Source organism: Helicoverpa armigera, chromosome 17 (assembly GCF_030705265.1).
Source record: "Helicoverpa armigera isolate CAAS_96S chromosome 17, ASM3070526v1, whole genome shotgun sequence".
In the NCBI taxonomy this organism is placed as follows: domain Eukaryota; kingdom Metazoa; phylum Arthropoda; class Insecta; order Lepidoptera; family Noctuidae; genus Helicoverpa; species Helicoverpa armigera.
Window position 1 is genome coordinate 9,405,043 of NC_087136.1, and position 288,358 is coordinate 9,693,400.

Sequence of the window (288,358 nt, forward strand, 5' to 3'; positions counted from 1 at the left end):
ATACAAATTCAGCTGAGTACCAAGGAGCGACTGCCTATGTGACCTCCTCAACCCAGTTACCCGGGCAACTCAATACCGCTAGGTAAGACTGGTTGTCAGACTTACTGTTACCTACCTCGTTGCTTCTGACTATCAAAACTAACGACTGCCAAAGACTTTCAATGACAGCCAAGACCTGCAGTTTACAGTACCTCATGACATAAAAAGTCATAATAATAAATTATTATCGTAATTTTTATGCTTCCACTCGACTAATATAAGTCCTTCTGGCCTCTAATCCCGATACATCTTATATCTGACGTTTATAAGACGTGCCACATTGACCTACATACATATGTATATGGGATAAATACTCGCAGGGCACATAATGTTTGCCCGCGGATTTGTCTGTTAGCATACAATATTGTTATTTGCGATGTATCGGAATGTTTGCTGTTTTTGTTCGCAATTTGATTAAATGTTTTTTGTTTATGTATTGAATGATTTTTGTAGAACATTTCTTGGTATGATACGAGTTTTGTAGATTTTGTTTGTAATATTCAGAAAACTTATTACATTTCAAGAATTAAGTAGGTATTTATTATTAGTTTTAGAAATGCTAGCCGTTTTCCCGTGGATTCACTCGTGTCCTGCGGGATTTACTACCCGTATCGAAATAATATACACCCTATAATACTCGATAAGAGTATAACTTTCCAACAGTGAAATAATTTCTCAAATCGGTTCAGTAGTTTCAGGGCTTTCAGGATACAAACAAACAAACAAAAATAATATTAATTATTACATTAGTACAGATTAACTACACAATAGCTAGTCAGATATAATCTGACTATTTTATATTTGAAACCAAAATGCATAAGTGTTGTAACATGTATGTGTAATAATAATAATCGATTAAGTAATATTTAATTTATTACCACGTTACGAGAAAGGGTTGGCCATCAATCTATAACACAAACTGTTCTCGAAACTTCTGGCAATTTCCGGACATTACCAGGACCTCATGTTTGCCGTTAATCATTTACTTATCGGTTGTAACAATTATATAGGTATGTGTGTTTGCTTATGTGCGTAGGTATATGTGTGTCTTGTGAAGTTGTGAATTCAAATATGGTGCGCCTGGTAGGTAAATAGTTGGGGCAAGGAAGATGATGATAAAGTCTTGTGAGGTTTAAATGTTTTTGTTTTACTGACGACTGAAGTTGTTGTGTTGTGGTGACAGTGTTTATTGTTTAAATTAAAATTTCATCTCATAATACACAGTACCCATCAACGTCCAGGAACTCACCAAACCAAATATTTTATTTCACCAGTGGAAATTCAAGAAACTTACTTATTTTTATGGAAGTGGCGGTTTCCCCTTCAATTCCTAAATGTTAAAACTTACATAATACAAGAAAGGATTGTTCAACTTTATGTTTTATTTACATAGATCTTTAAAAGTAGTCATCTAAGCATAATATTATTTCTACAGGAAGAAAAACCTTACAGACAACGCAGGTTTGTTTCCACAGAATTCACTAATAATACTATAACACGGTAGAGAGCCGTATCGCAATTTAAAACTGGAATGTCCGTTTAATATAAGCAAAGTCACAGGCAGAACACTAGTATTATAATCGTCTGTCATTAATAACCAACCTATCGGATGTTCACACATGGTCCCATATTGTCTAAAGGCAATTTGGCGCAAGTCTGAATTACATATTGTGATTTGTGTCTAGATAATATTGTATAGCCTTGTAAGAGCAATAACCTTGGGCAATTTCTGGATTACTGTTGTTGTTATTATAATGGGAGTAAGATATGTAAAGTTGAACTTTGTTTGTACGAGTTAATATCCGAATTCATGTATGTATTTGCATCTATTTATATGAAATCAATACTATGATATTATAAAAGAAAGAAATGAAATCCTGTGAACTCGTAGAGGAAGATGTCCTGGATATAGCGAAGTGGAAGAAGAAGTTACAGGAAGCGGACCCCGTCACAAGACGGGATAAACGCTAAGAAGAAGAAGAAGAAGAATACCTACTATGATACTTATTATAAAGCAGAAGAGTTTATTTTTTGTTTGATTGAACGGGCTTCTCACAGCAACCACTGAATCGATTTGAAGAATCGTGCGTTCAGTAACCGCGATGATTGACGCTCAACCTTTCTCTGTGTGAGATGAGGCCTGTGCCCAGCAGTAGGACGATAAAAGGCCGATGATGATGAAGTTATGTACACTATCCCTGTATTACATGAGCTATATTTTATCCTTGTACAGAAACCAGTTCTCCAAGACACAGCAACTGCAAAATAAATCCGTCACACAAGTGAAATCCCGTGAAAGCATTACATAACCGAGTTTAATATAATACCGACTTGGAGATTGCCAATAGCTCGCATCGTCTATCTTCCTGGGCATTAACTACTAGTGTGACAGAGACAAATTGACTGCATTCCCTACAACGAGTGACGCTTGAGTTAGTGCATGCACTTAGATTGATAATCGAGATGGAAGCCAAATCTTGTGGAGTTGCGACTTTATTTCGTTGGGTTTTAAGTGAGTTTGATTTTTTTTACTTGTAAAAGCAAGGAAGGCTAATAAGAGTGGTTTTATCTTCTGGTGAAGACGTAGATTTATTAAGGGTTTCGTAAATACCGAATGACCTTATGAATCAAAGGTCTAAAATTGCCAAAGTCAAAGCCAAATCAGGACGCTGGTCTTGTATGCTTTTTGAAACTTCGATTAAAGACGATTTAAACCCATATGATTTTAGCATTAGCGCTTATTTTTAGAAATACACCACTGGTAATTTTCCAACAAATTCACAATAAAAAAATTGAACACGAAATGAACAAGACGACTTTAAAACAATCAAAACAAACTCAAAAACCAAATAAACTCCACTTGAACAAATGTAAATCATTAAGATAAGTACCGTCGAAACCAATGGCCTACCGACGCCAATCGTCCGTGAACGTGGATTTATGACAAGTGGCGCCCTCTGGACTCACGCAGATTGTAAATTGTTAATCCTTGACAAATTACACGTAAAATTGGCCTGGCCCTCGGTTCAGGGAAACAAGAGGGATAAGCGTTCGTGTCATACGGAGTTGGGGCCTTTTGACCGATTTAGTGATGACACTTATTTAGTTTTTGGTGACAGTGTTTTGTTTTTTTAAGGGTGTGTTAAAATTCGGCGAAATGTTGAAACCATTTTAAGTACATAATGTTGAAAAGTATATAATAAGCATTGCTCGTGAAATTGGCTAGGCCTGAGGTTCAGGGAAACGAGGGAAACAAACAACAGTGTTCGTTCGACGTTTTTATTTAGTTTTTGGTGATAGTCTTTTGTTTGTTTAGGTGTTGTCTTAATCTGTGTCATACACTAGTGACACAGAAAATTACCGTATCTGCATATCCATTTTTAATAACCTTTCATGTCTTAAATAACCAATACAAATGGAACTGAAATTGGCGCTGAGCTGGTTATCCACATTACCAAAATTACGTCTTTATTTCGGTAGATCATTTTCACTTGTTTTTGTAAAGGCTTTGTTTAAATCGACTCAATTTTGAAACAATATGATATTACATAGTGCATAGGATATTACGTAGAATAGAATGTTGACATTAAGTAATTAGATAATAGTGTAAATTCTATGTTAATTCTCATTGTGTGGTATTATCTTTGTTGTGTTGTAAAACACTAACATAAAATGGAATTCAAATTGGTGCTGAGCTTAGTTTCCACGCTATCAAAATTAGCTCTTTATTTGGTAAATTATTTCATTTATTCGCCAAGGTTTTTATATTTAGATGTTTTGTCTCGAAAGCGGGTGAGCTATACCTAATTGTGTGTGCAAGTTGTCTATCAATATTTATATATCAATATTTTATCGAAAAATGTCTTGTGATTTTTGTACAAAATCTTGACAGACAGAATTCAACTCCAAACAAAATGGATTTGCTCTCAAACCACTCAAATACAGTCAAAGACAAGCAGTGAATAGCTCGTCCTACAATTGTTCTATTGCAATCCGATTCAATGATCGTCTTGTAACATTCGGAGCTGTCGAGTTTCAAGATGGCGCCGAGACGATTTATCTCGGAAATTCACTCCTTATGCTGTCAGTTTGGTGTTTAATTGGAATTTAACGAGATATTGTTGGTGATAAGTTTATTATTGTTGAATTTGCATTTCTTGTGGACTGCCAAAAGGGAAAATTGTTTTTATAAAGGGTGTCTAAATCAGAAAACTTTTAATGAATTAAATTTTATTTGTATTATTTAAGGTTCCCTCCCCAAAGGGTAAAAGTGTATCTAACTGCCACACTCAGAGTCAGTTAATGGTTACTTAAGTGGCTCCTTAGTATAGATTTAAAAAAGCTCACTCTCAGAGACAATTAATGATCCGTTACCATCCCTTAATGACAATTAAAGTTAAGTAAAGCAAAACCTTTACTTAACTTTCTAATGATTGATTTTGACATTTATGTTTAAGGTTATAAAAGTAAATAAAATATTTTAAAGTCTCAGGAATAGAAGTGTTTTAACAATAAAGTAAAGATGAGTGATTTGCATGACTTTATTGATTGTGTAGACTATACCAGAAGGTTTAGAGTAGTGGGGCTAAATAAGAAGCCCAGGAGGAGTAACATTAGAAGTCTATAGGAATATAAAAGGGTATTTTTCTATCAATGTTCAAGCAGTCACTGGGACAAACTTGGAATTTTATGATCTAGTAGCCCGGTGGCCTGGCAGTACCCATGATAGTTTTATTTATAACAGCAGTGCAAGTAAACAAAGACTGAATACTGGTGTGTTAAAAGGGATAATTTTAGGGGACAGCGGGTATGCAGTTAGCAATGTGCTACTGACACCGTTTTTATCACCAAATTCAACTGCACAAGAAAACTACAACAGAAGCCAAATAAAATATAATGTGGAATACTGTGGAAAGATGCTTTGGCATTTGGAAAAGAAGGTTTCCTTGTCTCCAACTTGGCATGGGCATAGATGGATACAGTTGTGGCTGTTATATGTGCTTGTGCGACACTGCATAATATTTCTTTACAGGTTGATGATTTGGTTCCAAAGAACTGGGAATCTCCTCATATTGAGAATGATGATGTTGTCCTGAGTGAAAGGCGTGAAAGCACAACCAACAGCAATGGATTTTTGGTGCGACAACCTATAGTTGATAGATTTTTCTCATAATATAATTTTTAATAAATAAAAATCCATAAAATAAGAAGAATACTTTTTTAATTGTTGAACAAGAGGCCAATTATGTAGTACAAAGTTTATTTGACTTTCTCGTTGATCTAGTGGTCGCAAGCGCGGCTGCTGTGGGTTTTCTTAAACTTTCACAAAGCAGCCCGTAGTCTGGAAGTTGGTGATTGATTCCTGATTGAACTCCTGTATTATACTATCCCGTGCTGCTTGTTTCTGGGCGACTGACTTGCCATCTGTTATTTAAGATGCCACGATTGGTCTCTTTTTAACTAATTGTGCTAACAAAGCTTTTTCGTCCGCCGTGAAATTAGCCTCACGTTTGCGTGGGGCTCTTGTTCCCGAAGACTCCTAAAATGAAACAAGCACACGTTAAATTCTTCAAATACATATGTGCAGCTACTAATGTACATAGAAACGAATCTTACCATGATAATATGTTAAGATAAAGCTATTTATTTCAGAGCTTATCACACTTTTCCACACACTTTTCTTTCCTGACGGTTAACGTTTCAAGAATTTTAAACGTAACCTTGACACTGACAGTACAATATTGACAGTGATACCAGAAAAAAGTTTCCATGTACTTTATATCATTTACATGAAAATAGGTGTTTTTACGTAAAAACGATGCCGAAATTAACAAATTCTTATTTCTATTGTTGATATACAAGGTTTTAATGTATTTAAATAACAGTTTTTGCTACTTAATAATTTCACATTTTAAGGTGCGGCTACACCTTTCGTTTATCGATAAGCATTATCAAAGACAATTTGACGATACTCTGCCCTACGGATACTTAAAGCTGTCATTAACTAATGAAAACTTAAATTTCGTCTCTGGGATGTATCGTTCATTAACAGATTTAATGATAATTAGTTAAGGACTCGTTAGGACTAATTTAAGTATCCATTATGAGTGTGGCAGTTAATAAGTCTTCGCTGTCATTAGACTGTCTGTCACTAGACTGTATCTCATAAGCAGTACGAGTAGTCCATAGTTAGTAACACAGAAAGTTATTTTTTTTACAGATGATGAATTATTTTGCCCGTTTTTTTATTCTAATTTCCCAATCTATAATCTAATCACTAAAAGACCAAATCCTTGTAGAGACCGACAATTACCGGAACAGCACATTCAGTTGCGACTGGCAATATGTGGGTGCGTAACAAATGTATCCCCGTTGCGTGAACGTTACACAACGGGAGCAATTCTAATGAGATACAGGACTCCTACGTCGCTATTAGGTACGTAATTAGTTGGAAGAGTACTTAAAAATCTATCAGTACAAAAAAGTATACAATTTTATAATTTTGTATAATGATATTTTTAATATTTCGTACATCAACAATTCTTCAAACCATACAGACAGAATTGTGTTGCTGCGGAGATCAACCACGTCTTCTACTGTCAGAAAGATAGTTCGTCTTTCTCATTCAAACTACTGAACCGATTTCATGGCATTACATTAATCACTAAAGCCTGAGAAAATACAGCATTGCTTTCTTTTTACCCGTGTGTATGAAGTAGTTCTCTCGGGGTGTAGCTGAAACATCGGGTGGTAGCTAGAAGCGAATAAATAAACCCTTAATATAACAAATTGAGTGAAAACGTGAAATAAAAATCGACTCTGCAGTTTGGTCCGCACAACTCGACAAAAATGATTAATCAACAGTTTCCACTTGTAGGTTCATTTGTTCAGAAACTTGAAAGCCATCGACTTATTGGGTAATTTAATGATTCATAAATGAAAGCTTATAAGTCTTAAAAATCATCATCTGCCTAGCCTTTTCCAAATTATGTTGGAGTCGGCTTCCAGTGTAACCAGCTGCAGGATGCAGCTGACTAAGCAGTGCTTTATGAGGAGCGACTGCCTGTCTGACCTCCCCAACCCCGGGCAACCTATTATCACTGGTAAGACTGGTTGTCAGACTTTTTGAGCCTTCTGAAAATAATTAATATAAAATAAATTATTTTTATATTCTTGATTTTAATTTAAAAAATAATTTAATCTCTCACGTCACAAATGAACTTCTCCAATATCCAATTGTTACTATTTTCAATACGAGTGTGCACTGAAAAGTGAAATTGGATATGAAACGTGCTACGTATTACACGACGTCTAAATTGTCGAAGTTAGCAGGTTCGGTTGCATTGCAACACGCGCTTAATATTAACTTAATCGGTTGTCATTTGGATTTTGATTTTAGTTTCGAAAATGGTATAGTGTGAATACGTAAGCTGGTTTGAAGGTTGTAGGTTGCGTAATAAAATTGTTATGACAAAATAGGCATAGTTTTATAAGTGATACGTATTATTAAACACTGCCATGGTAAATGACAGCCACACGGATCAATCACGCTGTCGATCCCTAGATGAAGACCATCTCGTCACGACGGATGTTTCGGATGGCACGTTAAAACGTTCCCGACTGTCACTTGAACATCTTTGGCAGTTATTACGGGTAGTCACGCGACAGAAAGTCTGACTACTGGTATTACTGAAGGTTACCGGCATGATGCTCTGTGTAAAGAACTGGTACTCAGCTGCACCTAAATAGACTGATTGCTGACTCCTACATACTTGGGAGAAGGCTAGGTAGATGATGATATATGATTTTAGTCTACAGTAGGTCGGGGTTCAAACAATTTTATTTGACGACTAGATACTGAGAAAATAGTGCCTTAGTTCTTGTCTAGGAATAAGTAGAATAATATTGGAGAAAGTACTCAAATTGTGGAGATTGTCTGCAGAAAATGATAGTGTATTTTTGTTGTAGATGGTACTCTGCGACTTTGTTCCTCAGCCCATGTTTTCTTAGCCTAGTTGAAGGATATTGTATAAGTTTAAGCTCTATAGAGTCTATAGGAATGACATTATAGCTACATTTAATGTAGTTACACGTGGGTGGGTACTCAAGTAGGTTCCTTAAGAGCCAGCCTTGAGATTCAAGGTCGGTAATTTGACAACTGAAAATGGTTCGGTTATCGTTACAGTTAAATGGTACGACCCATTGTAACTAACTCTACTTTGAATATACATTTAACACGCTACTTCAAAAATTCTGGAAAGTAAATTAATATAAAAGAATAGTGGAATTACATACACCCACTTATATTCTGTCCATTTAATAAAACCCACCACCTACCACAACATAACACTTCACGAGCTTGCAACTCAACTTTTAAAAAAGACGTATTACCAAACACGACTTCTTCCTCAAATATATTCAAAGCGAGGATCGTTCAGCTTAAACTGACGAAAGCCAAACTTTAAACGCGAAGTTCTTGATCGCGGGGTTATTTGTCACTATAAAAGTCTGCACCTGGTTCGCGGTGACTGTCGTAACAAATGGTTGGTACGTTGTTCACGTTGTCCTTGTTAGGGCGACATAATGGGTTGTGTGCACTGGGGTGTAACGTAGTTCGAAAGTAAGTAGGTATTGGTTGGTTGGAGTATTTGAGCGCGATATTCGTTTTTTAATATAGCAACAGATTGATGTTTTTGAAGAATGTAGTGAAACTGGCAAAAGGATTCGTTAGGTTAGATTTGAAGCCGACCCCAGCATAGTTAGGAAAAGGCTAGGCAGATGATGAGCTATGGCGAAGAATGTACCTATATACATTACGACTTAAGTACCCTATTCATGGAGGTTTTGTGTAAAAAAAACATAAATTATGAATTCAGATAATGAACACTAATATTTTAACTACAAATACTAAAATATCACAGCAAACAAAATGTCTTTCGGGTACAACAACCGTTAAAAAATATTTAAAAAATACAATTTTAAATGGTTTGTCTAGACGAGATATCCCCTAAGGATAGCTTGATCGAATATCTGCAATTTTTTATTCTTTTCACATCATGGAGAACCAAATCACTAGCGGAGATGTCATAATGCAAAATCTTCTCAGAAAGTAGCGCACCAAAATGCGGATGTGCGGGGGACGAGGAACATAACTAGCTCCGCCCTTACATGCCTTCTTTAGGACAAGTCCATTATTTTCAAAATAAGATTACCAATCAATCGAGATAATTTTTTGACAGATTGGTTTTGATTAGACAAGGAACCCGAACGTCTGGTTAGTTCTAGCAACTCATCACACCTGCCATACGTTACCTCGACCTACAAGAAGACGTCTGACCTACCTTCCTTATGGCATCTCCGCTATCTTTCCTTACTCTTTGGTTCAGATATACTTATTGAAGGGTCCTTGCATTGTAGAATCGAAGTGCTATTATTGCTTCATTTCACGTCTGTGATTGATCTTGAAATCAGCAGACAATGTTAATGATGTCACAGTTCACTTAGGTTTAGAAAAACCATCGATCATGATATTAATATAATTATGTCTGCAACAAAATATTGCATTGAATAGTCACATTTTTTACGAATTTGAATTATGAATTTTGAATATTAAAATAAAATGTATCAATCAATTTAGCCATTTAGAAGTCTAGAAGTAAATTCTGCTATAAATATTTGCAAGGAGCTCATTGGCTATTTGATTAAACGTTTTTACATATGAATTTAGATTCAGATTCGATTTGAAAAATACGCATCAATTAAACGAAAGCCGGAATCAAATAGCGAGTAATTCTCAACACACAGATTTAAAACATTCATTAAATCACCTTAAAACATCAAAATCCTTTATTTAAAAAGCGTATAAATAAATACATCTACAAAATCTCCCCATAGACTAAACAAACAATAGAAAAGGCGTCCAATCTTATATTGTGTCGGCACTTCAAAGCGAGTTCACGCAAGATGGCGGCGAGACATCTATCCGTTCCTATCCCTGGGGAGGATTAGCCAAGCGTTCGGAATTGTGCTAAACTTCGTTCCCTCTTGACGTGGATTTCAATACAAGTACTTGTATTTGATAAAATGCATGTAACTTGTTTTGTATACCTACTAAAGGTCGATTACAATTTGCGATGTTTAAAAATATTAATTTGGACTTGGTAAATGTATCCATCGATTGACAGGTAAATGGTTTAATTATGACATGTGTGTCCGTATAATATGTTGACAGTTTTCCGTTTAAAATATCCAATTGCAATTATGTTTAGAACTATAGCTAGATCATAAATACCTCATATGTCTAAAACACATAGTATGTCATCACCATCATTGAACTATTTATAAAAGTAAAAACTAATTATATCTTCGGTTCTCATCATGTTTGGGTATTTTAATGAAAAACTTATCACCCAAAAATATATTAACCCAGCTCAACAATTCTACTCAAAATCCAAAATTGCTATTTCAAATTAACCCATTTCTATACTAACCCAAAACTGTAGTAGTCCCTAATGTACGGGCTCCTTCCGTCAACCGTTGTTAACAAATCAACAAGACAGCTTCTATCGGAGATGTCAATAAAACAATTTGCGCAGAAATCTGTGAGAACCCTTACCTGAAATACTTAGAACATTCCACCAACTAGAACCACCAAAAATATCTATGAGAAGAAGTCTGCTAATGCATGAGGATGCCCAAAAAATAGTGGTAGCTCACTCATATAGATACATATGTTTGATGACATTGTTTGTTACACCACTCATATAGATACATATGTTTGATGACATTGTTTGTTACACCACACAAATAAGAAGTATACATAAAGTACATGCTAAAACTTGACGTACATATTATATGTAGTACAGAGACCAGAACATCAAGCTATTCCAAAAAAAAAGTTTTTTTTTGCCAATCAACATTGAACCTTATACTTTAGAGATAAAGTTGAAAATCTATTTAAGAAAGACAGATTCCTGTTGTCATTTATTTATTTAGAACATATAATTTACATTTTTAAATATTAAATATAAAAATAAAAAACATTTAAAAATATAAAAAATAGGTTGCCACCGATATCGGGCACAGGGTCCAAGGTACCGGTAGTTAGGGTCCCAGAGACAGAAACCTCCTCACAATACGTGCCGTATCAAGGAGTACTGCCTTCTGAATCAGTCCCTTGATCCAGCCGCCCAACGAGAGCCTCCTGAGGTGTTCGAAATAAAGACAGATTTATTATTATAGAAGCTTGATGTTTGCGTGCATGCGTGGTTTTCTTGTACTTTACATGAGAAGGCTTGGCGTCTCCGGTTGTTAAAATACTCTAAGCTAAAATCATTTCCATCCATTTAAAACGTCCAAATAATTTGGAGGCCGGTGACGTAACAGACCTCAAAGTGGTGGCTGTTGCTATTTATTCCTGTGCCAGTATTTTGACAGCTGTCAAAATCGTTTCAAAGACAATTATGGCAGATGTCTATTCGTAAATAAAGTATCAATGTTGAAATTTTATCGTTAATTGACTGAAATATTTGTTGTGAAATCTGTGATTTGTTTCATTGTAGTTGCCATTAACATCATCAGTTTATAATATGCTAGTACGCGGCTTCATCCGTACATATCAGTTACTTTGGGTAACATTATGCTAACCATACACAAGTATGTAAATGTATAATATGCACAGATGGTAATGCATAGTTTATTGCCATTTCCCTCTATTTTACCTGCATCCCGAGGGATCTCTTCCCTATTCCTATAACCCAGAGAAAAAGAAGCCAACTCCTTTTCCGATGAGTTTTCGAAGTTAATAAAAAATCTACGTTTGTTTAGAATAGTCAGATATCTAAAATATTCCCCCAATATTCGCTATTCATAGTACAAACAAAGAGTGTCAACAATTTAACATAAGATAAGTCAGTTAAGCACCGTTTAATAGTTGTAGTGAGCGTTAAGCAAGGACCTATTCATCTTAGTTACGAGACAATCTCGCTGCTTTACAAGAGATTAGTCTTCATTTTGTGTTATTTTACATGTTTATGCTTATTTTGAGTCTTTAAATACAGATTCGTTAATCACAGGGAATAAAAATGTGGATGTGTTACATAATTTTTGAGGATATACTTAAGGCTTTTAAATTACTCGTACACTGCAGACAAATAGTCATCCGACAGATGACTCGATTCCATTCTAAGTGTTCAGTTGGTCTTATACTGGCTAAATACCTGTGCTTTGTAATTTGCGTACCTGCTACCATTGAACTTCATACTGATTTTTGAGTCCAAACCAAGTATCGGCCAACTAAGTCTATAGCATGCGGAAGTTCTTATGGAAAATCAGTAAAATATTTTGATATCTAACTATGGAGAAGCATTTCCGTGTACAAAGGAAATCTCAGCGTGATACTAGACTATACTTTCAAAGAAACTTACTACCAAGTTATGCATAGTGGTAAGCTTAAACTCCATTGTATATGCATTGCATCGCTTAGAGACTCTAACTTAGAGAATAAGTTATAATTGGACCATAGGGATGTTGAGAGGTTTTGTCTTAAGTTTAAACTAAGTTAGAGGTGACCGCTTCGTAGGAGGCTGTCTTAGAAATGGTTCGTCAGTCTAGACATCTGACATAATTATGAACACTATGTAATACATATTTTGACCAGTTATAACTAGATACTTCTTTACTAGCTGTAGCTCTGCTCTCTACGGCGCATACCCTGACAAAAGTAGACTACACGTTATTCTTATGTATAAGATTTATTGCTAGCGTGTTTCGTCAATATCCTTTGAACCGTTTGAGTGTGAGGAAGTAGCAAATATAGGTACACACACTCTCACAAACTTTCTCTTTTATAATTTAATTAATGATGTGATGAGATGTGTCGTGATGAAGAGAAATTTATAGATGTCTAATATCGTAATTAAATTACCAGCAAAATATTATTGTAACAGAATAAAATAAAAAGCTTAGAAAACGTAATAAGATTACCACCTGAACAGATCACGTTTTTATTTTAATGCGCGGTTTGTTGGACGTAAGAGAAAATCCGATTAAAGAGAACTTTTAGAAATATATTTTTATACGAATTATTTATTATTTACTTCGTAATAAGTTAAGTATAGAGCCTCAGTAAGTTTTTATGTATTTTTAGATTATGTTAATATTTATTACGTTATAACGTTGAAAGCTGGAATAATTCTGTAAGTTGTGTTTATATGAACTACGGAATTATGCTAAAGAGTTCTCTAGACTTTAGAGAGATGGCTCTAGAATCTAGAAGGAGCATGGTGGGTTTTAGACAGCAAGAGTCTGACACTCCATCCCACTGCACCCATTGCGAGGGGGGGTCATTTGATGATTTCCTGCTTACATAAAGATATAAATAGTATTAGGTAGATATTCTTACAAAAGCTGACAAAATTAATACCTTAGAAAGAAGCAATTTCTAAGACATCTTATCAAATAACAGTCAATGAATTTCAATTAAAAAAATAACTTCTTTGGTATCTCGTTACAGGAAAAAGGCGTAATGCAATTATGTAGATCACTTGAATACCAATTAACTTGGAACTTGATTAATTCAATTAATTAATTTCATCAGTCAATTTCGACAGTTTTGGTATTTTAAATTTTATCTCAAAAGTTTCTGTGTTATTTTTTCAGTCATTACGTGATGAAAATTCCTGGTGCTTAATTAATGATTGATTAATGCACTAATTTAAAATTAATAACGCGTCCATGATTAAATCTGAAAGTACATACTTGAAAAGTTGTTGACGGATATTCACAGTTCATTGATTGTTATTTTCTCACTCGACAGTGCAAGATCAGACATAAAATTACTAAGGTTGTATATATTATTCTACAGTAAATTAATAGACAAGTTATTCCAAATGTAAACCTGTGAAAATGTGTGGTACTTAAATTCTTATTCTTGGTGTAACTATGGAAGTATGCATATCACAAATATCAGGGATCAGCCGACTATAACGTTTAATGGGGTTCACAATTACCTTAAAACTGAGGGACTCGGATGGTAAACTAACACCTATCATCCTTTTACCGTGGTCGGGCCACGGTAAAAGGATGGAATTTAAGGATTCTGTATCAAATCAAACCAAATCATCTATAAAATATCATTCATTATATGAAATCATATACCATCGACCGATTCTTTTGCATCGGTCGATTCTGACAGGTGGGTATTACATTACCATAAAACAAATTCAGTGGAGTCACAGAAGCAACATGTAAAGTACAAGGAAACCAAGTTTCAACCTCTTCCTTACAGCCCACCTAATTCTCCCTTACAAATCCACCTCTGCGCTTAGAATAGGTATTTAAAGCCCTATTTGTCTACTACCCTGAACGCAGACAGTCTCAATGGCTTGCATGTAGTATTCATATTCATGAGGTACAGTCCTGGGTATCGGGGAACGCTTACGTGAGCGCAATCCTGGGCAGAATATAGATGATTTATGTTTTGTCCGTGATATTTTTAGTTCCTCAGTTCGGCTGTGGAGTGCAGTGAAGGAGTGTAGGTTTTGTGTGGGCAATTTGTAGGTAATATGTGATTGAACTGTGAAAGACAGGTGCTTCTTTCAGATATTATCATCCTTCGAGCCTTTTCCCAACTATGTTGAGGTCGGCTTCCAGTCAAGTAGGTAATAGTGTTTTAAGTACAAGACATACAAACACAGACTGACAGAAGGTAGTGTTTCTTTTAGATATAAATAAAAATATTAATCAATAATTGTTAATTCAAAATTATATAATAAGCTTGATTTTTATCAGTCGCGAGACTATACTCTATTACTCTAGAGACTATATTATATGGCATTCTGAATTGATCTATTCTATGATCATGGTCAATGAACCTGCAATATATATACTGCTTATGTAAATAATATACTAACAACATATACATATGTATATTCTCAGTAAGCACGCGTCATTGCTTGCCAATCGCTAAAGTATTCATTACCAGGGAAAGGGTCGTCTATTTTTAGTTAAGCCATCCAACATAGTGTCTCTATTGAGTTTATTCTTGATCAGCTCACTTTGTCAACGGGTTGCTGGTTGATTTCACTTACTTAATAGCACTCATCTGTTTGTTATGTTAATAAAGCAAAGATAGAACAAGAATATATTAAATATTTATTTATATTCTCTCATAGTTTTACGAGTATGTTGTCATGTTTCTTGGTCAGACAAGCATCTACAAATCTGCAATCACATACTTACCTAATTTTCTATTTTAGTGGTAGGTAGAAACCCAGGGTCGAGGATGTTGAATTGATCAAATGTTTTAATCATTCATGAACTAATTCTTAATTCAAATCCCAAACAAAAGTTCATCACATTCGCTTACAACAAAAAAAAATAAAACGTCAAAAACATTCCATTTTCGAATGCGCTAAATAAAACCTCAAACCAAATCGTTCCATTCTCAAAGCAAACCGCTTAAGCCAAATACGTTTTCGCAGATTTGAATATGGAAAATTGCCACAACTCCTCAAAATGTCCGGTTAAAACGGCTCCGCCAATAGCGGCCAGCTGATTTGACCTGATGTAGAAACCTTCATGAATTTTAGTTCTGCATTCAAAATCTGAATGAGACGTTCGATTTATGAAATTTGAATGAATATATTGTGTGATCTGTATAGTAAAATTGTGTTAACCAGTGCTTTAATTATCATATTATTGTTATTTGTCAGTTTTCAAAGCAACAGTATATGTTCCAAATACAATTTATAAATGCACCGTAAAATATAAAATATTTTTGAGGTATTAATGTTCATTACATTTCAGTGAGCATTCCATCATTGTATCTTTATTTTTAACGACGTCAAAAATTATCAAATGACCCCTCCCGCTGTGGGTTAACAGCGGTGAGGGAGTGTCAGACTCTTACTGACTAAAAACCGTCGTGTTCCGTCATAGGCCTTTTGTGTACCAGGGCCGGGGTATATTTTTCGAACAACCCGTAGCCACGGCAGGCTTTGGTCCTGCTGGGCCCCGCTGGAGTATTCCATCATTCTATCTTTGTTACATTCTTGCAAATTTTCTTTTTTGTTATAGAACAAGGCTACTATTCTTTTATACCACTATTTCTGTACCAAACGCCGAATAGAAAATACAGCAACACACAATACTGCAGCAAAATAAATACCGATTTCTTGAAACAGAAGAAGCAAACGTTTCACAAATCCAGCTCCAACTAAAGGCTAATCATTTCTCTCATGAATAAATAACAAAGCATTGTATATATTACTAGTCGTTCTCCCGCGGTTTCACCCGTGTCCCGAGAGAACTATATTGCCAGAATGGGAATAAACTATAGCATATGTTACTCGGGAAGAACGTAGCTTTCCAACGGTGAAAGAATTGTTCAAATCGGTTCGGTAGTTTCGTAGCCTTTGAGGTACAAACAAACAAAAACATATTTCCACTTTATTGTATCACTGGCTTCCGTCTAGTATGTAGATAAAAAGTACCTATCCTTTGTTCATTCTAGTACCATCAAGAATATGTGTACAAAATTTCATGGTGATCGGTTGTGTCGTTTTTGCGTGAAAGCGTGGCAAACAAACGGACTTTCGCATTTATAATATTAGTAGGATTAATTAGATATAGGTTTCGAAGTCCATAAATATTACTGTACAAATAAATTCTTGCTTGAAAAGAAACGTAACGCCATCCAATCTATGTATTGTCAATGTCTAATACTATCTTCATAATCTGTGAGATTGGACGAGAAAGCGACTTTGTACGTATTGGGGCCAATAAAAATTCATGATAGGAGATACAATTTTGTTATGTTTATTCATTATTTTATACTAAGGTTTTCTTTGGTTTCACTCGTACTCGAATAGAAAATCAAAATTATTACGAGATTTTAACAAATCTCCATAGAAAATTAATAGTATAAAAAACCAAAAAAGCACGCTATTCATGTTTTGTCATCAGAACTCAGAGTGAGTGCAGTTTGTCAAATTGAGATTCCAAGATTTTCTTATGAAGTACAAAGTTACAAGTGAAGTTCATATTAGCGTGTTAATAAAAATAGGTATTTTAAGTATGGTAGTTTTTGGGTTGATTTTTCAATTTTGCCAAACTTTTATGCTTTTGTTTTAGGTACTGTCATGGCGTCCCGTGCATCATCGAGCATCAACAACATAGAAAAAAAGAAAGCAACTTTTTTATATAATTTTATAAATAATGTGTATATTTTATGAGTTTTAAAATAAACAAATAGAATAGTTTTGATATAAAACTGGTTGGTGAGGTGGAATAGTTATAATAAACTGCATGCAATGTTTCTCCGATGTTATATTCATCTAGATTATTCTAGATAGACAACAAAAGTAAGGGTTAAGATACACTGTCTTGTAAAGAGCGGATAGTGATAAAAAAATAGAATTTTTAAGCGGTTACGAACAAATAAATAAATACAGATTAAATAAATTGTTTATTTCCGAACCATCATCAATCAAAATGGGGTCCAAATGTAGGCATAGGTAATGAAATTTTAAGCGACTATACTTTTAATATTTCGAAATATACATATTCAAATTAATAAACATCAATAAATTGTGCTTCGAATACAAGAAAAAATCAAAAATAATAAAATTAACGTTTATACCTTGACCATGGGATAGACTCACGCCATCTGTGTAAACGTTCCGTATCGGACCAAGATACGTAAATAGCATTTGTTTCGCTTGTGTCTAAAACCGCTACCGCTTAATCACCCAGTCGCCACCACAATCGTCGCCACATTGTCTAACATAAGCAGGGCGCGGATTTAACCGCCGTGCGGATAAACCCCTTCGGATATTCAAGGTACCGCGGATATATCCAGCTATATTCCGTTTTACGGCACCGTCAAGCCGTATAGAGTACACACGGAGTAAGGAATGATGACCGGAGATGCCATAGGTAGGTCAGGTGTCTTCTTCTAGGTCAAATTCGTGCCGTGGGCATGACCAAACGATCAGTTACCAGTGAACAAAGGAAGAATTCGAGATCTTTGAGACATCTGTCAACCATTTTTGGTATTACAAATAATGGTGAGGTCCAAAGTAGAAACAGTAACGTTCCTCGTCCTCCGCTCACCCACATTTTTTCGCGCTACTTTTTTAAGGACTATATAGGCATATTAAACTGTAGGTCCCGGCTGTCATTAAACATCCTTGGCAGTCATTACTGGTAGTCAGAAGCCAGTGTCTGACACCAGTCTAACTAAGGGGTATTGGGTTCCGGGGCTGCGGGTTGTTCGAAAGAGATACCGCGGCCCTGGTACATAAAAGGCCTATGACGGAACACGACGATTTTAGTCAGTAAGAGTCTGACACTCCCTCACCGCTGCTAATCCACAGCGGGAGGGGTCATTTGATGATTTTACGTCGATAAAAAAAAAAAAAAGGGGTATTGGGTTGCCCAGGTAACTTGGGTCAAGGAGGTCATATAGACCGTTGCTCTTTGTAAAACACTGGTAATCAGGCGGTTAGATTGGAAGCCGACCTTAACATAGTTGGGAAAAGGCTCGAAAGATGATGACTTTCTTAGGAGTATTTTGTTATGGCACCTCCGCTAGTTATTTTATTCTCCATGAGTATACCAATGTATACTGCATATTGGCAACACATATTGTTAAGCAAATATCCGAAGCGACAAGCCATCCCTAGTTTATGTGTTCTCATCTTTTCTGCCTTTTGCTTTGAATATATTATGGTGGTTTTAAGTTGATATGTTGGTGGCTCTGTTTTGGATTTTGAGTTAAATAATTCTGGTTCTTTTTTTAAAATAAATTGAATCCGATTTCAATAGTTGCGTGTTTTGCTGAACATAGAAGAACCCTGAAAATAGGTATATGTTTGGTTATCCCAATCTAAAACAAATGAATATGATACGATAACTTTTAAACATTACCCTAAAAATAAAATTTGAAGGCTCTAAAGATTATATTAATAGTTACACAGATTATGTATTTTTACATATTTTTTATGAATTTCAAACAGACATGATTTGCTTATCTTTAACTATTTTGTTTGTACATTAGCTATCCTCTATCAACAAATTGTTTGCATATTTCTGTACACATACAATTTATATTTGTCCTGAAAAGTACATATACAAATAAATAAATCCCAATAAAACAGCGAATGGTCTGGACAAATATGTACAGTATGCAAAGAAAGTTATCGTCCTCCGCGTGTTATTTGTAAAAACAATATCCACGATTGTCTATGTTTGTAAAAAGGTTTTACTCAGTCGTTGACTTCTTTATGGAAGATTGTACATATAAGTTAGTTTTTTCTTTTTAGCAATGAAATACTAGAGTTTTGCTATAGAAAATACTAAGTGTATTGACAATCTTGTAGAATTAACTGCAAGTCAAGAAGACTCGTAGATCTTATTGCACAGCATATCTTCTTAACAATTTTATGTAACAGTTACATAAAGCAAGCTGATTGAACCAACATGAAGAAAATGTACCTAATCAGCGCCGATAAGCGCTTGTAGATCGGCGTCGGCTACCATCTTCCTTTCTATAGACGGCCTTATCCAACACTAAATTCCTTGCAGAATTTTAAAATAATTTTGGTATTAGCCTTATCTCAAGCTCTTTTCTTTTATCGACATCCTATGTGGTGACAATGGGGTGCATTGGCATAGCTTTTACCACAGAGTAAGGAAAGATGGGTGGAGATGCCACAATGGAGGTAGGTCAGACTCATTCTTCTAGGTCAAATTAGTGCGGTGGGTATGACCAAAACGAGTGAACAGACGAGGCGTTAAGGTGCTTTGAGATATCTGTCAACGATTTTTGGTATTACAAAAAATGGTCGGGTCCAAAGAAGGCGCATAAGGGCGAAAATAGTAACGTTCCTCGTCCCCCGCTCACCCGCATTTTGTCTCGCTACTTTCTTAGGCGATTTTCCGTTATGGCACTTCTCTAGTCATTTAGTTCTCCATGGTTTTAAGCTATTATTTAGCAAATGGAGCATTGGGAGGTGTCAGCTTACTGCGGTGCTAATGCTGGCGCCGGTTTGCCATTGTTATGCTCTCATATCGATGGCTTTATGGGAAAGGTATCTATATTATGCTGCAAGAAAATTGAGACATGTCGCTAATTATGATGGTAATGGGTCATTCTAAACCGTTTTAAGTTTAAATTAGTCATTTTTAAGTTAATTTGAATATTAAAGTAACAAACATACTTGCTACATAAAAAGAAAAATTACATATATAGGCAATTTTCTACTATAGACAATACCTATATTTACAAAAAATAAACCCTCAAAAACCATTGATTTCGAAGCCTACTCAATTTAAAAATATGGTAACCGAACCAATTGTATTCAAAATAACCCTGGACAGTAATATCGTTTTCAGTAAATTGAATGGCAAAAAATAATAGAAATGCAAATATTTTGCACATTCGTGTAAAGTTTATGAAAGGTTCCCAAATAATCGGAGTATTTGTTTATTTCAGGCAGCTGAAGTTGACAATCTCGTTAGTATTGGTACCTATTTTTTTTAATATGATATACAAATGCTATTACACCACAAAATGAATAAATCTAAAGAAATATTTAATTTTGACTAATGGTCATTACAATGGAAAAATAACGTAAAGGTGGTCGGAGGTAACTCCGCCATAGACGGTCCCAAGCCCGGTTGCGAAAGGAGGAGGGTTGGCTGGTGAACGGCGTACACCCAATACCACCAGGGAATAAGACCGCTGTAAAATACGCCAACGCCGAGTAGTAGGCGGCGGTGAAGTATCCTACTCAACAACATGGCTACGGTGGCCCTGGGGACTAAATACCCTCAAAACAAACCGACGTAGAAGGTAATGGGAACCCACTACGATTATGCTCCCAAGAGAACTCCATGAAGGTCAACGACAGAAAAGTTAGTACGTCGGACGATCCGACTGACCCTCGGCGCTCGCCGATTCCCGGGTCGACGAGTGTGAAATATGCGACCGAAGACTCTTCGATAGTGTGTCATCAGGCTACCGAGGCAGTTGATGCTACTGAGGACAACAAGAAACCATCCATGCGCATCAAGCAAAGAATGGGAACATGGAACGTAAGAGGATTGCTGAAACCGGGAAAACTCGCGATTGTAGAGAAGGAGATGAATGAACACAATCTTATGTTGCTTGGATTATGCGAAACTCATATGAAGCAACAAGGACACCTCACAACTTCGAGTGGCAATCTAATGTTTTTCTCCGGTCACGAAACTGATAGCAAAAATGGCGTAGGCATACTGGTATCTCGTAGACTACGTAAATTCGTCACTGGCTACAACCCAATAAATGACAGAATTATGACCATGCGCATCAACTGTACCCCACTTCCCCTAAACATCATCCAAATCTACTCACCTACAGCACAGTCAACAAAGGAAGACATTGACAATTTTTATGGAACTCTACAAACAACAGTAGAGAACATATCCAAGCGCGAGATCCTAATAATTCAAGGAGACTGGAATGCGAAGGTAGGGAGCACTGAACAAGATGACCACATCCGCCACATACTTGGAAAACATGGACTTGGCACCAGAAATGAGAGGGGTGAAATGTTCATAGATTTCTGTGTAAGCAATAATTTAACTATAACCAACACGTGCTTCAAACACCACAAGCGAAGATTATATACATGGACTTCACCCGGTGGAAAATACCGTAATCAAATTGATTTTATTACGATTGCAAACAGATGGAAGTCGTCCATAACGAACACTAGAACATATCCAGGAGCGGATTGTGGCTCTGATCATCAACTGCTAGTGTCAGATCTACGAGTGCGTCTAAAGTTTCGTCGTAAGAAAGCAAAACCTTTAGCTAGGCTCTCAGAACCGGAATACGATGGTTTCCAGAACAATACGGAATCATATCTAGCAGAACTCACCCCTAAAATTGCACATATGAATCCAGAAGAGCAATGGCAGCAGTTTAGCGAGAAAATTGTTAATGCACTAGATTTTATAGCCAAAAAACCTATGGATAAAAAAGACTGGATGTCAGAGGAGGTTTGGTCTAACATAAAGCTACGTAAAGAACTCAAAAGTGGCGAAAGACCCGAAAATTTCGAAGTGAAGTACTCTCAAATGTCCAGGTTAATTCAAAGACAGTGCAGAAGGGATAAGAACCAGTATTTGGAGAACATCTGTACCGAAATCGAACATCATGCGGACAAGTATCAAACTGCTGATCTTTTCAGAAAGGTCAAACAAATAACACACAAAGTCAAACCTTCCTCGTGGGTGATAGATGACAAAAATGGGAATCCGATACATGAAGTTGCCAAAGTAGCTGAAAGATGGAAAGAATGCTGCGAGGAACTCTACCAAGACCAATCATCCAAATCCACTTCATCAAATAAAATCATAGGAGATGAAGAGCCCAGCATTCTCCGCTCAGAAGTTGAAGATGCGATCCGGAAACTTAAAAGAAATAAAGCACCAGGGCCGGATCGAATCACAGCGGAAGTCTTGAAAGGACTGGGCTCAAATGGAATAACATGCCTGCATAATATATGCAATAGAATATGGCATACAGGACTTTGGCCATCTGACTGGGCACACTCCGCAATTCTTCCTCTCCATAAAAAAGGATCGATGCGGAACTGTAGTAATTACAGAACTATTGCACTAATATCCCATGCCAGCAAAGTTCTCCTTAACATCCTCAATGCCAGACTAACTGCCACACTCATAATGGATACTTAAATTAGTCCTAACGAGTCCTTAACTAATTATCATTAAATCTGTTAATGAACGATACATCCCAGAGACGAAATTTAAGTTTTCATTAGTTAATGACAGCTTTAAGTATCCGTAGGGCAGAGTATTGTCAAATTGTCTTTGATAATACTTATCGATAAACGAAAGGTGTAGCCGCACCTTAAAATGTGAAATTATTAAGTAGCAAAAACTGTTATTTAAATACATTAAAACCTTGTATATCAACAATAGAAATAAGAATTTGTTAATTTCGGCATCGTTTTTACGTAAAAACACCTATTTTCATGTAAATGATATAAAGTACATGGAAACTTTTTTCTGGTATCACTGTCAATATTGTACTGTCAGTGTCAAGGTTACGTTTAAAATTCTTGAACCGTTAACCGTCAGGAAAGAAAAGTGTGATAAGCTCTGAAATAAACAGCTTTATCTTAACATATTATCATGGTAAGTTTCGTTTCTATGTACATTAGTAGCTGCACATATGTATTTGAAGAATTTAACGTGTGCTTGTTTCATTTTAGGAGTCTTCAGGAACAAGAGCCCCACGCAAACGTGTGGCTAATTTCACGGCGGACGAAAAAGCTTTGTTAGCACAATTAGTTAAAAAGAGACCAATCGTGGCATCTTAAATAACAGATGGCAAGTCAGTCGCCCAGAAACAAGCAGCATGGGATCGTATAATACAGGAGTTCAATCAGGAATCAATCACCAACTTCCAGACTACGGGCTGCTTTGTGAAAGTTTAAGAAAACCCATAGCAGCCGCGCTTGCGACCACTAGATCAACGAGGAAGTCAAATAAACTTTGTACTACATAATTGGCCTCTTGTTCAACGATTAAAAAAGTATTCTTCTTATTTTATGGATTTTTATTTATTAAAAATTATATTATGATAAAAATCTATCAACTACAGATTGTCGCACCAAAAATCCATTGCTGTTGGTTGTGCTTTCACGCCTTTCACTCAGGACAACATCATCATTCTCAATATGAGGAGATTCCCAGTTCTTTGGAACCAAATCATCAACCTGTAAAGAAATATTATGCAGTGTCGCACAAGCACATATAACAGCCACAACTGTATCCATCTTAATGCCCATGCCAAGTTGGAGACAAGGAAACCTTCTTTTCCAAATGCCAAAGCATCTTTCCACAGTATTCCACATTATATTTTATTTGGCTTCTGTTGTAGTTTTCTTGTGCAGTTGAATTTGGTGATAAAAACGGTGTCAGTAGCACATTGCTAACTGCATACCCGCTGTCCCCTAAAATTATCCCTTTTAACACACCGGTATTCAGTCTTTGTTTACTTGCACTGCTGTTATAAATAAAACTATCATGGGTACTGCCAGGCCACCGGGCTACTAGATCATAACATTCCAAGTTTGTCCCAGTGACTGCTTGAACATTGATAGAAAAATACCCTTTTATATTCCTATAGACTTCTAATGTTACTCCTCCTGGGCTTCTTATTTGGCCCCACTACTCTAAACCTTCTGGTATAGTCTACAAAATCAATAAAGTCAAGTAAATCACTCATCTTTACTTTATTGTTAAAACATTCCTATTCCTGAGACTTTTTAAAATATTTTATTTACTTTTATAACCTTAAACATAAATGTCAAAATCAATCATTAGAAAGTTAAGTAAAGGTTTTGCTTTACTTAACTTTAATTGTCATTAAGGGATGCTAACGGATCATTAATTGTCTCTGAGAGTGAGCTTTTTTAAATCTATACTAAGGAGCCACTTAAGTAACCATTAACTGACTCTGAGTGTGGCAGTAAGAGCTTTCCTGGATTGGCAAATACCCCAAGAACAAGCGGGTTTTGTAAAAGAAAGGGGAACGGGAGAACAAATATTAAACTTAAGGCTCATAATAGAAAAATGCTACGAATATAACACCCCAACATTCATGTGTTTTGTGGACTACCAAAAAGCTTTTGACTGCGTCAAGTGGGAGAAACTATGGAAAGTACTTAACGAAGCGGGGGTACCCTCCCACCTCGTAATGCTGATTCGCAACCTTTATGAGTAGAGTTATGGCACTGTAACAGTAGGAGACACAACATCAAGCCGTTTCACATTCCAGAAGGGCGTTCGTCAGGGATGCATAAGCTCTCCTATACTCTTTAATATTTACGGAGAACACATTATGCGTCAAACGCTAGAAGACTGGGAGGGTGGCATAAAGATAGGTGGAGTCAAGATATCTAATCTGAGATATGCAGACGATACCACCCTTTTCGCATCATCCGAAAACGAAATGGCGGAGCTGCTGCGTCGTTTAGAAACAGCCAGTCTGGAAATGGGACTTGCAATTAACAAATCTAAGACCAAGCTCATGATCGTTGATCGATTTGACACTATTCAACGCACTGATATCCTACAAGACTACGAGACCGTAAACCAGTTCCAATACCTTGGCTCGTTAATAACAAATAAGGGAAGTAGCGAACCTGAAATACGTAGGCGAATTGGCATGGCAAAGACAGCGATGACCCAGTTGAGCAAAGTCTGGAAGGACCGAAACATCAGATATCGGACCAAAATACATCTGGTCCGCACTCTTGTCTTTTCCATCGCATTATATGGTGCGGAAACGTGGACTTTTAAAGCTGCCGACAGGCTGAGAATCGACGCTTTTGAGATGTGGTGTTGGCGCCGTATGCTGCAGATACCATGGACAGCCTTCCGCACAAATGTATCCATTCTACAACAACTAAAGCTAGAAAAGACAAAACGCTTATCCACTACCTGCTTGCAGCGAATAGTACGGTATTTCGGCCACGTTGCTCGCAGAGACACTAACAACTTGGAACGCCTGATGGTAACAGGAAAAATTGAAGGCAAAAGACCTAGAGGTAGAAGTCCCAAACGGTGGTCAGACCAGATATCGGAGGAACTGGAGATATCTGTCAGCACTGCACTACACCAAGCAACGGAACGTAACCGATGGAGACAACTGGTTGACGAAATAAAAAGGAGTCACGATCCTCAGCATTGAGGGAACGATCGAGGAGGAGGTCGGAGGTAACATGATAGTCCTGTTTTTTTTATCATAGAGCAACTAATAGATAAGTATCACCTTAGTGTATCTACATTACCATTTAAGGGTTTAGGCAACATTTCATTGTTTTTATATATGTATATGGTGTAATTATAGGAAGAATTCACTCAAAATGAATAAGTAATTAACTATCCTCTACATATGCGTACGACCGTACATACATAGGTACTTGTATATATGTCGTAGCCATATCGTAGAATTGACCACTTCATGAAAAGCTTGAGCATTTCATGAAATGGTTGCGTTTCATGAAATATTCATGTTAATTTGACCAGATCGTTAAATCGTCATCATTTCTCGATTTTGTCATCCGCGTCTTGCCTTACGGTAAAATAGGGTATCCATAAAATATTTAATATAAATCCAAAATATTTTGGGTTGGGGGAAACTCGCGTAAACCCATTGGAGTTTAATTTAATGAAATCTGGTAGTTGGGAAATTTTTCACAGCTCAAAATTGTCAGGAGGCAAAAAAACTTAGGTTTTTTTTCAAAACTTCAATTGTAAATATTAAGAGTAAGAACTTGTTCATTGTCCTTTATGTCCGATATACATTATTATTTAAATAAAAAAGGAACTTTAGTAACATTTTAGGAATCTTAAAATAGAACACACGTAGGTACTTGTATGCATGTACATAACTCAATCTACTAGTAGAAGTACAAATACTAGCGCACGAAGTTCAACCCCCACAAATTACTAGCTGACTCACAAAAGCTCTAACATTTTGCCAAGTCATTTAATTCCGTTTAGTTTCAATCGCTAGAGAAACTTAGACTTTACTAAGAAAAGAAACACTATTCGTCGAGTAAGACTTTACTAATTACCCCGGCACTCCCCTTACATTACCATCCCTAATTAGTTGGGTTATTCGAATGTGAGTCTAAGGGTTGGAAATCAAAATGTCTTCAATGAAACGTGTTTGAGTGATGTGGTGAAGTTAATTGAAGAAAGATTTGCAAAAGTAGGTATTTTTGTCATTTATGTATATTACTCACTTGCGCAAAAACTGACCGGATTTTAATAAAAGTTGGCTAGGTAGCTTACACATAAATTATGAAGGTTGATCTTAATAAAATTCTGATTTTATCCTCTATTTTGTTATGTTTTTTAGGCATGTTAAAATTCGACTATGACTATACTATTACTATCTCTATTTACCAAATAAAATTAAAAAATAGTGACAGGTGCATAATAGCGACTTATTTATATTAAAAGGTCACGTAATAGAAGAAATGATGGATGGATTGTGTGAAAATCGACAAGGCTAGAAAGAATGTTACTCGCGAGATGATAGAAGAGTATGAGCACAAGTCCAATTGGAATAAGGGCAGGAGGATGTTAATGATGAATCAAAAATAATATATTTTGCATTGACCCTGTAATTACAAAAGCCAATCGCAATAACAACCAAAGATAATTGTAACAGAAGCGATACGGGAATTAAGTCTGACGCATTCCGTGCCACAGCGTAAAGAAGACGCAGACGGTTCAATTAGTGGGCTCGAACGAGTGCTCCAATTAACCCTCTCTCCCCCGAGCATTGCCCACTCTATTAGTCGCTTTGATCTATTTGTTTTATTGGGCATTTTGTAAGTGTTCGAATTTTGTTGTTCGTTTTATGTTAATGGTTGGTTAATTGATGTCTTGTCTGTATTTTTGTTTATGGGGTGTGATGGGATGTAAAATATAATTAAATAATCAATCATTGTATGGGCCAAAATATAATAAATGTAAGAAAAGGTGCCTCTAGCTGTATTGGGATTCTATAAAACTCGATCAACAACTCGCATTTCACTTCGATTCGTAATGTCATTTCATACTTTAGGGGAGGTAGGGGAGGGATGGGCACTTTTTCACATTTATTGCATAAAAAATCAGATTTTACAGATAATCAACTTTTATTGCCATTTCTTATGTTTGGCTAGATAAAATCAAAGAGCTATCCTAAAAATTACAATCAGTTTCAACATTACGAGATATTTAAACGGTTTAAATAAAACCGTCGACACGTCAAAATTTTGTTTAGTCTGACATGCTTTAGTTGGTACTTACGTAGTGTTTAAAGTTACTTTTTGCTTTTTATAGGGTTTATCGTTTATAACATTTTGTCATAATAATTGCGTACTTTTTGGGTCGGGGTTTTTAATTTATAATTTTATTTTATTTCATGGTTTTTAAAGGAGCTCCTTAATGTTTCCTTCTTTTATGATGGGTTCGCTAATGCGATCTCAGCCAAAGGAAGCTGTTTAACAATCCTCATGACAAACTGGCTCTGGGAGAATTGCACAGATTGAGAAACAATAAAGATGGACCTTTGTTGATCCAGGGTTATATATCATTCTAGGGTTTCATCCGCCACATCCCATTTCCAGAATTAGGTTCTCGTCAATTAGAAACATGAAGAAAACTAGTCAAGACAAATTAAACGAGCCCAAACTCGATGGGTTTACTAAAAGGCAGTTCAGGGTTACCTATCTTCGTGTCCTAACAGCAGACCAGCTCAGTGGTTCCAGAAGACATTAGTATTTCAAATTTTAGATCCCACATATGCTTGCAAGTAAACTGAGCGTGTAACATTCCTATCGCACCTAACAAACGAGCTGATGACCTTGAAGACCTGAACCGATTTCCACCAAACATAGCTAAGAACACTCCCGAATGACATTCCTTTTAAACAAAAAAAACCGCATTACAATCGGATCATCCGTTTGGGAGCTACGATGCCACATACACACACACACACAGACACGTCAAACTTATAACACCCCGTCGTTTTGCGTCGGGGTTAAAAGAATGGTTTGCGACGGGAAATTCCTAAAGATTTAATATAACGAGCAATACAAGAGGTATCAAAAGGTTAAAAATAAAATTAACAGCTGATAAATATGGAGTCCCTAGATCAAGTTGGCAACGGTACCTGAAACAAGATTCTATAAAGGATTTTTAGCGCAGATTTATAACCTCACAAATTTTCACTGAAGAAGAAGAACAAAATTTACAAATTATACATTACATGGTATGTCCAAGCCTCCCTACCATAGGGAGCATTGGACACTTTGACTTAGTTTATAAAAAAAATCGGTAAAAAAACTTAAGTAAAACGGTTTTATCTTATGTGCACTGAAAACTAGAAAATAAAAAATAGTTACTTACCTGTCAACCTACGTAGGTGGTCCCGGTCATATTAGACTAAAATAAAAACGTGGGGCCCATAAACTATTGCTGTAGTACCTCTTCTAGAGGTATAATAGGTGTGGATTGCATCGACTTACTATAATCGTAACTGGAGATTTTGACAATCAATCATTAATAATAGAAAATACACATACCTTTCATTAGTTTTCTCTTTATAACGATCCGAAATCGCAACAAAATATTTAAGTACTTTTACGAGTGTTTGTTCTTGACAACTCACAGAAATGACAGATAGTCTATGGATGAACACCGTTACCAGTCGGTAACGTAAACTACCCAATAAATAAAAAAACTATGATCAAATCAGAATAAAAGGACCCCCCCCCCTCCTTTTAATCTGATTTGATCATGTCTCCCAACTGCCCATCTCTCCCCTACCTCCCCTATAGATAGACAGATTTTGGCAGATCTGTCAAAATCTCGACTTTAATTTAGTTCAACTTGTCAACACGCTCGATAGTGTAGCGCTAGTGTAGTTTGACAATGTCAATCACGAAACTTTAAGGTAGAATTCCGTGGGTCGCGATTGTCGCAGCCGCGCGCGACAAAAGTCAACCTATGAAAATGTATGGCACCGCTGCCGAGGGCCGCGACAGTGGCGCGCGGACGACGAATTTCGTGAGCCGCTGGCGGCCGTACGCTTCTCAACATGGTCTAGCGCTTAATAACATCTATAGAATTTTAGTAAAACCAGAATTAAATTGTTGACAATGCCGCGAGCAGCTTACGAAATTCGTCGGCCGCGCGCGACTGTCACGGGCCTCGGCAACGGTGCCATACATTTTCATTGGTTGACTATTGTCGCGTCCACGGAATTCTACCTTTAGATCGAAGTCGAAGTGAGAGTGATGTCGAAGTGAGTTGTGATATTTTATAGAATCGACATGCTGCAGTTTTATTGTTTCGAAAATTAATCTCTGAAACACCTGGATAACGATTTCTAAGATTTTTTTTATCCTTCTTTTCATTATGTTTTCAGAACAATGTTGCTTAATCTTAAATCTTTTCTAGTGTTTAGTGTGTACATGCCTACGGACACTGCGGCTAATCTAATGGATTTTACAGACATTCTGAGTGGGGCGAGTGCTATTATTGAGAACTGCAGTATTGACTCTGTTTATATAATGGGAGATTTTAATGCACATCCCTCTGAACATTTTTATAATGAACTATCTGCTTATTGTGATGAACAAAAATGGACATGTATAGATACAAAACTATTAGGTATACGATCTAGCACGTATACATTTTTAAGCGAGGCTCATGGGTCGAAGAGATGGCTTGACCACTGTTTGGTGACCGAGGCGGCTGTGAGCTCGGTTGAGAATGTGTACGTGTTATATGATGTTCTATGGTCCGATCACTTTCCTCTGGTCGTCGAATGCAGGTTAAAAAATATGACTGAAAGGAGATCGGATGTTAAAAATAAATGTAATAATGTTGTATGGGGTGAGAGAACTACTCATCAAATAGAAATATATCAAAAAGAATGTTAAAAAAGATTACGAGTTATTGATTTTCCTCAACAGTTGAATAAATGCTGTGACAGTGTGTGTACGGATTTGAGTCACAAAAAAGTGATAGATAGACTGTATGCAGACATAGTAAACGCATTATGTGAAGCGGCATTAGTCGGTCGGGAACGCTGTGTAAAACATGCCAGGAGAGTAGTGGTGGGCTGGAACAAACATGTCGCCGAGGCTCACAGTGAGGCTAGGAAAAAGTTTTTACTGTGGGTTGACTACGGTAAGCCTACTTCTGGAATTGCTTATAGTGAGATGTGTGAAGCTAGAAGAGTTTTTAAATCTAGGTTAAAATGGTGTCAAGATAACGAGAACCAAATAAGAATGGATATTCTAGCTTCACATCATTCTAAAAATGATTTTCGTGGTTTCTGGAAACACACTAACAAACTTAAGGTTAGGCCGCCAATACCTGTGAGCGTTGGCGGTGTGAGTGAACCAGAACACATAGCTAACCTTTTTAAGGAAAGGTTCTTTGTTTCCTCGCCATTAGGACCATCAAGGTCGGTGCTCGATGTTGAGCCCGGCATGAAAATTGGAGTAACATTAAAGTCTAAAGATGTTGAAAGGACAATAAGATGTATGTCGCGAGGTAAGTCTCCGGGACATGATGGGCTCAGCATCGAGCACTTGCGATATGCAGGCGCTCACATGTCTAGAGTCCTCTCAATGTTATATAACATATGTGTAGGACATAGTTACTTACCGAGTGATATGATGCGAACAGTAGTAGTTCCGATTGTGAAAAATAAGACTGGAGATCTAGCAGATAAGGATAACTACAGGCCCATCTCCTTAGCCACTGTAATCTCGAAGGTATTGGACAGCATGCTTAATACTCAGTTAAATAAATATTTATGTCTGTATGACAATCAATTCGGATTTCGTGCAGGATTGTCTACAGAGAGTGCTATTTTGGGTCTTAAGCATGCTGTAAAATACTATACGCAGCGTGGGACATCTGTTTACGCATGTTTTCTCGACCTATCCAGGGCATTTGATTTGGTTTCCTGCGACTACTTGTGGAAAAAGTTGCAAAATATCAAAATGCCCACTGAAATAATTAACATCTTCAAGTATTGGTATGGGAACCAGATCAACAATGTTCGATGGGCTGGGGCTTTATCTCTTCCGTATAGGTTGGAGTGCGGGGTGAGACAAGGGGGGTTGAGTTCGCCTACGCTCTTCAACCTGTATGTGAACGAGCTGATTGGCGAGCTCAGCGGGACCAGGGTCGGTTGTTTCATAGACGGGGTTTGTGTTAATAATATCAGTTACGCAGACGACATGGTTCTGCTGAGTGCGTCAATCTGTGGCCTGAGGAAACTTGTGTCTTTGTGTGAGGAGTACGCCAAATCCCATGGGTTGGTGTATAACTGTAAAAAGTCTGAGATCATGGTTTTTGAGACTAGGGGTAGGACACATGATAATATACCACCTCTAATACTCAACGGAACAGCATTGAGAAGAGTATTCAAATTTAAATATCTTGGTCATGTGTTAACGCCTAGTCTCAAGGACGATGAAGACATTGAGCGGGAGCGGAGAGCGTTGTCAGTTCGAGCAAACATGATAGCTCGCAGGTTTGCACGGTGCTCACTTAAAGTCAAGCTCACTCTCTTTAGAGCTTACTGCACCAATTTCTACACATGTAGCCTGTGGGCAGGATATACGCAAAGAACATACAACGCTCTCCGCGTCCAGTATAATAATGCGTTTAGAGTACTGGTGGGGCTGCCTCGCTTTTGTAGCGCATCGGGGATGTTTGCAGATGCACAAATAGATTGTTTTTATGCAACAATGCGTAAGAGGTGCGCATCCCTGGTGAACAGAGTGCGGGCCAGCTCCAACAGTATTCTAAGCATGATAGCAAGCAGGCTTGACTGTGTGTACTTGGGTCGCTGCTGTGCCATTTCTCACGGGCTGTTATGGCATACACAGATCTAAGCCCAAAATTTAACTACTAACATAGGTGTAAGTGTTACTAACAAATTTTTGTGTTTACTGGTATTTTTTGTATATTATGAGTCAAAGTTACTTGAAATAAATGTTATTATTATTATATTATTAATGTAATTCATGTGCAACAAAATATTTCCCAAACTTCTACATCACTTTTAAACACAAACCAAACCAAAATAAGAAACCCAAACCAAAAAACGCAATCCAAATTAAACCGTACTAACAAGTCTAGACCGAAACCCCCGATTTTCCCCTCAGCCGAAACTTGGGGACTACACGCAAATTACAAAGTGCGCTCTCTCTTGTACCAGGGCCAGGGGCCCTATTCTACTAAGTTAATAATGTCAAAATTGAATAGAAATTGAAACGCAATAGCAGTTAGCGGGCATTCTGCTACTAATATAAGACCAATTATGTAGTACCAATAACCTTCGATTGGTTTGCCATTTGGTCTATAAGGTAGTTTATATATATAAAATAATTTGAAGACAATATAATTCATAATAGAATCACAGAAACGGGTAAAAACGTTTATGGAAAAGAAAAAATAGCGAAACGCCACATACGCTTCAATCATAATTGAGTCGTGATTGGATCTCAGTCGGATGTGAATCGTATGTCGCTTAAGTAAAATTAGTAGAATCGCGTCCCAGTGGTACAGTTTGGGACGGCTGGTAACCGCATGCCAATGACACAGCTGTACCGTCCCACGTTGCGGGACATCCGATGGAGTTCTACTGGAGAGATTTCAAAGGGTTATATAAATGTAACGGGTTTGAAAATAGAATGATAGTGGTGTGGATGTTTTTGTTGATTAAAATAGAATGTGAGAAGGTTTTGACATAGTAGGTACTTTGGATCGTACGGGCTTTGTCGCCCGAATCCGAAAGATAGCACACCTTCAAAACTGCTTCCTATCACTGCAAACCTTTAGTGGCTGCTGACAGTTTGTTAAGGCTCATAAATCGGTATGGAAATTAATAGTTGGCCAGAATCATATCGACTAAAAACTTTGAATAAACTCACGATTTTCTTTAAAAAAAAAAACCAGCACCATGGGGCCACGTGCGAATTATTGTTTTGGTCGATATGTTTCGCGCATATACTTTGCTACTCCTGACAAAAATCCGCCAGTGTAAGCCTTGCGCTGTTAAATACCCGGACTATTAAATCCTATTGATGTCCAAAACCCCAACAAAGTGCTGTAAACCCGCTTATCCCGGGTATGACCCGGATATAAATGAGAGAACCTGAAATCTGTATCTGAGTTCCCGGTGACAATATAGAGTAGATAATACAACACATACTATTTTTTGACTTACCAACCGTTTTCTCTCAGTTTTACTCGCGTCCCAGTGAACTTCTTCCCGTACCCGGACAAAATATAACCAATGTTACTCGGGGATTGTCTAGCTTTCCAACTGTTAGAGAATTTTTCAAATCAATTTAGAGAGGTTAGTTAAGGGCGTTTAGATTTCAAACAAATATACAAATAAAATATAACTATTATTATATTAGTACAGATTGTATATTATACATGACGTACTCCTATTTTGCGCTACTTTTATTTGTTAAAATCTGACGTGGAAATAAATTAAAAAATCGGTAAAAAAACTTTTAAGTCAAACGGTTTTATCTTATGTGCACTGAAAACTAGAAAATAAAAAAATAGTTACTTACCTGTCAACCTACGTAGGTGGTCTTGGTCATATTAGACTAAAATAAAAACGTGGGGCCCATTAACTGTTGCTGTAGTACTTTCTTCTAGAGGTATAATAGGTGTGGATTGCATCGACTTACTATAATCGTAACTGGACATTTTGACAATCAATAATCAGCCGTAGCGGCTTCACCAGCGAACGCCGAGCTCATGATCTACCAAAGTATAAAGATATGCTTTGCCATAGGTAGGATTTCAGAGGGGCCCCACGTTTTTATTTTAGTCTAATATGACCAAGACCACCTACGTAGGTTGACAGGTAAGTAACTATTTTTTTATTTTCTAGTTTTCAGTGCACATAAGATAAAACCGTTTGACTTAAAAGTTTTTTTACCGATTTTTTATTTTCTAGTTTTTAGTATTTAATGAAAATGCCTACCGAATATTCCTCATTGTATCTAATTCATTTAGTGCATCATTATTACACGGTCTCTTACCTGATAATTTATTACAATCTAATTTTAAAAAAGTCATTTTTTTTAACGACACCAAAAATCATCAAGTGACCCCTCCCTGGGTCAGCAGCGGTAAGGGAGTGCCAGACTCTTACTGACTAAAAATAGTTATGTTTCGTCGTAGGCCTTTTATGTACCAGGGCCACGGTAACTCTTTCGAACAATCCCGCAGCCCAGGCAGGCCTGGCGCCCTGTTGGGCTCTACTGGGGTTGCTGACAGTATTCTACTTGTGTAGCCCTTTCATTTGATACCCATATTGAGGGGGTTGTGGAAAAATATGTAATCCGCCATTTTGTGCCAGCGGCCATATTAGATTTACAATGTTATTGATATTACTATATTGTATTGTCATCGGAATAAAAGGTGTATACAAAATTTCAGATTAATCGCTTGACAGGAAGAGGGTGTTTGAATTACTAAATTGGACCCAAGAATAAAACAAACGGGATGAGCTAAATAAAACCGTGTAAAAATTGTTATCAGCCATTTGGTAGCGGCGGCCATCTTAGATTTCAATTTTGCATAGTAAATTGTATTCTACTTGTTGAGACCTTTCATTTGATACCCATGTTGATGGGATTGATAAAACCTAAGTTATCCGCCATTTAGTAGAGGCCGCCATCTTGGATTTGAATTTTATATAGTACATTGTATTCTACTGGTTGAGCACTTTCATTTGATACCCACATTGACGGGATTGATAAAACCTACGTTATCCGCCATTTTGTACCGGCGGCCATCTTGGATTTGCAATGTTATTGATATTACTATATTGTATTGTCATCGGAAATAAAGGTGTGTACCAAATTTCAGATCAATCTGACTACAGGAAGGCACTGAAATTTCAATTTCTAAATTTGACCCAAGAATGAATAAATAATAAATAAAACAAACGGGGTGAGCTAAATAAAACCGTTTAAAAACATAAGCCTCAGGCATTTATTTTGATTTGAATAAACAAAATACTGTACGCTGTTTTTATTTTTAGAAGCGATAAATAATACCATTCTGTTTTTGGTGTATAAACTTATTAATCTGTATCGAATGAAATAATATATCAAAGCTAAAAATCAAACGAATTACTCTGATATGTTTATTTAAAATAGAATGCTAAATACCAATATCATAATTCAAACATATTTGAGGTTATAAATTGCTTGTAGTTTATTTTAATAAATGCCCGTGTCAAATTAAAATAGCTACAACAGCAATTTACATTTATAAATCTAATTTTAATCCTACATATATTATAAACGTGAATGTTTGTGAGAATGTATGGATGTATGTTTGTTATTAAATAACGCAAAAACGGCTGGACCGATTTGGTTGCAATTTGGTATGTATATAGGTTATACCCTGGATTAACACATAGGCTACTTTTTATCCCGGTCAACAGGGATAAACCGTATTTTATTAATATTTTGTTAAATTAGTATAGACGGCCTCTTTTGAGTTTTGCTGTTTCTTTTTCTGAATCCTGTATTTTTTTGTTTTTAGGGTTCCGTACCCAAAGGATAAAACGGGACTCTATTACTTTCGCTCCTCTGCCTGTCCGTCCATCCGTCCGTCTGTCTGTCCGTCCGTCTGTCACCAGGTTGCATCTAAGGAACTGTGATAGTTAGAGAGCTAAAATTTTCACAGATGATGTATTTTTATTGCCGCTATAACAACAAATACTAAAAACTAAAATGTAATAAATATTTTGGGGGGCTCCGATACAACAAACGTGATTTTTTTGTTCGATTTATAAATAATGGTACGGAACCCTTCGTGCGCGAGTCCGACTCGCACTTGGCCGGTTTTTTTGATTTGTACGCAGGTTTCTATACTTTTATCATGGATGCTGTCATAGATTTAGAAACCGACTACCGTTTGATAGATAGGCAATACGTGACACATAAGTTTATGCGATAAGAATCCCAAAAACTGACCACTGTAGAGGCATGTAGCTGGCCCCCGAATGTGTTAAAGACAAATTTTAGTAACAAAACAAGCGATACTTTGAAAAATGTTTAACATTTTCTATGAATTGATTCCAAAAATTAAGAAACGCTATAAATACTAATACGTAACTCTAAATACTATAACTTCTACAAATAAAAAAGTGTGTTTCGTTTTTGGCTTCACCAGAAATCACATAATGGTCGATCTATCTACTGTTATCTATATCTATTGACAAATATGGCTGTCATACTGCGCTTTGTCTGTCAGTGCCATTGTAATTTTACGAAATTCTCCATAATCCGAATTTTGCGGATATATGTTGTCGATTCAAAATCAATATTTCTTTATGTTTTGTTATTTATGCCTATAAGTTTTCGATCGAGTCTACCATACTCCTTGACAAAATCTTACTTCTTACTTATATTATAAACGTCAAAGTTTGTGAGAATGTATGTTTGTTATTCAATCACGCAAAAACGGCTAGACAGATTTGATTGTTTTTTTTTTATTTAGATAGGTGGTACCCTGAAATAACGTATAGGCTTCTTTTTATCCCGGTCAACAGGGGTAAAATTATTCAGCCACGGTCAAAGCGGCTCCATCTGTGGTATATAAAATACAACAAATTTGACAAAGCAGCGAGGTGGAAAGACATTAGCGGAACAATAATTATCATTTAAAGTCAAAGATGGAGTTGTGCATTTTTTCATAAACAAAATTGAGCTGGGGTTTTATTTTAGCTTATCTTCCATTATTGTGGAGGCTTAAAAGCAACTTAGGTTAAATTAGTAGTAGTAAGTAAACCAGAAAACCAAAATACCAGAGACAAACTTGCTTTCAACTTCTGATCCTGATACACTGTTCACAATTACGAACAGTCACTGTCAGACCCGAGGTGAGTCTAAAAAACCACCTTTTATATATCTACGTTTACATCATTGATATCATTCAGTTACATAGACAGAATTGCTATAAAACGTGTTTTCGCTAAATGTACTATTATTTTTTGAAAACATATATTCCCAACTCTGATCTCATGGAGATGGCGCCCGGCTGTCACCACTGTGTGGACTGTACGAACTATCGTACCCGGCCCTGATTCAAGCTGTCTGGGGTGAGAAGAAATGGGGTGACAAAGAATGAGGCGGCGGAATGACTGAAAGTTCCCACCTCTCATCTCAGCCACTACGGTAAGACACCACGAGAGCTGGGTGTTGATAGACGACTCCTGGCCACCATAGGCGTGGGAGATGAGTTTTGAGTTGGTCGTCGACCATCCGGGTCTTAGGTGACCCGTGTCTAACAGGCCCGTGTCAGCGATGCGCGTTATTTCACGTGCCCCTCTAGGAGATTCAGCAAAGCCCAGTGAGGCCCACCGGGGCCAAAGCCTAACACTCCCTCACGCTGCACCCATAGCCGGACCAGTGCAATCACATTGTCACTGACAGAAGACTGCATTCTCTAATGAACAAGTCAAACTGATGGCTGAGAATTCCGTAACTTTCCAGGATGCCATGTAACGTGTTGCAAACGCCCAGGCTTTAAGGAGCTTGGTAATCCTTTTCTCCACCTTCACTTGAGTTTTGTGGTACATGAACAAATTAGAATAGCAATGAATTAGTTTTGGTCGCGGGGACTTGGTCGTCTTCATTACGTATTTACCAACTCTTAGTGGTCATCATGCACTCCCGCTCTCTAATTATATTTGAAGGATCAACAAGATTTTTTTAGTTAGTTTTATTAACTACGCTACTATAGCTCGCTGTCGAATCTTTTTACATCAATTCTGGAGAAGCTACGTAATTATTAGCATGAACACAGCCTTATGTTTCTTCTGATCTGCTGGCTCCACCAAGAAGTGACAAATTGCGAGCGCACATTTTGAAAAAAGAACTGCAGGCTTCAAGTACGAACACATTTTATTTTAATCAAAAATCGTCAAATGACCCCTACCGCTGTCGGTTAGCAGCGGTGAGGGTGTGTCAGACTCTTACTGACTAAAAACCGTCGTGTTCCGTCGTAGGCTTTTTATGCACCAGGGCCGCGGTAACTCTTTCGAACAATCATCCCGCAGCCCCGGCAGACCTTGGCCCTGCTGGGCCCCACTGGGGTTCAAGTACATGAATTGAACTCTCACAGATATTGGCCTGTTCGTAAAGTAATTCAAACATTTTGGTGGAATCCCAACTTAATATAGTGAATGAGTGCACAGAAAATCCTCAAGTGTTACCCCCTGTAGTGAAACTATGTGCCTGCCTAATGACATCCACCCAGCTATTTCCCAATTATGTGGCTGTTGACTTCCGGTCAAACCGAATCTGTTTGAGTACCAATATTTTACTTGGAGTGACTACCTATATGATCTCCTCAACCCAGTGAACTAGACACCACGTTATCCATGGTAAGACTGTTTGACAGACTTTCTGGCTTCTAATAAGTCGCAGTTGCTGCACAAAATGTACAAATGACAGCTTTATCAGACCTTTGTATGCTGTGAAAATTACTTACGCCCCATACGTAATCATTTTCCAAATTGGTTGACTAGGTCCAGAGATTTCCACAAAGTCACAAACTTTACTTCTTTCATTTAAATATAAATGGTCACACCTGAGAGACGACGGCAGATAGAAGAGTATGGAAGGAGAAAACATAATAACGACCCCAAATAAAATTGGGATAACAGCAGGGGGGTGATGATGATGATAAATGGCCACATATACATATACCTACACACAATACACCTACGAGATGAATAGTATTTTGACAATTCTATATTGCCCACGCAGACGAAGTCGCGGGCAACAGCTAGTAGTCTATGTTATCAGCCAACTTTCAGCAAAAATACAAAAAAAAAAAAACAATGTGTTAAACCATAAATCGACCGAATCAATTAAGGAGGTGCTTAATTTAAATTTATTTCTCTATGGTTGTTGTTTATTGCTACTTTAGGGTTCAATGAGTATTTTCAACCTAACCCTACGCTTAATGAGATATGTAGGTACCTAGTGGATGGCTTTACTAAGTACTAACGACCAGTGGGATAATTACGTATTCGTGTTCTGTCAATTTGAATTGCTATACTATTCATTTTGACTGTTAAATAATGTACATTGCTTCATTAAGATTATCATCAATACGTATACAGTACTCAATAAACACCCTGAATAGGTATAATTAAAGGCTCAAAGTATTTTTTGATAAATTAATATTCCTTAATGATCACTATATCCATCGGTAAAAATCGCATCAAAACTCGCAGCGATGCAGCCATTTCTGCGTGTAAGCATAACGAATAAACCAATACAATTTCACTCTTGTAATATATAATATAGAGTAGTTTCTCCCAGATTTTTTCAAATCGCATCTGTCTTTCCTGTGATTTGCACCTTCAAACAGCAAACAAACTCTTCAGTATGTCTCTCTATGTACTCTCTATGTAAAATATAAAACTACTACATATTCATCACTTGTTTATAACCATTTTAAGGTTCAATAAGTATTAACCTGACCCATGTAGGCTTAATTAGATATGTACTGGATAGCTTTATTAAGTATTCCGGTGGTTAGACAGAATTTGGGTTAGGTAAGGTAGGTCAAGCGCTTGAAGGGCAGAATTCGGTCGGCCTTTTGTGGAATATGACCTTAATAGTTCGTCCTGATTATATCTACTTAATAATTGCAACATTTGGGTATTTTTTTTCAGATAGTTATATGTTTTTCGGAGAATCTTCACGGTTTAATGATTTTCTCAAATAGTCTGACAAATGTTTTTGAGAACTTTTTAAGTGTATTTTTACTTTATGATAAGTATTTTCGTTGAAAATTTTGTATGTTTTTTTCTTTATTTATTTTCTTTTCTTTCAACTAGATTTTTAGTTTTATTTATCATCCTTACTACAATATATGATTATGTTTTTGGTATAACCCAGACTTCAAAAAATTTCGCAATTAAACACGCCAAGAAAAAATAGCCCAAAAATGTTCTAGAAAAATAAATCCAAATTGTAAGTAACGAGAAAACTCGAGAGCTATATTTTCAGTACTTTACACATTTGTCACCATCAAGATTAGCTACTAATTAGAGCGATTAAGCCTCAGTACGGGATTACTGAACAAAAGCTGATTGATTAGAAGAAAAAATTGTCGGAGGTTTTGGAAAGCTTGCCTGAAGTGTTATCAGTTAATTAATTTTGTTATAGATCTGAGAGTAATGCTGGTTTACTTATTGAATATTTTGGATTATTTTTGTTTTTTTTTTTTAAACTTCTATTGATATTATCATCGCATTTCATCACGTATATAATTAGGCTTACATACAGCACTTTTATTTAAATTGCTTATATAATTATATCAATGTTGGCAATGCTTGTTATAAAGTCAAATTACCTACCAATTTTATGTATATCAGACCAAGGTACTTGTTGAAGTTAATACCATCTTAATACTATCAGTAAGTTATTAAACACTTAACTGCTAGGTAGCAGCTTTAAATTCAACATAAGATACACTCAAATAGATAAAATTTTATTTACTTTACACATTTTACATGACCTATTTTTTAAAAGCAATTTCATCTTCTAAATCTTGGCTACGGTATACCAAACAAGACAGCTAAACACCTATGTCATTCCTTCCATGTAAAACATATGTTAACCCTTACATATACATACACAAGTAACAACAAGAACATGCAGTAAGCGGTGCCAAAACCTTGAAACTGTGTTTGGCATAAACCTACTAGTTTTATGCCAATTTATGCCACAGATTCTCGCTGAAACTGCAGCTTAAGGCAAGCAAACAGTAATGTGAAAATCCGTTACATTCCTTTAAAAAATATGTTTACACACACAAAAATAACAAAATCTTTAAAGTCAGTGTGCTTTTAGTACCAAGGGACCACTGCAAGTGTTTTACATTAACAAAGACTTAATAATGAAACCTTTTTTAAAACTATATACAGTCCATAGAAAACTCTGTTGGAACATCCACAGTTTGTGAATAGTTTTCATAAGCTCTTTTCGTTTAATCGAATATTAAAACTTTCGAACACTGGACTTAATAAACCAATAAAGCCATATAGCCTTACAAAAATATACCTATGCAATACTCAAGACTAACACTACCACTAATACTAAAAGTCACCACAGACCACAGATTATAACATTAGTCCAACCCTTTCGCACGTTCCTACCGTCCACGTACAATCTGAGAGGGCAATCTGTCACCCTCAGAGGCACTTAATAAATTCTCTTCGCGAAACAAAAAGCTCGATATGATCTACAAAGCATCGCCATTCCTTTTTCCGTTGGGGCTTAGAAACAGCGATTTTCTTAGGAGTCACTTTTCTTTCGCGATTTTTTTGAGGAGTCAGTAAAAAGTTTAATGAGAGGATGTATTTACCACCTTTGTAATGCTCATCCGCTCCTCGCTATTTATTACGTTATCTTCCATTAAGTACCTAAAATTCTTTCGTAGGTATGACTTGTTTGATATAGTGCCCTTCGATCTACCGTATTCTATACCATTCCGTTACATCTAATATGTATCTACTGTATTCATTATCTACTACTATATAGCTCTATGAATTGGTTAGTGCCCCATATTTCTAATTTTTTTAACCTCTATTTCGGCTAACTGTCACTTCAAAATGTTTCCATTCCATGTACCCATAGGTTAGGAAGCATTCGCCTGTCAAGTTACGTTATACATAGATGCGGTTTAGAGCATTACGTCACAATACTGCCTAACTGACGTCCGATATAATGGTGAATTTTGCAAAAAGCGCCGCATTTAGATACTACAAAACTAATGTTATAGGTCTTTAGTTAGGTAAATTAATATTTGGCTATCAGAAATTGGGCAAGACCAATCGGAGACTATGTTATGTAGTGTTGATTTGAAATCGTGGTGGCCTAGTGGGTAAAGAACCAACTTTTCTAAGTTTGTATGTACTTTCTTAGTATACCTTGAAAACCCGGTTGAAAATCATTTGAACAACAGGTCGTTACTGATAGTCAGAAGCCAGTAAGTCTGACAACAAATCTCACCTAGGAGTATTAGGTTGCCTGGGTAACTGGGTTTAGGAGGTCAGATAGGCAGACGCTACTTGTAAAACACTGGTACTCAGCTGCATCCGATTAGACTGGAGGCCGACCCCAACATAGTTGGGAAAAGAATAAGCACAGAAGCTATTATGAATTGAGCTGTACCAGTTAGAGATTAAGTATTTGTAGTGTTGACTTCCTACCCCATATTACCCGCTTATTTCATGGCCCCAACATTATCGTGGGTGGGGTGAATATGACAAATGATAGCCAACATTACGATGGGAATTTTTATCTTTGACAGATATAGGTGATCCCGGTGGGACGAAACGTGATATTTTCGAATAGAATCATAAAAAAATAGACCTTTTCAATGCCAAAATAAAACGTTTGAAAAAACAAACGTAAAGAAAAGAGATTTTTGGAAATTATAAGTAATATGACATTTTATTTTATTAAATACGTGACTCGTTTTACGATTTAATTTCAGTAAATACTTTTCTGCACTTTTCTTGGAGATAAAAATATTCTACGAATTAAGGCTTAAGTCGTAGGACGCAAAATGTCATCCACTTTCATTTGTGACGCCAAAATCTCTTCAGGGAAATAAAGGCTAAAGAGTGGGTTGAAATTACTGCAAAAGATGACTTAATGAAGGGCATGGTATATTATAACTTTTGTAATAAAGAAATCTTCAGGTTCCGTTTCTATTTCCAGAATTAAAAACCTTTCCATTGCAGATATTTATTAGCGGCTATGATTAATTTTAACCAAGTGGTATCGGGTTGCCCGGGTTACTGGGTTGAGGAGGTCAGATAGGCAGTCGCTTTTTGTAAAGCACTGGTACTCAGCTGAATCCGGTTAGACTGGAAGCCGACCCCAACATGATTGGGAAAAGGCTCGGAGGATGATGATGATGATTAATTAGGTATGTTGCATATTGCCAACTTTTTAACTTAAAGATATAACCCTTTTAGTCAGTTGGCTATTAAGAATATTTATTGAAAACCTGACAGATATATATTTAGGCACATTGATGGATGATTTGAGTGCAAAATAAGTGGAAACACGGAGACCCAAGTGACTACATTATATGTATTATTTGTCTACAACTCAATCTACTTAATAAAATACCTGAGTAGAATCTACAAGCATCATTAATACCACTTAAAACAAAAGACGACATAAAATTTTCGAAACAATCTCGCATGCAACGTAATGAGTTCAAACTACGCGCTTATCTTTAAACCAACAATCAGTAGGAGTTAGTTCAAAAAACCGCTCAACAACTTTGAACAAGCTTTCATGAATAAAACATTGAATAACATAGTAAATGAAAGTAACAGAAGCATAATGTTCCGTGCATAGGATTTACATGGATTTAAATATATTTACAGTTTAACTTTATATTTAAAACATCGTAATTAGAGCCTCGCTGCATACTTTAGGGAGCTGTGAGTTTGATGAAGCTCATCTATTTTAATACATTAATGAGGAAATATTTTTTGTTTGTTTGATTATATTCAAAAGGCTCGGAAACTGAACCGATTTCTAAAATTATTTGACTCTGTGGAAGACACACTGCCCCCAGTAATATAGGCTATATTGTACACTAGCCGTTTTCCGCGAGAACTCCGTGCCGAGATAAAATGTATATAGGCCATATGTTACTTGGATTCCCAAGTAACAGTGTAGCTTTCTAACGGCGAAATAATTTTTCAAATCGGATCAATAGTTTCGGAACTTTTAAAGTACGAACAAAAACACAATAATAATATGATTCCTCTTTATTACATAGAGTATAGAAGAAAAAAAATAACACACAATTTTTGTCCGTTTTAAGCATTCGTAAAATTTGTATGTTGTATTATTTTACATTCCACTGATTTTTAGATTGCCGGCAGCGATTTTTTGTTTACTGGTTATTCATAGGAAACTGCATTAATCAAAACTTAATTCAGCATGTATTTTTGGTTTGCATACGGATATTATTTAGTTAAATAAATATGGATAAAGGTTTTGGTTTTATTATCATGTTTTATAACCACAAAAATAAAAATGTACTCTGATATATGATTTTTCTTGAATTATTTAGATACAAAATTTTAGGTCGTTTTTTTTTAACGACGCGACGCCTAAAATCATCATATAACCCCTCCCGCTTACTGACTGAAAACCGTCGTGTTCCGTCGTAGGCCTTTTATGTACCAGGGCCGCGGTAACTCTTCGAACAATCCCGCAACACCGGCAGATAGTCTAGAACCTGAAAAGGCCACAAGCAAATTTTTATCAGATTGCTGGAAATAGTTTCCAGGGGATCCATGAGGAATAAATAGTATATATCTTTCAAATCAAGCTTCTTCAAAACAAGTTCTAAGTATTTGTTATACAAAAGTACGTAAATATGTAAATAGAAATAAAAGGACGTCTTATTAGCATTTCTATATAAAGAATCAATTAGACTTTATCTGAAGCTTTGTGCTCACAAAATAATTGAATCAAAGAAATTATTTAACATTCTCTTTGTGACTGTATTTAAGTGTATTTCTGATCTTGAGATACAAAGTTGCTTTGCATTTTCTAAGAAAGCTAGCGACACGGAGGAGGAAAGATAGCTGAGATCAGTGTCATCGTAGGCCTAGTAGCTTGCAGACGTATTTACGGAAACCTACTGACTAAAGCGATTATCTGCCCAGTGTTTCTCAAACTTTTTGTGGCTGCACATTCACAGCGATATGGAATCACAATTGTGCGGTTCCTGCAACGAGCAGCTGACGGAGGGTGCGAGATGCAAAATTTGTAGCCAGTCACTACACTTTCATTGTGCTGGAATTACGGAGGCTGGCTATCGCAAGCTGGGTGACAGGAAACATACATGGCGCTGTCATAGATGCAGGCAGTTAAGTGTTGGTGCTGCGCAATTGCCGAGTTCACCAAGGTCTCCGATATCGGAATCTGATTCTGCGGTTCTTATGGAAATCCGAGCACTTTCAGCGAAATTGACCCCTCTTGAGGGATTGAAGGATGAAATGTCAGCCCTAAGAATTGAATTTGCTGACCTGAAAAGCTCTTTTCAGACACAGTTTGATGATATGGCAAAGAAATTCGGCGTTAAGATAGAAAATATGGAACAAAGAATTGTGCATTTAGAAAAGGTGCAGAAACAGGTTGAAGAGCTCCGGGCCAGATTGGATAGAATGGATGATGAAACAGAGAATAAGGATCAATGGTTGCGCTTAAATAATGTTGAGATCAAAGGAATACCACAATCACAGAATGAAAATTTATTTGAATTGGTGGCTAAGATTGGTCAAAAGGTTAACTATCCTATCTCTAAAACACAAATAAACTTCCTTGCGCGGGTGCCTACGCGTGAAAAAAATCGCGCAAAACCACTCATCGTTGGATTTTGCAACCGCTATGTAAAGGAAGATTTTATTGCTGCAGCTCGATATGAATCCAAGTCAATGACCCTGATAGCTAGTCACATTGGTTTGCCCGGAAATGGTAAAATATTTATAAACGATCATTTGACCCTAAGGAATAAAATGCTTCTTGCGAAGACTAAGAAAGCCGCAGCTGAAACGGATTTTCGATATGTGTGGGTCAAGCACGCCAAAATCCATGCAAGAAAATCAGATACATCCCCAATCATTATTGTCAAAACGGAGAAAGACCTAGGGAAAATTGTTTGATCTGTTATTATAAAATAATGTTTCCGTCACCCTTTAACTTTCTTCTTAATTTAAACTTGTATTCAGTTTTTTACTTCATATTTCAAATGTACCAAATTACAATCATAATAACACTACAGTTTGGGAACCACATTAAACAGCGTGCTACTTACGTTTTCCTAATAGGACAGTGTCTTCACACACTGTGTCTAGTTAATATTTTAATATTTTATTTTTCTAATGACATCTCATTTCAACCGACTTTCAACTTTACGTCGTGCGCGGTGCGATTGCATATACAGTGTTGTTCAACTCAATGTGTGACTAATTGCCTCGGACCTTTCATTTTTTGCTACCTGAGCCCATATTTCGTTCCTGTTCACACGCGCAATTCAAAGTTCTACTTTTGTCGTTACTGTGTCGTACTGTGCTTGTTTCGTCTGTATAGTTTATTTCCTTCCACCCACATTATAAGTTCGTACTTAAAAATTGCAAAGATTCAATGTTATAGTTTGTATTTAAAAGTAAGTCGTATAATTTTAACCCAATATTTTATAGTAATAATACGTAATGGCAGCACTTAACATTTACTACCAGAATGTACGTGGTTTACGTACGAAAACAAATAATCTATTTCGTAATATCAGTATGAATTCTTACGATGTCATCATATTTACGGAAACATGGTTGGTGGATGATATCTACAACAGTGAACTATTTGATGGCCGTTATCTTGTATGGAGGCGGGATCGTGACTACTCCCGAACATTTCAAAAAAGAGGTGGTGGTGTTTTGATCGCAGTAAAACGTGAACTAATTGCAATTGAAAAACCGGACTGGCGCAGTTCTGCCGAGGATATTTGGGTGACACTTATTCTTAAACGCAACAGGCCCCAGGTAACGTACAATTTACATTTATGCGCTCTTTATCTCTGTAAAGAAAACTTGGGACACTCATATTTTACACAGCTAAATAACTTTACGGCCAAGCTTAGCGAACTATCAGTAACTCATCCGTTGGACAAATTTATAATCTTAGGTGATTTCAATTTCGGTAATGATGTTGACTGGGTTTGTAGTCATGGTTGTGAACTGATACCGAGTAGAATTTCAAATCAGCAATTGGTGGAGTTTTTTGATACTATTGCTGTTTGTAACCTGTCACAATACAATGATGTGCGTAACATTAATAAAAGACTATTGGACTTGGTTTTTTCGAATGATTCCTTAACCGTTACCGAAAGCGTTAATCCTTTAGCTATACCTGTAGATGCTCATCACAAACCTTTAGTTATTGAAACAAAATTTGTCGAAATTCATAAACTGTGTGATAACATTACAAAAAAGTTTATTTTCTCGCGTGGTGACTATTCAGCTATAAAATCTGAGCTAGATGAAATTAATTGGCCTAAGTTCCTACTCGCAAATTCAATAGAAGACGCGGTTAGTAAATTTTATAACAAATTATACGAACTGCGCGATAAATATGTACCACAAAAGTCAATAAGACAATCTTGTCATCCACCATGGTATAATTCTGCGCTAATTAAGACTTTAAGAGAAAAACACAAATACCACCGTAAATTTAAAACGTATGGCAATATATCGGATTATCATTCGTTTTCAATTCTGCGATACAGAGCAATTAACTTAGAGAAGACATGTTTTGACGTTTATATGGAAAAGATAGAATCCTCAATAACTAAGAATCCCAAGATGTTTTGGTCGTACGTGAAAAGTAAGAAAAACGTTGGTACTTTTCCGAATGTTATGATTTATAATAATACGTCGGCTAGTACAGGTCAGGATATAAGCAATCTGTTTTCTGCTTATTTTAACACCACTTTTCAACAATCTGAGTCCAATAATTATAACGCAGTCACTTCTAGTGGTACTTGTTTTGATGGTCACACAACTAGCATTGGTTCTGTTGATATTAATCCTACTCGTGTGCTTAAGTTGCTTAAATCATTAGATTTATCCAAATCTGGTGGTCCTGATCAGATACCGCCTTTGTTCATTGTTAACTGTGCTACTAGCTTAGCTGAACCGATGACCATTTTGTTTAAGCGCTCGCTCTCGGAAGGAATTATCCCCAAGATTTGGAAATCGGCATATGTTACGCCAGTTTTCAAAAAAGGGAACAAATCTCAAATTGAAAATTACCGCCCCATATCCAAGATATGCTTGTTCTCTAAGATCCTTGAACGTATTGTATATACCGATCTTTATGAAGCGGTCAAATGTAATTTAAGTGATGAACAACATGGGTTTCTTAGAAAACGCTCAACGACGTCTAACCTTGTCCTTGCTCATGAGTTCATATCAGAAGGGATGGAGCAGCATGCACAAGTTGACATAATTTACACCGACTATAGCAAATGCTTCGATCGTATTGACCATCATGTGCTGCTGCAAAAGTTATTGTCGGCCGGAATACATGGTGACTTGTATCGGTGGTTCTGTTCATATGTTGACAATCGGACTCAAGCAGTAGTGCTCCAGGGCTATACTTCTAACTGGACATTTGTTCCCTCTGGAGTCCCACAAGGCTCAATTTTAGGACCCTTACTTTTCATTTTATTTATATCGGACATAAAATCGTGTTTTAAACATTCGTATATTTTACTTTATGCTGACGACATGAAGATACTTAAAAAAGTTCATAATGACTTGGATACACACCTCTTACAGGAGGACCTTAGCAGATTTGAGACTTATTGTATCCTAAATAAGCTACAGCTTAATGTGTCTAAATGTTATCACGTTACATATACGCGTAAAAAGACCTTGATAGGTACAGGCTATACACTGTATGGTCAAACAATTAATAAAGTCAATACCATCAGAGATCTTGGAGTTGTATTTGATAGTAAACTATTATTCGATCAGCACATTGAGTCCATAGTTAAGAAAGCGGCAAAAGCGTTAGGCTTTATAACTAGAATGTCTGCAAGCTTCCGTTCTATAAAAACAATTAAAATATTATACTGTTCATTTGTACGTAGTCATTTAGAATATGCTTCACAGGTCTGGAACCCGCAATATGAGATTTATAATTCTCGTATTGAGGCTATCCAGAAAAAGTTTTTAAAATACATTGATTTTAAAGCACGGCAGTATTCAGCAGATTACAGTCAACGCTGCCACAGATACCATTTCTTACCTCTGGAACACAGACGGCTCATAAATGACATTTGTTTTTTATTAAATATAGCGAATGGCACAATCGACTGTGCCCAACTAGTCGCTAAGTTAGAACTGCGAACGAATCAACTCGGTTTACGTCAGCGCCCACTGCTCAACGTCCCTTTCTCGTCTACGAACTACAGGCGAAATGCTTTCTTTGCTAGGAGCACGGCAAGCTTCAACAAACTACCCCTTGAGTTGAACATCGATCTTTATTGTACATCCGCTAGCACGACAAGGCGGATTTTAGCAAAACAATTTTTCGAGAACTGATTTCTTTTTTTTTTTTTTAACAACTAACTATCGTTATCGCACGAACTGTAGTGTTATTATTGTAATTACTTTAAATCACTATCTAAATATAGTTTAATAATGTAAAATAGTTTATACGTCTAATTAGCATAATAACATGTATATGTGGAGGCTTGTTATTAGCAATGTTTAGTTTTAATTTTTTTTTTACTCATTTTGTAATTAGTCTGTAAGCCTTCTTTAAAATTAATAAAAAAAAAAAAAGAGATGCCAAAAGTAGTAGGTCAGGCGCCTTCTTGTAGGTCAAGTAACGTACAGTAGGCGTAATCAGTTAAAAAGAGGCGTTCTTGATTGAATCGTGATTTTATTTTGAAAATAATATTTTTTTAGTATATGACAATAATGACTGTGTTTCGGATGGCACGTTAAACTGTAGGTCCCGGCTGTCATTGAACATCCTTGGCAGTCGTTACGGGTAGTCAGAAGCCAGTAAGTCTGACACCAGTCTAATCAAGGGGTATTGGGTTGCCCGGGTAACGGGGTTGAGGAGGTCAGATAGGCAGTCGCTTCTTGTAAAGCACTGGTACTCAGCTGAATCCGGCAACATAGTTGGGAAAAAGGCTCGGAGGATGATGATTTTTGAAAATAATGGGCGGCTTCCATGGAAGGCATGTCCCTCGTTCCCCGAAGACCCGCGCTACTTTCTTAGGAGATTTTCCATTATGACATCTCCGCTAGTCATTTTGTTCTCCATGGTTAGCGATATGAAAATCTCAATCCGCGGAATAATTTTTGCATTATCCTGAGATAGAGATAAAATATGTTGAATATTTATTTTTTCGTATATTTTTAAGGTCATTGGCATATTTATTTTGAATCATATATTTCAATAAGTAATGGATTTTATAAAATTTTAATATGAATCACTATTGAGTGTATCAAATGGATTGAAGTCATATTAATTTATTACGAGGTATAAATAAATGTTAAGTCTTTATTTTCATTTACATAAAGGTGAGTGGGGAATAATTATTACAATATTATGCACCGTTAAAGTCTGTATTAAGTTGTTAATGGCGTAATTTTCTTAGAAGAGTACCTTTTTCAATATTCTTTATTTTAGACCTTTGTGTTTGTTTTAGTAAGGAAATACATGGCATTTGCCAATGGCATTTGCTTGCATACAAGTCACAGTCACAGACATCCCCTTCAGCTCTTTTACATTAGGTAGCGGACTTTTGGCTTTTTCGGGGACGAGTGATGTAAAGAAAACAATTGACAACTACCGGTTCAAACAATGACAGTTGAAACCGTGCAACAGGTATATTATCCCTAAGCACATACGTACGACAAAATCTGAAAGCGCACTTATATATGTACAAATAATGTAGATAAAATATTTTTTTACCTCATAACTACTTATAAAAGTCCCCTTAAAGTACCATCACCAACAAAATACGACATGACATCAGAATAAACACGTATGTACAGTCGTACACAACATTCGATCATACGTAAATACGATTAATATTGGACGCATCTGTACTCGCTCGAATTACTATATTTCATCACGTTGAGCACCTGTGTTCAGTTGTGTATGAGTGTGTGTGTATGTATTAGGTAAATGTATTTGTGTGTGTGTGTTGGTGTTGAACATTGGAGAGGATGAAAATATGATAACGACTTTTTGTTTTGTTTGAAACTAATTATTTTAAAACTATAATACCTAGTGATTATGTTAAGAGCTTTTTCAGCACCATTTGCGATGTTAAAGTAAGGGAAACTTGACAAATATATTTTTATGGTAGCTTTGATTCATTTTCAACAAATATATTACTCGATGATATCAAGCGACTAAAGCATATTAAATATGTATGTATAATAACAAAAATTCGCCTCGAAAGAAAAGATACGAACAAGGTACGAACAAGGATCGCGGTTGGGACACATTTTGAAAAACTTGCTTTGTTTGAAAAACGTAGCCTTTCTTTTGTAGCAGTCGGTTAAAATAAAAGAAATATCGACTACTGTAAAAAGAAATAAAAATTGTATCATAGAAATTACTTCAATCGACTTTTCATTAGAATAGAAAAGAAATCTTTTCTATTTTTTAGCTATTCCCAAAAAACTATGCAGATGTACATTTACATGCATAGTGATTTAGTCTCAAAATATGCATACGTTGCAGTTAGGATGCAGTGGCGCAGTGCAACGCACTTGGTCTAATTTACTATGTATGTATGTGTGGTGTGAGTTAGTGTTTATGAGATCGTTCTTAAACAAATTAACTGGCTGTAGTAGAATATATAATTTATTTAAAGTAAATGATGTTTTTTTGTGTTAAAGATAATTTACTCAATAAATATGACTTCAATTTAAATTGTACCCGAGAAATATTACATTATATATTTCAAGATATTAGAGATATTAAAGTAATAAAAACATTCAGTGGGCGGATTTTTTTGTAGGTAATTTTCAGGACATGAAAGATCCTTAAAAATGCAAACATCGTGCAGGAATTTTCCCAGTTACTTATAAAAAATACGTTTATCAAAAAATAAACTTCTATATTGTTTTTCTTTATACACATATCTCATTACACTAACTACGCAGTATTTACAAAGATAATAATACATGTATACCACTTAATCACCCTCTTCCTGAAGGTCAAGAGAAGTAACTTAGAACTTAATCCGAAACTATCAATATCTATACCCACTAATACTTCGCTAAACCCACTGATATTAACGACCCATCTCAAGGATAACGCAATATAAACGAAGAAACAAATCGTTAAGGAAAACTTAAGTATCCGCACTTATAATATCAATGGGAAGTTTGTTTGTTTTTTTGTGCTTTCGAACTGCTGTGCTAGTTGAGGTGAGCTTTAGCATGACAACAGGCGGAACATTGGAGTATAACCATCTCAAATCTAGTTTGTTTTATATAGGTTTGTGAAGCGGATGAACAATGAATAATGGTGACTAATCCAGGCTGTTAGTTACCTCAAAAGTATATTTTTATTCGCTTCAAAGGGGTAAAGACATAAATCGGAAAACAAACAAAAATACACAATCAAAAACTATCGCCTTATTGTTCAGGATGTCAGTTACTTCCAAAGAAAACTTCATCAAAATTGGTGATAACGTTTAAATGTTAACAAGAAATAAACATATAAACAAACACATATCTGTAGATACTCACAAAGTTTTGCCTTTCTTACACTCTTAGCACGATACCTATAGAAAGTTATAGTATACAGCCCAAACTAATTATTCAGACAACGCCACAGACAGCAACTAGTTTCAGATAAACGAACATACATATGCGCATACATTGCTTTCACCATACTTGCTTATTCCGTTACAGATAAAAGCTAAAGATAAGCATATAACAATATACAAATATGTCTATACCTACCCTTTTAAACGAATTGGGATATTCAAACGAATAGCTTCGTGGGTATTGAACCCATATATAAAATTGTAATATGGCTATAGTAATTTCCACAATGCGTATGTGCCATAGTAGTGGTGGCCTGGTAGGTATAGTAGCTACCTCTTAATTATGAGTGTGTGGGTTCGATTTCAGGTCAGACAAGTACAAAATACAACTTTGCTAAGTTTGTGTGTAGTTTTCAAGTGTATCTTGGTCACCAATGGGCTGATTAAAGTGAATTTAAGTGTAAATATCTCGAGGAAACCAGTAGTCTCTAAAGTCTGAAATCACCAATCCGCATTATGCAAACCTGGGGATTATCGCTCAATCCTTTTCTTTGTGACAGGAGAACTGCGCCCAGCAGTGGGACGATAAACGACCCGAGAGAGCAGCTGCTGGAGTCGCGCCATAACGCCAACTTCAAGGCGTTCGTGGTGCGAGTGCCGACGTGTTTCCTGCACCACGTGTTGGACGAGAACTTCTGGCCACAGGGCGTGGTGTTCCGTCGCTTCCGCGGACAAGTGCCACAGAACCGCACGGAGTGACACACATAGATAGATAGATAGACAACATAGATTTAAGTTTTTTATATACTAACAATGTTTGTATAATATATTATGTATGTTAGTCTTTAAGGTATATATCTATGGACCTATGCAGCCTGAAAATAAAGAGATTTAATTTGATAAAAAGGCTAAACCTGTTTGTACCGGCAGTAACGCTAATTCGTACGATCCGCGCGGTAACATGCGGAAAAAACTAAGGATCTTCATAAAATTTAATTTATTTTGAGTAAGTAATTTTGTTTATAAACTCAATAGCTATAATTTACTGTCACACAATCATATGACAAAAATATAAAAAACTCAAATCAAATATCACTTGCAAATGACCATTGTGGTTACCCAATCCAAACCTACTTCTACCCATTATGACATCATTACCCATAATATTAAGGGTCTTGACACATCAAAAGTCAGCTGAAAAGGAATGCCCACATAAATTTTTAGTGAGCCATAAATTGAGGTATTCTACGCGAAGTTGGTTTGGGGTCCCGTGGTCTGAAGTGTGAAACTATGGGCCAAGTTATTCGGTAGTACGATAATGCTATTAAGGTTACGTTGGCAAGCTTTGATAACAAAGTTTTGTTAAGTAAAGCTTGAGAATGTTTAATGGGGTGTATGGAAATTGTACCTTCAATATAATTCTTTTTAAAGAGTCTTCTCAGACATAAGCTCAGTCATACCAAAAAATAACAGCTTCACGTAGGTATGCTTGCTACTTTTTGAAATGTCTACACAAAAATGGCTAATAGAATGAGTAATAAATATTACTAAAATACAAGGTGTATTTTAGTAATATCGAGTACCTAATCAGGTCAGATATTTGTCGGTAAGAATTGTATCATCATTAGAAATTCCCTTCCTCTGTTAATTTCTTTCAATTCCAAAATACACAATTTTTCACACACTCAGCGACCTTTTCATCTATTATGCAGACGATTTATGTGGTGGTGTCTGTGATACAACGCCTTTCGTGACTGAACAGACCGATTTTTCACACACTACGTTACGTAGATCAATTATTATCCATAATAGACCTTACATATCTTACATATCATTAATAGCCTTATTCTCTCACTGCAGGGCACAGAGTCTTCTCATACACAGAAGGACCCACGCATCTTCGAAAAACTCGCCCTTAACGCAAGTTTTATACCTCTCATGGGCTGTAGCCATAACATTCAACGGGGAACCATTAGTAGTACGTACCATATATATTTATTTTTATATCAACATAAATCATTGCGAGCCTGAACAACGGGAAAATATGACAATGTGTGTTTATATGGAAATGGTTGACGTAACGTTTTTGTATCAGGCTTTTATGTGGGCTATTTTATGTTACAGACCAAATTTTATCTACAGACCGTTCTTTGGGTTGATGATCTGTTATACTAACAGCAATTGTAACAGCTTGCGATTGCCTCACATATTTGTCTATGAAACCGCCAAAAATATTTATTTTTATTTATATAGGTAATTATCTTAGTAAAACAGTAATATTAAGGGCCTATGCACACCACGTTTTTTAAACGCGTGTCACCGGCGCGTCTGCATCGCGTCTGCATCGCTACACACGCGCGTTTGCATCGCGTCTGTATCGCTACACACTCGCGTCTGTATTTATACAGGTATGCAAAGGTCTACAGGCTGCTTCTGACTTGCGTGCGTATCGCGTCTGTATCGCTACAAACGCGCGTCGACGGCGCGTTTAAAAAACGTGGTGTGCATAGCCCCTTAAAGACTTTTCACACTGGCGGATTTTTCGAACCTTGTGATTTTGTCCGATTCATACGGAAAATCCGCTAGTATGCAAAGGCTGACATTCAATGATGAGTTTAGTGAAAAGTGTTCTCAGGTTCCTGAAAATACCTGGACTGACAATTGAAAATTGGCTGCAACTGAAAATATACCGCACACAGCCTAAAACAACCATAAAAACGCTGTTATTCCCAAAGAACGCTGAGTTTTGTGAAATACGTTGCCAGTTTTAATTGAGTCGTAAGCGAATTGAAACGCATTTCAGAATGTGGTATTGCAGTCTCTATGCAAGTTCTTTATTCGACAGAAATGGACTTTATTAAACACGGCACGAGTATTTATCATTCTAGTTTTGCGAGTGTGGAAATTCATAGGGTTTCATATTATTGTTTTGATCTCTATATTTGACTTTTCAGTTCATGGAAAATTGCTTTATATTTATCAAGTTTCTGCCGCCTGATGTCAAAAAGATTTGCTATACTTAAATATTGTGTGATGAGCGTGTTTGTTGGATATGGTCTTTAAAAATATGTATGTAATTAGCCTTACTATTTTATATTTATCTGCTACGCATTGTATGTATCACCGTTGGTTTTCTTAATAAATAAATAAAATTAAAATGTAATTTTAAGTAGTTTATCAAATGTGTTAACAGCCGTAATACAAGCTAATCAATGGCTTACCATGGACCTAACTTACTGTGATTTAAAAAGTGTACCGAAATGTTTATTTATTTATCTATCAATAAAAAAATCTTTCTTTACCATATTAAACCATAGATAACAAGTTGCTGGTTTAAAGTAAGCATTCTATATTTCAACGTCCAAAAAAATATGCAAAAACAATTTGTATTCGTTAGTAATTTTGCATACGTGAACCGCATGACTAGCCGTTCTATTTTCGAATCGAATGTTTTTTTATTTCTATTTCCATTAACTTGTTAGTTGTTAACCATCACTGCAGTTGGTTTTGTATAGAAACCGCACTGGCCAAAAATAACATACGTTAATTGACGAAGAAAAAAAAATATTGCTTCTGTTTTTGCAACCGCTGAAAATATTTAAAAGCGATTCACATATTCGATGTTTTGGGTACTATGAACCCGTTAAGTAAATGGATATATCGGAGCGCAGATATACGCGAGACACAATTGATTTTCCATTGTTTTTAAAGTCAGTGACCTAATACAATAAAGTTCACATGTCTACTCAGCCTTAACAAATGACCACCCATCCAACTCTCGACCGTAGCAACCGCAGCTTTACCTCAATAACAATCAATCTGCATTGACAACCAAGCTACGCATTCTACATAATCAAACAAAAAAAAATAGATATAGCCTACTTAATCACTATAATAAAAGTCAATTATAAGTTCTCGCTTTGTTTCCTATGGGGTAAGCAGAGCTCTTAAAGCCTAACAAAAGATAAATGGCGGCCCATACATCGACACGGAAGCAATTTGTTGAATGCCAGTTACAGGCGACCTTCGGGGGTGGGAACACCTTTACATGTGCCTAATATGCCTACTAATATAACCCGGTTTTTGTGATGAAACAGTATTTTTTTGGGAGGTTAATTTTCGGTCAATATTCCTGTAATCAAAGATATTAAACATTTATGTTGCCTAATATTAACTGTATCGGAATATGTGATGCTAATTTTATTCTAATACAGGCTTAACTGTCGACCGATATTAGGCAGACAATTTATTTGAATGGTAATCGTGTATCTCATTAAAGTTTGATTCTATCTGAAATCTGCAACCTAACGGCTAACTAAAACTTTCAGCATGTAGAGGTTCATTAGAGCCAAAACCTTTATTTAGGTACCACAACTTTACAAAAATCGTTTATTACAAAATCATAAAGCATACTTAGTATACTGAAAATCTACCGTATATAATATCCTCCCTCTCACATTTTTATTCCACCTAAAACACAAAAATCCATCTCAATTTCAGCATCATGATACTCATATCTAGATTATCATGTAATATATTTCCAAAAAGCTGGTTTTGTTTGACGCGACACCAGCCGAGTGTGAAAACCCGGGTATTGTCGGCAAATTGTCTTACAATTGAATTCAGCTCGCGGACTGGGTTGCTTTTTACCACTAAGCAGGTTTATACAGAAGCCTTGTTAGCAATAAAGTACGGAGTTCCAGCTTAAGAACAATAATTACTTCACATTAAAAAAAAAACTTTTCTGTAATTAGTCCCAAAGAACGCTGAGTTTTGTGAAATACGTTGCCAGTTTTAATTGAGTCGTAAGCGAATTGAAACGCATTTCAGAATGTGGTATTGCAGTCTCTATGCAAGTTCTTTATTCGACAGAAATGGACTTTATTAAACACGGCACGAGTATTTATCATTCTAGTTTTGCGAGTGTGGAAATTCATAGGGTTTCATATTATTGTTTTGATCTCTATATTTGACTTTTCAGTTCATGGAAAATTGCTTTATATTTATCAAGTTTCTGCCGCCTGATGTCAAAAAGATTTGCTATACTTAAATATTGTGTGATGAGCGTGTTTGTTGGATATGGTCTTTAAAAATATGTATGTAATTAGCCTTACTATTTTATATTTATCTGCTACGCATTGTATGTATCACCGTTGGTTTTCTTAATAAATAAATAAAATTAAAATGTAATTTTAAGTAGTTTATCAAATGTGTTAACAGCCGTAATACAAGCTAATCAATGGCTTACCATGGACCTAACTTACTGTGATTTAAAAAGTGTACCGAAATGTTTATTTATTTATCTATCAATAAAAAAATCTTTCTTTACCATATTAAACCATAGATAACAAGTTGCTGGTTTAAAGTAAGCATTCTATATTTCAACGTCCAAAAAAATATGCAAAAACAATTTGTATTCGTTAGTAATTTTGCATACGTGAACCGCATGACTAGCCGTTCTATTTTCGAATCGAATGTTTTTTTATTTCTATTTCCATTAACTTGTTAGTTGTTAACCATCACTGCAGTTGGTTTTGTATAGAAACCGCACTGGCCAAAAATAACATACGTTAATTGACGAAGAAAAAAAAATATTGCTTCTGTTTTTGCAACCGCTGAAAATATTTAAAAGCGATTCACATATTCGATGTTTTGGGTACTATGAACCCGTTAAGTAAATGGATATATCGGAGCGCAGATATACGCGAGACACAATTGATTTTCCATTGTTTTTAAAGTCAGTGACCTAATACAATAAAGTTCACATGTCTACTCAGCCTTAACAAATGACCACCCATCCAACTCTCGACCGTAGCAACCGCAGCTTTACCTCAATAACAATCAATCTGCATTGACAACCAAGCTACGCATTCTACATAATCAAACAAAAAAAAATAGATATAGCCTACTTAATCACTATAATAAAAGTCAATTATAAGTTCTCGCTTTGTTTCCTATGGGGTAAGCAGAGCTCTTAAAGCCTAACAAAAGATAAATGGCGGCCCATACATCGACACGGAAGCAATTTGTTGAATGCCAGTTACAGGCGACCTTCGGGGGTGGGAACACCTTTACATGTGCCTAATATGCCTACTAATATAACCCGGTTTTTGTGATGAAACAGTATTTTTTTGGGAGGTTAATTTTCGGTCAATATTCCTGTAATCAAAGATATTAAACATTTATGTTGCCTAATATTAACTGTATCGGAATATGTGATGCTAATTTTATTCTAATACAGGCTTAACTGTCGACCGATATTAGGCAGACAATTTATTTGAATGGTAATCGTGTATCTCATTAAAGTTTGATTCTATCTGAAATCTGCAACCTAACGGCTAACTAAAACTTTCAGCATGTAGAGGTTCATTAGAGCCAAAACCTTTATTTAGGTACCACAACTTTACAAAAATCGTTTATTACAAAATCATAAAGCATACTTAGTATACTGAAAATCTACCGTATATAATATCCTCCCTCTCACATTTTTATTCCACCTAAAACACAAAAATCCATCTCAATTTCAGCATCATGATACTCATATCTAGATTATCATGTAATATATTTCCAAAAAGCTGGTTTTGTTTGACGCGACACCAGCCGAGTGTGAAAACCCGGGTATTGTCGGCAAATTGTCTTACAATTGAATTCAGCTCGCGGACTGGGTTGCTTTTTACCACTAAGCAGGTTTATACAGAAGCCTTGTTAGCAATAAAGTACGGAGTTCCAGCTTAAGAACAATAATTACTTCACATTAAAAAAAAAACTTTTCTGTAATTAGTCTGTCTGCGATTCATAAGCTTTTTTTTCCGACGTCAAAAATCATCAAATGACCCCTCCCGCTGTGGGTTAGCAGCGGTGAGGGAGTGTCAGACTCTTACTGACTAAAAACCGTCGTGTTCCGTCGTAGGCCTTTTATGTACCAGGGCCGCGGTATCTCTTTCGAACAACCCGCAGCCCCTTCAGGCCTTTTCCCTGCTGGGCCCCGCTGCCTGGTGCGATTCATAAGCTACTGTGGAGATTTTCATTGGCAGTCGGAATGGTAATGTATACAATGAAAATGTTTTTTTTTGAACTTTCAAGGTTCTGGAACTGCTGAACGGATTAAAAAAAAATTCACTGTTGGAGAGCTACGTAAAAAAATTACTTAATGCTCCTATAAAATGCGGGTGAAACCGCGGGGAAACAGCTAGTATTTTATCTATGTATATAAACATTATCTGTCGTATTTATTTAGTTACTGATTGATCTCGCAACTTAATTCATATTTCATGTATCATGGCTAAATAATTGATTGATGGATATGAATACATGTAATATAAATAAATTAAAATCATCTAGGAGTGGAATTTCTGTTCTCGTTTTCTCTTTTATAATACGCCATGAGCCGTTTTTCGTTTAGCAGTAAAACGCGTGGCGATTTAAATGTGTACCAATTTAATGATATTTTAATTGAAAACCTCCGTTTTATTTTTGGAAACCAGAATTTCAATGTTTATATGTACTTATCTCGTTTGCGAATATTAATTGAATTTTACAGCAATTTAATGCTGTAACATTTCTTTGATATGACTTTTTTATGGGCGTTGTAATAAAACTTGTGGGTTATATGTAGGTCAAAATTGTATTGTTGAGTACTATTTTTTTTACAGGTTGTTACAGTCGAGCTGAGCTGTAATTTAGTACCTGCTTTCACGGTCTATGACGCCGTGCGGTTTAGTTCATGTTCTTTATCTGATAGTAACTGTTAAATCCTGTTAAATTCGATAAAAAACAAATGCCAAATGCTCTAATCAGAAATTGTTCTCAAACGAAGTGGTTATATGGAACTTGAACCCATTAAAAACTCCACCGTGTTGATTCTATACTCGCTATTTCACGACTTATCTTTCTGATACCTAGTCACAAGTCCTAATCTATGAACAATCTCCATTTCACTGCAATCAATTTTCAATTGTATACCTCTCACAATAAAACAGAATATTGCATGCTGGACACAAACATATCCATCTAGATAGGACCTTAATATTTAACATTAGAGGTAAGCGATACAAGTACGACATTATGCCACTTCAATAGAGCAGGGAATTCGCGTGAGGCACGCTAAACGTTTCATGTTGGTGGAAATATAGGGGGTATTAACTTGAACGGGCAAGATATGGTAGATTTACATCTTTGCTATATTAAAAAGCTGAAGTGCATCTTTGCTTGACTGGTTGGCTACTTTTTATCTTTTATGGATCGAATGTGGATTTCCAAAGTAGCTGGTTACTTGTAATTTTAAGAATTTTACCATCAAACTTGATGGGTCTTGGCTGTCAGGTCTTTGACAATCGTTATGGGTATTTTTGGTTATCAGAGATTCTGATAATCAATCTTAGGGCTGTAAGGGTTGCTCGAGTAAAAGGGTGGAAGAGATGAGATAGGCAGTTGCTCCATGTAAAATACTGGTACTCAGCTATATCCAGTGAGACTGCAGACTGATCCCAACATAGTGCAAGAGACTGGGCCGATGATAATAATTGCTGCAAAACTTATAACAGTCCTGTTAAAGATACTTCCCCGTGTATTCCAAAAAGCGTGCATGTGAAAGGAATTTAGCAAAGTAAACTCAACTTGTACGCTTTTGTGAGTGTGTCTGTGTGTGCGTGCGTTTGTGAGTGTGTGCGTGAGCAATGTCGCAACGTTACATTGAATATTATATTATTTGGCACTAGTTTGATATAATAGCAGATTTTACCTTACGTTATTATGGAGATAATTATATTTCGATGATCACCAGTCATTGTTGATACTACCTACTGAATATTTTTTTCACAAAATTATGGATTAAAGTCCTGGTCTTCAGCTTGACAGATTGTTAGATTACTGTTCAGTTTACCCATAAGTCAAACATTTTACACGGTTACTACCAGATTTGCAAGAAAACAGCTTTCCATCCAAACTGATAAGTAGCTTTGGCGTGAAATTGACAAAATTATTTTGATAATTGAACCTATCTGGCAAACTCAACTGCGTACACTGAGATTGAATACATTTCCATACCTGTTGTTATTTTCGTCTACCTAAACGATAGACTTACCAATTAATCTATGAAAGACATAAACGTAATTTACCGCAAGCTCTGTTGCCTTCCGAGATCTGTGGTAAGCCTCAAATTTAGTAGATATTAAACATAGTGGAGCTCTTCCTTCGGCACTGAATGTAGTCGACGGGCGATGTAACTCGAGGTTTTATCCAGTTGAATAATTTGCTTTGAAAATGTTAGTAATAGCTGAGACTATGTTTTAAGCACTTTTTGGCTACTTTGTTGTATTGAAGATATAAAAAATTGTGGTTTCACAAAATCCTCGATTCCCAACCCACTTCCCAAAACCGAGTAAAAAGTATCTGTGTCCTTTTTCAAACTCTAGATAATCAGTGCACCAACTTCTGTTTAAGTTCAGTTTGGTAGTATTGACATAAAAGTGCGACAGATATATAGAGTATATATGAATTACGCATTTTTATAATATTTGTAAGGATTTAAAGTACTCTTGCAACTGTGTCTATATACCTACACATAAAAATGTAGCAAACTATGTAGCAGAATTTTGACTTTCTGAATTTTATTTCTTACTTTTATTTCTAGAAATAAGTAAGCAAGTAGAAGGAGCTATAAGGATTTTTAATTCCATTTAAAAAACAGTTCTCCACGTTTTTAAGTTCTCAGATCAAGATTTTACACGCTACCTCTTATGCCTCACTCTACTAATTAGGAATGCTCAAGCAATCCTACCTTAGCTTTTCCTACGTGTATTTAGACTGGAAGCAGTGTTCAAATTACCTCAAATTGTATAATTTCCTACCAAAATATCTTGGTTTGTGGTTGGTATTCTTTGGTTGAATATCTTCCTTGTTACAGTTACTTACTACTGAAATAGGTTCTACTATTCCTTGGTCTATTTACTGAGTAGAATATATTGAGTTTGATCCTCAGTTTAGCTAAAATAGTAATTAAGATTTCTTTTCCCTCGGTTACAGGTACTTCGAGGTGCGTGTAGTAGAAGTATCAGACACGAACGAAAGAATCTTCTGGGGTCCTTCATGTACCAGAGCCGCAGTAACTACTTATAGACCTTTAGTTGGTGAAAACTGGTCAACCTTACTTTTTAAGGAAGACAGGAATGATAATGATAATGTCTTTAATATCTGTTTTTTATATTTTTAAATGTTTTTTATTTTTATATTTAATATTTAAAAATGTAATTTATATGTTGAAAAATCAATAAATGAACTTCCATTCTCTTTATTAACAATAGTTTTATTTAAATCCACTTTTTTTATAAATAAAAGTACTTATAAAGTTTCCTCCAAATGATTCTTTTTCAAGCATCAAAAATATCTCTTCATAAAAAAGTACTAGGAGAACATGACTCAACAAGATCTTCCCAAAACGTTCAACAAAAGTGTTACAACCTTCTCAAACCACTAGACGAGTACATTTACTCCGTAATACCAACTTAACAGCCGCACTAGGTACTATAAACTCCTTGGAATTTCTGATCTCCTGGTAGCTACAAAGAGTTTTTACGAAGCTAGTTTAAAAAATATAAGACGTGTTTATGAGGCCTTATCTAGTTCCAACGAAGTTAGCATTTTATATTTTTCTATCGATCGACGGGATGATAAATTGTTCCTTTGGGGATAGTTTCTTTTCAGACACAAGATTTTTCAGTATTTGTCTATTGTGTTTTCGATTTGATGTTATAGATGATATGCATCTGAAATCTAATTTTGTTGAAAAAGTTTTAAAACTAATGCAATCACAGCATTACCAATGGCATTTTTTTCTCTTACTCATACTTCTTATACTTATAACTCATACTTATTCTTACTTATACTTATTATAAATGCGAAGAGAACTAACCCTGTATGTGTGTTACGAAATCGATCTCAAACTGAGATAGATGAAGACATACTATTTATTTATCTTTAATTCATGCGAGTGGTCTTCCTGGAACGTGGGTAAAACCGCCAATGTATGTAAGTAAGTTCTACACGAAATACAAATACTAATACCATTGACCATCTACAATAACATTCTGTCCTTACACAGATAAAGGACACGCTATAACTAGATCTGGCTCTCAACGCGTGTACCAGTACTTACACGGAATCTGATTTAATCAGCGCTTCCATTGCTTTAGTTAGAATCCTTGGTCTTTTCACGTCCGATGTAAAAGGAGAACTGTTTGAAGCTTCTGCAGTCTTAGCTGAATTGAGGGAGATTCTGTTTAAAGGTAGTTCAGGTATAGGGTTTTTGTGCTGGTGTAGTCTTAATTACTGGTGTTTTTATCACATTTCTGATAAATAGAGGTCGCACGTGTAGGATAAGTAAATCTGTGATTTAAACTGCGTTTGTAAAATACAACGTCACTATTCAGTAGTCACGGTGCTAAGTTTGCAAGGACCATTTTTAACTATAACGATAACCAAACCTTAACCAGCCATGCTTATAAATTGCCGCCCAGTAGTCATATCGACGATTTGTCAAATGACAATGGTTCGGTTATCGTTATAGTTGGATGGTGCAACCTATCGTAAGTTTACTCATGATTCTCTTAAATATAAGATGAGATAGGTTTATTTATGGCAAAATTGTCTTCTTCTATTTGAGTTCCATTCACAGATCTATTTTTACCAACGACATGTAGATCATCTCAAAATACAATACAATAGAGTTTCCTGGAAATATACTTACGTCTTACATACTCGATAATTTTGCAATTCTTCGTACACCTGCGTGATGTGACGTTACGCTTTGAATATCAATACGAGACATATTTATAAGATAAGGAAAGAAATTCAATTACCTACAGGACAAACGTTTACTTGGATGTATTTACAAAACGATGAAATAATATAGAAGGAAAAATTTCCTTAGACAATAATACTATTGAGAATTTGTTTAATAAAGGCTTCCTAGGAAATCTCTTCATAGAGAAAGTCCTACGTATTATCTACTAAAGTTCGGGCTAGTTATTTTAATTCTACCTGATCAGCATAGGATTATTAATATTCAAAGACACTGAAATCCTCCATTGTCCATCCAGGTTGTCTATTATGTAAACCTTCCCTATTCTAAATGTCGTTATTCCCTTGGAAGATGGGTAGGCCTTTAGTATGGGACGCAACCTGTGTCGATACTCTTGCGCCATCACACCTTCCAAGTTCTGCGTGCTGTGCTGCTGCTGCCGCTGCGGCTGCGGAGAACCTCAAGCGGCGGAAATATAGTGGCCTTGTCGGAAACTATATTTTCGAACCGTTTGGGGTTGAAACCCTCGGGTCGTGGGGTCCGAATGCCCACATTCTATTTAAAGATCTTTCTAGGCGGCTGGTTGACGCTTCTCGTGACCAGAAGGCTGGCTATTACCTCGGACAAAGAATCAGCATGGCGATCCAACGAGGTAATGCTGCCAGCCTCTTGGGCACGCTCCCAGTTGACAGCGATGGGGACGAATTTTTTGACGCTTTTTAGTTGTTTGTTTTACTAGGATAGTTTTTGATTGTCATACCCTTGAATGTCAAGTTCTCACCTGACATACCTACTCTAATTTTGATTCATTTCCTTTCGGAACAGCAGAATAAAGAAATGTCTGTTTATTCACAAAATATTTACATTAATTGAAAAAAAAAACATATATATATACAACTTAAAACTAATACAGTGCATCAAAAAATTGCTCCTCATCGCTATCACTGGGTAATGTACCCAAAAGACTGGCAGCATTGCCACGTTGGATGGCAATGCTCAACCTCTGTCATTCTGAACAGCAGAATGAATATGGAATTAGAAGTTAGCCTACGTGGATAAAACCACGACCAAAACCTAATAAAAGATAAAATAATCATTACTCACAAACTCCACGAAAGTACCTTGTAGTATTCATGTAAACTTCATAAAACCCAAAAATAGAACAAGTCTTTAATGGTCTGCGTTCCTGTAATTTTGAAGTGAGCTTATTTATTTTTCAAGAACTGAGCCACTTTCCAAACTTTATTGGCGAAGTTTTAAAAGGCATTGTTGATACCAAATTCAGGTCAGAAGTTATTCTGGAATTTTAGCTCGTGAAATTTTGGAACACCTATAGACAATAGCGGTTTTAGAAAAGTTTCGGGACTTGTTAGCGGGAGTGACTAAGCGAAAATAGATCAAAATGCAGAAATTAATTCTCTGAACTTGCTTTTGTTTTGAATTTATAGCTTAGGTATAACATGAGGATAATTTACTATATTATCATGCAGGTCTTAATGGTTGTTAAATCATATGTAAAAATTGAATGACTTGTTGTGGTTACATAATTGCAATAAAGAAAAAACTTATATTTCTGTCTCAGTATAATAAATCAATAAAATTCATTACTATCTGAAGGTCACAATTATGTAGGAAATTGCATTCGTTATTCAAACTCTCTTCTGTGAGACCCATAAAATTTTCTTGACGACCTCATTACTATCCGAATCCTCAACAAAAACAAATCACAAAGGACACAAAAAATAAAACATCATAAATATTACAATGAAATTTTATTTCCCAATAACTATTCATAATTTATCTTCATAATCAAACGTATATTTACATAGTTCTAAACGCTTTTCATCACGTTGGCAACAATAAGTAAAGTTCATTTGGTTGGCCCAAGGCCGGTACATTATAAGCTAGGGCTGCGAAAGAAATCACAGGTATTAGGAACAGTGTTCCTTCTGTTATATAAAGTATCGTTAGGAGTAAAATGAGCGTTCCCACTGTAGGTGGATGTAGTGATTGAGTCCCGGCATGCAGTTCTGCTAGACTTTCTTCTGGAACAAATGGATATGTGTTAGTTAAAGAACATCACTTAAATTATCTACATAATACAGTATCTTTGACTATAGTAGCAACTGTATTGGTCAAAAAAATATTGTGAGATCGGTATTTATAGTGGGTTTTCACGTGGTGGTTATGAACTTACTACACCTTGGAAAACAAAAGAAAAGTCATGTCAATTTCATGGTGGCATTACACGTTAAGTCGCTACTAAGTCCAAGATAACAGTCAAAAAGTACTAAATGATTAAGTAAATGGAATAGAAAATACTACCATTGTATAGATCAAAAGATAAGGACTAGGTCAACGTGAAATCGTACATTCTCCTTTCACTTATTTATATTATTTTCAGTGCTACTACAAACGGGAACATTATTATTAAAGCCACGACTCTCACTTTGAAGTTTTCTTTTACTACTTTTTCTGATACTCGTATAAAAGTTCGGTGTTTTCTATTTGCATAATAATATCATTTGTGAGTTGAGATCGAAGTTTCTGGAACTTTTTTGGCTCAAATCTCAATATCAAAGATTGAATATTTTGATATTTGATATATTTTTCGGTTAAATTTTATATTATTGAGAATGATTTGGCGATCAAATGTGATTGATTTGTTGTGTTTGCGAATAGATTTTATATTCATGAAATTTTCTAGCACAACCATTAGTTTAAAGCCACTCAAAATGATTGTTGTTTTGTAATCGGCAAATTGCACAAAAACTTTTTCATTTCATTTATCTATATGCGGAATATTTGTTATGATCCGTTTTATACCAAAAAATTGCAGTGATGCAGTGGGCAAGTACATGTATGAGATACATACTTAGTATGAGATCTTTGGCCTATGATTGCTTGCGGTTTGTTGCTGGCATCGTCGATTTAGACACGTGCTTATGCTAACATCATGCGCAAAATAAATATACTATATTACTACAATACGTACCGTTAAGTACATGCACAGACACGGTATGAGACCTGGCGCCTCTGACTGCACAGGTGTAGTTGCCAGCATCACTGCTGTTGACACGTGCGAGCCGCAACTGGCTGTCAGCGCCACCCGGCACTTGTTCTGTCTTTACACTGCGGAACAGAAATATTGGGTCAGTGATATTTAAGATATAAGGCGAGTTCTATATACCTAGTGAAAAATATAATAAAACGTTTGCCAATAAATAGTTTGCTGGGTATCAATTTCTTGACCTAGTTTTACTTTAGACTGGTTTTTCATTTTATGTTATTGTGACGTAAACAGCTATATTACTGTCAAGTTCAAAATCCATTTATTACTTTTTGTGTGAAGTTGTTATAAACCTACTCATCAAAGTTTTTAGTTAAGCTCATAGCTTACCAATTTCTTAAGAAAGAAGTACCTATTCATTAACAAAATTTTACGAACACAAAATTAATATTATCTACTTTCAAAGAAAGTATTACAATATTCAAGGCATCAGCGTTCTATTAGGTGGTTGTCAACCGTGTTTTGAGCGGGATCTATTTAAAATTTCATATATGTCTGGCCTGGCCGCAAGTTCTACGTTTGCGTGGCCCGTTAACATTGTATATTTATAAGCAATCCGGTTTCGCTTCCCCTTTTTATCTGCACTATAATGTACCGATAGAATGTAGAATAAACCATCATTGCCTTGTTTTGATGGGTGATTTGAATATTTTATGTTTTAGGGTTCGAGTGATTTAGGTTGGTATTTAATTTGTGATATTTATTGGTAATAACATGTTTAGTAACACAAGTACATCTATTTATGTAGCGGCCGTGACAAGTGTTAAATAAGGCATCGAAAAGCTGAAGTTTACATTAGGAGGAACATATACCGTTTTACCACAGATTTACAAAAACTTTTAAACGTCAGTTTAAGACTTGCCTAAAAAAATGTCTGATTATGACGTTGACATATGGTATATTTTGCAGCCACAATTTTTTTAGACAAGTGTAAAACAGATGTTTAAGTTTTAGTAGTAATGCCATAGAAGTTTAATTTAGAGTACTCGTACACTGCAAACTTTTACTTCGGCAGCTTATTATACGACTGCTTAGCATATTATAAAGATTTGGTAAAAAAATTGCCAACAAATGCCTTTGTGAAAAATTGTAAATTGTCAAAAATTCTTTTACAGCCTTCTTATCGTCGCACTGCTGGGCACAGGCCTCCTCTCACGCGGAGAAGGATTGAGCATTAATCATCTCGCTTGGTCAATGCCGGTTGGTGATTTCAGACTTTAAAGTCCAGGTTTCCTCAAGATGTTTTCCTCGACCATTGGTATCCAAGATATACTTAGAAAGTACATACAAACTTAGAAAGGGTCGGACTGGAAACCGATCCCAACATAGTTGGGAAAAGGCTAGGCAGATGATGATGATGACACCACACCTTTTAGCAATTTAAATATGCGAAAGGTCACGTATCTCTTTTTTGGAAAATATATGAAGTAGAACTACTACTACTCGTAATTGCGAAATACGCGACTTAAATTGTAAACAGGATTAAATGGCTCACTCAAGGTCGTGTTCGACCTCTTCAAAAATTTGCTATCTATAAAACTTAATAAGATAACATTAATTAGAAACACGTTTTTAGGGTGGTTTTGCCACGTGCGAGTTAATATCAGAGAAAATTTGTCCGTATTACTTATGTAACGACTTGGAACGAAACCATAGCGTGTTTTTATTTGAGCCAACGCCATCTATCGAGCAAAAAGACAACTTTAATGTCAACCTTTTCACATAAAATTGAAATCACTGAAAAAGTTAAAAAAAACACTGAAACGGTAATTTTTTTTTATTATATTTCGCCTCCATCGAAACTGCAATGGCAGTCATAATTCGCTTTAGGGAAAAAACTTGAATAACACTAAAATGAAAAAACTACAAAAAAAAGGGTCTAGATGTACACATGAATGTCAAGTTTTTACCCAATGTTGTAATACCTTACCTTATCTTTTTTATACATATAAATAATAATTTGTCACAAACAGTCCAGGGATGTTTGACAAATCCAATGACTAACTCCTAAGTAACATTTTCAAGACTTAAGCAGCAAAAATATTATGTAAAAATGTAAAACATGAATTTTGTACTTGTCTTATAAATTCACAAGTTTGTTTCTTCACTTAAGTTTAGGACCTTGAAGTTAGTTTAGAAGTTGTCTTGTTAATTTGACCCTTTGTCTGTCATCAAAAGTAAAGTGAGTTTGCTGGTAATTCTTTTTCAGACAGAAAACAAGGCTCGGGAGACATTTTGTTAAAGTGTATGAACTACATTTTGAAGAATTACATAAAGAATATTTTGATGAAAATATAATTTAAATATACTTATGTATGTATTTATGTGCAGGTAAATTAATGATCTGGCTATACCTATCTATACTAATATTATAAAGCTGAAGAGTTTGTTTGTTTGTTTGTTTGAACGCGCTAATCTCAGGAGCTACTGGTCCGATTTCAAAATTTCTTTCAGTTTTAGATAGCCCATTTATCGAGGAAGGCTATAGGCTACTTTTTATCCCGGTACGGGAAGTAGTTCCCACGGGATGCGGGTGAAACCGCTGGCAGAAGCTAGTTTATGATAAAACAACTGAGGGAATTGTTTCAATCGTATCAAAATGTACGAGTAAGACACGACTATTTCTAACTCAAGAATGGTTGTACTAATTCAGCTGAAAATTGGTGCTGAGGTATGCTTAGAGTCAGGAGAAGGACAGAATAAGAAACACTAAGATATTGCCTATAAATAGGCGATACTTTGATTAGTAACAATAACTTTAGTACTAACTCGAACTCAATCTAAAAACATTTACCAGCATTCATTTAGATAACACTTCACTAGTATAAATATGATACACTAGTCGTTTTCCCGCGGTTTCACCCGCGTCCCGTGGGAGTTACTACCCGCACCGGGATAAAATATAGCCTACGTTACTCGCAGATAATATAGCTTTCTAATGGTCAAAGAATATTTAAAATCGGTCCAGTAGTTTTTGAGTTTATCCATTACAACCTAACAAATTACCAAAAAAAAACTACACTCAAACTATAAGCACCTTACATACTTTAACATACACGGTGTATTAAAGCTGAAACTTTAATGTAATTTCACAAGTAAGCTTAACCCACTAACCAAGTTCCAGTATTTAATAATTTACACATACTTTGACAAAATTTTCTCTCTCTCACTGAAACTTAAATTGAAATAATCTAGGTTCATTAAGAGTTGCACACTGAAGACTTTTAGTTGGCCGATAGTTGCTTTGGGTTCATAAATCAGTATGAAGAGAATGGTAGTAAGCACATTACAAAGATCAGGTATTTAGCCCGTATCAGGTCTACTGAAAACTTTGTTTAGAATCAAGATTTTCTTTTAAAAAAAAAATGCCAACCATCGGGTCAACTTTCGGCAGACTGTTTGTCTGTAGTGTGCGGGTGCTCTTAATCTCTCTATCATGTGAATATACGGGATTAAAACATTTTGTGATTCGCTGACAAAAGTACTATGCTTTGATAAACGTGATCTAATTTAAAATGGAATCTTTTAGAAACGTCAAATATCTTCATAATTAAATTCTTGTTGAAACGATGTTCCCGCAAAACCTTAATTGTCTGAGTAAAATGAAACTTGTTCTATTAAAAAAATCCTACTAATACGTGGGTATCAGTTTGTTACCCCTTCACGCAAAAACTATTGGTTGAATTTTGGTGAAACTTGACAGTAAAATATTGTATGATCAGACTAACATATAGCCTACTTTTTATCCACATTGCACACGCAGCAATTCTCTCAGAAACCAGCAAAATATGTCAGTAAATAATAAAAAATATATAAAGTAATAAAGTCTTTGTTTAAAACCCCCTTGAACATGGACTTCTCCAACTTTCCATAATTCTTAGAAGAATATGCTTACCTGATCCCTCCTCTAGTGGTGTCAGCATTGAGTGCCCTCCCCTCGTGAAGCCACGTCAGCATGGCTGGTGTCTCCACGTGCCTTGCTCTGCAGACCAGCGCTAGCGTTGACTCGGCTTCGTAGTACTTCTCCAGGAGTGGTGCTCCGGCTTCGTCGACTACCCATACTTGGGGAGCTAGGGGGAAAATATATGAATTAGGTACATTTTTTAAAGCCGCTCGAAATTAAATTGGGGTAAGGCTAGGAGAATGATGATGATGATTTTTTTAAAGAAATACAGACACATATCAAGGCAATTTTGAGTTACCTTACTTTTTTTCTAGCTAGCCGGTTGAATTCTTGTCAATAAAGGAAGAGAAAGCCGTCCATATTTCGTGTTGGGGTAAATAGAAGCGGTGTTCAGTGTTCTCAGCACCTGTTGTCTTTTGTACAACTAGATGGCGTTACCGCGTTAAAAAGCAGGCTATGGTTTCGTTACTATTTTGAAGTTTGTTTATTTTTGTCAAACTTGGACAAGGTAAGTTGTAAGATAGAGCTTGCCACAAATTACCCACTCAAAAATGTCAGCGAGATCTCAGGCTATTCTGTTTTTCACCCAATAGAAAGGTTGAAACAATTTTACTGATAGTAAGTTAATTAACACAACTAGAAGTATACAGCTTCACGAGCATTCTGAGAAGGATATAATATATGTTGGTATATTACAAAAAAATTGAAATGTTATCAATACCAAAAATGAACCTTCCGTCCTTGGACCAAAAGCTCAAACTTCTATCCCGACATTTAAAAATAAAATACAAATTAGTAACAAAATTAAACTGACGACAGCTCACAGTAATCCTCCATTATGACTAACACTCATTTAACCCAGTTACACTATTAACTGTAGCACACTTAACTAAGGGAACTCGTTAAAACTTTCTCCTAACTATTGACGGTGACAACTCGATTCTGAATCGAGAATAGCTTACTCGACTTAGGGGAATCGAGATGTTGCGATTATTGTGATCTTAATCGAGTTGCTCGAATTGATATCGTTTCGGTTGTGTAGTACGTAGTACTTATATTAAGACGTGTTGTATAATGTATGCGTATAAGAATCTGTACATCATCATCATCATCATCAGCCTATCGCAGTCCACTGCTGGACATAGGCCTCACCAAGTGCACGCCACTGAGATCTATTTTCGGCTACTCGCATCCAGCTCCTGCCAGCCGTCTTGCGCAAGTCATCACTCCACCGTGCCTGAGGACGTTCTACACTACGTTTGCCGAGGCGTGATCTCCACTCTGTAAGAATCTGTACGTGCCTCAGAAATTGACCTATGCGAATGAAAAATTCTAATCCAGTTTTGGGTCAACAATAAAGCCATAGCAGTTGTACATAAGAGAGTATAATAGAAAATGACATAGGTACTTATAGGGGGTACGTACGGGAACACATAGAGCGAGTAAATTATTACAAAATGCTGAATCCCTTTTTTCTCTAAAGAGAGTAGGAAATTACTTCTCTGCGGTGGTTAACTGGGAGACTTTCCAGTACATATTAGAGATGTTTTTCCCGCTATCGCATAATAAACGTTAACCCTTTATACACCGAAGAACATAATTAATTAAAGTCCATCTCACATAAAGTCAGATAGCGCAATAACTATCAGTAGTAAAACTACATCAAAGACCCACTGTAATATCGCCCACAATTCTCAGTACCCCCACCAATATAGGAGAAACTTCCACGGAATATCCGCCACGGAATACCGTAAAATCCTAGACATTAATAATGCTGAAATATCGATTACAACGTGGGAAATATCTTTCGGAAATCTTCGTGAGCGGCCGAAGGTCGAGTCTCCAGATAATATCTTACACGTTAGCTAGACTAAAATGGAAAAGACAATTTCGGTGAAAACTCTGCCTAGATTTCCAGCCCAGAAAATTTAGAGTAGGATTAAAGTAGCTATATATTTTCCCAGTAACCTTAATTTCACCGGAGTATGGCTAAAATGTACCTACATTTTTTATGAATGTTTCATCTCCACATTTTCTCTTTCAGCTCAAATATTCATAACATTCATGCTTTATCCTTTATATAAATATCAATAAAACCTTCTTACGTAGTTCTTAGTAAGTAATATGAAACTACTTGGATAAGGCGTACCTACTACGGGATCAGGTAAATATTCGGACGCAATCTGTTTGATTTTGCGCAGTTTTGGGTATTTTATTAAATATTTCGAGCTAGAAAAACTTACTATCTAGAACTCATCTAATACATGTAAATAATTATTATAGTTTTACTCATTTATTTGCACGTAAAATTGACAGTCAAAAATGATGATAAACCAAGCAAATATGATAATCGGGGCGTGCCTGTTCATAACGTAAGTTCTACCCGGTAAAAAAAATTAAGTGAACCCCACTTTGATGAAGTTATTACCTACGTCCAAGCATTTATAACTGTCTAAAAAATATGCTTTTATTACTGGACATTTTAATACTTTTTGTATGCAAATTAAGTAGCACCAGACCGAATGTAAAGCCTATCCAAGACAGGTCTCGTTTAATTTGATAAATCGTTCCGTTAATAATATTCAAGTAGCTGAATAAATTTCATGCGGTTTAATGATTTATTAGAGATCAAAGATATTGTGGCTCTTTGTTATAATTTTGTATGTAGACCGTGTAATTGGAGTTGAAAATATAAATTTTTTTTTCTTGGAAAATGCCTTTCGATTACTTAAAATGATATATAAAATGCGGCAAGGTTTCTGATTTGTTTTAAGTTGAAAAAAAAGAGAAAATCTGATCGTTACGCAAAACTGTTGAAACTGATTGATATGAAATTTGTCATAAAAAGAGGTTGTATGTGCCCTGGAGATAGACATAGTCTTATATACTTTTAATCAGGATGAAAAAAGTAGTTTCCCCGAAACGCGGAACAAAATTCACCATTTACTATAACCGCGATCATTTATCAGTTAAACCATAATAATAACCCGGTAACCAGGTAACATATTAACCTTACATTAAAGTAGGAAAGTTAATTTGTTTTAGGGTGCTTTACTCAAGTTAATACGTGATCATGTTACTGTAAAACATCAAAGGTAATGCTTCAGGCAATTTGGTGGTTGCGTAATATGCGTGTTAGGTTGCGACTCGGAGCGTATGCTGTAATATTGCAATGGGACGTTACCTTTAAAAAGAAGTAAGCGTTATAATGCTATCTTAGCATCAGCCTTTTGTTATCCCGTAGGTATAGGTAGGTATTTTAAATGCAAAAGTAGGTAACTCGGTCTGTCCGTCCAGCTATTTCGTCAGAACTAATCAACTACTGAAATGGTATAGTACACAAGTAGTTTATAGTAGAAATATAGGTACATGACAAATGTATCATTTAAAACAGAGTAGGCAGATTGTACTGATAAAATGGTGCAATTAATTTATCAAAGCACTTCTCATTAAAAGACACAAATCATTCTCGATTTCTCAATCACAATCAGCCTTTCAGACAATCTGCACCGTCTAGAAGACTTTGCATGTCCCAAATGACCGTCAAAAAGGGTTATAGTTGACCTTCAAGGTCGGATATGGCCGTATTCCGGTAAAAAGACCCTCCAGAGACTTACAGCATACATTATTTATGAGTATGTCGTACATATGATGGAGGCGGGAACTACTACGTGATTAGCTTTGTAATTGCTTTTCTATGTTATACTAGTATTTTACCCTTGAGGATGAAGCTGAGCTGAATATTTGAGTTCCATTTTTGGTAGGACAACTATTTTTCATAGTTACATTTTGTGAGCGAATGTAAAAGTATGGATGACACAGGTCCATGTAATCTATATCTAAGCCAGTTTTCATTGCAATGTGATCAGCAGTTAACAACGAAGAAATATTTGAACTGCTCATAATTATAAGACAATAGAAAATCAATTGTGTCTCAAGCATATAGCATGCGCTGGCACACAACGGGTTAAAGTAAAATTATTACAGTGCAAAATCATTTATTTATCAGATACTGCCTGATAATATTATCATCATAACCAGTTGTAAAATTAACGATATTTAAGTTAGTATACTGGAAAGTTACATGGTCAATTTCTTATGGTAAAAACAAGATTTAAAACCTACATACGCCAGGCTGTTTACCATTCCATTCCCGTATGTTCCCATTAATATGTATGCAACACATAACACATCCCTTAAACCATAAACATAACACTTACTTCGTGCACTTAGATAATCGGCTTCTCTTGGAATACAGTGCCGGATTTAGTAAGGCAGGGGCCCGAATCTTAGGATCTTTTAACAGCTTAATAAACTTGTTTTTTAACAGAGAAAAATCTGAAAATCCAAAGGCCCAGCTTTATCGGTCCATGTTGGGTTCGGATTTCAATGGATCCGATGCAGCTAACTATCAATGTTATACAAGGAGAAATTACCTATTTGATCAACCCAGTTAAACAGGAAACATGATAACCACTGGTATGGTTTTTTTTAAATTATTATTCTATTTTTATTTCTTTGTGTATGTATGGCTTGTGTCAATAAATATTTTTTCTTTCTTTCTTTCTTTCTTTCTGGTAAGATGAGACTATTGGTCTCCCTGGTTTTTATGGTATGTACGATCGGAAACATAAGATTAAGAATGAATTAATGTTCGAAAGTAGAACACAAAATATTAATAGACAGTTATTGTATTTTATTAAGTGGCTATGCTTGGCTGCCAGGGGCCCATCTAGACGTGGGGCCCATCGCAGTTGGTACTCTTGCTACTTATTAAATCCGGCACTGGTTTTAAGGGTAAACAAATGATATCAACATTCAGTTTTATTTCAAGGCAATACGGTTTTAGTAAGACCTAAGGCTTCAGCCATTTTCTTAGTCTATTGCTGGTTCCATTTAGCCTAAAAAGGAACGTGTAACGAGTCTGTTAGAAAGGAATGGTTTTATACGGAACAATTGCAGGAATAAAACAAGAGGATTTGCTAGTATTGCTAAGTGAGAATTCTGGTAATGTTCTTAATAGTCTGATGTAAGTAGACTTCGATTTATGTTACTGTGAGCTGTTGTAATATCACGATGAAGCCACTACTTAAAAAAAAAAATTGATGAAATTTTAGGGTAGAAAAAATTACTTATAAGTTTTATGTACGTGAATATAATAAGAAATTCAAACAGTATTTCTTTCACGGTCGTAGTTATTATAATTTGCCTTTTCAATGTCTCCTTGCGGAGGTGCGCATTCTTATCACGCAGAAAATGAATGAGTAGGTATCACGGGTAGGTATTAATCACTACTCTTCAATGTGGATCATCGATGTCGGGTTTTAAAGTCTAAAAATGTGTGATTAAATTGGAAAAAATAACCTTAATACATAAACACCACTTACTATTAACATGCAAATAAGTCCTGCTGACTCTAGGCGGGTGCGTTGATATCTGACACTCATACACTCCCTCATCATCAGGTTTGACTTCCCTGATGAGAAGCCTCCAGTTACCAGGGTACCTCCTTGCGACTGTCACTCTGTTGTCAGCTGCATATGTGACTGCTCCGACTGTGAGCAGTTCTGGCATCTCATCTTTGCCTCTGCGGCGTACCCAGGATACCTGGAGACAAAAAAAAGTTGATTAAATTTGACCTTGAGAGCCGGAGGCCTGAGATGGAGTATTTTTTGTGAGAATAAATAAATTTTGTTTCATATGGAAAATGATCAGATGATCTGCTGCGTTGTTTGTCAGATCTTACTGACTAAAACCTATAAATTATTCCTTCTGGGTCCTTTTGAGTAGCAGGGCCATGGTAACGGATTAATAACCTTTGTTCTTCTAGTTTCTCTACAGGCTCCAATGTACTTAGTTCCAAATAAAAACAATACTTCAGCATTAAAACACAAAAAGCCTGATACTGTATGCCATTAATATTAAACGAATGATTTAATGTTAACCCGTTCAAAATCCCTATCCTACACCAGAGATAAGCTCAAACATTCAAAATGACCCGGAAAATTTACAACAAAGCTATTTACCCAATCCATTACCATCAAAAACTTTCCGGGAAGTAATTTACCAACAAAATAATTCCGAAAATAAATTTACCATTAACATTAATAATGTGAAAATCACTAGGTATGGTGTTAATGTTAATCCCCAGGTGATTAACCCGTCAGCCAGATAGGGCATCAATTGTTGTTCGCTCGTTAAATCTCCTTAATGTTCTGAATGACGTAACAAAATTCCCAATTGAAAATTCTCCATGAAAAGTTAGGTGATTAGCAGTACTTTGCATCTTCATCAGCGTTCAGGATTCCTTAACTGGATTGAGTGACAAATTGAGCTGTTGGAAACATTCGTTGGAATGGGAGATGAGAAAATTTACTGATTGCCCGGTACTTTAATTTATGGAGTCTCTTTATTGGTTTGGTGAAAACGAGATTAGTATTAAGCGTGGTTATATTGGGTTGTGGTATTTTTAGAAGGTATTTAGGGTTCGTGTTGATTGCAGACTTTATTACTTGGGACCTTATTACCTTATTATTTGGGACCTCAATATTAGGAAAGTACTAGGAATGTCTACACCTTTTCTTACCTCTTCGTTAAATAAGAATTTTCGGCACGTCGATTTTATTTATTCATTTACTTTTCGGGATCATAAAAATTAGGAGATTAATCTTTTCGCATTTGCTTATTTCATTAGGGTCCATTTAAAGATCAATTACCAAAGATTTAATTGTAAAAACTTGTCAAAAGATATTTTTTATGTAACTGATAAGAAACTAAAAAAAAATCAAAAATAAATCAAAATAAATGAGTACCAATTTTTCGATACTCCATCTTTTGTATCGGTACTTTCCTACAAAAAATAACGTTATTATAATATACAAGTTTGTATAAATAATGAGTTGTGCCCTGAAACAACTTGTAGTACAAATATAACAAGGTATTATGGCCTCCAGCGGGTTCCGTACAAGCCGTAATTATGTTTTTCGTAAACAAAATACCAGGAGTTGCCTTTCAGTTTTCTAACTGACCTGGATTTTTTAACCATTGTGGTGTATTGAAGTTAATATTTTATTTATTTTTTAAAATACTGTGCAGCTTTCCAAAACTACTAAATTCGACCAGTAAGCTATATAAAATTCACGAGTGTCGTATCACAAATAAAAACCACCACCTTTTTCCGAAGTCGGTTAAAAGAGCCTGCTCCTATAATTTTCAACAGTTTTTAACCTATCTCTCTCGAATTAGAATTCATTATACATTTACAATATTAAGGTTTGGCTAACACACATAAGTGCATACTTGGTAACAAAATAGTGGTAAATTAGCGGTGAAATAGCGTTGCAACAATTGCACCAAGGCAGTCTCGTTAATGGCTGCATTCTAATCTTCAAGTATTACCTGCTTCCTACAGTGAAATTACATACGGTTGATTATACTGAAAATTGTGTAGTACATTGAAAATTATGATGGTAAGGCTTTGTGTTTTATATTTTTGTATGTTGTTATATCTAGAAAAGTGGGAAAGCTAAAAAGTTATTAAATGATTTAAGAACTCCTGTGCGCTCTTACGCCATAGCTACTATGATAACCGAGGGAGAAGCTTGTACGATTTTGTTATAGAGCCTTTTCTTACTGTAAGTAATTGTTTTTAAGTCTTACATTTTTTAGATGTTTTTGGAGTTTAACATCTTATGTAAACTCTCCGGCAAGTTCTGTTTCTCGATGAAAACATTTCTGTAGAGTTTTTAATGAGGATTAAGTTTGGTAGGTTCTTCAATTCACTAGCATTATCAATTTACGTGAGTAGGTAGTAGCAATACCTACTCATAATTAAACAAAATGCTAGAATTCTAACAATCCCAAATAACTTTAACATTAAAACCGCAAATCCTTAGAGATTAACTATAAAATATTAATACACACAACCCTCAGGGATTTAATCCGACCAATATTTAAAGTGGGGATAATTTTCCCGGTTTCAAATTTAGCTGTCGATTAATAATCCTTTCTTATAGCTCCCGGGGCGACCACTTTGCAGACAATAGCTGTAACAATTCCAATAATGAGACTAGATGGCGCCACTGAAACAACAATGGCGGATCTTGCCGCCATTAACGAATTTTAAGTCTTTCTTGTCCCGATCGGTCCATTAAGTGGAAATGAATGGAAACTTCTAGAAAATGGATTTATGAGGGTTTAGCTTGAGTGATGGTGTGGTGTTCGTGGATTGAATGACCTTGTTTTAGCTGGTTTTAGGTTATCTAGTTGTCTTTTGAGGTTGTTTGTGGTTTAGTGATATGTTGCTAAGATTATGAAAACCGTGCAATGTAGTCATGTTTTGATTAATTTGAATAATAATTGGAAACTTTTAGAACTAGGTGTTCTAAAATCGTCTTAGGTTTGGTACGTGATTGAAAGGAGTGGGTCTTATGGAGAAGACCTGGCAAAATCTCCATGGACTCTAAAGTTTTCAGCTTTAGGTTTGGTACGTGATTGAAAGGAGTAGGTCTTATGGAGAAGACCTGGCAAAATCTCCATGGACTCTAAAGTTTTCAGCTTTAGGTTTGGTACGTGATTGAAAGGAGTAGGTCTTAGGTTTGGTACGTGATTGAAAGGAGTGGGTCTTATGGAGAAGACCTGGCAAAATCTCCATGGACTCTAAAGTTTTCAGCTTTAGGTTTGGTACGTGATTGAAAGGAGTAGGTCTTATGGAGAAGACCTGGCAAAATCTCCATGGACTCTAAAGTTTTCAGCTTTAGGTTTGGTACGTGATTGAAAGGAGTAGGTCTTATGGAGAAGACCTGGCAAAATCTCCATGGACTCTAAAGTTTTCAGCTTTAGGTTTGGTACGTGATTGAAAGGAGTGGGTCTTATGGAGAAGACCTGGCAAAATCTCCATGGACTCTAAAGTTTTCAGCTTTAGGTTTGGTACGTGATTGAAAGGAGTGGGTCTTATGGAGAAGACCTGGCAAAATCTCCATGGACTCTAAAGTTTTCAGCTTTAGGTTTGGTACGTGATTGAAAGGAGTGGGTCTTATGGAGAAGACCTGGCAAAATCTCCATGGACTCTAAAGTTTTCAGCTTTAGGTTTGGTACGTGATTGAAAGGAGTGGGTCTTATGGAGAAGACCTGGCAAAATCTCCATGGACTCTAAAGTTTTCAGCTTTAGGTTTGGTACGTGATTGAAAGGAGTAGGTCTTATGGAGAAGACCTGGCAAAATCTCCATGGACTCTAAAGTTTTCAGCTTTATTGATCTAGACTAATATTATAAAGAGAAAAACTTTGTTTGTTTGGTTGTGATGGATAAACTCAAAAACTACGGGACCGATTTTAAATATTCTTTTGACCATTAGAAAGCTATATTATCCGCAAGTAACATAGGCTATACCCGGTGCGGGCAGTAGCTCCCACGGGACGCGGGTGAAACCGCGGGAAAACGGCTAGGTAAATGTGCTTGATTTGTAAACATATATAAGTATATATACATGACTGTATAACAAGTGATACTCAAAATATTACCATGATGTGACTTTGCATTATTGCCAAAACAAACTATTCATTTTAATGTCTCGTATAAGTTTCCAAGTATCGTAAACTTAAATGGGGTTTTGTAAATGTCATGTTGTTTAACAGAGGCGCCTAACGAAGTGTGTAAAAGTAATAGTCAAGCGCTCGGCTAACTTCGTATCTCTTCGGCTATCTTCGGGTAAAAGCTGGTAGCTAAAATATAAGTTAGTAAAGGCTGTTTTGCTCGATTTTAAATATAAAAGATTTAGTTAGGGAGACCAATGATGTTAAAATTATGTACTTTCCTACGTGGTGTGAAAGTTACGAATTATATCGTAACCAAAAAAATGACATATATTTAATTATTTTTTTTAACATATATTTTACATGTATATTTAATATTTAAAAATGTAAAATATATGTTTAACAATAAATAAATGGAAATAAAAATAAGTCGTTTTATGTAAAAATAGCAAAATCGTCATTTTGTTGGTTACGATAATATACGTAGGTGTCGATATGTATGTCAAAAAACGATCTCTAGTAATCAGCACAGATAGATATATATATCTTGAAATTCATTGTAAGTTTAACAATAATTGTGCGAATAAAAACGAAAATGAACTCTGCACGTCAATATTTTTGACTAAAATAGAGGACCCAATCCTTTTACTCTTAATAGTAACAAATCTGATACAAAAAAAAAAAATTCTGTTCAGTGTTAAAGCAACCACTTTCAATATTAAAACTTCTTACATACCCAAAAATTATCATAACCCCAAAAAAAGGGTATTATTGTACTTCAAAAACTGAACTTAACATAATGTAGTGCTATTGTAAGGTCAAAGTCGAAATATCTAACCAGGGTTTAACAATACAAAACCCTTTTAACACAATAAAGGCTCTTATTTCCATTCACAAATTCCATCATAAGCTTCAAAGGATTTCAGAAGTTTATTTTCCTATAATTCCTACTTTTATGTATGCGAAATAATTTGCTAAAGGTTTCTATTGTATTTTGTGTTAATAATAATCATGATATGAGTTCATGTCCTATCGAATAGTAGCATCGAAAAACTGTGTAATATTTTGGCTGCCTCAATATTTTTAGTTATGTATTTTTTATGGTGTTAGATCCATCTATTTTATCCAGATGATGCTACGGAAAAAGAGTATTAAAAATATGGAGCAGCTTAGTAAGCCATCTATTTAATACTTTGTTGTTCTTTGTTTAGACGGTCTGATAACAATTATTACTTATTTATTTTGTTTTTATTGACTGTTTATTTGTACTTAAAATTTTAAACTACAATCGTAAAATGGAAAATACGACTAAGATACGATACTTTTACTTTTTAAGATCACTTTAATAACTTGTAAACTTCTGAAGAGAACAAGTGTCCTGAAAAGAATTTTAGCGTTTTGCAGAAAACCTATAAGATTTGAGCCTTATCGTTTATGTAATAAGAATATAACAGTTTATGTTCGAAAAAAAATTCATGAGGATGATTATAATATATTATCTTTTCCAAGCCTTCAATATGACATAAAAATGCAACAATTACTTTAACTTGCTAAAAAAATGGGTTACTTTTACGTTCTATAAAATCAGTCGCAATATAAAAGCTACGATTAGATATTGAAATGAGCTTTAGTAACATTTTTTCACTAGCCTGCGATATTGCTCATTTCCGTACAGATATGTTTGCTAACATTCAAACTATTATAATTATTTAAAAATGCAAAAATAATTATGTTTTATTTTTGCCTGTAGCGCTTTCACGATCAACACAAGGTATATATTTACATGCTACTTCATGTAGAAGACTAAAACCTAGGAAAAAACATCACTTAAATCTGATATCTCAGAAAGAGTAATTAAAGAAACTATTAAAAAAGCAACATAACCAACAGTTACATTAGTTACGCTAAACTGACCTAGTGGGCAAAGAACCAACCTCTCGAGTATGAGGGCGCGGGTTCGATTCCAGGTCAGGCAAGTACCAATGCAACTTTTCTAAGTTTGTATGTACTTTCTAAGTATATCTTAGACACCAATGACTGTGTTTCGGATGGCACGTTAAACTGTAGGTCCCGGCTGTCATTGAACATCCTTGGCAGTCGTTACGGGTAGTCGGAAGCCAGTAAGTCTGACACCAGTCTAACCAAGGGGTATCGGGTCGCCCGGGTAACTGGGTTGAGGAGGTCAGATAGGCAGTCGCTTCTTGTAAAGCACTGGTACTCAGCTGAATCCGGTTAGACTGGAAGCCGACCCCAACATAGTTTGGGAAGAAGGCTCGGAGGATGATGAAACTGACTACGATGCTATCAAAGGACGTTACTAGACACAATTTAACTACATTAACCACAAAACTAGTTTATCTACAATCTAGACTTAAAACGCCGTGTAAAACTAAACCAAAAACCACTACAATTAATAACTTCAAAAAGCTAAGAAATCAAGTTGTTTTTACCAAAATGAATAATACCCACTTTATTTTACAAAATGTAGTCTAACACGCTACCAAAAGGCTTTTATATTAGATTAGGTAGCTTAAAATTATGGCTTTCAACAATCTTAATAGTGTCCGTTGAAAAACGCTTGTCTTATCGTTCGTACCAAACACACGCGACTTTACTAGTTAAAGTAGCCAAAACGGGTTTATCCCACGCAATAGGAACATTGCATTATACGATGGTCTTTAAAAAAGTTAAAAATTATCTTGAAGAGTTACTTCCTGCTTTGAAAAATCTTGACATTACAGTTATGTAAGAGAATGATACATAACTACCATCGGCCCTGGGTACAAATAAAAACTACTGCCTGACGGTCACTTGGCAGTTAACGTGATGATAAATTCTCAACGGTCCAAGAACAGTAAAACATTATTACTGCAAACATATGAATGCAAAACTTCTTCATTATGTAGTGAAAAGTCTTCATTCTAGATTTTAGAAATATTATATTATAGATATTTCTTAGGAATAGATCACTACAGAAAATAACAAATTTCATGCCAAATAAATAACGAAAAATAAAACTTACCGTTTTATCCTGCAGCAAACTAATCCTGCAGTTCAAATGTGCATCCTCCCCCAATTGCACTGTAATCTTAGTAATATTCCCATCCGGGGCGTCTTCAAAACTCGGCCCATACTTCCTATCATGATCGAAGTACGTATTCTTTAACACTACATGTGGTACCATGTCGACTTTGATCGGCTTCGAAGTCGGAGTGTCCTGGGAAGGTTGGGGGACTTTGAATGACTTCGTACTGTCGATAGTTGAGTTGCCGAGTTTGAGCATAACAGGTGCGGGTACGATTCCTGTGCTGAGCGCGTAGAATGTTGTTACAGTTTGAGGTTCTTCTGTCGTTGTTGATGTTGGGTTTTCTGTGGGGGAAAGACGATTTATTAATTTATTTGGTTTGAAATTACAATTCTGTTATAAATATCGATATTATAGGTGGCAAAAGCTTCAAAACTTTTCTGAATCGGTGTGATGTTTGATAATTAAGGAATTAGCCCTTGCATAAGAACAGTAAACAAGACATTTTTCTCAATAATTTCCTCTCTCTGAGAACTCTGAGAAGCGCTGAGTCTACTAGTTTCAAGGGGATCTTTCGTGAATTCATAAAGTTCTTTTAATCAAGACTAATTAAACCTTCGTGAGATGCTTCTTATTTATTTTGTTAGTTTGCTCACGTACACGGTTTAACTGGCCATAGGCATAGAGTAGCTGGGTCGAGGAGGTCAGATAGGGCAGTCGCTCCTTGTAAAGCACTGGCACTCAGCTACATCCGGTAAGACTGGAAGCCGACCCCAACATAGTTGGGAAAAAGGCTCGGAGGATGATGAGGCATAGCGAGTGGGAAACTTTACCATAAAAGTAACGGATATCTTACCAGTAGTAAATTGACAAACGACTATCTGTGTGAGGAAGAATACGCTCGCACTCCACATAGCGCCTGGCCGAGGCTCTGCCCCCCGCAGGGCTTCATAATCTGAAACAAATAAATATATCATTAGCTATACTAAAGATTAAGAAACAAGAATATATTAAATTAACGATAAACCAATAGAGGGGTCATCTGAGATAACCCACTCCAAAAAAGGCTCAATAAAAGGCTAGCGTCTTCTGGTAAAATCGGAAAAATGGTTAAAAAAGCTTTGACGAATTGACTTCCCCCTTTTTTAAGTCAGTATAAAATGGAAGTGAACCTTCTCTAAGTAGCTATCAGCATCGAGAGAGTTTTCCAAGACAAGAAAGTGCTACAAGGGTCTCCAAAACACGAAAGGGTATAAAAACAGGATACAAAACCGTCATTAACACGAACCGACCACAGCAAACAACAACACAAATTGATAAACCCTCTCATTAATCATCAGTTTAATTAAATTCGCCTAATTAAGAGAATTGTACAAGAAAGTCTGACGAATTACCTCTTCAGACCCTAAATATTTGAACAAAAAGAGTGCCCTTTTACCCCTTCACCCTAAATCGAGTTAACGGCTTACAAGCCATGATAAGCAATGTAGATCTTTGTTTTACTTTAAGATTACCGTTGAAGGTGTACTCTAAAATAAAACATGGCCAATTAGGCTAATTGCCTTATCTTGTAACTGGCCCTTTAGAATCTACGCAAATATTTTCCTTACAAGAACCCTTGGTATTGTGGTTGTAATTCTTTTTGTAGCCATCAAAAGTTGTGACATGTTTTTCCGGTATTGTCAACTTTGTCGACCTAATTATTGTCATGGTGAATACCGTAATAAATATAGGATAAATTAGACATAATTGACAATTACAAAAAATATTAAAATAGACGTACGTCTGTTTGAGTCAAATGAAGGGTAAAGACAGGGTACCTGCATGCAGAAACCCTATTCTTTGTGAATTCACATCAGTATCCAGTAGGGCTAGATAAAATAAATATTGGCTAAAATATTAAAATATTTTTGGGAAGCATGATAGCGAAAATACTGAAGTATCAATTTCTTTTGTCACCTTTAACTAAACTTTAATATTCCCCAATGCCAGTCTGAATATTAATGATTTTTTTCCAGCCATAAAATTGCCAGACGTTAATTATAAAAGAAGTGTTAAAATAACTTAGTTATTAGAGTAACCATCGCTCATTCCGTAGAAATAGGCTTTTGGAAAAAATAACGAGTATTTTTTTTTTGGACCGTAACCTTTTTACACTGTCTTTGGGACATGGCTGAAGCAATTAAAAGTTTGCAAAAGTAGTCGTGTTTTTGTTTCGGCCATTTTTTTTCTCTTTTTTTCTTTTTCGCCAATCTACTGAGGCTAAATTGGAGGTAGAAAAAGTACTCTATTATTGGTGTACAAAAGGAATGGAGTAAAAATATTCGCGGAAATATAAAATTTAATTAATGTTTGGAACTTGGTTAAAGTTTGTCTTTAAAGATGTAAGTTATTTTAGTTGGTGTTTTGGTTTGAGAAAAAAGTTTGAGATAGTAAAAAATATGAATAGAAATAGTTGGAAATTAATTAAACTTTATCAATCCTCAAATTGCTCTAAATCTAAGCTGAAAATCTCTCCTACAAAAAAAACTACGTATATTTTGCAAGTCTGAGCAAAGGGTTAGGTTATATAGTGAAGGTATTAACAACCGTGCAGGGTTTCGGTTGTAATTGTCGCTCGTTCCGGTCGTTAACCTCTAGTCCTTCGTTCTAACTCTTTACAGCCCGCTAGGTGAGCGGTGTAAGGCATAAGAGGTAGCGGTTTGTCGTACAAGTTTGTTTAACTCGTATATAAACAGTGAACAGAGTAATTACAAATAATCGTACGTAGGCAACTGAGTAGGTAGGGTACAACTGTTTTAAATTGAGCACCTATTCGACCTCTTCAACCCAGTTACCCGGTCAACCTGATATCTCTTGGTAAGACTTAGTTGACAGACGTTCTAGACTCTGACTACCTGTGACGAATTTACTTAGAAAATACCTTTTCTCATCACTTATGACTTGCGCCAGCGTACTAATTATGTTAGCATTTAATTTCTTCAGGAAGCCAAAAGTTTAATTCAACGAATGTTTGAGGGAACGCTTGCGGACTAAATCTGAATATAAAATTCCGCAAACAGAAAAAACAAGGGCATTTTTTGAATTTTTTACACGGAAGGTTCGAGAATTTTTACTTGTTGTTTAACTGAAGGACTTTTAAATATGTAAAAAAATGTCGAAGTTCGATAATATAATCATCTCTCATTTTTAAATTCTTGACACCTATCATAATTTACCTGCAATCACAGTATAAAATAAAAATAAACGAATACCAGAGATAAAATAAACAAAAATAAGATTTCACTGCAGGCAGTCGGAAATCTGCTTCTGATCCCACTCAAGAGCAAGGATCCTTTTGATTTTCAAATTAAGACCAAGAAGGTATATAATGAGAGAAATAATGTACTTCACAAGTGAAATATAGCCTTGTTTTTAATTGTGATTATTAAGTGTACAGTGCTTCAATGGTTCATTGCTTTTATTTTACTAATTTATTGATTAATGGTCATAAGCAAAATCTGAATTGTGCTTTGTCTCTCGATAAAAAATACAATATTTCTGAAGTAAGTGAAGCGTGAGAACGAAATCGATTTTATCCTTGACCTGATTAAGCAAAAATTATTAGTAGGTATGGATGAAAGACCTTCATAAATCACCATGCTGCTTCAAGTGTAAAATGTTGCTAACCAAAAAAAAACAAAAGACTACCCAATTAATATTCCCCACAGCTTTTAAAAGGCGTTGAAGTTTAAAAGCACATGCCCCCATAGAAAAGATAAGTCGTAAATCTTAGAAAAGTTTTGAACGGCGTTCAACACTGTTGGAATTTTCTAGAAGCTGTGCAATACGGGTTGGACGGAGTAAAATATAATGGTTCACCAAAGTTCGGATAGCGTCGGCTATTCTTTTAAAACAAGGTGGGTTTTTGACATTTTATTTCATGTTTGAACCGTCTTTTTCTTGTTTGAAACGTTTTACTCAGAAATTGTATCTGGACGATTTGAGCTTAAAAATAGTGGGAAGTGAGTTCTCTTGAAATGCTTTGTGTGAGATTAAAGATGCTGTTGGGAATTCAATTGGAATATTTCCTTGAATTGATAAATCAAAGATAACATTTATGTATTGCTTCTTTAAAAAAAAAAATGAATTATAAAAAAAAAGTAAAAAACACGCTTTTTGTAACGTTTCTTACCTAGTCATAGTATTGTCATCAGAAACAAATGCGTGTGCAAAATTTCATCTTAATCGAGGACCAGGGAAGTGCGGTAAATTAAGATTCCAAGATTTTCTAACATACATAGTTACAAGTGAAGCTGATACAAGCTGTGTTTAGCCAGTGTGATTTCAAATAATATAAATTTATAAAATTAAATACACTGAATTCTACTACGAATGGTTTGCAGATTTTCTGCCCAACTAGAGCAGACTGTAACTACACCGCCTACCACCTAGATGTAGGTAATATAGCTTCAAGCGCAATGTTGTCACTACAATTTCATATATTTACGAGCTCAGCAATTTATTATTAAATTAGATGAAAATTAAGAAGCTGATTAATATTTTCTTTAAGAAAGTATAAAAAATAACGAGGTCACGAAATATCCCATTTATAATACATTACTTATTACTAAAAAAGATTCCAGGGGAGAAAATTAATCATAATTTATGTAGGTATGTTAGAAAATATAATTATGTAAATCAGATTTTTCCCGGTCTTTTAAAAGGACTGCTGTTTTACATTTTTCAGGAAAATGTGGGAAGTCTGTGGTACGTTTCTTTTTTTAATTTAATGGGATTACATCCTCTTTTACGTGTATTAAGGTATATTCGTGTTAATAGGTATAGCTTGACTTTATTAAAAAGGAAAAAACTTGAAGTAAGAAAAATTACTTAATATTTTTTTAAACATAGATTATTTTGGGGTCTTCATCTTGTCGATGGCAAACGAACATTAATGGCCCAATATGGCGACACGTGTTTTGTGGTAGTTTAATTTATGTATTTATCAGACTATTTATCACTACAGCGTGTCGGCTATCATACATCAAAATTATTTTAAAACACGTTTTACACCAATATCGACCAGTCCATAAATTCACTATAACCTATTCACCCACAAAAAATATTCCTAAAACGCAAACTGATCGGTGAAAGTTAACTAATGTTTGAAAACTTCATCAGTGTTGGACAGTTCTTATTTATGTAACGTAAACTTTTCCAATATACTACTAACAAACCCCGTATTTGTTCGAACTAATATCATTTAGCTCGGAGGAATTTTAAAAAGTTTCGTCTGAAATTGGTTGAACAAAGGGTGTGTACGTGCTAAACCGAAAGGTCGATATTTATTATTATTTGTATACAATAGCTGAAAAATACTACTTTTTTGTCATATGCGTATTTTGTTGTTATATAAAAGAAGAATGGCGAAAATGGACCCACATGATTTAAAGATCATTTATTTGTAAATCTATATGAATTTAAATAACAAGTTTGATAGAGGATTATATAAAAAATATTGAATTTTTAGCTCATGGGAATTAAAAGTTAGAAATAAACTAAATCTATTAAAAATTAGATAACATGCAGTTTGCGAACGCATCGTATGTCACTGATTACGTTCCTATCTTCATAGTTAATTATTAAGTAGATTCATTGCCGTACACTTGTGGACGTCTAAGTTTGGCAGTTATTATTTTCTTGTATTTTTTACTTAAAAAGCAAAATAGAGACAGCAACAATGAATAAGCAAAGTACACATTTAGTAAATAATAATTACAATGCTAGCATGTTGTATTGCTAACCTTTTTTGTGCGAACGCAAATTGGAACGTTTGTGGCAAGAGGCTGCTGTCAGTGCTGTGTTCTGTCATTCCATGTTTGGTTTTGTTTTCAACGGCTAACTTGGGATTTGAACGCCTTTTAGTGGATTACTTACACTTTTATCGGATGCCTACGCTGAACAAACAGTGAAGGCGATCTTTAAGACATCGTTCATCTATAGTTTAAACTAGGTCACCAAGTTCCTAGTTCACAAATATTCTTTTCGTTTTGAGATTTTTAGGTAAAAATCTTCTACCTTGCATAACTTTTTTCTTCCAACTTTTGCAACTCATTATCCATTTGCTTTTTGTTAATTTTGTATAGATCTACAAGTAGTATTAAGTTTCAATTATGTACGAATCTTACATATATCAATGGGTCCCAGTTTACATACAAGTTCACCATTCTTCTTTGTCACATGGAAAAAAGAACTGAACTGTGGTTTCCATAATGCATTTTTTTGTTTCCAGCTTCGGTAGAAAAATCTATTTTGTAAATTCATACCAGCTTTATAATTATAATGGTTCAAATACTTCAGCCATTGTACTTTTTGCTATTCCATTTTTAATTATAATCGTGTTTATATTTAGCAACTAGTTAATTAAGTAAGCAGTTTTGTCTAAAAGTCTTGAGCAACTCAATAAACCAAATACTTCCTAAATTGAATTGAGCAAAGCAGTACTAATTACTTGAGAACTTAACCTCAATTGGATATCATTAGTAAGTTGACGAAGCCCAATCGCCCAATAAATGGCTGAACGAAAATTAGGTTAAACTGGTTCTAACTGAATCAAACCGGCTAGAACTGCCTACCTAGATTAACACATGTGTTAGTAAGCCACCAAAACTATAATCGTTAAGCTAAAGTCGACTCTACGGACAATAAATTAGGTCAATTCTCGAAGTTTGTAATCCCTAGGTTTCGCTTATTAAATCTAGGTTTGAAGTGACGAACGCTTGGGAAGCCAATTTTGAGCCGCACGGTCGTTTGTTTGAGTTTCAAGTGGTTTAGACTGGTTCTGTCTAGCCGAATAGATTTTCTAATTAGGGTAAATGTAAGGGAGAATATCTTTAGGGAAAACAACACTGATAGCTGTGAGAAATGAGCCAACATGCTAAACAATAACCAATGCTTGAGCTATTTAAATCGTTTTTTATCACATCAACGGGCTTTTTAATTTTTATCCTGCATAATAGGATAAAGGATCCTAAACGCAAAGGGATGGGAAGAGTTTTCTTCAGAAAAATTCTTAAACCCAACAGAATAAAATGAAAAGACTAGATCGTTTGTCTGGAATCACAGACAAACATACATTTCCAACTTTTTAAGTTCAGTACCAAAAAGCACATAGGTTAACGACCTCACAAATCAAGTACAGTTAAAAGCAAAAACATTACTACATGCTACGTAAGCTATCACGGTAGCCAATTATACAAAAATTACTTCTTTAATAAATTAAAATACTCGGCTGCCTTAATTTTAACCTGCGCCGTACAGAATGCGAAGGCGGTTTGAATAATTCAAACGCACTGTTGGTCGTGAGTGTACAAGCTCTGAGTGGGAAGTGGTTCTCAAAGGTAGCTTGGATTTTTAGATTAAAAATATATCATACATATCTTTTGATGAATAAATAGGTAGTTTACTTTGAGACTGAAGTTGAAATTGGAAACATATAATCCAGTTAAAGTGCTAATATTTTGTAACTATAACTTAAGACTAAACTTCGTCCAATTTTTTAATTAAAATGTTATACATCTTTTTTGGTTTGATTCATTGTATATTTTTTTTTCATGTCATTATACAAATAGGAAGTCGGTTTTCCATGAAAACCTAACACAGATATAGTCATCTGATGATTTTCCCAAAAAAGAATAAATAAAACAAACAGGGTGAGCTAAATAAAACCGTTTAAAAATACAACAATTTACGCATGCTCTTAAAATAAACTTATTAACTTAAAGGCCTTGCTAATCTTAATAAGTCTTCTTCTAAGCTATTCAAATTCAATTTACAATAGCAACGTAACCAAATAATTATGTAACTACCCGCTATAAGCTGACTCCAATCCTTAAGGCTGGCTGGTTGGCTTCTAGGAAAATACCGAAACAATTTGAAACTCGCCTAATTTGGTCCGTAATTAATTACTAAATTGTTCACAGAAATCTTATATTGAAATAAATGTCTTTTCTCAAGTACCAAACAAAGATTAGTTGGGTAAACACTTGAAACTTTGATCTTATAATCAATCATAGTTCATTGTTTAACAGCCGGTCCCGATAATCGAACTATCTCTTGATTTGGTTACTAGAGATAGAATTTTGATGTTGCGGGATTGTTCGAAAGAGTTACCGCGGCCCTGGTACATAAAAGGCCTACGACGGAACACGACGGTTTTTAGTCAGTTAGAGTCTGACACTCCCTCACCGCTACTAACCCACTGTGGGTCATTTGATAATTTTTGACGTCGCTAAAAAGGTAGAATTTTGATATTAGCTTGTTTTTTAATAAAAGTGTCTATTTAGTTTCATGCCGGTTCTTCTCCATAAGACCCACTCTTTGGAACCATGCAAGTAGTTGGACGTTTCGAATAAGCTGTTATAAGCCTACTTGAAATATATTTTTTGACTTTGACCCATACAACCAATGTCAAATTAATATCCTTAGTGGGCAAATCTATAGATAGATAAAATATTGGGATTGGCAGCTAGTGTGGTTACTATCCAGATTTCATTCAAATGTATAGCTGGTTTAACAATTACTCTGACCATCGGAACTAATACCTTTTTTTATGGGAGATCATCAAATGACCCTTGCCGCTGTGGTGCAGCGTGAGGGAGTGTCAGACTCTTACTGACTAAAACCCACCATGTTCCTTACGTACCAGGCCCGCGGTAATTCTTTCGAACAAACCCGCAGCCCTGACAGTATTGAAAATGATACCTAGTTGTTCATGACATATAAAACCTCATTGGAGGATGTATTTAATTTAATTTTTTTCTAAACTGTCAAGAACAAAAGAAATGAAGGACACTCTGGATACTAATTTTTCCCTGTGAGCACTGATTTATATATTCTTCTACAATAAAAGTTATTTATACCTATTTACCACTTGGAAAGCCTTTTTCTTTTATGTTTCCAATGACCACACCAGCGTGCTATTGAAGAAGCTAATTGTTTAATTTTGTGGGGAACACTAGTGTTGGTATCTGTAATGTAGCCTTAAGGGTCAAATGCTCCCAGTAGGAAAAGACCTTTATAATGTAGTTCTTGTGAAAATAGTTTTGGGTCACTAATAGTTAAGACGATTAGTTAAGTTTCTAGCTGAGATGATTTAATAGAGTTGATAAGTTATATTGTTTAGAAAGCTTTGTTTAAAAACATAAAGCAATTTAATGGTTTCAGCTGTGTTTTTATTTTTATTTTTTTAGTTTGATTAAGAAACTTCTACTTGCTTTATTTACCTTTCAAGTTGAATCTTTTGGGCTGGATGAAGTAAATGCTATGCTTGATTTTATTGAAATGATTTAAGCGCACCCCAAAAGAACCTTATCCTGGGTCTGGGTCCTGGTATATGAAGGTCTCCTGATTAACAAGCGTTATTTAATCAATTAGTAAGAGTCTGTAACTTTCTACTGCACCTATTGCAGACCAATTAGGTATTGTATGTTGGATGATATTTCCACCAGTCCCAAAAAGCATTTTGCGTATTTTCCATTGAAATCATGAAAAACAACCACAAAAGTAATATTTATCACAAACCTACATCTACATAAAACATTTTCTTACCAAGAATTATTGAGAAGAATCCCTTTTAGTAACAGATGCTCGTTATGAGGTCACTGAAGGAAAATGATGTACTTAGAACCAGATGCGGGAAAGGGATGCAATTAATTCACTATCCCATAGAATTTCTTGTTGGAAATAACTTTTATTATGACTAGTCATATCTGGTGGTTTCGGCAGTTGTTACACTGTAATAAAAGGCTCTATTTTTGTGGTTTAGGTATCTATAAGAAGAATGGTTTAGTGTTTGCAAACGAGACTGAGTAGTACGGAGGCTTAGGTTTCTCTTCAGTCACAAACGAGGTGTCAATATTAAAGAAGTAAACATTTTTTGGGGCATGCAACATGGGCTATATTTCATTCCCGGTGTGGGCAGTAATTCCTACGGGAAGTGGGTGAGACCGCGGGAAAACGGCTAGTTATCTATATTTTAAGACAATACAGTCACCATTTATTTCGATGGACTTAAATACAGCTTACAAGATAACTGTAAATGTGCAACTTAATCTAGTCAGATAAATAACATTTCTATATTCTAAGGTGACACCATCAGAAACTGCGACCTACCTTTCAAAAATAGAAGCATTACGAACTTCCAATCCATGACCTATTGATAAAAACAAAAGACAAACATTGTCCTATCACAGATCATCCTTTAATGTCCAATGCTAGCCCAAGGCATCAATTTGATAATTCAAGATGGCGGCTTGAAGGCTTACACGGGACGATGTCCATCAGACCCTTATCGTTAGAAGCTCCTTTGAAAACATCTTTTATGTAATACAAACATAAAATAATATTTTCTTTGTCAATGTTCATTTGTAGCTTTGTAGTTTTGATAGCGGAGTCAAAAAGTTTCGAGGAAATCATGAATGTGATGTTTCTATTTTTGTGGTTGTGCGTATTGTATGAATGTTTGGATTAGGTAATTGGTTTTTGGGAAAAATAATATATCGTTTTAAACGATTACTGCTATCATGAAACACGAAAACAGTTTTTTGAAATGAGACAGAGCCACATTTTTTTCATTCAATTTCTAATCGCAAATCAATCGGTAGATATGTTATAGAAATCCATCACTAACCATTTAGTTAATATTCATGATTTCTAGTGGTAACAAAATTACTGAAAGGTGAAAAAATCATAAAAGTTCCTATTAATTCAAAGAGAAAACCTAGTCAAGACCTGATTTTTATTCTACACCTACAATTATTGATTAAAAGCCTTTCAAAGCAGAGCGTTGCCCAGCCAACAATGCAATGTCTTTGATAAAATAAAAAGCTTGCTACCTTTTATTCAGATGAAAAGTCACTGAATTTATAACAAAGAAAATGTGAAATCTGGTTATGTGCGAGTCGTGTTAGCACACGAAGGGTTCAGTACCTTTATAATATGAAGCATAACATAGCGTGAAAATATCACATGCAGTAGGTATGTATATGTAGGATAATGAAATAAATATCACTTTAATATATACTTGATAATATTTTTACCATTTTTTTTATTCAAGCGGCAACTAAAATTCCATAAAAATATTACAACTATCTAACTATCCCAGCTTATAAGCTATTATTATCTGATGACAGATGGACAGAGAAGTTTTATTAAATTCCAGCTTTCGTCTGTGGCTTCGACCGCGTGGTTTGTTGATACAAAGTAGCCTATGTGGTAATCCAGGGTATCACCTATGTATCTACGTATCAAAGAATCGAATCTGTCCACCCGTTTTTGGGTGAAAGAATAACAAACATACATCCGTACGTTCTCACAAACTTTCATATTTATGACTAGCTGTTGCCCGCAACTTCGTCTGCGTGGGCAATATAGAATAGTCAAAATACTACTTATCCCGTAGGTGCATTCTTTCACGTGACAGTATAATTAGGATTTGCACTTAGCAGTCGCATAGATTCATTGATCAAGGTTGTGTTGTGGATGTGACCATTTATCTAAACAAAAGAAGTAAAGTTTGTGACGTTGTGAATATCTCTGGATCTAGTCAGCCAATTTGGAAAATTATTACCTATGGTGCGTAAGTAATTTTCACAGGAAACAGTTATAATCTATGTCTATATGCTTTGATCTCAGTGGCGTGCACTTGGAGAGGCCTATGTCCAGCAGTGGACTGCGATAGGCTGATGATGATGATGATATGCTTTGAGTCTGACAAAGCTGTCATTTGTACATTTTCTGCAGCTGCTCCGACTAATCAGAAGCCAGAAAGTCTGTCAGTTTTACCATGGATATCGGCTTGTGTAGTTGACTGGATTGAAGATAGGTAGATAGGTAGTCGCTACAAGCAAAATATTGCTACTCAAACAGATTCGGTGACTGGAAGCCAACACCAACATAGTTGGGGAATAGCCGGATAGATGATAAAATGAGTCATCATCATCAGCAGGCGCATAGGGTAGGATAGTTTCACTACTGGGGAGAAACACTTGTATGACGGGGATTTTCTGTGCACTTACTCACTATGGTAAGGCTGACCCCACATTAGGCGTGCGCGATCCTCGGGCGTGTGAGTAGCGCGGGCGTCGCGAGCACGCTGCATGAACGTCGCGTTTTGCTGCCCTGCGGCATGTGTGAAGAGTGCAAGCGACGCGGCGCTCGAGTTGCGTTCTTACCCCTTCGCCTGCTATCCCCGCCAACCGCTAAACGCCTTAGCAGTTAAACGTCAAGGAGAGCGGCGCGTGCGCGCCGCGAGCGCGCTGTAGGTAAATGCCGCAGGGCAGCAAAACGCGACGTTCATGCAGCGTGCTCGTGACGCCCGCGCTACTCACACGCCCGAGGATCGCGCACGCCTAATGTGGGGGAGGCCTAAGCCGGGACTCCACCGAAATGTTTGCATTAGTTCACGAATAGGCAAAATGTACGTATCTGTGAGAGTCCACTTCATGTGTTCGTACTTGAAACCTGCAGTTTTGCCAAGATTTTCAAAATGTACGCTCTCAATTTGTCATTTCTTGGTGGAGCCAGTAAATCAAAAGAAACAGAAGTGTTGTATACTGGGCGTCACTACCGCACACCAGGAAAATTTCGCTCTTGCGTTTATATACCATATTTTGTGTCACACGTAAACAGGACGACAGTAAGTAAAAAAAGTCCACCGAAAAACTTTCAAAGATCTGATGAACGAACAAATCAGACCTGACTTGGTCAACTGGGGCCAATCAGAGCTCTATGAAGCGATCATATGCTTTGGCTCCTACTGTTATTGTGGTTTCTGAAAATTTATTCACCTCATTCAACGATGAATGTAATTCTGATGGTACTATTAAGAACACTTGCTTAGCGCAGAAGCTGACGTTGGCAGGTCGACTCTTTTGACTTCTCGAATAGGATACCATTGGTTTTTGTGCAATGTACACCTGCAATGCATAGGATAGGATACAGGTGGATAGGATTTGCAACAGAAAACAATTCTGTCTTTGTGATTGAATGACATCAAACGTAGTTTTATATAAAAGGTGTTTTTTTAGACTTGGCTCGGGTCTTACTGAGACTGTTCGTAATCGTGACCAGTGTATTTGCGATCAGAAGTTGAAAGTAAGCATGTCTCTGGTATGCGACGCGCAATTTGTAAGTTTTCAGACGCATAAAGCATTTTACGTGTGTATGGTATTAAATCGAGAAAGCTCCCATTTCTTATCTGCACTTTGTATCTGGGCTTGTTCTTAAAGCTACAGAATCCTACATTACCTACCTACCTCACGCTTAGCAGCACTTGCGAGAGACAGATCCTCCTATCTTCTAGGATTAAGTTTACATACTTTGCATCAGAAAAAATAATGAAGGTCTACTTAATACTATTCACTCAAAGTAATTAGGCCACCACTTTAGTGGAAGAGAAGCTAAACTATGTTTATGAAAAAATCCTGATATAAACTCCATCTGTAACTTTAAATGATAATTAATTGTTATACTAAAGTCATCATTTTTGACATAATATTCAAAAAATAATTTAGATGGCACCGTTTTAAATTTGGCTGAGAACTATTATTTTCCTTTCATCAAGCTAATAATTATAATTGGATTTTGATGTGGCACGGCAAACTGACAAACACTATTGAAATGTCTATCGAAAAATTACACTACGTGTTAAAATATGGTGAATTACGGAAAATACACAACTCCATCTGTTGAAATAATAATCCTCTATAAAGAATGTATGGTAATTTATTGTCATTTACCACCTCGCTCCTTTGTCAAATTTTATGTATTTTATTTAACACAGATTACCACAGATGGAGCTACTTTAACCTTGGCTAAACACAATTTTCATTTTTTTTTCTTCCGAAGTTACTTATGAAGGTGTGATTTTCTGTGTAAAGGTTAATAATAGGCCGATCAACTAATATAAGTACAACATTCAAATGTACAGTTTTGACAAACAGATTGCGTGTCGTAATATTTTACATCTTGAATTCACAAAATTAATCATATCTTTTGATAGAGTGAATCGATTTCGATGAAAAAAAAACTAAGTAATACCCCAAGTTACGTAGAATTTTTGTATATAAGCATTGTCTGCATTGAATTCGTAGATTTTACGTGAATCCCGAACGAACAAACAGATAAACAGACAAACAGACAAAAATGATGGAAATGGGTTCTGTTAGTTATCCTTTAACATGCTGGCTATTTTTTTTGCCAATTTCTTCAATGTACAAAAATTACTTTTCTACAGATTTATTATATGTATAGATATACGAGGATGTATCTATATTATTCGAATAAATAAATTTTTATTAACAGATTTATTAACAGGGTCCATTTTTACACTTTAAATACGGAACCCTAAACCATATAAGCTACAGTGACTTCACAACATACAGTTGAGCCTTTGCACTAAGTAAACCGACCTGAAAGGGTTTTATATTTAAAACTTTATACATAGGATTGAAACTAGTTTCATGGTTAATTTAACTCACTTTGAGTTTCAATGCGGAGCTCGATGGGACTTAAAAGTGCTTGAAATGTACGGAAAAATAAAAAAAATGTTAGTAAAATCCTAATGCAATTTGTTTACACGTGGTTTCGTTCCAATATCCACGTAAGTCAGTAGTTTATGTTATTTGAAAAACGGAAAAGCGTTAAATGTTTTATTTTGTAGCTCTTTATTTTTTACTGGCCTATTTTCCACATATTTCGGAAGAGTGTAGCTTTCTAACAGTAAAAGAATTTTCAATCAATTCAATTCAGTAGTTTCGGAGCATGTAAGGTACAAACATACAAAAATATGTTTCCTCTTTATTTTTTTCCTCTTTTAATATTTCAATTTTGTATTTTGTATGAATGGAAGCAATTAAATACATCAATTGATGAATCATGAATTGAAACTCAAAGTGTACTGCTATAATTGAAATTAATGGCAATCAGTTTTTTAAATATTAATTTAAAGCACTCTCATTGATCATAAAACTCATTTATAAATAAAAATAATTTACAGTTAAAAGTTAATTAATGCATTTTCACACTAATGGATAAATTGCAATAAAGCCGTATGCATTTCCATTTCACACTAAAAGGTAATTTTATCTATTTAATCAAATGAATTACCACTGTATATCCTACGTTCGGTTCAGATTTTGTAGTATAAATTATTAGCCACAAAAATAATAGAGCAATTTAAAAAATAGAACTTCAAAAATGACATAAGCCGCAAAACTTTGACAACCTCCTCCTATTTTCACTTCTTATGTTTACACCAGCAAATATTTTATTTGTACAGTCGAGCACACAATTCACTGCGTCGCACAACTTAATGTACACTTAAGTACTAAAACCAAACCGACTGTACGTCTCTGTACCTCCCTAAAGTCGTAAGTACATGTGTGTACATATTGTAAACAAAAGAGTGGGACACAATAATAATTTTTTTGTACCACGTGAGTTAAGGGATGGTTGAAACAGTGGGTAAGTTGTAGCGTTCTTTGGTTGATTACTGTGAATTCTCTAAGGAGTTTTTTTTTTTCGAAAATATTTCTGTTTGAATCTAATAAATATGTACTCCTTCATTTTATACTAGCCAAATTCTCGCAGTTTCACTCGCGTCCCGTGAGGACTATTGCCCGTACTGGGATAAAATATAGCCTATGTTACTCGGGAAGATATAAGAAGATAATAGGTTCAATAGATTCGGAGCCTTTTGTGTACGAACAAACAGATTTCAAAAAAAAAATGCTATGACCTAAAATATGTATTTTGCTTTCTATAAATAACATTATATATAGAAAGGTATGTTATAAAGTTTCTCTTAACTATATTCATCTTACTCTCTTACACTTCATTAACTCTCAGTTCACAAGCAATCATCCGTTTACAGATGAAAGAAAAAGGATGCTGAACACATCAGAACAAAAAGACTTTACTTCGAATATTCTAATACATACCTTACTTATCTAATTTGTCAATAATACTTATCATTTTCCTCGAACAATTCGCATATTTTTTTGCTAAGGGATTGTTCACACCAAACGTATTGTCCGCCGCTGACTGTGAGTATACTCACTGTCCGCCCCAGTGTGAACGTCGACTCAATCTGCAGTACGCGTACTCACCAAGCCGACAATAGGCTATAGCGTACGATGCGCTACATGTGTGAACAAAAGAATAGGCTCTTGTAGGTTCACACTAGATGCGTACGCTGAGCGGCTGACAATTCTACACATAAAAGTATTTGAAGTTGCTCGTAGTATTTTATAAACGATAAAACTAGCGTAATTTATTTTGTTAAAATCAGATGTTTTACTGATATTTCAATTAAATGATGCGCATTCAGATAGTTGCCATTTGCGAAACTCTAGAGGAAGGCGAAAATAATAAAAAGAAGAGATTGTGGGTACATCCCTTTTTGAAGAGATGTTTTCTTGGTCAATTTCATACTTTATATTTCGAATATAGACTTTATCCAAATAAGTTCAAGAAATATTTTCGTATGACAGTAAAACATTCGATGAGTTACTATCTTTAATACGTTTAAGTTTATATAAAAGGGACACTAATTATCGACGTGCTGTACCGAGGCGCGGCGGTGCGTACGCGACGCAGCGGCGCTATTCGGCAACTGCGTCCGCGTAGCCAATCCGCGTCCGCCGTGCATAGTCGCGTAGTAAAATAATCGGCCACTGAGAGTCAGCTACAACAGACGACGTAACAGCGTATAGTCGGTTCGGTGTGAACGACAATTTCAATATATATGGAAAAGCAATAAACTGCGTAACGCGCGCTCACAGTCAGCGGCCGACAATACGTTTGGTCTGAACGATGCCTAAAACTCATATATCATTCATTTATGTCAGTCTAAGGTAAAATAAACCTTATCGTCTCTGGCACTTACGACATTGTAGTACTGTAGTCTTAAGCAAACTTGTGCAATTTTCATTTCGAAATGACTTAAGTGTCAAAGTCCATAAGGTATCTTTTCGTATGGTATGTCAGAAATAATCTACATTTCCTTATAGGCGCATACAACGATGAAAGCTATTGCGAGTTTTATTTAGAAGTCTTTATTTACGAGGAGAAAGTTTATGAGGCCGCATCTGACAGTGCACTAATACATGAAGATATCTTTATTGGACCGGGCTATTAGAGTCTAAGCACACTGCAGACGAAATTGTCGGCCGATAGATGTCCCGCTGGTTGGTCGACTGTTTATTTTGAAGGTAATCGTGGTTCAATCGAACTGTTTAAACTCATTTTTACAAACTAGAAAATCGTCCAATTAAACAAAACACCTAATTATCATAAATTAAACCTTAAATAAATCGAAGGTAAAAATGTTATTTGGAACATTTTGTTTCTAAAGTTATTAATTACTAAAAAGCTTTTACAAAAACTAGGTTTCACAATTAGTACAGCTACATTTTTAAAATAAGTTGTCGGTTAAACTAGAAACATACACGACTATCAGTAAAATTTTCCCTTAGTTTTAACATGCGCACTACCAATCACGTCTATAGATACTGATTTATGAGCCCAATCAAAATGTCGGCCGACTAAAACTTTGCAGTATACGGTGGCTCTGAGACATGGACTCTGTTACATCCAATATGGAAGTCAGCTATTTTTTACGTACATTAGTCTTTATGCCTTTGGCTTTTATCATTACGGTCCGTACATTCGAATTGTTAGTACTCTTTAGAAGTACAGTGTTAATGTATGGTTGTTAGTGTTAAAAGGAACACTAAAATGCTGTGAGGAGATGGAGTTTTCTGCTTTAACCTTTAGTGTTATGTAGGAGCTTTGTCTATAACGTGTGTTTTAAAATACATTAGGTAAAATATACTTCTCTTTACCTGTTCTTAGTTTTTAAACTTGATAAACAACTAACGAACAGAAGCTCTTTAATTAAGTCTTAGAATATTGTGAGAACTGTTCTTTGTCTTATTCCTTACTCTCTCAAAATGGAACAGAAGTGTAACAGTAATATTTTATGGATTAAAAAAAAACGCATCAAGTAAGAACCCTCCTTAGCCTTCCATATATTAAACCCACTTTGGGCCTCAAAAGGCAAGTACTAGGTCATAGAAATCAGCCAACTTAAGGACCTTTATTAGCCTGACCGAAGATGAAAGGTCAATAAATCGGTATTAAAGTCGTACTCTTAAAACGTCCACTTTAAAAATGTCGGTTCAATTCGTGCCAGCCTGTAAATTGGACGTAAAGAGGCTAACAATAAAACCGGTCTCGTTTTATGGACATTTACGAGTAGGTTTCACGAACGGAGCAAGAAAAGATGAACGGAGATTCCATAATGCAGATACGTCATTCGTCTTCTACTAGGTCAAATAAGTACGATGAAAATTGCCAGGATGATCAATTACGTGTGAAATAACGAGGCGTTTGTGTTTTTTGAGACATCTGCCAACGATTTTCGGCATTACAAAAATTATGGGGTCCAAAAAAAGCGTGTAATGGTGAAGACAGTAACGTTTTTAACCCTCCGCCTCCACATTTTCCGAGAGATTTTCCGTTATGGCACCTCCACTAGTAATTTGCTCTCCATGGTGTCACGTTAAAAAGCAAATTGATCGGTTCAGAACAGTAGTGATGTGAAAACTGTTATTTTAGCCGACTTTTACGATGTACAGAGGTCAACTGCTTAAGTTTTTTTCTAACTATGGAGGTCGGCTTTCAGTATGTCCATCGTCCATATTATGACTGTGTTCACATAATGCTTTATTAGATATCGTAAAATGTTGGAATCGACTTCCACTCTTATCGGATGCAGCTGAGTAACAGTGTTTTACATGGAGCGTCGGTCTACTGACCTCCTCGGCCCAGTAACCCGGGCAAAATATCATTTGGCAAGACTGGTTGTCAGGTTTCTGGCTTCTTACTACCCTTAACAACTGCCAACTGTCTTCCTTGGCCTTAAAAACTCGTCACAAAAAAATTACCACCCATCCATAGACTTACATAGTTAAGCGTCGCTTAACCTTAAAATCGATCTACCCATACGGCTGCAAGGAGCCAGACGAGCTCCTCTTTCATAGAACGTAACAATTTTTCGGTGTTCACAGCTACAGAAAACTTGTAAAAAGAAAGGTTTTCACGATATTCAAAGGTAGCTAATGGCCATGTTTTATCACTGCAGAGTACAATAGAAGTCTTTGCATTTAAAGCGGTTCTGGAAGTGGGATTTTCGTTTGATGGAGTGGGGATATTCAACGCTACGGGTGCTTGTTTGAACTAGAATTTTGCATTGTGATCTAGAATTTTCGACGCATTGTTATCAACCAAATATCAAGCTATTTTTTAAGCTTTTCCAGCTCTGTTGATTGCATGGATATTTTTCGTGCTGTTGGTGTGAATTTTTACCACGTCCTGGTTTAGAATTTGAATAAAGTGCACACGTTTTTGAACACGGTTAAAGGGTTTTTGAAATATAAACTGAAAAAAATCGGATTCCTAGAAAATGACATAAAAATTTCGAGAAAACGGGCTGGTAGTGGCTGTCAACTAAAATAAATTTTTCAAAAGTGTATTATCTCGACAACATTTTTATATTGAAAAAAGAACTATTTATTTAGACAATTTAATTTTCGTTGAAAAACACATCTGGGTATATTTGTTGGAAAATAACGAACTATCAGATAGTTCATCGGATACTGTAGAATATTTAACCAAAAAGTTATTAAACTGATAACTCGATTAAGACTTTTTATAATGTTCGAGGGAATAATATACTGTTGTAAAACATTGGTTTTCTCCCAGAACTCAATTACTTTTTGTTGTGGTTCTCACAAGGGAAATAGTGCAAAAGAATGTAGTAACATTGGTTAAGAAATGTACAGTGAACATTATTGTAGATTTTCTGATATGATTTCAAACATTTCAAGTTGAGACTTATAAAAATAAATCATATTATTGTTCAATTCTTTCATTCAATATTTTATTTTACGTAGACTAGACTTTAGTTTTGGAAAGCATGACAAAATAATTGTTTAATTTTTGACATCCTTAAAAAAGCCTCAGTCTGTCATGAGACAATATTGTAATAAAAGTGAAAAAATGTTATATACCCCGAAAATTTTCTGGTGCAGTTGATAAATGCTGTCAATCAATATAAGCAACGCAACTTTCCCTTGAAAAGTGACATTTGTCAACTTCACAAAACATTCGGTACCCCTATAACTAGAACGTCTACATCCTAATATAACTCCCGACATCTAAATCAAAACGCTCTAAATATAAAAAGCCAAAAATAACAAAGCTTGGCTCTTACACCGGCTATTTGGACAGGTTGACGTTTTAAAAGGCAACCCAATCTCCATTACAGAGACATGTACGGAACTCCATTCCACCGCGGAACGTGAACTCCTTTAGAATACCCGCAGATTGCAGACTAAACAGTCGGCCGACAGTTACCCCGACGGTTGTAAAAAATGTTTTAAGGCATAGGCATTTTTTATTTATTTCATTTTCATTATGATCTTCCAGGGTCGGCTTCCAGTCTAACGGGACTCAGCTGAGTACCAGTGTTTTACAAGGAGCGATTGCCTAGGGTTTTTAGTTACCGACCAAATCCCTGATCCCTGCTATAAGCGGAATACCATTCATCTTCATACTCATTTATGAGCACGAACAAACTGTCGGCCGATTAAAAATTTGCAGTCGGTTAGAGCTAGATGTGATTCGTAATGTTGACAGCCACTGGATTAGAGCACCAAGCCAATAATATTGATAGGTAGTTCATTTCTTTGAAAGAAAAATATAGAACATTTCTTTGAAAAAGACACGTTCAACTGAAATCTTCTTACATAAATAAAAGAATTTAAAGAACTCCATGAACATTCACACTAGGAGCATGCACGGCAGTCCATTTCACTGCACGTGAGGCAAAGTTTAAATCTGGCTTAGACGAGGGGCGATTTACAAAGGTTGAGAAACGCTGGACATGAAATATATAAGCTTTGGCGTGCTTTAAAGATTGACAAAACCTAGGTATGGAAGTAAATTATATGGCAGTGAAAGTCATATAAAAAATGTATATTTTTCAATAGATACAGAACACTTACTTTCATTGTTTATTTTAAGAGCTGTGTAAATAAGTGTACATTTAATTAATAATAAATAATCTTTCGTTCTTATAATAAATAAAATATAATGTTGTCTACCCTGATCTAAGATGGCCACCCCTACTCTAGAGCATACATACATACATACCAAAACTATTTGAATGTTGGTGCAATTTCTATGTTGATCTTGCGTTGCATGAATGCAGTTTCTACTTGCATAGAGATATAGGTTAATGTTCTGTTGTGGATTGAAGTTCCCGACAAATTCAACTTTGTTGGTTATATTCAGCGAGCTGTTTGTTATTGAAGTGTGTGTTATAAGGTTTAATAACTGTAGACGGGTTTATTGACGGTTTTTCAAGATCCAAATGGCAAACGTTATAGTGTTTTGTTATTTTTTTATATTGTCTAAGCACCCATGCATTGAGGCTAGCCAACCGTTTGTGAAAGGTGTCAATGAAGGAAATCTACTACAAAATAGATCTAAAAAAGGAAATAAGCACATTAGTGTTCTAAAAATTGGCTTCAAAAGAATTACAAAATGTAAAACGAAACAGAAAACTTAGCAATATAAAAATAACAGTAACAATATTTATAGCCATTGAACTTCCGTAAAACACAAATAAGCACATAAAAGCGAACAAACAAAGGAAAGAACCACCGGATAGAATTCGGTTAATAAAGTACCACTGAGTTAATTGAAAGTGAATTTATTTCTTGCGCTAAGAAAGGTCCAATTTCGGTGAGCCAGGTAAACAACTTGATAAAGCAATTATACCTACTTAACTAGATTTTGCTCTCGGTTTCATCCGCGACTTAAGGACGACCTCTATGGCCCAATTGTCACCATGCCGGACTGGCGAACTTGAGGTCCCGGGTTCGAATCCCGGTTCGGTCCACATTTGTGTGATGAGCACGCTTGATGGCCGTGGTCTGCGTGTTATAATGTCTATATAAATATGTACATATATATGTAGTTGAATGTAGTTTATCAGTTGTGTTAGCACCCATAACACAAGTTCATTAATAACTTTCCATGGGGCTAACCGACTGTGTGCGAAAAGGTGTCCCGACATTATTATTTTTTTAAACTTCAATTTTCCATATGGATAAAACAGCCATCTTTGTGTAAAATGGCACCTTAATCGATTCAGGCGTTAATAGCAAAAGTGTGTCACAAACAAACTCATTTTTACATGTAGAAACGTAAGTGAGGATGAAAATAAGTAGCTTCTTATTTTCAAGTAAGCCTATTAACATAATAATAGCATCTTAACCAGGTGAACTTGTTGCTGACTCAATAAAGGAGATTTCCACAGAAATAATAACACTAAAATAACACCACGAAGGTACGCGTCAGCTAATTTAAATTCAAATAGGATTAGAAACTTTAATTCTAATGTATACAGTTTAATTTCCATTGCAGCTTAAATAGCTTATGATATGAGGTTATACCATCCTTCTTGCTTTTCAAACCTCAACTTTATGGCTAAAGGAATAAGGTTAAAATTTGACTGAGTCAAATAAAAATATTCTTCGCGTTCCTCTCTGATTACTTCTGGCAACAAATCCAGTAATTTATTAAGTTAACTGAATTTGTTAAGACTTTAGATTTAAAGGAATGAACAACGGTATTCCGATAAATTGTGTTAAATGTAATGTTTAGGATTTTCCAGTTACAGCTTGCGGAAATCCAACGAGGAATTTGTATGGTCATGGTATTTTAAGTATGAAAGTATAAAAGCTCTTGGAATGTATTTGACTTTTGTAGCATTGTTAAAATCAAATCTCCAAATGATAACATTACTGGTTTATTTTTTGAGATTTCAAATTTTATAGAGATCAACCTTTTCATTGCCCCCCTTGAGTACGCAGGCCTGTTCTCATAGCAAGAAGAAATGAGAATAAAATAGGAACAAAAAATATAGTATTTTCATCAAATTCTAAACACGAAAATTCCCAAATAGTAGACAATTCCCTCACTATTCGAACTACATCCAAACCCATTAAAATAAAGGAAAAATACCCTCTATTTACTTTTCGCCAACTATTTAAAGGCAGATGGATCGGCAACACCATTGGGTTCGTACGCCCGCCATTTTTCTTCTCCCAACCTTTACAATACGGGTAATCGTTGCGTATCGAAATTGAATAGACGTTTTAAGGGCGCCACAAACAAATGCTATCAATTATTGCCCTAAAACCAATCTAGGAGTTGGGTTACCTGCTATTGTTATTTCATTACCTCCAATAGATTTATTTGGATTTTATTAAGAGGGGTTTTTTCGAAATTGAGTGTCTTTTTGTGGGTCTTGTGAATTGAATTTAGTTGTCTAGTTGATTAATTGAATTATGTGGTTGTCATCCGCTTTGTTAAAGTGGAGACAGATAAAGAAATGAAGAACTTAGATGTAATAGAATTTGGGTGTTAAGGTAATAAATGTAGACTCACCTATTTTATCACAATCAATTTTGAGGCAACGACTGGGATAAAATAAAGAAACTGACACACTTAAAAATAATCCAAGTCGAATTTAATCAGAGTTTGCTGATCATTCTTAGTTCCATAATACTCCTGTCGATTTCTGCGAAATGAAATCGAATAGTGTGTTTCTGTATGTGACTACATAAGTTTTTCACAAGGGCGGATTTTCCGAGCGGAAAAACCGTATGACAAATCCACTCGGAAATTAATCAATGTAAAAAGGCTGTAAGCATAATAACACACCTGACTTCCCTTCTAATATTATAAATGCAAAAGTAACTCTGTCTGTTACGCTTTTACGTCTAAACCACTGAACTGATTTTAATAAAATTTGGCATAGAGATAGAGTTGACCTTGAGAAAGAAAATAGGATAGTTTTTATCCCGGACTTTTGAAGAATTCTCTTGAAGCCGCGGGCGGGAGCTAGATGACTATAATGACACACTTACTACATTTGTATCGTATCAAATTGTAGTAATACAGCTTTCGTATATCTAACAAAGTATTCATCATATAATATCCACATTTAGTTAAACCCAAGATATATTCCACTATTCAAATACAGCTCAGTATTTACTAAAGCACTATCTTCAAACATTCTATGACGTTGCATGCTCTAGTGTATGTTTCTGTAATTCCGAACGAATGCTTTTCAAATAAGATGTTTATATGGTCACATGATTCTAGCGGGATCTTGTAGGCAAATGTTTGTGAATGTTAGCGAATAGAGGTATAATATTGTGGTTTAAAATGAGACTGTAATGTCTGGAGTTGGAGACAAGATTTTGAATTAGGTTAGGAATAGGTACAGTTAATTCTATGTAGTATTTTATATGTAGTTGGGAAAAAAGCTTGATTGCTTTAATGATTTCGTTGGTTTCAAAACTTTTGGATTGAAAGGACTCTCGATCAGTACGAATATATAACACAAATACGCCATCACAATCTAGAAACGATTTCGTAGTCTTATATAAAAGTAGCCTTCCTCCATTGACTTTAATAACATCGGAATATTTTCAAATCTGACTGGAGTTTCTGAGATTACTGCGTTTATTTAAAGCTAATATAGATAATACCTGTGCAGTTAAGCAAACCTACTTACTTTTTTTTTATCTCTTTAAACGTACTTCAAAGCACAAGAAACTTCAAAATCGGCACAATACCTTCAACTTCAAAGCTTACATACGTCATTCCAGCAGAGTGCACGTCAAGTAAAATGTTTATGACGTCACATGCACTCGACACTGCAAGTGAATTCCGACTTGATAATAAATTTAAAAGCGAGGAAGCTTTTAGTCCAGTTGTTATTTTTGTTGTTGCATTAGTAATGATGAGATGAAAAAGCGGGGACAAGAAAATAAGAATCAAATATTTTTGAAGTATTTTTAAGTAATGCCATGTTACTTTTGTTATAGTGGTACGACTCAAACTTAATTGGAAAAAAGCTAGGCAGATAATGAAGGTAAGGTATTTTTAATGATGGTATCTATCAGTATTTCTCTTTGATTATATACTTGAGTGTCACTCCTTATACAACTTCTTTCTAACCTTTTTCCTTTCTGACTACCTTTATTGGGGTTGGCCCCAGTTTAAGATGTACCTGATTACCAGTTTTTTCAATGAATCAATTGCCTTTCTGACCTAGTAGTGAACAGTTACAAATGCATCCCAATTTCCCATGGTAAGAAAGGTCATCAGAATTTCTAGCCACTGCTTACCCGTTACCAGAGTGCCAAAGATATTCAAATGTCTTACAAACAAATATAGAATCAACCACTAATAATTCATAACAAATCAAACTTGATGGCCTATTTGCCCTTAACAATAACAAATATTTTTTTAACAAATAAAGCTAATTAATTCTTTATCAAAAGAACTTCCAAAGACCCACTTGTGCAGTGATTGGATGAATGGTTTCTTAAGCACATTAGAGGATTTCAGGTCGCCTGAAGCAAACGCGACGACTGTAACCTAGTTCCTTTGGCTAACTTGAAACTAACACGACAGTACGAATTAGCAGTCTTTGAAATTTTTTCTTGGAAATTTACAAAGGCAAAGGGAATTGTGTTTTGTTAAAGGTGATGTTACAAAATGGGTTTTCTTTTTATCCGACTGCGTAAAAGAGGGTTATTTGTTTTGAGTTTGATTAAGTTAAGTATAGAATTTGCTTGAGTAGTTCAGCGAAAACTAAAGTTGGTATTTATGATTTTTCATTTCGAAAATTATTATTTTAAGCCAATTTGAAAGTTCGATGAATAATAAAATAAATCATCAAACAATATTGAAATTACAGTCACAGCTGCCTGGATATAACTCTAGCTCAATTTTGACTTACAAAAACTGCACCATAACAGTTTTTAACGATTGCTTTCAAAAACCGACATTTCGGTTTAACTAGAGCATGAAAAAATCGTCGAACAGTTAAAAATAAACCTGTAACCAAACAACACTCGAATGCATAACTCTGAATATTTCTACAAACGAGCATTTGTAAGGCTGAAATAAAAACTTGAAACTGCAACAGACGGGAATCAGCCGAATTGTAGCCTAGCCGATAAGTTAATGAAATACTGTTAACATTGAGTCGGCCTTTAAGTTTATCTCTATAAGGTCCAATTACATTAGTACCATATTAATTATCTTGATTATAATCGCAGCAAAAATATCTTTTTTATATTAACAGCCTTCACACTAGCAGATTTTCAGCTTAGTTTTCCGCACTCGGTTCATACGGACGGTAAATCTATCAAAAACCGGTAGTCTGAAAGCTTTTGATCAGTTGACTTTAGAAAATTGACATTGTCACCCCAAATTACTTCAGAAATTGCGTCTAAAAGTCCCAACTATTCAACTTGAGAGGCAAACTTCTCTACACTCCAAGATCCAAGGTCGAAGACATGTTACACGTGCCTTCCAAAATCTAGCTCCAGTATCAGTAATCATATTTTTCCTATATTCCTTAAGGGTCCATCTATCTTCTACAGAAATTAATTGAGATCGATCTTCGTTCCTGACATACACTGTATTTCTATCTAAACTTCATCCATTTCTCTCAATACTGTCAACTTTTTAACTCGCGTTAGGTTTATCATAAATGTGGGATTAATATTTTTTAGGAGAAAAGTTTGGATGTGAATCGTAGTTTGATAACGGATGTTGGTTTTGAAATTTCTTTGTTATTATTGTCGCATTTTTTTTTTAATTTAGAATACTGAGAAGATAAGCAGCCAGTAAAAGAAAATCGTTTTATTTTATTTCCCTTTTAAGCTAAGACGAATATAAGTTATTAAAAATGCAAATTCAGAACTGTAACTAAACAACTAAATTAATGAATTCAACTATGACTGAAAAGTCTGTTTTGAAGAAATATTACATACGTCATAAAATAACGATACGATGAATAGAATTGAAAGAAAAAACATTATATAGGAATAAGAGCCTAAAAAGAGAAATAAGTAAGTTTAGCAATAAGTATCTTAAGTATTTCCAAGCCCCCAAAACTCGAGATGAAACAATATGTTCACGAAATAATGAGGAAGATATTCCTCTCAAAGTTATAGGTATCGTGTTTATAATAAATCCAAAAGCAGTATACAATTAAAACTTAATTGGAAATCTCACTGGCTTACAAATACCACTTAAAAACAATTTAGCGATGATTCAGTGGCATTTCGAATAACATAGAAACAAAATTAATGTTTCATTGAAAACCGGGTCGCGATCACGAAGTTAGCTAACTTTGAATTCAAATATTATAGTATTGGAATAAAATAATCTTTTACAAGATCCAGCTGTAGCGATGACTTACTGTGAAATGTTGCTACTAGCAAAGTTTTTCAATACTTTCATACTAGAGGATTTTCCGCTCAGTTTTTAAACGATCGTACGGGTCCGGTAAACAATTGACAACTGCCAGCACGAATGGTGAAGTCTGAAATCGTATGATGAAATGTGTCGCGTTTATACGCAAAGTGTTAAGACGCGCTACAAAAGTAGCTAGTGTGAAGATTTTTTTTAGTAAAAGTTTTATTTTGCAAGATATTAAAAATCTTTCAGAATATTTTAAGTACTCTAAATATTGTACGAAATTGATTACATTTTCTGTTGAAAGACAGAACATAATTAATATTTTTTTAATTTTAACTGATACATTTTCACTCGGTAGCTTTAATATGTTGTGGTACTTAATATGAACTTCGGTGTAAATTTGCTATGCTAAAGATAATGTCCGTTCTCCTGACACAATATATTATTATTTAACGATGTACGAGCAAGCTGTAATAGGTGGAATATTCATGAGGTATTATGATATTATTAGTTCAGCAGCGCACCTTCGTACTACGAATAATATCCCGGCATCACCTGTTACGTCAGCCAAAATAAATGATGAATTAACATTTGAACACGAAATATTAATATCGGGTAATAAATACTCAATTTGGGTAAACACCATGATATATTACGTTTAAATAATATATTGGTTGTACTTTATCACCCCAAACGAAACCTATAAATAAATGACACGGTCGATCCTTTCTGAATATCAGTAATTTCATATCGTTGGCAATTAATACGACACTCATCGGTCGAGTGCCCCTTTGTTATGTCATTGTCCCTTTCCCTCCTACGAGATATAAAAGGGACAGCGCTCCCAATCACCTGGAAAATACCGGTCGGAACTGGTAAATACCGGTTTATACCGGTAATAACTGGACGGGGACCTTAATCAAAGGAGAGTCTATCAACAGTTTATTGTGGGGGCATTCTTTTATAGACTTTCAGTTACAGTATATTGGTTCTGATGATAAATGGAGGAAGATACTTGAATTAATCAAGCCTTCAAAATGTAGTGTTGGAAAAAGTATCATGGGTTCAGTTTCAATTTCCTTGCGAAAGAAATTCGGGAACAGTGTTGATGAAAGAATAATATAGCGGTAATTAAATATTCTGTGTAGTCTAATATTCGAAGCTTCAGCTTAGTAAAATATAGTTTAGGTACCCAATAGACGACAGTCGACTTATGCCCGGTTTCAACGAAAAATAAATTATTCATTTTGCTTACAGCTAGTAGCTTTTTGACATTCATTCTATAACCAGCTTCCGCCAGCGGTTTCACTCGCTTCCTAAGGAAACTACTTCTCGCACCTGGACAAAAAGTAGCCTATATGTTATTCTAATTTATGAGCTTACTAGCTTTTGCCCGCAACTTCGTTCGCGTGGAATAGTGACTACCAGCAGATTTTTGATTTGACCAATAGATGGCGCTATATGTCCGGAATAATATTTTTTTTATTTTATTTTTGTAATAAAAACTATCCTATGTCCTTTCTCAAGTTTCAAACTATGTCTGTACCAAATTTCACACAAATCGGTTCAGTAGTTTAGGCGTGAAGAAAAGACAGACAGACAGACAGACAGACAGACTGACAGACAGACAGACAGACAGACAGACAGAGTTACTTTCGCATTTATAATATTAGTTTGGATTACTGCATAGTTTCAATAAAATCCGTTCAGCCGTTTGAGCGTGAAGAGATAACATACATATACACATTCATATAAACTTTCACCTTCATAGCATTAGGGCGATGCTTTTATGAAATAAAATATTGTTTGTAAAATGAATTGGTTTTCCTGATAATAGCAGGTAGTGATCGAGTTCTTCCTAATTATCTAAATTGAAAAGCATTAATTAGCTTTACAAACAATTCATTCAGTACTTTAAAATAGTAAATCATAATTAGGTATTGTAATGAACAAATGAATAACAATTTATTGTTTAATGAGAGTTAATTTTGTTTCATCGAATATACATTATGTTAGTTAATTAAAACTATTCATATAACAGAAAATTGGCGTTCTAAACAAAACCATATTGTTATGCATTATTGGAAGCAGATTTTAATACAATGAATTGGTAATTATTTGTTATTCGTGTTTCAATAAAATTCATTTGACGTATTTTAAATTCTGAAAATTAATTTATGTATCTCACATACTTTAAAAATTAAGTATATTTATGTATATCAAAGAACTTCCATCCGTGGTTCTTCTAAACACTGCATATACCGTTACGCAATACATGTGTTCTTTAACACTGAAATATTTTAAAAATCTGACCATTATTTTCTGAGATAAGTGCGTTAAACCAAACAAACCAACTTCACCCTCCTAATAGTTCTGAGTGAGTGTCTATACTTCAAATAAGCAGTCGCTCCATATAAAACATTGGTACACACAGCTGCACTCAGTTTAACTGGAAGCCGACCCCAACATAGTTGCGAAAAGTCTAGGCAGTATATTTTAGGTACCTATTGTTACCTAAATAACTAACCAGACAGGTCAAAATAGCCTTCAAACATACAACAAACAGCCCATCTGTCTCTGTAACGCGGCCCTAGAGAGAAATTGACTCAATTTGTTTAAAAATTTACACCGACATTCACTCAGAAACGACGTTCGTACGTAATGGTAAATTAAAGTACTGATATGGGTTAACCTTGCTTGCCTTACACCGCTTTCAGACTGGTAAATTTTATCGCGCGTATAAAAAACGTCAATCTCAACATATTTCGAGCGGTAAAAATCTGTCACTAGGTTTTAAAAGTCATATTTGCATCGGTAGTTGTTATTTGTTTTCTTGGAAACTGCCCGTACGAACCTAGCGGTGCGGCTCGGAAAAACTGACTGGGAAATCCGCCAGTGTGAAAGAACTGTTAAGCTGGGAACTGACGTTTGTAGGTGTTAATAGTGTAACATGTTATATGGCAAGCATCTAGTACATATTACACGTAAATCGACGAACATTTCAATAAAATGTCGGTAATTATTTGACAGAGAAGAGAGCATTCTCGGTTAGAACATGAGCCATCAATGGCTGAATCAATAAAGATAACATTTTGCAAGTAGATAGATTGCATTATAGAGACAATATAACCCTATCTAAAATTCCATAAACTTATAATTTCACTCTAAATGCAAGTAAACCCACAAACAAAAGCCAGTTTATTATCAAAGACTAGAGAGATCTATTACGCGATAATCCGGCATTATAGTTTCAGTATCTGGCTCACGTATTTGACCTACTCCATTAGTTTTGAATAAAACATTTCTCTCTTATTAGTTTCTATTGTTGCTAGGTCATTTTGTTATTCCAAGGTCACATTCATTAGGGCTAATTAAGAGAAAAGAAAATAATTCGGGAAATTCTAGCCTTATTTCGTCTTTCTGTAAGTAAAATGTGTAGAAAAACTATTCAGTATTTAGAGAGAGATAAAGTTAGAAATAATGGTCTTGTCGGAATTATTTACGGAATCTAAAAATGTTATTCAAATAATAAGTGAATGTTTGCTGGCTATTTAATTTCTACATTAAAATACTTTATCTTAAACTTATACGTTGAAAAGTAAATAAGTGAAAACAAGAAAAAAGCTTTATTAAAGATTTAAATAAAGCATACTTAAATTCAATTCTTTTAATAAAACAAAATGGCAACGTAGCTTTAATTAACGTCAATACCATAACATGACATTAATTATAAAAATATTTATAAAATAAAAGTAATAAATAAGTTCGAGAAGAATGGCAACGTCGCATTGTACGAAATGTACTGAAAATGATACTCGTTGTTCTAGGATTATAAAGTCAGTTTTAGACAGAGGAACAAAATAAATTGCGACCAAGTCTAGTGGTTCTGCCACTGTTAATTTCACGGTCCTCATGTTGGAAGATATAGAATTTCCTGAGAAGCGGTTGTTGTGAGTCAATTTTAGAAATTCTCATGAAGTAGCGATTCAAAATTAAGGTCTTATAAGACGATTAAAATACAGAATACAGTCTGTTGTTATTAAAATTAACGTGTCATTTAAAACACGGAGGAATAACTTATTCATTACAAGATGATCATTTATCCGCGGATCGACCACGCCAAGGTTTGCTTATCTTAATAATTAATGAATTCTTAATAATCTTGGTCCTACAAACCCTGTTACTGATGATAAATTCCTAAGGTTAAATTTGAGTATGAAATTATTTAGTTTGTTCACTTATTAATATGAGACATTATACACGACCCCACTAAACATAAAGCAATATCTTAAGATCCTTACAGACGTTGACCACTTTACTGGTGTCTGAAATCTCTAAGAGCTGCCCAACTATAAAGCAAGAAACTTCAAGACTTGGCAAACCAGACATAGACTCTAAAACTTGTCTCCTACCATTGCATTAGAGAAATATGAAAATAGGAAAGTTTACCTGAACTAAACTTTGAAATACACGAAACTGCACATAACTTTGTAGTTCATACAAGTTGAATAGATTTGTAAGGGTAAGTTTATATCAAACAAGTGAATGCTCTTTCTATGCTCATCATCTTCCTGCTATTATCCGAATGTTATTTTGGGTCGACGCAGCATGTTTTTTTTCTTCAAAACTTTTTTACCTACATGATGTTATTCCTGCTCTATCATATATGTATAATAGATATAACCCTTTCTATTTTTTAGCTCTCCGTTTTTTTTTTAGATTTTATTCCTGTATGTTTATGAATATAAGAAGAATGCTCGCTTATTACATTGGCACTATTATGAACGTAGACTTATGTATGTACTTAGAGTGTTTTTGTTGCGTGTTCACCACTAATGTCATAATTATTGACATAAGGCATTCGTTCGCTTGATCTAAATGTTCAAATTCTAAATTCGTTTACTCTAAAATACAAGAAATTACTCTTGTTAAACCTCAAGTTACGTTTGTTCTAAACACATCCTAACAAGATAGAATAGAACTAAACATGTCTCAAGCGTCCGTAGAATATAGTGGACAAGGTTTAAAAGTCTTGTAACGCCACGGGACTCCGGAGGATATCATTATAACTTTAGCTCGGGAAACACACTGGAGAACGCGATTTATTTTTCTAGAACATTCCAAGGTTGACGTTAGGAAATACCTACGTTGTTGCTTTGAACTGAAATTGGATGAATCATGTTTCTTGTATTGTTTGTAGATAAGGTTATAACTATGTGGTAAAAGCTAGTACAGTTATGAAACATTAAGCTAATATGTACCTAATATAATTTGTCACACGATGAGCATTCATGCGGTCAGTACACCTCATAATATCGTGGATATTATTTTAATTATGGAGTATTATTTTACTACTATATTTTCTGATTTACGCCCAACGCCAAAAGTTCCCAAACACCAGCTTGAAAAAATCTTCCTTACGAACACACTCGCCAATGCCCACAAAAAAAGGTACCTACTACGTATTCCCGAACAAGGAAACAGTAAGTCAAAATATAGCCATTAGCACGTCAGAAAAACAGACCACAAAAACATACTCTATCCTTGCTAATATTACATGTGAAAGCAAGTTTTTCCCGAACCGAATACGATGAAATTATTGAGTTTGAAATACTATACAATGATCAATGATGGTACTTTTTCTATGTAAATACTGAAAGCAGTTCCCTTGAACAGGGGTTAAATTCATGGGATTCATCATATAGCTATATCGTTTTTACTAACAATATGAGAAAGTGACTGCATACTGTCTGAATAGAGGGCTTTTACGCCAAAACTACTGAACCGATTTAAATTTTAAAACACAGATAGACTAAAGCCAGAGAAAGCACAGAGGCTACTATTTAGCCGTGCAATAAGTATGTCACTATGCGGAAAACTCTCCAAGAAAAAATCAGCAACTAATATTCCCACAAAGGGACATAGCAACTATCACGCACGCCACATTGTAAGTAACTGTTAGAGGCACCAGGTGTTGCGAACAGCCCCAGAAAGCTTTTAACTTAAGAGCCTCTCACTCGCTGATTGCTACTTACCATCGCCAGCCGCTTTATGAAACTTTGATATGAAGAATAATGAAAAATGTTAGGTTTATCTGGGGTATTTTTAGACTTGGTTTTTAGGCTTGGGACAGTGACCTCTAGTTTTGTAGATAAAATCATAGTTGATATGTTTTTTCTTAAACAGTTTTAAAAGAATCTATACTGATATGAAAAGCCGACGAGTTTGTTTGTATGCTTAAACATGCTAATCTCAAGAAAAAGTCGTTCAATGTGATTCAGCCCATTCGTCGAGAAAGGCTACTTTTGTCTGGATTTCCGAAGTAGCTCTCACTGGACTCAAGTTAAACCGTTTACGTTACAAGTTTAATTCCGATTCTAGGATCAAATACTTTAAGTGTTCTTTTGTACAATACAGCCACCTGATAAAAAAATCAAATACAGTTTCCCATAGGTCCTTTTAATTCAATTACCTGCAGTCTTTCCTACCAAAAAAAAGATCACTGTCATCCCATCCAAACTTGGAACTTTTTTGGTCATTATTATCAAGCGGTACGGAGTAAAAAATCTTTGTGACAAAAACCGTCATCAGCATTCTATCCGTATGCCCATCAAGTAGGATAATGTTGGTCCCAGTTTTTCTTCCAATAATGACATCGTAAGGTAATACTTTAAAAGCATTTTTTGCTCATGTGAATACATTATTGTTTTATCCTACTTATTTAACCACATAGATAAAGAAAGCACGAAATGAATAACATTCTATAATGAAAGATATTTCTAGCCTTACTGGGCAAAAAAAATCAGACATTAAGTACATACATGGAAATCGTTTCTTTTTGGTTTTGTAGAAAAACATATGTCTCTGAAAACACGAAAGGGATTACATTTCAAACCACAACAAGATGTATAACCCACTTATTTCTCATTTTGCACAAATTCAAAATCGAATTTAATGCTAGGCATCTTTAACAAATTAGTGTTACCCTTATTTATTACTTACACCAAACCCTTTGTATTAAAAAATATTTACCAGAAGCGACCATTTATTCTTAGCCAAAGATCATTGACCTCAAAAGCGACCGTAAAAACTCCAACATAACATTTTCTTACATCACTAAAAATATAAGCGCGATAATTTGGTACAAGCACTCAAAAGTTGAGCGCTTTCGTCGCGTTTAACGCGCTACGCAGAGAATACAAAACTTTATGACGAAGCCGAGTCACCGACGGTGATGTCATGGAGAACGAAATGACTAGCGGAGATGTCATAACCCAAAATCGACTAAGAAAGTAGCGCGACAACATGCGGGTGTTTTTTGGACCATTAACGTTACTAGTTCCTCTCTTATACGTCTTTTTTGTAATACCGTAATCGTTGACAGATGTCTCCAAGAAGGGAGCTGCGGGATTGTTCGAAAGAGTTACCGCGGCCCTGTTACCTAAAAGGCCTACGAAGGAACACGATGCATTTTTAGTCAGTATAAGTCTGACACTCTCTCACCGCTGCTAACCCGCAGCAGGAGGATTTGATGATTTTTACCATCCTGAAAAAAAAATGGCTCCAAGAACCCAAACGCCTTGTTAGTTCATTCATATTGATAGTTTTGGTCTCGTCCACCGTTTCTATTTGACCTATAAGAAGACGCTTGACCTACCCATGTGACATTTCCGCTCATCTTTCCTTACTCTGTGGACGACAACGAGTCACCGACGGTGACGTCATTATTCGACGGATGACACGCTGTATAAACTCGTGGTACATTCCTGGGGTAGGATCGCCATGATTTGGGAAAATGGAGGATTTTGTTTTTATGTAAAATGGCTTGATGTTGATTGTAGAAACTCAGTTTCCATAAGAGTAGTAGTAGGAGATTCTTTAACATTTATACAGATTTATTTGACTGCCAAAAAAACTTTACAGAAGTACTAGTCAGTTTTTTAAGAACTTACAATCTTATTATCTTGGATTTTTCTCTGCTTACTTATACGCTGACCAGATTTAACCAGTGCAGCCTAACTAAAAGTCAATGCCATAAATTTCTCTTCCACCAGTTCTACAGTTTTCAATTTAGGGAACAAACTCGTACTCCTGGAAGCAGTATATCAGGCCTGTTAATACCAGCAATTGATTCTTGGAGCCATTCTTCAGGCTAAAGATGCCACGACCGCCGACGTCCGTGGGGAGTCGTTTGTGGTGACAAATGAGTTTCATGTACCAGTTGGCCAATGTTACACCTGTATACAAGATGACTGTAATTACCTCTTTGGTTCAGTTGGGTATTTTGAGGTTAAGGGACTATTAAACACTTAGGTAAGCGAAAATATTTAAATAGTTATTTATATGCTGCTTGAGTTTGTAGAACATATTTTCAATCTATTAGCTGAGTAGAATATTAGTGAAATTCTTTGTACTAGCAGTAGCCTACACTGTACTATGAAAGGATTAGCAAAAAATGACGTGATTATGTACAAAGTCACTTTCTTTTGATTCAATTTGTGATTTGTGAGTTTCATAATGTGACTGCATGATATGATAAGCCTTGTATCCATTACACGTCAAGGAGAATATGAAATGTCTTTTAAGTAGTATTACTGGCAAGATTCCATAAAAATGAAGACGCAACATCGCGAGTGCACTGCTAGCATACTTAACATTACGTTCGCAAAGGTTTCAGTGACGCAGACATTCTAGAAATATCCACACTTAATTAATTGTTTGTAGCGAGTAGATAAGACGAAACAATTCTATACCTACGTCATATTTCCGCGTACCTATTTGTGGAATTTTATCCTAATATTTATCAAATAATTATGGTCACCCTATTGAGTATACAGGGTGATTCAAACCGCTTCCTGAATCTCAAAACGAGTTTGTTTTTCAAACAATTTCACGAATCACGACACTTTATTGTACACCCTTTATTTGAGGACGTTTTTGAAATTTTTAAACAATCATTTGATTTACGTTTTGTTGGTATTTTTTCCGTTTAATTAAAAGTTCTGATTTTACAAGGATAAAAGGGATTTGTGGATTGGACAATAATTAATTTTGAGTTTTTATTGGACTTTCCTTTTCCAATTTTATGGTGTTTAATAATAAAATACACAAAGGACAAATTGATTCGTTTTTATGGAAGGGACATTATTTATTCTTCTGTCCCATCATAAAATAACGGTGTGAAATAAGGCCGATCCATATTAACTTTCTGTCATAAATTCTATGTACACAAACTATGAAAATTAGTTAAAATACCAAAAATTCTACATAATTTACTAGCTACCTCATATCACCTTAACTAACTCTCAACAAAAAAAAAAAAACAATATTAAAAAAAAATCCTTACATTAAACAATCAAATAAAAATCAACCTTAACACCAAAGCAATAAAAGACATAACCCCAATCAATTGAGTGTTACCTATTTACAAATGCTACCCCATTCTTTACCCATTCAATCAGGGGAGATCGGGGAAATCATGCTCACTCGTGGGTATTTTCCAACTGATATGACGAATGTTAACCGATCATATTATTCAATCGAATCAAGCGATTCTAAAAGGATTTTTGTATGTACTTATTCTGGGAAACGAGTTTTTTTGCTGTATAGGGAAATAGTGTGTCTATTTTTAGGTTTGTCGATGTGCTAAGTATGGTATTTTATTTTTGACGTGGGTTTGGCCCTATGTACTGCTAACTTTCAAGGATGGAGTATGATAGATAAATTAGGATTTCTTTTCTTTTTAACAACGGTTATTAGAAGAAATACGTGCGTTGAAGCCATGTTTAAAATTTTAATACCTATTTACACATTCATTAGTTCTATTTGACGTTTATTGTATATCCTATAATTTAAGGCCGGTTATGAATAACTTCTTTTATGCCTATTTTTAATCGGAGATTTAATTTCATACAAAAGACTGATAATTACTTTTTCCCAACAACTCTGAAAGTATAAAAGTCTATATATATTTCGTATCTTTCAAATCTAGGTCCTGACTTACAAAAGTTGTGAGGTTTAAACTTCTATCTGATCGGTTGTTAGCAAAGTTTCATCTCTTAGGTAACTTATGTAATAGTGGTGACTTTCTAGGTGTTCGAAATTATTGAGATTAGATCTGTAAAAGATTAGAATATATTATATTTATACCTATACTTTTGTAACTTAATTGTGGGTATTTTTAGAGCTTTTCTAAGAGTATTTTTAGTGACATTTTAATGTATATGATAAGTTAATGTAGGTACAAGCTATTTATTTAAGACTTAAATTAGATTAGAGGTATAATAAGAATTAGGAATCAATAGCGGCTTCGATGAAAGTTCAACAATTTTCAATTTCAAGTAAACGTAAAATCAATAATAATTATTATTAGCAAACAACAAGAAAGCAGTCCGAAGGTCAAAGGTCAAAGGTCAAACCAAAGCACTTAAAATGCCAAAAACAAAAACTCGTATTTTTATTATCTTTGGAAAAGTTTTTTATTCCACCTCTTAATTCCTTTTTCCTTTGTTATCCCGACCAATAAGTTTAAGTGCGCCTTAGTTTCAAGTTACCTCTATGAATAACAAATCCGAGTTGGGTCTGGAAGGCCGATTTAAAATATCCGATAAAAACTTCAAGCAGAATGTTGAACACGTTTTTGGATAAGAATAAAGTAGTTTTTTTCTTAAGTAGGTATTGAAAAAAATTCGAATTTAAGTGAATTTTATGATATCCATTTTGCCCGATTTCACTCATTAATTGGTTTCAACTGCCACCACACATTAAACAGATCTGGATGTTACGATATATTTTGGGAATCATTAAAACTTTTTCTTTGATATAGTAAGACCAAAACTACATTTTTTTTTTATGAAATAGACCGAAAAACAATATCCCATCAACAACAATTCACAAAGAGGTAGGAAACGTATTAAGGACTTTAGTTCCTAACTAAGTCCCCAATACGGGGGAACTGTCGTTATCGAGACGGGTTATAAATGGGGAGATCGTGTGTAAGACACCTTCGTCCTGAAGCCGCTGAAAGAATGATCTTGTTTTTCATTCGTTCGGAAAAATGTTTTTTGTAACGTATTTTTAGATACGTGATATAATAAAAAAAGCAAAAAAAATATAAATTATTTCTTTTTGTTTGAAATGAATAAAAAAATGATACATTTTTTTAAAATTTAAACTTTATTGTTCAATGTCATAAAATAACATTTTTATTTCATTTTATTTCGTGTTTTTTTTCCAATAACAGAGAAATAATCTGAAATTCAAATGTTCTGATCGCATTCAAAGATAACATAGCCATGTTATTTTCATTTTATGCAAACATATTGAATACTCTTGTATATTTCATCTAAGGACATTGGAATTCAATGCCTTTTGAATTCAATTGAAAATATTTTTAAAGTTCAAAGTTGCAAAAATGTTCTTTGGCCTTTTGAAGTCTCTTGGCCATCGTATCGCTAGCTTAGGAATTTTCTTCACACTAAGGCATTATTTACTATAGAAATTACAATATTCTAATCCTACTAATATCCTACTTCCTACTTAATATTATAAATGTGAGAGTTTGTAAGAATGTATGGATGTATGTTTGTAATCCTTTCACGCTAAAACGACTGGACCAATTTGGTTGAAGTTTGGTATGTAGACAGGTGATACCTGGGTTAACACATAGGCTACTTTTTACCAACACACCATGCGGGCGAAGCCGCTAGCGGAAGCTAGTACAATATATAACAATTAAATACTTACAAGATACTGGCTCTTCCCCGGAATCTATACATTATATCAGATCTATAAGCTATATACCAGTCAAGTTTTATCCAAGTCTGTTCACTTTCTCATCCTCATTCAAACTCACACGTTTACCAAAAATGAGAGACGTGACCAAAAAAATCACCCAATCAAATTTTAATTCCATTCAATGCGACCAAAAAATTAAAGAAAAATTTGCAAATTCACACTCCGATATTTCAAAAGCATCCAGTTGGCACGCCACAAAGCTTGGCGTGCCAAACTAGTCTATTATACACTGGTTCTTTAGCAATTCTTATAAATGCATGGCATTTTTTAAAATTCCTACGACCTAGTCTTGTTTTTGTGGCATTGAGTGATGTCCTAATGAATTCATTCATGAAGTTTTGCTGCTTCAAGTTTGAACTCTAAATTCTAGGGTTTAAGAATATGTTTTGCATCTTTTCCGAAGTTTATGTTTGTAGGACAGCAGCGTAGGTATTCAATTTTTTTAAGTTTTGTAGCTTCTGAAACTTATATTTTTTACGACACTGAAATTGTCGATTTTTTTTGTGGTGACAATAAAAGATACTAAATGGAAACCGTACAGCTTTCTTAAAAGCAAACTATTACCCAATTCAATACGCACCCAAATGACGTTTGATAGTTGGCCGATATTTCCTTATCGAGTCTGCTTACCTGAAACAAATAGAGTAATACCTATTAATAAATATTGTCAGTGCAACATCGTAGTTTACAAGAATAAACCTAGAACAGACAAGTTCCAAGTTATTGTTCTTTTTTGAATTACAGACATTTTATGAAACAAGTTGTGCAGAAATGTCTGCTGTCGCCCCAGGGGCTTTTTTTAACGACGTAAAAATCATCAATGACCCCTCCCGCTGTGGGTTAGCAGCGGTGAGGGAGTGTCAGACTCTTACTGACTAAAAGCCGTCGTGTTCCGTCGTAGGCCTTATGTGCTAGGGCCGCGGTACCTCTTTCGAACAACCCGCAGCCCCGGCAGGCCTTGGCCCTGCTGGGCCCCTCTGGGGTTGCTGACATCTCTTTGAGGAGCGCGTGGAACAACGCGCGCCGCCGACACGGGTCTGTTGTCTAAAAACAGACATGAGCGATGAGCCACCCGAACTCACCGCCCACAGACCCACGCCTACGGTGGCCGGGAGTCATCTCGCGACACCCGGCGCCCGTGGTGTCTACCTGCTCCAGCGCGGCGGCCGGGATGAGAGGTGCGAACTCTCTGACGTTCCGCCGCCTCCTTCTCGAGCATGATTGCTTCGCAGAAGGAGGCGACGGCATCCCATTCCCTTTCGCCCCGGACCATGGCTTGAACCAGGGCCGGACGCGAGGTCGCCGCCGCCCACAGCCTCGACGAGGACCCGGCGGTGCCCTTTCCACGCAGGGCACTCCTGGACTGTGTGGTCCACCGTGTCCTCGGGGCTATCCGCACAGTGGTGACACCCGGGCGCCTCCTCACGACCGATTCGATGCAGATACCTCCCGAAACAACCGTGTCCGGTGAGGACCTGCGTCATGCGGTACGTGAGGGCGCCGTGACTCCTCCCGAGCCACTCCTCAAAGAGGGGACTTACCGCCACTATGGTGGCGTGCCCTGCACTGGGTTGCGACAGTCGCTCCCTCCAGGCCACCATGACATCCCGCCGGAGCTCTGCCGCTGCGCGACAACTTGTCGCGGCAACGGTTTCCCCCCGGCGCAGAGCCTCCTCGCGCCAGTCGTACAGGCGCAAGAAGACTCTCGCCTCCAGATCCCACGGTGGTAGTCCGGCTAGTAGGCCAGCTGCTTCGCGGGAGATCGTGCGGTACCCCCGGATTAGCCTAATGGCTATCACCCTTTGGGGCACGTTCAGGTAGTGTACAGCTCGCGGCCGTACCGAACGTGCCCATACCGGGGCCCCGTAAAGGGCCATGGACCGCAAGACTCCCGCGTAGAGTTTACGGCAGGGGGCGTTTGGGCCTCCCAGGTTGGGCAGGAGCCGCTTGAAGGCAGCACCTGTCTTCTCCAGTTTGGGGCCCAAACGTCGGAAATGTTCGACGAAGTTCCACCGGCCGTCGAGGACGAGTCCTAGGTACTTCATCGCCCCCTCGACGCCGATGGTAACCCCTCCCACCGTAATTTGGGAACCTGAAGGTGGCGCGTTCCGAAGCCCATGAAAGCACATGGCCTCGGACTTGTGCAATGCCACCTCCAGTCCCAGCAGCTGGATCCTCTCAACGACTATCGCAACCCCGCGCGCCATTATGTCGGCTGCCTCCTGGTGCGACCTCCCTTGTGCCAGTACCAGCGTGTCGTCAGCGTAGCAAACCACGCTGACGCCGCTAGGGAGGTCGGCGCGCAGCACCCAGTCGTAGCCGATGTTCCACAAGAGCGGCCCCAGTACCGACCCCTGCGGAACACCGCACGACATCTCGCCGGTTCCATTCCCCATTGTGACCGGGGTAAATGATGGACCTATCCGACAGATAGGCCTCGACCACGCGACGAAGGTAGGTCGGCACCCGGTGGTACCGGAGTGCCTCCCTAATGCAACTCCAGGGAAGGGTGTTGAAGGCATTGGCGATGTCAAGAGACACCGCCAAGACGACCCCCCCCCGGGACACAGCATCCCCGTCGAGAGATCTCACGCGCATGATGGCGTCAACCGTTGAGCGCCCCCTGCGGAAACCGAACTGGTTGTCCGCGAGGTCCGGCCCCATCCCCCCAAGGTGCGCAACGAGGCGGTGTGCAACAACTCGCTCGAAGAGCTTGCCCACCTCGTCGAGCAACACGATGGGCCGGTATGCGGACGGAGAGTCCGCAGGGCGCCCCGGCTTCCGAATGAGGACCAGTTTCCCTGTTTTCCAACGAAGTGGGAACTGGCCCTCTCCATACATGCGCTGAGAAGCCCCTAAGTCGAGGCCCGAGAGCCTCAGGGCCAGAACCCAGGCCTTGCCAGGCACGCCGTCAGGCCCTGGGGCGGTATTTTTGGCTTTCAGCCTGGTTACCGCCACTCTCAGGTCCACCCCAGTCACCTCGGGGACATCGTCGTCGTCGGATGTGTGGTCCACAGTCGACACCGCGGGTTGCAGAACCATGGGCGGGGGAGAGTGTTCCCCGCGCGAACAGAGCGCTCACCACCTCCTCCACCAGTTGAGGCCGAAGACTCTGGGTCAGCGGGGGGGCCCATGGGCGGAGCTTACCCCGCACCATTTTGTAAGGGCGCCCCCACGGATCTCTGTCCAGAGTCCCCAGCAGCTCTGTATTGGCCACGTCCTTGGCCTGGATGATAGCCAATTGGAGGGTGGTCTTCGCAGCTCTGTATCCCTCGTACAGTTCCGCTTCCCTGGCCTCTGCATCCGGAGGGCGGATGCGCAGCCTGCGGTGTCTGGTGTACAGGTGTCTCGCAGCGACGCACGCCTCACGAAGGGCCGCAATCTCGCTGGACCACCAGTACACCTGGCGTCGGGCGCGTCCTGGCAGGACTCGGGGCATGGCCATGTCACAGATCTCGGACATGGTCTCCCGGAACCACTCCGCCTCGTCGTTGATGTCGGCGGGCCTGTCCGGTGATGACACCCAAGCCCGCACGACCGAGGCTTCCAGGAGAAGCTCCCGGTCAAGGTGCTTTAGCGCCCAACGTGGACCACTCGGGGTCTGCAGGACCGGCGCGTTTGGATTTTGGGCGGAGACGTCAAACCGGATATACCGGTGATCGGAATAGGTCTCCACCCCCTCCTCGACGTGCCAGTCTAAGACACGCGGTAGCAGAGCGGGGCTGGCGAACGAGATGTCCACTACCGAGTCGCCCTGCATCCGTACACACGTGGGGACAGAACCCCGATTGAGGACGACCAGGCCTGATTCCAGCGCCCAGTCCTCCACCATCCTTCCCCGCGCGTCCGTGTGTCGGGAACCCCAGGCCAAGTTCTTGGCATTGAAGTCCCCTAACACTAGCACAGGGAGGGTGTAGCTTCCGACGACGACAGACAACTCCAGGAGGGAGTTGTGGAACTCGGCGAGAGTTCGGTTCGGGGAGAAGTATACCCCCACAACAACTATCTCCCCGAACCGTGCTGCGACGCAACCCCTTCCACTCTTCACACCTTCGAGGGAAGGAGTACCAGCGGCGGCCGACGATATGATGGTCACCGAGCCGCTAAGGTCCTTGACCCAGTCATCCCTGGGAAGGACAAAGTACGGCTCCGCGACCACGGCGATGTTGATCGACCACTGCGCCATGCTTTGGAGCAACAGGTCCTGGGCACGGGCGCAGTGGGGCGTTTCGATAAAAATCCCGGCCCCTTATCGTACCGGGCCTGACCGAGCGGTATTTGATGCGGGAAATATTATAGCTGTATGGTTATTTTTACCAGGAATGAATGTGGGTGATGAGTGATGTATTTAAAGTTAGAAGTAAAATGGAGTAAGTGAGAGGGTGTAAAATTTGATGTAGGAAAAATGGATCATATTACTACGTACATAAATTTACATAAGTATTGGTCGCCTTGGGTTGGCAGAAACAGCTAACAGCAAAAATGTGTTTCTATATAGGGTCACGAGAAAGCTCAGTATGCTGGTTTGAAAGAATTTCTCTCAAGACAACTAGTAAAGAATACATTTAAGTATTTTAAAGCTATTGGTGTTATTACAAAAAACTTAAACAGACGTTTGATACGTGTTTCTGAAACTTTTTACCTGTAAAATTATATATTTAAACACCTGTCTGTTATTTTTTTCTCTAATGACACCATATTTATCGTTGTACTGAAAAATATAGTATTCGCTAATCTTTTCATGATAAAGAATCCTATTCACAAACACAGATCTGCAATAACAACACCAAATAAAAGCCATGAACAGCAATAGAGCAAAAAAAAAACTTCATCCGCGCCTCTCGCTTTGAGAACAGACAAAATAATCTAGCTAAGTGGATGTCCTCACTATGGAAACAGAAAGACAATAATTACTATGAAAACAAAAGAATAGATTTTGGCAGAAGATGGCTTATTTATTCAATGTTGAATGGGCAGTTCATGCGTTCTTGTTTTTTGAAAGCAAAGTCCGTAGTAGGTACCACAAGAACTTTTAAACGTCTGTTAAACACTTGTCTAAAAAAATGACAGATCAGTTTTTAGCTACACTTTTTTTAGACAAGTGTTGAACAGATGTTTAAGTTGTTTTTTGTTTGCCCGTGTTTGTATAGTATGTCGTAATATCCACATAATTTGAAATTCCAATCATTTTCATTGAACATGTGTTGGTGAATGTATTTTCGGTTGTGATGAGTTGTAGAAGCCTACAATTGTATTTTCGAAGCTAGAAGTATAACATTAGTGTAGGTACTCCGGATCGTGAATATCTTTTCTGATTTCATCAAACCACTACGTTTTATATCGAGTTCTTTGTGAAACTTTATAATAGAGTCTCGGTTGTCTTCATATCGCCGAAAACATTTGCGCAATTTTCTGGTACTGGCTTTTTAAGCACGAAGCAGAATAATAAAAGTAGCCACACAAAATAAAACCATTCACACACAACACCCTACGTGCGATTATAAGCGTAACAATCCGCGGCTTCAACACAACAAAAAAAATTACCACACACATCTCACAACATACCTTTATCTATTACGACAGTCGCATTCACGCGCTGTTCCGTCTGAAATGACCTTAGAAAGGTCGATGTCCGACTCCAACTTCGGTAAATGGGTTCCGCACCCAATTTTTCTGACGTTGATATGGATTGAGTTAGTTATTTTCACGCCATTTTGGGAATGACTTTGCACAATGGTTGGGTAAAAGTTTTAGCGGGTAAATGATTTTTTGGTGTTGGCAAGGCTAAGTGATGGGTTATTTAGGAAGGGATAAGTTTATTCTTTAGTCGTGTTCATGCTACTCGTATTTTGTTTTTGTATTTCAAGAGTAGGGTTTAGAATAATTTTGACATGTTATTGTTATCCTTTTACTTAGTTCCAGTGATGTTTATTTTAGTGTATAAATTAAACTTTCCTCTCTTTATTTATTTTTGGTAGCACCCGAAGATAGAAAAAGATACAACCTTTTATTTCTCAAAACAACTCAAACATAGCCCATTTCATACAATAACTCCACTTTAAAAATATATAATATCACATACATAGGTAAATTATACTTCAACTGACATTCAAAAAGGTGAGTCCATTCATTTGACACGCGGAACCCTAAAAAGTTGACGGGTTGGGACAATACTGTCGCGATGGTAGATACGACACGAATTTTATAGGTCGCTAGGGTTGAAGGCTGTAAATCGTAGCTATTTTAGGGTTAAGTTTTGATGTGTGTGATTCAGGGTTATATTCATGGTGGTAATGATGATAAAATAATAACTTTTAGGCCTTGCGGTGGATATTGATTTTGTATAATATGTAGTAACATGCACTTGGTTTTAACCCGTTGTATGCTGGAGCGCAGATATATGCGAGACTCAATTGATTTACTATTGTTTTATAATCAGTGATATACAAGCAGTTATAGATAGTTCAACTCAGATTTGCGCGCGGCCCTATGTGTGCGTCGGCTTGTAAATATACTACTTTCATTCGTGTGACAGTGACGTCGTCCGAGCATGACGTGTTCTCATCGCTTTTTGTTATGGGTACAGTCGTTTACGAAAATACTAGTTATTCACGGAGAAATTATTAAGGAGTCAGATAAAGCGTTTCAAAAAATAAAACAACATTCAAAGCTTTTTATTATTAAATATAGTATTTCATTATTTTCTCATACGTCTTTTCAAATTGACATTGATAGTATCTAAGAATTAAATACTCCTTAAGTACATAGTTTCTAGCTCGGGGTACGCGGACAATAAATAAAAGTGTGGACTAAGAATGTAAAAAGAGGTACAATCTAGTATAATAATGTAAACAAAATGTGTGGGGAATTTTAAAAAATTATATTGCTTCGCATAATGTCGACCAACATAACAAAATAATGAAACTCATAAATGAACGTTTAAGTCAAATTGATGAAGGGATGTGGCGTGATACTTGTCGACATGTAAAAAAGAAAAAAGAAGAATACTATAGACATTTTGACATGGAAACAGAATTTATAATTCACCTTGGAGAGTAGCAAATCCGAAAATTTATCATTTGATTTTTCAAACAGAGATTCATAATCATTAAAAATAAATAAACATTAAATTACGTAGTAACCGTTTTTCTTTAAACAGCCGTATACAACCCCTAAATAACTGTATTGTCCCCGACTGTACCTCTTGTCACGCACACAAAGTCACTGTATATGTACAAGGGTTACCCACACATAAGGCCGCGCGCACGACTGAGTTGAACTTACTATAACTACCACTTCGTCTGTCTGTAAAACAGTTTTCTATGTCTGTGAGAAAAAAACATATAACTTCAATTATTTCTTGAACAAACTGACATACCTATAGTTAATCGATCACTCATGTGTTCAAAGTTGGGTAACTCTTTTATTTGAATACTGCCCACTTTTACGTTGAACATAATAAATAGGTACCCTGAAACTGCAAAATCCACAGAATAAAGGTTGAAAATGGATCATGAAGTAACTTCAGAGAAATGATTAATGTGCCCAAAGGCCTGACAATGTAAAAACCTGAAACTTTCAGGCTTGGGAACCCTATCGGCTATTCTGAATAAACTTGACAATTACAAACGCTTTTATAATATTCTGTTTCATGTTAACAAAATGGATGAACTTTTTTTTGTTAATTAGATTTTTTTTTTCTTTTTTTTAAAGGGATGTTTTGAAAGTGCCAAAGGGCAAATGTATGTGATAATAAAGCTTTTAGTCGTCTTCCTTTTTTAAAATCATACACATGTTTGTGCTTTAAAAAGTACACGTTAAATTACCGCTTGATAAAATAGCTTTAATATATTAAAGCAATAATTATAATCATCATTTGTTCTTGTTTCTGGCTATATTCAAGTCATATTCCAGTGCAATGGGATACAGTTAAGTGGGTTTATCATTGCCTATCAATCCCAAGCCAGTTTACAGCTAAGTACTTAAATACCAAAGTTCTTAGTAACACACAAATCAATTCACGAATAATCTATTTTATTCATAAACGTTCATATATTTTATTCAAAAAGCCTATTACTTTGACATTTAACAAAAACTAGGCTGACCTTAATAAAAAATTGGTTCTTATTTCTTACATACTTAGCCTAGAAAATTCTCATGTGTGTTTCCGACGTGACTTGGAAAACTGCCCATTTTATATTACTTGAAAAAAAAAACAGTTAACCTAAGTACTTTTTAACGACCTTTACAATCTGGTATTATTTATTTCTTAAGGTGAGTGTAGACTACAACATTTTCTGGAGCATTTCTGTGTAATGTAACGTTCTAGCGAATGGTACAATACAGGCAAAAGCTCAGTCTCCAAAGCAATTCCATGTAATGTAACGTTCGTGCGAATGCTCGGCGTTATGTTACGGGTAAATGCTCACAGTGAGCGAGTCTTTCGTCCCTCTCCTTCCGCGTCACCCCGCAACCGCGCATCGCCTGCACTTGGCTCGACAAAATCTTACACCAATATGCTCGTTGGTTTGTAACAAACAGGCGAGCGTGCTCGACGTTTTGTTCATAAAAGGATGATACACTAGAACATCTCATAGAGCGGCTCGTTGTTCTGATACAATTAAATGTTGTAGTCTATGTATACTCACCTTTAGAGTTTGAGAGAGAAAAATCGTTTAGGCTTGAGGTAAAAGTTGAGAGAATCTTTCCAGTGCGGTCTGACCTTGTCGGTTTTTATATAAAAGTCGAAAGTTACCGAACGTGTTCGAGGATTTTTTGAGGGTTTTATTTAAGTAATGATTGTTCTTCTTCCTGCTTTTTCTTCGTTTAATTTTGTGAATTGATGGCTGCATCACATTGTCTTTAGCTTTCCGTTTTAAAAATCTGTCTATTTTTTTCTAATTATGAATTCAGGTAGTAAATGTATACATTTGCTGAAACTCGTGACGTGCGAGTTACTAAATTGAATGTATGAAGGATGCTTTAAATATTTTTTCCTCTCCACTCATTTACATACACCTCTTCAATAACCCAAACAACAAAAAATAACAAAAGCCTGCATTTTACCAAACAAAGCAGCCTTACCCAAAATCTCTGAACATTACCATTTCAATGTTGAAGATTTCCATCGGTTACGTCATCAATCACCTACGTCATCACGGCCTAGTGTTTTGTTCGGTACAAGGAGTTAGGAATGAACGGAGATGATAATGCCGGTAGGTCAGACGCCTTCTTCTGGGTCAAATTCGTACGCTGGGCATGACCAAAACGATCAGTTACGAGTAAATTAATGAGGTGTTCGGGTTCTTTCAGATGTCTCCCAACGACTTTTAATATTACAAAAGCTGGTCGGGTCCAGAGAAGGCGTATACAGGAGGGCAATGACAGTAACGTTTCTCGTCCCCCGCTCTTTTCTGAGGCGATTTTCCGTCATGGCACCTCCGCTAGTCATTTCGTTCTCCATGGTTGGATACCACAAGAAGCTGAGTAAAACGGTTTGAGCTGAAATCTGCTGAGTTGTGCTCTGATTGGGCTGGTGTTTTGGGTGATTCAGCCGTGTAATTGGAGTGTTTTGATTATAAGGTAACCTATATTTTATGTGTATGGTATAACATGATATTTATGAAGTAATACGTACATAAAGGTGAAAGTTTGTAAGGATATATTCATAAATCTACACCATGTGTCACTCAAAAAATACTAAACGGATTTTCATGGCACTTGGCTATATATAATAGGTATATAGTACTAAACATAGGTCATTAGTCACATATACGCTTCCTTTTTTCAATGTGTGGAAAGAAATTCATGATTGGTAATTTTCAAAGAAATGATATTGCATTTTCGCATCTGCCACTAACAGGAAAATGGGTCCGTTTTAATAAGTTTCCTGAATTCTGAAGATGGAATTTGACAATATTCTCAGTAATAAATCAAGGTGATTTCTGATTGATCAATCGTTGGGGTGCGTCGAAAGTAATCAATCAATGGGGGCACTTATTTTCCTGTTTTCAAGATTAATCTTCCCCTACGCATTTTCAAACTACCTATTAAAATGCGTCAACTACCTTCTTTCATTATAACTAGGGGCTTTATTTTTGGAAGTTTGGAAGGATCTTCATAATTTATATGGTCTCCTTGGATGTACCTTCATAATTTATTAAGCTTTTGATGTGCTCAAAAAATATTTCTGGTCTTAAAATACTTCAACTATGTGATAAGTGATTCGGATGTATTTTTGCACTTTCTATTTACTAATAAGCAAGCTTGTTTTGAGCGTGACCAGCTACAAAAAAAAGGCTAGGAAAAAAGATTATTCATTCGTAAATGTAATAGTAAAAGTTGTATAATAGAGACTACACAAACCTGAATTCACTGCACCAAAATAACAAACTTTATGAAGGAAAACAAAATATGATAATGTACATCATTATAAATTCTCATCATACAGGGTGTTAGTATTTTGAATTCAGCTCAGTCAGCTCATTCGTCCGCCGGTGAGACAGGCGATTAAAGTATCCGAATGACGTTATTATACATGATAGGAATAGGTAAAATAGGCCCTTTTGCTGGGAAAAAGGATTAATAAAAATGAAAATTTTCAAAAATATTTTTTGCTGTATTTTTGACCTGTATTAACATCGTTTTTGAGTCCTGATTCATCATCCTAATCATCCTCCGAGCCTTTATCCCAACTATGTTAGGTTCGGGTGGTTACAAGAACCGACTGCCCTTGTAAAGCACCGGTACCTTATTGTGGAAGCGAATGAGAAATTTAAAGAAAACAATGAGGTATTAAATTAAACAGCAGTATACTTTACAAACGTTATAAAAACGTTTCGTACATCAAAGAAAAGAAAACTAGGCAACAAGTACAAAACAATAAAAATAACGGATCTAGTGTTTGAGTTCAAAATATACTTTTTTTGAATAAAAATAAACGTTACGAATCAAAGCGTAGTACAAAGCTAGCCTTTGAAGTAAACCATTGTCCAAAGGTAACAGCCATTTTGAAAAGAAAAATAAAATAAAAAAGTTACTGAAACAACTTCATGGAAAAGCAAAGTGGTCAAACATATTTTATAATTACATTTTGTATAAATATTGTAAAATTTTGCTTTTTACTTCGAGTAAAAAAACGCATACCTATAGATTTTTTTTTTTCGATTTGTGATGATAATCAGGTCCGATAGGTATTACCAGAAGTTTAAATCACATGCACTGAACAAATTATTATCCATTTAATTTTTAATATGACCTTATTTCTCATTACGCATCTCCAAAATTAGAACCTCTCTTCAAACGAGAACCAAGAAAATTGAAAAACCTAATTTTATCAGTACCTATTCTGGCAAACCTCGGAGGTACGTTGTCACTATAATATTATCCGCGTTGATTTCCCCGGCCGCGAATCATTAATTCCACAGAAATTCTACTGGGAAATAATGTATTTATCACCGATCGCTCCATTTTGAAGTTCTTTCGTCTTTTTATTTGAAGCTTTCAAGATCTTGTGAAGCGTATCTCTAAATCTTTCTGGTCATGAGGTATTCAGCAGATTTGTTTAATTTGGGATAGTGAATTAATCTAGTATCCGTAGAAGTAATATTCTACACATTTCATTATCTTCATTAATTATTTTATGGTCTGTATACTAGTCATGATGAGTTTACCTGACTTCTGGGAAATAATATATTTATTAAGACTTTCTTTGGTTTCTTGTCGGATTACTACTAACCTTAACATATACCTTGCACCAACATAAATTAATTGATGGCCCATTTTACTCTACAAAAAACACATTGACCCGACCTTCAAAAACCTGGTACCTATATAAATGTTTTGACTATAAGGAGTTCAGCTGTTTACACCGCCGACCACAGATTATTACAAGGTAAACAACGTCATGTCGCCCACAGCTTATTGACAGCTGTCAATCGGCTAATGGCCGTTTGACGTTTGACACGTGTTTTGTGTTTGTTTCTTTGAAAGTTTTTGTATTACTTCTAAGAAATAACTGTGTTTTAACGTTTTAATATTTATAGGTTTTTTGTCGAAGAGTATTCTCAAAAGGGTGAATGAGGATTCCAAAATGGTGGTTTTAAAAACAAATCAGTAAAAAAGTAAATTCTCATTCTTCTTCTTCTTTCTCCTGCCCTGTTCCCAATTATTACTTGGGGTCGGCGCAATATGTCATTTTCTTCCATTTTCCCCTGTCACTCGTCATACTGACACTCACTCCCTTCCTATTCATATCATCTTTCAGGCAATCCATCCATCTTTTCTTAGGTCTTCCTCTTCCTCTCCATCCATCTACATTCATACTTAGCACACACTTTGTTGCATGCGTATCATCCCTCCTCATTACATGTCCATACCACGACAATCTTCTACTTCTCATCTTTTCTGTAACTGGCGCTACTTTCAGACTTCCTCTAATGTAATCATTCCTCACTTTATCCATTCTTGTAACACCACACATCCATCTCAGCATTCTCATTTCTGTTACATGCACTCTCTTCTCGTCCCTCTTTTTCAATGCCCAACACTCCGATCCATACAGGACGACAGGTCTAATGACGGATTTGTAAATTTTGCCCTTCAGTTTGAGGGGCATCCGCGGGTCACAAATAGCGCTAGTTACCTGTCGCCACTTCATCCATCCAGTATTGATCCGATGCGTAACGTCCCTGTTCACCTCACCGTCACTTTGGACGAGTGAACCAAGGTACCGGAAGTCGGAGCAAACGGGTAGGGGCATGCCGGCTAGGGTTATGGTCATGGGTCCCGAAATACCGCCAAAATCACAATGAAGGTATTCGGTTTTACTCCTGCTCACCTTTAAACCCACTGTCTCCAGTCTCAGCCGCCATGCCTCCAATCTACTCTGGACCTCTGGCCCACTCTCCCCCACCAGAACAATGTCATCGGCGAAAAAAAAAGTAAATTCCCATTGCAGTTACGTAATGGAAAAGTCTCTTCAAAAGTCGAACACCCTGTGCCTTATTTTGGTCTAAATACATAAACAAACTATTTTAATTTTTATTATTATACAGTGATACCAATCGGAGAAATCAGGATATAGAATCCTGACGTATGCGTGTCCTTTTGCTACAATTCTTTTATAAATATTGTCCAATTTTAATCTCAAACTTTTCACACTACACTCTCAACAATACCAAAAACTCATCACAAATGTACAAAAACATTGACGAAAAACAACGAAATTCAATCTCGAAACTCACAATTAACTGGTTACGCAATATTCAGGGTGTAGGACCCATTTCAAACCAGACCCCTAACTTTATTCACCAACATAGGCCCTGTACGTGCGTGTCCTAATTTAAATATGTTACACATCGCTCAAGGTTGTAAAGCGAGTTACACACGCGAGTGTCGGACTTGTCGGCTTGTCGAGTTGTCGGAGTTGTCGGACTTTTATCTTGTTCGAAAAGTTTGCCACCATTTGTGCTGAAGTGAAGAGTCGTGCCGGTTCTAGGTTTAAAAATAGATTTTTAGTGTCGTTAATGCTGGTCGGTGTTCTAAGGGAATTTTATATTACGTGCCTATCTCCCCTAGCATTATAAAGAGGAAAAAATGTATTTCTGTTTGTAATGGATAAACTCAAAATCTACTAAATCGATTGTAAACATTATTTCACTGTTGCATAGCTATACTTTTTCCGAAAATAATAGGGTGAACCTATTTAGTCCCGGTACGAGCATTAGTTATCACGGGATGCGGGTAAAACCGCTTGAAAACGGCTAGTTGGTACAAAAAATAATATACGAGTACCTATGGTGGCTTTTGTCTACATGTTTTTCTTTGTTATTTTGGCTTGATTATAATGTCCTGAAAAATTTCATGTATAAAGTCAGACAGACAGATAAATTGATTTCCTTTCCTACATTAAAAATAGTTAGATATCTTTTTACATCGGATCTGGAGGGTAATTTATGATGATCATCTTGCACAGAAAGCGCAGTTCTGAATAATTTATATGAGAGCGTTGACTTGGAATGCATGACAATGAGAAGCATTAAATTAGACATAGAAAAAGTGCTGCTAGAAAGCTCTTTTTTGCTTTTTAGTAAAATGTAATTCTGCGGAAAAATATGTCGTGAAGATATTTTGATTTATTATTTAATACTCTTCCTAGTTGCTAGGTCTCAAGCATGGATATAGATGGTATAGGAAAGGAGGAAGGGGACTTGACAGCTATCTTCATCTTAATTATTTATCTTTGTTACAAAAAAAGAAATGATGACAACAATTATAGTTTATGTAAATGAAATGAAATATTCATCATCATCATCAGCCTATCGCAGTCCACTGCTGGACATAGGCCTCTCCAAGTGCACGCCACTGAGATCGATTTTCGGCTTCTCGCATCCAGCTCCTGCCAGCCGTCTTGCGCAAGTCATCACTCCACCGTGCCTGAGGAAATATTATGGAAACAGAAAACATGATGCGTCGACCGAACACTAATAAGAATTGGGAACTTGGAATTTAATGACAGGACCACGTTGTTAATTTAGCTTATAATAAAAATCCCGATTTGGCTGAAATTCAAAAGGTTTGTTTTCTATATAAAAACGGCACCTTACAACCTTTCAGGTGTTTTCACATCAAATAAACACAAACATCAATCTACCCAAAATTTCGCATTCACTTTATAAGAAGGATTAGTGTCTATACCAATCAGCAGGCGTCTGAAACTAAGCCTAGATCTACATTGCATACTAAACCAGTACTTAATTCGGCTATGACCTTGACCTTCAGTCTCTAGTGTATTCATGTCACGGAGTAAGGAATGATGAACGGAGATGCCATAATGCCGGTAAGTCAGACGCATTCTGCTAGGTCAATTTCGTTGGGCGGGCATGACAAAAAGGATCAGTTACGAGTGAAACACCGAGGCGTTCGCGTTCTTTGAGACATCTGTCAACGACTATTGGTGTTACAAAAAATGGTCGGGTCCAAAGAAAGCATATAAGGGTGAAGACAGCAATGTTCCACGTGCCCCGCATTGTGGCGCGCTACTGTCTTAGGCGATTTTCCGTTATGGCACCTCTGCTAGTTATTTTGTTCTCCATAATTCATGTCTTTAAGTTATGTATGCGCGACGTTCTTCGTCTTTTACTAGGTCGTAATCATGAGTACTAAGCCTTAGTTTATTGTTGTTTTATAATAGAAATAGATTTATTGGGACATAACAATGTGAAGGTCTTGAATTTCTAGTGCCTTGTTGTACAATGTACATTTTGTTTTTTTGAGTAGGGTTCTTTTCCATTGTAGTTGAATTTAGTGTCTGCTTTTGTTGAAGTGTTTTAAGGCCCAGTGACGAGTTTTTATTAAGAGTTATTATCGTGACTAAAAGATACTAAGAGATGTAAACTAGAAGATGTTAAGTCATTCAAATAATTGAACTAATAAAAAAAAAACATAAATACTAAACCCAATCAATGTACCTAAACTTTAACCTGTCCACGCTAGTCCAAAAATACAGTTTGTTATTAATACATAGGTTACAAAATAAATCTTTACAAGGAAGTAACCTAACCTAACGAAACTATGCAATATCAATTTTCACACAAAATAATGATGAAAAATAAGCCTTTTGTAACACGTAAAACAATGTAAGCAACCTTTATATCGCCGCGATAGTTTCATAACGTTGTCCCGTATATGAAAGTTAACGGGAATTTATGACACGGCCAGGTAAAGGCGACTACTGAGATAATATTCAGTAGTTACAGAGCCTTTAGAATAAAATCAAACAAAAAAGTTTTTCCTATTTAATATAATAAGTAAAGATTACAAAATATTACATGGTAAGAAGACGAAACTATGCAATAACAATTTTCTCAAAATAAGCCTTTCTAGCGCTCGAAAAACAATGTAAGTACCTATGTAATAGAGGTATTATAATGCCTTTAACACACTGCAAACTTTTTGTCGGCCGATAGCTTGTTTTGGCTCACAAATCAGTATGAATGATAGTACGCACATAACAACGATCAGGTATTTGACCGGTGTCACACCGACTAAAAACTTTACGATTTTATTAAAAAAAGATTATTTAACCATCGGGCAACTGTCGGCCGACTGTTTACTCTGCAGTTTGAAGTTACCTTATATCACCGCGATAGTTTCATAACGGTGTCACGTTTATGAAAGTTAATGGGAATTTATGACGCGGCCAGGTAGAGGGAGCTACTGGGTTATATCCATTATGTACCTGTGTACACTATGCTTTATGTTTTATAGTGTCTGTGATTAAATGTGGGACGGTGTTTGGTAGTTTTAGGTGTTGTGGTATTTTTGGTAAGAATAAAAACAAGCGCATGGCGAAAAATTTCTAAAAGAAAAGATACGTATAAGATGTGACATCGACCATATTGATGTGATTGAACGGAAGCCTGTAACAATTGTGTTTTTTTTCGTCAGTTTGATCGCAATTTTCCGGGATTATAAGGATTGCCTTTAAACTATGGTACAAACTAGTACCTATAAATTATATGGTGAAACTGAGAATGATTCATAAAATAAATAAAAATATCATACTTTTAAGCTAGCGGTTGACTATTAATCTTCAGAAGAACAAATGAGATTTTTTTCCAAAAACAAGACACAATAATTAATTTTCACAATTCACTATGTCCAATTAAACAAAGGGTCATGTACTTTCTGCCACAACTAAAACTCAGAACCGCCAATTAATCCAGCTACAATATCAAAACCTTCATTTATTATCTCAGCAATATAAATCAGAAATACATTTCTATTCTGAAATATAATTTACTTTATCTCCCTTAACACTTCTAAAACAATAAACTTGCTAGTAAATCGAACAGTTAAGTTATACATCAAAGTCGCCGACTCTTTGTTACACCGACGTTCAATTTATTGTTATACTAACTACTATTACTATGAGTACAATCAACTTGAGTATTCTCTTGTTTTGTGAATTATTTATTGCTGGTTAATTCTTGCGGGTTTTCTCTCAATTATGTGGATTTGAATAAATATCCATTTCTTCGAAGACGTATCAAACTTTTTTTTAGCTATCTACACTAATATTGTAAGAGGAAAGATTTCATTGTTTGTTTGTTTGACAGGAATAGGCTCCGATACTACTTGACCGATATGAAAAATTCTTTCACTATTGGAAGTTACAATATCCCCGGTGAACGTAGGCTATATTTTATCCAGATATTGGTAGGAACTATTTCCCACGGGACGCTGGTGAAAACGGCTAGTTTTTCATAAAAGCAACAAACAGATAAACACTCATTTATTTTATAAGCTTGCTAGTCTATTATAATTTCTTTGAAATAACTACTATTATGCAGACAATAATTAACTTACTTCACAGAATAAAATAGAGAATTATTTCAAAGAGTTCATTTCACAAGTTTCATTACTATTATCATTTTTCTTTGTAGTCTAATCAATCTAGTTTTAAATTAAGCTGGAAGATATCTCACGAAATCTGTGGATTTTAGATTCAATACCTAAATATTTTTTTAAGGTTCCGTAGCCAAAGGGAAAAACGGGACCCTGTTACAAAGACTACGCTGTCCGTGTATGATACGAACCGTGATAGTTAGACATCTGAAATGTTCCCAAAAACCTATTATTTTTACCTTACCGCCATAGCAACAAATACCTACTGCAGAGCAAACAATACGAGAATCTTCCCATCATCATCATTCATTTAAGAGCCCAGCTCTTGTCGGTGCAGCTCCTTCCATTTTCACCTATCTAGCGCCAACTCCTGAACTTCCTTATACATCACAATCTTCCCATACAACAAACAAGCTTTTTGACCATTTTTAGATTACATTACAGAACCAAACGTGCGCAAGTTCAACTCTTACTTCACCAATATTTCTTCAATCATAAAAAATCCACAGCCGGAATCGAATCCTATCCTACCTTCTAACCCGGTACCCATCACCAGTTGGTACATCATGTCTTTACGATACTCATAAATCAGAAGTTCTCAAACTATTGCGTTTATCGACGAAAAAACCTAAAGGTTATGTTAGCCCAAGATTTGGGTACGACACAGTAAAACGATTTAGGTGATATATTGAAAATTATAGGCGTATTGCTTTGGTTATTTTTGGATGATGTAGGAATATGTTTCTTGGTTCGGCGTTTTGTGGGTAATCATTTATTTTATGTTATCTGCCTTCTTTTTAGGTGTTTTTTTTTTCGTTTATAGAAGTTTGACGTAGTGTATCTATGCTGCGGGTTGTTCGAAAGAGATACCGCAGCCCTGGTACATAAAAGGCCTATGACGGAACACGACGGTTTTTAGTCAGTAAGAGTCTGACACTCCCTCCCCCGGTGCTAACCCACAGCGGGAGGGGTCATTTGATGATTTTTGACGTCGGAAAAAAAATTGTAGCTATTTGTATGTAGCCATGCACTGCAGAGCACAGAAATCTTCTCAAACAGAGATGGAATCAGCGTTAATCACCACGCTTTCTCAAGGCTTCCTTAAGATGTTTTTCTTCACATTTACAATTCGCTATAGAAGTTACAAAATCAAATCATTACCTTAAAATAGCGTACATATATGAACTTCTACGTTCATAGAATTTAATAGGTATATTTTTTATATACAAATGACACAATTTGCTCTCTACTGTAATGCATGTAAAAATGCAGTGAAACTTGCAAGCAAAGTAATCTCTTTTAATAGGTACATTCCAAAGTAAATTCAGATATTTATCATAGTCTCTTTAAATAACATATACATTATGTCTGGAACATGCAATACTCAAACAGACAGACTGGGAGCCTGAATTTCAGTAAATAAACGTAATTAAAATTTCATCATTTATATTCATTAATTATTTTCTGCGTGCGTCGAAAAAGCGGTGAGTACAATTTATTTATTTTGTAATGTTATGTATTTTTATTACATTTTGCTTTTTGCTCTGATTTTCGCTTGTTTTATTTTCTTTGAGAGTTGTCACTGATGTATATTTCAACATCCATTCATTTGTTTATTACTAAAATGTCACATTTTTTAAAACAAACGATGATTAATAAGATCTGTAAAACAATAGTGGATTTTAATATAATGTCATTGTTATATTGATACTAAAACATTTCGAGATTAAATACAAGTTAGCAAATGTATAATTTCACTAGACTTCACTCCTAATTAATTACACTGAAAATATAGACTTTATTTTATTTTCTAAAAAGTTCATCGATAAAATTTTAATTCTCATAAACCAACGACCTTATGAATGAAATCTTGATTTCGCAATTCGAACAAAGAGAAAACCTACGAAGTCTGATTTGCTCATCAAATATTTTATAGCTATCAACTTCATATTCAGAAATTGAACAAGTCTAGCTCATAGCGCAAATATCTAGCAAAGTAAATATAGAAGAACCAAACTAAATACACATTCACTTTTACTACAATGTTTAGATTTTATCAGACAATCAGAGTTAACAAGAAAAACGTGCTGAAAATAATTTTGTTTTCCGCTGAATACTCGCTTTGGGCAATAAAAGTATTAATATTCTACCGTTATCGATATCCAATTGTGGTGGATGCTATGCTTACACAGTACCATTCTATCGTGAACTTGTAATAAAATCGTCATTTTATGTCAAAACCATGGAGCACAAAATGACTAGCGGAGATGTCATAGCGCAAAATCTCCTAATAAATTAGCGCACCAAAATGCGGGTGTGTGTGGAACATTACTAGCTCTGCCCTAACACACCCTCTTTAGAAACCGACCATTATTTTAAAAATAAAATCACCAATCAATCAAGACTAATCTTTGACAAATTGCTTTTGATTTGACACGGAATCAAATGCCTCGTTAGTTCTAGTAACTGAACATGACTACCGCACGTTGCTTGACCTACGAGAAGGCGCCTGTCCATCCTTATGGCATCTCCGGTATCGTTCCTGACTCCGGGGTGAAAACCTATTAGGTAAAAACGGTTCTGTTATAGACATCAATTGGAACGGAAAACGATTTTTGAGTTAATTGAAAAAATGTTTCAGTTGGAATTTTACAGGTTTGATTTTTTCGCGTTACAAAACTGGTTTTCTATTCAGGTGTTTTTACTTTGTAAATGGAAAGTTACAGCGTTTTAGTACTCGAAACTATTTATATCAAACATTATTTGAAGTGCTAGATTTTTGATACCTATCAGACTGTTAATTGGATTCGTGGTTCGTGATATAATTGGTAAAAATATCAATGAAAATGTTATTAATTATGTTACCTAGTAAATTATATCAAGGACAGTAAATGAGGCTATCACAAATCTCAGATTTTGAATACTTAAAAAAAATGTTAATCCTTGAATGATAGTTCGTCAAAAATCCTTATTATTTCCACATAGCACCAACATTTTCAAGGTAGCTCGTAAAATAAATGAGTATAAAAATAAGTGAGATTTTCTAGCAATCTTCTGGTGCGGATGAATCATCCTCAGTTCGAAGCTATCCATCCTAGACAATGTCCGCTAGACGTTACAACTTATTGAGTTTCTGGAAAATTCTATCAAATTGGATTCGTGTTTAAAAACTTAAAGGTATTGGTATTCTATTCTGTTAAATAGCTGATGTAGCTACACTTTTGGATCACAATGAGTTTGCCTTTATCAATTACTTTTTTACGCATCATACGAATCTTTTACGCATTGAATGGATTTTGTTAAAATTGACAACTTTTTAAGTAGCTGTCAGAATGGCATACTACTAGGCTACTTATATCCGTTTGCAGGCAGTAGTCGCCTCTAGATGCGGTTAAAACCACAAGTGATAGCTAGCATTTTATTAAAGAAAAAAAACGTTGATTTTTATACAATCCGTCCATCGTATCAGTCACTCCTCTTTTTCCATCCAATACTCAATCGTAGTTTGATATAAATCTTCTGTAAATAAAACCCCAGTTCAATAACAGTAAAATATTTTCATCGCACATTTGCGTACGTAAAAACCTTCATAACCTATTTTTTAAATAAATACGTTGAACCGGCGGCCATTTTGGATCGCATTCGATTTAAATCACCTCACAGTAAAAGCTTCGATTTAAAATAAAATATTTTAATTTTGCGCAAACAAATCGGGTAACATTACATGTTACAAGTATCATCATTTGCCTAGCTTTTTCCCAATTATGTATATTATGTTGGGGTCGGCTTTCAGTCTAATCGGTTGCAGCAAAGTACCAGTATTTTACAAGGAGCGACTCCCTATCTGACCTCCTCAACACAGTTACTCAGGCAACCCAATACCTCTAGGTCTGGTTGTCAGACTAACATGCTTCTGACTACCCGTAACGATTGCCAAAGATGTTCAAATGGCAGCCGGGACCTACAGTTCATCGTGCTCTCTGAAAATGCATTTTATCATTCGATTTTATTTTAACACAATTCGTTTGTGCCTTGATTGTTTCAATAAATTCAGTAATTTATCAATTAGTACATTAGTTAAATTGTAGCGAATAATTAATGGATATTAATTGGTTAACACGTTGCAATACATATTTGATGTTATTGATGTTGCTGTTTGCAAAAGCAGGTTCTGGAATTTGCTGATAAAAAGACATGTTTTGCTAGGGAGTTTACTGCGCCACTTCTTCCTAGCAAAAAACACGTAGGAAGTGGTGAATTCTTGCAGCTGTCTTTTGTTGGACGTTTAAAAATAACTTAATATCAGTCGAAATTTTTGCTGACAATTTTTTTTTGCTACTGATCGATATACTTTCGGAGGAGGATATGTTCAAGACGCTGAACTGGAAAGGACGCGGCATCAACATCAATGGCGAACACATCTCTCACTTGAGATTTGCTGACGATATCGTCATCATGGCGGAAACGCTGCAGGACCTACAACAGATGCTTAACGACCTGGCTGAATCTTCTCTACGCATCGGCCTACGGATGAACTTGGACAAAACCAAGGTCATGTTCAATGAACATGTTCTACCGGAACCGATTGCGATACACGGCGCCGTTCTCGAAGTTGTTCGGAAATATGTATACCTCGGGCAGACATTGCAGTTAGGTAGAAACAACTTTGAGGACGAGGTGAATAGGAGAATTCAGTTGGGTTGGGCTGCATTTGGGAAGCTACGTCGAGTCCTAACATCGTCGATTCCACAGTGCCTAAAGACAAAAGTCTTCAATCAGTGCGTCCTACCTGTCATGACTTACGGAGCCGAAACGTGGACACTGACGGTACGGCTGGTCCACAAGTTTAAAGTCGCTCAGCGGGCTATGGAAAGAGCTATGCTCGGCGTTTCTCTGAGGGATCGCATCAGAAATGAGGTAATCCGTCAGAGAACCAAGGTCATCGACATAGCCTACCGAATCAGCAAGCTGAAGTGGCAGTGGGCTGGCCATATTAGCCGAAGAACCGATAACCGTTGGGGTAAACGAGTTCTAGAGTGGAGACCGCGCCTCGGCAAACGTAGTGTAGGACGTCCTCAGGCACGGTGGAGTGATGACTTGCGCAAGACGGCTGGCAGGAGCTGGATGCGAGAAGCCGAAAATCGATCTCAGTGGCGTGCACTTGGAGAGGCCTATGTCCAGCAGTGGACTGCGATAGGCTGATGATCATGATCATACTTTACAGACCGCACAAATGGTTTCCTTGTTAAAGAAAATTATGAACGTTTGTGGACATGGGTTTACGACAATTTATCATTCAAAAACCTAACTTTTGCATGAAAGCTAGCTTAAATGTTTTTACATTGTTAAGACTTAGTTTGGTTTTCATATGGTACACAAATAATTACTACTACACTACTGTTACTACACAATATTAAAATACACTTACTGAAAAATAAACAACTTTTTTGTAATTAGTTTTGCCTGTAAGAAAACTATGATCACTTCTAAGAATTAATTTTCTTACTAACGCAACACTGAAGCACCAAAAATGCACTCGAGATTTTTTAGAAATCTTCATAGTTACATACATAGCTTATTCCTTTCTATTAATAATTTATTCGTTTTAATAGTTACCAAAGTCTTGTACATATAAAAATAGACCTATTTATCTCAATAAAACCAACATATCTACTTAATTCCCGCGGCTTTGCTCGCACGATACAGATTTCCGCATACCCAAGATGGCGCGTAAATTTTTCTTCACAAAATGATAATCTATGGTCTTAAGTTAAACTGAAAAGATTTACACGGGAGATTGTTGCCAAAATCCGCTTAATCTTCACGTAAAACGTTACGAGGTAATATGTTATACGTTTCATGTTTTTTTTCTTACGAGATTTTTGAATGGGTAACGGTTATTTTCTGTCGGCACCATTTTGGATAATTTGGTTGTGTGTGTTTATAGAAAAATGTTTATGGTAATGATAAAATGGTTTTGTTATCTAAACTGATATTATAAAGAGGACTTTTTAGTTTGCTCTTTGTTTCCTGCAGGCTCCGAAAGTTCTGAACTGATTTGAAAAATTCTTGGTGGAAGCTTCACTTTTTATGGAGTGACATAGGCAAAATTTTATACGGATACGGGAAAATAACCTTGAACTAGGGTGAAATCGCGATAAACATTTAGTGACAAAAAACTGATAGAGTTTTCAAGCTCTCGGTCATTAGGGCGAGTGACGTCTCAACTTTGGGCTACATCCACTGGTTTCTTGATAAATCCGGTCGTGTTGGATTGCCGTCCCATCGGGCTATGAGAGTGAAGTAATAGTGAGTGCACCTGTGTCTGCGCAGTTGGCTAATCTCCCTAGATGAGAACAGCCGCCTTAGCCGATAGTTAACTAGGAGGACATCATCATCTTGGTAAATGCATTGCAATTTATTAGCAAACGATATTTTCATTTATTGGGAAATCATTTAGCATTTTTCTTTAAGTTTATAAATAAATTCTCGAGTGTCGTTTGGACACTAATTGAGCGAGCGACTAGTAATGGAGCAGAAGCCATTTGCAGCTTAATCTTGCAAATTGATTGATCAAAGTTGCGCATATTTACCTTCGAGAACGCTCTCAAAGCTACAGGATTAAAAGAATATTTTAGCGTGTTTTTTTCCCGAAGGATTAGGCAAATGTATACTTATGTAGGGTAGGCAGATTATGCTTAGTATGTTATAAAGGTAGAGCTATCGAGCTAAGTCAAAAAGAAACTTAGTCTCTAATCAGTAACTGAGATAGAATTTTCGAATTTTGCAGAACATAACATGCGTTGACTGTAGAAAATGCCTTTTTTCTTATCTCTTTAGAAACCAGCTGTTTTGATTTCAACTTAGGCACTCGAGTCTCTATACACTTAAATAGAATAAAGTAGTAGATAACCATTTCCAAAAGCAAAGTAAACTTCATTGCCTGCCACATAGTACATAAATAAATAGATTTCAATGAAACCATGAAAAAATTACGAAGTAACATATTAACTTTTTCATCTCAAAATACCACTTCAGTAACACAATTTCAGAAACAAAATCTATAAATACATCCACCCACACAAACATACGAGCTTACAGACACATATACACTTAAAGCAAGTCAAATGCGTGTTGAATACTCGTGATCGCATTATGGGTTAATTAACATATTCAAGTAATTAACGGCTTGGAATTGAGTTTTGAATTCACTCAGTATTAACAGATAGACGGATAGGTATATTTGTTCTGTAATTAAATAATAACACATGTTAATTTGTCGGTCGGTTCATTGAATATTTGTTTCTGATGTTTGATGTATGATTTACCTTTATTTTCTTTTCATTACGGTTTTTAACTCTGTAAATAGAGATATTTTTATTGAATTTCAGTAATCATTAAATAAGCATTGTATGTATGCAATAAATGATGGACACCCTGTAATCCAATAACCCTGTAAAATAATGTTTTTTTGAGAATGCTGATTGCTGATATGAGTAGGTAACTAAGTATTTCAGCAATGCCTACTGAAAAATTGGCACTGAAAACCCGAATTAAGATTCCAAAAACATTTTTCTAGTACCTCTTGTCACTGAATTCCTGATTAACCCAACCTACTTACTCTTCAAAACAAGGTCAAAATTAGCATGGCCTAAAATTCAAAAACTTACGAAATCTGACAAAAATAACAGGCTTAGCTCATGGAAAAACAAAGGTTGTATTTTTCTTTGGAAATGTCGAAAATCGGTCTTTTTAGTACAGGTGATGGTTAAGTAATATATCTATGCGTGTGTGCTTTGACTTATTTATTTTTACATCCATTTTCCTTTTTGTGGGGTTTCGGAGGAAAATAGCGGATGAAGCGTGCTGACGTCTTTGGTTTCGTGAGAATCTTGGGAAAAAATATTAAGGATTTTCTCTTGACTTCCTGTTAACTTAATAATATGAAACGTTCAGTTTAGTGTAGTCTTGAGCCTCAAAAAGTTATAATAACATGCTACCTTCTACCGGGTGCAGGAAGCACTCCCAAAACGTGAGTGAAATCGCGGAAAACATATAGTCTTACTTTAAACCAAACAAAAGAACAACGATAAGATTGATAAAACTTCCAATTTGTCTTCAAAACTGTACCCGACACAGAACCATCTAAAAAAATATTTAGATTAACCACAAAAGGTCACGTTCCGTTCATCCCCACCTAAATAACGCACCTGAACCATTACTCTTGTATACTCCAGGCAATTTTTCAGTCTACCTAGCCAGAAATAATGTCCCTATATTAATATAAACCGAGGCCCAATTCTCGCTGGTGAATAATTGAAGGCAATTTTCTGATTAGTACCGCTACGAGTGTTACAGGGAAACTCGTGACTAAGTTACAGGGGTCGATCGATAGTAAGGTTAAGCAACGCTTGGCGCTGCCTGGCCGTGGATGGGTGACCGTCCGGTGATGTCATGGTGAGTTCCCCCGTGTTTTAGAAGGCACATTAAACTGGTGGGTTGTGGCTGTCATTTAAGCATCTGTGGCAGTGGTTACGGGTAGTTAGAAACCAGAAAGTCTGTCAACCAGTGTTACTAAGACTATCAGGCTGCCTAGGTAACTGCGTTGAGTAGGGTACATAGACAGCCACTACATATAACTCAGCTGCATCCATTAGGACTGGAAGCCGACCCCAACGTTGCCAAAAAGCTAGGCAGATGACGATTTATATAAACCGGGCTCGGTTGAATAATTGCAAGCAATTTTCTGATTAGTGCCACAACGAGTGTTACACTATCCCAAACCGCTGGTAGATCTAATGACGGCTATCTACGTAAAGTGGGTGCTCCATTACATTGGGAGGGCGCAATGTATGTGCCACACTGGGAAATGTACGCTGTTGTGTAATGTAGTTGTACTCGTAGAAACGGGGTCAGTTACTGAACTAATGTTTGTGAATTTTCGGTGGCTTTGTTAATTATAAGTTTTTTTTTTTCATATATATTTTTTTTTAATTCTTGTGGTTATAATAGCTGAGATTGAGGTTAGGTTTTTAAGTAGTTTTAAAATTATAATTATGAGTTTTTCTAACAGCCATATTTCACCTACTACCTACACATTAACTATGTAGAAAAAGCGGCCAGAATGTATAATAATATTTTTATCAAATAAATCACACCTTTAAGTAATTTTCACCTTGTTTAAAACACCTTAAAGTGTGTGGATAGTGAATCAGGATTACATATGTTGTTAAAAAAATAAAGTTATTTATAACTGCCCTGAATTTCTTAGTGCTAAGTGTACAATTGAAGCATTATGGTTAATTCAGAGTTTAGATGTCGTCTGAAATATTTATGCTGTTTTACTTGAAAGGGACACTCAGTACTTGAGAAGTTTATGCATATTTATAAATTGACTAGCTGTCTCCTGCGGATTCAATAGCGATCCAATTTTCTTATTCATTTTTATAATAGGTATATATAATGTGACTAGATAAAAATATACATATAATGGCGTATCTTTATTTAACCAACTTCTTCATATAAGATTATTACCCTTGTCGCCTTTTTTAATTTCTGTTTATCATCTATCATTAGATTAGCTAACTTTATTTAGCTCTTGATCATTCTTTTACGTCTCAATTTTAGCCTGACTACTGCCTAGTTTATCTCTAGAACAAACATCAATGGGTTCATCAGTTTGATAGCTAAAGTGTGACAAACAAACACTGACTTTCACACTTAATATCAGTAAGGATTGTTGAGTGAGATAGCCAGTTGGTTGAGCCTTGTTTTAATAAACATAAACAAATAATTTGTGACTTTATGTTTAACATTAAAAGTTTTATGAGACACGCTTGAGTTTATTACTGTTGTGTTTTGTTTGACGATCGTAGTCATAATTAAGGTTTTGTCCCAAACTAGTTGGACAGTTATAGTACGGTAGTATTAGTAAGTTAACGTTTTTGTTTCGAATAGAGCATTCATAAACGATGTTTGCTACTTTCAGCATCACATTTCAGCATAAGTTAATACTAAGATAGACTTCAAATGATGCGAGAATATTAATTTATCTACTTATGTATCTAGAGTAAACATTTCCAATTATTTATTTAAAAACAAAGAAATATGTAGATTAGGGTGTCCCAAGACATAAGGGGGATTTTTTTTTTCTCGAATTCAAATACGCATACCCTCTAATTTTTTTCGGTTTGACCTCATTATCTCCTATAATAAATATTATCTCGATCAGACAGCGGTAACCCGTGCCGACTTGATGCCAAAGTTTCACATGAAAATTTGTACTGACTTACTATGGAGAAATTTAGATCTTAATTATTATTACTAAAAATAAACCTTGAATACATCCAAATAATGTTTTATCTTCTCATATACATTGAAAAATAATATTATTGTTAAAATTTTCATTTTAAAGTAGTTTTTTTTTACAGTCCGGATAAATTTTCCGATGTTCTAGGACGGTACCTAACAACAATTGTTTTTGTTCCTCATCTACTGTGTATAATCAATAAAAGTCTTGCATGAACTTCACCGATCTTTCGGCCACATCGTTCACTAACTCTCAGTGCTGAAACTTTGGCTTCTTGATACGAAGCATTATTTGACTAGAAGGTAGGACACAATCATGTAGAAAACTGTCATTAATTTTAAGGCGATCGATCAAAGAACTCGCTTTTTACTGAAATGAAGTTAGAGGTGATTTTGTCATACAACGTACCGTAAAGATCTTCTTTTGAAAAAAAAAACCAAAGACAAAATAACCCCTGAAAAACGATACATCCAATCGTTTTTCAAGAGTTATTTCCTCTTTGCTCCTCTGAGGCGCGTGCTTTCTGTAACTCGCGCTAACTGTAGGCCGGCTGCTGTCCTGGCTGTCATTTAACATCTTGGACAGTCTTTTCGGGTAGTCGGAAGCCAATAAGTCGGACACTAGTCTTATCAAAGTATTGGGTTGCTGGGTAACTGGGTTGAGAAGTCAGATAGGCATAGTCGCTCCTTGTAAAACTCTAGTACTCAGCTGAATCCGGCAAGACTGGAAGCCGACCCCAACATAGTTAGGAAAAGGCTCGGGACATGATGATTTATTCTTATTAATCAAAATCAAACAAATTACATATCTAAGTTGCTGAAAAAGTCGTGATGGCGTTGCTGAAAAACGTCTTGTGTCTTTTGTCCCTCCAAACTTGATACAAGGTGACGAGTTTCGTCACACAATTAGGCAAAGATTTAGTTGGAATACGCGCCTTTTCCCAGTAGATAATGCATTCGCGAATAGTAAGATTTACGTTTTCATTCACAGTTAAATTAATTTCCCGAATATCACTACATAGTACCTATACAACAAAGTCGCTTTTTCTGTCCCCGTGTCCCGTTGTAAGCTTACCTAATTCTTCAAAACTACGCAACCGATTTTCATGCGGTTTTCTCTAATAGATAGAGTGATTAAAGAGGAAGGTTTACATGTATAATAACAAACATTAAATAGTGGAGAAATACTGTTATTCCGTGCGAAGCCGGAGCGGGTCGCTAGTTGTACAATGAAACTGCCAGAACTTGTCCATTAGGCGGAAGTTTTGAGCCCGTCATTTGATGCTTTAGGTCCTCTAATTAAAAATATACCCTTTTTATAACTGCGTAAGTCTACTGACATGTTGGCTATTTGAAAACAATGATTCGATCACTAAATAACAAGAAATCACAAGCACATCCACGAGTTAGATCGCGTTAGTCTTAGAGAGCAAGTATGACATACATTTAAATGTAAGTCGGCACGTGTTACCGTGGTCCTACCATCATAAAATTTTATTTATAATAGTTTTGGACCAAAAGGAAAAAAATAGGAGGGTATGCGTTAAAAAAAAATGATTTTGATTTTTTTGGGACACCCTAATGTAGATATTGTTTATTTAAGGTTTTATTTCAGCAATAGAATGAGGAGCGAGATAATATGTCAAACGTTAGGGTGTGTATTTTATTTACATCAAAAATGTGTGAAGACTTTTTTACAAGATCGTAAAAAAATATATTTACTTTAAAACTTTTTTTATTCCTTTTTTATTTTTGTAGATCTTTAGTTGTAGGCAATAATTTTAAGTTTGTAAATATAGTAAGAGTTTTAATTTTCATTGTAAATCATGTATTATAGAGTCTATAAATAAGTATAATCTTTAAAACTGAAAGCATAAAAAACAGCAAACCTTAATATACATAGATCATCTTAAGAACTCAATGTATCCTAAACCTTATCCCAAAATAGGGCAAGTCCCGCGGTTAGTCAATGACTAGTCGTTTAGCCGGGCCATCATAATTTGGCCCAGTGATGGACCCAATGGCCTTTTGATTGACGAGCCTTACCTTAAATGCATAATAATATAGACCTTTATATTGGCTGAAGGATTATAGACCTTAAGTTTTTGTGTTAAAGTTGGTTATCCTTTTTGAAGGGAGATGATTGAAAAAATAAGAGGGGTCATTTTAACAAAAAATATTGTGTCTTATGTTTATTATGCAATCATCTCGATAACCACGTTTAATTATTAAATGTGTAATTTACAAAGAAACTTATTCAGTTACCATATCTGATAAATATAATACCAAACTATTCACACACAACTATTCACTATTCAAAAGAATCGAATAAAATAATCAACCTTTTTCACCATAAGCCGAAAATAGATCTCAGTGGCGTGCACTTGGAGAGGCCTATGTCCAGCAGTGGACTGCGATAGGCTGATGATGATGATGATTTCACTATTTTGCATTACCACAGAACTTTTTAGCAAACTACCAACATTTTAAATTAAACTCAAAATCCTTTACTACAACAAAAACTTAAACAAACAAAAAACAATATAGTAAAGCAAGAAAGGCTGTCACCACAGCACAATGGAAGTCAATCCTATTCTTTGTGGGGCAGACGAGAAAAATGCCAACTTACCGACGATTGGTAGTGACAGTCAGCTGGTTTTCATCCCACGTACAATACAAAAAGTCCCTCTTTTCAATAAATCTATAAATATTTGTATGTAAAGAGAAAGGGTTAGGTTCCACGTGGATGGTGGAAGTATCATGCTCATGATATCGTGTACTTTTTACTTAGAAATTGTGTATTTTTCATTTATTAAATGGATTGCATAGCAATATGTACCTCTATGGGTAACATTACTGGTAGTTTTTTAACCTTTTCCTATTTTTTTAATAAGCTAAATAATCTTACATCTTTTATGTGTATCAATACTGCTATAATTAGCTTAGGACATCTCGACCACCAACCGACTTATTAGCTATTGGACGTAATTAATTAATGATTGCATCTAGCATTAATTAAAATAGTGTGCATAGGTAGTAGATTTATGACGATAAAGAGCATTGAATTTTAAAGTTGGCTTAACACAATCCTTAACAAAAATAAAATTAATGTTAATATCGTGCCGTTACAAAAATGCAAATATTTTGTCACAGATCATAGAAGATTAGTATAAGTATCAAAGTAGTCAAGCTTCTTAGCCATCAAAGATTATCACTGTAAACGTAGGTATAAACCCATTCTGGTTTACAAACCTATAAGTTTAGCCAAATATGTTAGCCACAGACTTAAGAACATTTAGAGGCCGCGGCCGGCTGTAAAAGCCTAAGAAATATTTCTGTCAAGTACAAATCCGATTTATAGCTTAGGTTTTATTCAACAAGGACTAAGTAAAGTCGTAACTTAGATTTAGACTTATTTGTATGGATTACGATCTTGGGACCTATTGTGTTGTAAGATTGATGATGACTGTCATGTGAAATTTTGTCTGCTAAAAACCGAATTTTATAAATAAAATATTCTAGCCGCATTTTATTTGTTCTAATGAGCTGAGTACCAGTGCTTTACAAGGAGCGACTGCCCTATCTGACCTCCTTAACGCAGTTACCCGGGCAACCCAATACCACTTGGTTAGACTGGTGTCAGACTTACTGGCTTCTGACTAGCCATTACGACTGCCAAAAATGTTCAATGACAGCTGGGATCTACAGTTTAAGGTGTCATCTGAAACACAGTCATCGGTGTCCAAGATATACTTAGAAAGAATATACAAACTTAGAATAAAAGTTGCATTGGTACTTTTCTAAGCTTGTATGACACAATACACGAGGCAAGAGACTTCTTAATTACAAAATACATTTCCTAACATACACAAAATCTATAACAGAATTTGCGCAACATAGACCAATTAGGAACTTGTACGCATTCCGGTTCACATAATACCACATACAGTTCAGAAGGTCGTAAGTGAGTTTCCAGAACTCTCTATGACATTTATTAGGCAACTTGTACAACATTGTTTAAACAAAATTTAAACCGTGTATTTTGTTTCGAAAACTCAAAATTTTTGATGTTATTGTTTTTAGTGGCGAAGTTTTGTCGTGATTTTGAGTGTTTTAGCGGAGTTTTGTGTAAACTTTTGTTTTCAGTTAAGGGGTGTTGTTTTTGTTTATTGTTGGGAATTGTTTTGTTTTTAAATGTTTGGTTTGAAATTAAATTGTTTATTGCTGGATAATTGCTGCGTTGTGTATTTGTTTTCTATAAGGGAATCCCCTGAGTATAACTATATTTCCTCACAATAGTGAGTTTATTTACTTTATTTACTGCCTAGCCAAAAGAGTCACAATTTCTTTGTAAAACTCAAACTTAAAATAATTAAAAAAAATTTAAACAGCCTTCAAACGCTCACCCCTCACCATACTATGTGTTAAATATGTGGGCACATTTTAAAGTCCCTGCTTCAAATAAGACTATCTTTTACTTCAAAACTAAACACTTAATTACGAGCACGCCCGGCTTCACCTACTTGATTCACCTCATCTTCCTTCCAACTCTATTTTTAAACTGTAAATTCATTGAAGTTCTCACGTAGACCACTCTTTCCCACTTCATGCTATTTTCTCTGAAAACGGTGCAACGAGGCAATTTCCTTCACTAACGTACCATTTTAACTTATCAATGTACTAGGTTTCGCACTCGACTTTGTCTGCGTAAAATAGTCATCGTTAAGTTTGAAAATGTATTATGATGATTTAACTCGCTTTCAAAGAGAACTGCATCCAATACCAGATTATTAAAAGACAACATATGTGCCTATATTCGTCGCCAAAGCACAATATTTTTTAATGTAAAAATTCATCCAAATCGGCTACACTTATGTGAAAAATAGCCTCACTGTCTCATCTATAATTCTATACTGATATAAATAAAATGATTGTTTGTAACCTAAAGGCTCCGAAACTACAGAACCGAGTTGAAAAAATCTTTCACTGTTACACTATTTCCTAGTAACATAGGCTATACTTTATCCCGGTACGAGAAGCAATTCCCCCAGACACGTGTAGTGAAACCGTGGGAAAACAGCTACCTACATATACTAGGTAATTCAGTAACATTTAAACTTTAGAGTACCTAACTACAATGCTCAGTGGAGGTAGAAGCCACAAAGACTATTCATCATAACGTTAGATCTAGGCTTAGTTAATTAGTTCTAGGTATAGTGAATAGGTAAACTTGTATGGCTGTGTTCTCTTTGATGGGGAATTGAAGGTTGAAATTGTCTATTGTGTGTAACTAATACTATGTCATCTGACGAAAAGGAATCATTAGGCATGGCTTATTGTAAGGGTTTAGTTAATAGTTCAGGTTAATTACCTACAGTGTACAGAATAAAGATTTTTCCTAGGAGATGTAATTTTAATGACATTACATTTATTAAATAAAACTACTTTTACAGATTTTATCGCGATTATATTAATATTATTTAATCCCGACGTTTTGGATCCTTTACAGCATCTATACTCAGCTAGTTTTATTTAAATGTCTAATATTCGCGTAAGTGTCAGAAATCAACAAATTACATACCTATATTTTATTTTGATTGAATTGTCTTTGCATTTTTATGTATTTTTAACTCTTCTCTAAAATATTATTCATTTTCAAAAAATATATATTTAGCAAAAATAAGGCCTGAAGAACTGCTCACATAAAAATTACTACGGAAGGAAGAATTTTCCCTATTTCAAAATAAAACGACAAGCAAGAAACTATTTAATTAGACCTCATTAACGAACAAAACAACTGAACCATATTAAAGGCTCCTTATTTAAAACTCATTCAGAAACAAGAACGAAAGGTCTTAAGTTAAATCACGCGTCTAAAGCTCTTCACTTGATTAGGATCATGGAGAACAAAATGACTAACAGAGATGTCATAACGCAATATCTCCTAAGAAAGTAGCGCGACAACATGCGGGTGTTTGGGGGACGAGGGACTTTTCTAGCTCCGCCCTTACATACCTTCTATGGAATTGGTTATTTTTAAAATAAAATCGCCAATCAATCAAGACCAATCTCGAACCCAAACGTCTCGTTAGTTATAGTAACTGATCGCGCCTACTGTATTTTGCTTGACCTACAAGAAGGCGCCTACCTTCCTTATGGCATCTCCGCTACCTTTCCTTTCTTCGTGATTAGAACCATTTCCTGAGATTAATACCGACGCTATACTACCTTTTAAAAGTATTACTATTTAACTTAACGACGTACATAAGTCTTGTTGATGGGACCTATTTATATGCAATTAGGTTCTAAGAGTTGGTCCCATTATGGACCCTTGGGGCATCCCTGATAGTTTGTGACACGAAAGGTTTCGGTAAATTGAAGACTGTAAGCGGTGTAATCAATTTCTGTCAATATTAAGTGTGGAAGGCCATTTTGATATCCATAAACTAGGTACTTAAATAAATTGTTGCTATTATGATTGAATATAAGTGGATAGTAAATTAATAAATGGTAAATATTTTGCATTGTTTAGTAAAAAAACTGGCAACGCAATAAAATTATTATCTTGTTATTACATTGCTAGGAAGTCGATACGAATCTTGAAAAAGAGGCCTGTGCCCAAGAATGGCACAGTAAAAAGGATAATGACGATGATGATAGTAGTACTCAGATTAATTTACTCAGGAATAAAAAATATGACTGTTAGCATCGTTTTTAACTAAATCTTGACACCCACTACGAAATGAGACTTCATATCACCAAAACTTTTAATTCGCGTTAATCGAATGTACAAAGAAATAAATAAATTTGAATAGCTCTAATGTAAAATACTGTGAACTGAAGTGACTGAAATTAGCGTAGTTCGGTCGAGGGTAATTTGAAAAGTTGAGAACTTAGTAGTAAAGAATCAAAAGGTCAAGGGTATTAAGATTTTATTATAGAATAAACATAAGACAACATTTAGCCACCCCTTTTGAAGATTTACGTTATTATATGTTATAAGGGTAAGTGATATTTTTAATATTGGTCGTTGATAAAGGAAAGGAGAAAACTCTAATAATGCTGACCAATAAGATAATCGAGTTTCAATCTATCTTTGACAAAAAATTACTCCCTCTTAAAAATAATTGAAACTATGTCACAGAGAAATTAAATTAAATTAAATATTGTTTATTTCAGGTAATTACCCATAACATACACGAGATACAGACTAACACTAACACAAACATCATGACTTAAACTTTGAAATACATAATACTTGAAATTGATAAAATTGAAATGATAGGTAATTTTCCTAACCTGTCTATACGAGAATATTCCACACAATTCATTATAACAACTAATATTACTACCCTAACATTAATTTCCAAAACACGAGGGGAGACATAATTAATGCCTGCCACTTCCGAAAAATTGATGAGGATTAAATTAGCACAACGCATCACGCTATGACATTGTCAAAGGGTAGCAAGGAGTAAGGAAAGATCAGCGGAGATGCCATAATGCAGGTAGGTCAGGTGCCTTCTTCTAGGTCAACACGTGAGGCATGACCAAAACGATAAACTACGAGTAAACTAACGAGAAGTTCGGGTTCTTTGAGACATCATCGAATGACTTAGCAGCGGTGAGAGAGTAGCAGGTTAGCAGCGGTGAGGGAGTGTCAGACTCTTACTGACTAAAAACCGTCGTGCTCCGTCGTAGGCCTTTTATGTACCAGGGCTGCGGTAACTCTTTCGAACAATCCCGCAGCCTTCTTTGAGACATCTGTCTACGATTTTTGGTAATACAAAAAATGATGGGGAACATTTTCATACACGCATTTTGGCGCGCTACTTTCTTAGGAGATTTACCGTTATGGCACCTCCGCTAGTCATTTCGTTTTCCATGTTAGGTAGATATAATTAATGATCTCTGTACAAAAGAGAAGGCTTTCGATTATGTTCAGGGTCTGAAGCCTACTTTAGAAGGAGTGGGTTTTATTAACAATGTTCTTAATTTAATTTTGCATTCATTTTGGTCAATGAAGATTTTGGCTTTAAAGCCTTGAAGGGCTTTCTTAGTATTGTGTTCTATTCAATTAAATATAATAATCTAAGTGTATATCCATCAATATTTTCCACCTTTAAAATGATTTCTATGAACTAGTATATAAGAAATAAATTAAATTTTAAAGGTCTATCTTAAATCTAATCTAGAGTCTACCTTTAGTGATTTTGATTAGACTGTCCTCAGCAGATATCTGATTTATTTACTAAAAATTTTAGTAAAGGTGATTTGAATTTCACTAAAGGTGATTTTATTGTAAAATAATCAGTTTAGTAATAACTAAAAACACCGCATTAAAAACCCATCTCACGCTTACGTCAGAAGCATACATATTTAATATCTCTTCCCCTTATTTTTAGACGTTTATAAAACACGAGGCTAAAAACATTAAAACAAAAAACGGCCAAAAAGTTTCGAATTTCAAACTCAAAGGAGGCCATACTTTCGCACCGAACAGGGAACGGCTCTCGAAAAAGTAAGTTTCGAACCTTCGATCCTTGTGATCCGTAGGCCAAGCACGAATATCTAACGTATTCGAATCGACAATGTATCGAGGCCTCGATTCGAAAACGGAGTCTGTCGATAGTAGGCAGCACGAAGCACATTCGAAGCACTATCGAACACTCGATTCGAATTCTAATGTGACGTCATGCAAATGTAAATAGGGACGCGCCATAGTGAGCAAAATGAACGATTGTTGAATGAATGGTGCGTTCGAAAACTAACTCTAGTTGTCAATATTTTTTTTACCTTTGATTAAACGTTTTATTATTATTAAATTATAATAAAAACTGAATGTAATATAAAAAAGAGACCCAAAGTTAATTATTAAACATTATAAAATGGCATTATCTTTAGCAATATAACATAGTTATGGAGATTTTATTTTTTTTAAATGACGGGTACCGAACGCACCCACTTGACATCCGACGCGCGTATGGGCGCCAAATTTGTTTATGTTTTGCTACACGTCCACAACAAAAGTATTTCTGTTTTTTTTTTTTGCTACAAATAATTAAGTGCTTTCAATATAATAAATAATTATGAGAACCAGTCAGACGCAATATGAAATGATGGTTGAATTCATGGAAGCGTGAGTAAACAGTTTTAATAAGTTTGAGTGGCATAAACTTTAGTGTGAAGTATTTTAAGTGCAATGCTATTTCTATATTCTATATTTTTAAATTCGGTTTCATTTGTGTCCAGTGGGTTAATTCTATTCCTAAGTTTTGCTCTACAATGATTAAAAATAAACATATAAATAACAATTTTTTTTTCAAACACATTAATTCTATAGGTATCTACGCAAATAAATAAAATATGATTTAATTACTTAGGTACCTTGTTTCTCGTGATTGATATCCATAATTTTCTAGTAAATTTGAAGCTAAAAAATAATATGCGGTACTACGTTCATACAGTGGCGGTCTTTGCATTTTAAAGTATATTGAAGCTATTACTAATTGTTCCAATAACTTAACAATAATTTTAAAACACTTTTATTCACAAAACTAACTCTAAACAAAACATAAACACGGTTAAAACTTTATTTTTACACTTCTCGAAACCTTTCTCACCGACTTTTTTCAAGTGAATAATGTTTCGACCATACTCGATAGCCAGCCTTCGAAATTTACGTTACCGTACGTCAAAACAATGTTCGTGCTGCCATATTTTGTTTCCTTTTACGCCCGATAGGGGCGCTGTACAATTCTCATACAAATGTTACTCGATTTCGATACGAATAACTTTTCGCAAATATTCGTGCTTGGGCTACCGAATTTCATTCGAACGTCGATAAATACACGTTATCTCCCTTTGAAAGTCATAGCTAAACGGAAAAAACGTTGTTCATACAATGGCGGACGCAATTACATGCCTTCTATAGTCGTTTGCATTCACCGCTACGCTTTACTCCGTAATGTTACAATAGCTAACAAAGTATGAGCGTACAGCGATTTTTTTATCAATAAAATATAATCTTTAATTCATAAAAAAATATACACTCTCACGCAAAAACCAAATTTTCTTCTCCAGATTCAGCCATGTACCGCGACTTACCAAACATATGGAAATACAGAAAATTTATTCCTTCCGTCACCTATAAAACTTAATCTAACCGCCATTTCTATTCAAACAGCTGGCCCTAATCTATTCAAACGAACGAAAATTCAGGACTTAGCATATCAATCCTGTCAACCCTTCATCAATCAGGGACTCAAAGGACCACTGGTCCTTTATTAGGACATTAGGAGCAAACATTTTAATCGCGATTGCTTTTAGCTTGCGCCACCTAAACGTCCCCATTCGCTTATCTGCTATGAGTCGGCGAATACCTCTGAATACAGTTTGAGGTTCATACGTCATCGTTGGTACAGACATTACCTGTTCGTCACCGTGAATGTAAAATTTTGTGTTCACGTCATTAAGTGACGAGCATGTAGGCGCGAGTCTGTTATCGCGAGCGGCAATTGGTGTCGTAAATTGTATTTTGTTAATGTGTTCATGTAGGATGGTTATCTTAGTGTGGGTGTGGTATGTTAAGTCATTTAATTTTGTGCGATACGGAATTTTAGAGGTGATTATTTTGGTGAGCTCGTGTGCCGTAATTTGCGTGTGGAAATATTTTTGTCTGTCTCTTGGGAGAATTTGTATCTACTGTTAATTTTCGAGCGCCAAACATGAGCTTAAGTGATAAAATCATTAAGATATCCTCTTTGTGTAGAGCTTTTCAATTAAATAATGATAGCTTGAAAAAAATTACACTGCATTTTAAACTATTTCTCAATAGTCCAATCAAAATAACTTAATTTAGAATAATGAATTAAATCGCTTAATGTTGAACATAAATTAACAATGGCGAACTCAAGTAGGTCCTTTAAACTTAGAAGTTCTAAACTTTGTCTTAAGGACTTAAGTTTTAGAATTATTAATTTTATTCAAAAGATTAATAGTGTAAAAGGCCAGTGAGATGATTAAATAGAAACTTCAATGTGTATAAAAGGCTTTGTTAATTTTATTTCTTAGAAAGTTTTTGTTTTAATACGAATGTTATCCACTGGGGTTCTAGATTACATTCGCGGGGTATGAATATTTAAATTCAGCTGTATCTACGTAGACATAAGTAAAATTATTGTCTGTGTGTCTAATACATATTACTGTTGAATTTCAAAAACTGGTAGTCAAAATTAAAATGATTTAATAATCCACACGATTATTGAAACATTTTAACATTCTCAGCATCAAGTAATTTCAACGCATTTATTAAGTGGTAAAAATTACAATTTATAACAGTCATGACAAAGATTCTATACCTACGTAATACTGACAGATTTTGAGATTATTTTCTTCTTACACATTTTTTTTTTTCATCTAGTATCAGCTTACGCGTAACTATAAGAGTGTCTAGAAAATTTTAACATAAATCTGTTGACTACAGGCTTTCAAACATTATCTCAAGAAATTTTCCTTGAATTGTCAACAAATTTTTAAAAACTTTTCTTTGATCGACTACTTTGATGACTCTTCAGTTTTCTTGTAATAGTTTTAATGTTAGTTACTTTGTTTTAGTTTGTGCTAATAGCCATTCCCCATTTAGATGTTACAAAACTTTCGAAGAAATACGGCCGATAAAATTTCAATTTTATTTTTAAAGTTTTTCGTTTTAGTTTTTGGAATTATTTTCGGCTTGCTGATACTGAAATTGGTCCTTTGATAAAACTTTTTTTTCTGTCGATCAAGCAAAATACCCAAATGGGAATACTTATTTGAATGACTTTGAACTTTGTATGAGGGCCATCGTGAATATGAGTTTCTAAGAGTGGTTGGCATATAAGGGGACGTAAGTAACTTTTACTTCTTTAAATTAATTTCTTGGATTTTTACCCTTTTTTACTTCTTATACCTAAATCAATGGAAATAATGCTATATGCAACATTTTTTTGGTGTTATCTAGTGTAATAGGATATGCGAATATTTTTATATTTTACGTAAGTACTCATTATGTCTAGATTTTTTATTATTTAAGGTTCATAATGGTAATAAATACCCGAGCTATTAAAATGTGTATTATGTATTGATTTAACGTTATTTTACATAGAACATAACATTTTATGGCCAAATATAAATAAAAATACAAAAATTGAATCTTAATCCCTACTTAGCCAATCACAAACCACGATAAGCCAGCTTTAAGTAAAAAGACTATGTAATAAGACAGTCGCATTAGCCTATCTTAGTGCAGCAGTTACGCCTCGTTAGTTAATCCGACGTGTAACGCACAGTAAGATTAGCTGGTAACGCTCGGTTTTAGTTTTTATGATGTAAAAATAGGTAAAGGTTTTCTTGTTATCGTCTATAATGTTTAGTCATATTGTCGATACCAAAATACATAATTAACACCAGTTACCAGTTATTGGAAAATATAATTTAAAATGTTTTATTTCATTTAACAAAGAATTAACGCAATATTTTTCATAATTTTTTGTTGGTTACCAAGTTTTGATTCATACCAATCGAAAAATATTATGGTGATATTAAAAAAAAAATTGAAACTCGCTAAAGATGTATTCGATTTTTAAAACACGTTACAAATACTCCAATGTTAAAATCAATTATGTCAATTATTATACTCATGGAAAACAAAACTTTCCTATCTTCGTGATTATTTTCTAATATCAGAACTCTTATCCGGGTGTCTTGAGTAGTTCCCATGGGATGCATCCGGAACCACAGGGAACAGCTAGTCTATACTAATATTATAAAGCTGAAGAGTTTGTTTGTTTGAACGCGCTAATCTCAGGAACTACTGGTCCGATTTGAAAAATTCTTTCAGTGTTACATAGCCCATTTATCGAGGAAGGCTTTAGGCTACTTTTTATCCGGGTTCGTGCAGAGGTTTCTACGGGACGCAACCGGAACTACGAGGAACAACTAGTGAATAATAAAATTTTAAACTTTTCCTCTGGACAGAATGCACGTAGTTATTATTTTCCAATAAATTTACAATATCGAATTCATCATCTTAATACCCGGAAAAGCCGGAAAAATCTTTAAACGCATTCTCTTTGAAGTTAATTTTGATCAGTACGTAAAAGCAGAAAATTAATTTATAAGCACACAAGGCAGTAAAGAATTTAATTAACTCATTCAGTTTAATAATAATCCATCTGTATTTCATAATTTTATTGAAACAATTAATAAATGGTTAGTACTGAAAATCATGACTGCGGGCTGTTTTTGAATTTAAATAAAAATGGATATTAAACCTGTAAAATTTCAAATGTGAAATTATTTGCTCGGTGCGTGATATTTATATTTTAGTTCTCCGTAATTAAACCCATATACTGATGGCATATATTCCCATGTGGATAAAAGCATAATAATGTATATCTTTCATTTAAATCGGTTTAGTAGTTTTGGCGTAAGAGCGCGACAGAGAGACAGTTACTATCACATATTTATAAGAACTTTTTAATTTTATTGAATTTTAACGACTTACATTTCAAGGCTTATTAAAAGCCACATTCTTATAAAAAAAAAAAAAAGATTCCGACAACTTCAGCACCTGGTTTTTGGGAAGTCGGTAAAAGATATTTTTATATTTATTTGTTAATTTTCCTTCATGTTGTAACGTTTAGTGTGGTGGTAGGTAGACTAGAAGGTGAGAAAATAAAAAAAGAAATTTAGTAGGTAAATGGTATAAGTCTATATTGTACCAAAAGATCGGCAGAGCCGGGAGTGGGTTTAGAATAATCGAGCTCGCGTTAAGTTCTGGCCCGCTATAGAACACTACTACCCTGTATAGTCAGGCAGCTCGGCAGCGGTCAGGCGGGGTACGTGTGCAGCGCGCTAGTAGATGCCGGACGCGCAGGTAGATGCAGGACACGTAGATAGGCGCGGCACGTAGATAGGCACAGGCACGTAGGTAGACACAGGCACGTAGGTAGACACAGGCACGTAGGTAGACAAGCGCGTAGGTAGGTGCACTTAGGGTAGGTGCACTACGGTAGGTGCACTGGAGGTAGTCAGGTACTTGAACCCTGGAATGTCCGTTATGTTCCGTCTTAGTTACGGTCCGGTTATATTCCAGCCACGACTGCAACATCCCGATTTCCACTTACTCACTACCTAACTAGATGGAAAGCAGTGATCAAGCACTAGATAGCATCGAGATGAGGCAGCCTAGGCAGCGTGACAAATTATAGTACAGCTAACCAAAATGTAATCTGAATGCAAGTGATGAGGGTGAAAGTATTTGCATGATTTTAAAAAGCAAAGCACTATTTTAAATGAAGTTAATGAAATTAATAAATAGGTAGTCACTATAAGAAATTATTTGAAAAGAAGAATATGGAAAAATAATTGTAGGGCGTGGCCCTCATGACACGGTCTAAGTGCACCGGTCATGTAAGGTCAAATACCACATGATATTTTTTTTAAAAGCGTTATGGAAATAAGTACATAGGCCATAGGTAATATTCCATAAGAACAGCAACAAAGGCGTGATCGTAGCATGATATAACATAATGAATGCACAATGAAATTAGCAAGTCATCCTACGACACGTCACGTACTCACGTATAACTTTTCTAGATGCACATAATAAGTAATATTTTGCAACACTCACCCGATCTGGGGTATACACTGACTTTAAAAGTTATTTTAAAAGCACAATAGTTTATTAACGGTTAAATTATTTGCAATAAAATCGCGAGTTAAAAATGTACATAGACCAGTAGTAGTAGTAGACTGTATCGGCTCGCAGCGTCGTGCTAGTGACCGTCTCGCGATTGACCGCCGGCTCTGCTCGCGTCGCCTCATAGGAGGGATAGTTCGCCGAACCGGTTTCCGTCACCCGTCAACGGCTCACGGCTCGCGGCGCGCGGCCGAGATATAGCAAGTCTAGTATTTTTAAATATTCAAAATATAACGTACAACGTTACAGTACCCCCCTTTTTAGCGTAGGATTTTTCCTAGGAAAAATCCGCTGCTTACGCTCTTGCTAACAACTGATCTGAGTTTCTCTTTCATTCGTCTTCATTCATAATGTAATCATCCCTCACTTTTCATTCTTCCTTACATTAAATAGCCGACATCACATTTATAGACATCTGTGCGTCAGCGTCCTTTCGACCTGAGTATTCTGCATACAGTGCACAGAACGCTCACCCAGTTCAGTCATGGCTGGTAGAGGATAAAGCTGAAATCGAGCGATTACTAACTACACATAACTATTAATTGATAGATTGAATATTAGAAAGGATAAATACATAAGTTATATTTGTGATTTTAAGGCTTACTTATAGAGTAATCAACCGCTCTTGCAAAGGCTTATTTAAGGAGTTGCACCGCTCCGTAGAATACCAAAGGTGTAGGGCCTTTAGCATACAGAAGGGATCTATGGGGTAGAACCACGATCAAAAGTTTCGTTTATAACCATCGGTGTAGGGCCGATAGTCATAATAGATTTAATATGGTAGGAATACGATGTATGGGGTAGACCATCATCATATAAACTATTGGGGTAGACCAATAATTGAAAAATAGAAAAGCAATAGTTATGGGTAGTAGTAGTAAGAGGGTACTTTACATTATTTAGTTTAGTTTTTAGTTTATAATATTATGTATTTGTTTAAGTTACATTTAGTGCATTTAGTTTTAGTTGATTTTTACAAATTTGTTATATAATTTTAATTACAGTTATAGAATTTAAGTTGAACTAATAATTTATTCTTTGTAGTTTATTATTTTATATTATTAAGTTTAGTTTTTATTATTTAGTTTAGTTTATATTATGTATTAGTGCATTTAGTTTTAGGTGATTTTAAAAAAAATTGTTTAAAGTAAAATATATTTAGCTATAATCAACGAAGTTTAATTATTAACAAATTGATTTACTTTACCTAGTCGTAGTAACATTCTTATAACATTAGTCTAAGTTATACTTTATAGTTAATTAATTTAATAGTTTAAAATACTTTATGTACCATTTTATTAACGTATAAATTGTGACTGTCTTGTGGGGTTCTATTAGAAGTAATTTTAGGTTTAGTGTAGTGATTATAGTGTTTAGAATAGATACGATTAAAATTATAACTTTGTTTTTTGTACGATAGAAGATAATTTAACTACATATCTGTTTCCGAAGTTCTCTAACCGAATCTCCCCCAGTACCATCACGAACAGTAACTTCATAATCTAGTTCAGCTTTTTGTAGCGATAAAAACTTAATAGGGTAGTACATGATAAAAAATTAAAACCGCAGAGAAGGAGTGTGTTGCAAAATAAAGTCAAAAATAATAAAGATAAAACAATTCGGATGCAAAATCAGCACGTTTGTGGTCAGTCTAACCATATGCGAAAATATATTTAAGGTATCTAAACTTTGAATTTAAATGTGAAAAAAAATTTTTTTGGGGTAGAAAAATATTGACGGTAGGTCAAGTGAAAAATGGACGGTTAAATTTAAATATTAGAGAGAATTTTTTTTTTAATATGTGGGTAGATTCACATTTGGTAGGCTGTGATTAAATTCAACACAACTGACAGACAACCAACACCAGGACAACTACAAAATGCTTAGCAAACAAGAACTAAACACGGCTCGATATATTCTACCTTTATTGGGCGCCACTGTAACGTTTAGTGTGGTGGTAGGTAGACTAGAAGGTGAGAAAATAAAAAAAGAAATTTAGTAGGTAAATGGTATAAGTCTATATTGTACCAAAAGATCGGCAGAGCCGGGAGTGGGTTTAGAATAATCGAGCTCGCGTTAAGTTCTGGCCCGCTATAGAACACTACTACCCTGTATAGTCAGGCAGCTCGGCAGCGGTCAGGCGGGGTACGTGTGCAGCGCGCTAGTAGATGCCGGACGCGCAGGTAGATGCAGGACACGTAGATAGGCGCGGCACGTAGATAGGCACAGGCACGTAGGTAGACACAGGCACGTAGGTAGACACAGGCACGTAGGTAGACAAGCGCGTAGGTAGGTGCACTTAGGGTAGGTGCACTACGGTAGGTGCACTGGAGGTAGTCAGGTACTTGAACCCTGGAATGTCCGTTATGTTCCGTCTTAGTTACGGTCCGGTTATATTCCAGCCACGACTGCAACATCCCGATTTCCACTTACTCACTACCTAACTAGATGGAAAGCAGTGATCAAGCACTAGATAGCATCGAGATGAGGCAGCCTAGGCAGCGTGACAAATTATAGTACAGCTAACCAAAATGTAATCTGAATGCAAGTGATGAGGGTGAAAGTATTTGCATGATTTTAAAAAGCAAAGCACTATTTTAAATGAAGTTAATGAAATTAATAAATAGGTAGTCACTATAAGAAATTATTTGAAAAGAAGAATATGGAAAAATAATTGTAGGGCGTGGCCCTCATGACACGGTCTAAGTGCACCGGTCATGTAAGGTCAAATACCACATGATATTTTTTTTAAAAGCGTTATGGAAATAAGTACATAGGCCATAGGTAATATTCCATAAGAACAGCAACAAAGGCGTGATCGTAGCATGATATAACATAATGAATGCACAATGAAATTAGCAAGTCATCCTACGACACGTCACGTACTCACGTATAACTTTTCTAGATGCACATAATAAGTAATATTTTGCAACACTCACCCGATCTGGGGTATACACTGACTTTAAAAGTTATTTTAAAAGCACAATAGTTTATTAACGGTTAAATTATTTGCAATAAAATCGCGAGTTAAAAATGTACATAGACCAGTAGTAGTAGTAGACTGTATCGGCTCGCAGCGTCGTGCTAGTGACCGTCTCGCGATTGACCGCCGGCTCTGCTCGCGTCGCCTCATAGGAGGGATAGTTCGCCGAACCGGTTTCCGTCACCCGTCAACGGCTCACGGCTCGCGGCGCGCGGCCGAGATATAGCAAGTCTAGTATTTTTAAATATTCAAAATATAACGTACAACGTTACAATGTAAACAGTATTTTTGCTCATGTAATCTTATATCCAAAGATCGGAATACTAATTACAATGATTATTTCCAAGCGCTCGACTCTGAAGGAAACTGGAGGAAGTAATTAAAAAGAAAATGCTTAATTATCTTTTTTGATGTAATTTTACTACCTTCGCGTGTAATAAAATGTAATTTAAGTCGTTGGATGTTTATTCGACTGTGATATGTAGAAGGGAGATGTGTTTTTAACAAAAAAAAAAGATCCTATAGATACATATTTGTCCATAGATATTTTTGTTACCATGTCACATATCGGAACTACTTAGGTCTATTAAGCATAGGACCTTTAAAAGTCCGGTATTCGGTAGCTGATAGGATGTAAGATGCTTCTTTTCACCCGGGTACAAAAAGTCGGGTCAGAATGCGGCTGAAACCGTGGAGAAAGAGCTAGTCAAATAATCTCAAAGAAAAATTTTACCATATTCAGATTTAGGACATCTTTAAAACCCATCTATCATATACATAAGTTAACCTAAAAGATCCGCAATGTCGACCGTGCGTTAGACTTAGAAAGTATCATTTATCTTAGCGAGTTCCCAGTCACTCATGGATGACAGATTTATTGACCGGCTAATCGATCCTCGGAACATATTGGTGCCATTGAAACGTTTAAGGAGATATTCTAAAGCAGCAGTAATATAAGAATAAATATAAAAAATATAATTACCTATGATTGGTGGTAGGACTCAAAAGATCGAGAGGTGTGGAGGCAAAATGGGGAGGCCTTTGCCTCAGTGGGCCAGCCAGCCAGCCAGTCAGGCCAGCAGTGGGATAGTACCCAAGGGCTTAAAAAATACCTATCGTAAATTGAGAAGTAGAAGTATGCTTTTCTCCGTTTCCAGGGTACCACTTATTTCAAAGCCAATTTACACCCCAATCGGTTTAACTGTTTTAACATGAACACGTTAAGAACAAACTAGCGACGAGCTATACCAGTGTATGTACATATACATTCTTTCCTCATCAATCAATATAATATTGGTGAAGACCGAATGAAAATAAATATGTAGTTTTCAAGTATATGGTGAAAAGATACGATGCAGGACTTTGTGTCTATGTATAGAGTGTCCTTTGAAGAAAAGTTATCGCCCACGGAGCAATCCTGATATTACTAACTTTATTCAATAGAAATATGTCTAAACCCTAATCATTAATGAAAATGTCGCCACCAATATTGGCTATAATTAGTACCAATATCAGACAAACTAAAATAGATTGATTAAAGTTTGGGCAAGCGTTGACCGAGCCATCTATTTCGGACCAAGTATTTTGAGAGAGCTCAATATTATATCTGGGCTTGAGATGTCAGCAACCCCAGCGGGACCCAGTAGGGCCAAGGCCTGTCGGGGCTGCGGGGTGTTCGAAAGAGATACCGCGGCCCTGGTACATAAAAAGCCTATGACGGAACATGACGGTTTTCAGTCAGTAAGAGTCTGACACTCCCTCACCGCTGCTAACCCACAGCGGGAGGGGTCATTTGATGATTTTTGACGTCGTTAAAAAAAAATTAAAGACAAGTATTTTCATTCATTCATTCATTCATTCATCATCAGCCTATCGCAGTCCACTGCTGGACATAGGCCTCTCCAAGTGCACTCTCAGCTAGCTTAATATTATATTTGGGCTGGATATCTGAAAGTTTGTCCGATGTTAGTCTATCCGCTACATTTTTTATCTTCTTGTCGTGTCAATGAACCTGTTGGAATATTGGCGTGAAAATTAGTAGTGCCATTTTGATTTTAGCTGCTGAATTTATGATTAGGTAGTAATTAAACACGAATCTATTATTAATTTAGTAATGGACGGAAATAGGCTGCTGTGATATTTACTTGCTGTCCATAAAAAATTACCTATAAAGTAAAAAGTGGACCTTGTTGAGGAAATAACAAAATAAGAATAAATGGCAATTGATTTCTCGAACACCTGCTTTCTTGTCGAATGAAAAGAGCTTCCATTTAACAATATCTACAAGTTTATTGGTTAATCGCATAGCAGTATTAAAATAAGTAAGTAGGTCTTATTTTATTTACTAACACCCCAATATTAAACGATACAAGAAGATGTCCAGGACAGAGCGAAGTGGAAGAAGAAGATACGGAAAGCGGACCCCGTCACAAGACGGGATAAACGCTAAGAAGAAGAAGAAGATTGTTACAACAATAATATTGATTTTACCACAAATAATATCAAACTCTATTCCGCCAAATTAAATAGGACGTAAAATGTAAGACGATATTATACAATTCGATAATTAATGTACATAAGTCAAGGGAGCAATCTTATCGCTCCGCCGAGGCCGCTACCAATCTTGGTAACTCTGAAATTTTATTTTTTTCCTAAAAGAAAATCCAATTAAACCTAATTGGTTCAATAAGTTCATGTAACCTTACTTTTTAGCCTACCAGCATATTGCAGACTAAATAGTCGGACGACAGTTAGCGCAATGGATGTTTTTTTTTCTATACCTTATTTAACTGTCGGCTGACTAAAAAGTCTACAGTTTAAGGTTTATTTACACTTGACTAAATTCAGTAGTCTAAATAATTCAGTCACTAAATTCAGAAGGTAGGTTTCATTAAATAATTTAGAAACCTAATTAGACGACTGAATTTAGTCAAGTATAATAGGCCCTTCACCGGGTTCACCAATTTCTGCTTTAGGACATTATCGAATTGCATCAACTTCTGACTTGAATTTTATTTACTTACGGATACATTTTCCCGTTTTTTGCTCTCAGTATTATAACCAATAGAATATTCAATGAGTAAATATTACCATTTTCTTAAGAGATTTAGCGGCAAATAAGTAAAAACACGGAAAAGCTTTTATTTTGTCTAAAATTGATAGGCGTTCCCTTATGAGATTTCAGAGGGAATTCGTTTTTTTTTATTTTATTAAGTTGGGGAAAGACAACTGACATGCGAGGAAACATAATTTAAGGAGTCAAAGTGAACAAATAATTCTAAATTACTTATATGTTGTTGTTTCTATTAGGTACCTACTTTATTTACTTGCATAGCATAGCAGAGAAAAAAATATGTGATACGTTTTAACAAAATCAGGCTATGATTTTGTAGAACGGCATTTATCTTGACCGTTCCAAGAAAAATCTAAAAAGTTCAGTGTGATTAATAATGACAACGAAAAAAATACCATCACCGCGAGTAATAATATATTAGAGCATAGAACCCAAAAATGGGACTTGAAAACGTGACTTTTTTTGGATCGAATTCTGTTTCAACTAAATGTGATTTTCCTTTCAAAATTTTCTTAAAAGTAGCTTGTAACACGTGTCAGCAAATGAATAAATAATATTATTCCAAACACATTACGTTAAAGGTTCTCGACAAAATAACTTTGCCAAGTAAAATTGAGATGCCAAGCAGCCTTTGTCCTGAAAAAGTTTAAGGCTTTTGAGTACGAGAATGGCAACATCGAGAGAAAACTTTAAATTGGAAATTGTATGTGTGATGATGTGACACTACTAGTTTAAATGGGTTAGTAAAGAAAAGTATAAATGTAATAAATGCGTAAGTTACTCCTTATGTGTATGTTTTGAAAGCTTTCTCGCCATATATTATGAGTTTATTTAAATATAAGGTGGTCCCCAGATAATCTAGCTAGAGCCTGACAAAGGACATAGACTATTTTTAAAGACATTGGCTACTTTTTATCCAGGTTTAGCAAGTAGTTGCCTCTAACCCAGGTGGGACCGAAGGGAACAGCTATGGTTATAAGCATGCAGTAAGTATTTCACAGAAAAATACATGTACCCCTACAAAACCAGTAAAATAAGTGTCATAAAAAATAATCTTATACCTTGAAAACCAATAATTATAATGCTGACGATACGGAAAACCCAGATGTGGAACACTTGAACCGATATTGACGAGAATATAGTACCTACATATAGCTTCATAATTATATTTTTTACTCATATTTTCCGTTCCGAGGTGAGTTCCCGGCAATTTTTACGCGAAGGTAAGCATTCAATATAGCTTGGTATTTTTTTCTGAGAAAAACAAGTTCTTATTAAACTATTTAGATCATTTTGATATTAAAAATGTGTACTAGACTAGTATCGTGCCAGTAAATAGATGAAAATCTTTTCTGTTCCAGAAGTTTCTTCTACAGTTATTTTAAAGATAATATTGACTTACCTACTAGGTAACCTCTAGGTCCACTCACCTGGAAAACCAAAAACAAAAGCATTATATTATTACAATTATATTTTGTAGTACTTTTACCCTTAAACTGCTAGGTTACCCATTGCCTACTAAACAGAATTTCCCACATATTAATTCGGCAAAAAGAAGTAATAACTATCAATAATAGGTTTAGTTCCCATGAGATAGCAACCTGATTTCGTGATTCATTGCTTAATTTATTATTCAGCTAAGAGATATTGATATTGGCTTAATCTCTTTCCTTTCTTTCTTATTTCTATCGTCCATATTACATAGTCATCAATCTTGGAGTCCAAGCCAGTTGGTCCAAGTTCCCTTGATTAAAATTACAGATGTCAGTAATATGAAAAATGGTTTAATGACCGTAAATTAAAAAATCATTTGATAAAAACTCATCATCATCTGCCTAGCCTTTTCCCACTATGTTGGGGTCGGATTTCAGTCTAACCGGATGCAGCAGATTGCCAGTGTTTTATAAGGAGCGACTGCCTGGCTGACCTCCTCATCCCAGTTACCCGGGCAACCCAATACCCCTTGATAAGACTGGTTAACAGTATTCCTGGCTTCTGACTACCCGTAAAGAATGTCGAACATGTTCATCTAATAAAAAGGTAAAGTTACATTTTATGAAGGACAGTAGTTCCTACCTACAAAACCTACAAAACCTACCTACAAAACCTACCTACAAAAGTAGTATCTGTCGTAGGTACAAACTGTAATACCTAACAAAGACACCTTTGTTCCTTCTGGAGCCTTTGTGTACCAGACCCACTCACAGGACAATACCTATCTAGCATTCAAACAATATCAAAAAGAAAAACTATCTGTAACAGTACTAATATAATAAACAGGAAACATTTTTTTGTTTTTAACCTAAAGGCTCCGAAACTAAAAATTCTAAAATTATTTCACTATTGGAAAGCTACACTCTTCCCGACTAACATATGCTATATTTTATCCCGATACGGACAGTAGTTCTCTGATATTAGGTATATCTCTCTAACCCTTTTTACCCTTGACCCTCAATACCCAATTATTGAAAAAGACCAAAGACAAGTAATTACGAAACCAAACACAAAAACGCAACCTCATTTTCATGCGCCTTATTTTCATTTATTTTTTCTTGGCAACCCCAATATTTTGGCGCTGGCAACAAGGCTCAATTCGCTGTGTCCCGGTACATTAATTTTGGTAAAAACCTGTGGAAAGCCGTCCTTCTTTCATTTTGCTAATTCATCGCATTGATTTGGGAATGGTTCTTTCTAATTACGTGTGAGGAAGTAATGAAATGAAAGGGGCTATTGTTTGTCCGGTCGTATTTTGTTTTTCTGTGTGAAAGACGGTTTTGTTTTGCTATAGTGGTGCGAGAGCGTATTATCTAAAATGTGAGGGATAAGCTTCATGGGTTTTGGGATGAATATGAGTATTTTTTGGTAGGTGGTTCCGTTATTTTTTATAGTGCTGCTGGTAAATGATTACTTTATATAAGAATATATTAAGTTTCCTGGAATAAAGTGTTCAGATATTTATTAATTGCCTTACAATATTTTCAATTTAAATTATCTTAAAATTACTGTACAGAAAAAAAACCTTATTGACCTTTTGGAAATCAGTCAAGTGACACCAAAAACAACAATAAAATCCATGCATGTCTAATCTCACAACAGTTCATCACACGAAAACCATCTACTCCTCATCATCAAAACCTAGTAACCAACTTCAAAGATAAGCCTTACATATTACATGTAGCCTCCTACAGTACGACGATCGATATAGCAGGCCGGATTCATTTAATATTTTATTTAGAAAAGTTATCGCGTACCACTTACTCGGGTGCGTTGGAAAAATGCCGGTAGAAAATTGAATTTTAGGGCCCTCAGTAAGGTCGCCTGATGTTATGCCCGGCCCGGGTATAACGGATATTTTTGAAGTTGCTTTTAGGTTGTGATAGTCACGGAACGGTAGTGTTTTGTTTCTTTGTTACAGAGAATATTGAACTTAAAAATAAGTGTTGGTATTCTCAGCTATTTTTTAAATAAAATAAACAAAAGAACGACAGGTTTTGAAGACAAAATTACATTCGAATTTTCAGTCAAAAATACTTGATAGGCAATGCGGTCTTCAGGACATAATATTGACAATGCTTAAAAGGAAAGATTACAGAAGCCAATATTTGTTCCTTCTTTTACCCACTTCCGCGTCATCTTCCAAAAATACATTTTTATTTAAACATTCGTCCTTCTTTTACTATAACCACAAAAATAGGTACAATCACAAACAAAAACTTTAAAAGAAAGTGAAAAATTTGAAATTCTCGCATAGCTATTTCTGGCCTTACCTGTACCTCCGATGTTCATGTAAAATTGAATTTCAGAGCAAAAGGTGAAAGGTCACATTGTTTCATGTATTAGTAATGCTACACTGCTTATGTTGTATAACGAATTTCTCAGTATACTGGCTTTCCTATATTATAATTTGTGGGTTCTGTAGGTAGGTATATATGTATATAAGAAAATATAAAATATATGTATATAAGAAAAAGTGTTATTCGATTTTCTTTTTGAAGTTTCATAGCTCCTGGATGTTTTTGTTAGCAAAGAATTTGATTTAGCAAAATTGTACAACGAATGATTTTCATGCGACTTTAGCGTTCTAAATATTTGTATAGATCAGGATCTTATATATTGGGACACTGTTCTTGAATAAATTAATATTTAGACTTATATTTTAGTCCCTACGCAACATTATTGGAATTCCAAAATAAAAAATATACCTACGGATTCCTAATTTCATTAAATTAAGTTTCAACATAATTTCCGTAAAAAGGGGCACTGAAGTTTGAACTAAAATTGTATGGCACAGAACATTTTTCCGGTACATTTTAATATAAAAAGTCCCGTATAACAATTCGGTTTTCTGAAGCGATTACAACGTTAAGAAATTTTAACAAGCTCAGAACTGAAAGGGTACTTTTCTATGAATATTAAATTTATTAAGTTGGATTAGTAAGTTAATAGGTGCTTTATGACTTGTATTTTGTAATTTGGTTAAGTCAACGTATTGGTAACTGCCTTCTTTTATTTATTTTGAGTGAAGTACCTTAATTTAAGAAGACGTAGATAAAGGCTTTTTTTCTTGAACTGCTTTTAAAAAATTTATTTATTTATTTACACCACTATCTACCATTACAGGTTTATCTTAACCTAATGCGATAGACGGGACACAATACTAAAAAATAATAACAAAACATAGATAACGCCAATGCACAACAACATCAAAACATAAAAATTAGACAGGAAAATAGGACATACAATAAAAAAACAGACAAATAGTAGTAATAATAAATACAACACAATATTAATTATTATAGCACAAAAGATGCAATAGTCCTCTTGCGAATTCACCAAAGTTACACGTCAATACGTCTATCCTTGTATGGAGCACGTTTATGTTGACTATCGCTCTGGTAATAGGCGACTTGGCCATAAGGTTAGTCCTGGCCGGTGGTGTGACCAGAAGTGGTGGGCTCGGGCGCCACCACACATAACGGTCGGGAACACAAATGTTTAGGCTACCCAAAATCCCAAATGTTTTGATCGGTCCAGAATTTCAGCCACAAAAAATATTTTTCTGAAGACATTTTTGTCTGACCTATTTTTAGGAACATAGGAAGTCTTTCATTACCAAATCATTTATTATCTAATACAATTTTAAATAAAAAAAAATATTGTTTTTATCTTTATCCGCTACGACCAATTTTCCAGCAATCTACTTGAGATGCTTCCGTCAAGGTTCAGAAATGTTATCGACACATCTCGCGATCAGGACTTTAATAATGCAGACTTATGTTCAATATTTTACAGGAAAATTCAAAAAGAAAATACCTTGATAGTAAGTGAACGCTACAATATGTGGTTAGCTTCGCTTTTGTTTATACTTTGTCAGCATCGTATATTGTATTCACCTATTGTACGTTGCTCTAATAAGACAATATCATCCAGAAAATACACACAAAACGGGATAAATAAAATTATTGAATCCCTCAGCGTTTTTACTGAAAACGATTTTATAAAATCTTTAATTACTTTTACCAAAGAGCAATTAACGTTGAATACATTGTGTGTAAGATGAATATGGCTGGAAAGAATGTTACTTGTGAGATGACATAATGTAGGAAGGTATATAAAAAAAGACATACCTACGAGTATTTACTAAGCCGAACCCAAGTAATAAATTGGGAAAAGGGAAATGCTGATTTTTGCCAAAAAATAATTCTGTTATTGGTCAGTTTTAATGGTGATAACTTGCAGATCTATATGAGGTGATTCAGCTCCAAAGCTGGATTCAGGTATTTTTATAACCTCAAATATCCACAGAGTTAGTGACCAATAAACATCAGATGGCAGACAATATTACCTGACTCCTATCAAAGAAACTCCTCACCTTTTCCAAAATTTTATTCTGAATTATAACCGTATATTTCAATACCTCGTCCAAAAATTTCAAAGTCAATTCAATGGCTGAACTCAGTCTTGGCAAAGAGCCAGGAACAAAATTCGATTTAGTATTTGTTAAGAGTACCCTGCATACTGAAGACTAAACAGTCGACCGACAGTTGACCCGAAGAGTGGCAAAATATATTTTTTAAACTAAAATCTTGATTCCAATCAAACAGTCGTTCTGATACCAGCTTAATGTCCTCCTAGCCGATTATCGGCTACGGCGGCTGTTGTCATATAAGGAGATTAGCCAACTGCACAGGACATATTATAGTGCACAAGTATTTGCGCAGACACAGTGCACTCACTATTCCTTCACTCTCATAGCTCGATGGGATGGCCGATACCTGATCCCGGCTAGATACCTGATCTTTGTACTACCATTCATCTTTATACTGATGTGTAGCAAAAGACAAACTATCGGCCGACTAAAAGTCTGCAGTATGCTGGTACTCTTAAAGTTTGAGGTGCCAGTTGGTATCACCTGAGACTGTATATATTCGAGTCAGGAAAACTTGGTAACTTATTTAAACATTACACGTGTTATCCCCAGAGCAAAGATGTAGGTTTTGTAAATGAAAGCCTGGTTATGAGAGGAAACGGCTTTATTTACTGTGTGTATGGCTTGTAGGTTATAATAGATAGGTGAGTCAGTTTACCTGTCTAAGGAGCAAGAGTTCATAAATGGTGTATCATCTGCTTAGCGTTTTCCCAATGATGTATAGCAGGCTTGCAGTCTCATCATGTTGGGAACGAAGCGATTGCCTATCTGTTAAAAATGAAAGGTTGGACATGATTCGCCTCTAGTTTCTATATTCCTTTGATCAGTGTCAGATTGTCTAATCGTCTCTTTGGGGACCGTCCTACGCTAAGCTTGCCAGTCCCAGGTTGTCACTCAAACAACTTTCATCACCATCGGCCACCGCTTCTTCGAACTTTATGGTCGATCTATTGCCATGTACCCGCTAGGCTATATCGGTAACTTTGATTTTTCTAATATAATGTAAGATTGTAAGAAATTGACCATAAATGAATTGGAACCGGCCTACCACAAGTCATTAGTCTGGCCATTCCCATTGGCTCGTTAACTGATTGACGTTGATAGATTACTGATGACGGCTACTCTTGCTGTGTTCAGTTTTTATTCCCCAAGGACATATTACAGATGTTCAAGTCAGTTATAAGAGGAGTAGGACTTAAATCTGACGGGCAAAAATAATGGTTTTGTAGTTTTTTTCTTGCTTTCATAAAACTTTGGGAAAAGGTGTTCTTTATTAAAATAGTATAGTAGAGAGTCGCTTGTGCCTATAGAATTGGCCTGATCTCAAAATATTTGCATTTTGACTTTTACGGTGGATTTCAATAACCTATCTTTATGTTGATTTAATTAGAGATAGGAATTGCCTGAATGGTGCTTCTGTCAAAGTTCTAGTTAGCAAAACAACTTACAGGATATTGTAGATTCAATTTTATATCACTGTTTCTGCTGGATGCTTCATAGTGACTGTTAGACTATCTTCCCCCATACATAAATAACATCAAAACATTACCACAACAAATGTACCAATCTAACTTAATGAGAATCGACATCTTGAAGATAACGTAACCACATACCTAACGTTCACTTGATTTTAACATAACCCGAAATCTGATTTATGGAGAAATAGACTTTAATGATTACTACACAAAGTACATAATGAGTTACACGCGTAATTTGTTACGCAATTAAGCGCGTTTGCATATTTAGCTTACGTTATGTGAAGTGTAGGATTTGATTATTGTAATTTATTGAAGTTTGTTGCGTGTAGTTTTGCTTTTGATCTGTGGTGTAGTTTGTTAGAGTATATAGCTAGAAGATAATATACAGGGTTACTGGTAAGTAGACCGCATCCTTTAATGAGGTAATAGTATAGGTCAATACGGACAAATTTGACCATGGCATACACTGGGCAAAAGTTAACCCGTTGCAAGATAATCGAATTTCAAGCTTCAAATCTTCTCTTTACAAGTCGTCTTTGTCCGTATTTGACCTATCGTGTGATACTATCACCTCATTAAAGGATGTGGTCTACTTACCAGTAACCTTGTATATTATAAGAAACTTGTTATTGTTGCACATAAAACCGATTATTTTCATTTGAAGTACAAAAGGGCTAACCGTAGAACAATTATATCAACCCCGACAAAGATTTTGAAGTTTGATCGGACTTTTAATTAGTATGAAGATGTAGAGTGCATATTAGAGTTATCAGGTATCATAATTACTCTGAAATACGCGGGGACTCTAAAGGTCTTTCTCAAGGTCAACTCTATCTCTGTACCAAATTTTATTAAAATCAGTTTAGTGGTTTAGACGTGAAAGCGTAACAGACAGACAGAAATACTTTCGCATTTATAATATTAGTAGGGAAGTAACGAATAATGTAGATAAATAATTGTCATAAATATTACCGTAAACCTGCAAATGTACCTCTCAAAACACTCAGACTTCAAATGCGGTTAAACAGAACGTGTTTTAACGTAACCTAACAATATTTTACCCCGCTATCTCTTTAAGACGAGCATGCGAGCACAAAAGCGAAACGGAGTCCTAACGTAATTACTTGATGTTCTTTGAATAATCTTTTTACATTTTCAAAATGTTGTTTGTTCATTTTCTTATGAGAAAAAGAGGAAAATTTGAAAAAACACACAAGCGTATTACACTGTAAGCTGTTCTCAGTCTATGGAGTTTCACCACGTTATTTCATCATCTGCGTAGCCTTTTCCCAACTATAATGGAGTCGGCTGCCAGTCTAACCAGATGCACCTGAGTACAAATTTTACAAGGAGCAACTGCCTAACTAAACACCTCAACCCAGTTACCCGGTCAACCCGATACTCCTTAGTAAGACTGGTTGTCAGACTTTCTGACTTTTGACTACCCTTACGACTGCCAAAGATGTTCAAATGACAACCAGTACCCATTAATTTAACGTGCCTTCCAAAACACTCAGGTTCTCGTTAGGAATAAAATCCTTTTAAAAATAGTGCTTAAGTACGCAAAGCTCTTAAAATAACACTTACAGAAGCAACCGTACAAAATAGAATTGTGACTTCTGCACAAACACTAACTATTATTTTTCTTTTGTTTTTATTTTTGTCGGTTAGCGTCGTCCGCTGTTGTGCTCCAATTGCTTTGCTGAACCAATGTTTGGCTTCTCTTTGTAGAAAATAAGCTACAAAGTCCTTTGGTAAAGCTAATTAATTTGAAGGATTGTGTAAAGCTGTAGAAGAGGGAAATAAACTTATTGATTAGAATTATAATTATGTTGATAGAAGACTACCTAATATGTGTGCACGTTTATTTAATTGTAATCTTTCTAGACTCTCCCTTTATCTTTCTATCATTATTTTTCTGCCAGAAATTTATATCTACTTCTGAAATAATTCCTTGAAGACTAAGCCGTTTTCCATGGGATTTACTGTGCCCCCACTCAAATTCCATCTTAATTGACCCAGTAATACTAGGGCCCCTTTTTTTAAATTTAACAAAATATATAGATTACTTTTCATTTACCATTTAGGTACCCATAAAACTACAAGTCAACACTCAATATTAATAACCACACAGCCTTAAACCACCGAAAGATCTCACAATTAGGTTAACTTTAACAATAGCCGCGACATAGTTTAGTAAATTAACTGTGCCCAAGTTAATCCGGATTGGAAATTGGAATGTAACCGCATACCAATAGTTATTACACGTAAGTTGGTTTAAATTGCTGTGGTTTTGTTTAGATATCGGGTTTAGAATTTAGAACAGCGTTTAAGTATATTTATGGGTGGATTATGGTAGATAAACTGTTAAATTGATATGTTGCGTGGAGATTTATTAATGCACTGTTATAAAAAAACTTCTGCACACTTTTTTTTTCACGATAGCGAATGAGCCCAACTCGTGTATTTAGGTGTACATGCACAATGTCTTTGTATGCGTAACCTCGCTCAGTGTCAAGTCATAGGCGTCGTCCTAATTGGCAGCGATCGCACGATGGCGCGATGCGTTTTTCATCTCACTATCTCACTTGCGAGGTTCAAATAGGACACTCTGATGAAATCTGTATGTTTGAACTCATCGAACGACGAGAACGCATCGTGTCATCGTACAATCGCTGACAATTAGGACGACGTCTTAGATGAAAAACGCATCGCGCCATCGCGCGATCGCTGCCAATTAGGACGACGCCATACAAAGCCTCGGGGCTGCGGGATTGTCCAAAAGAGTTACCACGGCCCTGGTACACAATGGGTCCTAGAAGGAATATGGTGTGTTCTAGTTAGTAAGAGTCTGACACTCCCACACGCAGCACCCACAGCGGGATGGGTCACTTGACGATTTTCCATCAGAACAATAATAGTTTGAAAAAACTATAAAACACGCTTATAGCACGCACAAAAAATACAAAATAATTAAGAGTTTTAGTTTTATGAAAGAAAACGTGGTGCGTTTTCCAAAAAGAGTAAAGATTACATGAACGTTCCACGCTTTCTTTCCTCATCATCATTCATTTTCTTACATGCATAGTTAGTTACAAGTAAAGTTAATATATGCGTGTTAAAAAAGATTCATGTACATTTATACACATAACTATGGGTCACTGATAATTTCCACTGAAACAAAATTCGAAAGCTCCTATTATCGCATGTGCTAAACTATGTATCAACTAATCAGACATATTTACATGTTGCATAGCAATTAGTTTAATTATTATGTACGTTGTTTATACAAGCAATGGGTTTATTTACTTAATCAATATAATTACGTTCATTATGCGTTTCATGCTGAAATGAGCTGCCATAATGCACTGTTAGGCCGTTTACGTATAAAGTAAAATCAGTGGGCCGAAGCCTGCCAGGACTGCAGAATGGTTCGAAAGAGTTACCGTGGCCCTGGTACATAAAAGGCTCCAAAAGGCATATAGTGGGTTTTAGTCAGTAAGTGTCTGACACTCTCTTACGCTGCACCCACAGCGGGAGGGGTCATTTAACCAAAGGGCACCAAAAAGGGCGTTTACATATCACGCCGCAGCGGCTGCGTTTCTTGATCAGCGGTGCCGCAGCCGATGCTGAGTGTGAAAGTATGATTTAAAGAATCCAATAGAACCGATAGAAAATCCATTTCAGCCCAGAGCAGCGATACCGCGGTGTAATATGTAAACGCCCTAACAACCGGCTTCTGAATTTGAAATTAACGCTCTGTGTAAATACTTAAGCATTCTGTTTTTGAATTGACAAATTTTGGTTCGCGAATTGGCAATTAACACTAATTAAATAATTTAAGCGTTCGAATTTTAAATGTAATCAATGCCAATATTTACACTTAACAAAAAAATAAAATAATTAAAACCACTTGATATGAGGTAAATGACGATAATAATGTTTAAATTTTGAAATTTAAATACCAAGATCTAATCAGTGTTCTCAATCATGATCTCAGATATGATAGTTAACTTAAGAATTAAGCAAATACGAATTTAAAACCACTTCTGAATAAATAATAAAGTGTGTATGGGTAGTATCAAAGTAAACAAACACTACACAGATATTCCTTGAACTAAAATGAGAATGTGTTTGATAAAAAGGAGTAGATATTGTATACGTATCTAGGTACTCTTCAAAATTTACGTCCGGAAAATGGTACAAAAGTGACACAAAATACAATAAATTCGTAGATCATTTGCAACAACTCCCGCTTGGAATGGCATAAACAAAAATCTTTATTGGAACCGTGAGCAATGAAATACTGACGACAACAAGGGGTAGAAGTGACACCCTCACGTATGGGGTGATACAAAATGTATTTACTCTTATCATGGAGAACAAAATTACTAGCGGAGATGTCATAACGCAAAATCTCTTAAAAAGTAGCGTGACAAAATGTAGGGGACAAGGAATGTTACTGTACTCGCCCTTATTTGCTTTATTTTAAAAATAGTAACCATGGAGTTTTTGCCCGTTCTTCTCCATAGGAAGCTAAGTTTGGAATGGGCAACTAGAATCAAACTCATTTATAATTTTTGACGTCCATAAAGGCCTAAATGAAATAAATGATTTGACTTTAATTTGACTTGACTTTATATCCTTTAGAACAGACCATTTTAAATCACACCAAAAATCTCTGACAGATGTCCCAAAGAACCGGAACGCAGCGTTAGTGTACTCTTTTTGATCATGCTCACCGTACGAATTTGATCTAGAAGAAAGTGCCTGACCTACCTGCACTATGCCACCATCTCTAGGCGGGGTTTCGCGGACGGGGCGGACCTTGGGTGCGAGTGCGGGGCTGCTGTGCAGACCATGACCTACTTCACCGCATGCCCACTGTGCCCTGAAACTTGCTCGCGGGAGGACCTAATGAGCGCGTCCGGCCGTGCTCTCGCTGTGGGCTGACAAACTGTAGTATCACTGTAAGACATGTTATCGACACGAAAGAAGAAGATGCCATCTCCACTTCCGCCATCTTTAATTCCTCCATGACTGCTATCGATAAAACATACAGGCTGTGTTTTTGTAACCTTCAGCTAGATCGTTGAAATTGATCGGTTTTGATTTCGTATTAAATTCCAAAAATAAATGGATAGTAGGTGTATTTTTGTAGGCCTAGCAAAATATTTACGAGTCCATATTTTTTGGAAGTTATGCTGAAATTGTTCAGGCCAGAAATAGAGTAAAAGTAAATTAGTTTTAAATCCGCACCACTCACTGAGGATATGTTTACATAAAAATAAGGACAAAGATAAGCTAAATAGAAAGTATCAAATTCTAGTTATTTTTTCTAATAAAAATAAGCTTCAAAATTGCGGGGTTTTGTTACAACCCAACTTAAGTCAACCTTAAATACTTTTATAGTGCCATTAAAACTCCAAATGACATACCTAAAACAATTACACACCTTTTATAAAACAATCGCGTGTCCCCAAGATTCCGAACACCCTATAGCTAACGGAATTTAACGGTAATCGTTAAGTTTACCGTGTTTTTGACGGGTGCTAACGATTACGGAAATCGTTATAGCTATCAAGGGGCTATTGTAATCGTCTGCGGGCTTTTAGTGACTGTCAATTGGATTAATAGTGATGTTACCGCCTTGAATATAAATATAGGGGAATTGGGGGAAGGGGGGAAAGGGGGAATGGGGAAAGATTGATGGGTTTCCGCGGTTTCATGTATTTTAGAAGGACATTTTTCAGTGTTAATGTCTATGTTTTTGTTGTACGGTGTGAATTTATTTACTTGATGTGTTAATTTGAATTTGGAAGTGTTTAATGGTTTTATTGTGGTTTGTGGGCCGTTTATGATAAATCGGTTTTATGTACATGGTAATAAAATTGACATATTTATTGAGCTGTCGGATGTGTAAAATATTTTCTAGTTATTGTACTATACGTTATTGTACTAAGAGAGTATTTTGAAAGATACATGAATTAATATCATTTTTTTAATCTGCAATATTCAGTTTACCAAACACAATTCACATATCCCCTTAACCTTTAACTGGTGACAAGCGGTCTCACAGGCCGAGTGACATCACTGAGTCATCGTTTCTCACCCTTCCCCGCACCTCCCGCATTTTAGCGTCTAAGTAGCTTCGAGTTCAGTTGCGTCGGCGCCGTAGAATGGGATAGCTGCGTTAGACAAGCTTAATTCGGTAAGTTATATCGATCTAAAGTTGAGCGGCGGCCTCTCAGACCCCATGTCACCGCTTACGTAACTTTTTTACGTAATTTTGCTAATGGCCAATGGTGATATTTTATCGAATGTTGGACATCAGCACAGTAAACGCACATGTTTTATATCAAGCTGATGGTGCCAATACAATCGAGCGAGGAAACTTCATCAAAATATTGGCTAGAAACACAGTTTTACTTCACATGAAGCGCAGAGTTTACAATACACACGTACCACGCGATGTACGTATCAACTTGGCGCGTATTTTGGGTTCTGATTTACCACCTGAACCACAAAACCTAGAAAACACGCCAAAAATACGGAAAACCTGTGCCAGTTGTCCTCCTAAGTTGAATAGGAAATCAAATTACCAGTGTAATTCATGTAAAAAACATGTTTACATGAATTTCAATTGTGCCCTGAGTGTCTCTAAAATTACCAAAGTTTGACCAATGTCAGTTTTGTTATATCTCATTTGCAGTAAGGTTCCTATTTTTTTTTAAGTTGATTAGTTACTATAGTTTATGAAAAAGAAGTATTTTTGTTTTAATATGTTAATTAAAATTTTTAAGTCACTAATTGTTGATCTCACCTCTAGTTCTTTGATTTTAGAGACTGCAAACTTTATGATGGTAAGTTTTTGATTAAAAATTATATTCAGAGTATACCATTTTGTTTTATTTTATCCTTCAGTGTGTTAATAAACTGTTTTTATACTATGCGGTAAGCTACCATACTTAATTTCAATGCTACAGACTATGTTATGGCAGCGGCCTCTCAGACCGCACGTCACCAGTTATGTTACAGAAAAACCATGTCACCAGTCAAAGGTTAACTATGATCAAAAATTTACATTCAACTGAAATCGAAAGGCTTTATATGCGATCAATATAAGAGATTTCAGTTACAATGTAAACAATCGTCTTAGATCTGTTTGTTCGTGTCTATCGGGGTCTACTGATTAATTTCATGCAAATCTAGACATACTGAATATAGTTCCAATAGGTTTATTTGTTTTCAGTCTAGGTATTCTGGCTTTTTGGAGTCGATTTGAAATGTCATTAATTTTACCTGCAGAGCCTCGTTATTAAATAGAATAAAAGACCGATATATAATTCTCAAATATTACGGTGCTATATAAAAAAACAATTAAAAATCTTGTTAAGCTTAAAACTATTTAAAGTATCTCAAAATTCCTACATATTAACTATCTTCTGCCTAATAGAAAAAAAAAACTCCATCCATATTTGATGCTATTCCACGATTTCCAATTATCTTGGACGCAGCTCGATCTCACAGACTTCGAACATAAATCATTTGTCAGAACGTCAGTAGAAGATTAAATTTCCAAAGCACCCAATGTCTGATAAATCGTACACATACATACAAAGGGACAATGTCATTGACCTCAAAAAGCGTCCTTCGAAAATATTCTCAAGAGCTGTTCCGAAATCTGAAGCTGATTTCGTCAATAGAGGATAACGAATAGCTTTCCCTAAGGCAATGGGCTATGAAACTACCGCTAATATAATCATAATATTACCGAATATCCAATATCATAAAATATCTTGTTTGGTCTAAAGGACCATCAAGTTCTAAGGACCATTTGGGTACAAAGTTCTAAAATATAGTCAAGTGGTTTTGTTAGAAATTGATAGCTAACCTAAAGGTCATGTTGGAAGTGGTTTGATGATACCTAGTTGAATGTACAATAACCGTTTATAGCATGGTCGATCGTAACTTTAAGTGGACTGTAATAAAACGAATGTAAAATGAACAATAATAATTTAAGTATGTATCCCTTTGCGTATATGTATATTGAAAGCAAGCAATTCTTTAAATAATTGCTCAAAAATAAGTATCTTTGTCCACGTAAATTCAAGTCCCAAAGCACAAATAAAACAGGAATCACCCCAAAAAACAGAAGAAAACTCATCTTTTCAGTGAACAAAAAATAAAAACTAATAACCCGCAAAGAACAACCAATTTACCGTTCCAATGAACACCCAAACTATCCCTTAGCCCATCAAAAAATCATTACAAACTATATTCTTACGATTCCAGTAATAAGGCAATTCAAGTCTAACCCCACGTAGGGTCAAAGTGACCCCAAGTTGTAATGGCAACTGTGCTAGTTTCCTGCCATTTTCGGCCTGAAGTTTATCCTGAATTAGATCAATGGAGCTGCCGTTTGCCTGGCTTTTGCTAGTCACGTAGATTTTGTGGTTCAGACAGATTCGTGGATGGTTGAATCGAAGTTTTGGTGAATTAAATTGGAGTGGGAATTTGGATTTTTATTGATATGTAAGAAAGCTTTGTAGTTATTCTTAAGTTTCCATTACAGCCAACAAACATGTTTATCAACACACCCAAATTCGTTCGATTAACTTCGATTGAATTCGATTTCTAGACAAAACTATAAAGAGGCCGAGAACACTGAAAACTTTTACTCAGCCGATTGTTTGCTCTGTCTCATAAAGCCATTCAGAGATGCATGATAGTACCCACATTACAACAATCAGGTATCCAACCAGTATCAGATAGACTAAAAGTTGAATTGGATTCACGATAACCTTTAAAATAAACTGTCAATCAGCCATCAAGCCAACTATCAGTCGACAATTTAGTTTATAGCGTGTGGGGGACAAGATGAATAACCCCTTACACGTGTGTCTTAGAACCATGGAGAACAAAATGACTGGCGGAGATGTCATAACGCAAAATGTCCTAAGTAAGAAGCTCGACAAAATACGGGCGTTCTGGGGACGAGGAACGTTACTATGCTCCTTAAACGCCTTCCTTGGAACCCGCCTATTAATTTCAACATAAAATCACCAATCAATCTTTGACAGTTTGATTTTGGTTGACTCTTTAGTTCTAATCACTTATCATGCCTATCTTAACGTTACTTGACCTACAAGAAGTCCACTGAGGCCTACCATCCTTATGGAATCTCCACTATTTTTACTTCCTCCATGACTAAAACAGACATTTCATAGTAAATCCCTATATCTGAACAACGTATTGGAAGCCCACATAATAATTGATCGATGACTATAGCACGAACAGTGGGTGGGCACTACAATTCTGTCAATCAATGTCTGAATGAAAAGGAAAACGGTTGGCTGGCATTTTGGCCTGCTAGCTGCAGGAATTGTGGACTGAATCGTGGCTGAGGAATGTCAGTCATTGTCCAGTATTAGAGACAGGAAATGTCTTTATTGTAATTTGTATTTCTTTTGTTCTGAACTGAAAACTATTTATTGTTTTTGTAACGTATTGAAATTATTTACAGTAAGTAGCCTTCTAGAAAAAAAATGATTTCATTATTCATTTAAAATGGGAAAAAACTACTATGTTCATAGTAAATGATGCAACATGATACGCAAATCACAATGGCTTCCTGTGACTATAGATGATACGATAATTCATCGTCATTTGTTTTATTTGTTCGAAAAAAAAGTATAGTAACAACATATCAACACAGTATAAGTAGTGTGTAAAGGCTGGAATGTGTAAAATACAACGTAGGTGCCAAATTTATTAAAACAGAATGTTGTATAGCGCTTTTCACTCAAACTTAAACACAGTACTAAAACCAAAAATTAAACTTAAAAGAAATAAACCTAAAACCAGGCAAGCGGAACACCCAGTTACCTCCACTATCATGCTTAAACAAGAAGTCTGGATCCCAACTTCAAGTCATAGTATGTTATCTAATTTTGTCCTTACTTTAGCTCAAAGTACCCGTAGACTGCAAACTTTTAGTCGGCCGATAGTTTGTTTGGGCTCATGATGATGAAGTCCTCTTAGCCGATTATCAGCCATGGCGGCTATCCTCATATATGGAGATTAGCCAACTGCGCAGGTCCTGCGCAAATGTGTGTTGGTTTGGGCGCATAAAACAGTATGAAGATGAATGGTAGTACGTATATTACAAAGATCAGCTATTTAGCTGGTAAGTGTGATTGGTATCAAGATTTTCTTTAATAGAATGTTTGTCAACTGTCGGTCGACTTTTTAGTCTGCAGTGTGTTATGTAATTTTGTCCTCAAAGTCTCAAAGTAACTTGTGGTCTTCGCTGTTCTTCTAAATTTACTCTAAGTCAATTTAAGTTTCTTATGGCAGTAGAAAAGGTTTTTCGAAGACATTAAGGTTATGTAGTTTTTAAGTTAAAGCAGTACTTACTTAATATTGTATATGACGTTGTTTCTTATGTGTACTCGTATAGATGGTATCTTTTTGGATCTGAGAAGTTTTTATAGTAAGTACAAACCTAGGTTTGTAATCTTCATACCAAAATTGGTTCTGCGTTTACATTTTGGAATGTAAAATCATTTTACGTTTCAAAGAGTAAATTATAATACGTTTTATCGAGATACTTTTTACAATACGTGAGTATAGTATTATGAACAAAAATCTTTTGAGTAGGTACTTTTTTTAAGAAAGTGGAAAGAAAGTGCTTTTTGGATGCTGAAAAATCAGCAGTTATAGCTCAGAAAATATGTAGCTCATCATTATCTTCAACACCAAATCTATAACAAGTTCCTTGTATTTCAGTAACAAAAGCCTTCATTCATCTTCATCGATCATCCTGAAAGAGGCTACTATCTAGAGAGCCTCAAACCACAGGCTAGATGACACTTCAAAATCACTAATCCTTTGCATAAATTTCACTAAAGCGGCCTAAAATCTACGTCTTGACTTTGACCTCATGGTTAGGGTCATAATGGGTTATATAGGGTGGTTTAGTTTAGGTTTTGTTTTATATGCAGATTTTATAGGTAACCTCTAGTTTTATAGTTTACCCCTGTATATAGGTATACCAAATATTTATGTTTATGAAAGCTCTCTTGTTGGAAAAAAAACTGAACCAAGGTTCTTCAATTACATCAATTATTTTTCCAAAATCTTACCTTACCATTATTAAAAAAAAAATCGAACCATTTACTCAGTCTATTTTTGAGGCTAATATATTTTTTAAGTTGATCTTAATTTCAGTCACTTATTTTATGGCTAACCAAACTGTACCTACATTTTATAGCAAACTGACTCAATAAAAAATAAAAACCTGCCCATTCCCAAACACCCTGTATCTCAAGGTATATCATGGATGCTTCATCCCTTTCAGGGCTGAGTGGGTACTGATATTAACACTGACCCTTCGTATCGTAATGGCCCTAACCTTCCGCTTAAGCACTTGGGTTAGATACCTTCAATATGTTTTTTTAATACTATTTTTGGGATTGAAAGTATAACAAGTTATATGAGGCTATTGAGGATTTTTTTTTACTGACCAGTTAAAGAATTAAGTGAATTTGTTATCTTTCACTTCTACTAGTTTAATTTATTATTTTTAATCATTTAACTAAAGGCCACTAGCCACATTGCTAACAACCATTATAATGGATATAGAACCGGCTCAGCTGAATCTACGAATCTACAGACAACCCAGGACAGAGCGGCCCCGAAAACGAGGAGAGTCGACACTATGTGAAGAGAAAACGCTAAGAAGAAGAAAAGTTTTGTTTTTCTGGATAAAATTAAATAATGTTAGCCAGTAAATAGTGTATAAGGACGGAGAAAAGAATCTACTTACTAATTTGTTTGATTCACTAAACATTTTGACATAATGCTCGACTTTATCATTGAACCAACTAAGTATCAGGTACCTATCTAAGTATCTACTATTATCGACAAATAATTACCAATTAACCGCTCATCATTACGTTGACACTCGAAATATTTAGCGCTAAATTAGCAAATGTCACAGGAATCCGACAGAGGATTGTTCGAAAATGTTCGGAAAATCCGAAAATTCGAACGCAATCACATTCAAACGCTTTGAACAATTGTCACATCAAACATTTCGTACATTTTCGTACATTTCTGTCGATCTAAAATATTTAACAGATGAAATTTTATAGATTCGATCGTGCGGAAAGCGGATCCCACAAATGCTGGATTTGGTAGCTGGAATTGGTTTCATTCATGTTTGTGAGAGAATTACTGTTGTTATAAGCGCTTGTAAATGTAGTGTTTAACAAAACATTAATATACGAGAACTTCTAGACAACATTGCGGAAAATTTACATGCAAAATATCGTGAAGGAATAACTTTATTATCTATATTTTCTTAGCCAAAAACTGACCCCTGGTTTGTCCTCGTAACGAACAATAAAAGTGAAGAGTATGGAAGAAGAAGACATTCTGCACAAACCACAATAATAGCGCAATCTCACAGGTTCTTCTAAGTGGATCTATACGGACAGTGCTTTGAGTACATGCGTGATAAATAATGGCGTCCACGGCCGATTTCGGCCACGGCGGCTGTTCTCATTTAAGGAGATCAGTCAGCTGCGCAGGACATAATAGTGCACGAGCATTTGCGTAGACACATTTGAACTCCCTATTCCTTCACTCTCATAACCCGATGGGACGGCAATCCGACACGATCGGAGAGAGTACGTGCTCTCCGATGCACGGGTGTATCAATCACCAATTTCCAGGCTACGGGTTGCTTTACGCATTTGCACATGCGTGATAACAAAACAATTGACAACTAGCGCTTTCAAACCATGACACGTGAAAGCGCGCAACAGAATTTTTGTCAGTTGAAAATCAGGAGGAAAATCCGCCGCTGTAAAAGCGCTGTAAAATTGCAACAGGGACAAAAGGTGATGAACCTTACATCATAAGAATATATTTCACTCGGACAGTAAAACGAAGCCAAACTCGTTAGCATATACCACACTGAATTCACAAATGTTTACAATTTACACTTCAGACCAAGAAATTCGGGTCAGATATGAAAATTTTACAAGACCATTTGCTACGATAATTTGAAATCATAACTGAAATTGTCTGTTATTTCAAACAATTTCCGCACTCTAATGTTCATTTAAAAAAGTGTTTTGTGCTGAAAATGGCAAAAAAAAATCTTTTGCAGATTATAATACTTTTCTGCCAGTTACATTCAAATCCTATGTAATGTATCCCATTATACAATACTTTAAGGCTTAAAGACCATACAGTGTAGACTAAAAAGTTGGGCGACAGTTGGCCCAATGTTTGGAAAAAAATATTTTTTAAGAAAATCATGGGTTCAGTCAAAGTTGTTAGTCGGTCTGATGTCTACTTACCTGATCATTGTTTATGTGCTTACTACCATTCATTTTCATACAGATTTATGAGCCCAAACAAATTGTCGGCCGACTAAAAGTCTGCGATGATTCTCTAAAAAAAAAATCGATACTACAATTGTAGGTAATAAAATTTTATAATCTAACCCAAATTTCTTGCTACTAAATGTATAATGTTTAATTCTGGTTCAGCTAATTTGTGTCTTGGGATTTTCAACAAGATTTTCACTGAATACCTAAGAAGCTGTAGGTTAAATCTGGTTAGTTAACTAGAACTAGTGTTATCTTGTTTGAAGTACCTAGATTATTTAAGTATTTGAGAAGCCGAAATTGTTTAAGATCTTAGGTTATTTTAGTATGTAGGTAAAGTTCGCGATAGTGAGTTCAATTGTTCAACTGAAAGACCTATGATACTCCATTTTTGGGATTATTATAATTCTGAAATAGTTATTGTCAAAATCTTTATTGCGAACTAAGTAGGTAATTAGAAGGCAAATCTCTACTAATATTATAAATGCGAAAGTTAAATCCTACTGTCTGTCAAAACTACTGAACCGATTTAGGTAGTCTAGATCCTGAGAAAGGACATATACTATAAACAGATATCCTTCTTTTTATCTAGGTGCGGGAAATAGTTTCTCGCGACGCAGTGTAACCACGGTGGAGTACTTATGTACTTTTACGAGACCCAGTAAATTATTGAGGAGCACCGTTTTAGAAAAATGTAAAGTTGGTCTCAATGTAGTTGTTAAACAAAAGTTATTTACAGGTTAAATCCAAAACATACACACAAGAACATATGCAGTACACAAGTTAGACGGTGCTTCTTCATTAGCTAAACTTATAAAATCAACACAAACACAGAGTTTAGAGTTTACTCTCTGCTCTTATAATGAAAATGTTTGTCTTGTATCAGAATGTTAGATCTTATAGTCTATGGAGGGCTATGATGCTAAGTCGGGAGAATATTGTAAATACAGGTAGATTAGGATAAATTGTATAAATAGCTATAGATGCTATGTAACATACAATAAAAGATTTGTTAAAAAATAATAATAGATTTTTATATTTTTTGATGTCCACCAACAAGGTGGACAGACGACCTTATAAAGGTCGCCGGAAGACGCTGGATACAGGTCGCCTCCAACAGGTATCTGTGGAGATCTAAGGGGGAGGCCTATGTTCAGCAGTGGACGTCCTATGGCTGAGATGATGATGATGATATTTTTGTATATGAGGCTCCGGAAGTACTGAAACGATTTGAAAAAATCTTTCACTCTTGGAAAGTTACACCATCGCATTCGCCAGGCAACATACGCTGTATTTATCTGGGACAAACAGCTAGTCTTAATAATAATAAAAGCTTTTTTGGAAAGGCAATATTTATAATGAAAGTTTTAAGTGTCTCAAGTTGTAAATACATAAATAAAAGAACCTAAAAACTTAGAAACTATTTTATAAATTAGTTTTATGGCGCAGCTATTTCAACAACTGCTGAGTTCTAGAAACTTAATTAAACTACAAAAATGTTGAAACAAATTGATGGAGTGGACGCAAAAGTTTATTAAAATGTTACTTTAACTTACTTAAATTTTTTTTTTAATTTTCAAATTAATTTCCTAATTTAAGTGTTAAGTTAGCCTCTATTTTCTAAAGACATAAAATGTATTTATTTCAAAACAGTCTTAGACAAATTAAGGTGTCATTTCGAAGTAATTTTTGTAGCACTAAAAAACCTTTCACATTATTTACATTCCACACCTCAGTTCTCCTTCATAATTAATTAACAAACAGCAAGAAAAACAGTTTTTTATTAAATAATTAATTTGCACAAAACTCGGTCTGCGGATGGGCCTTTAAATATTTATTCTCGTGAATATTTCAATTTTCTGTTGGAACTTTTTCAAGTTTTCAGGTGGTAACGGGTTACTTTATAATTTTTAAGTAAGCAAAAAAGGGCAGGTTTACCTACATTGTTTTTTGTCCAGAATGTTTTAGAACGCTATATAGGTACCTCTACACTGATATAACACAATGAAAACAGTTTTTGTATTTGTTTATCAAGGGCTCCAAAACTACTGAACTAATTTGACAAATCCTTTCACTATTGGCAAGCTACACTATGCCCGAGTAACATAGGCTAGATTTTATCTAAGTAGGGAAAGAAGTTCCCCCATTACATGGGTGACAATAAAAATATATTTCTGTGCAGTAGATACATTTAAAGACGTAAGATGGTACATAATAAAAATATTCAGTTCAAATGACAATAAACATAATATTTCAATTCCAAAATCACACATTTAATATGAAACATCCAACGTTTCAGAACCTTTACCGGTAAACATCAAAAAGAACTTCATAACATAAAACATTGTATCTTCTACATAACTTTTAATGGAAGCCGTTTCGGAGATGTGAACAACTTCATAACGAACCTGGTTTGGACTTTAACGTGAAGATGTGTTGAATTTTCAAGAATCTAATAATGTAGGAAGTGTATTATCTTACTTGAGTTGTTCGTTTTTGAGTTTTCGGGTGTATAAAGTTACGTCATAATTATGTTGTTAGGGGTAGGGATACAATAGGTGTTCGTTTTGAAAAGGTGTATTTATAACAGTAGGCGTAATAAAGTCCTACGATACATATAAGTAAAATATGGTAATGTGAACTTGATGCAAGTGCGCGATTTTTTAAGACGTAAGCCTTTTCCCAATGATGGGGTCGGCTTCCAATCTCACTGGATGCAGCTAAGTAACAGTATTTTAGATTTTAGACGTAATATACCCAGTTTCCTAAGCATCAATGTTCATTAGGAATTTAATTAGTAGGTAATTAGGTTTTTTATTCTTAACCAAACCTCACAAAATACTCGACACCTATCAAATAACAAAATAAACCTCCAAATATACTAAAACAAGCAACAAAAACTAAGCAGATTAGTTAAACATTCTTATTCTATCAAAAAAATATTCTTTCATTAAACCAGCACTTTTCATATCATAAAAAGCTGTAACAAAAACGCTACAAACACAGTTTACACACTTTGTTTCAACTCGACAATTGTTCAAAGACAAAAGAAAACTCAGCTAAGTTATCTTTTTTAAGTTTTCAAAAGTATTTTTTACGACGCGCCAGTGCTGAAGCTTTTTTTTACAGTTTTTAAAACTAAAAGCCCATTGAAAGAGCGTTTTGTAAGTGGAGGCTTACTTACCGACGACAGTTTTTGTAGTCTTTACTTTAAATATTGGTTATTATAGTAATACTTTGGTTAATATCTTACACGTTGAAATGGGCCTTCATTTTCTACTAAAAAATTTTCATTTTCTATTAAAGAACCCTCTGTTTAAATAAATAGACTTCTAATTAACTAAGTAACTAAACATCTATGCCATTAGTAAAGTTGCGGCTTAGATAATTTTTAGTTCAGCAGAACATTAAAATATCATTCACAGAGATACTCCAATTATCGAAGAATGTAATAGTTCAAAACATATTCAAATCGCTTACACCTAGCACATCGATAAACGAAATGGTTTATGGCACTTTAAAATTAAAAATCCTCACCTAAAAAATTCAGACGACAAAAAGTTTAACTTAAAAACTGCTGAACACTAAACTATTCAACATAGCTGTTACCCAGTGTTAAGCAAAAGCTCTTACATTAAAGATGATAGCAAGTTTTGCAGTTTAACTCAACTATGTCGAGGTTACAAAGTTAGTTTAGCGCTATACTTGATAGCATGGGAGATGACGGGACAGCTCTTAGACAAGTATACATACATACATGGATTAAGATATTTCAAGCACATTTTGGATGGTAAAAAGCGTATTTGTTAGGTTTAGTTTGTATAGCTGACATTGCTATTATTTCGTAAACATAGATTTCCAAAATAACTCATTGTGAACGGCAAAAAATATGCTACGATTCCAGAGACCTTCAAAGCTATACAGTAAGTAAGTTATAAAAACGCACGTTTATATAAATACGAATCTTGAAGAAGTTTAGTTGGATGCATTTTTACATAAAAAAAATGGATATATATAGTATGTCCCTACATAATATGTAATTGTCAAGTTTCTATGCCAAATTGTTTTATTAAATGTTTTCCGTCACACTGTCATCCTTTATACATTACACATAGGTACCTACACGGTGGAATTGAAAGTATCTTCCTTCTGTGAAGGTCAGTTATAAAACCAGTGATTTCCATGCTTCAATCTTCAGCTATCATAAAACGATTCTTTATAACATTCTCACCATCAACTTTCCAAAGAATTATGAAGTATTTTTGTGTAAGGGTCTCTTTTATCGCAATTTATCGGTCTATATCGCTTTCGCAATAGTTTCACACTCCAGCGGTTTCCTCACAGTAATACCAGGTGTTTGATGTATTGGCCATGTTAGTGAAATAGAATATTTCTTTCCTTATTTGATCTTGCGTTTTGTATGGAGATATTTTTGGCAGGGTGAGAAGTGACAGCTTCTATTGGAGTGATAGTTGCTAAGGTGTTATTAAGTAGGTATTTTTGACTTTCTGACTTCTTTTGTTCGAGTTCCGGGAAATAAATTACGTCATGTAGTATATTTTATGTGATATCTGTGTCTGTTCTGTAAGGCACTCGATGGATAAAAGACATTACGTGAATGTAAATACTCGATATTACTGTCTAAAATCCATTTTCAAGATCTTTTTTAGCGTTTTCTTTTAGGAACAAATTAACCAAACAACCAATTAGCGGAAGCACCATACATCAATAAAAAATAACCCACAATTTACCTCTATATAACAAAAGAAAAACAACCTTCAAAAAATTTCATTTCAAAATCTCTTTTTCTTCCCCAACACGACTTGCTTACCTTCGCTTTATATTTTTATTTCATTTTCTGCACACGTTCCCTGATATTTTTGTACAATATAAAGCTGTGTATACATTTGCACAAAACGGCTTACTCGTCAGAAATGCATTACTACGTGCTAATATGCTCTGAACGAGGTACTTGGGCTTGCAGCTGTTTATATGACAGTGTGTATTCAGCTTTAATGGAATGCTCGTGACATCTCTTTGTCGATAATACAATTTGTTTTAGAGGAAGATATTGTGTTGAGAAGAATATAGAGAAGTTTTGTGAAATGCTTGTTGAGTTTTTGTAGTATTTATTGTTTGTTTTATAACTTAGTTTGTATTTTAGAGAAGTGGGATTGAATATCGATGGATACTGTATCACAATGTTTTCATGTTTTACTGGCATGTAAATTAACTTGTTTCATTTAATTTTGTCTAAATTGCGGCATTGTTAACTTTGCGTTCTTTGCAGCTGCTGTCGCTTTAGCAATGGAAACAGTAAAAATATGTATATTGGCCTCATTGATAGTTATTTTTCGAACCGTTTAGTTTTGAAGTCCCATTATTACCCTTGGATTGTGGGGTCCGATACCTCACGCTCTTTTTGTTGACCAAGCTAAGTTGGTTGAACAAAAGATTATGTTTTCATCTATTTTCAGACACAATTTAGATAACATTAATTATAATACAATACAGAAAAGTTATTATTTATGTTATTTTTATCGGTTTACATTAATAATTACATTACAAATGAAAAACAATAACAGTCTGAATTTAAAGTGTCAATACAAAATACCAATTTGATTACAACTGTTAATACCAGATGTTCAGTGATTGTATTACACCCGTGTCATGTAAACGCGACGGTTAATACGTTCAGTAACATGAATGCAATCTGTTACAATCGTATTATATGATGTTACTGACCAATTAAGTCAGTTTGTATTGGAGAAATGATGTTTTTCTTGTTTCAATTTGCTTGATTTTCTGGATATTTTTTCCATTAAAAAAATTAAAGTGATTATTTATTCTCATTATTACTTAGCTGTGTCCAGGATTCACCATGTTCCATAGACACTACTTTCCGTACCGGGGTAAAATACACTCGAAGATAGCCTCCTAATATTGGAATAATTGTTCAAATCGGCTCTGCAGTTTCTAAACTTAAAGGTAAAAAATTTGTTTGATTACCAACAAATTCTTTACCTGTTTTTAACATTTGTATATTGATGCTTATAAAAATGCTGTAAACAGACACCATTAAAACTTAAAACTAAAAGTACCATACACCATCAAACCCTCTTTCACATAACCGCGAAACATGGAACATTCATAGCTTATATTCCCCGAATATTTTCTCCATAGCGATCACAGTCGGTATAATAACTTGGCCATTACTCACGTTACGTAACGATCCATGCTACCTTCATGCGATTGATACGGTAACTACAGTTTTATAGCCTACGTATATCGTACAAGTTTGTGTTAGAAGTACCGTTTAGAACTTACACCACCTTTCCACCGCCCGTGCGGTGCCTCACGGAAAAACCGACAAAAAAATCTACTAGTCCGGAAAGGCTGTTATATGAAAAAATAAATAAAGTGACAATAAAAATTGTCTTTTTTTGTTTTGTCTTAAAAAGTGTAAGTCGTCATATTTTTCTTGAAAATTGCAAGCGTTTGCTTCTCGAGAGAGTTGTTTATCGCGCCCGAATATAGGCTAGCTATGATAGCTAGCCTATCTTCTACCCACAGTACCCACATCAAGATCATTTGACGATTTCCAAACAAAAAATTTGCTGCTACTAGCGAAGCGTACGTTTGTAACCTACAATATTCTTCTCATATAAAAAATTGATTGCATGAGCATTCCTCACACCAAAGAAGGTTTATGACGAAAAAGTTTGGAACTTCTGCTATCTTATTTTACTCCACAACGAAGAAATAAAAGCCATAATAGTAACCAACGCTTCGTTTTTGGATACACCATGTTCGATATAAATCTGAAACGCAATAGTTTTGGATTTATCATCGTTTTGTGAATAGATCGTATATTTAACCTTGTTTTATCCACCTCTTTGTAGAATTGGAAGTTATGAGAAAATAATAGACTATTACGGTTGCTGAGGCTTTTATCGTATTTTTATGTCGTTAAAGGCAAAGTTTGAGACACAAGCCCATTTTTGAAATGGTTTTATTTAAATTTTACATAGGGATTTTTTCAGTGTAAGTATTGAATGATCTAATTTCAGTAACCAGTAAGCTGATTTGAAAATATGTATGTTTAGTATTAGATAACCGATGTATCGAGAAAGACTGTATGCTATACTTTATATCCGAGTAAAAGATTTAGTTGTCACAGGTAATCGCAAGAAACAGTAAGAACTAAAATAAAAACAAACATGCCTGACTATTTCCTAGTTTCCTTCCTAAAGTGACCATTTGAAAAGACAGTCGTAAAGGGCGACCACAGTTAAGAACTTGTTACCAAACAATAGGACGGTAATGTTCCACTCTTGTAACAAGAACTTAGAATTTTCTAGATCTCTCACGTTACGTAACTGTGGCGTGACTTGCTTTTTTTGTCTATGTCCGTGAAGAGAATTTTGTGAGAAAAGTTTAGCGATTTTTTTGAAAAAAATTGGTGTGAATTCCAGTGGTACCTACATATTTTTTTTGTGTAAAATGTCTTTGCCTAATAGTTACTTATGGCAAGTTTTTGAGCATCATTATAGGCTCTTTAACATAAAAAATACTCGGAAATCGGTTAGTATATTCAGTAGGCAGTTAACTTACAAAATTCCATGTATTTTCAGTAAACAATCTAGTCAGACTATCCATTTCCAAAGCTAGGTTATCAAATAGTTATGAACACAATTTTATTGCTTCGAACATTGGTAATAAAAGTAAAAATATTGAAGGAAACGTGTCGAATTGGTTATTACTGATTTTGTGCTTTAGATTCATAGTAGTAGCTAGTAGTGTTATACTATTACCTTAACCTTTGCTATTATATATCGGTGTTCTAGAAGTTAATCTACCTGCATGATTAGTAAGAATGTGCAAATACAGAAGAATGGGGCTAGTGAATAGAAAAAAATTGTGAAGATATTATAATGATTTAGTCAAAATCAAAAGTTGTTTTGAACATGAACACAGTTACATTAAACGGTGCTACAAAATATTAATTATTTTAGTAACACCACAACGATTTACCAATCCGTCGAGCTCTAAGACGTTTTTTTGGCAAGACGGTTTAATATTAAGGCTTTTACCCAAGAGTGGGAATGACGATGACCTTTTTCCCTAACATGACAAAAAACTTTTTTGACCTACATTAGGCTTCTTATGAAGCCTATTTTGTCAAAACGTGACTGTAAGCAGTCCTGTCTTAGATATACAGTATGTTTGTCCCAAAAATCGTGCCTCACAGCGTTTCATGTTTGACAGTCATTCTATAAACTGATATCGCAAAATGTTTTATTTTTAGGATTCCGTGGGCAAACTTTTTAAGCGTTGTCATTTTGTTTTTCTGTTCTTTTCGGTTCAGTGGGATGAGCAATAATGATTTCATAAAATAATGTAGTTGAGTTATACACTGATGAAGATATCATATTTTAGAGTTTTGTCTACTTATTATTTCTATCGCAGGGGCGCTATAAACACTATTAAAAGCCCAGTAAGCACCGTCTAATAAACCCTTTTGTTTTAATTTATTACAACCTTCTACAAACTAGTTCACCTGCGTCCCATAGGATCTACAATAATAAATGTATAGGCTTATGACCTATAGCTTTGTTCAATAAATGGGCTACCTAACACTTAAATAATTGTTCAAATACTATAAGTATAAGTCTAAAAGTTCCTCAAATTAGTGTGTATAAAAAAACAAACTCTTCAGCTTTATAATATCAGTATAGATATATCATACTTTTGACACAAACAAGACACAACAGACTCCAAAGGAAAAAATATAAAGACTGGAAAAAGTACGAAAATATCTAGGCTTAGATACATTTTTGGTGCCCCGACTAGTTTCATATTATCAGACTTAGGTTATGAACATCCTATCATCCAATCAGTAAGCTACTTTCTTGGCCGAATTTTCTGAAGGTCATTTTTGTAATCTGAAGGCAACACTTGGTTTTTATATATATTTTTTAGAAAGATATATAAACTCTTTTGCAAAAAAAACGGGCACCTATGCGAAATCTTAGTTTTAAGGACTTTACGTGTATTTCAAAGGGTTTTAATGATTGTAGTATGTTTCTAGCATCAAAAGAGTTAGCTGAGCCTGCGTGAGAGTGTATTCTAAATTTGATTTTTTTACAATTGCTAAGAAATTGGTTAAACCTTGTTTTGGACTAATTGCTAGCAGAAAGTTCGTCGGTGTTTTGAAAAAATTTTGATGTGATTTCCAGGAAAATGATAATGCAGTTTTCATTAATGATTAATGTACTTTTTTGTTAGATCAAAACATTTTTGAAAAACTATGCGTATTTGATAAAATTTTCACCTGCTATAAATGGGCTATACTGATGATTGATGGCAATGTTAAGAGTTTCGGTATTTTAGTGTAAAGCGTTCTATTGTTGAGATATTGTACCCACGTGTTTTAACATATCGCTTTTTCATAAATAAACACTATTTAGAAGAGTATCAGTACCTTTGGCTGCGACAAAACAAATTTAAAGTAAGCAGTGCCGATCACAACTCGTCTCCTATCGGACTTTGACATTTAAAAAATACCAAATTTTGTGATAAATGTTAAAATTAACCACATGAAATATGATGAAGAGGGTTAAAGCTATGCAAAAAATCTAATTATTGCCGAGCTAAAGCTTTCGATAACTCCATAGGTGTCTGGTTACTAAACGATGATTTAGCTGAAAGGGAGTCAAGAATTCAAAATTATTGGCCAAACGTATGTTTCATAAGAAATGAGCAGCTAGCCAATTATTGTTATGATTTAAGCAGGAAAGTGCTGCAGATGCCAGAAAATCTCGGTGTAGGCAAGTTTATTTAATAAAACATCCGTGGGATGAAAACACGCTATTTGATCGCTCAGACTCATAGATTTTCAGAGGTCAACGGAGTTTCCCAAGAGACGAAGTTGTTTAAAAATCAGTAATTACGAGACCTTAAGACCTCGTGCTCACAGTCTATGCGCTATTTTCTGTATTTTGTAGAATTTCAAGACTTTTAAAAATGTCAAAGACCTATAGGAGACGAGTTGTGATGGGTGCTGCTTACTTTAAATTGGTTTTATCGCAGCCAAAGGTACTGATACTCTTCTAAATAGTGTTTATTTATGAAAAAGCGATATTTTAAAACACGTAGGTACATTATCTAAACAATAGAAATGCTTTACACTAAAATACCGAAACTCTTAACATTGCCATCAATCATCAGTATAGCCCATTTATAGCAGGCGAAAATTTTATCAAATACGCATAGTTTTTCAAAAATGTTTTGATCTAACAAAAAAGTACATTAATCATTAATTAAAACTGCATTATCATTTTCCTGGAAATCACATCAAAAATTTTTCAAAACACCGACGAACTTTCTGCTAGCAATTAGTCCAAAACAAGGTTTAACCAATTTCTTAGCAATTGTAAAAAAATCAAATTTAGAATACACTCTCACGCAGGCTCAGCTAACTCTTTTGATGCTAGAAACATACTACAATCATTAAAACCCTTTGAAATACACGTAAAGTCCTTAAAACTAAGATTTCGCATAGGTGCCCGTTTTTTTTGCAAAAGAGTGTATTTGTACGGTCCAGTGAGTATTAGATTAAGCCTGTAGGTCTAAGATTAAAACTTTTTTGGTGGAAGTCTTAGCGGGGTTTTCGCGACATAATTTTTTAGGGGTAATTCATCATGTTGTCTTTATTATTGTCTATAACGTCGGTTGAAATATGTTTCATGCTAAAAAAATGTTAGGTATTTTAGAAATCGGTGAAATTAGAAGTGGTAAAGAGCCGGTGACTTTTAATAAATGCTTTTTTTTGGTGGCCAAGAAACATATTGTAACGAATCATTCACTTTAGGTATGTGTTTTGTAAAGTAAGGAATTGAACGTATCGGCAAGATTTTTGAAAAATAATATTTAATAACTTCCCTGTCCCATGAGTCATATGCGATACACACCGATTGTTTAACTATTGTGTCTGCTTCGTGGACACACCGACAATTCTATTTTTTTTTATGCTACCTTTTCATGACAGCCGGTTAATAAGGACATAGGTACCAAAGTTGTGGCTATAATTTTTTGTGTCTTTCATCCTTCGCTTTTGAAAATAAGAACATTCAAACAGCATACAATGATATCAGAGATTAGCTCTAAAACGGTCATACCCATACATAAGGCTTGATAACAGATCTACAATATTCCGGTCGTTAGAAAATCATTAGCGCCATAATCATTTGGGAAATCGGAACTCCTGTCGGTGTGTGTTGTTGCAGCTTTCGGTTGAATGTGAATACCTATGTATTGGTAGATACCTGTCTATTTATATAATTTGGCTGTATGGATGGCTCTTCTATACTAATATAATAAATTTTGTTTGGTTGTAATGTCTTTGTTTGTAATGTATAAACTGAAAAACTACTAGACCGATTTTAAATATTCTTTCACCATTAGAAAGCTAAATTATCTGCGAGTCACATAGGTTATATTTTATCCCGGTGCGGGCAGTAGCTCCCACGGGACGCGGGTGAAACCGCGGGAAAACGGCTAGTAACCTATAAATAAATGACAGGAAAAACTATACAAATGTTGTATCATGCATCGTGTTTTAATGTACTTTGTAATAAATGCTGAAATCAACATAGGTGTAGAAAATAACATCCCTCTAAATGATTTTTCAAAAAACTAGTTTACCATAAAAAGTTTTACAGCGATTACAAAAAAACTTAAAAGACGTTTGGCAACTGTTTAAAGATGCTTAAGTTTTTTCTTAAAAACCTGTCAAAAGTCTGTTTAACCTTCTTTATAATAACAAAATTAGACTTAAGTTAATACAAACTCCCTTTATATATATTTTTCTCTTCAACATAACTACTTGTTTCTCACCATTTACAAACCGACCCTCAATTAGTTCTATCAACTATAAATAAATGTATCTCTATTTAACAACACTAGTAACAAAAGAAAGCACGAAGTAAAATATTAAACCTGTGTTGTGTAAGACGGAGACGAATGGGGCTATTTTTCTCACCCGAGCTAATTAGTTCACTGCATTATGTGTGCTCTACAAGACACTGGTTAAGGAGAATAGAAGATATTTACAAGAATTTGTACAACTTAACAAAACTAGTAATTTAAGAGCAGGATAAAAAATGTCGCTACCCTAGATCACTTGATCAGAAAACCAGTCAAAGGTAAATCAAAATTAACAGTTCATCATGTTATAAAAATTCCACGGCAACTATTCTCATTTAAGGAGATCAACCAGCCACACAAGACATATTACAGTACACAATTATTTTAAACACTTCTTGTACAAAACTTTTCAATAATTATCCTCTATATGACAATTATTGAAATAATATTTGAAAAAAAAAACTCAATTATATTTTCAATATATTCACAATAAAATTAATATTTTCCTCCTCTAATATCAAACTTCACAACAATCATCTATCAGTAGCCTAATTACATTCACCCATTCCTACCAAGTCATTCAAAAAGGCCCCACAAGACAGTAATAAAGACAGCTCTTGTCTTTCAAGCATCACGACGTTGCATAACATATGCGCACTTAAGTATTCAACAAGTTATTTGGTGCACGAATTAAATGAATAATGTATTAGGACAAGAGGGCTTAAGACGTACTTGTGAGGCTCGAGACTGACCGATCGATAGCTCATGATATGCCTGTTGTTCGTTGAAATTAGAGGTTGGGCTACATTGGAAAATATGTGATATAGAATTAGAGTTTGTTGGGAGCTTTTTAATTGTTTGAATTTATAAAAGCGCTTCGAACAAACAGACAGAGAACTATAAAGCTAAAACAATAGCATACCTTCATAGTAAGACCAGAACGTTAGTGGTAACAGGCGATTTATTTTCGTTGTACCAGTCAATGTATTTGACTGGTGGAAAAAAAGACACTCCAAATTAATACTCAAATAACAATAGTAATTGTTGTTTAATAATTTTCTCGCCAAATATTATTCAAAACTATTAGCCAATAATAATTAACTAAAGTTCAATTACTAATGCACTCCTCTGCATCACTTAAGCGCAAAGGTCGCGTTCTCAACGGTCCGACAGTCAAAGCAAACCTACTCATGATATGACTATCAAATAGTCAAACGAAGCTGTCATTGCACTTGAATTGGAATCAATGTTGATGGAACTGTATTTGGTGAAATAATATTTAATTGATTACGTCTTGGAAGTAATTAAGAAGACACGTATTTAACGATTTTAGAAGCACCTCAAGGCAGTTAAACACAATAAAAACCCTCTTTCATAAACGGCCCTTTCTGATATTAGGTATCATGTATCCGTCTGTTGTTTTACTAGAGGTAGGAATTTGAAATTAAGGACTAAAAACTATCTCTTGTTTGCAAATCAACTGACATACAGAATATTACCGAATTTTGATAACATAACCGTATTGGGAACGGATGTTACTATCCATCCATCAATGTGTACACATAAGTTTATTTGCAAAAAAGAAGTAATAAAATGATTCATTTCCCTCAGTGTACCATCTGTCATTGTTCAGTGTCAAAGTCAAATCATTTTCAGAAATTCTTGCAACACACTGTAACATAGAATAAGTTTACTCGTATATACCTGTGTACACTTCTGTAACTATTTTGGATTTTTTTTTTATTTTATTATTATAAGTCCCGGATTTTTGTAATCATTTTTTTATTATTTATTTCATCTAGGCCTTTACAAGCACTTCTGTGTTTTGGAGGGCACCCGGCTATCATTGAACATCCTTGGCAGTCGTTACGGGTAGTCAGAAGCAAGTTAGTCTGACACCAGTCTAACCAAGGGGTATCGGGTTGCCTGGGTAACTGGGTTGAGGTCAGATAGGCAGTCGCTCCTTTTAAAACACTGGTACTCAGCCGCATCCGGTTAGACTGGAAGCCAACCCCAACTTAGTTGGGAAAAAGGCTCGGGAGATGATCTTTAAACATTTTTGAAAGAATGTTCTCCACAAAAAACAACATACCTACTCATTCAAAATACCTATGTATTCCATTCTTAGAAAACCTCATACGTTACGAAAAGGCTCCTTTATTATCCAGATGCAGGAGGTAGCGGTAAGGGATGTTTTTTCCTGTTTCCTGAGTAACTTCCGACACAAATGTGACACAAACAAACAGACACTCAGACCCAAAGAACTGTAGATAAAATATATAACAAATATTTATTTGTTCGACCTACGCACTGTTTTCGGGACATTTTTGGTGGAAAATTATTTATTTTGCTATGATATTTTTAGGCTAGAATAAAAATAGAGAATTGTTGAGATTTCTCATAATATTAGTTAAATTTTTAACTTAACAATAAGATAAAGCAAATTGAAATAAAAAGAATATAAAGATCTATTAATAGTTATTAATAATTCCATATAACAATTCTCACGTTAAGCTCACTAAAAAATAAAACTATTTGTCTATACTTGGCCTGGTTCATTGACAGTTTATTTTGAAGATCGTCATGAATCTTATCAATCTTTTTAATCGGTCTCATGCCAGTCGGGTGCCTAATCGTTTTAATGTGTGCACAGACATTCGCCTCCATTCCGATCTATGAATCCCATCAAACTATCTGCCAACTAAAAGTGTCCAGTATACAGGAGCTCGGAGTTAAAAACCTACCATCGCTCAGTATTGAAAACAAAACAAAAGCTAACTATATATGGGAGCTCTTAACTGAGTTAAAAACCTACCATAGTTCAGTATACAAAACAAAATAGTATCAAAGTTAACAGTTTATCCCGCTTCCAAAAGCATGAAAATTTTCCCACATACAAACAGCAAAATCATCAAAGATGAAAGCAATCAAAGGCTGATGAGATTGCATTTCGACAATGCTGCTTGCATACGAACGCCTTGTATGGCAAATCGAAAACTGGGCTTAGTATAGGCAGACTAATTAAAAGCCACAAATACAAAGCTTTAGATACCTAGTTTTTAGTACTAAATTTAGGCTTATGAATGACTACCTTCTACCATCGCAAGCAGTTTCACCTACGTCCCATGGGAACTAGCTCGAAACCTAAATAAATATAAGCCTATACTCGATATATATATATATCCTTCGTCCTATTATATATTATAGCCTTCCTCGATTAATAGGCTATATAACACAGATAGAATTTTTCAAATCGGTCTCGTAATTTCTGATATAAACGCGTACAATCAAACAAAGAAAAAATCTCTTTATAACTGTTCTTATATGTCTATGAATTTTTAAATCACATGATTTTAAAATTCAAACATAATTTATGTTTGATTTTGAACTTTCGCAGAGTAAATAATGAAGATCTATTTATCTATCCATGTTCTATTAGAATTACTTAAGAATTCTGAATTCGTACTTACAACGTGCGTAAATATCTCATTGTTCTGCAAGGTTGGTTAAAGGTGAAAGCCAAAATATATTTTATATTTGTTTGTTTATTTTATGCCGTTTCGTCTGCGTGATTTATATTAGTACAGATCATAAGCTTTGTTTGATAAGCTTATCATTCTTTACTTAGATTTTATTGAGCAAATCATTTTCTATTTACATCTTTATGTGAGTTTTGCTAGAGTCTAAATTCGGTTGAAGGTATTTTATGGTAATAATAATACAGTCTGTATTTAACTATGTATTTTGTAATGATAAATAAATATTGCAGAATGATTTAAGATATTAAATATACTAGAGGAGAACAGCTAGGATAACCTAAAGACCCTGCGTGAATCGGATTGTCAATAATCAACAAAATCTAAGGTACACACAGCGTGTAACTACAATATCAAGACGACAAACACCTTAGTCTGCCCGTGACCATGGATGCTGTAACGGATCCGAAACGTCGGGATTAAATAATAGTAATATATCCGCGATAAAATCCGTAGAAGAACTTAGTTTTGGATCGATTTGAAAAATATTTTAATGTTAAGATAGATAGCCACTTTGTCTCAGACTTGTTCCTACGAAATGGAGGTGAAACCGGTGGCGAAAGCCAGTATAAAATACGCAGGTAGCACAAGAAGACGAAACAAGATGTAGATATGTACCTAGCTGTTTATTTCACCCAATCTTCCTCGAAAATTGTACCTATCCCTACCTGTCTGCTAGAAAAAAACCCAAGATATCCGAATGTTCTAGATAACCTAGATTTTCTTCTAGCTAGTCTGGATTTGTTGTGTGAATACGAAGATTGTTTCAAAGTTTTTTTTAGACATTGAGACCCCGATCACAAGCCATTTGGTTTCGTCTCACCAATGGGATCACGGGATTGTGTCCCCTAGAGAATATAAGGACCAACAAACTTACAGTTACCGGGGAAACAAATTCCAGATTTCGGAAATCTATTTTCTTCACTTGTTTGTTTTGTCATTGTTTATACTATTTTTTGATGGTTTACTATTGAATAATCAAAAACAATTTATTTGATTTCCAAAGTATCTCAAAATCTGTAGACATTAATAATTTGTTATGTTTCTATTAATAAAAGAAATTATATAAATAAACAAAACAAAAATCGGCTTCCTTGGTGAGACCTACAATGTGGTAGGGTATAATTATTTTATCAGTAAAATAAAAGAATCAGAATGAAAGTCATTAGAAAGATAACCTCGTACATAAAAATAACCTAATAACACAGCGGCATACTTCAAAAGCTGCATAACCGTATAATTAACTTAACTACATGTGCCGAAGTGTTACGTATGTACTAAATACAAAAGCCAGGATTAACCTTTGATAACGTACAAATGCTGTATTTATTAACACTAGCAATTTCAGCAATTATAGAGGTATTATAAGCCACGAAATTCAATGCAAAAATTTTTAATTTAATTTTGTTTAATGTTAAAAGGTTTATTGTAAATCAAATAAAATAAGTCAGAAAATATGTATCATTGTATGTATGAAATCAATTTGGTAAAGGTTTTTTAAAGAAAAACTGACTTCCAATCAAAGTTTTCTGTCAGTCTGATACCAGCTAAATACTTGATCTTTGTAATGTGCGTACTACCATTCATACTGATTTATGAGCCCAAAAAAACTATCGGCTGACTAAAAATTTGCAGTGTGTTTGTACTGTTATTGTTATTCAAGACAGAAAATAAATATCATAATATGAATTTATTAAGTCAAACACACCGAATTAATTGATCGAGCGTATTTATTAACAAAGTAATCCCAACCAGATATTCATTAAAAACCATTCATACAGAACGAACGAAATAGTACACTATAAAGTATTCATATACAAGTATTTATTTATTAAAAAACATTGATCAAATAAAAACCGTTATTCAATACAATTTTGCGTCAATTTACGGTTCGGGATTTAACGGTTTATCCCGGCATTTGGGAAGATATCAGTTTTCGAAATTCAAATTCGGCATAGTAAGTGATGGACGGTAGAGCACTTTACTGTTCCCGGAAAATGCGGGACTATTGCCGGGATTTCCAATTGTTCCGATCTGCAATGATAGGCCAATTTCTATTCTTTATTCATTGTTTTGAGATTTATTTAGAAATAAGCATCAATTAATTATTTTTCATTCATTCGGAAGTAGATAGTATCTGAAAATGAACAGTTTTAAAGTGGAAGTGTAATAAAATATTTTTGTAATTTAACAGCAATTTGTTATTTTCAAGTTAATTATGTATTTCGTTATTATGTAAGTTAAATATGTATCTCTAAGTAAACAAAATTACTTAAAACACGAAAGAAAGTATAATATTTCAAGCCACAATTTAGTTTCAAAATAACAAAACAATTAAGCATCGCAAAGTTTTAATCATACGTTTATTTCTCAACTTTGAAAAATAATATCTTAATTGACTCAACTAAGTAAATTCGTTTTCTACGAAGTGCGAGGGTAATTAGTATTTACATTTTGAACAAAATTACCATTTTACTTTCAAATACTAGGAAGATGAATGAAAAATCTTTATGTAGTCCTTTTGAAGGCCCTTTATAAATAACTACCGAATTCCACCATCTAACCTACTTTGACTGTTATCAACTAAATTGGGTTCGACTTCCGCCCAAGGAGTGATTTCCTATTTGACCCCTCTAACCTGGGTAACACGATACACCTTAGTACGACTGGTTGTCACACTAACTGGCTTCTGCCTATCTGTAATGACAGCCGAAGAGATCTACATATTCAACGTGCCTTCCAAAACCCGGAGGAACTGCTTATGATATACATACATAGATGGTTCTAAATGCCATGTAAATCTATATAACTGCTTTGCTGTTAATAACTAACTATATAGTTTTTAATTTTATTTAAGGTTATAACTGAATGAAACTAAGATACTCTGGACAGTACACTGTAACTATTGTATCTTACCCAGCTTACAAAAGGATACTTACTTATATCTACAAGCATAAAATAAGGACCACGTTTTAGGCTACAAGATAAAACAGCCTTTTAGGCTATCAACGGTCTGTCGTAGTAAAGTGTATCTATTGTTTTATGTACGGGCTTGTTGTCAATAAACTCCTATGGGATTTCTATGAAGTGTTCAGTAGTATGCTTTGTGTATTTTTCTTCCCGTTTGAGTATAGTAAATATGTGCATAAGTACAAACATATGGCGTACATGTTTATGGCGTACCTTATGTCTAGCATCATACCGTATCGTATTATAAAGCTGAATAGTTTATTTATTTGCTCAAACAACAAATAATAGTGTTAGTTTGCCCATTTATCTAGGAAGTTGAAAAACACTTAAACCTTTTTTATCTGGGTGCACGGAGATCCCACGTGACGCGAAAGAAATCCACATCTCTGTCTTAAAATTTGGGTACAAAAAAAAACTGCTAAATATTGTACCGTCATTTTATTAATTTGGTATTTAAGTTAGTATTAAGCCCTCGTCGAGTGTTAAAACGAAAAAAATAATTAATCAGAGAAGCATTACATGTCTATTTGCTAGTCATGCTGAGTCAAAATTGTCATAACCTTTTACTTGATAGCGATCATGATAAGTGTTTGCTAAGTTATATTTAATTCATCAAGGTATAGTATGCTTTTATGGTTATTAATACAAATAAAGATTTTTTTGTAGTTACAGTTTATCAATCTAGTCTTATGGAACACATTAATAAGTGGTCCTTTTTCCCCAAGTATGAAAATGTTGTAAAAGTAAGTGCGTCGAATTTCATCCGAAATTTTTTGAGAAGAAAATATTCACATCGTTCACACGAATAAAATTGTATGGCAAATTCCTTGAATAATTTTGTTTATTCAAACTCCTTTTAATCTTGGGAGTAACTTCTACCGGTACGATTTAAGCCGTTATCACAATTGATCCCGAGGGAATGCGGTGATGAATTGAACATCATCAAGGCTCGCGGTCTTAGATCTATGATTCATAAGCATTGCTCCATGAATAGTGATATCATATCGCATCTTATTACACAACGCAACGATAAGCCCTCCGTAAGTCAGAAGGCACAGCGGTCATTCGGACATCTTCAGTCATTGTAGGTATTTAGAAACTAGCCCTGACAAAAAGTCTTTCCGTAAAGAATCGGGTTGCCAGGGTAAAGGGGTTGACGAGGTCAGGCAGAAGTAGCTCCATAAAACACTGGTGCTGGCTACTGCCGCTGACAAGAAACTGACTTCAAATATATTGATAAAAGATAGCGAGATGATGGTTTGTTTCAAGATTGCAGTCAATCGGTGTTTCCATCAGTGAAGTATTTCTAGAACTTGTTTCAGAGATATTTTACCTCCATATAATTTAAAAGACAGATGTTGTAAATAAATCTTCATAATATCCTGTCCAAATAAATGAAGATTGAAAGACAAAGATAAAGATGTATTCAAAATTGTCAAAACACGTGCATTTTGAATGAACCGGGAAGATATCTTGATGCGCGTTTCAAAGGACTAGGGAAATTCATCACGAGGAATAATGGGAAAATATTGCTTGTGCAAATAAAGCCTTTGGCGATATAACCCGGGCCTATTTTCTGGGGCTTTTTGTTTCTGTTTTTTTTTCTCTGCATATCTCATTGAATGACTGCTTTATTACATCCATATAATGTTTTATACTAATGTTAATGTTTGTGACCGCGTGTTCAAGGCAAAGTTTGGTTAAAGGTTGGTAACGAAACCAAACTGCCGATATATGCCAGGGTGTCGCTTTCGACGGAAACGTCTAAGAGGACATCATCATCGTCACTAATGTTATATACGTATGAACAACTGTCTTGGGTGTGCTAACTAAAGTGCTAACTAAAAAGCGTAATCATCGATAGATGCGCGGAGTTGTCGTGGTCAACGTTGTATTCTTTAGACGTGGGTAAAACCCCGAGAAATGGCCTAGTATTTTTTATCCATCCATGAAACTATAATGTATTCAAAATATCTAAATCTTTAAGAAACGCTTCCATTATCCAATAACTTTTAACGTTTGCGGCATATTCTTGTAGGGTCGCTTAAATATTAGTTAACGCATTAAAATTAGTAATGTTACGCATTATAGTAAAATGTTTGTTCTGTATTTTCATGAAAATAATAAAATTGAATTTTTTTAGTAGGTAGCTGAGATGAATAACAAGAAATGATATAATAAATCATGTCACGTATTAAAGAAAATAAAATCTAAAAAGAGCCAAAGCAAGTCTAGATTGAATTTTAATTAAAGTCCGTGCGACATGAAATCTACTTCGGTATATTAAAATTTACATAATTTTCAGTAATCTCTAGGGCTAAGCGGACCGCCTACAGGCTTTAATGAAAAAATATGGACGAAAACCATTTAGTTGAAGCACTAGATTAAATTAGAACATTTACATAAAGTTAAACAGCTGGGAGATGAAAAACCCAATTTTCTTTAGAGTCGCGCAAACTAAACATTTTGTCCGCAGAGAATAACTTCAAATATTTATTTTAATTTTCGCTGTTCCAATATCTCAAAAATATCCAGACTCCTTACATTTATAACACATAAAAATATAAAAAATCAGGTTTACGACTCGCACAGTCAACCAATTGCGATTAATGTAATTCCAAATTTTTTTATAACCCCATAAAACTTCACCATGTAACAGTAACGATGCAGAAGGCCATATTTTTTTATTTACCTGAAAAAATATAACTGGCAATGAAAACTGCCCTCTCATCTCATATTAATTAAAAACACAACTAACCTGCAAAATGAAAAGGTCATCGTTTGTTGTTTCTGCAAATTGGACAGCGGCGGCCAACGATCATAATAATTATACCCAAGTGTACACTTACACTTGTAATACACACTTTTAACACTAAAATACACTTTTTATATTCTTACAATATACACAGTATCACTTAACTAGTTTAGTATCCTAGGAAAAGTTTGACCACGTTGATATCAGATGAGATCGTAGCGCGCGGCGTAGCACGCTACGGCGTAGCGTTCGGGGCGACCGGCGTAGCTCGACTGGAGCTACTGCTACGCGGCGCTACAGACGGCGCAAGCCCGAAGTTAGGCTGAGTATACAAAAAGTTGATATTGGGAATAGGAAGAAAAAGTTATTTGGTGCATTATATTCGATCGGTATTTTGGGTTAATTTTGATATAAATGGGTGTTGTAAATGTCAGGGGTAGGTAAGGTTTGTGATGAATTTGACGCGGCATCTTACGATGTTTGCCTTTGTTATGGACGAGGAGGTCCTAAGCTAACAAAGGGTCCCTGTTATGTTACACGCTTAGTCCATACACAGAAACCCTGCTGCGTATAATACTGTTTTGTATTACAAACCTTGGTGAATTAAATTAAATGGAATTTTGCTCAAATGGCTTCAGGAATGTTTGTTAAGCAAAATAAATGTTAGAGAACGGATTCATTGTAAGTTATATTTTTGTACTTTGTAACTAAAATCCTAAAACAGTATTCACCACGACGATACAATTTTCATAAAATAATATCAGTTTCAAGAACTCAAATTAAACTCCTCTCAAACATTTTTCAATGTCATAACTGAAAAAGCATTTAATAAATTAAAACACTTATAACTCAAAGTTATTAAAAAAAGTATGGCGTTGAAATATTACCGCGAGCTCTCAAACACTGTGAAGTATAGTTTGATGAAAAATATTTCAATTTCAACTTTTAGAGTACCCAGACACTGCAAACTTTTAGTCGGCCGATAGTTTGTTTGGGCTCATGAATCAGTATAAATATGGATGGTAGTACGCACATTATAAAGATCAGGTATTTAGCTGGTATCAGACCGACTGAAAGCTTTGGCTGGCATACTGCAGACTAAACATTCATCCGACAGTTGATCTGATAGTTCATCATCATCATCATCATCAGCCTATCGCAGTCCATTGCTGGACATAGGCCTCTCCAAGTGCACGCCACTGATACCTGATAGTTAGCAAACCTTTTTTTAAATTCTTGATTCCAATCAGTGTTTTCAGTCGGTCTGATACCTGATCTTTTTAACGTGCGTACCATTCATCTTCACACTGATTTATGCACCCAAACAAACTATCGGCCGACTAAAAGTTTGCCGTCTACTCTTGACACAAGAGAACTAAAAGCTTTTGACTTCCATGGCTAATGGAAAAGTATAGTGGATAGAATTATACATGGACACTCAGTTTCATGGCGTTTTTAGTAAAAGAGGAAAATTAAGAGAATAAAACATAAATATCATTAATTTTACATTGCATCTTGAAATAGAGCATTTTTCAATTCTGGGGCTTATTCTGTAGGTGGATCCTTACTTGAAGAAAATTCTGTGTATATCATCCTCACATATGTAATATGTATTGTGGCCCCTTGTAATTTGTATCTATGTAAGTCTTAAAAACGGTAAGAAGCCTAACTAACTGCCTTTACCAGGAAGATTCTGACAGAATAAGAATAGGTAAGTACATGTAAGGGAAAAGGTAGCATTTAAACATATTTGCTGATCTGATTCGAATATTGTAGTTAACATATAATAAAAATATAACAAAGCAACATGGATAAAAATAACAACTAACTTAGATTTTTTTTGTACCAGCAGCGCTTCAGTCGTGATCAAGTTACAAACTTCATATCATATCAATATCTAATCAAAAATAGTCAATAAGGCATTTGTACTATTTTATGACCCCATTTGACTCGTAAAGCGCTGAATAAGTACAGAACTATTCACACATAACTTACTCGCTACCCGCATAATCACAGCTGCGTAAAAATCATAGTTTTTATTCGAGATTCCCTTTGCCACATGAATTATGTATCTGTTAGTTTATGCTTGAATAGGTGGTTCAAGGTTTTTTGACGAATATGTAGGTAAGGCTAAGGCTTAAGTATTTTATGTTGCTAAACGTTTTGGAAAAATCTCTTTTTGATTTTTTTCTCCGTTAAGTACCTTAATGTGTAATTTTAGAAATAAAGTAAAATAGGTATGGCAATGTCAATTATGGATTTTTATTATTGTCAATAGGCTCGCGTTTGACCACTATCTCACCTGATGATAAGCGACGATGTGGTCGAAGATGGAACAAGCTAGCCTAAAAGTAACCTACCCCCAGGTCGCAGTTGCAATATAAAATAGGTAATATTTTTTTTTATCACAACAAAACTCATTTTTAACCCACTAAACAACACACAAAAAGTAAAGAGTTCATTTCCCCACCTGATATCTTGTCCAACAATAAATTTACATTTTTACACATTTACAAAATGTCCCCTGTCGGCCCTTGAACATAAATATGAGAGGCCAGATTAATCCGCTCAAATCTGGTCCATTTTCAGGCCACTCTATTACAAGCATATGAAAATCACCCTTATTTATTTAGGACAAAAAATGTATAGCCTAAAATAATTTGTTTGTGTAGGACGAGTCTTTTGAAAACGTACATATACTTATGTTTGTGTAAACATTTAAAGTAGGTGGCTTTGCGGCTTAGGGAATTAAAAGAGCCTGTAGTTTGCAAAGCAGTTTTTTATCGACTTTTGTTAGGGTAATAAACTTTGCTTTGAAATTATGTGTAAAATTGACCTCGCTAGAGGTCTTGTCAATATTACAAAAAAACAACCAAATCTTTCAGTATTATTTGCGAATTTAAAAAAAGCTATACTATGTTAAAGTTTTGGAGTAGATCTCCATACAAGTATCGCCAAGTAGCTAAACTTAGGATTTATCAATCAAAATCTAAAGAATTGTAGTTTTTCTACATATATTCTAAGCTTTAAAAAATATATTAAAAAAACAGTTCTGCATTTTTTATAATAACCTTAATATCGGGACTACCTATTAAATCAGATATTTTAATGTGATATTTTGCAAAAATACTCCATATGACATAATGACCAAAATACACGCAATTTTATTCTTGACAGATCAGTTTGTTTGTACGTCCGTCCATACTGTCCGTCAAAACGTATTGTTAACTGGAGTATTTTAAACTGGATTGTGACTTGATTGGTAACTGGTTGTATCAACAGAAATCTGAAAAATGTTTTCGTGTATTTTTTATTTCCTGTAAAATGGTTTTTATGCTTTTATTTCTCGGATTTTTCATTATCATGTGTGTAATGAAATCGTAATGTCAAAGAGATTTCGCGGAATTTATACAAATGTATCATTGGTTACGTTAAAATATTTACAATGAAATAAAAAAGAATGTAATTTTTTTGTAAATGAATATTTGTGGAAAAAATGACAGTTCAATTAAATTGGATTTGCTTCCAATTAATTAAGACCAATCTTTAAATTCACTTTTAAAGTAATAGTTTTATACAATGTACACACTATACATATATAAAAACTTAAACTACTTATCTGTATACAAAACTAAAAATAAAATACTATATACAAAATATGTAAAAAAATTAAGAAAAAAAATAAGACAAACAGCTAAAGTCTATAATGTTCTATGAAAGTAACATATACCAACTACGATTCGGGTCTAAAAATTTTCGTATGGACCAATAACTATAGGAAATAGTAAATATCAACAGCGACGGAACTAATTCATCAATAGCTTCAGATCTATTGGAACTATAAACGGTTGTAGCTACATGTATGAACGTGAAAGTAAATACATATGAACTTACAAAGCATTATTTCGTCCTTATCCATTTTCAAAGAGCTTACAAATTGCTGATAAGTAAAGTGATTAAAAAATAATAATATGCCTAGATTGCCTAGCCATTTTATAACTATGGGATCGGCTTCCAGTCTAACTGGATAGTGCTGAATACCAATGTTTTACATAGAGTGACTGCCTATCTGAACTCTTCAACTCCGTTAACCGGGTAGGTATCCCGAGGATATTATTAGCATTCTAAAACACGAAAATCATGATTAAAAATATCTTGTACAACAACGTAAATAAATAATACAGTATTTTTCTGAACTATTCTGTTCAGTTTTATTGCGACTCACTCATACATGAAGGAAAATTAAATAAATCAAAAAGGTCCTCATAGAAACCCGACTTCATTTCTAGGAAATATTCTTTAAGTGTATTTCTTTACCTTTAATATTCGTTTGCATATTTATTTTATGAAACTATTAACAAAAAGAAATATGTAAATTGTGTACTTATGTCCTTTGACAAGTTCTTTTCTTTAAAAATAAAAATTAAGTGGTAAATATTTTTAAAGAATTTGAAATCACCTTTTTTGAATGATGGTATGATGTGATTATTTTTTATTTATGTGTAACTTACATATAGTTTTTTTTTTGTTTATATTAGCGATACATTACAATACTAATTTTTTCCCCTCTTCTTAAATCCAAGATATAATTCACTATAATCCATACAGTTTAATATCCAATATGGCGTCCGATACAAAAGCGACTAACGTTGTAATCTGGCAACATCGCAGTTTCCGGAATACATTACACATTGACCTCGCCATTAAACACAATATCTACGTAAATAAATTGCAGATAATGGATCCAATTTTATTGTTATAAAATGTACTTGAAATATTTAAAGTATCTTTATATATCTCGAAAGGTTATAAGGATTTCCATGTATGCCGTTACTCAGAAGAACATCTAATTCTGTCACCCAAAAAATACCTCATAATGCAAATACTGAAACTTCTGAAAACAAAACTACTGAAAACAAAATCTATGAACCACTGTTGGAATAACTTAAAACCGCATCCAAATAGATGCATCCATTTATGAACTGCGGTACTAGTTATGACACACTCTTGCTTCGGGGGCTTAAATCAAATCTGTTGCTGTCATGTAAACATCAAAATAATTAGATTAGTTCAAGTCTTACAAAAAACTGTTTTCTACGAATAACTTCTCTGATCTGAAGTTGGTTAGCGACTGCGCAAACTCCAAATTGTCACATCAAAGTCGCGAAGTTATTTAAAGAGATGTGTAGAATAAACCCCATTACAAAAGCCTTACACAAAGCATTGTCGTTAATCAAAGAAAAGCTTTACAAACTAATAAAATTAGGCATCCATCCAAGTTCAGTTTCAATAAACAAACAGCAACTTACACTTCCTTTGCCAACAGTTTTATTAGGGTTCCGTACCCAAAGGGTAAAACGGGACCCTATTGTTTTCACTCCTCTGTCCGTCCGTCTGTCACCAGGCTGTATCTCATGAACCGTGATAGTTAGAAAGCTGAAATTTTCTCAGATTATTTATTTTTGTTGCCGCTATAACAAATACTGAAAACTGGAATAAAATAAATATTTTGGGAGGCATACAGCAAACGTGATTTTTTTGTCCGTTTTAAAATAATGGTACGGAACTCTTCGTGCGCGAGTCCGACTCGCTTGGCCGGTTTTATATATCTTGTTTTCTCTTCATATAAGTAGGGCATTTAGTAAGAACAGAGTTTTTTTTTCCCACAAAATATTATATGACTCCAGTTATTATGCAGACAATGACATAATTTTTCTTTTATTTAAGTGTTGCCAAGAAAATGATGCGGAGCCAAAAAAGAAAAAATAGTGGGTCATGGAATCTGAAGGACAGTTTCTTTCGAAGGAAAAAGTTATATTCTTGTTTAAAACTATAGATATATAATCGAAAAAAAAAACTGTGACAGGGATTGTTTAAAAAGATTTTCTATTTTATAAATACCTACTGGTGATTGCAGTAACAATAAAATCAACTAAAAAATACATTTGTGACTCAAATCACAAGTAACCTGAAAAGTAAAAGTTTGAAACACTCGATACCAAATTCAAAGAAAATTTTAGTTCTAACAAAAATACAAAGATATCGGCAGCCAACTCACTGAACTTAATCAAAAATACAATTTTTATTGCATTCGTAACAAGGTCAGAGGAAAGTACAATTTTAATAAAGCACGGCATTGTTCCAAGTGAAGTTTCAATAAAACAAACTACTTGAAATTCGGTTTGCCAAGAAATTTCCGCATTTCTTATCTGTTTTGGACTGTTTATTTTGTTGCACTTTCATATTAAACGGGGTGGCCAGAAAATGACGTCGTATTTTTCGATGTTATAATCAGTAACATCAACATACAACACAACACGTATTGCAACAACAACCTTGAGATTGTTATCTAAAAAACAAAACTGGACATTTTAAATAGAATTTTGAAAAATATAAAAGTAGTAAATACACGATTAGCATAGCAAAATTGATTGATTGACATAATGTTATAAATGTGCTAGTACCTTTCTCTGTCTGTCGCGCTTTCACGCCAAAACTACTGAACCGAATTAATTATGGTACACAAATAATATAAACGCTAAAAAGAGAACATCTACTTTTTATCCGGTTTTAGGAAGCGGTTTTCTATATAGACGTGGGTGAAATCGCGTTGAACTTCTAGCAAACAAAAAGGCACACATAAAATGTACATTGAGTAAAGGACTCTCTAGTCATTTTGGTTATGCCCGAATTATTCACCTTTTAGGTATAGGTATATTTTCCTACAATTACCCAAAGGATTTGTCTCAATTTAACACAAACGTGTTAGGGAATATATCCGGCCCTTAGAGCAGTACTGTAATTAAAATTCGCTGTTTTTACTTAGAGATACATACGTGTTCTTTTCAAAGTGCTTTAGAGACTTTAATCAAGGAATAGGAAATAATCTAGGTATGTACTTCATTCGGCTATATAGAGAGAGTAGTATCTGATTTAACTTATATGCCTTCAATAGTTTTCAAATAACATTATATTTAAAAATTTTGTTTGTGCATCTGTCTGCCTGTTTATTTCAGCTAATCCCTAATTGTCTTATTGTCATAGTCACTGATTTTGATGGGACTTTCATTAGTAGGTTACTGAGGTAACAGAACCAAAAAACATTTTCTCTATCGAAATTATACATCTATCATCAGCGAATGAAAAAAATACAATACAAAACAAAAGAGGTAGTTAATGAACAGGCTTCTAGCACCAAATAATTAGATAATTATTACAAACGACAGTCAAAGCAATTAATTGTAACAAATTAGTATCCAATTAATCAAGACAATTCATAACCAGGTGATACAGTTGAGGTACCAGATAATTTATACCTGTTTCCAATTGGAATAATATTAATTTAGTTATAACAACTTTGTATTGCCTGACCTTGGGGCCTTCCCAGGAGGAAAGTTTATAATTGTTTCGTGTTTTAAATTAGGTAATAGTGATGTAACAAATATTCCCATTCGTAAATGTTTGGTAAATATTAATCATGTGCCTAGCCTTTTCTCAACTTAGAGGTCAGCGTCCAGTATAACCACATGCGTTTAAAAGTACCAGAACTTTACAAGGGACAACTGACCTTCTAAACCCAGTTACCTGGGCAAAACGATGTTCTAGATGAGCCTACCAAAAACAATGAATGACGAAACCAAAGATGTCAAAACCAGTGTAATGTGCCTTTCGAAACACATAGGATGGTTAATTGGTTACATGGGTAAGCTAAAGGACGGAATGAGCTAAGAGTGCTTACCTTTTGATCTATCTTTTGATCTGTCTACTTTATTAAACTAAAAATGTAAGACAGCAAAAATGATTCAATTACACTTTAATATCATAAAAGTAAGACCCAAAAATGTGACTAAAATCAGACGTGTATAAACTAAAGAATTACAACTGAGTCACGATTTTTGTAGACAGCCTAGATCGTGGTACTAGATATTAATTTCTCTTATATTCTGAGGGAAAAGAAACGTCTACGCTCATTATTTTTTGCTCCTATATTAAATTCAACTGTCGTTCTTAATATTTCTCAGTCTTGGCACACGTGAGTAGATTCCGAATAAAGAGTAATTGGTTGAAATTCTATACGAGAGGGTAGTACAATGTTTTTGCGGAGCTTAACCTTGACGAGAAAGATTTTTAGGTCAATTTTATTTTAACGTCACATTTTATTCCACTGACATGATTGCAAAAAAGATTTTTATTCTTTCGTTTTGATAGAGCGTAAAAATGTGCTTAGAATTGGTTCGAAGCATTATTTTGTTAAGCTACGTACACACTTCGAATTCAGACGCACGTGTCATTGGTCACGCGTAAACATCAAACGTTAGTTCACAAAATCGACTCCTGCCGCGCGACGCATTCAAAATGTATGAACGTGCAACCGACCACGCACACTCAGTGTAAACGCAGCTCTAGAATTTCATTCCAAAATTGAATTTAGAACATTTTAAGCCTTATTACAGTCACGTTTTAAAACACGAATACTCATTTCCAATTACGATGTAAATAAAAAATAAACAAATTGAATGGCACGTCTGCACGATTAATAAAAGCTACTTCATTTTGAAAATAGAATATTTTCACAAGCAACTTCGAAAAACGAAATTGTGTTCGCCATTTTGTAAAAAATACAATATCGAAACTCAATTCTGTGTTCGCGACAAATACGTGAAAACTGACTTGCCAATGTATCAAAATACAGTCGCAATTTTATTCGGAAAATTTGCAAGGACGCGAGTCGTACACCACCATATTTGTGTCCGATACATCTCCATTTTACCAAACATCTCTAGCGAAGTACAGCTCGACCAACTTACAGTTGCTGCTACAAAACTAGGTAGCCAGTACATTTTTGTATATCACGTGTTACTAATGGACGGCAGCTTTAAGTTTGTTTTTATTCAAGGTTAACTCTGACACTAGGCCCTCATTTACGGCCCCAAAGGCATGGTTTTATTTATGCCTATTGTCGTGAAATGTGGGGTTATGTTGTATATGTGCTGATTTTGTATAGTATTCGTTGATACGTTTTACTATATAAGTATAAGTAGCTGTCTTATGTGTCGACATAGTATTTTGTAATTTTATACACGAATTTATAAAGTGCCAAATAAATTGAAGTAGCTTTATAACTGTTCTGTTTTAATTAAGAAAGTAATATGTTGTATATTCATTGAAAATATATGAAGCATGAAGAAGTTTTGAGCTGTGCTAATATTAATATGTCTAATAGTTTACGTTACTTTTTAATGTCTACAAAAAAATACTTACTTTGACGTACAATAGAAGGTTTGTTATACAATACACTCCGTAACATTAGAGTAGTTTCCTATGTTCGAATGCTGAAATACCCAAAAGGAAATGTCCGAACTGAGTTTCCATACTAATGCAACATTAATTACGTTCCAAATTCAGTGTAGGAACATTTGAATTAATTTGATTCTAATGTCTATAGTTCCCTGCTACGTCTGTCTATTTTCGCGTCCAACTCAAAAATTCTTGCACGAATTTTCATGATTTTTTTATTAATATTAACTTTAGTGAGTAAGCATAACATAAGTTCGGTGCAAAAGAGTTTGCAAAACGATTTTTTTTATTGCGTTTAACATATAATAACTATAAATAACATAATTACTATAAAATAGAAGTTCAGTATTGATTATTGTTTCGCCTTCAATTCCTAGATACTTAACTTCAAGATATTCCATTAATTAACAAAACACTAGCTTACTTAGAAATAAAGTAGATCTCACTTCAACATCTATCCTGTTTTTATTCTTAGAGTAACTACTCTATTTAACTTAAGTGGGAAAATGGACGTTCTTGCTAGTTTTATTTCTTGACAAGATATTTTTATTATATCTACAAGAAATAGAAATAACAGGAAAATAATTACACCTAATAATTGGAAAATTTTGGGTACTCACATTTAGGTAAGAACGAAAAGTAGTAGAAAGCTTTTTTTGAAAATGTAGTGGTATAACTTTATGGTACAAACAGACAGATATGTGTTGTTGGGATGTTTGTTATGCCACTTCTTCTTCAACAAAAGTGGTGAGCTGATGACTAAAATATTCTGATCTGATCGGATCGCCTGTTCTTTTGGACTTGTAGATAAAACCCACCCAAAACAAAAATGTGAAAGACTGCCAAGTTCGATGAAATGGGAGTACTTCGCCTATAAAAGAAGTGAGATCTGAATAAGTACCAAGTTCCATACACAAACCTTAGTTAAAAATAGTTACTTTTTAATGATGTTACTTGGCAAGTTTTCACACACCTTGTTATAAACTTACTAAACGCAATGAATCAAGTATTTAATTTTCTATTAAAACTTGCCAAGTAACATCATTAAAAAGTAACTATTTTTAACTAAGGTATGTGTATGGAACTTGGTACTTATTCAGATCTCACTTCTTTTATAGGCGAAGTACTCCCATTTCATCGAACTTGGCAGTCTTTCACATTTTTGTTTTGGGTGGGATTTCATTTATTTTTGTAAGGTTGTTTATTTTATTGTTTTCTTATTATTAAGTTTTGAATATGCACTATGGTTCTTACAAAGAAATAAACTAAGATTAACTAAATGGACTAGATTTACCAACTGACTGACATGACATGTTATCATATATTATGTTCGTGGATCAAAGTTACACATTCGTTATTTTCGAAAGTGACTCACACTTGGCCGTTTTCAGATTTTTACTTTACTTTGACTAAATACAAACCTTTGTAACGAATTTCAGATCGGTACGACCACTCGAAGATATATTATATAAATATAGATAAATTTAGTTCGTTTTAGTTCCTTAGGGGTATAAATACCTTCATTATTTTGAAACCGATTCACACTTGGCCATTTTCAGATTTTTTCCTTTACCTTGACATAAAGACCTACCTCCATGCCAAATTTCAAGTCAATACGACCATTGGAAGTGGTCTAGGTTTTTGATGAGTGAGTCAGTCAGTGAGTGTATAGTAAAAATAGCGATTTTCTGACGTCAATATCTCAAGACCTACAATAGGTATATTAATGAAATTTTGTATTTTAGATAAATGAGGGGGTCTCAACAGATACTAGAAATTTGATATGCGTAAATAAAATAGATTTTGAGTTATAGGGGGGTCGAATTTGGCCCGAAATGGTTCGTGTAATATAACCCACGGCCGGTGTGTCGCTTTTTTTGCTCGAACTTGGCGGACACACTGCCGTGTGTCTAGATAAGTAACCGAACCATATTAACCATGCCTATGCATTGCCTTATGCGTTCGTGCACTATGATAAATCTTGAGTAGATTACGTATGTAGCTATATAGTTTGAGCTTTCATGCAGAAACACGAGTTAGAACAAATCCTTATATTTTAAACAAAAGAACAGTTACTGAGTAACCCGAAAACAACGGACATTGTTTAGCAAACCTAATGAAACAAAGGCTCGTCTCTGAATAATTCTGTATCGCGACAAAAGTATCAAAAAGGTTAAGAAATATTCTACAAAAGCTTACAAATGACCTTCAAATGTCGAAGGAGTTTTTTGACCTATGTTTAGTTGTAATTTGGGTCTAGATAACTGGGTCGTGTCGGCAATCTCCTAATACGGCTGCGGAAATCTCTGGTGATACTAGTCACAATGGTGATGCGACTTTGGATGTGGTACAAGTAATAAGCGAACTAGTATTAAAAAAATATATATTAATGTAATACATATTTTTTCTTACTGGTATGTAAACTGTTTGACTCTAATCATAAAGTTATATTTAACTTTCTATCTGGCGTTCCCCGTGGCTCTGCCCATGTCCTGAAGTATTAAGTTCCCGTCCCCATATGTAAAGAAGCCTATGCTTTTTCTCTGGCTCAAAAAGATTCAGTAGATATGGCGTGATAGTGCGATATACAGAAATAGTTCAGCATTTATAAGTTCCTAATATTGTGTTATATTTTTATTAACGTCGCATTTATTTTGGGTATCAAGTTAAGTTGGTTTTTACTTATTTTACACATTCAAAAGTAGTTGCTATTGATGTGAACTATTTTTTTAAGGTTCGAATAGACTGTATTTTACAAAATATTTCAATCATTTGTTTACTTCATTCAATCAGTGTTAACACAAAAGCATATAACTTAAATCATCTTAATATCTTTTCTCACCTCTCATATCTTATAACTTACACCTTCCCGCGGAAGTGTTCCGTGGCTTTATTTCCGTCACGCCGTAAAAAAGCCAGCCACGCCACGCCACCAGCGTGTTTGCACGCGGTCGCTACACTTGTACAGGTTCCTTATATCATAGTGTTATTGTGTAACTCAACAGGAGTCACGGTTGTGTCATATAGTTGCTTTGTGATTGCTAAGTTTAGATTTGGATTTTATAAGCTAATTTTTTTTTTGAGAATACTAACTTCCACCCACGACTTCGCCCGCGTGGTGTGTTGATAAAAAGTATCCTATGTTCATTTTAATACCACCAAGAATATGTGTACAAAGTTTCATGATGATCGGTTAAGTTGTTTTTGCGCGAAAGCGTAGCAAACAAACGGATTTTCTCATTTATAAATATTAGTAGGATGAATAAATCAAATAGGTAGGTGTTTATTCTTTGCATTGATATTGTTAAGGATTTAAAAAGTTTGCATTATGGTTACATGTAACTGAAAAGAAAAAAACAGCCACGTCACCAGTGTGTTTGTACGCGATCACTACACGTGTTGAGGTTCCTTACAAAGTGTCATTGTGTAACCGAACTGGGCCGCGGTTGTGACGGTCGCATTGTGATTGCTTGAATGAAGGCGTTGCTTGTTCTATGATAGGCCTTTGGTTATTGTTAGTATCTTAACCGTGAGTGAAAGTGTTTTTGAGGAATGAAGGGGTTGTAGATTGTAGCTATTGAACTCTGTTTAGTGAATAAGACATGCTACTTCCGTTATCATTTATTACGAACATGGGTATAATGATTTTAAATAAATAGTTCATGAAAGCATAATGATTTTTATTTTCCTATTTTTGAGAATTCTGGCTATTATTGTGACCAATTTTCATTTGAATTCGTGTAATGGGTGTTATGTGCTAAACATAGAGAACTACCCGTTACAATTTAATTATTAATTCATGCAGCAATTTTGCTAAACAATTGCTTTCCTTCCACGTTACACAATAACGCCACATTTTTGATAGCCACATAAAATGAAAGACAGCGAGCTTATTATGTATGTTTGTTGACATCGACAGATCGAAGCCGATAAGATTCCATTACTCTTGTATCTTGAACTTACGAGGTTCGAGTCGTAACTGTCGTGTGTACGTGAAGGAAATCTGCAGGTAAGGTAACGCGTGTTTTGTGGGGTAGTAAAATGTTTTTGGCATTGATGGTTTTACCTGTGCCAGTAACAGTGTTCTAATACAGCCACTGACAGTTGATAAAGACGACTATATAAAAGCGAACTTAGAATTTGGACATAATATATAATCGCCCTCATCATCTTGATGAGAGAGTTCATCATGAAAATGGTAATATCAGTCTCTAAGTTGTCTTTCTTCACTTTTACCCATAGTCATTGGTGTCTAAGATATTCTTGAATCTGGCTAGATCTAGAAACGAACCCAAATAGTGCTGGAATGATTGATGCTTTGCCGCCTCTTTATAAGATGAAGCCCTTGCCCAGCAGTGTGGCTAAAAAAAAGCTGATGATGAAGTCTCTTGAAGCCAACTTTGGAGCGCTAAAATCGACCAGAACATTTCAAAAACAAAAGCCTATCCCCAAAAAATTCAGACCTCCAGCTTTAGTCCCTACTCACATATCCCCAATAAATAAAACCTTCGATCCATCTTACGTAATATCTGTCAGACGCCACCTCAGGTCCTCACGATATTAAAACACCTGTTCCTCTAGGATTATGCCACGTCAGCTCACGATGTCAGCGATATTTTAAACTTTATAACATTGTTGTAACATGTTTAATATTGGCGTTTTATTTTTGTGTGGGGAAAGATAATATTTTGATGGTATGTAGAAGTTGTATGCCGTGCGTTTAAGAAGGCTTAAGTCTGTAAGTGATCAGAATATATGTATATGTAGGAGCTAATCGTGTTAAATTATCGCGGACTACCAACTTCGCGCACCCGGATAAAAAGTAGCAGTCATCTACGGTAAATATATGTAGGTACTATTATAACAATGACTGACTTGTTTTTATATCTAGGGGCACCTCCGTAGTTCCTGAAATTACTGCGTATAATTTAAAAAAAACATTCTATAGCTTTAAAACATTAAATAAAAGTAAATATTACAGGTTTAATTTCAGACGGTTTCCATATTCATCAATTTCCACCAAATTACCTTTGAAACAACTTTCAGTCCAAATTGGTCCAAAATTCAATTTCTAGGTACAATTATCGGTCCAATATAAACCTAGAACCAATTGGGTTTTCTATTTAAGTTTTATTGTTTCCAATTAACGATACATACCTATTTCGTGACAATGCTATTTTGAGGATCACTAATTTTAACTTGTCGTTCGTTTACCTTATAGACTAGCTTTAAATATTGTATTAAAAATATGAACCAAAAGTATTAAGATCATATTATTTACAGTGATATTCTTGCAGATTTTCCTAGCGAATCAAACGACCCATGTCGCGCGTATATGCGCAACAGAAAACCATTGAAACGATGACACGTCAACTAGCCGTCAGGTAGCTCGGAATTTACCGCACGTAAAAAACCGTACGTAAAAACCACCGGTGTAAAAACGCTACTACTAGTACTATTTTTACTGTACAAAAGTATTAGACATATTTTCACTTCTTGATAAATCTGAATGTGTGCAAAAATATCTAGTCTTAATCAAGCGGTCACTCGATCGATAGCATGATAAAATTAGACTCAGACTAGCTTAAAATACATTGTTGCTAAACTTAGGGTTGATTATACCAATGAAGTTTATTTTGATCTAGCTAGAATTAATTATTATATTATAGTAACTAATTATGGCTACACTGTTTATAGCAAGTTTAATGAAGTATTTAATAAAGTTTTGGCAAGTTTGATTTCTGCACAGGCCAACTTAATTTTACCTATACAAACCTAGACATTAATTTTAATATAATATTTTTTTTAATTTATTATCGACATAAATCTCTAAACCACATACGACATAGATCCTAACATCACAGCTCAGCATCGCTTCACGCAAATAGAATGACAAAGACTTTTATTTCAACGACATTACAGGTTCATAAGAAATGTCAATGCCAAAAGATACGTATCTTGTTCCAAAAATCCAGTATCATGGAGAAGGACCGCTTAAGAAAAAAGATTACAATCACCACTGCATAATCGTAACCCCAGTTTTGATAGGCAAAATCAGTCCCATCTCGTATCCAGCCCCACTTAATATAGCACAAAGCTAGTAATAGCCTTAATTATGTAAGATCCATAAACGGCAGAATTATACATTTTATTTTGATAATATTTTATTTTATATATTTAATCTCTTAATTACTAATCATATTTTGTAAGCATCGTTTTACACAATTTCTAAAGAAGTTCTTAGGAAATATTAAAGCTTAAAGAATTATAGGCGTATGGTTCCAAATAGCTACTATCATGGAGAAGATTCGTCAAGAAATAAGATTACAATCAAAATTGCATAACTGTAACCTTAGCCTGGATAGGCAAAATCAGCCCAATCTAGTATCCAGCCCCACTTAATATAGCACAAAGCTAGTAATAGCCTTAATTATGTAAGATCCATAAACGGTTGGCTGTATAGGTTGCTGCCGGCAGCCAGTTATTTATTAAAGGCAAATTGTGGCTACCGCGCAATAATGGCAGGATGTGACGTCACTTACCTCTGCTTCGAGCTAGTTTGGTTGCAGATGTAGGTGGTGTGTAGATGTGGTATTAACGATGACTATGGGAAGTTCATGCTTTTGGCTGTTTCTTTTTGTTATATTTATGGTGCATATATACATTTGATTTCGATTTGAAATCATTATTCATTAGAATAATGATTTTAATAACTTACGGCGACTATTAAGTCACTGTTATTAAAAAACTCTTACACCGTCTGTTAGATTCCACGTCTCATGCACAGCAATTATAATTTGTTTCTAATAATACATTAAATACAATTCACAAATATTAGTATCTAGTACAGATTGGACCTTCAATCTTCGAACGTTAAATCTGTAAATCTGTAAATGTGTGTAACAAGCATATACTAAAATTGTGTGTGTATCTACTACAGATTTGACCTTCGAAGATTGAAGGTCAAATCTGTACTAGAACGTGTGTGTCCTTGTTAGATTTTGCCACATCCATCTTTTATTCGGCCACGTTCATATCAGATCGCGTTGGTTGCATCGTTTGAAGCAACCGTTCAACCACACACATGCCTGACCTCACCCACTTCCCCAATTTTGTGTAATAATATCATAGATCTTCCACTTTTACTTAATGTCTCAGATTTATGTACCAATTTTCAAAGATGAGCTGTCTTTAAATAGGCCATATTTACATACACGATCTTAAATCTTTATGATAAGTAGGGTAAAGAGTATTAAATAAAATATCTATATACTCTTTGATAAAAATTATGAAAACTAGGTCGTTAAGAAAATTATAAAATCATCGAGTTAAAATTTAAAATTCCATTAAAATAACCACGAGTAATGGCTAGTCCAAAACTTTTTGATTGCACTACTAATTTTTGCCCATCTCCATAATAATGAATCTTAAAACTTATCTTTAGACTAAATCACTCTTACTACTCTTGTATTAAGGTTGAAAGTCCTGTGCATCTTTACTTGGCAAAAGCCACGAGGCAGAGCAATTACGACTAAGCGTCGTATATGATGTACATTCGAGACGGCTATTATATTAATGATAACGGCCATATATAACTTTGGAAATCCTTCAACGATACATGACCACACTGTTTTTACTATTAACAATAAGTTTCATAGGGTTGTCGACTTTGGTATTACCTTACAACGATACACTCTGTATTTATACCCTATGCTTCAGTCTCGCAGTCTCGCTGATAATGTGTCATAGATGAACCACCTATGTATTCCTTTCTACTTTCAATTTTTTCTTCCTTGAATACTTGAGCATATTTACTTTTGCTTTCCTATTAAATCTCTCTGTCACACTAAAGTTTGCTGTTGAACTGGCATTTGACAGATTAAATAAAAAATCCAATACAAAATTTGTTTGAACACAAACCTCTATTTCACTTTTTTGTAATAACAAAGTCTATGTTCTTAGTTTAACCGTCAAATCCGTAGCGGACCCCAATCGGGGTCTGAACATCAATGTCACCGTAAGCTCGGTTTAGACCCCAATTGGGGTCTGGGAATCAGTCATACACTTTCCTAATTATTTACGCTCATATTTATTTTCTTTCCAATCAAACCACATTTGTGAGTACTAAATAAAATAACTAAATAAATTTAAATTATTTTTACGCATTCAAACCTTTCATATTTAGCATCCCGTTAGAAATATACCTTTTTAAAATCCAATCGTAATTACCGGGAATTCTGATCGAACTCGCCATGTTTGTTTACATTAGTTGTTTTTTTAAATTTGAAGACGCATAGACAAGATGGCGACGGTGATAGAAGTTTTGCATCGAATGATCCGATTAATAAAGAATCGATTTAATAATTTTATAATATTTGATATTATAATAATACTAAATTGCACTTTTGTATACTTACCATAATCTGAAAATAAATTAGGAAAAGTAAAATGACTTCATTTATTTTGAAAAAAATGCTAGAAAATCAGTGGTAGAAAATACGTTGTAGCCGGAATAAAAAAAATCTTCGGTTTTTAGGGTTACTGAAGACGGCAAATGAAGACTTATTTATTTCTTCGGGTGTTTTATGTGCAGAATTCCTGTAGACCTGCCAAACTTAATGGCGATTCGTTACTTCCAACTTTTTAACTGAGCGGCAAAGCTATTTGACGAGAGCTGTAGTTAGGTGTAGTTATCGCAAAATTTTATGACGATTTTATTGTTTGAAAGGGCAAATAGGTAGTCGGAAGTGCTACTCGCTGTTCATCGAAAGCTGGTCCAAGATGGAAAGATGGCCGCCGCCGACTTATTTTTAACCGACTTCCCAAAAAGCGGAGGTTCTCAATTCGCCCGTTTTTTTTTGTATGTTTGTTACGCGATTACTCAGCCATTTAATTACCGATTTTGATGATTCTTTTTTTGTTTGATAGCGTATACTTCCGAGGTGGTCCCATTATCATCAGGTCAGGATCTGATGATGGAAACCTTGAGAAATCGAGGGCGACTTTCGAAAGTTGCAGAAATACATAGGGTGAAATCTTATCACTCAGGTGTTTGCCTGATAGCACTATTCAACAGTGAAGGTTTTGAGCTGACCTGATGATGGAGACCAGTGAAGGTCGAGGGAACTCGACAACTCAATATGTAAACTTTCTCGTGTTTGGGCTTATATTATTCGTATTTACGAGGCCTCTGCAATAGTGAAGGTTTGGAGCTGACCTGATGATGGAGACCAGAGATGGTCGAGGGAACTCGACAACCGAACTTCTCTCGTCTCTGAGTGTCAAGTTATAACCTTATCTACGCTTACAATTTTAAGAATAAGAATAAGAATAAGAAATTGATTTCCAAAAAAGGTACATTTTCTGTTATCATTAGCCCCAAACTAGGCAAAGCCTGTATCTTGGGCGCTAATTTAGAGAGGGTTTACCAATACAAATTACTAGTACAAATTACTAGTAGTTTTTTTTTTGAGTTTGAAGTAGCTATTAATTATGTTATTTTGCTATTGTGATTAACTTTTCTGTATCTTCATATGTTAGGGTTAACAGCCAGGATGTAACTTTTCTTTTTAGCTGTGTTCGGGTACAGTCTACTATATCGCACTGTTTGTTTACAGCGTTATTATAGACGTACGGGTGTAGGAAGTGTGGATGTCTCTGTGCGTATGATGAGTTAACTGAAGGTGTCGGGATTCTGAAGTTGCGTTTGGTCTGTATGTATGAGAAGTCTTTTCGTTTGTGTATGGAAATATTCTATGAGAAGTCTGTATGTATGAGAAGTCTTTTCGTTTGTATATGGTATTTTCGAGAGTTGCCCTCGATTTCTCAAGGTTTCCATCATCAGATCCTGGACCTAATAACAAATATGGGAAATATACCCTTTCGACCAAAAACAAACATCCAAATTGAGAACCACCTCCTTTTTTGGGATTCGGTTAAAAATATTTGGTGACTTTAAAATCAATCAATTATTATTTTTGTTTCTCATCATCAAATAAGTACATGACTTTGGTAGTTAGATATTGCATTATATTTCAGAACGCCAGGCTTACCCCCCGCCGAAACAAAAATCTTAGAATTGTTGAGAAATAATATAAGAATAAATTAAAATTCCGTAACAGGTAATAAAAATTCAATTAAAATTAAAAATTATTACGAATGACGCAACACCAAAATAAACAATACATATAAAAATTTTATATTAAATCTCTCCTATTTACATAGATATTTACAATACATATTTACAATAAATATCAAAAACTATCCTAGTAAAACAAAAAACTAAAAAGCGTCAATAAAAATCGAATGCTAAAAACTTTCATAAAACTTAAATATCTTTTTTCTTAACAACAAAAACAAATTGAACCTAAAATTTAAAATTAATAAATAAAATTGAAATAAGTTGCTATTAAAAAAATATATAAAATTGGTATTCGATTATTTATAATAAATATCCGATTTAGGTATCGAATGCACACCGCTGATTGAAAAAAAAAAAAAACTCTATTCCAAACTCTACTTGACTTTGATCTTGTAAAATGTTCATTTTTATTGTGTATTTTATGTGCTGATTTTTTAGTTATTGAACATAAATAAGTGCACGAAATGTGTTGCAACGGATTGAAAATGTTATAAATATGACGTTTGTGTTGTGTTTGAGAAAGTGATGCGATTATTTATTGGTAAGTTTTCACCAAATTTGAAATGCCTAACTTTTCGATAGACTTAAAAACACCGTAATTATTATCTTTTTCTGAATTAACTGACCCCATTTGACCTTCGCACGTTGTTGTCAAATAAGTGAGCTCTAAAGTTATAGTTAAAATACTTCTGATCAGGCATTACGGACTTAGAATTCATGTGTTGAAAGTTAGTACAAATTTTTGACTTCCATGTCGCGATTCAAAATATCCCGCCGAATCAACGGTAAAGTCATATGTCAAAATCTTGTCGAGCAGAGGGGTTAAAAATGCGCATAAAAACAAAAAAAACATCAATGAAATGATATTCTCGCTACAATAATATTCAGGAATCAAGTCTAGAACGTAGTAGAATATCACGGTGCAGTAGCTTGTATGTTTAACAAGCGTAATCATAGCATTTAGTGAAGTGACACGATTTGCAGTACTACGTTCATTAAAACAGTTGTATGTTAAAGTAAGTTACAAATGTAGACTTTTAGATTTATGTGATTCTAACCCTAGAGTTTGGTGAGTTTGGTAGGTACCTATTTATTTTAGTAACATTATTGCCTACTCGCGGCAAAAAATCTGTCTAGCATTAACAGTTTAACATCCAAGTTCAATTTTAGGCGGCATAGCTAATCAGTCGTTGTCCTGTGTTGTGTGAAAATCACAAAAGTCCGCTATGATGAAAGCGTTTAAGTAAAACTTAATCATAAAATTATAGCTTCTTTTCACAACTGCCAAGCCCTACCCAAGACTAATGTAATAATATTTTTATTACGACAATATCCAAAGAAGGCAAGAGACAAGACAAAAGATACTCATGAATAAATTGTTTATGGTCGCATAAATTAAGCGTGCCTTTTTCTTTGGGTATCAAGCAGACGAGCTACATTAGAACCACAGAATAAAGATTTACAGTTGAGAAGGTACCTACTAACGTTCGTAACAATATCACTCACACACGCATGACATTGAACATCCTTGGCAGTCGTTACGGGTAGTCAGAAGCCAGTAAGTTTGACACCAGTCTAACCAAGGGGTATCGGGTTGCCCGGGTAACTGGGTTGAGGAGGTCAGATAGGCAGTCGGTCATTGTAAAGTGCTGGTACTCAGCTGAATCCGGTTAGACTGGAAGCCGACCCCAACATAGTTGGGAAAAGGCGCGGGGGAGATGATGTCACGCATGTGCATCGACGAACTTTTATCGATGCTATCGGTGCTGTCAGTACTGAGTGTCATACATCGAGCACATGCGTGTGTGAGTGACATTGTTACGAACGTTAGTACGTAGCTTCACAACTGTGTACAAGGGAATATATGTAAACTGTGTTAAAACTTTCTTTTTTACCTAATTACTCTTTAATTGTTAACCTGTCTGTGAACTGACCAGTTGGGGATACTTTGAAGGGGGCTGAATTATTTATAATGTGAGACACGGTCGATTGAATTAGTGAATATCGAGAAATAGTTTTTGGTGGAATAATAAATTATTGTTCTGTTTATTTGTATAGTACTTTTAGTTGGTTGTTGTTAAGTTTGTAACTGATCATTCTGAGATGGAATAGTAAAAGTCCTCGCAACTTTTTCTCTGTTAATGACCGAATTATTGAAGAAGGCTGCTTTTTATCCAGGTATACCTGGATTAGCCTACTGAGACGCGGGTGAAACCGCTGGCAAAAGCTAGTATTTTAATATACGCAGTTATTTTATTTTTAACAATTATTTGTTGCTTAAAAGTAGTCGGTGTACACCAAATAAAATTCATTGTTATACTGGTGTTGTTTCATTACGTGTAATCTGAATTTTATAAACCGTAAAGACAGGTTTCGTAATTTAAAAGGTGATTTCATTATAATAGAATTTCAAATGATCTCGTATAAATCTTTGGTGAGAACATATTTCTTTGTACTTTTATTCAGTTGATTTAATAATGTCTTAGTTTAGGATACTTACGAGTTTTAAAAAATAATGTTTAATGCTTTATCTTTTGTGCATGAAAGAGTATGCTTTTATTTTTAAAGTTTGTAATTTTTAACTAGCGATATTTAACCATATTATGTAACTAGCTGAAGTTTTAACCACGACCCGGGATAACCGTTTTCCGTAACCGGGTAAAAATTAACCTACTTACGTCCTTTCTCAGGCATTTGGTCTATTTGTATTATCTTAATTAAATTGGTTCGGTAGTTTTGCTGTAAGAGCCAACATAAAAGTTACTATTGCTTTTGTAATAGTCATTAGTAAATATATTTTTCGGTAACTTTTCTACATTCGTATTTTCAAAATTTATTAAAAGCTTATTTTTTTACTAACCCGTATAAAAGTAGTACGTCTAGTTGTGATGCAATAAGCTGCTATAGAATTTCAACGAAGCTATTAGCAACAATACGGTTCGTCTTTACGAGCGAAGCATCACGTCTTTCAATGCAGAACATAATGCAATTTAATGGCATCAAGCTGCAGGCTTTCAAAGAAAAATGTAAATCCTGCAACATCTGGTTGAAGTTACGACATTTACGTTTTTATTACTATTTTTAATGTAAATGCAGTTTAATTTGCACTTTATTAATAGATACATTAAAAAGTATTCTTGTACTCCATGATCAGTCTCAATGTATGGCATGGTCTCGACAATTTCGATTTCATGCGGCTTTAAAAAAGTTGACAGAGTTTGATCTGTATCGTATTTGAGTATCATAAAATACAGTTCAACAGCGATTTGCAATATATTCATTGAAAAACAAGTCATAACTATTTAATACAAAACAAATAAATACAAAGTACAAACCAAGAATCAAAAAACTGTGTCATCAAACCAATAAAGTTTCAAACTTTATTACAACCTCTTTTATTATTTGTTTGGGTGTTGCCAGTTAACGGGTCACGCGGAAAACTAATGCCTTTAATATTTATAGTCTGACAACATTCCGGAGTAACTACCGGCCTTGTATGACGGCTTGTTATACTTAATGGTTCGTGAAGTCGAACCATGGAGAACAGAATGACTAGCGGAGTAGCCATAACGCAAAATCTCCTAAGAAAGTAGCGCGCCAAAATGCAGTTGTGTAGGGCACAAAGAAAGCTACTAGCTCCGCCCTTACGCCTTCTTTAGGCCCAACCATTTTTTGTGATACCAAAAATCAATATCTGAAAGAAAGCCAACGCTTCGTTAATTCACTCGTAACTGATCGTTTTAGTCATGCCCACCATGCATACTTAACCTAGAAAAAGATACATGGTCTACCTGCTTTATGGCATATCCACTCATCTTTCCTTCCTCCGTGACTCAAACGGACGAAAAATATTTACTTTTCGGACATAATTTTGAATGTATTCGATATATCGATCCATCTGTTTAACGTATTGGAAGTAAGTTTGTGTATCAAGCTGCTTTATGTTATCACAGTCGTTAAGACTATATGTATATTGTGTCCTTGGATAGAATTTACGCTTCCTTTTCGGGCGTTTCCTTAGCTAGTCTTCTCCTTGAATTTATCTAGTTTATATCAGTGAACCTATGTTGCTACTAGTATATAAAATTACTTATTTTTCTTACTACATTGTATTAGCTATAGAATGTCTATGACCAAAACTAGAACATTGATTTTCATAAGGGAATAGATCAGGACTGTGACGAACGGGCAAACTGGCTTTAACATTACTGTGTTTTAATTATTGCAAAAAAAACATGGACTGCACACAATGGCTTTGACTAAACTACAAAATAAACTCATACTCCGTTACAAAATCCAACTAAAAGAACCAACGCATTATCCCACCAAAAGGCAAAAACCATTGCTGAAAATCTCAAAATTAAAAATACCATACAACTGTATGAGACGCTGAAACTTTTCAGCAATTAGACCGAAAGCTCTCGGCTTTAAAGTGTTATTAAAACACATCCCACGAGAGTTTGGTCCTCATGAAAATACGAGCTTAATGAAATTATTTTTTGCATGCAAAATGTGGAATTTGAAATTGAAAATGCAATGTGTTAATCAGCTGAAAGAATTCATTTGCTTCGAGCTGGATTATGTTCGTTTTGCTATAGCGTAGAAGAGACTTTTTGTACTGGTTTTAATGTTGTGTTTTTCAAAGGAATTTATGCCTCTAGTATTTGTTAGTTGCATGTTTTTTTTTTAGTCCCGGAATTAATAAATCAGAGGTGAGTTGAACCCTTGAGATTCTGATCAAAACCTGCTTAAGAAGCCTGTTAGCTATAGTTAGTAAGTATACTTACATTCCTCTTTAACAATGGTAGTAAATAAATATTCATTTATTCACACTTCATTCTCACCTTTAATAAAATAACGACTCTATAAAAGAATTCGCAAAGTAATCTACATAGAACTGCCCACATAATATCTTACTTTCGTCCAAATGGAGGGTTGCCACCCCTTACTACGCCATAGTTAATTACCAAATGTTAGCTATAGAACATAATCACGGTACTAAAGGTACCACTTTTAACATTACTCACGGGAACTATTTCCATATAATTTTTGCCCAATCATAGAGCACTTAAGAAAATTTTCTGAGTTGATTCGCTTGCGAAAATTATTGCGTTACTTATTTGAATGAAAAAGTTAATGTTGGTTAACTTTCATAACATTGATTTGGCGCGAATATAACCAATTTTTTAGATAAATTAATTTTTGAACCACCTGAAGATATTTGAGGTCGTGTTTTATTCATGTGATCGAGCTATGGGCCTCATTGTGATACTAGAGAAAGACACTATGAAGAAAAATAGTATCAAATGAATTTATACCTTTTCGTATGCCATCTTATTTCACTCACTAATCTTAATACCAACCTCATACTACAAAATTTCGTGATATCAAAGAAAATGAGAAAAATAATAAGCTGTGTTTACACAGACGGTGAGACTGTCAGCTGACGTCATAAACACGTTGCAAGCTCAGCGAATCTCAGCATTATACATAACATATACTTTCATTTAGTTCACTGTATATGCTGAAGTTCTAAACTCCTGCAAACATTTATATAATCAGTTTATGCCACGTAATCTTGCAAATGCAAGTGTAAAATATGCTTGTTTGTTAGATTTTCGTTATGCGCTCAGAATATGTGGAAATAATATCTTCTGCAGGATGCTTTTTAACACTGTCTTCGTGAACGCATCGATTCTACGAGGCAAAATTCAAAGGCCGGTTCCAACAGTCACTTCATTTTCTATTGCGATGCACACAACACTTATGTGTAACTAAGTTTTTTGGAACAAAGTATAAATGCCATCAAAAGGTATATCTATTTTGAATCACTCACTTACGGGAACACTGTTATTTCATGATAGTAGCTACAATAATACCTCAGTCAGCTTGATCAACAAACGAAACTATATCAAAATACATATACCTATTGACAAAATCACTGCCGAAATCAAAGAACCGAACTATCTTTTTATCAATTCCACAATCTAAAACTATCCAAATACAAAATCAAACGACTGCACAAAACAGTAACATTATACTATTATCGAATTAATCTTTTACTTTCCTCGAAGGGAAATATGTAAAAAAATATATATAGGGAGAGTGATATAAAAAAGATGTTCCTTAGCCGTTAGAATAGAACTCATGAATAATTGAGCGGACCATGGAGGCGGACATAAGTCATGAATCGATGGCATTCATGTACTAATTTTAGGACAAGGCATAAGGTTCAAAGTACGTAATTCTTTGCTTGAAATAGAACGTTGGGGTGTAATTTATTGAAAGCTCTTTGACTTGTCACCTTTACAGACTTTGTAGTTGAAAGGTTTCAATTAGATAATGGTATGATTTGGCTTGAACTATGGAATTACATTCATATGTTGGATTGATATTTTTTTGCTTGACTCCAGTGGTCGTTTCATAGATTTGAAGCGTTATTGAATCTAATTCGTTGCAAAATGTTCACCTATCCCAAACCAATCTCGAAGATTGTTTTATTTTTCAAGTATCTCCGTTCTTCACCAATTTTCTATGTTCACCTTTCTCTTTTGTCTCACCTATCCTTTTATCCTTTTTCTCCATGTGTCTTAGAAATCTTCTAGCTTCCTGGATTTGTAGTTGCATAGGGATTGCATGCCGCAAGCTGGCGTTTGTGTTTTTTTTTTTTATCAAACATTGTACGGTACGTTAAAACACTGATCAGTATCGTGACCATTACTTTCCCAACCCCACATCCCACACTATTACCTATCTTTTCATAATTTTAAATTGTAATTATTCCCAAATCTTCTTCAGTCACTAGTTCAATGTTTATCTTCTTTGCCCTATCCATATTTCACTACTTAAAGTCCCCTGTCCATCCTATTTGTATTCGGATTGCGGGCCGCACGCTGCTCCACAAGATTGGTTATGCGTACTTACAATATTATGTGGACGTTTGTCTGTTGGCGAGCTCGACTTCATGTGGTACATTGTTTATTTATGTTACGTATTGTTGTGATTTTGAGAAGGGGATTTATGTAAAAATATATTTTATTATTTTAAAAAATATGGGTTTGAACCAAGGTTTTGCTCCATGCAAAGCTGCTAAGAGCATTTATATATCTGCAGCAATCGTCATTGCAAAGAACAGTTTGTCTGGTTGCTCGTGCTACAAGAACGACTGGACAGATTATTGTTAGATAACCCTTAGATCCAGAAGCACTAGAAAGCTACTTTTAACCAGCTCAAAGTCAAATCATTTTATTTAATTTTGGCCTTATTTTAATTTAGGCAAGCTTACTTATGAACGTCAAAAATATAAAATAAGTTTGATTAAATTAGAAGTGGCCCATTCCAAATGATACTTCCTATTACTTTCATTTTTTCAAGCACTAGTGATAAATATTATATGAGTAGCCACATTGTTCGCTCGACGTAAAAAAAGCTAGTAGGTATAAGGTATAGATGAAATCAGCATTTTCATCAGGCTATCTGCAAATGGCAGCGTCTAAGTTTTAAAGTTGTAATCGAACTGGGGAACGTAAATCCTTGGCAAACGAATATCTTGGCCAAGAACGATATTTCTTTTTAGTTCTTATGTATAACATGGATAAAAATATTTTAAAACTTTTAGTCCAAAAATATATTTAATCTTTTAACATTTTATCGCTATACTTTTTTTGAACAAGTTTGAATCTAAACTCTAAACTAATATTATAAAGAAGATTAGGATGTTTTTATGTGTTCGTACCCGGCTCCGAAACTCCTGAACCAATTTAAAAAAAATATTTCACTGTTAGGTGACATAGGCTATATTTTATCTGGATACAGGAAAAAGTTTCCCTAGGATGCATGCGAAACCAAAAGAAACAGCTAGTAAATAGATATAAATCATTAAGAATTCCTAGACTGACCGTGGCAACCAGAAACTCAGTCTGTCATTGAGCCTCAAGGTTACACAAAAAACTTATTTTTTCATATAACTTGACTATCAAGATAAGCACTAATGCCCGGTTTCTGAGGTCCACTTAACGAGAGTTTATCTATCCGTCAGCGCTATTGGTTCGATAACGCCTTCGAATGCGTTTCCGAGCCACGTGTCTTAAGTTATACTCAGTTTACACGGCGTTTAACTTAACTCCCCATATTTGGCCGTTTATCTGTCCCATAACTTTGTTTGACGTTTAAATGTCACAAAAATACCACGTTTTAGGTTACTTCCGTCGCGTCCAGTCAGTTTAAGAAGCCAGTGAACAAAATTAATATTAAAATGCCTACTTATAAAAATACAAACATAATATGAATGCAAGAAGCTCGTCAGAATCGGATTTCGAAGTGCTTAAAATAATTTCTAATATATCATATTAGTGTAACGGAATAGAAGGGACAGGAGAAATCCTATCGAAATGTTTAACTACATAAAATTTGAAAAAGATATCGTTTTACATGTTGATTTCTGACACTTACGCGATTATTAGACATCACTTGTACGGATTTTATCACAAAAAAAACACCGTAATACATCTGGATGATATTCATCACCCTTACTCTACCTCCTGTTGCGCTCCTTCAATGCACATGGTCTGAGTTGGAACAACTTTTTATTATATATTATATTATATAATTTTAACGTACATTTGTAAAAGAGCCATCTATCGACAGATTAAGAAGTACGTATCGGTTCCTTAACTATTTAGCTGGCAGTTTGGTGCTCGGAAACGCAGCAAAAGTTAAATGGCGTTTATCAATTCAATAACTTTGTCGAATCGATAACTAACCAAGAGATATCCAGAGACTTCAGAAACCGGGCATAAGTAGTTTTATTATATCCAAAAGCGTTGTATTTTCCCTTTTCACCGTATATTGCAATAAGATACTCTATGCTTATTTGTTGAGTACTTATGGACCCTCGTATGTAAGGGTATATTAACGTTTTTGTATATATGGGAGTTTCTATGAGTTTGTGTTACACTTATACCTAGTGAAACTGAGATGGTATTAGTATGAAAATTGTAATAATCGTATCGTTTTATGAGGTTGAGTGAAGGGCTAATAAAGTTGGTAGAATAGTTTCATAATACGTAGTCTTTGCAATGTGTAAATTATCCAGAATATGGTTAGGCTAAAGTAGCTTATAACTATCCCTTTAGAGTCAAATCTAACTCTATACCATATTTTACTTAAATAGGCATTTCAGAGATACTGTCTTTACAGTTCAGGAATTTATCGATAACGTATACGTGAACAAAACGTTTTCAAAGAAATCTAGAAGAAAATCAAAAACGTTGAATAATTTTTTCGCAACATCAAACAATGTTTTTTAAATAAATATTTGAAATTGTTTTATAATTATGATGACAAAAAGTGGTATTTGACCCCGACGTGATTTGAACACGCAACCTTCTGATCTGGAGTCAGACGCGCTACCGTTGCGCCACGGAGTCGCTTGGCAGAGGCTCGAAATATAAGAATAGTTCACACAGCCACTTTGAAGTATGAACAATTTGTAAGCGTTTTGTCTACCAAAGATGGAATATTTTTAAAGATTCTCATTTTTTGTTGGACTGTTGTAAGCTGTAACTACAAGTTTCATGAGAATTGGTTCAGCTATTCTTACAAACAGTCAGTGAGATAAGACAAAATTGAAAAAAATAATAATATTAGGTACCTACGATGTTATACTAAAAATATACACCACTTAACGTATTGAAAATCTAAAAATAACCCAAAACCACTTAGCTTTTTAACAAATCCCTGACAAAACATTTTCCATTCAACCTGTTACTATTACTAACCACAACACTTCACTACACACACACACACCCTCACACACACAGAGAGACACATACAATAAACATACACACACACAATCAAAACAACGAAAACAAACTCCACTCTGGTATCTCAACAAACAGGTGAGATTATAACATTCATAATAAAACTTACTAATATAGTAAACATATGAATGTCTGTTGGTATGTTCGTTACGTTTTCGTGGTAAAAGTGCAGTACGGATAAAGACGGAATTCGGCATGGAAAATGGTGGGTTCCTTAAATCTGCATGGTTTCTTTTTCGGAAGAATCCGAAGAATTTTAATTTAATACTATAAAGGCGAAAGTTTGTGAGTATGTTTATTCAAATCACCATTAAACGCTATGATCCAATTTTGTTCAAAATTATAGGTTATAGCAGCATAGATTACACTAAGCTACTTTTACTTACATCCTAAAAAAAATTTTATATAGGCTTTCTTTATTTATCCTAATCGTCATTTTTCAGCGATCGAACCCGTAGGTAAAACCTAGTATGTTCATAATAGTATGGAAATCAGCTTACCGTGTCTGAAACAAGTTTATGAACAGTTTCGAATAGAAATAGTGTGAACTGGTGTGTCATACCTACTGTAAAGGAAAGAATTTGCTATTATGTTGGGCGGAGAAATATACGGTTCAGTCGTTTTGGAGCTTCTAGAGTAACAAACAAAGAAACAAAAAATCCTCTTTATTATATTAGAATTATAAAGATAAGCTATCGGAGTTGATAAAAATGTGTTTCCCTTTTTCTATTAAGATTAAAAACGATTACAAAATTATCTTCTTTTAATCTCCAAACCAAATTCAATAGACATTTCGTAATTCACAAATCCGCCATCTTGGATTCGGAAGCGGACAAAACGAGGTCATGGTTTATTAAACAAAAACTTAATATTTAAACATTTCTCACTAAACACGGCTTTCGTAAGAATAAGGGCCAAAAGTTTTCTAATTTTGTGCCCCAAAAACTCGTCCATTGCCTGATTAAATAAACAAAAAGGTTTTTTATGTGCTTGTAATGTTTGCAATGAAACTCTTTTGAACTACTTAAAGATTTTAGCGTTTTTCAGCAGATTTATTAAAGCGTAAATGAGTTTATGAGGAACACTTCAGAATGAATTATGGAGGAATTATTTTGCCGTTGTATATTTTTGGGAAGAGAGCTTGCAACAATTTTTTGATGGAAAAAATATCTTTACTTTTAATAAACATTTTGTCTTTTACTCGTAATAAGAGTAAATTATATTTTAAAAATTTATGGATCTTTATCTGCTCATTGATTTATCTCAAATTATCACACACTATGGAATTAAGTTCCGTACTATTTCTATTTACGTACCTAAAACTTACAAATATTTATTTACCTAACATATTTTATACCTAACATATGGTATTTTTACCTAACATATTTTTAAGTTTGATCAGAAAATCAATGTATGTACTAATTCAGGATCGTTAGAATTGTAACAAATTACATATGCACCAAATATAAAATACAGGTATTATACCTGTATTTGGTGACACCTATTCCCCTAAGCAAACACCCGTATATTGACCAATACCATCATACATCCATTTCGGTGCAACAGACAGTATTGCATGCATTCATTCAAATGTAATAAACCTACAATTGTATGTCGATACGTCAACACTGCGGCTTTCAGATTTCCCTCGACACCAAGGTACTCGTAGCGATTCTATCAACACTGAAATGTAGGGGTTTACTTTAAACTTGAAATAGACTAAATCATTCGACAATACAATGGCAACTTGACTAAAATATGCATATAGTATAACAAATAACACTCATACCTGGGAAATGTAGATTGTCGATGACCCTAATTACTAAATCTTCAGCTCAGCTAGAAAGAGAATACAATAAAATTAGCAAATTTTAATAATGTCATATATAACAAAAGCAGGAATACATACAATAAAGTAACAAAACCGTTTAAAAACAGGTAGTAGACAGGCAGAGAAGAAATTTGAAAAAATATACGTCAGACCGACGCAAAGCAGCCATCATTTAGTTTTGTCACATATTCCAAAATATCATCATAATTTTCCTGCCCTTATCCCATTTTTATTTGTGGCCTATCTTCTCTTTCCATACTTCTCACAAACAAAAACATATACTTTTAATTTACATAACACAATTCAATTCCGAGAAAAGCTATTTTCAACCACTAAACAGTCTTACACGGAACTTTGACTTCTACTGAAACATATGTAGGCTATCGGCAATGAACTCAAAGCTTTAGCAATTAATGCTAATTAACGAAGTTTCTCTCCAATATCAAGTCGAATGCAAGTTGCTACAACTTGAGTGTAAACACGGAGTAAGGAAAGATGAAAGGAGATGCCATAATATATAACTAGCTTCTGCCAGCGGTTTCACCCGCATCCCGTGGGAACTACTTCCTGTACCGGGATAAAAAGAAGGCTATAGCTTTCCTCGATAAACGGGCTATCTAACACTGAAAGAAATTTTCAAATCGGACCAGCAGTTCCTGAGATTAGCGCGTTCAAACAAACAAACTTTTCAGCTTTATAATATTAGTATGGATGTGCAGATAGGTCAGGTGCCTTCTTCTAGGTCAAATACGTACAGTGGGCATGACCGAAACGATCAATTACGAGGAAACTAACGGAGCATTCGGGTTCTTTGACACATCTGTCAACTATTTTAGATATTACAAAAAATGATCGGGTCTAAAGAAAGCGTATAAGGGCGAAGACAGTAGCGTTCCTCGTCCTCCGAACACCCGCATTTTGGCGACGCTACTTTCTTAGGAGATTTTTCATTATGACACCTCCGCTAGTAATGTGTTTCTCCATGAGTGTTACGCTTTTCAGTTCGTCGCCAACTTTATGCTATGCAAGTGAGAGTATTCACACACTTCAGACTAAATAGTCGACCAACAGTTGGTTGGCCCATCATCCTCCATCCTCCGAGCCTGTTTCCCAACTATGTTGGGGTCGGCTTCCGGTCTATCTGGATGCAACTAGCCAGTGCAGTTGGTTGACCCAATGGTTATATATATTTTTTTAGAGAAAATGTTGTTCCAATCAAAATTTTCAGTAGGTCTTATACCGGCTAAATACCTGATCTTCGCAACATGCGTACTACCATTTATCTTCATACTGATTTATGATCCCAAACAAACTATCGGCCGACTAAAAGTTTGCAGTCTGTGCGTACTTTCAGTTGTAAGTTGGACTCAGGGATTGTTCACACCAAACGTATTGTCCGCCGCTGACTGTGAGTATACTCACAGTCGGCCTCAGTGTGAACGTCGACTCAATCTGCAGTACGCGTACTCACCAAGCCGACAATAGGCTATAGCGTACGATGCGCTACATGTGTGAACAAAAGAATACGCTCGTGTAGGTTCACACTAGATGCGTACGCTGAGCGGCCGACTATTCTACACATAAAAGAGCTCAGTATTTGAAGTTGCTCGTAGCATCACTGCGCGGCGGTGCGGACGCGGCGGAGCGGCGGTGCGTACGCGGCGGAGCGGCGCTATTCGGCAACTGCGTCCGCGTAGCCAATCCGCGTCCGCCGTGCATAGTCGCGTAGTAAAATAATCGGCTACTGAGAGTCAGCTACAACAGACGACGTAACAGCGTATAGTCGGTTCGGTGTGAACGACAATTTCAATATATATGGAAAAGCAATAAACTGCGTAACGCGCGCTCACAGTCAGCGGCCGACAATACGTTTGGTGTGAACGATGCCTTTGTGCAACACTTCTTGAAGTTCTGTTGAGTGCTAAGTCTTTGTGGCTTTTATGAAATGTGTGATACTTTGGATTTTGTTAGTTTCTCTTGTGAGTTGAGTTTGGTTGTTGGTAGATTGTATTTGAATTGCATTTTATATGAATCTCTCTCTCTCTCTCTTTCCTGCTATGTGTGATTATCAGGTTACAAATCGTTCTTAAAACAATAAACGACTGTTTTTTGAGAAGTTATAAGGCCAAATTACACTTTAATATTTCTTCTGTTCTACTGGTTGGATTCTAAATCTGTAGTAAATGCATGTATGTATGTATCCAGTAGGATACATCGTTCATCATGGAGGGCATTTGTACCACTTAGATTATAAACAAAATAATTTCTGACTGTACAAAATTTTCTCTTAAAATAAAATCAACAACATAAACATTAAATACGATATGATTGTACGTTGAGAGGCTTCGGAACTTCCTCCGACATCAGGTTACATTCCCGTGACGTCATACCGTATGTTTTGTGTTTCAAGTCTAAATGATTATTGACTTGGTATGTAAAAACATAATGTTCTTTCGTCGGTAAAGGGTAAAATCGTTATTGGTTGATAACTTTTGAGATAAAGGTAGTTGAAAGAATTTTAACTCTAAGATAAACTTTTTTGAGCTATACCTAGTTTAAATGGCTAGCTTTCACACTGTGCCTTATGTTTCAGTTACTCAATAACTTTGATAACAATTGTCTCTAGGACTTGCACAACAAAATAAAACCCATTCACACAATTCTACTAATTTTCAAAAGCTCCGAATTGCTACGGATTGCTACGAAATGACTACGAAAGCTAACCTCTAACTACGCCATATAAAACGTTGTACCCACTTGATTTGTGGTACAATATACAGTTAATATATACAGGCTAAGTTTCCTCCCCTCTTTCCCTCCCCTCCCTTATTCCGTACTACGCTGAAAGCAATCGGGGAACTTGTAAACATGGTTGAAATTTTTCATCATAAGTGCTTATCTACTGAAGTTGGGATTATGTTAGTGTATGTGTGTGTGTGTGCGTGTGTGTGCGTGTGTGTTTGTTTTTGTTTCAGTGCTTATGAGATCAGTGGGACTGCGTGGTGAATATTATTAGTGAAAGGGGTGTGTCTTTTTGATGAGAATGCTGGTTTTAGCAAAGGAAAGCGTTTTGTATTTAAAAATACAATACGCAATAAATAAAGTCTGCAATAGATACAGTTCTATTTGCTCTTCATACTTATTTAAATGTTAGAATATTACAAATACTGAGTAAATTTTAGTAACATAAATCCATAATGCTCAGCTAAGCATTAAACCACATCATTTGTGGTTAAATCACAAACTAACACATTTCTACATTGAAACGCACTAAAAACACTATTTAGATATATTACATAGTAATTATTTGCGAAAGCCATTCCAATTTTAAAGGAAATAAACAACTTTATTTTTTTGCGAGAAGCCGAAAATCGATCTCCGTGGCGTGCACTTGGAGAGGTCTATGTCCAGCAGTGGACTGCGATAGGCTGATGATGATGATGATGAAACAACTTTAAAAAACTCAAACAGACTAGAAAAACACATACAGTAAAATAACCTAACAATACAATTAAAAAGAAGCCATTCAATAAAACAGCTTATCAAAAGCACATAATGTTCCAAAAAAGGACTTTCACAGAAAAAAATGCTAACATTTTTTTGTCTTTTTTCACACATTTTCAGTCGCCGCCAAAGCGGGGTTAACGCCCGGAAATATTATAGAAACGAGATAAACGGTATTAGAGTGGAGAAGAGAGACTCGAATACCAATGAGTATTCATATTTTAAGACTGAGATTGTCAACCTTAATGGTGCAGGTTTTAAAAAGGTAGCATCTTTATTTAGTTAAAATATGCGATGAGATACGATTTTCTTTGCGTGGATGAAACTCTACGTAATCTAAAATTGATTTTGTCATGAAAGCTATTAACTTCTGTACCTTGTGTAACTACTGCTAGAAGGATACTTTTTCTTTGCCATTTCAGGTCTGAATTTCGGATGCCATTTCGATGTTTGGGATGCTAAGTGTAAGAAAACAATTAAATTCCATCAAAGTCCATAATTAATAATTTCCCACTTAGGAACACTGAACATTATAGACAAGCTTGGAAGGTTTTAGAAAACTTTTAGAAATATATATATTTTTTTTGGTAAAATTATTCTATCATCAGAAAACTCCATCAAAGCTCGTAATCTTATCTTACATTATAAAAAACTCATACACCATACATGCATGTTATAAAATAACTCACCGCCATTTCACTTCACCATAATCGGCATAAAATCCCATAAACGCAAGTAAATAGCTTTCCATTCTATTAAGCCTGCAACCATGCGATCTGCTAATAAACATGAAGAAAAAACGTAAAAAAACGTGTAATGTAACTCTTAAAGAATAATGGTATTAACCGTTTTTCTGCGAGGAAATCGAAGCTTTGCCAGTAACAACCACTTTATTGCAAACAAAGTTTTTCGATTGGAATACGATGTAAAATAGCTGTTAGTTTGAATAGCTTTAAGCAATTACATAATTATGTCACTAAATTACAGCATGGCAGGAGTTTCGGCTTCCATTTGCAGGTATTTAGTTGTATTTAGTTCAGTTATTCGGAAACTGAATAGTCTAAACGTATCAGGGGATATATTTAAGGCTGTGCGAAGTTCTCTAATAACATCTCGCTCATGGAGTTCGGCAATCGTTCTATGTTAGAATAAAATCGTGTTGTCCACGTAACTGAATTGAGGTGACAGATAGACCATCGCTCCATGTAAAACACTGGTACTCATCTGCATATAATTGGACTGAAAGCCGACCCCAACATAGATGGGAAAAAGCTGACCAGACGATGATCAATTGTCACCGGTAACCGTTTCCTTCGAAAAAAGACTAAGCAGGTGATTCTCATAAAACATACTAGGTACTTTAAATTCGTTCAAACATTTAATACCTTCAAAAAAGGACTGCATAACGTATAGATCTATGAACATTCACCATTATTTTTATACTAGCTGTGTGATATGGCACGGTTCCGAGCATGCATTCGCAGAAAGCGTAATTTATGTATGAGCTTTGTCCAGGAGTCCACTATCTCTGGAAGTACGCCAATCCCAGAATTGTGTAGAACTTTGATATATTACTTTAGTTTTTAGAACATTACCGTTCCAGATTTTGTTTAACCTGGATTAGTGTTGGAGGATGTTCAAGGACAGTGAAAAGCTTAAATTAAAATATTTTTTGCAAAAAGTTGCTAATCAAATTAAATATCGTATTTTACTACCCAATGTAAAACACTGGCCCTTAGCTGCATCTGGTTCGACTGCAAGCCGACCCCAATATATGTATTCGGGAGGTAGATGATAATACTATTTTCAAGGTACAAATCATTCCTGCCGGGGCTGCGGATTGTTCGAAAGAGATACATAAAAAGCCTATGACGGAACACGACAGTTTTTAGTCAATAAGAGTCTGACACTCCCTCACCGCTGCTAAACCACCACGGGAGGGGTCATTTGATGATTTTTGACGTCGTTAAAAAAACACAAATCATTCGTCAATCTTATTGTGAACTCTAGCTCTTGTCTCAGACTCAAGTTAATTAAATCAGGTCTCCAATTGATAAGTTTAAAACCAAGGGTTAACTAACCATCTGTTACGCAAAACTTTAGAAAACTCAGTGACGCGATCAAACTGGATTATCTATGCGAAACTTACTTCTATTAATTGAATCAAAAATTCAAAATAGTTACAAACTCAATTTTAACGAAGTGCACTTAAAATAAAAACATTTTTTTGTTGAATTTTTTTATTACTCTTTTCAGCTTTTTTTTTATTTTCTTTTCTTTTTCTTTTCATTACTCTTTTTATAAAACCGCTGAAAAGTCGTGGAAGTCGTGGTGGCCTAGTGGGTAAAGGACCAACCTCAAGTATGAGGGCGCGGGGTCGATCCCAGGTCAGGCAAGTACCAATGCAACTTTTCTAAGTTTGTATGTACTTTCTAAGTATATCTTAGATACCATTGACTGTGTTTCGGATGGCACGTTAAACTGTAGGTCCCGGCTGTCAGTGAACATCCTTGGCAGTCGTTACGGGTAGTCAGAAGCCAGAAAGTCTGACACCAGTCTAACCAAGGGGTATCGGGTTGCCCGGGTTACTGGGTTGAGGAGGTCAGATAGGCAGTCGCTTCTTGTAAAGCACTGGTATCAGCTGAATCCGGTTAGACTGGAAGCCGACCCCAACGTGATTGGGAAAAGGCTCGGAGGATGATGATTCAGCGGTTTTTATAGAGTTTCACGTGTCATCGTTAAAACGACTAGTTGTCAGTTGTTTTGTACGATGAAATACACTAGTATGAAAAAGTTAGGCCCTTTTCTCATGCACGTAGTATGAGCTACATAGAGCTTTCACAAGGCACGGTGATCGTGCCGCTACTTTCATATACAATTCAACTTTACAAGAAGGCTGCTGTGCCGTGTGTTGTATGTGAAAAAGGGCCTTAGGGTTTGCCGCAGCATAGACTGTTCAAGAAGACCTTAACTTAATCATTAACAACCATAATCTTCCTTTTAACATGTGTGTAAAATAATTTCTAATGCCTACCGTTCTAAGAAGTACTTAACAGAAAACTATTGTAGAGGAGCGTCAAACCGAATGACTTCAGACCGCCAAAATGATTTGTCCTCTATACCGTAACTCAAGATAAAGTGTTTTTAACCAGCCTAAATTAACTGCAACCAAAAACATACCTTAAAATAAACGTCCGTTTTCCCCGACTTCGACACGACAGAACACACGATATCCGCACGATATAAACTGAAACCCGTGACATCAGGCAACACGCCACGCGTGTCTGTCGGCTCCAGTATCTGTGGATACAGTGACGTTTGCGCACTTGTACTGCTGAATATATGACCTTGGAAAGTAAATAAATAAAAGATTTTTTACCAAAAAGGGAAAAAAATACAAAAGGGATATACAAAGAGTAGACTAATTTTGGGGTTTTACAGTGATGTAAAGAACGAGCGTGTAAATAAAATAGTCATTAAAACTTCAGTACCATTTATTTACAGCAGAGTATCGTGAAGGCGAGATTCTACCGGTTTGCGGCACTATGTTCAGCAAATGCTGTCACAAAAATTGCGTGCAAACCTTTCTTAAATATCCGCGTTTCACCTGATGTGCGCGAATATGTACTTTCTAACTGTGAACATGCGCCGACCCGTAAAATCTTGTTCTTCGCGACCAAAATGTGCGCCAACAACAATGTTGAAATCTTGCCATTACGTTTACTTATATCACATGTAACGTAGCTCTCAAGACAGCACAAGTGCCTGAACTCAGCAATCCTTTACAAGCCTCTACACATGCCATATTCCGATGATATTTTTTTGCAAATTCATTCGAAAAGTATGCCAAATGCCTAAGAAGCTAAGATGGCGATTTTCCACGCACTTTAACATAAAGGTCACGAATTTACTAGACTATTATACTACAAACTTAGTACTGCAGTCTATTTCACTCATATTTATAGGGCATAGAGTTCATTTTTGTATGGTTGTAGGGAGTAAATAAGTTGGTTGTTCCGTAACATTTGTTTGAAACAACGAGTAAACTCGAATTCAGCGGATGTATTGAAAATAATGTATCAAGTTATTTGTTTCATGAAGTGATGAAATACAGACTGATTCGCTGGTGGAAACAATAAGCTAGTGAATAGCGATGTCTGTGTTATTGTCTTTATGTTAAATAATTTGATTTTGTATTGTGTCTGAAGTGAAATACCGTTGATTTTTATTGAAATGGGGATCAATTCAAGTGACCGGCTATATTATTTTTTATTAGGAGTCATCAGTGCTTTAACTGGAGTAACTGTAAAACTATTTAAAAAATGTAAATTATGTTATTGTTTATTTTCGGTCTTATGAAGTTCTTTGGAGATTTGACTTAACAGAAATGACTGACATAAAGTGCTTCAAAATGTTTGTACCAATTACATCACATATCAATTAACATCGGTTACATCTCAATCGTTCACGTTATTCCAGCTTTAAGTAAACTCAACTCTTACGTTCATAGATCTATAAACATTATATAAAACAAAGACGCAATAAATTAACAAACCAACAATATTTTCGCTACAAATAAGAATCGGGAAAACTCCTAACAATACTTGAATCAGCTAATATATTACTGAAGGTACGCGTGGTAGCGAATAGGCAAAATTCTACTAAATCAAACTGTGACCTCTGGAGTGACGATAGGTACCTATCGGGAACATAATGAGTTATAGTTAGGACGTGTGACAAAATATAGGCCTGGTTTTCTTCAGTAATAGGCCTGAAAACCTATATTTTTGCTGGAAGGAAACCTTTAGGCGTACCTTTCTTTTTACTTTGTTTGCAAAAATTGTATTAAAATATTCGTGTTTTTCGCGGTTCTCAGACTATCTGCATAAAAAAATCAAAACATTTAAATCGGTTCAATAGTTTTGTTGTGAAAGCCTAACCGACAGAGTCATTCATTACCAAAAGGAAATGCTGAACCTACAATACATATATTTCGGTAGTTCATATCAAGTAGGATCGGGAATTAAAAATTCAAGTTCAAGTCTAATCGCAAATTTCCGATTTTATGTCTAGTTATACCTACTCTAAGTTCGCTGATAGAAGCGTAATTTAAAAAGAACGAAATGATAACTATTTTGAATATATTACCAGAAATACAAGCCAGCTTTACTATAGGTACCTATATTATCCAAAAAATACCTACATTATTCTATTCCCGCAAATATAAAATTACTTTTCTTTGACTACCAAAGCGCTGAATGCGTAATTGTGAAGTCGTATTATGCAGAATTTCTATGAAATAAAATATATAATTGGATGAGCCAACTGCACAAAGAGAGTAGTAATAATTTAAGTATGCATACTGCACATTGAATAGGTTCACAAAACGTTTTTAATCTCAATGAAAGTCTTTGAGATTTTCTTATGATTTCTCTTGCCTCATTATCCTTCTAAGGTTATGAATTCATTGTACTTAAAGAACGTCATTAGAATATTTTTAATTAGCTAATTATTCAATCAAAATTCTGTTGTTGTTAGGTACAATATAATGTATTTCTTAAAACAGATTTAACAAAGTTTATTGTCTCATCTTACCTTTATTTTTGTAACTTCCGGATAAAAGATGAGTGATTTTCCACAGACCTGAAAAATAAAAATAAACATCAACATATTTGAATGATTGTTACTCAAAAACTACTGAACTGATTTGGATAATTTACAATAACAACACAGCATATAAATTAGCATTCTATAAAGGCAATTTGAAATCCTGTATTTCCCACGTTATGCGCACAAAATCGCTTCCAATTCCTAGTACGAAATAAACCAAATAGGAGTGTGTTTCACCCCCCAAAATTGCATTTAAAACTGTCCCACAGAATGTAAGCCGTTGTTGTTCAATAGTCGAATAATTTGATGTGGCCTCAACGACCCATTTATATTCGTTCCTGTTGAAAAACAACCAAACTGTTCAGGCTATACTGTTGGACTCTCATTTCTCGCTTGGATCATTTCATTGCGTGTTTCTTTTGCTGTTATTCGATAAATATGTTGCTGTTTTCCATAAAATAAAATTCCTTAAAAATGCCTATTATAAACACCTTACAGTCTTTTTACACTGGCAGATTTTTCGCTTTGTCGGACGATGACGCTCCGTTTTTTCGTCCGAAAAATCCGCCAGTGTGAAAATGTTGTAAGGGTCCCATGACAAACGTATTAGTTCAATCAATATAGTAATTTAAGTGGCAACGCTTAATCTGTACATAAGTATAGCATTAAAAGGATTATAGCTGTTGGATGATAGATATAACAATTTCCATGAATAAAAAAATATTTATTATTTTATCTCATTTCTCGCTCAGCTTACAATGGGACCACATCCTAACATCTGAACCTAGATAGTGATTTTAAAATGAACTGGAATGGAAAATGGATTTTTTACGCATCACGCCTTTGTGCGGAACCAGATTTTTTTAAAATCGTATTTACTACCGCGTCTATGTAAAAAATGGAACAGAGAATAATTGATATTGCAGTAGAGTGAGAATTTATGGCCTCCATGGACCATCGTGGATAGGACATAGACCACTTTTTATAGGACAAGGTTAAAATAGAGGATGTTGGGATTTATGGGATTCTAGTGAGTGATATGGATTGAAGCATTTTTTTTTGGATTGTACAAAAGTTCTGTTCGGTCTATGTTTTGGGATTCTAGTGAATGATATTGACTGAAGCACTGTTTTGGGTTCTATCAAAAGTTCCATTTTTTCTATGTTTGCGTGTCATAAATACTTATTCACAATTTCTCCACAAAGCTGATTGAAGAATCCAAGAAACAAATTCATGAAAGATATGCGATTATATTTTGAGTTAATTACCACTGCCGACTTTAGACCTCTTATTATGATTGGTTATAGAAATTACAAAATCATAAAATTAAAGGAAGTTTTTGAATATATATTTTGCAATACTTTTACTACAGCATCAGTAAAGATGCTAGGAAAATATAGAAAATGTACAAAAATCCACAATTTTATTTTTTGTTGTATAAAATCTAAAAACACTTGTAAAGGATAAAATTATTCAGTGGCGGCCTTCACAGAAACTTATTTCGGATATAAAATTACGAAAACAAAGAGATTTCCATAACGAAAGCCGAGTGTTGGATTTCTACACAATCCTTTTTCTGTTACTACGGAATTTTTAATAACTTCGCCAATCGCTATTGTTTTTAAAAAGATTTTTTTGCAATTTACCAACGGAAGAGTTTTTTTGCGAATCGAGGAAAAACGTGTTCTCTGATGAGAGCGTTTTGAAAAATAATATAAGGTAGCACAGGTTTTTGCGAAAAAATAATTTTAATACTTCGATACTTAGAGAATTTAACTAACTGGAGAGGCCATTGGCGTGCCTTCCCCTCTGCCTAAATTACGAGGGAACCGCTCACACTCTTCAATACCTACATGTGTGTGTCATGTTTCTGCTTTTGTTTGTAAATTATGTTGTGTGCGTGTGTCGATGTGATCAAAAATGCATAAGTAAGCTATCTCTATTTGTTGCGTTGCATTGAATGCCAGAATATTTCACAAAGACAAAGTCATTTATTATTTGTAAAAACGTAGGTATAATAATTTAGATTTTATAAACACGTGTTCCTATTTGTGCGCTATGTATTGTCTACAAAAAGTTATTTACACATTGACATAATACATCTTTTTTGCATCGTAGAGATAAGTTCTCTATTAGGGGAGAAATCGCAAAGTGCTTATGGCGGTATATATCCTATTGGTTAAATGCTCTAAAATATAATATGTACCGAAATTCAGTTTGTGAATGTTTTATTTTCATTGAAAATAAAAGGCAGCTGTGTTAACATGTCACATTTTATTTTTGTTATGATTGGATTTCAAACGCTAACTTTCATTTTGCATTATTGCTTTTATAAACAGATGGTGAATGATTCAATTAATTTATTTTTTAAAGTGCTGTGAAGTTTTGATTACTAAAAAATAATCACAAAAATTATGATGTTTAAGCTTTGAAATAACCAGGAATAAGCCTGAATATATTTTTTACATAACAAATACTTTTTTGCTTGCTAGGAAACGTGTGCGAACACATAAAAAGAATCACGCCTTTAAAATACATAATAGATACTCAATTGTGTATAATTCGCTATAATGTATCTAGACAAAACAGTGTACTCTAAAACACACCCCTTTATGTAAATTTTCGATCAATTGGAACAACTACACACAAACAAACATTCCCATTATTAGTTTAAGTCACAGGTGTGTTGAAGTAGCAAATATTACCTTCCGTGATATACTCACTGTTTGTATTAAATCAAATTGTTGCCAAAGTTTGGCCAATGTTATGAAACTAGTTGTGTACCAGGAACTCACTTTATCCGTTTCTATTTATTTATTACAAGTTCATGAAAAAGGATATAATAAATTAATTAATTACCTAAAATTACTAAGAATTTTAATAATCTACCTAAAACCTAAGTCCTAATTCTGACAAATATTATTCTGAACAGCATCAAAATCGGTTCAGCCAAACTTGATGTAATAACGCACAAACATATGTACATACATACCTACGGGTCAACCTCAGAACCTTCTCTTTTGAAGTTGGTTTAAAATATTGAGGTTTCTAAGGCCAAATACACTTTTGAAAAGGAACAATCATTCTATTTCTAAGTTACTTACTAAAACACTGCTTTATACAAGGAAATAAAGTATCATATATCTTCCCGGTTTTACTCTAAGCTATGTAACATGATAGCTCAATAAAATCTTGAGGCTGTCTGTGGTTTAACCTTCAAAATGTAAAGAAAATATTACGTTTCACTGTCACGATAAGAATATTTTTTATCAATGGGTTATTCTTATTATTGCCCTATACTCTATGGTAAACGTTACCATTGATGAACGTCATTTGTTTTTGACAGGAACTGTCAAATTGACGTAACTGTCAACAATGATTTGCGTTTAGCTTAGCGAATATCTCTATCGAAATAAACTATTAGCAGTGATAATCTCTGATAATTTATATCTATGTATACTAATATTATAAAGATGAAGAGGTGTTTGCTTGTAAAAAATCCAGCTTATTTAATAAGGAAGGCTATAGAAAACATTTTATCCGACTGCGCGGAGTCGTCATATCACGATACACGGGTGAAACCGCTGTTGAAACTAGTTCAGAAACAAAAGTTTTGTAGAAAACAATAACAGATGTTTTGCTCCAAAAATTATTAAAAATTCTTGTAGGTCTACTCCTAAGTAATAATTCGATATCATTCATCAGTGTGCAGGCAGAAATTGGCAAAAACAATAGCATTAGAATCTAGGACGACTGAATTTGTAATAAAAATGGCGACGTTGCCACGGCGATAAATCATTTGATATTCGGGAAGATTAAATTTCTGGACAACGTCTGTGAGACTGAGAAATGTCATGTAAAAGTAATGTATTTTTTAATGTGAGTTATTTTTGTATACTTTCATAAACTTTTTATTTTACTTATTTATAACAGTAAAGCTATAGTAAACTAAATATATCAGGGGAATCCGACACTGATATTTTTTGGGCGTTTTGTTGATAGTGGTATGAAAACCTTCACGTGCTAGTTGAACCCGTATTTGACCGGATTTTCTATACATTTATTATTAGGATAAAAATTTAAATGTGTGTATATGAACTCCTTAAAAAAGTAACAACAATGAAAAAGGAAGTACAGTGACATCAAGGAACAAAACAAATGTTATGTTTACGTTTAATTACACGAAGTGTATGTAATGTTAACCTTCGAATTTTACACATTTCTTCCGTAATTTTTTTTCTACATAACATAAGCTTTCGACATCATTGTTCAGAATTCTTGCTTAGTAAAGCTGTATTTACAATGTCTCGAAATCTACACACTAATTGACAAGAAAGAAATGAGCGGTACCTATTAAGTAGTATTATTTTTACAAGCTTTTATTTAACTTGCAATGTATGTATGTATGTATGTAACTATGTGTGTTAGGGTGGATTTTTTTTCATTTCTTATTCCCACAAAATATAATTGAAAATATAAAGGCATACAATTTAAAATGCATCGATATTTTAGTCAGAATAAATACTGAATTTATATTTTAAAATCTGTTAGTCAATAAATAAATTGTATTTCACAAAATTCATGCTCTGATTCCTTCGCATGTGTTGCAAAGGCTGTAGGTAGAAAATGATTTTATACATTGTTTTTATAAAAAACAGTTATGCGAACACTTACCTAAACTAGATTTTTCATGAATCGGGAACTAAACTTCAAGGACCCGTATAATAAGTCTTCCTTGATAAAAGAGCTACCCATTCTCAACCTATTATATTAAGAATATACAAACGTATATTCTTGACCTATTAAACAAACTCTTTAGCTGTATATTTATTAGTCACTAGCTGTTGCCCGCAACTTCGTCTGCGTGGGCAATATAGAATAGTCAAAATACTACTTATCCCGTAGGTGCATTCTTTCACGTGACAGTATAATTAGGATTAGCACTTAGCAGTCGCATAGATTCATTGATCAAGGTTGTGTTGTGGATGTGACCATTTATCTAAACAAAAGAAGTAAAGTTTGTGACGTTGTGAATATCTCTGGATCTAGTCAGCCAATTTGGAAAATTATTACGTACTAGCTGTTGCCCGCAACTTCGTCTGCGTGGGCAATATAGAATAGTCAAAATACTACTTATCCCGTAGGTGCATTCTTTCACGTGACAGTATAATTAGGATTAGCACTTAGCAGTCGCATAGATTCATTGATCAAGGTTGTGTTGTGGATGTGACCATTTATCTAAACAAAAGAAGTAAAGTTTGTGACGTTGTGAATATCTCTGGATCTAGTCAGCCAATTTGGAAAATTATTACGTATGGTGCGTAAGTAATTTTCACAGGAAACAGTTATAATCTATGTCTATATGCTTTGAGTCTAACAAAGCTGTCATTTGTACATTTTCTGCAGCTGCTGCGACTAATCAGAAGCCAGAAAGTCTGTTAGTTTCACCATGGATATCGTCTTGTGTAGTGAGACTGGATTGAAGATAGGTAGTCGCTCCAAGCAAAATATTGGTACTCAAACAGATTCGGTGACTGGAAGGCAACACCAACATAGTTGGGGAATAGCTGGATGGATGATAAAATGAGTCATCATCATCAGCAGGCGCATAGGGTAGGATAGTTTCACTACTGGGGAGAAACACTTGTATGACGGGGATTTTCTGTGCACTTACTCACTATGGTAAGGCTGACCCCACATTAGGCGTGCGCGATCCTCAGGCGTATGAGTAGCGCGGGCGTCGCGAGCACGCTGCATGAACGTCGCGTTTTGCTGCCCTGCGGCATGTGTGCAAGCAACGCGCTCGCGGCGAGCACGTGGCGCTCGAGTTGCGTTCTTACCCTTCGCCCGCTATCCCCGCCGCCCGCTAAACGCCTTAGCAGTTAAACGTCAAGAGAGCGCGTGCGTGCCGCAAGCGCGCTGTAGGTAAATGCCGCAGGGCGGCAAAACGCGACGCTCACGCAGCGCGCTCGCGCACGCGCGTCACCCGCGCGCTCACACGCCCGAGGATCGCGCACGCCTAATGTGGGGGAGGCCTAAGCCGGGACTCCACCGAAATGTTTGCATTAGTAAACGAATAGGCAAAATGTACGTATCTGTGAGAGTCCACTTCATGTGTTCGTACTTGAAACCTGCAGTTTTGCCAAGATTTTCAAAATGTACGCTTGCAATTTGTCATTTCTTGGTGGAGCCAGCAAATCGAAAGAAACATAAGTGTTGTATACTGTGCGTCACTACCGCACACCGGGAAAATTTCGCTCTTGCGGAGGACGTTTATATACCATATTTTGTGTCACACAGGACGACAGTAAGTATCCACCGAAACACTTTCAAAGATCTGATGAACGAACAAATCAGACCTGACTTGGTCAACTGGGGCCAATCAGACCTCTATGAAGCGATCATATGCTTTGGCTCCTACTGTTATTGTAGTTTCTGAAAATTTATTCACCTCATTCAACGATGAATGTAATTCTGATGGTAATATTAAGAACACTTGCTTAGCGCAGAAGCTGACGTTGGCAGGTCGACTCTTTTGACTTCTCGAATAGGATACCATTGGTTTTTGTGCAATGCACACCTGCAATGCATGCTGGATTAGGATAGGATACAGGTGGATAGGATTTGCAACAGAAAACAATTCTGTCTTTGTGATTGAATGACATCAAACGTAGTTTTATATAAAAGGTGTTTTTTTAGACTTGGCTCGGGTCTTACTGAGACTGTTCGTAATCGTGACCAGTGTATTTGCGATCAGAAGTTGAAAGCAAGCATGTCTTTGGTATGCGACGCGCAATTTGTACGTTTTCAGACGCATAAAGCATTTTACGTGTGTATGGTATTAAATCGAGAAAGCTCCCGTTTCTTATCTGCACTTTGTATCTGGGCTTGTTCTTAAAGCTACAGAATCCTACATTACCTACCTACCTCACGCTTAGCAGCGCTTGCGAGACAGATCCTCCTTTCTTCTAGGATTAAGTTTACATATTTTGCATCAGAAAAATAATTAAGGTCTACTTAATACTACTCACTCAAAGTAATTTGTTTTAAGGCCACCACATTAGTGGAAGATAAGCTAAACTATGTTTATGAAAAAATCCTGATATGAACTCCATCTGTAACTTTTAATGAAAATTAATTGTTATACTAAAGTCATCATTTTTGACATAATGTTCAAAAAATAATTTAGATGGCACCGTTTTAAATTTGGCCGAGAACTATTAATTTTCCTTTCATCAAGGTAATAATTATAATTGGATTTTGATGTGGCACGGCAAACTGACAAACACTATTGAAATGTCTAATGAAAAATTATACTACGTGTTAAAATATGGTGAATTACGGAAAATACACAACTCCATCTGTTGAAATAATAATCCTCTATAAAGAATGTATGGTAATTTATTGTCATTTACCACCTCGCTCCTTTGACAAATTTTATGTATTTTATTTAACACAGATTACCACAGATGGAGCTACTTTAACCTTGGCTAAACAAAATTTTCATTTTTTTTTTCTTCCGAAGATACTTATGAAGGTGTGATTTTCTGTGTAAAGGTTAATAATAGGCCGATTAACTAATATAAGTACAACATTCAAATGTACAGTTTTGACAAACAGATTGCGTGTCATAATATTTTACATCTTGAATTCACAAAATTAATCATATCTTTTGATAGAGTGAATCGATTTCGATGAAACAAAAACTAAGTAATACCCCAAGTTACGTAGAATTTTTGTATATAAGCATTGTCTGCTTTAAATTCGTAGATTTTACGTGAATCCCGAACGAACAAACAGACAAACAGACAAAAATGACAAAAATGATGGAAATGGGTTCTGTTAGTTATCCTTTAACATGCTGGCTATTTATTTTGTCAATTTCTTCAATGTACAAAAATTACTTTTCTACAGATTTATTATATGTATAGATGGTGCGTAAGTAATTTTCACAGGAAACAGTTATAATCTATGTCTATATGCTTTGAGTCTAACAAAGCTGTCATTTGTACATTTTCTGCAGCTGCTGCGACTAATCAGAAGCCAGAAAGTCTGTTAGTTTCACCATGGATATCGTCTTGTGTAGTGAGACTGGATTGAAGATAGGTAGTCGCTCCAAGCAAAATATTGGTACTCAAACAGATTCGGTGACTGGAAGGCAACACCAACATAGTTGGGGAATAGCTGGATGGATGATAAAATGAGTCATCATCATCAGCAGGCGCATAGGGTAGGATAGTTTCACTACTGGGGAGAAACACTTGTATGACGGGGATTTTCTGTGCACTTACTCACTATGGTAAGGCTGACCCCACATTAGGCGTGCGCGATCCTCAGGCGTATGAGTAGCGCGGGCGTCGCGAGCACGCTGCATGAACGTCGCGTTTTGCTGCCCTGCGGCATGTGTGAAGAGTGCAAGCAACGCGCTCGCGGCGAGCACGTGGCGCTCGAGTTGCGTTCTTACCCCTTCGCCCGCTATCCCCGCCGCCCGCTAAACGCCTTAGCAGTTAAACGTCAAGGAGAGCGGCGCGTGCGTGCCGCAAGCGCGCTGTAGGTAAATGCCGCAGGGCGGCAAAACGCGACGCTCACGCAGCGCGCTCGCGACGCACGCGCGTCACCCGCGCTACTCACACGCCCGAGGATCGCGCACGCCTAATGTGGGGGAGGCCTAAGCCGGGACTCCACCGAAATGTTTGCATTAGTAAACGAATAGGCAAAATGTACGTATCTGTGAGAGTCCACTTCATGTGTTCGTACTTGAAACCTGCAGTTTTGCCAAGATTTTCAAAATGTACGCTTGCAATTTGTCATTTCTTGGTGGAGCCAGCAAATCGAAAGAAACATAAGTGTTGTATACTGTGCGTCACTACCGCACACCGGGAAAATTTCGCTCTTGCGGAGGACGTTTATATACCATATTTTGTGTCACACAGGACGACAGTAAGTATCCACCGAAACACTTTCAAAGATCTGATGAACGAACAAATCAGACCTGACTTGGTCAACTGGGGCCAATCAGACCTCTATGAAGCGATCATATGCTTTGGCTCCTACTGTTATTGTAGTTTCTGAAAATTTATTCACCTCATTCAACGATGAATGTAATTCTGATGGTAATATTAAGAACACTTGCTTAGCGCAGAAGCTGACGTTGGCAGGTTGACTCTTTTGACTTCTCGAATAGGATACCATTGGTTTTTGTGCAATGCACACCTGCAATGCATGCTGGATTAGGATAGGATACAGGTGGATAGGATTTGCAACAGAAAACAATTCTGTCTTTGTGATTGAATGACATCAAACGTAGTTTTATATAAAAGGTGTTTTTTTAGACTTGGCTCGGGTCTTACTGAGACTGTTCGTAATCGTGACCAGTGTATTTGCGATCAGAAGTTGAAAGCAAGCATGTCTTTGGTATGCGACGCGCAATTTGTACGTTTTCAGACGCATAAAGCATTTTACGTGTGTATGGTATTAAATCGAGAAAGCTCCCGTTTCTTATCTGCACTTTGTATCTGGGCTTGTTCTTAAAGCTACAGAATCCTACATTACCTACCTACCTCACGCTTAGCAGCGCTTGCGAGAGACAGATCCTCCTTTCTTCTAGGATTAAGTTTACATATTTTGCATCAGAAAAAATAATTAAGGTCTACTTAATACTACTCACTCAAAGTAATTTGTTTTAAGGCCACCACATTAGTGGAAGATAAGCTAAACTATGTTTATGAAAAAATCCTGATATGAACTCCATCTGTAACTTTTAATGAAAATTAATTGTTATACTAAAGTCATCATTTTTGACATAATGTTCAAAAAATAATTTAGATGGCACCGTTTTAAATTTGGCCGAGAACTATTAATTTTCCTTTCATCAAGGTAATAATTATAATTGGATTTTGATGTGGCACGGCAAACTGACAAACACTATTGAAATGTCTAATGAAAAATTATACTACGTGTTAAAATATGGTGAATTACGGAAAATACACAACTCCATCTGTTGAAATAATAATCCTCTATAAAGAATGTATGGTAATTTATTGTCATTTACCACCTCGCTCCTTTGACAAATTTTATGTATTTTATTTAACACAGATTACCACAGATGGAGCTACTTTAACCTTGGCTAAACAAAATTTTCATTTTTTTTTTCTTCCGAAGATACTTATGAAGGTGTGATTTTCTGTGTAAAGGTTAATAATAGGCCGATTAACTAATATAAGTACAACATTCAAATGTACAGTTTTGACAAACAGATTGCGTGTCATAATATTTTACATCTTGAATTCACAAAATTAATCATATCTTTTGATAGAGTGAATCGATTTCGATGAAACAAAAACTAAGTAATACCCCAAGTTACGTAGAATTTTTGTATATAAGCATTGTCTGCTTTAAATTCGTAGATTTTACGTGAATCCCGAACGAACAAACAGACAAACAGACAAAAATGACAAAAATGATGGAAATGGGTTCTGTTAGTTATCCTTTAACATGCTGGCTATTTATTTTGTCAATTTCTTCAATGTACAAAAATTACTTTTCTACAGATTTATTATATGTATAGATTGTACATTCAGTTTCTTAATACTTTTAACTAGCTGTTTTCCCGCGGTTTCACCCACGTCCCATGGGTGAATAATTTATAGGCTGTTACTCGAGAAAAATGTAGCTTTTCAACAGTGAAAGAATTTTTCTTAATCGGTTCAGTAGTTTCGGAGCCTCTGGGTACAAACAAAAAATTATGCACTTTATTATATTAGTACAGATGGGGAAAAAAATATATATTAAAAAATATATATTGTAACTCTGCACATACCCTAATACATACAATTTTGCCAAAATTCTTTCCGCTTTACCGTCCTATCGTTAAAGATCATTGTTTTAAATTTTTGCCAAGTAATGGTGGATGCTTGGGTCTAAAATGTTAGGCTTAACACGAGCATGTGTCAAAAATGTTAAGAATGTAACCCTAATGTGTCGGGCCTCTATCTCACTTAGGAAAGGACGGACATTTTAATTTAAGTTTTTTTTTTCATTTTGATGGTTTTATCGTTGTGCTATATAAGTTAAGATATAGATTATAGAAGTTAAGATGTAATCCAAAAAGAGGAGGTTCTCAATTTGACCGTGTACGTGCTTTTGACGATTTGAAGATAGCAGATTGATTCATTAAATAAAATCGCAAATATACAAAAAAAAATAATAACAACCCAATACGCCGGATTTATTTATATCACTTGACGATATGATGTCAGACAGAGAAGTATGAGAAAAGGAAGACATTCTGCGCCAACCATAAATTAAATTACGATAAGAACATTCCATATTAACAAAATATCTGAATCAGGTAATGATAAAACCAAACTCCTTACTTCGTTACATCTACTGAAATTCCCAAAATATCAGGCAGAAACACAGCTGTCAATGAAAAACAACTTTATAACAACTTAGCAGTCATTAAAACTCCCAAATAAACGATTAGGGTGATTGGTCCTTTTAAATTAAATTAAACTGATTTTAACAGTCCGTAAGGGCTCCATGAAAACAAATTAGATGGCCCCTTTAAATAGGCCGCTAATTTGTTAGACCTTTATTGGTTTACTTACTAATTATCTGGATCTAAATTTACTCTGAGTTTATAAATCTAAGGTGGATTTTAGATGTAAGAATTTCACATAAAAGTAATGTTTACGTAGCCTTTTACAAACAGGGACCATTATCAGACCTCAACATTCCAATAAATGCATTGTGAAATAAAAACTTATCTACTTCTTCTGAATTTATGAATGACAGTAAGGGCCGCCGTACACGGACTGCTCGAGCAGTTAGCGGCTGAGTGAAATACACGGACCGCTCGAGCGGTCGGCGTCGACTGCTTGAGCTGTCGGTTGTTGACTGCTCGAGCTACGACCCAACTGCTCGAGCAGTTGATTTTCAAAAAACAGTCGGCAAATGAGAAAACAGACGCCGCGAGGCCGCAAAGGGCGGGGGGGAGAGGGAAGTCGGAGAGCTGTCGACTGCTCTAGCGCAGTCAACGGCTCGAGCAGTCGGTGTATGCCTCGCAACCGCTCGCGAGCGGTCGACGGCACGATGGAATTTCATCAAGCAGTTGACGGCTTGAAGCGGTCGCGACTGCTCGAGCAGTCGTGTGTACGGCAGCGAATGAATGACTATAGTTCACTGCGCGGTCGCGGCTTTAAGCATTCGGTCTCAACTGCTTGAAGCAGTCCGTGTACGGCGGCTCTAACAATTGCTATTTATTGCTACCACAATTGATAATTTAGCAATGGTAATTAATCAACATCAAATGCTTTCGTTATTTCAGGGGTCTCCCATACAAAAAGACGGCTTTTTTAGCCATTTTGTAGATCCACTTGCGCTTGGCCGCCCATTTTCGTTCACCTTCAAAACCCCAACCTCTATTTAGCTCCATTCCACGGACCCAATAAATAATCACTATGCATTTAATAAATGAATATTGATGGCACAAAAGCTACCCGCTGCATCAGACATCTTTGAAAGCCAAATGATTTATGACCATCCTAACTGAATGGTCAAGAATTGATACCTAAATAATTAGTGTCAGTAACAATCAGATGACCCTTTTCAAAATACAAGATTAATTATTATTATATAAAGGCTTATAACTTATAATGCTGTAACGATCCACTTAGCTAAGAGGTATTTTGAAAGGAGAAAATGTTGAGATCTGTTTACAGTCTATTTAGTTAGAGCTCTATGCAAGACGTGTGAAGTAAGGCTAAATATTAATTCTATTTATTTACGATATATGTTCATCCTCCGAGCCTTTTTCCCAAACTATGTTGGGGTCGGCTTCCAGTCTAACCGGATGTAGCTGATTTACGATATATGTTATAGTCAAATATGATAATGAAATAAAATATTTTATTTAACTCTCACATTAATTTTAAGAATACTCAAGGATACTCGTACTCATATTGTCTTTGCATGCGTAAACTCAGAGGCGCTCACGAGTGACCGAGTCGCGGAGATGGGCCACATATAATCATGGCCCACCTACTTTCCTGAGATAAAACATCTGTCTGTACCGAAAAATATAACACGAGTACTTAACCTCATCCTGTACTTCGTTTTTGTCCTTATTATCAAGAGCATAAATTCCACAACTTCACAGGATTTTCTCAGCAAAGTTTTTACACCTCACCATAAAAAAGCAACAATGTACCACCACACTTCCTTTCAAAGCATTTACTGCCTTTTGCAACAAAAAAAAATATCACCCAACCGATTTCACCTTCTCCTCTATTTTCTAAAAACTTATACAGGTATATTTTCCATCAAAAATTGGCCTTTAACCCTGCGTCTGCTACCACAAATTTGTATTCATCACGTGAGGGTCCGACCACGGAGCTTGGCTGGCAGATTGGGTCTATTATACCCCAACAATATCCAACGTTCTTCGGTAAAATTCAATGTTGGGAGGGTTAAAAAAGGGTTTTCTTGAAAGGTTTGATTCAGTTCGTGTTTGAGTTGAAATGTTGGTTTTATGGTCGTATGTTTCATGTGAGGTTTGTGATCTTAGTGGCTTTTGTTCTTAAAATAATCGTAATTTATGAGTACTTTTTGCTACTATTTATTTATAGGATTATCTGTTATAAGTAGTCCGTAGCTCGGTCCCAAACAATAGTACCTAATATATGCTAATATTATAAATCTGTTGAGATAGTTTTTGCACACGTTAATTCCAGGAAATTCACTTGAATTTTATTTCAGTATTCGATAGCACATTTATGGAGAAACACTACTTATAGGCTACTTTATACGAGTTTCGAAGTAATGTAATCCAAAACCACACACACTCATTCCTTTCCAATAAAAATAGAAGCATAAAATAACTAGGTACATAATACGTGGTCCTACACACATTGCCAGACAAACAATAGTCCGATAAAGCACTTACAATCGGAACATAAACCGAGGGTAGTCGTAATAAAACATTGTTTAGTGTCCGCCGCAGCTATAAAGTGCACACACATTACATATCGATTACATTGCGTACGTTTCACCTGAGTAGTTTGTAAGTAGATCATATTTATTCATTCATATACCTACATGTATGAATGTATGTAATGCAATAATATTCAAGAATGCTGTTTTGGTAGTTGGTGTGAAAATAACTTCATTCAATGGCTCATCCCATATTACTGCTTTCAAAACATCGGATGTATAGACCTTTATTTATTCTTCATACAAAACCTCCTACTTCACAGAATAATGAAGTGTAATGTAGCTACTTTTAATCCAGTTGAAGAAACTAGTATGTCTAGGACACGAGTAATAATGCGGAGAAAAGCCAGTTAGTCACAATGTTCTATTATCTCCATAGTTTTTTATTTAGTAAAACTGCCTAGACACCATAATATTTTCTCTAACCGTCTTAAATACTAACGAAAAGGACTCAAAGTTGAGTACCCGCAAACCGCTTGATCAGTTTCCAATATATTTTCAAAACCAATGGTCATTGGATCCGCTATAAACAGGCTACACGAATAAATAAATTGATACAATTCAGAATGTATCGAATGCTTAGAGCATTTAAGTAGCTGGACCCGCCATTAGCACCGAGCTCTATGCGGAGAAGTCGGTAAAAGACAATTTTCTCGTGGGGGCCGAAGCAACGCAACAATGCAAGCTCACTCATGCTGCTTAACCACATTGATACGTTCATTACAAAATTAACTACCTAATACAAGCATCATCAACTCGACATTCACATGTGAAAACGAGTGTCTTTGAGCTTTAGTAGAGAAGAAGGCACAGCAATGATGTCTCATCATCAAGTCCAAATGTTTTTGAAGGCTCATATGAAACGTCACACTAGTTTCACGTTACACATCATGTCTTTTTATCATCCCACTTCGTCTTCTTCTACACAGAGAAATATTGAGCGTTAATCACCACGCTTGCTCGATGCGGGTTGTTTGGTCATCGTCTCCTGTGGGTCAAATTCTCTAAGTTCAAATGTTACCAGTTTCAATCTGGCTCAAATTCTGGCGACTGTCCAGCTCTCGTCCCGAAATGGTACCAAACTGTAAACTCAAACAACTTTGTCATGATCCTGGATAGTTCCGTTTTCAGTTCGGTGTTGTGTAGTCCTTACTAATATTATAAATGTCAGAATAACTCAGTCTGCCAGTCTGTATGTCGCGTTTACAAACGACTACTGAACCGATTTTAATGAAATTCGACACTAGCTAAAGCCTGAGAAAGGTTAACCTCAAGCTCATTTTTATCCGCATCAGTAAGCTTTAAATGTTATTTTACCTATTGTGAAGCCTGTACATCACTAGCTACTTTATAGCATATACAGGTGCGTGAAGTAGTCCCGACTGAACGCATGTGAAACTGCTAGGGGCAGCTACATAATTTGTTTGTGAAAGATATTAAATTCAAAACAAACTCTAAGGCAGCATTTCTTCTTCACCCAACCAGGCATTGATCCAAGATGTTTTTCAATAAATTGTTAAGCTAGCACAATTTACGAGCCGTATTACAGTAAACAGACTTACAAGTGCCAAGAATGCCTTCAAACCACATTTGGCATCACATTGTGGGTTAAATTGATAAAATGTAGACATTAAAATATAGTGACGTGATGGCAAAGCAGTTTATCTTATACGCTGACCCACATTTCTGGTGCATTGTGATATATTTCTTTTCTAAGAAAATTAAAGGAAAATATAATGTATAGGAAGTCAATTTACAAAAAAGTAGGTACTTATATTATTTTTAGTACTTAACGCACTGTGGTATCAATAACTTATCGTAAGACGAAAAATTAAAAACCAAGCCCTTTGAAAACGACTCGAAAATTGTTTACTGTATAATTTTGAAATGCTTAGGTAAATGAAAAACTACGTCATTATTACAAGGTAATTAGTTCCAATGTTTTAACCATTTACCAACCTCTCAAGTGTGAGGGCGCGGGTTCGATCCCAGGTCAGGCAAGTACCAATGCAACTTTTCTAAGTTTGTATGTACTTTCTAAGTATATCTTAGACATCATTGGCTGTGTTTCGGATGGCACGTTAAACTGTAGGTCCCGGCTGTCATTGAACATCCTTGGCAGTCGTTACGGGTAGTCAGAAGCCAGTAAGTCTGACACCAGTCTAACCAAGGGGTATCGGGTCGCCCGGGTAACTGGGTTGAGGAGGTCAGATAGGCAGTCGCTTCTTGTAAAGCACTGGTACTCAGCTGAATCCGGTTAGACTGGAAGCCGACCCCAACATGATTGGGAAAAAGGCTCGGAAGATGTTTTACATGGAGTGATTGCCTTTTTGACCCCGGCAGCCCAATACTCTTAATGATACTAATTGTTAAAGTTACCAACGAACGTAACAACTGCCAAAGACGTATATCGTATTTTTCTTTCACTAAAATAACATTAGTTTTACTTACTGCATTATCACTACACAATATAGTTACATAATCAAACCCCAGTCTTAGTTACTCAGTGACATAATATTGTCTTAAATCAGCAATTCACTGGTGCCATTTAGCCAAGCCGTATGGCAGAGTTTTGTATGCAAATCGCGGGAACAAATACATTGACAATGTACTTACATGATATAACACTGTGCTTGCCTGCAGCGAATTTGGGTCAGCAAAAAATATATATTGATTAATTTTTACTTTTTATAATGTCATTAAAGTAATGCGTGTCTTTTGCCAATTCTATGTTTGATTATGTATGTATTCTATGTATAATAATACAAGAGTAAAGTTAACAAACTATACATTTTGGTAGTCTACTACACTAATATTATTGATTTACTCAACAACACTCTAATAAGTTTGTAACAAAATTAAGCGTAGTACACAATTTTGGATAGCCTGTAAATCCTGAAAGTTTCAGGAGCGAAAGTTTCTAAATAACAATGTGTTTATTTATTCGTCCATTACGAAGTATTTGAAGTGTATCAAGTTTGGAATTTTTCTCCTGAGCATTATCATTATTATATTGAAAATATGTTTAGGTAACGTCACGTAGTGAATTGTGATACGTCATTCAATTCATAATATCAGTGCATTTTACAATGTGTTTGTGTCAAATTCTGGTTTAACTTTTAGTTACTACTACTAACTATGAAAATAGAAAGAAAAAGAAACCCAAAAAAATTGCAAACTTGGAATTTATTTGAAGTTACTGGTTCATTTTGCGATTTTTTAAAATTGAAAATTCACATTTATTTTACGAAGAACTGAGACAGCAATTAAAAAAACTACTATCTATTCAAAATTACTCAAATTGTGGCACTAACATCCAATGAATAACATAAAAGTGTAATCAAAAAGAAACAAATTATTAAAAAATACAATTGACACTAATTGAAATTTCATTACACGTACTAGCATGTGAAATGGGTCCTTCGACATTGCCAGAGTTCCTAATTGAGGCAGTTCAAAGTTGTTCACAATGTGAGAGGACTCGTGTCTAAGTTTACACTGCACTTGTCTGACTTTCGGTCTTATAATGTGAAATCCTATTACAGAGTGTCATATTAGTTGCAAGTTAGTGTATGAGTTGCAATTAATTTGACGAGTTTGTATTGAATTGTGAATTTGTAAGTTAATTGACAGTGTGAAGTTCTTAGAACGTTTTTTGAATAAAGTTTTTGAACTATCAGAAACACAAAAAAGTTAGGCAAAAATGTAAGCGAAGTTTATTATTTTTTTATTCATTTTAATGATAAAAATCATATTTAGATATACGAGAAGTGAGGGCTGCGGGATAATTCGAAAGGCTTTTCGCGGCCCTTTTACCCAAAAGGGCTTAAGAAGGAACATAATGGGTTTTAGTCAGTAAGAATCTGACACTCCCTCACTGTAACCACAGCGGGAGGGGTCATTTGATGATTTTCCATAAAAAGTGAATTACGAAAATAAATAAAAATATTATTATAAAAATCTATAACATAGCATCAGTATGTTCCATCTCAAGGTACAGCCGAACATTCTTTTATTTCGTCGGTAAACTTGTTAAATATTCCAATTTGAAATTCGTGCCGTTCGAGATGGTTTCTCGAAGTCTAATACGAAATTTGGATGCGATCCAGAAGTCTTGAGACAAAGTTTTGGCACGACTACTCCTAGCATTTTGTAATAAATATAAGATCTGAAGTCTATGTCTAAATCTTTGTATTTTCATCTGTATTGGTTGCATTGGTTTTTGGTGAATTCTGATAAATATGTAAAAAATGATATCTAAACTTTAAAACCTTTTTTTAGTAATGTATTGATTAACTTAAAAGTTTTAGCTATAAGGTGGTTAACACAACAGTGGAAAGAAAAAGACTGAGAACTGAGGAGTCATTAGTTTTTAGACTTAATTAAGAACCTACATTAATAATAGTGTAGTTCTAACATTAATATTTTTCGAATAGTCATCCGTACGAGTAACATTGAAAGCTAAAAATATTTCAAAAGATTTTTTTTAATGTAAGGTAAACATAATGTAATGGCAATTATGAAAAAAAAAATAACTAATGGTTTGTTACTATGGTTTTGTCTTTCTCTCAGCAATACACCTTGCCTACCCTTATTGGAAACAAACTGAGACTGAGTTCTAACTAACAAGTAGTGAACTAACTGGGTCACGATCGGTTAGCGCAGATGCAGAGTTAACTAGTGCATACCACTGAACTTGCGGATTAATTGATCACTTTTAGTTTTAACCTAAGCGATAGTGTATTGAAAATTATTGAAGAATTGATTTGTAAGACTTTGAAAATAACACGTTTAAAAAAAATTATCTACTTCAATAATGAGCCTAATACCTTCTCCTAAGTATGACAAATATCTCTTTTTTTAAAGTCGGTTAAAAAAGGGATCACCTGAGAAGTGTTGAATTACCTTTATTTCTTTGATAAAATCATCATCAAACTTATGTTATAAACGTGAAAACGATGAATGCATGTTACTATTTCATGCAAAAAATAACTTAACACACTTTCATTAAAACTCTTTTAAATGGTAACAGCTTATAGTATATTTATTCGTTTATTTATACTAATATTACTATATAGTTTAACACACAAACAGTTATCATCCAAGGCTTTACTATAGATAAGTTTAACAGGTAGCATAGCCTAAATCTCTACTTCTAGGGACCACAAAAGAAAGCACTTTTTGAAAAAAGAGGAACACAAAAACAAAACACGGTCAAATTCCTCCATGACCCAATTCTTTTGTGCACTAAAAACATTAATTAGAAAAAGAATAAAGGAAGCGTTACTATTAAGAAACTTCATCTTACAAAGTTCTGCTTTGCTATTGTTTATGAATATATGGAATTGGATTTAAGCCAAAGTTTTGTAGAATATAACCTATTAGTAGAACTTACAATGAACTTAGAAGAATGTTATTGCATCATTAAATCATTCATTTGTAGTTTTTATCTTCCTAGAAACTGACCATTGCGTCTGCTATAGCTTGATTAGAAATCTTACAATTTTTTTTTCATTTTCTAAATGGGATAACATTTCCTTAAGGTAAAGTAAATGTGTATAATACACAGCTATAAATATTAAATAAAATATACACGTTATTTTTAGATACGAAAAATTCATTAATATTAATATTTCCGGCTGACCTTTACACATAATGATATTAGAATGCTTTTTGAATAATGATATCTTTTCTAATTTATTTAATGAAATAAGCTCCGATCTTGAAAAAAAAGATACATACATACTTTGGCATTCAAAGTTTTTGGTGGGTTAGTTCTCTTTAGATATAGGTCATGTATAGATGATGATGTGATAATAATAACCAGACAGTCACACGTAGATGGCGTGTTGACCACGCAAGTTCAACTGTTGGCCATCCAGTCAGTTAACGCGGCTGTAATTATGCACCAACTGGTGACAACGCATCTTCCACTTGTGGACCATCTGACGAAAACAAGTGAACGTCGAGTGGCGAGGCGAGACCGAATAATGAGCTATGACCATTTTTTTGTCAATGGTGACATTTATATGTTAGGTACTTGTCTATAAATATTGGAATACTCTGCCGTATACATTGTGCTGACAATACACAACTGGCAACTAAGCAAGCCCATGTGTACCCAGCCTAAGTCTTGGCCAACTTTCCTTCCTAAGATGAAGTTATAAACTGCGGCTTTTGATAACTGGCAATACGGCTGCCGTCCTCTTTATTACAATAACTCAGAAACGAGTTATGAATACAGACTTATCTTACGGCATAAAGATAGGACCAGAACTTTATGGGGTTTAGTTGCCAAAATTCTGACCTTGAAAAAATTCTGTTGGACGCAAACTAAAGTTAATTGGTTTCGGAGTCCAAAAATACTATTTTGCTTTTCTTTTCAGGGAAATGCATACATTTGTCAAAAGGCTAGAGTTTTGCCAAGTAGGTTGGGGTCAGCTGCTTTTGCTCTGGATATCATTTATTGACTTAAAGTGATAGCGGTGACCTCGAAGTAGTGAAAATTCTAATTCTATGGTTATACCAGCCTTCTAAGGTTGGTGCTGCTGCCAATACTTTGAAATTCTTGTCATAATTCGAGAACATTACTGAAGCACTCAATATTTTCTATAATCGTCTCTATTAGATGAAAGTTGGGTCTCAAACAACAAAGGCCGATCTTGCATGTCCAATTAATTATTGGGCCGATTTAATTCGATAAAATCCTTTCCTCGATCTTGACTAAATAAATTACTGATATTTTTTAGAAGTAAAGAAAAAATATCTTATATTTTTAATGCTCAATCAATCATAGTTTGACCACCGTGTCCAGTGATATGCGAAGATTAGACTCTTTTTAGTTTTCCGCATTCCGTGGAAAGTACATCGCAAACGGATAAAAAGGGACCTGGCTCGATAAATGCGAATATATTTAACTCTAATAAACTATATTATCAAATCGTGCCTCAGAATGCGCATGTATCCGCGGGCAAAGGTTAGTTATTTTATAAGAGCTTTTTTTCACATTTCCCATTTCGCAACAGACTTCTAGAATGGGTGACATCATCCTAATATAAAGACCTTGCTTGGCTCAGTACATGAAACGAATAATCGTTTATTTCGTCGATCGATAGACTAAGAGCCATTCCCAATATTCCATCCATCTAGATATGCTTACATAGAAAATAAAAAGAACATAGAATTTTGACACTAGACCCATGCAAGTAAATCAGCGGCAGCGGCCAAGGCCTGCCGGGGCTGCGGGATTGTTCGAAAGAGTTACCGCGGCCCTGGTACATAAAAGGCCTACGACGGAACACGACGGTTTTTAGTCAGTAAGAGTCTGACACTCCCTCACCGCTAACCCACAGCGGGAGGGGTCATTTGATGATTTTCGACGTATTTAAAAAAAAACATACCTACAAGTAATGATTTTTTTCTATCTTTTAGTAAGCGAAACAATAGACAGAGTATTGGGTTCAGCCGTTCAGCTGTAAGTATACAGTTCGAATACGAATGACCTTATAAAGGAATAATATTGCTTTGAGTAATATATTGTTATATTACTCCATAAAAATATGGCTTACTAAGCTCTGTGTTCAAGATATGCCTATTGGTAGGATGTCTTAAAGGACTTTTGGAAATTACTCCAAATAAAAAAAAAACTAAAAAGGACTGAACGCAGCCACTACATATTATTGTTTACAAATGAAAAGGAGGTTGCTACACATTTAAGCTAGCTTTTAGTGTTAGACGAACTGTGCTCGCGTCCCGTGAGAACTACTTTCTGCACCCGGATAAAGGGTAAGGCCTTTCTCAGACAATGAGCTATCTTACACTGAAGTTTTCAAATTGAACCAGTAGGTCTTATAATAAATACTTTTTGCTTTGTCATATGTAATAGATAGACCAAATATGTTTTATGCCAGTATGCTAACATTCTCTAGAGTAACAAACCACAGACAAAACCAAGCATAGCCATAAATCTCTGTCGAAATCACTATTAAAATCGACTTTCGCCAGATGAAAATATTCGCAAAATGCTCGTAAGACCTGCCCGATAAATCCTTGGTATCCCCGGCTTTTCCTTTCACAGAATCTTGTTAGAATATGTTTTCTTTTTAGATTATTTAACTAGCTGGAAGCGCTATAAATGAAACTAGGCTACCGAATAACGTAAAGGTAAAATACGGCAACAAAAAGTGAAAGCACATTCATGATTTTTAACCGACTTTCAAAAAAGGATTAGATCCTCAATTCGGATGTATTTTTTGATCACATAATGAAAAATGCATGAAATGAAAAAAAAAAACAAACATAACTTGACGCACACTCGTACATATGAGAATGACCGGCGATCACGTTACATAAAGGAAAAGGTACGGCAACGGCGCCTACAGTTTTTTAAATGGTCTAAGATTATCTTACATTTTGTAAGCGTGGAATATTCTAGACTGAAAATTTAAGGAAAATGGGGAAGTGCTTAATTACTGTCCGAAAAATGTTGGTTTAAATTTTGGCTGTTTCTTGTACACAATTACGTCACTATACTTTTAAGGTAATAAATACATACTACGTATGTAGAAACCGGCTGTCATGGTAAGGGCATGAAGTGTAGACGATAAGAATCATAATAGTGCAGAAATGCTCGACCTAGCCTCTTTCTAAACCATGTTGGTCTCCCAGAGAACGGTCAGATAGGAAGTCGCTCCACGTACAACACTGGGATTCAGCTACATTTTGACTGGAAGACCGACCCCAACATATTTGGGAAAAGGCTAGGCAGATGATGATACGATAGTTCACAGCGGCTTTACAGGAAAACCTTACATTCTGATTTAGTATGCCACACATTGCAGTCTCATAAATCTTTAGTTGCTTCAGCAGTGTGTGAAGGATATATTACACTTTGCCTACGAATTCGTCTGTGTGTAACAGTTTCTTTGGGAAAATGGTAAAAATACATATAGTAAAAACTTTTCGTCTCCAGGGAATCACCAATTCTGTAGTAAATTTTACTCGAATTGGTTCTGCCGTTTTTGCATAAGTAATGTCATAGCACACAATCTCGATTACGCATATATGTAAAATAGGATATCTTTTCTACTTTTTTGTTTATGATAAACCTGATGATTTGCATGTAACATACTGACTTGTCTTTACTTTTATGAGATTTTTTTAAACTCAAACTCAAAATCATTTTTCAAATTATGCTGATAAATCAGCACTATTCGAACGTCAAATTATTCTTCACTATGCCAACAGTACTTTTAACGAATTCTCTTTATTAGTTTTAACCTTAAATAATTCATATTCCATTCATCTTCATTGCTTGTTTTCAATCAAAAATAATTACTTTCCATTTAAAAGGAAATAAGCAAATAAAATATTGGTAGCTGCAATATATCTGAACACTTTACCACTGTGTGTGATTCGGGTCAGACTCATATTAATTAAAATCCATTTATACCAAATGACTCCTCCCGTTGTGGGTTAGCAGGGTGAGGAATCTTCGTATCAGGCTCTTACTGACTAAAACCCACCATGTTCCTTCTTAGACCTGTTAAGTACCAGGGCCGCGGTAACTCTTTCGAACAATCCCTTGGCCCCGGCAGGTATTGACCCTAGGTGTCATGAGCGCGTCTGCTGTGCATGAAGTCTATAGTTCGATTCCTGGGTTGGGTCGAAATCGCTTTATGGTTTAAGAAACTTAAATTCCTTTTTGGGACAGTGGGCAGTCAAAAGGCTTTGCCTACCTAACTTCAGCTTAGAACCATTACGTATGGTAAGTTGGTATCTAATATCTATATTCGTTCCTTTTATGAAAAGGTTTATTTAAAAGGTTTATTGTGAATAGTGATATAAATAAGGGAAATAATACAGTGACACAGTTGAAACGAAAATCAGTTCTTAAATAGAACTATTGTGTTCAGCTAACTTTAAGTTAAAATAAACGTAAATACTATTGTCTTACCAGCATCTAGACAATAGAATTACATTGAAAAGATTATTGACTTAATAAATACTCTTATTTTGTTTCACGTGAAATAAATAATGATACCTACGTCTTGTTCAATTTTGTTTTATTTAATAAATAAAAGAAATAGTATTATATTATTTATTCAGCGCAGAATGAGAAAAAGTCTCATCTTATACAATTTATTACCGACTTGTTCAATACCGAGAAGTTTTAATGAACTCGTACATGGCGTGTACCAAAATTAACTCTTTCAATACTGATAATAATACCATATTTTTACTCAGTCACATCTTTTTACTTGATATACATATCTATCAAACCTTCTGCCAAGCTTTATCTCAACTTTTTGGGGACGGCTTCCAGTCTGACATCTTCAACCAAGTTACCTGGGCAACCCATTATCCCTTGGTAAGACTGGTTATTAAACTTTTTGGCTTCTGACTACCCGTAACGATAGCCAAAGATGTTCAAATGACTAGCGGGATCTACTGTTTCACCTACAAACCTGGAAGTTGCCGAGGTAACTTGAAAATATCAATATAATACATTCGACAACAAACTAAAATCATTAAAAAAACCCACCTTCATAAGTAAACGCCTTGACGTTAAGAGTCAACATTACTTAAAACTTATTATTTCTCACAACACAAACACTTTGACGTGGAAATGTTATGACGTGGAAGTCCATTCAATTATCCCTAATGGCTCCCTTGGATTGGAAGCCCCTTGGATCACGGGGCTGGTGGATAAATAGCCAACTTGATCAATATAGCACGTTAGTGACTGCTTGTCATGTTTCAAGTTTGTAGGGGACAGTAGTTAAACAAGTATTTAATTGGTAAACGTAAGGTGTATGTGTGTTTGGGGTTTTAGAAGCGAAAAGTTACATGATTCTGTTTAATGATACTTACAGTACAAAAATACTTAATATACTTTAAATCAAATAAACCGTGCAGATTCAAAGACAAAAGTGACAGTCATTTATTTTTTTTTAAGTTATAACTGGTACCATAAATAGACGACACGACATTTTTGACAACATTGCAACAAATATAGCGACTAAAAAAAGTCTCCAGAATTAAAGCACATTATTTAGTTTTCCAGTTTTAATCCAATTAGCTTAATTTCAATTAACGTTTTAACTTCGAATTTTTTAGGTGCATTTATGAAGTCGATTTTTTTAATGCAAAAAACGCTGTTATCTCAGCAACTAATTCCATACAGATATTCCCATTGCATTCCATAAGCCATTACACTTAGCTAGCAGAATTCCCATGCAATTAGAGAAAATGGCTGAAAGCCAGCTCGCACGGAGAACTTGAGACCTGCTTATCATTAGTACTAATAAGAGGCGTAAGATTAAATGAGTCTATGGTGGAAAAGTTGTTGTTATTTTATGATAAAAATAACTTAGTAATACGGTTATGTTTTACCTGATGTAATTATTATAAAATGTTCTTTTCTCTGCATCTGTCTCTGTTCGCGGTAAGTTCGAAGATTACTAAGCGGAGTTTCAAGCGGTTTTCATGAATAGCTTCAGTGTTTTGTGAAGAAGAATCTAGTTGATAATCCTGATTTAACTGGTGCAAATTATCATGTGTGTAATCCTTAAAAATGACAAAAAATAATGTTATGTCTAAAAACTTTCAACTCCACAAAAAATCTGCCTAGCTTCTTCCAAGATATGCTGATAGTTGTGGTGTGGCCTCTAGATCTTCAACCGAGCATGGAAAGTTGCAAATCTATCTATCTATCAAAACTATCTCCACATAAACTAACACGCTATAATGTATTCAGAACATATCTGCTTCTAACTGATACACCCAGTTCTTAGTACTTTGATTGAAGTTAGAGCTTACCCCTGATAGATTCAAATTAGATTTACTGTGTACCTGTTCTGGTGTAGTTTGTGTCAGTATGTTGTGTTGTCTCTTGAAGTAATAACAGTGAGAATTTAATTAATATGAAATACAAGGAGAACGCGGTGTGAAATAAGGGATTAATATAAAATCCAAATCATTTACTTAAACCAGACTGAAAATAAGCACTTATTGAACGTCAAAAAAGTATACAAGACAGCCCCCAAAACGCTCGTCCTCCACAACTTCCTATATGTTATTCCTGTGAAGAAAACTCCCTAGAAACTATCATGTCATCACAATAAATAGAAATGAAATAAGTATGCATCCTGAAAGACATGAAAAAAGTTTTTTATACCGAAAATAGCAACACATTTCTATCTGTCAAACAGACATACAAATATGTAGCAGTAGTATGTAGATGTATATGAACTCATATTTTCACACGGTACCATGGCCAATAGTCATCATCATCCTCCGAGCCTTTTTCCCAACCATGTTGGGGTCGGCTTCCAGTCTAACCGGATTCAGCTGAGTACCAGTGCTTTACAAGAAGCGACTGCCTATCTGACCTCCTCAACCCAATTACCCGGGCAACCCAACACCCCTTGGTTAGACTGGTATCAGACTTACTGGCTTCTGACTACGCGTAACGACTGCCAAGGATGTTCAATGACAGCCGGGACCTACAGTTTAACGTGCCATCCGAAACACAAGTCATTGGTATCTAAGATATACTTAGAAAGTACATACAAACGTAGAAAGTTGCATTGGTACTTGCCTGACCTGGAATCGAACCTGCGCCCACATACTCGAGAGGTTGGTTCTTTACCCACTAGGCCACCACGACTTTTTTTACCAATGCGTTGGCCAATAGTATCAACACATTATATTCATCGTAACAGAATCCGGAACATCTAGAAAACTATTCACGGACACTTCATCTTTACAATTCCTAGCATTCTTTCCCAGTAATATTACGAACACAGGTCTGAATAGCTTCAACATACCTACATAGATTAACTTGGAAACGCTAGCACAATGGATTCTTAGTGAAAGATTTTTCTCATTGAAGGTTTTTTTAGATCAGTAAGACTTGAGAATATGATTTGAGTGTACTTTTATGATTTTTATTATTTAAAGAGTTATATTGATGTTAAAATTCGTCTTCTTATCTGCAGGTTTTAATCACTTGACAAGCCCTTGTATCAGAGTTTTCTCAAATCCGCTTGATGGCCTCTGACGTGGAATAATACCAAAGACTGCTACTGAGTATTATTCGGGGATTCTGGCTGTACAACTGACTATAAATTCAGTTATCGATAATCTGAATTATTCTTGTCTATTAAAATTTCCGATAATTATAATTTGCTGTAAATACTTCCAGGATTGTATAATTAATTTCAGGAACTGAAAATCAACCACAAAACTTTCAACCAATTACACTTACATATGCCTGGTTTAATCGCATTAACATAACTAAGTATTTTTAACCGACTTCAAAAAAGGAGAATCTCAGTTTAACCTGTATGTAGGTATGTTTGTGCGCGACTATTTCACGTTTGGCTGAAACGGTTTTGATATGGTGTTCAGACTTAGCCAAAGATTTTTGGTATATTTATTGCCAGTTTAATTTCTTCGTAGTGAAATTTTTCTTTGTTGCAAGGTAACAAAACAAAATCCAAATAACTTGCATTTATCAAAATGTCATACTAAACTCATATTCGTACGAATTTTAATTAAAATACTGCATAGCTTTGTAATCAAAGCTGTATTTGCCGCAAAACACTTCATTGAGTCGAAACGACGTACAAAATGGAACGTTTTTGTCTACTACAGTTTTATTGTTATGTGCTCACCGATTGCGCTGTCTGACTATTTGTACCTACTGGTTATTTTGGTTTCATGTAATACTGGCTGTTTTTCTGATGCGTAATTCTGGCTGTGTGTTCGGATGGCACGTTAAACTGTAGGTCCCGGCTGTCATAGAACATCCTTAGCAGTCGTTACGGGTAGTCAGAAGCCAGTAAGTCTGATGCCAGTCTAACCAAGGGGTATTGGTTGCCCGGGTAACTGGGTTGAGGAGGTCAGATAGGCAGTCGCTCCTTGTAAAACAATGGTACTCTGCGCAATCCGGTTAGACTGGAAGAAGACCCCAACATAGTTGGGAAAAGGCTCGGAAGATGATGATGATGTAAGCAACCACAAATGTTTCAAGTATTTCTTATGTAGACCAAATCAGCAGATATTTGTTAACTAGATGCCAACGGTTTTATCCCAAATAAATTTTTCGCACATTTAATTTTATTATTATTATTTTAAAACGAGCGGGTCTATTTTTGTCTATTACCTAAATGTTTCAAAAATAATAATGACAATGAGTAACTAAATGATTATAATCGTAATACCTACTAAGACTTTTCTGTTTACTTATCAACAAATTAATGATATCACTTCCAATTCAATCTAAAGTATTGTCATACTTTAAATTGATATCAACGTAGCTGACACATTCAAACAATTAACATGTATCTCATGTCCAAACCACAACCACGAAAATCTCCATACAGTTGCAATTAACTGAAAATCAAAGTAATTGTAGCACCACTATATCAGTTAATAAAGGTAACCATTATCCGATTAATCGGGAATCAATCAACTGGTTTCGTCCATGGAGAACTAAATGACTGGCGGAGGTGTCATAATGCAAAATCTCCTAAGAAAGTACCGCGACAAAATGCGGGTGTTCGGGAGACTAGGAACGTTACTAGCTCCGCTCCTACACGCCTTCTATGGGGGTACCATCATTTGAAAATAAAATCACCAATCAATCAGACCATTTTCTGTGTATTTCATAATTAGCGTAATGTTTGGTATGATGATTTTATGTAATGTACTGTCAGCTGTGAAGCTACCTCTCGTAAATACATAAATAAATTAGACCAATCCTTGACAGATTGGTTTTCATTTGACAAGGAATGCACGCCTCGTTAGTTCTGGTAACTGATCACGCCTACTTTGACCTACAAGAAAGCGCCTGACCTACCTTCCTTATGGCATCTCCACTCTTTCCTTTCTCTTTGTTCTTGTCAAACAGATGCACATCAAACAATTGATGGAGAGAAGAGCTAATATGGAGATGTGTGCTAATGTGTTCGACTGCGTAAATGGGTGCTGATTAATTATCTTAGTGGTGTAATGATAATGAAGAGTAACTTTGTTACATGACGTTATTTTAGAATTACGAATATTATGATAGCTGTAGTGTAGTAAGCAAATACGGAGCCTCAAGAAAGTGAGACTTTGTCCCAACTGTCATTTAGACATGTCCGAAAATCGGTTTGGACTTTCAACGTCAGGTTCAAACTTAATTTAAGAACAGCATAAAGTTCGAAGAAATAGAGTATTCTCGATAAATGACCCAGATATGAAATACGGTTTTTTAATCTCGGGCAATGTTGTTATTAGCTCACAAATAAATGTATCAAATTCACACAACTTATAAATATGCGTACCAGTATTAGAAAACTTAAAGCAAATTCTTTAATTTGGAAAACCACTTAAACCTCTCAACCAGTCCATCAAAACTTTACAAATCTAGATACCAAAAAAGCACAAAAAAATCCTATCCCGCATAAGTGGCAGATTCCACAAAATATGATCTACCATTGACAAGGATGAGTTGACACGCGACATTTTCTGGGCCACTGAACTAAAACGTTGTCTTTCGCCGCTCCACATAATTTGCCTGAAAGCCACAATGTATGCCATGATCGCTGACAATTTTACATAAGAAATGTCTTCATGTATGTCACTTAAGACTGTCATTTGTTCAGAAGATATGGTGAGAGTCCACTAAATTGTAAGCGCATGTTTGTTCGCGAACAAAAAATGATCATGTCGGCGCGAGTCCACTGCTAGCATGTTCGGGGCTTTGCGGACATTTTAGAAATGTTAGCAGCCAATTTTTTTATTATAATTCCACCGTTAAAATAAGTACGTAAATTGTCTAAATACAACCGTTTATGATTTTAAGTAAACAGTTGTTTTACAAAAAAACTGATGTCTATTTTGTCGGTGTAAAGGGGCCTGTGTAGGCTAAAAGAAACATTTGTGTGTGTTCGAGTGCTACACAGACCTGCACGCTGGTGGAAGCAAACCTTAAGCGCAAGTATGGGTGTATATTCGGCAAATTACTTTTGGTAAAAGGATTTGAGTCCGAAGATTGCGGAGCTCGATTTTGAAATGTTTTTGTAAGGGCTGTGTGTCAAGTAGAGAGTGAATTGACTTCTTACGACACATCATGTCAATAACCTGTTTTTCTCTTAATTTGCTTACCAGAGATAAAATTTTGATTTTAGCCCCATGCAAGTTTTGCCTTTTGAGGATGTCAGATAGACAGTTGCTCTATGTAAAATACTGGTACTCAGCTGCATTCTCTTAGACTAAAACCGACCCCAACATATTTGGGAAAGGACTAGTCAGATGACAAATTTGTTCAAATTAGTTTATAGTAATAGGGATGTGAAGCGTATGTATCCTCTGTATAAAAATGATCTACACACTGAAACAGTCCCAACTAATTAATTATAGCATAATTAAGCCGGTGTTGTGTTAAGTGGTCTATAATTTGACGGTGACCACAAACCGCACCGACAGACACATGTAACCACAGATAACAGAACCAATACAACAGGACACTCTGTTACACAATAGTTAGAATTCTTGTATGTTACTTGATAGCAATGTGACATGAAATTGCGAAATATATTCGCAAAAATGACTTAAGCCAAGAAAAATACAAAAAAATTTACATTTCCAAAACTTAATCACAATGTACTAAAATTTTGCATCTTATTCAAACACATAAATCTTAATACTAAAACGTATATTGTGAATAACATACTAGATTCTGTTAGTGTTGTCATCCGTGCCACGGGAGAACAAATTCACGCAGCACGCACCGAACAACGCACAGACAAAAAGTAGCCTCAGGACTTTCTCGATAATTAGGCTTTCTAACACTGAAGAAACCTTTCAAATAAGTCCAGCAGTTCCTGAGGTTAAGTATAAAGCCACTTCCTTTATTAGCACAGATTGAAGCCAACGAGCGACAATTCACTGCAGTTTCTTAGAATTATACCCGTAGCACATTATTTCAACTGTATTCTGTCCTTCAAAAGCACATCAATTAGGTATCTTCAGGTAACTCCTTAACGAGGGATGGATCCCTTGTTACAGAATTGTACCAGGAATTGAGTTATGACTTCATGAAGTACTGGGTATTATAATACTGTTTTATCAGCAACTGGAATTTGTGTTTGAACCTGTAGAAAATTGGGGCATTCATTTAAGAAAGTTTTAGGTTGCTTGTATGGTAGCTTCCTAGAAATTAGGCAAAAATATAGCGCCCTCGTATACTACAGACTAAACTCTCAGTTGAATGCAGGCTTGATAGTTGATTGATAAATTTATTTTGAAGGTGATCGTGAATCCATTCAAAGTTATTAGTCGTCTGATAGCGGCCGAACCTGATCGTTGTAATGTCCGCACTATAAATTCATCTTCATACTGATTTATGAGCCCGATCGGCCAACATAAAACTTTGCAATTAGCTTTTAAGAACACTTCAGTGTTTATGCAATTTTTTAAAAAATAATCTAAATAATGAAAGAGTCACGTGAATTGTTAGAACCAGTGGTCAAAGAAACATCTTCTGCGCCTTACAAGACAATTATGGTCTCTCAAATGAGCCATAATCTCTGATGTTACATTATCAAACACTTTGGCATTTTCTTCAAACATTTATTAAACAAAATATTTAATAGTTTTTTCTACCCACATTATGGAAACGAGGGGATCCAAACAAAATAACTTTAAATGGATTTTTTATGACGCAAAAGTTTTTGGGTCCCTATACTTTATTTATTGACAGTGTGTGATTTTGGCATTATAAGGGCACTAAAGCTTTTTAAGGTTGTAATAAAAATGACGAAAAATTTACTTAATTTCGTATTATGAAAGCAGAAAAAAATGGTTACTGGTAAATGGGGAACAAGTTAGGCCAAAACCACTGATTTAATAAAAAAACAAAAAGATGTCAAAAAGTTAAACAGACGTTTCACATTGCTTAAAAATTTGAATGCAACTTTTTCTTTGACACGTGTCAAACTACCTATTTAACTTTTTTGTAATTTCACCACTAGTTGAAAATAAATTTCATGCTATTTTTATTTTGTGTTTTATTAAAATGTAAGAAAAAACAATGGCGGTCCAAAAAAAAACTGTCCACAAAGGTAGAGGTTTTATACTTTTTCCCCAAAAAATTCAGCTGATGTATCCATACAAAGATAACAGAACGATAAAAAAGGTGAATTTGAATAAACTTTTTACAGTACAGCTGTCGTTTACTGTAGTCGTAAAACATCGGACAGACCTCGGAGGAAAGATACATGAGCGGAGAAGTCACACACATAAAAGGAGTATATAAGAGGAGTACATGAGAGAGTACATAAAAGGAGTACATGAGAGAGTACATAAGAGGAGTATATGAGAAAGTTCATAAGAGGAGTACATGAGAGAGTAGATAAGAGAAGTACATGAGAGAGTACATAAGGGGAGTATATGAGAGAGTACCTAAGATAGTACGTTAGGGAAGTACATGAGAGTGTACATAAAAGAGTACAAAAGAGCGAACATAAGAGATTACCTGAGAGAGTACATAAGAGGAGTACATAAGAGAGTACGTTAGTGGAGAACATGTGAGGAGTTAGCTAGATATGGGTAGATATAGAGATATACATAGATCTTGCATTATGACATCTCCGCTTGTCTTTTGGTTTTCATGGGACAGACACACGAATATGGACGGTGGAGCGTTTACTGCCTCAGTAGCCTTCCGAATTGAAAAACAAAAAATAATTCCGATTATATTTATAGCGAACTGTTTTGTGTAACATGTTTTATTGTTACAAGGACGACCTCGATGGCGCAATGGATACCATGCCGGACTGCTGATCCTGAGGTCCCGGGTTCGATTCCCGGTTCGGTCGCTATTTGTGTGATGAGCATGCTTGTTGGCCGTAGTCTGGGTGTTTTAATATGTATTTATGTAGCTATTATATGTAGTTTATCGGTTGTGTTAGCAAGTTAATTAATAACTTACGATGGGGCTATATAATAATAAAAAGGTAGAAATACAACGGAGTTCCTATATGTTATTCTGATTGGAAAGGTCAACAAGCATCTTAGTCTAGATTAACCTTTTCCTAACTGAGTTTGAGTCGGATCCTAGTTACCCCGGATGTAGCTAAGTGCCAGTGTTTTTTATTGTGACTACCTATTTGACTCTCATAAGCGAAAACGAAATTCAGAACGCATTTCTTCATAATTTTTACATTCAAGTTAAGTATTTAATCGTTTATTTACATAGATATTTACAATTAAGTTAAACAACAATCCTAGTAAAAACAAAAAACTAAAACTAGAAAGCATAAAAAAAATCATTGCCCTTCACTGGGAGCGTGCCCAAAAGACTGGCAGCATTACCTCGTTGGATCGCTGTGCTAATCCTGTCTCCGTGGTAATAGCCAGCCTTTTGGTCACGAGAAGCATCAACCAGCGCCTAGATAAATCTATCGATAAGACCAATCTGGTAAATCTGTCAGGTCAATAAGTAATTTGTATGTCACACCTTACACCATGGTTTCTTAACAAAGAAACTTGAATTCAGAAAGACACACCCTCTGTTTGAAACCCTAATGCTCTATTAATACATGTCGTCTGAATACAGTGTGTCAGTTAATACCTGCTGTCAATCAGATGCAGTTTATGGCCTACTTGTGTGCGTTTGACAAGCTGAGGCTTATCAGTTAAATCGATTATCAATTGGTGTTTTCGCAGTACGCGTACAGGTTATAGATTTATTTAGCCTGCTATCTTGCTGGTAATTTTCACGTATACTACTGTCACTGTGTGATGTCATTGCCGAAGACATAATTTTCAAACAATCTTGAGATTAGTGCATCCAAGCAAACCAACGAACTCTCAATTGAAAAGCTGATAATTTAATCATCTTTCGGTCACACATCTCTCTTACAAATTCCGGATCGTCTTAATAAAACGTACCTACGACAGAAACTAAACGCCCTCAGATTATCTCATAAAAATCTGAATCAATAAAACAGTACCCAAAATTCATTACTTACCTCACCTCTAATATTGACATCACCAGTTCT

At 35.3% G+C, this 288,358-nt stretch overlaps 1 protein-coding gene, 2 long non-coding RNA genes and 1 other non-coding gene across 5 annotated transcripts; all 4 read right to left on the reverse strand.

The window, feature by feature from the left end:
- Window positions 1-66,615: 66,615 nt before the first annotated feature.
- LOC110379154 (uncharacterized) lies at window positions 66,616-214,373 on the reverse strand. 2 transcript variants are annotated; one of them, XM_021338677.3, is made up of 7 exons: window positions 214,109-214,373; window positions 85,246-85,344; window positions 84,387-84,733; window positions 77,220-77,439; window positions 71,824-71,998; window positions 67,854-67,990; window positions 66,616-66,900 (listed from the first exon to the last, which is right to left on the reverse strand). In XM_021338677.3, the coding sequence occupies exons 2-7, from the start codon at window positions 85,301-85,303 to the stop codon at window positions 66,704-66,706; spliced, it is 1,134 nt and encodes a 377-aa protein (XP_021194352.3). In that variant the 5' UTR covers window positions 85,304-85,344; window positions 214,109-214,373; the 3' UTR covers window positions 66,616-66,703. The 2 variants fall into 2 exon arrangements, with proteins under 2 accessions (XP_021194352.3, XP_063895080.1); XM_064039010.1 differs by having other exon boundaries at window positions 66,616-66,903.
- LOC110370543 (uncharacterized) lies at window positions 165,045-167,696 on the reverse strand. The gene is made up of 2 exons (XR_002429248.3): window positions 165,982-167,696; window positions 165,045-165,394 (listed from the first exon to the last, which is right to left on the reverse strand). It is a non-coding gene; the product is annotated as an uncharacterized LOC110370543 (long non-coding RNA).
- LOC135118056 (uncharacterized) lies at window positions 168,053-169,307 on the reverse strand. The gene is made up of 2 exons (XR_010277333.1): window positions 168,990-169,307; window positions 168,053-168,402 (listed from the first exon to the last, which is right to left on the reverse strand). It is a non-coding gene; the product is annotated as an uncharacterized LOC135118056 (long non-coding RNA).
- A 28,526-nt stretch (window positions 214,374-242,899) lies between the features above and the next one.
- On the reverse strand, window positions 242,900-242,971 carry Trnaw-cca (transfer RNA tryptophan (anticodon CCA)). Its single transcript has one exon. It is a non-coding gene; the product is annotated as a tRNA-Trp (tRNA).
- Between the last annotated feature and the right edge of the window lie 45,387 nt (window positions 242,972-288,358).

What these genes read in the sequence shown, in the direction of transcription:
- LOC110379154 (XM_064039010.1), bottom strand. Translation starts at nt 85,303, where the DNA reads ATGTGGAGTGCGAGCGTATTCTTCCTCACACAGATAGTCGTTTGTCAA. An exon ending in CGTTTGTCAATTTACTACTG is followed by an intron (nt 84,734 to 85,245) that starts GTAAGATATCCG and finishes TTTCCCCCACAG; the next exon opens with AAAACCCAACATCAACAACG. An exon ending in GTCTGTGCATGTACTTAACG is followed by an intron (nt 66,904 to 67,853) that starts GTACGTATTGTA and finishes CATTTGTTCCAG; the next exon opens with AAGAAAGTCTAGCAGAACTG.